Source organism: Parasteatoda tepidariorum, chromosome 9 (assembly GCF_982258835.1).
Source record: "Parasteatoda tepidariorum strain Cologne lab strain chromosome 9, Ptep-v5.0, whole genome shotgun sequence".
In the NCBI taxonomy this organism is placed as follows: Eukaryota; Metazoa; Arthropoda; class Arachnida; order Araneae; family Theridiidae; genus Parasteatoda; species Parasteatoda tepidariorum.
Genome location: NC_141763.1, coordinates 89,872,010 through 90,130,167, shown reverse-complemented (window position 1 = coordinate 90,130,167; position 258,158 = coordinate 89,872,010). Strand labels below are relative to the sequence as shown.

General features: G+C 29.4%; 2 protein-coding genes across 3 annotated transcripts; both read left to right on the top strand.

The window, feature by feature from the left end:
• Positions 1-21,814: 21,814 nt before the first annotated feature.
• On the top strand, positions 21,815-41,542 carry LOC107444568 (serine/threonine-protein phosphatase 2A regulatory subunit B'' subunit gamma). The gene is made up of 13 exons (XM_087152329.1): positions 21,815-22,019; positions 23,462-23,580; positions 24,801-24,850; positions 25,599-25,653; positions 27,723-27,835; positions 29,137-29,305; positions 32,454-32,498; positions 33,520-33,663; positions 35,125-35,261; positions 36,047-36,122; positions 38,027-38,164; positions 39,810-39,937; positions 41,268-41,542. The coding sequence occupies exons 1-13, from the start codon at positions 21,977-21,979 to the stop codon at positions 41,374-41,376; spliced, it is 1,326 nt and encodes a 441-aa protein (XP_087008455.1). The 5' UTR covers positions 21,815-21,976; the 3' UTR covers positions 41,377-41,542.
• Positions 41,543-59,026: 17,484 nt separating this feature from the next.
• Positions 59,027-224,270, top strand: LOC107454414 (corticotropin-releasing hormone receptor 1). 2 transcript variants are annotated; one of them, XM_087152327.1, is made up of 11 exons: positions 59,027-59,761; positions 178,697-178,825; positions 183,435-183,520; positions 209,065-209,177; positions 210,670-210,790; positions 214,481-214,637; positions 216,048-216,178; positions 217,634-217,806; positions 218,881-219,016; positions 220,349-220,390; positions 223,879-224,270. In XM_087152327.1, the coding sequence occupies exons 1-11, from the start codon at positions 59,707-59,709 to the stop codon at positions 224,128-224,130; spliced, it is 1,395 nt and encodes a 464-aa protein (XP_087008453.1). In that variant the 5' UTR covers positions 59,027-59,706; the 3' UTR covers positions 224,131-224,270. The 2 variants fall into 2 exon arrangements, with proteins under 2 accessions (XP_087008453.1, XP_087008454.1); XM_087152328.1 differs by lacking the exons at positions 59,027-59,761; positions 178,697-178,825 and adding an exon at positions 158,522-158,550 and having other exon boundaries at positions 183,348-183,520.
• Positions 224,271-258,158: the final 33,888 nt, after the last annotated feature.

Sequence of the window (258,158 nt, the reverse complement as noted above, 5' to 3'; positions counted from 1 at the left end):
TCCGTTTGAGCGATGATATCATTGTCATCCCACTGATCTCACACTGTTACTGCATCATCTACGTTTACAAAGTCATGAAATTCCTTGTCATCAAGCTTTATGAGTCCGATCAATCTGTTCCAACCATTTTCGGTGTAGTTTTCAGCAGAATTAACGATATTGATTGTTTGACTACTTTTAATGAATCCAGACTTCTTAAAGCCATTCATTATCGTAGAGGAAGACACATCATTCCATGCCTTGTCACCCATTCTTAAAATTTTTCATTTTTTTTAAAATAATTTTTAATTTTAGAAAAAAAAATCTGCACTATTTATGGAAAAAAAAAATTCAAGTTATCGAGGGATTAGGAAAAAAAATTCGTGAAATCGAGTTTTTTTTAACATTGAGTTTATAGGAAATTTGAAGGGAATTTTTTTTTCTTCGAGATATCGAAAAATTCGTGAAATCGAGGTTCGAGTTAACGAGGTTCGACTGTAATTTTAATCAAACGTTCAAATTTTTATGAACAAATCTTAATGCTTGAAGTACAAAATCACGTACAATTTTAATGTTTGAAGGGGCTAACGTTAAACAAGTTATATGACCTGTGCAATGATATTTTAATTTACGAAACAGACATAAAAACGTAATTTTTATGAATAAACATTTTATTTTATGGGATTCGGATTTTTGACCCAAGCTACGAAATAGACATAAAAACGTAATTTTTATAAATAAGCATTACTTTTTTTATATTTTTTTAATAGATTTGGATTTTGAACCCTCAAAATGTTGAGCTAGGGAAGCTCAAAATTGGAATAGTCAAGAGGAAATTTATTCAGGAAGACAGCTTAAAAATTTAGGTGTCCTGAAAATTTGGATTTATCGCCTTTTTGTGCTGATAGTCATATCTTATCTTCTTTTTCTTCGTGTTATTATGGTACCAAAGACCGCTCTACTTGGCTTGTTGAAGTTTGAAAGCTTTGTTATGTTATGTTATGTTATGTTATGTTATGTTACGTTACGTTACGTTACGCTATGCTATGCTATGCTATGCTATGCTATGTTATGTTATCCTCTAATCTACACAAGATACCATCCACATTTGGTCCGATTTGGTATCCTTGAAAATTTCTCCATTGCCGATTATATCGGTTACAAATTTTATAATCGTAAAGAATTCGCCAGGCATTTTTTTTCTTTGACTATAACATATTACACAGTTCTTAAAGATGCAACATAAAATTTATGACTGCCAATTGGGTATAATATGAAAAAAACACAACTACTTCGATTTAGTAGGAACAACATATGACACAATGCTAAACGAATGGAATTTAGTTGTTGTTTATTTAGTTATTGTTATTAGTTGTTGTTGTTATTTGTTTTAGTTGTTGTTGTTTATTTAGTTGTATTTAGTTTCAATAACTTTTCTTTATAATGCAATAAAATCTGGCGAGCAGCTATTTAAACGATCGAACACTTCGTTTGTTTATTTGTGGCTTGAAGTTAGGCTCGCAGAAAATGCCGTTCATGGGTTAAATTTAGTAGGAACAACACAACCTGTGACGTAGGCTATATTATACCCAATTGTACAAATAATTAGTGTTTTTCTTGTATCGCTGAAAACATATTATACAATGCTTAAAGGCACAACATAAAACATACGACAGCGACTTGTATAAATGATTAGAGTTTATTACATTCATTTAAAGATTGATATTTTCGCAGTTCTATTAGGCAATTATAGTAAATCATAGCTAGCAGAGAAAAATTCGTCCTTATTTGATTATGGGTGTTTTGCTTTCCCACATAACTTGTGCATCAGTGGCGCTAATTTCCCATTTATTGAAACGACCCAACTTCAACACGAAGTTAATGTTTCGCTGATAATATCTCCTCGATTTTCTAATTATGCCACTGGATTGTACATATGGTGTACAGGATTGGCGATGCTTACCCGGCACAATCAATCTTTTCTCGGCTTTCGCGGCGGCTTGATGACCAATGATTTTCTTTTTATAACAAGAAAAATAATTGAAAAATTTCTCCGAAGGTTTCCCCCTTTTCTCCGTCCATCGCCAACACTCCCATGGAATAAAACAAACAAATCGCCAATGGGAGGAGCGCGCACAACGTTTTGGAAACTGGCGCAATTAATCATGGCTAGCAATAAAATATCAGCGATTGCAATTCAAGGAGGAGGATATGAAAAAAAAAAAATATGACTCCGCTAAAACTAAAAGAACAACACGAGCGGTGATAAAAACTCACCAAACCACGTGATCTTTCTCGTTTCGTAGTGTGATAAATCGACGCTCTATATATATAATAAGAATAATAACAATCATGATAATATAATAAATTTGCGAAGAGTAAAAAAAAGAGCATTGGAGTTCACGAGGGGCTATTTCTTTCGTAATGATTCAGCAAAAAGGGGCCCGGGCCCCATTTATCACTGTCATCGCCCGTTTATATAAGGGTGGGCACACAGCCTTAGGCCATCTTTATGTGTGTTTAATCAAATCTTAAATAGCTACTTGATTCTCACGCGTATGAATTCAGATAGGAGGCTCATTTAAGAGGGGGTATATATCTGTTGTAAAAATGAGAGATTTTTAGCTTTCAAGAAATTAATTATTTTTACATTGGGGGGGGGGGTTTCGTTTTCTGTTCGCTGCTGATCCGCAACCCCCACAATTGCTTCGCAATTTCTTAATGATAAACAGATTAACAAATCGAAATAAAAATTATTAAACTGAAAAGCAACAAAATGTTTTATTTTATTAACCAAGTTTTTCACCAACAGATTTAAGATGTTGATTCTAATGGATAAAATAAAACTAATGTTATTTTTTGTTTTGGAATTTTATCCGCATCGATTTTATTTTATAACCGTCGTTGAACATCAGACCCAATTTAGGGTTTACAACTACTAATGTTCAACCCTGTAGCCTTGTAATTTTAAACCCGATCCAGAAGACAAGGGAACTCTTGGATCGAGTATTGGAGAAATTTGTCTTAGTGGAGGATTTTTTGATGGAACTAACCCGCATTTGCGTTACATAGAGAGGGAAAGCACGAAAGCCTGTAAGGTTTGTTTCGTTTTCCTTTGGTAACTAAATGATCTATTCTAACTAAAATTTAAAAGTAGTTAAAAATATTATCAACAGATGGCATTTGTAACATAAAAGAGTATAGCACAATTTTTCTTTTTTAAGAGAAAAGAAAGCTCCATTTGCTGCAACAACGTGATTCATCATGAAATAAATAAATAAACAGAACCCCTTAAAACATTGTAGTTGGAATGGTTTAATCTGCAATAGAAAACATTCCTTTACAGTTTTCCCGTCAGCAGCACCCTCCAGTGACGGATTTCGTAAAATATTTTTAAATTTGGCAAAAAGAATAAATTTAGTTTCCTAAACAGAACGCAGCGAACCATACATTTCTATTACCTTCCATTTTTCCTTTAAATTGTTATTTTTTTTTTCAAAATTTTTATTGCCAGTCAATTTTGGGACACTCTCGACTAGATATGCATGTTTTAAACGCTATGTTAGTATTCAGTGCTCTATTGTTTTTTAATAATGGTATCTCTATGGGATTACTTTAAATTTATTTCATACTTTTCTTGTAAGAAGACTTTCACTTCTCGTAATTTTCAGATCAAAATTTCAGCATCATTTGTATAAAAACTATACAGACTTAGACAGAACAGTATTTTCGACAAAAATAGAAAAAGCTTTAAATTTCAATCTAAATGGGATTGAATAAGGAATTTAAGGCTGTTTTTCGAAAGCTCCGTCGTCTTATGAAATGCTGCTTTTTGCTAATCATATGCTATTTTCATAATTGTTGTGAGTTTGTAACTCTTACTTATGACTGTTAGGTCAAGTTTAGCTTATCTTTAGCCAGCGTCCTCAATGCTTATTCAGAAAATCAAGCAAGATGTCAATACGAAGGAAATCCACAGCTTTGAAAAATTGAATTGCGCTTTTTTAATATTTGAAAATTTACTCTTATGCTGTATTTCTATTTTGATGAAGTAAAAGCAGATATTTGTGCAGTTTTAATGCTGTAATATCTGGACTCATAAAAATTATCAAAAAAATTAAAATAAGGCATTGATTTTGATAATTTTTATCTCAGTGTAAAAAATGTCACCGAGTTGGCAATTTTTTAAAAAAAATAATAATAACTTTTAAAACATTTCTCCATTCTAAAGACCAGATAATTCTTCACGGAAAGAAAGCATACATAGTTTAAAACTATGGCTTTTCTTCAAGTGTAAAGCACTTAATCTGTTTTTTAAAAATTTTCTTTTGAGAAAGAGCTCAGAAAAACCATGACATTTAGCTGAAAAAAAAAGGTTGCACCAAATAAACAGTTTTTAAACAGTTCCGAATGCAAAGCTCTAAATATTTTATGTTATCAACCACTTAAAATGAATTTTAAAAAAAACAGGATATAGACTTATAGCAATAGAATTTGTATAGAATAGAACAATATATTAATAGAAAATAAACCAACAGCAATATATAGAACCGAATATAAACCAACAGCTCTTGAAAGAGGAATACTATTAATAACTTCTATTGTTTTAAGTCAAATTTAAGCTTGGTGTGAATTAAATTTAAACTTAATTGTTGTAAGAGCTTAAAAAGTAGATCTGTGTCGTGCGCCTACCTTTTAAGAACTACAAAAAAAAAAAAAAAAATGTGAATTGTTAGACGAAACAATAGGATTCCCACACCAATGTATAGAGTAGAACATAAACCAACAGTTCCCCGAAAGAGGAAGACTATTAATAACTTCGATTTTTTTTAAATGTCGAATTTAAGTTTGCTGTGAATTAAATTTAAACTTAATTGTTACAAGAACTTAAAGTTCAGATCTATGTCATACTCTTGTCTTTTGAGAACTGACAAAAAGAGCAAGGGGAAAAAAATGAATCGTAATTCGAAACAATAAGGTGTGCATAGAATAGAACAATATATGAATAGAACATAAGCCAAAAGCAATGTATGGAACAGAACATAAACCAACAGCTCTCGAAAGAGGAATACTATTAATAACTTCAATTTTTTTTTAAAGTTAAATTTAAGTTTGCTGTGAACTAAATTTAAACTTAATTGTTACAAGAACTTAAAGTTCAGATCAATGTCATACTCTTGTCTTTTGAAAACTGACAAAAAGAAGAAGGGAAAAAATGAATTGTAATTCGAAACAATAGGATGTGCGTAGAATAGAACAATATATGAATAGAACATAAGCCAAAAGCAATGTATGGAACAGAACATAAACCAACAGCTCTCGAAAGAGGAATACTATTAATAACTTCTATTTTTTTTTAAAGTTAAATTTAAGTTTGCTGTGAACTAAATTTAAACTTAATTGTTGCAAGAACTTAAAGTTTAGATCAATGTCATACTCTTGTCTTTTGAAAACTGACAAAAAGAAGAAGGGAAAAAATGAATTGTAATTCGAAACAATAGGATGTGCGTAGAATAGAACAATATATGAATAGAACATAAGCCAAAAGCAATGTATGGAACAGAACATAAACCAACAGCTCTCGAAAGAGGAATACTATTAATAACTTCTATTTTTTTTAAAAGTTAAATTTAAGTTTGCTGTGAACTAAATTTAAACTTAATTGTTGCAAGAACTTAAAGTTTAGATCAATGTCATACTCTTGTCTTTTGAAAACTGACAAAAAGAAGAAGGGAAAAAATGAATTGTAATTCGAAACAATAGGATGTGCGTAGAATAGAACAATATATGAATAGAACATAAGCCAAAAGCAATGTATGGAACAGAACATAAACCAACAGCTCTCGAAAGAGGAATACTATTAATAACTTCTATTTTTTTTAAAAGTTAAATTTAAGTTTGCTGTGAACTAAATTTAAACTTAATTGTTGCAAGAACTTAAAGTTTAGATCAATGTCTTACTCTTGTCTTTTGAAAACTGACAAAAAGAAGAAGGGAAAAAATGAATTGTAATTCGAAACAATAGGATGTGCGTAGAATAGAACAATATATGAATAGAACATAAGTCAAAAGCAATGTATGGGACAGAACATACACCAACAGCTCTCGAAAGAGGAAACTTTTAATAACTTCTATTTTTCTTAAAGTCAAATTTAAGTTTGCTATGGATTAAATTTAAACTTAATTGTTGCAAGAACTTAAAGTTTAGATCTGTGTCATGCTCTTACCTTTTGAGAACTACCCCCCCCCCCAGAAAAAGAAAATTATTCGTAAGACGAAACTATCGAAACCCCACACCAATGTATAGAACAGAACATAAACCTATACAGAACATAAACTTAATTTATAGAGCAGAAGCACCTCTCAAAAGAGGAATCCTATTAATAACTTAAAACTTTAAGGTAAACTTAAGTTTGCTGAGAATTAAATTTAATTTTAATTGTTAAAAGAGCTTAAAGTGTGCATCTGTACCATGCTCTTACCTTTCGAGAACTGCAAAAACGAACAAGAAACGTAAGACTAAACAATAGAATTACCACACCAATGTATAGAACAGAAACTAAACCAACAGCTCTCGAAAGAGGAATCTTATTAATAACTTCAGATTTTTCTTAAAGTCAAATCACAGATTTGTTTTGAATTAAATTTATGCCTAATTGTTATAAAACCTTAAAATTTAGATCTGCGCCATGCTTCTACCTTTTAAGAATTGTTAAGAAAAAAAAATGAATCGTAAGACGAAACAATAGGATTCCCACACCAGTGTATAGAATAGAACATAAACCAACAGATCTCGAAAGAGGAATATTATTAATAACTTAAATTTTCTTATAGTCAGATTTAAGTTTGCTGCTAATTAAATTTAAACTGACTTGTTGCAAGAGATCAATGCAGATCTGTGTTGTGCGCCCACCTTTTAGAACTGCAAAAAAAAAAATTAATCGTCTGACGAACAAATAGGATTTCAACATCAATGTATAGAATAGAATATAAACCAACAGTTCTCGAAAGAAGAATATTATTAATAACTTAAATTTTTTTAAGTCAAATTTAAGTTAGCTCCGAATTAAATTTAAATTTAATTGTTGCAAGAGCTTAAAATGTAGATCTGTGTCGTGCACCCACCTTTTAAGAACTACAAAAAAAAAAAAAAAATGAATTGTAAGACGAAACAATAGGATTCTCACAGCAATGTATAGAATAGAACATAAACCAACAGTTCTCAAAAGATGAATCTTATTAATAACTTCGGGTTTTTTTTAAAGTCAAACTTCAACCCACCTTTAACTCTCGAACCGAATTAATCCTTCATCCACTGTTTATCAAGGGTGGAATCATGATGAAGGTGCGTTTCTTTATTCGAACCTTATTCCCATTTGTTCTAATACCTAACTTGATTACAGGGATGTCAACACAACTCTAGACTAAGGAATAGACACTTTTGTATTATTTTCTAGCCGGCGTTCTATCGCATTTGTTTCAGGCATTCTGACAGGGACAACTCGATACAAACTATTTAAATAACAGGTTGCAGGCCTCAAAAAGCCGGAGTTAGAACGATAATTGGGATGGGGGGGGGGAAGGGGAGTTGCTGATGCTTATCAATTGTAGTTGTTTCGGAGAATGAATGATAAGGTTTGTGAAAAAGAAATGTGTAATGCGTTGCATTAAGTTTGGTTTTATTGTATTTGTTGTAATAACACTTATCAAGTTAAATATTTTTAATTAATTGTTTTTATTTGATAATGTGAGAGGTTATATAGTTAGCAAGTTATTTTTGTGCGGCTGTGCCCCGTCTCCAAAACTAGTTTGATAAAAAATGAACGCGACAAGACATTTTTTAATTAACAGTTTCCATTTGATGATATGGCAAAATCGTTCTAAGTTATCAGCGATAAAGCCATTTGTAACTATATTTCACCTAAAACTTTTTAATTAAAAATATGATGTGATTAGATTTTTATAATTAACAGTTTTAATTTGATGATATGATAGGTTATATAGCTGGCCAATTCCATATAGCCAATTTTTCTGTGAAATCTTCCAAATACGGCTCACTTCAAAACAATAATTTTTCAAATTCGCACTTATTATTGGATCTAACGAAACAATTATTCATCGTTGAAAATCAATTACAGTAAATCTTGTGTAAGTTGACCACTTGTGGTGCATTGTTTTAGTGGTCAACTTAGACAAGTGGGCAACTTATAGAGAGGGTGGGTCATTGTTTACTTTTTCGTTCCCTATATCATGTTGCTATATATTTAAATTTTTTTTTTACTTGACTTAAGAATTTTATTTAGCAAATAGCCAAATGAATATCTTAAGAAATGTGTTTAAACCCAAATGAACTTCAATTTGTTACACATAATTCTAATATTTAACAAACTTTTTCAAAATAATTATTTCGCTAGTAATGCATGTGAAGTGTTTAATAAAAATAATTTCTTAAAATATCAGAACACAAAAACATGTAACTTGAAAACTTTAACAAAACAAAATTATTTGAACACTTTAAAATTTATTCTGTTATTACTACACTTACAAGCCTATTTGTTATAAAAATATACCCTCATTGTTGTTCGGTGCTGTTGTTTACTTTACATCAGACCAATGTTTTGAATGAAAGAAATGGACAAAAGCTGACCTCCTACAGTTTCCCCAGATGGTCAGCTCTCAAAAGGGTTTAGATTAGCTTTTTAAACTATTTCACCAAACAAGTGAAATTTTAACATGCATAGCAAAATGACAGAAAATTTTCTGAATTTTTTTTTTCTGGTCAACTTATGAAGGTTTTAGAATAGAATTTCATAATACTCCTAGACAAAATTGACTTATTTCAATGGTCAACATACAAGATAGACAGGTAGTCAAGTTACAAAGGTTTTGCTTCTTTATATTATATAGGAAAAATTCCGTTCTTGATAATTGAGGTCAACTTATGCAGGTGTCCAACTTACAAGGGTGGTCAACTTGGCAAGTTTCATTGTATCAATTATTGCTAAGATTTTTTTATTTTTGGATTTAATTTTTCAATACAAATATATTTCTGATAATCTAACCGATCTATTTCGTGAGTATTAGACTGTTTCTTTCATCATTGAAAATACGAATATATATCTTAATTTATAATAAGAGTGTCAGAAAAAAACATATAAAAGAGACACCGGTGTCTCATCTACGTCAAAGGGTTAAGTGCACAACAGTGTTTAATTCTAAAAAATCATCAATTTTAAAAATCATGAGCTTTACAAAAGACAATTTTCTTTGCTGTTTTATGTACAAAATTATAGCACAAGATAAAAAGTTTAACTCACTTAAAAAAAAAAAACTCAACACAGAAAATGAAGTAGTTACACAGCACATACTAAAATTCTGGATCACAATACAGTACCCCTATTGTTGCATTGAACTTTGACTAGGAGTCTATCCCCTATTGATGTCGAATCCTTTTATTATGTTTTTGGATGGAAAGTCGACGAATCAATTTGTATGGATAGGAAGTCTATAATATTCTCATCTAGAAGCGGAAAAAGCTATTGATGGAAGCCGTCAGACCAAGAACATGGAAACAACTTTTGTGGCTTATTTGAATGAGGGAAGGTTGTGGTCTTTTTCTTTGTGTGTCTTTTAGGAAAGGCATATCGATGAAGCAAAAGACTATTCAAAATAGTGTGAAGAAAGGGGGGTTTATATTGCTGAATCGAATCCAAAAACATATGTTTTGGACTTTTGATGACATGGTTATGGGGTTTGATTTGCTCTTTTCTTGTGAGGCATGTTTATTTAGATATGTCAGAATGGGATTTTACTCGGCAAGGTTTATTAATAAATAAGTAAATAAAATGAAGAATTTTCTGTACTGTTCAGGCTTCTTCGTGAGAAATCATCTGTTTGGAAAAGTAGCTAGAATCCGTTATAACGATGATCCACAATAGCAGGTAAAATTGTCGTTATAGCAAGCTCGTCATTTTAGGCTAATGCCCATATTTTTGACGGCCATGCTTTTGACGTCATCGATAACATTGAATATTGATTTCAATTATAAGCTGCCAAGAAGGAAAAAATTAGGAAATTTGGTTGATGTGTATTATATTTTTGATGTCAGTGATAACACTGAAAATTGATTTCAGTTATAGTCTGCCAAGAAGGAAAAAATAATGAAACATGGCATTATACTTTTGACGACATTTTAACTCTGAATATTGATTTCAATTATAGTTTGTCAAGAAGGGAAATAAGGAAACATGGTATTATACTTTTAACGACATTTTAACTCTGAATATTGGTTTCAATTATAGTCAGTCAAAACGAAAATGCGGGAACATAGTAGCTATATATTATACTTTTGATGTCAATGGTAATACTGAATATTGATTTCAATCAATTATAATCTGTCCAGGAGGGAAATAAGGAACCGTATGTATTATTCTTTTGACGTAATTAATAACACTGAGTATTAATTTCAATTGTAAGCTGTCAAGGAGGGAAATAACGAAGCATGGCAGATATGACTTATGCTTTTTACATCATTGATAACACTGAATATTGATTTCAATTTTAGGCTGTCAAGACTGGAAATAACGTTGTGTGGTAGATATGTGCTCAAAAAGCTACACCTTTCTTCGAAGTGTGCAGCAAGAATGCTAAAAATACAGCAGAAAATTTTTCTTTTGTTAGGATAACTTTGTCATAAATCCCCTTCCCCACATTTTTATTTTAAAAACCCAAGATTTTAAGAATCTAAGAGAACATCCCAAGCATGTTTGGGAACTAAACACTGGTGGTTCTGCGTTGGGCTGACCACACAACCGAAACATCTGCTCTTGCGCCTCAGAGCCCAAGGCCAAGAAAACTGAGATGGGCACATAGGCCTTGGCCCTCTAAGGGCTGTCGCACTACTGAGTTTAGTTTGGTTTTTTCAGTTCTCTGTATTTGTGTAGAAACAAATAAAACTATTTCGTACATTTTCTATTCTATGTAGAAACTTGCTTCAAAAACAATTTGTTCAAAGAGAAAAGGGTTCGTAAATTTTTTCTAACTCGTAATTCTTTTCATCTTTATTACCATTTTGCCGGTGACTTAGAAACTTGTCGTAATATCGGAATTATATGCCATATTCGATATATCGAGCTTTTTCTGTACATGGAAGAATATAAATTCAGAAAAAAATCTCTCAATGTAATTTCCGTTTAATTAAAGAGAAATTTAGAGGCCTCTTTCTTAATGACTGAACTTAAATTTCAATGATAAAAAGGTTTCAATGATTTCGATAAAGAGGGTAGTTTACACTTCAATCAATTTTACTCAGCCGAGATGGCTCAGGGGATAGAGCGTTCGACTTTCAATGAGGTGAACCGGGTTCGAATCCCCGGCTCTGTCGATACAAATTCCGCATCCGGCTTGCACCGACCGCAGTGCTGACGTAAAACATCCTTAATGGTAGATGGATCATGGGTCGGAATCCCCTTTCCGTCAGTCTAACCGTGGGAGGTTTTCCTCTCCATGTCCCCCACCCAAAAAGTCCTCTACCTCCACGAAGGCAAATTTCTCCAAATTCTTGATCCAGAAGTTCCTTTGTCTTCTGGATTGGGTTCAAAATTACAAGGTGACTGAGTTGAACATCAGTAGTTGTAAACCCAAAAATTGGGTTGACTGTTCAACGATGGTTATAGAATAAAATCAAACGAATCTTAGTCAATTTAACTAACTGATGTTGGACACAAATTCGGCAGTATCATTCGAAACATGTTAAATACATGACTGATCACAACCAATCAGAATCTCAGAAATCTGAATCTAAGAATCCAACCGGAAATCAGAATCCAATCAGAATCTAAGAAAACTCACGTACAGTATTTTAGATTCTTCATTGAATTTTTTCTGACAAAATTTTGCTAATACGATTCTGCAATCAGCATTATTTTACACGAGTTACGTTTTATTCATTAAATTACATTTTAGTTACATTTAATTCTTTTGCCTGTTTTTAGATTTTTGATAAATATGTTTTTTTTTTCCTTTTTCACGGAAAGAAATTTTTAAAGAACAAAAAGATTCAATCGAAATAAAAATGTGGACAGGTATTAAATAATACATTAAATTTTTCTGACAAAATTTTACTAATACGATTCTGCAATCAGCATTATTTTACACGAGTTACGTTTTATTCATTAAATTACATGTTAGTTACATTTAATTCTTTTGCCTGTTTTTAGATTTTTGATAAATATGTTTTTTTTTCCTTTTTCACGGAAAGAAATTTTTAAACAACAAAAAAATTCAATCGAAATAAAAATGTGGACAGATATTAAATAATACACTAAATTTTAAAATTTTGAACCTCAAAAATGTATTGCTTTACAATGTATTGCTTAAAAATTGATAAGAATAGACGTTAAGTGTCAAGATATATTTGTCACAATTACTAAAGCCATGCCTTTATTTTCCATTACTAAAGTCTATGCCTTTATTCCTTATTTTATGGATAATATTCTACTTTAACTTGTTTAAGTTCAAGCGCTTCACTTATTTTTTTATTTTAAAAATAGAAACTAATAATTTTAAAAACATATGAATTTTGTTTGAAACACAATATACGTTTGACTTATAAAATAATTTTTTCATGACTTCCGCTATTCAGTCCAAAGTTTTTTTTTTTAAAAAAAGTCGTTTTTTTTCTTCCTAAAATTAAATTTTTATACCTCATCTAAACGACATAAAATTTCAATCGACTAGATTGAGGGATAGAGTTTTTACCACCCAGTGAGACTCAGCGAAATGTAATGATGTTAGAAATTTTAAACCTTACAATTCAAAACTGCTTTGACCATTTTTAAATAAAATAATAATAAAAAATAAATATTTACCAAAAATTATATTTTACAGGGAATTACCTCTGGATTAAAATTTTTTTAAAATTGTATGCAAATTTTTTTTCATAATAACATCACATTTAAAAGCTTAATTACAATAATTAAAGCTTGCCTTAGCTTAAACATTTCTCAATGTATGGCGGAATATACAAAAAAAAAAGAAAAATTAACACTAAGGGGTTCAAACTTTCAACCGTTCTCCGGACTAAACTATAGGTACCATATTTCTCAGATTGTGGCTACCCCCTTTTATTCTAGTTACTCGAATCTGTCAAAACAGAGGTATATTTTTTCAGAGAAAGAATGTTTTCGTAACTTTAAATATCGTTTGCACTAATTAATTAGCGTATTTAATGTCACCTTCTCAAATCTTTAAGATTGAGTCCTAGAACGTGAAGATCGGATCATTAGTTCAAAAGTTATTTATGGTGGTTTGGCTGTTTTTTAATTTGTGCACTGTACAACTCAAAAATAACCAAGCTGGTTGCTGTGAGGTGGATTTGTATCAACCTCAAAACAACCTCAAGTGTGAATAAAACAACTTCATCTACTTTGATTATAAACCTTTGGATGTTGATCTTTTAAGGTTGTGAAATAAGCCTCCAAAACAGTTTAAATTTTTATACGGGATTGTCCAAAAAAAGAACAAAAATATCGACTGATTACCCATAACTTTCAGTAAAAAAATTATTTAAAGAAATTTCAAAAGCAAATTTAAATTTTAAAATTATTTCCGTACATATTTTAAGTTCACTTTCACCTATTTTTTTTTTCTTTTTCGAACAACTATAAAAGTAGTTAAATACAGCTGAGATGATCTTCATCAGTTTCACTTCCTTCGTGTCTTGCAGAGATATCAAGTGGCTTTATTTCCTGTTTCTTCCTGGGTGATGAAGTAATAGGGGGCTCATTAGAGCCCTCAACACTGGTGGGGAGCCCTCACCTTTAATTGGAACCCCCTGGTGAAAGTGTTTGTTAATCGGAGTATCGAGCACACCTTTTTGACGCCCACTTCCGACACCCCCCTGCTCGATTGCCAAGGGTGAGAAAATTACTATTTTGCTCGCATCGCTTCCCATATTTGTACATGGTGATTACACAATGCCTTCGATAATAAGATAAAAAATTTTAGGAAAAACAAAACAATCTCAAACAAGCCCAAAAAACAAACAGCAATACCCTAACAGCAAAATAACTTGAGAACTCTTTGGGCCAATATTCACCAATCTTGGCTCAACAAGGGTTTAAAGGGCCATTATTTTGCCAATATTAAACCAATATAGAAATGTCCGATACACCATTTATTTTATAGCCTCTATTCAGCCAATGTTTACCCTGCATAAAATTTTCCAATTTATCCGATATTTTATTTGCCCTCATTTAGCCATTATCGGCCCTATACAGATATGTTAAGTTCACCCGATATTTTGTAGCCGTTATTCAGTCTATGTTGGGTTCGATGTAAAAGTGTCCGACTCAACCGATATTTAATAGCCGATATTCAGCCTATGTTGGTTCGATATAGAAGTGTCCGACTCAATCGATATTTTATAGCCGATATTCAGCCCATGTTGGTTCGATATAGAAGTGTCCGACTCAACCGATATTTTATAGCCGATATTCAACCAATGTCGACTCAGTATCGAATTTTTCGATTCAACCAATATTTTATAGCCGTTATTCAGTCAACACTTTGTCAGAATAATACGTTTTTAATCTATAGAATAAACACGCAGTATTTTTTTTTTTTAAATTCTATTTTATAGCAATCTTTGAACAGCCCACCCAATTTTGAGTTTACAGCTACCAATGTTCAACTCCGTAGCCCACAGTAATTTTGAATACAATCCGTAAGACAAGGGAATTCCTGGATCAAGTATTAGAAGAAATTTACCTTAATCGAGGACTTCTTGATGGAAGTATTACCCGCAATTGCGTTACATGGAGAGGAAAATCATGAAAACCTTCCGCTGTTAGCTTGACTGCAAGATGACTCTAACCCATGATCCGTTTACCACTGAGGATATTTTACGTCAGCACAATGGTCGGAGCAAACCGGGTGCGGAATTCGTATCGACCAGCCATCGCATCGTTTTTTGAAGAAAAACGGTTATACAATATATATATTTAAGAAAAAGCTGCGCATATTTGTGCTGATAAAAATAGTTAAAAATTCAATTTCATATTTCAGCTAGTTCCAGCTGTTCAAAAGTAGAATTTTATTTTCAAATTTTTCTTTTTGTGTACTTATAACTAGTATTTAATGTCCATTGGATAATATAACCACAAAGCAAAAATGTTGTGTTCCTTTTTTCTATTTTTATAACAAAAATAATAATTTAATTTTTATCATGAATTAAGGGTGAAAGCAAACTAACATTATTGGAAATTTTAACAACAACATTCATTTTTGATACCGTTTTTTTTTATTATTTTTTTTATTTTTTCCTTTGTTTAAACATTGAGTTTATTGAATACTTATCGCTGGTTCAAAACTAAAACGACACTTCTACACTCACTTCTCATGTTATTTCAATGCGGAGTGAATGCAGAAGTGTCGTTTTAGTTTTGAACTAGTGATATATGTAAGTGGAATGCAGTATAAATCGCATAGGCGCATAACATAGGCGGGTATTGGAAAAAAAAGTTTATTTAACATTTTCAAAAGCATGTATTTCAAGTTCTATTCTTCAAGAACTTTATGGAATTTAAAAATGTTCTTCGTTTTCTAGCGGTACGAAATTGCAACATTTTAGAATGAAAAAAAAAAAAAAGCCATATAATAATAAAATGAAGAATTTGTCTGTCTGTGTGTCTCTTAAATCTTCAGAACCATTTGTTTTATAATTTGCTCAAAATTTTCAGTTAGTTCGTTCTGTTGAGCCGTAAATGGAATTTTTTTCATTGGCCTAGAACTGCCTTTAATAAAAATGAGACTCGCCAGAAGATTTTTTTTTCTTCCAAATATTTTATAGATCACATCAGTAATATTTGCTAGCTTTTAGCCCTCGATAAAAAAAAAAAAAAAAATAAAAAAAATTACGTTCTGTAATACTTAATTATTTTTTATTCGTTATGTCAGATAAATTCAATGATCAACATGAACGTGATAGCTTTATCAAAGCACAAATTAATATTGAAAAGCTATTTGAAACAAGTGAAGAGTTTATTCGCGAACGCAACCATCTATAGGGGACGTTGTTATTTGAGACGAATTCCTGCTAGCAAAACAACAGGATCATCAGTTGCACTGGAGATTTCTTCAGTGTAACATGGTAATGTTCCTTCTTTATTGTGGCTCATTAAATTTAAAAAAGAAAAATTTACGATATTCTGTCGAATGCAAATGAAAACAAAATAGAGTTTTTTTTTTTATTATTGCTTTTTTTTTCCTTCTTTTTTTTTGGCGAAGGAACATCCAAAGCACATCGTAAAATATTTGTAAAAAATCTTGTAATTAGAGTTAAAACCTAGTGCCTGAGAAATCGTTCAGTCTATTTAAATTTTACATTCCATATTTTTCTGTATCATATTACTTCAAACATGAAAATTATGCAAAAAGTTTACAGAAGCACATAATGTTATATCATTTAATTTTGCGAAAAAAAAAAAGTCTTTTGACAACAATTTTTATCAAAAAATTTAAAGTTTCAATTGAAAGAATCATCATTTATAAACTAAAAAAAGTAAAATAAAGAATGCTTGAGATAAAAAATAAAAAAAAAACGATTCTAAAAATTCTTTGTATTGAAAGCAAAACTTTCAGATTGTTTCTCTTTTCTAGTCTGAAAATTATTTATCAGTTGTAGAAAACCATTCTGTAGAGAACTATCATCAAATTAGAAAAAAACACTATTTACAAGTGAATTTTTTATTATAGAAATCATAACACTTACTTGCTTTATAAATCAAGAGAATTCCAAATGAAATATTCTTCGTTTGAAAATTTCATTTTCAAATAATATATACATAGATTATCCCTTCTTTACTTTTAGATGACTTACCACACAACAAAATTTTATAATTGTAAGATCTTGATATGAATTTCAATATGTAATTTAAAAACAGAATAACTGAATTCTAGTTGAAATTATTCATTCAAAATTAGAAAATACTTACCCAGAAAACGATAAAAAAAATTATTAATAATCAACACAAATCATAATATTTCAAGTAATTCGGAGGATTCTTTATTGTTGTTTTCCGAATTATATAGATTCTGAAATATATACTATTCTATAAAGAAGAAGAATATTCTATAACTATTACAGTTCTGCGCGTTGTGAAATCACATTTATTCATTGGAATGAAGTAAGCAGTGTTGACTTTACTTTAATTTGTAATGAATTGAAGCAGGAAAGAAAAAAGTATATTTTACCGTAATACACACATCTGTAACAGTATGCAATCATGAAAGCGGAAGTTATCTTCTGCAAGTTTGTTGATAATAGAAAGGTAAAAATTATTGAGAAATTGTTCTTTAAATATTGAGCGCGTTCTGCTTCAGAAAGATTTACCAATGTTCTATGTTCTGGGTCGTTTATTTCAAGTACTTAATCCTTCTAATTAGGGAAATTTTGCTTCTCATTTGCTGGTAAAAAATAGCTTCCTACTCTTGCCAATGTTTCTGATAGAACTAAATAAAAGCCTTAAAATGTACTACCCGCTAGAGGGCGTGTTCAAGCTTTGAGATCGCGAATTCTGTCTCTAGTTATGTTTTTAAAAAGTGAACTAAATCCTTTGAAATCAACTGTAATGGAATACATGCAAATGACGTAGTGTGGGTATCTCGATTCTGATTAGTTGTTGAAGCGTGGAATTTGTTTACTTTAGCAACTGTTTTTTCAATCCTATTTCGAGTAAGCCAAGTCCATCAAGTATCATTTCTCTTACGTGACATATTCTATATTCTTACACAAAGATTTTTACACACAGATTCTTTCACAAAGATTTCAACTCTCTTACTATATATTTCTAATTCAACACAAAGATAGACATGAAGCTACGTAGAACATAAACAAACTAATTATGCATCGAAGTTGCCAGGTACACAGAACAAAAATATATCACGGTTACAATAAATAAATAAACAAATAATAAATCTAAGTTAAGTATAAGATGTAGGCGAGAAAGAATTATATTTCAACAAGTTTGATGTGCGACACGGCGCAGTATTTAATTAACTTCACGTTAATTGACATTCTAACTTATTTGGTGAAGCTTGAAACTTAGCTCAACTTTAACGCGCCATTTTGCTCATAAACAATCAGCTGGAGCTGACGTCATAGGTCACACGTGTGGGTATCTGTGTTCTTCTTCACGAAGTGCAAATACCCAATTGAAGAATAAAAAAATGACAATTAATGTATTGTAAAGCAAAATTAATAGAGATATAGTACTAATTCGTATAGTAGAAATGTAAGAAATCGCCATATTCTTATAGACGCCAATGATGCTTGAGTAATTTGTTATTAGGTAATAATTTAAATTAAAAAAATGACTATGTTCTAAAGAGCAAAATTAATGGAGAAAAAGTATTTATTCCTTAAAGGAAATCGTGAAAAATTACCAAACTATTATCGATTTCAAAGAGGCTTAATCAATTTTAGTAAAGTGTACAAATTTAAGTGAAAAATAAGCTGTGTACTAAAGAGATAAATGATAGAGAAATCTTATTAGCTTGTTTAAAGGAAACATAAAAAATCTAACTATTATAGATGCCAATGATGTTGAATTAAATTTGGTAATAAATATAAATTGAATAACTATAAACTTAAATCAAAATTAATAGAAAGATGGTATTAAATCGCTTAAAAAAACCATAAGAAATCGCCTTATTATTATTGACGCTTAGCTTATTTTGATTACAATGACTAATTGAAAGTAAAAATAAGCAATGTTAAAAGCAATATTACTGGAGAAATGGTACTTATCTGTCTTCTCTAAGGGAAGCGCAAAAAATAGCCAAACTATATTAGGGGCCAATGATGCTTAATTAACTTTGGTAATAAGTACAAACTGAAATTGAAAAAAAAGCTATATACACTAAGTACTATGAAAAAAAGTTGATAGAGGAATGGCACTAATTCGCTTAGTTAAAATGTGAAAAATTGCCATATTATTATTGACTTTATTGATGCTTAGCTAATTTTGCTAATAATTGCTAATTGAAATTAAAATATAGGCTATGTTAAAAGCAATATTAATGTAGAGATAGTAATAATCCGCTTTTTAAGAGAAGTGCAAAAAATTTACCAAAATGTTATTGACGCCAATGATTCTTAATTAATTTTGGAAATAAGTACAAACAGAAATAAAAAAAGCTATATATTAAGTACTATGAAGCAAATTAATAGAGAAATGGCGAATTCGTTTAGGAGAAGTGTGAAAAATCACCATATAATTATTAACGCTATTGATGTTAAATTAATTTTTGTAATGTGCATTACTAATATTTTGGTAATTGATACAATTTTAATAGACATTAAATGCACAAATATAAGTAAAATTATATTAGTATATTTGATACCTATTAAATTAATATTGATACGAGTTTTAATATTGATACTGTTTGACTATTATGAGTTGGCCTCGAGCAACAGCATCGCGCCAAATGATTAGCGTTGTTTAGAACTGATATATTTATCACTTATTTTTTTCCACCCCGTACGAAGAACGGATATTCAGCAGGTAATTACAAAAAAAAAAAAAAAAAACATCTGCGAATATTTGCGATAAAAAATATAACAAAAAAAATTAAAATGTTATCCATTTATTTGATTCGAACAGCGTTTCGAGATAAAGCTTGTAACAATTCAAAAACAAAGGAACAGGGTACTAAGGTAATTAATCTTGAAGATAATAGAAACGAATAGTTTTCAAAATTAATATTAATGAAAATACGCATTTTATTGCAAGAACGCACGCAAACTTTCTTGCAAAACGTGAAAGATTTTTTATCAAGTTTTTTGAAGGAAAAATAAAAATAATTTTTAAGAATTTACAACTGAAGTAACATTGCTTGAGTGTCTAGTATGTAATGCACAATAAGTATTTTTATTTTTTCCATTTTATAAGTTTTTCACTCATTTGTCCTAAAATAACATTTTATTTCCGTCCCCTTTCCCTATTTCAACAAATCAATCTTGAATTATCATCTATTTTATACACTGTAAAACTCATTTCCATATACTCTAAATACTGTATACTCATTTCATATCATTTGTAAATACTGTGTCTCCATAAACTGTATACTCATTTTCATTATACTGTAAAACAATAAAAACTCTTACATCCGAATTTAAACTATTTTAAATAGATATCACATTAGCAATTAGGAATTCTGGAATATAATATTAGCCTAGGTTTTTGATGACATTTGCATTTTATTAAAAATTTTTTCCGTTTCGAAAGTTACTTCTCTTTTAGGGCATTTTTTATTTTTTAGATTTTTAAAGTATTTTTTTAAATAAATAAATAAATAATTAGGAGCTTATTTGCATTTTAGAGCAAATTTCGAGTTTGGGGTATATTCTTTCCCCATTTAAAAAAAATCTCTAGTACCATTTTTCCTAATAAATAAATGAATAAAAATAATAAAATAAACAATAAATGAATTAATAAAAAATAAAATAAAATAAATCCATAAATTGCGGGACAATTTTTTTGTGTGTATTTTTGAGCATTTTTTGAGTTTTTGGGTAGTAATTTTTTTCTTCACCAATCACATCAGTAGACGTCAAAAGAAACTTCTCCAGACATAAAAATTTATCCTTAGACAAGAGACGCTCATTTACTATTCAAAATTATTTTGAGCTTGAGCACGACGACGCATAAACAATTGAATCATAATTTTTAGACCAGATAATTGTGCACTGAAGTTTTTAAAGTGTTGATATAATTATATATATAAAGCAGATTGCTTTATTTTGAACGTGCATAAGGTGATAATTTTGTACAGGGTGATTATTTTTGACGATTTTTCTTTTTGATTAAAATGCTGGTTATTCATATTTATTTTGATTCGCAAATGGCTAAGTACATATTTTACCATTAAAGTTTCCAATAAAAATCATTATTCAATGATTAAATATTCAAATTAGAAGGTGTTAGCTTCGAATTTATGACAGACGTCGCTCATACAAAATTAAAATTATTAAAAACGTAATAAACAGTTTGAAAAAATAAATAAATAAAATATTTATTCTTAAAGAAGAATAGTCCATTTTCGTATTCATAACTTAAACTCTGCTAGGATTGAACTAAGTTTGAAACTCATTCGAATGACAAGTTATAGGAAAATTATTAAATAAATTAAAATGGTCATTTTATATTTATGATAATTTAAAATGTAATTACTCTGATTATTATTATTCATATTGATCGAACCAAAGTATATTCTGTCGAATCATTTTTCTAACTTTCTTCATGGTGATAGTAGAGTTTTGGTGACACATTTATTATTATTATTTTTTTTTAAATTCAAATCTTAAAGTAGCGCTATATATTATAATATTCAAGTTCAAATATTGGACAATAGATGTCGCTATGAATTAAGGGAATCTTGGACTTCTCGCTTTCTGCTGAGAATGTTAATTTTGTTTAGTTTCAGATAGATCGAAATCGATAAACATCATTATCCTGATTTTACAATATTAGTACGTTAAAAAAAAAGACCAACTATTATATAGTTATGTTGCTGTGCTTTGTTCGATTTTTTAGTGCTTTTCACACATTTTTCTGATAGCAGACGAAATTTAACTAAGTTACGGTTGCACTGAAATAACTCCTTTTAACTTTTATTCTTTGAAGTGAAATATAATTAAATTTTTGATGATTTTCGAACTCTTTATTAAAAAAAAAAATCTGTTTTACTCATTTGCTTCATTTCAAATTCTTCGTTTCGAATAATAAAGGTCAATGTAAAATTTTATTTGTAACCTTAACTAATTCCAGCGTGCTTCTTTGTTTTGTAAACAGAAATCGTTAGTGATTCAATTTTATTACATAAATGTTAAATTCTCTGTTTTTTAATATTGGTTACTTTGCATAATTAATATATCTTCACTGGCCACCTTAATGTTTATCGCCTTTACACTAATTTGATTTCTTCGCAAAGTCTAATGAGCATCTTTGCTGCATTGAAAAAAAATCTTGAAGATAAAGGTAAACAACAAAATTAGAAAGTGCATCTGTTTCCACTATGTAATCTCTCATGTAGAATAATAAATTAGCAATATTGGAAAGCTCATATATCATGTTTTTGTTTTGAGTAAAATTGAAATTTTAGGTTCGATTACATATATTATCGAATATAATTCATAATACATTTCTGGTATTTATTTTAGAATAAATGTCATTGTATTCATTTGAAATTAAGTCAGAAACTATTTATCAACAGTGGGCGTGCATTTATCTAAAAAATATCTGATACACATCAAAATATTTCATATTTTCAAAAATATCAAGCTTTTTATGATTTCACATTGTTTTGAGTGTATGATTTTTCATTATTTATATCATTATCTGTTTAACTTTCACTATAATTATCATTATATACTAATATATGCAAATACTAATACATATAAATTATTTTCTTTACCTTTTTTCTTTAAAGACATAAATTATGATTTTCACCTTTCTTATTTTTCTTCGTTTGTTTTGGGCTAAAGTAAGCATCACTACATTTGAAAACGACTGCTTTAATTTTTTCATAAACAAAACTGAGTATTCTGGCATTTGCTTATAATTTTCAACTTTATTTATTTGTTAATCTTAAGTTTCAACTTTAATTATTTTCAATGGCTAAAAATATGCAGACAGGTTGTGCAATGTAAAGCTAAATTTTATAATAAAATTTTTGTTAACCCTTTCGTTTGGGCAGTTCGCTCCAATGTAGTGATGCCCTTGAACAATGTCCTGCTCCATGCATATTGCATCTTAATACTGATGCTAAGATTGTATTATTTGTTACATAACAATATAGCTGAAGATGATGCAAATATTATTATTAAAAATGCAATTTTGAATAAATAAAAAATATCTTTGTAATTTAACTTGGTATGGTAGATTTTAAAACAAGGGTCAACACATAAACTGACTTTTGATTCATTTAGATACTCATCCTCTGTTGTTTATGCTGTAAATGATGAACTTTTTAATTTTGATTTATAAGCCGAAAGATAATTTCTTTTTGACTTAAGAAACATCATATTAAGCACATTAAAAATATACTTTTAGTGGTATTAATCCAATATATGCCTATTAAATATTGACCAATGGCAGTTGGAAACACTTTGGGCCAATTATCAAATGCTATTGCTATCACTGGTTAAATACAGTGCTTGCTTATACATGACATGATGTGGATACTAGCTAAATACTGCTCTCTTAACGAAAGGGTTATGGTACATAAGTTAATTTATCTTAAAAATATGATCTTCACATTTTTTTTTAGAAGCTTGTTCTTCTTTTTATTTAAAATTGCAAGAAATAACGACTTTGATTTCACTTTTTATTAGAAGCCAAAGAGTTAAAATACTAGACTTAAAATCAATATTTTCAATTCGAAACATATTTTAATTTTGTAATATGTTGTTTTATTGTAGTTTCTTATCAACAACAAGAAGTGAAAGAAAATGAAATAAACCAGGAAACATTGAAGTTGTATTTAGATTGGAGTAAAGAGGAGAAATTTTCTAAAGGCATACCCAGGTTCTATTACAAGGTCTTTATACATGATGTGCAAACATTATAATTCTTGCTAGTGATTTTATTCTCTCTTTGTAAATTTTATAACTTTTTTTTTATTGTTTGTAATTATAATCAGAGACCCAGGGCCAAAAGATTTTTGTTACTCCAGTTCCACTCGCAGATAGTAGGCGAAGCTCCTGCTCCACTAAGATTACGGCAGTTTTAATATACATTTATGAGCGCTTTTAAGCTACCGATTTTAATTTGAAGAGAAACAAAGAAATAATAATAATCATCAGCTCTCACAGATACTATAAATGTAGTTCAATTTACAGTTGAGTTATTTGTTGATTCTTGAAACAAGAATTGAATCTCATAAATTCTCATTCATTCTGCTTAGCTTCTATTGTTTTGAAATTCTACCGATATTAAAAGAAATATTTAAGTTAGTTTATTTTAAGATGAAAAGCAGTATCTCTCGATATTAAAAGAAATATTTAAGTTAATTTATTTTAAGATGAAAAGCAGTATCTCTCGATGCTTGTAATGAAGGAAAAATATAAGGATGTGTTACAGTTTAAGGAAAATGCCTCAAATATTAGTTTTGATGGTTATGCATCAGTTGATGAAAATGTTGAAACTTGTGGTTAAAAAAATGGTTGTTCAAGGTAAGAAGCGCGAAGTGATGCTGATGTAAACAACAAAATGGAACTACAACCAAAAACAATTTGTTGAAGAACTAGCTTGAAGCCTTTAAGATAATGAGGAACTTTATGTATTAAGTCAAACTTACAGAAAATAGACAATTATCTGTTACCTAAGTCAAAAATGAGAGCTGAGAAGAAAAATGTTCAAAACAAAATTTCTAAATATTTTATATAAATAGATGTGTTAATTTATCTTCTTTAGTATCGTAAATTTTTTACATTGAGTTTATAATTTTTTTTTCTGCAAATTTTTTTTATTTATATTAGAAGATAATAATTTTTTCAAGCTCATTAATTTTAATATATTTTCAAGTCATTATTTGATATTTTATTTTGACCCACATTCGACGTTTTCCAATATCTATGGCTTATAAATTTATACTGTATTTTAAGTCTTTATTTACAATATTTCTCAATAATAAATTTTTTTTTATTTAAACAGTACAGTTTTGAAATAAATAATTATTATAAAACTGATAATTAGCACTTGATTGCAGGTTATAAGTGGATAATAAATTTTTAAAATTTATTTTTCATTTTTTTGCAGGTTCCTAATGAAGATAATAGTTTACAGCAAAAACTAAGAGATGAAGCAAGGTATTATAAACAAAGATTATGCTTTTTACTTTGAAAATGTGTTATATTATGTTATGAAATTCATTCTCTTACTTGTATGTGTCTTAGTCTGAAAAGTTCAAATAAATAAATGAAACACCCTGAATAACCTTTTGATCAGATTTTCATATACTAGGACTCAATATGCTAATTAGTCAGTGCAGCCGATATTTAAAGTTGTGAAATCAGACATAAAAGCATACTGTCCTTGGACAAAGATACCTTTTCTCAACGGATTATAATTTCTGACCCCCAAAATATAGATGATAGCTGCAATTATTGAAATATGATAAAAAAGTTTGCACTCCTTAAGGTTAGTTTATTTTTGCGTATTTTGTCATAGCATGAAAACTTTTTAATTGAATCGAAAATTTTCGTGTGCATTTAAAATTTTGTTTATTCGAGATATTAGTTTTAAAAAATGAAATTTATTATTTTATTTATATACAGTCTAAAGATTTTTGAATTGCAAAGTGTACATATTTCTACTGATTGAAATTTTATATGTTAAAATACGAAATAGGTTGAATAGTTTCTGAGAAATTGAATTTTAAATATCCATATATATTTAACTATTTTAAGTATACAGTTTTTTAAAGTTTGAGTTCTCCGGAACTATCTGAGCAGGTAGTTGGATTTTGCTTTTATTTTATATTGTTGATTTAAGACTTATGTTAAAAAAATTTTGTCTACATGTTTTTTTTCTATTTTTTTGTTTTTTTTTGTTTAGGGCAGTTTTTATTGAAAGAAAAAATAAAGAATTGTTGGATAATGAAGATTTAAAGGTTAGTTGCAATACAAATTTTTTTGCCAATTTTATTTTTAGATGTAATTTAAGTTTTTTGAACTGTTAATATGATGGATCTTTTTGAAGAATATGTTATATTTTAATGACAAAATTGTATACACTGTGCTGTATATGTAAACGATGCTAAGCAACATGACTGAAGCAGAAATAAACCCTTAAAATCAGACTTATTATGGTTATATCAACAAGAACCTTGCTCTATGTCAAAACATATCTCTGTGTTAATATCAGTGTTACATATATTAATAAAATTAGACTTGTTTTTCACTTTTTCTAGCTTTATTAATTTATGTCATATTTTTTATTTTCTCAAAAATTATCATTTTAAGACATTGTAAAATAAGTGAAATTTGTATTCCATTTAAACTATTTTATGTTCAATAAAAATTATTCATAATTAGGATAATTTTTATATTTGAAAAGGATGATTTTCGATGCACTACTTGTCTTCTTGGTTCAAGGGCCCACAGCTAATGAGTTTTGTTCATCATAGCCTTTCAAATGTTTGTTGTTTTCAATTAGTAACCTTTACTAATGTTTCCATGGCCTCCTCATCAAGCCATCTCATTGGAGGTTCTTATCTAATAAATTTCTCAATTGACTTACTATTGGTCAAAAATATTTCTTAAAAGTTAAAAATTCCCTATTTTCTAACTCTCAATCTTCTTATGCCATTTCTGACTTTGTAATAAATATATTTGAGTAGAATATTAGTTAGGGAGAGTAAAAAATAAAAATTTATTATTATAAATACATTACATTTAAGATTCTCTTGAAGTGTTATGCAATACCTCAATTTTTGCTTTTTATATTTTTATGCATTTCATTAATTTCTATCACTTATTTTTATTTAATTTTTTTTTTTACAAACGGTAATCTTACTGAATGTATTATTTCTAATTGAGGCTGCAAGATATGTTAATCAAATTGCTCTGTTTCAAAAAAAGAAAAAAAAATTTAACATAAACTTGTTTGTTTAAAATTCCTGTAATTTTGCACATTTATATGAAACATGGAAGATCAAAAGTTTCAGAAACTTTTATATTAGTTACTTTATAATGATCTACGTCATTTTGGAAAGATATTTGTCACTTTCTAATGTAGTGGCTAGTAGTGTCTACTATACTAATTTTCTTTGTAATAATAGATATTTATTTTTTACAAATTTTATCTAATAGTTTAATACTTGTGCATCTAAAACAAGATTTTAATGCATTCAAACCTCCTTTAGCAACCACCTGTAATTGTAACTCTTATAAAATAATTAATCAACTATGCAATACTGTACTTAAAATAATGCATTAAAAATAAATTGACAATATATTTAATATCTTATTAGTACTTGTAATCTTACTTTTTTGTCATATTATACTGTTTGTGATTTATTCATTTTTATGATATTTGCGCATTTAATTTGTTGATAATAGCAGACATAAAATACCAGACATCTGTTAATGCCAGACTCGTCTGACTATCTGGATATGAGCTCAGAGTAGAGTCTCTTGTTATCGCCGGACAGTATTCATGTAGTTTACAATTATCCGAGAATTTCGTTTTTGTCAACTTGCCTCCCAATGAAGTAAACCAGGTTCGAATCCTAGGAATGGCTGGTTCATGCAAATTCCGCACCTGGCTTGCACCGATTACAATGCTGATATAAAATGTCCTCAGTGGTAGACGGATGATAGATTGGAGTCCCCTTGTCGTCAAACTAACTGTGGGAGATTTTTTTGTGGCTACGAAGTTGAACATTAGTAGCCGTAAACCCAAAATTGGGTCAGCTGTTCAAAAATACACTTGTAATCTCTTTATCATCAGATAATTTAGAGAGTCTCGCATTTTTTGAAAATAAGTTTTGATAAACATTCAACTGTTATCAAAAGCTCTAATATTTTTTTTATTTGCAAACAATACCTTCAAATTATTAAGAATTATTTTTTATTTAATTTCTCAAAATTTTTATTAATTAAAAGCATTTGCTGTTTTTTATTAATTTTGCCTAAAATTCAGCGTTTATTAAATAAGATTTGAATTTTTATTTAATAGGAATTATGGATGCTTCTAGAGCAAAATCTTTCTCCACCTTTCACTACTGGAGATCACATGATCAATTATGCTGACTTCAAAAAAGTGAAAAATAAGTGCCATGATAAGTTTAAGTAAGTCATTTTTTTGTAATATGCAAGATATTGCACACAGTTTTTACTCTTTTCATTGCTTTGCTTTCTCCATTATTATCAATATTTTGTTCTAAAGGCCACTAAATCTTTGTTGCAAACATTAAAGTTATTCTTTTAATTTTTTCTTTATATGCTCTTTTATTATATATTCAATATTTGTTTCAACTGCCATACAAATGTTTAAAAATTTGAATCTTATTTTTGCCTTTTTTAAAATTTTTTTTCCCCTTTTTTTCCCATTATATTCAATATTTTGTGATGAATGTTCAGATCGGAAAAATATCTGCCACTGGAAAGTTTCTCTGTTTTTTTACAAAGTGATAAAAGTAAAATAAGTATTTTATATTGGTCATCCTTATTTTTTTAAAATTGATCTTAAACTTATTTTGTAAATTTTTATTGTTAAATTTTTTGTTATAGTAAGCATACCACTTTTCAGTGCTATCTTTTTTTTTTTCCCGTCTCATAGCTGTTGAAGATTTAGTTAACAATTCAGAAGTGGAAAAATTTGATATGTTGGACTGGGCCACCATTCACAAATTGCACAAAAGTGCTTAAAGTGATCTGTTCTGCCTGATGTTTTGTTTCAGAATTTTAAGAATTGAATAATATTATAAAGATGGAAGAAAAATTTGATTAATTAAATACACTTTTTATGGAATTTTATAAGGGGTAATGGGAGCCGTTATAGTTTACTTTTATAAGAGGAAATCAAAACTTGTAATATAGAGATTTATTGATTCAAATATTTGGATATATCTCTTTGTACAGTTTATTTAAAATGTTTCTAACCTTATATAATTACCACAAAATGTTTAAAATTGGGATTATTAATATGAATTTTTATGAAAAATTTAGTTGTATTCAAGATTAATGAAACACGAAAAATATTAAGTTTTCCTTCTTAAATAATAAACTAAATTATTATTTTGGACCATATTAAATCATCCAATTGACTCATAGTAAGAAATTAAAGTAACAAAAGTTTAATAAGTTATAATATTTTAAAACAACCTACAGAGAAGAGACATTCTCAAACTTAAAATGAAATTATCGGATCTGTTTGTGAAAACGAAAATGCTTTTGATTTAATCTGTGTTTTATTTTATACTATAGTTAATTCTTTTAATTAATGGTTCTTATTATAGTATAATTTGCAATTAATATTAATAATATTTTGAAAAGCATGTTTCTTAAGTTTTATGTTACCTCACTAATAATTTAGTTTTTTTTTTAACTGCTAGCGATTTGTATGTTAATCATGATTTTTTGTCATTTAGATCATATTTTACTGCAAAGAATTTCTGTAAGCTTTTACAGAATGATAAAAGTGGGCGAGTTTCAATTCGTCATTTTTTCAATTATGTAATGAGAAAAGTATGGCTCCATCAGACGAGAATCGGTTTGTCATTTTATGATGTAGCTGGCCAAGGTTATCTAAGAGAAATGGTAAGCTTTTTAAATTATTCGTTTGAAATATTTTTCATATTTTTATACTTGTGGAACTAAAAAAAAAACTTATTTAAATCTTTATATATTAAAAATTAACTGAAATTTTATGATTTCAATATATTTTGCAAAGTAATTGACATTCAAGGCTCTTTAGTTTCAGATTGACTGTTCTGTGTCATTTATAACAAACTGGATTATTACCGTTTAATGTGGAAATCTGCCTTGTCTATTGAATTTCAAATGGCAACTTTTTCTTACAAAATATATGTTTTTAATCTTCAAAGTTTGTGTAAAATTCTAATATTTTTCAGCTTTTTAAAGAATTTTTACTGTATTATAAAAAAAAAAGTTTCAGTAAATTTTGCTTTTTAGCTCCAAACTGTTTAAAAACAATTTCAAGAACGTAAAAATACAATAATGGTTATCATATACAACTAATTTTGATTCTGTTGCTTTTCACTTTATCTATCTTTAAATAATAAGAGCTTTAAGCGAATAAGAGCTTAAATAATAAGAGCTACTAAAAAAATTCTATTTTCAAACCACATCTGTTACCTTACATCTGTTAAAATTATTGTTTATGTCTCTTTTTAAAATTGGTAAGGGACATTGCTTATTTCTTTTATTAGCTGCAATAGATTAATTGTTGTGAAAGAATGAGTTAAAATTCAGTTGGTGTTCTACTAAGAAGCCTCTTTCTTAATCTTGCCTTAATCTTGGATTCGTAATTTTCCCCCCTAATTTTTTTTAGTATTAAGTCGTATCTTGATCCATTGTTCATGCATCTTTTGTTTCCCGTATGTATCATCTTGTTTAAACAGGCCCATCACATTCTTCTATTAATACAGTGAATTCGCGATAACTCGAATCTGATAGGACTGACGAAAAACTTCGACATATCGGAAGTTCGACTTACCGTTAGTTTCGGTTTTGGACTTTCAAAATATTATCGGATTATTTAATTAATGCTTATTAATTACAAATCTTCTAAATGCTTACAATATTTAAGATCATTTTTCTAACAAGCCATTTACGATAAGACTGTTTAAGCACTTTATGATACCCTGGTCCATCGGCTGCAACTTTGCTGTTGTGTTTGGCGGGACAAGTTTACTGCTTACAAATTAGGTAGATAACTATGCGTTGTGCATTTATCCATAAAAAGTATCACTTTTCTTTTTTTAGCGAAGAATTTCCGATCCAATTTTCTTACATAGTCTTCAAATAAAACTGATGTCATCCAAAACTTTTTGTTAGACTTCTAATCCAAAGAATACGTTTTTACATTCTTGAAACATCGGGGATTTCGGTATTTTCCTCCAACTAGGACAGTCAAACGATCCTTGCTCATTTTACCCCCCGAGCAGTTTTCATCCTTAAACATAGTCTTATTTGGAAGACATTTAAAAAATAAACCCATTTAATCAATATTGAAAACACCATTTTAACTGTATCCTTGAAGTAAATTTGGTAACGTTTCATTTAACCACTGTTCACATATTTCAAGAGGGACAGCTTTAGCTTCTCCATGAAGAGTGCGAAAGACATTGTGCGTGTGTTGCAAAGGAAGGGGCAAGATATCAGCTCCTAGGTTTTTCTTTTTGCTTTAAGAGACCCAAAAAAAAATCGAGTTAAAGGGAGTAAAATTCGAGTAATCGAGAATAATTAACATGAAATTGAAGATAAAAGGGTCGGGACTTCATAAAAATATCGAGTTATAGTAATATTCGAGTTATCGTACTTCGAGTTATAGCGAATTGACTGTAATATCCATTTAGGTCGCTTTAGTCTATCGTTCAGAAATTCTACTGGCATTAAAAAAAATTAAAGTTATTTTGTTTAAAGAAGAAAAACAGTAATTGAGTCCTAATGCAAATAATGAAAAGGAAAATATTTTTTTTGTTTGTTTTTAAGTAAAAGGTCATAAAAAGCATGTTTAATGTTTATGCATTAGTATATGAAGATGTTTAAGCTTGTGGTTCACGAAATGGTTATAGAAGGACACAGTGAAGCAGTTTAAGAGAATAAAATGGAACCACAAGTGATTTTAAACATTAGCAGAAGACCCTTTCAAAAAATGAGGAACTTTCTGTATTCGCACAAACTACGGAAAATAAGCAGCAATCTGTAACAAAAGTTAAATTGTTAATTAATAAATCTTATTAATGATTTATCCAAATTTAATTTTACTTTTAAAGTCATATTTGAGCTCTAGCACAGTCTATTTAAGTTTTTATATCAATTGCTGACTTTTGCAGCTCTATTTTGATAGCAAACACCAGTTTCTTCTTGGGCACTAATGCTGCACCCAGACATTGAAATTCCTCATCATTTTCCATTTCTTTTTCAAGGTACATGTCAAAAGTTTTACTATTTCGTAATCCAATTAATTCTGCATTTTTGGCTATAAAATTATTTTTTATTTCTGTAAATCTTCTTTCATGACAAAAGCACAATATCGTCTGCAACATCAGAACCTTTCAAACAGAGGTAAAATTCCATTTAATTCCTAACTGTTCCTTAGTTATTTAGTTTGTGAAAAAGGAATCAGTTGGTTTTCTGTCCACTTCAACAAAAGCTATTACTGTACGGTCCTTAAATGATAAAATTTCTGTGATATGCCGTAAAGTTGTAGAATTTGTCATTCTTGTTCTAGAGAAGCATTGGGTCTAAATTTTGGGGTAGAATTTACCCTCAATGCCTTTGTACATATCTTTCTTATTGCTGAGTTTTCACATTCTCTGAAGCTATTTATATTCTTTTTGTTGCATTTTTCAGATTTCCATCTTATTTAATTTTAACTCTGTTTTTTCTGTTTAGATAGTAAGATAATATATATTTTAAATAGGGACCTACTCTTGGGTAAATAAGATCTAGAAATTTGGGAGTCCTAGGTCGTAAAAACCCATAATTCCAAAATATATCATAATGCTGATACATATTAATCTCTCTTCATGCAACTAATTGTTTATCTAATGCTAATATACCTTTACTTGTGTTCTCTCTTCTCACAATCTCTCAACAAATTTTAAATTTTTAGGAATTTATATATTCCCCCCCCCCAAAAAAAATTTAATTGTAACTTTTTTAATTCTATAATTTACTATATCATAATGTTGTCTAAAATTTATGATTTTTTTTACAGGACCTTGAAAATTATATTTTGGAGTTAATTCCTACTTTACCTCAGGTAATACTATTGGAATTTGTTTCAGTTAGTTGTTCTCATATTTAATTGCATTTTTTCCATTTAACTTTTATTATTGTGTATTCTAATTATATTTTTTAAATTTTGTTGTATTTAGTTTTAATTATTTGCATTTATCAATTTACCTGGTTTCTCAAAAATGGTTAAAGGCACTGAAAATTTAAGAAACATGGAAAGAGACAATTGAATGTGCTCTACTAAGGAGCAAACAAATTTATCCCTATCAAGTTGCAAAATTATTTGAAAAGTTACTCAATAGATGGCACTTGGGAATCCATACAATGTTTTCTGCTGCTCCATATTAGACTATTTAACCTGAAATATTTTTAAAGAGGTTGTTAATTTTGAACTCAAGTATTTTGATTCTGTTTATGTTTTTGCATTATATGGTAGTTTTTTTTCGAAAATACGGTTTTATATCTTTTCTCAATTAACAGTCCTATAGTAGATTGATGGTAAGATATAGTTCCCAGTAGAACACCAAAGTCAATCATCATTGCCAGTGAGCAGGTGGGTGACCAATTTCACCTGCCTGTGAAGGGAGGGAGTCTGTGCGGTATTCATAAACTGTTCAATTGTAAAGCGTTCAACTTCGCTCGCAGGTCATCTTGATACTAAATCGGGAGAGCTACTCTTTCAGCAGAGGATCAAAATTGTGATGATCCTCAGGTATGCTTCAATAGTCACCATTTGTCTATTGTGCTGCTGTAGTTCAATGTAGATAAAGTACTACAATTATTTCTCAGGTAACAGCGCCATCTGAAAACAAACTTCGTAACTAGTATTAAACTTGGTGAGAAGAATATCTAGTTTCCTATGCAGAATGTAGATAACCGTTCATTTTTATATCGTTTGATTCCTCTTTTATTTATTTTACAATTTATGGTACACATGGTAATTTAGTTATAAGTATGCATTTTTAATCAATCTTTCTTTAGTTTACATTTGATTGTATGTTTTTTAAACTTCATCAGATGATTTTAAAGAAATTATGAAATTGCAGCTGGATGGACTGGAAACATCTTTTCACTCATTTTATGTCTGCACAGCAGTTAGAAAGTTTTTCTTTTTCTTGGATCCATTGAGAACAAATAAAGTAAAGATCCAAGATATCTTGGCCTGCAGTTTCTTGGATGATTTATTGGAGGTAGTAATGTCTTATTTCTATTAGAATTTTATTGCTTTTTATTATACTTCATCATAAGTGTTGTTTTTTACTACTTATTATTTAAAACTGATCTTTGGTGTTATTTTGTACTATATTATTTTTGAGTAGTAAAACAGTAAAGAGTTTGAGTAATAAAGCATATTAATAAATTGTAAATTATTTTCTGTTAAAACAACTATTTTCTTTATTTTGTACCTTTGTTATGATTGCATAACTTCTTTAAAAAATGTGGTAAAATACTAGTTTCAACTTCAAGTAAATCATTTAAAACAATTCTTGTGGTATTTGATGTTAAAAATATTAACTATTGTATATTAAAAACTTTTTGATGTCATAAAAGGAAACAGTTACCTTTTTGTTGGCAGAGGTTTTGTAAAGACTAAAAATAAATAAATAAATAAAAATTCTTAATCTGCAACAATATATATGTATATATAAATATAAAGAGAGAGAGAGTTTCGTTTTTATTAAGAAGCATCATCATCACAATTGAGACAAGCTCTAAATTGGTGCTGATAATGTTGCTTTTTAATAAGATAATGTCACTATTATTTTATTTTTAGTGTTGCAAACTATTTTTTGACTTAGTAAATATTGTTATTTTATGTAGTTTTAATTTTTATCTAAATTTTCAAATGTTTTCCAAAGTATTGCCTTAAAGAGTTTCTAAAATGACCTTTAATTTAAGTAAAATTATCTTAGACGATCATGTTTTTCTTTGAAACCTTCAAAAAACTAATTGTAATTGTGAAAAAGTAAATAATAGCAATTTATTAGTCAAACAAAAAAAAAAAAAAAATCAAGCAAAAAAAAAAAAAAATCAAGCAAAATAGATAGTTTGCAAAATAAAAAATGTACAATTTCATCAGTTGTCAATTTTTATAAATTTTGAGTGCATTACAGAAAGATGTCAAACAAATTGAAAATACTTTTTATCAATTTTCTTATTTTTATATAAGACATATTAAAAAGTTTTGAGATTACCTACTCTGGTTTTATTGGCCCACCTAATGTAGCTGTGAGCAATGAGAAGTCTCACTTAGAAAAGAAGAGGTAGGGTAATAATGTATAAGTAAAGTTATTCGTCATGACTCATTTATGTATTATTTAAAACTATGCATTATTTGCATCTTACAGTGAATTTTCAGTAAAATATATATGTCATACTATTCATTTTTAGTATTAAACAATTGCATTTAATATTTTTCATTCATGCTGATATTGTTATTTTACTAGTATTCTTGTGCTTTCATTATTTTTGTATCAGTATTGTATTGTTATTCAATATTAAGGAAACTAGGTAATGATTTATTATATTCTTATTTTTGTCTCACTTATATTAATTTGATATCTATAATTTTTGCTATACCTTTGAAGAGAATTTATTAAGGGCAATGATTTCAGTACAACCTTCATAAAATTTACTCTTAATTTATGTAGTTACGAGACGAAACACTTCCTAAAGACGTTCAAGAGGCTAATTGGTTTTCTGCTCCATCTGCTCTGCGTGTGTATGGTCAGTACCTTAATCTAGACACAGATCACAATGGCATGTTAAGCAAGGAAGAATTAGCTAGGTATTTTTCTTGTAATAAGATTATTTTTCTGCTATATTTCAATATTTTTATTTTCTATGTTTCTGCTATATTTGTTACCTACTACATTCACTGATTAATTTTGAAAAGCTATTTTAATCTTTTAAATTTCATATTCTATGTTAGCTGCTTGGAAACAGTTTATTTTCATATAACTTCGGACAGAAGTTTGAAAAAAAAATTATGAGCTTAAAAAAAGAGCCAATTATAAATCTTGGTGATCTCTACATATTATAGTCCAGACAGAAAGCTTTTGAAAACTAAGAAAAAGTTTACCTTCTCGACTAATGGTCTCTAATTGCATTGCTGCTATTTTTAACGTTTCTCAATAACTCTACTTTTAGTAACATGGTTTACAATTTGTAGACTGACTCTTAATTGTTCAGTTGAGAAAAACTTATAGTAGCTCGATGATTTTGATAGACTTTGGAAACTACAGGTTCTTCAGATCCTGGAGTATAAAATTTCTGGGTCATTTCGCATCTACCAAAAATTACTATAATCGAATAAAAAATACTGATTTGTTTAGAAAATTCCATTTGACGTAATTTTGTGGAGCGAGTTAAATATATATTTCTCTTTTTAATATAATCGCATTTGGCAAGGTGGCAAAGACTAAGCGCGGGCCATGCATATCAAACTCGTGAAGAATTAAATGTGTTTCTCCTTCATAAATAAATGAAGAAACAACTGTATTATAGAGTCAATTTGTAGGTGAAGGTGAATTTTGTTTATCATGTTTGTTTAAATTTTTTTTTTCATTTTAGGTATGGAACTGGAACTTTGACACCAATTTTTATTGAAAGGGTATTCCAGGAGTGTCTAACCTATGACAGAGAGATGGTAACTCATTCATTACTTAATACTTAATAACTCTTCATTACTTAATAACTCTTCATTACTTAACTCTTCATTACTTAATATTTCACTCTATTTCAACTACTGTTATGTTTATGTAAAGAAAATGTAAAATCTTATGTAAAATGTTTATGTAAAGAAACTAACCTCTCATATTTTGAAAAGGTAAATTGTTTGATCTTTTCTGTGTCTATTCCTTTTTTTTTTCTTCCTCTTACAAGCACTATTTTTAAGTAGTTCTTTTATTTCAGAAATAAAAATGAATATTATTTGTATTATACCTATGTTCTTCACTCCCATTTCACAAACTAATTTTTTTAACTCCATAAAATTTAAAGCAGAGAGAAAATTATTGGAAACAGAGAGAGAAAAATATTGTGTGTTCAATTTTGTGAGGCTTTCTGTTTTAATATTCCTGGTAAAATAAAATTTCAAATTCAAAGTTTTATGAATAAGTAACAATTTTACTAATAAGGAACAATTTGATAAGCAAATAATAGTTTTGTAAATAAATAATAGTTTTATAAATGATAAATGTAAATCACGAATCTTAGAAATATGAAATATTTCTAATTTGTGCTCCAGTTCACAACTTGTTTATTATTTAAGATTGAGATACAATAGTAAAACTTTGAGCTATCATTGACTGGACTTAGAATCTCAATAGTAATAATCCAATACTGGCCTACCGGACTGTGAAGGGGTCAGGGAATTGGCTTTGTATCAGAAAGGTTCTGGGTCTTTGAACAAGGCATGGATGTTCTTTCATTCTCTGTACTATCTGTCCTTACTGTGGGAGTAACCTGGACACTCCTTGTATTGTTCCCCTGAAAGGGTGGCCAACAAATCTGCCCTTATATGCCTGAATTGACGAATGTCAACCCAAGTGGCCATTGGAAAAAAGAATCGCAATAGCGGTTTGATGCCTTATGCATCAATGGATACCAACTTGTCTGGAAAATAAAAATGGTCAGTTTACAATGCTGACCACATTGCCACCACCAAGCCGTTGATTCCTGAATGGTAGAGACTTAATCTTCATAACTTCCATGGCTTTTAAGAGACTGCTGTGGGAATGCTATTTTATTTTAGATTACCTGAACAAATGATTTCTGAATTTCTTCAGGTAGGCATGTTTTTTTTGAAAAATCTCTATTCAATGTAAGGTTGGCAATACTTTATTTGTTAAAAAGAATTATTTATATACTATAATTTTTTTGATTATCTCCTCCTATAATACAAATCACTCTTGTTTTATGAATTAAATAAGTAAGGCTTGAACTAATTGAAATAAAAAAAATTTAAATAAATAATTATAAAGGAAGGCAACTGAGATTTTTAGTGCCCTCTTTTTATTATTTTTCCTTAGCTTTAAAACTTAGTAACAAAGTTTATCAACAGATGGTACTGCTGACTTAAAAAAACTATTTATGTTTTCTACTGCAAAACAAACTTAGTTCAATATTTATATAGTTCTATATATATTTCTTAGATTATTTATTTATATGGATGTCGCTTTGCACGTCATTGTTGTAAATGCTGTTTGTTTTGAAAATTTGGTTTAAAGTTGGTGGTGCCATCTATTCAAGAACTTGGAAACTTAATTTTAAATCTTGATGAGATTAAATTTCTCGTTTTCTAAGAACACAACAAACTGTGCATTCTTTCCATCTTCAGATGTTTTTATTTAATTCAATTTTCAAATTGTCAGTCATTTTGTTTTGGATAACTGTCCATTTTGAGTGATAAATAAAACATTATGTTAATTCTTTTTAATAATTTTCTCAAATTTTAAAGTCCTTAAAATGTGTATGCATTATTTAAAAAATTTTACACTTTTACTAATTTACATTTAATAAAAATCTTGATAAATTTAAATTTCTTTCTAGGACTATAAGACCTACTTAGATTTTGTTTTGGCTTTAGAAAATAGAAAGGAACCTCAGGCATTGCAGTATTTTTTCAGACTCTTAGATATTGAACAGAAAAACTACCTCAGTGTGTTTGATTTTAATTATTTCTTTAGGGTAAGCATTTAAAGAAATATTTTACTGTATGATTGCTATTATAAATAATTTTTGTCTAAACTTGTACATTATGTATTTTTGATGTGTTTTCTTGCGAATTTAAAAATATACTATTAAATATTATATGATTTTCTAGTTATCTTTTCTTCTTTAGAATTCTTTAATATTTTATTTTCAATGACTTCTTAAACTTTTTATTTCACACCAGTTTGTGTTTTACATATTTTTAAGATTTTTTTTTTCTCAAACGATAGAATTATAAATCAGCTTATTTTAGGCAGGTTCAAAATTTCAGAATTGAATTTTGTCATCAATGGTTTAATTTAAGTTAAAATTATATGTATATTTTTTTTTTTTTCAAATTATGGTCTATAATATTTTGAAGTAATTTAGTTAATTAGATTTCATTAGTGGGATTTCAATTTGTTGGTTTCATTTTATAACAAATTCATTTGCTTTTAAATAAGCATAAATTTTATATCTTTTTTTAGTTCAAACACTAAAACCCTCAGTTTAATATGCTGAAAATGTTAAATAAAATGCTTAAATTTTACGTTCAAGTTGCTTGAAGAGACAGGTTTTTTCTTCACTTTAGAAATTATTTAATTTCAAGAAGTGCTTCAAAATAAATTTTTTTTCTATGCTAATATGAACAATATTTTTAGCTGTTTAGAATTTTCAATGTTTTTTTAAATGTAAAAAATTAAAAATATTCATTAAAATTATTTGCACTGTGAAATTTTAATAATCATCTGTGATGAATCATCTTCAGAGTATTAACAGATTGTGCCCTGAAGAAGATGCTCCAGAGTTGCACTGAAACTTGTATTCTGTTTGGACTTTTTTAATTCTAATTTTATTCTATGTTTGAGTTTTATTGTTTGCTTTTATCTTTTTTAGCATCATCAGGATTAGAATGTTGGTGCCTAAAAATTCTTAAAAAATGCAATAAAAAAACCTCTGAAAACCATCAAGAATGATCTTAGGAAAAATAATGCCCTAAAAATTTTTAGAAAACAGGTTTTATGTTAGTTTTTATTTTTAAAGTTATAAATTGTAACTTGTATTTTTAAGTTTAATGAAAAATATGGTAATAATTTAGGTTAATATGCAATTTATGAATAAAATCAACTGTCAATAATCATTCAATAAAGATAAATAAAAATTAGTTATTTTTGTTAACATTGTCTTCAAGAAGATCTGAATTGCATATTTTATTATCAAATGTTTTTAATTATCTTAAAATTAAAAGATTGTCCAAAAGCAATTTCTTATATCTTAAATCTACACCTGTTATTAGAGAAAATTTGAAATAAAAAAAAATTTCAATGCAAAATTTACACCAATTTATAAAAAGAAAAATTTTTTTACTAACAAAATGCTCTTAAAATGAAAATTACCCTTCAAAATTCATAAAAAAAATTTCAAAAAAGGTAGAAAAAATCTAAAATATAAAAAAATTACAAAAAACGCTATGAATAATGCCTAATAAAGAAAAATACCAAATATGCAAAAAAGGAAGGAAAAAAAAAGCATTTATTATCAACATTCTAGTCCTGATCATTGCACAGTTTTTATTTTTCTTAACATGTGAAAATAATAGATTGTATTTTAATTCAAGCTTTTAATTGAACCAAATTATTAGGCTATCCAAGAGCAAATGAGAGCTCACGGTCAAGAACCCGTCCTTTTTGAAGATGTTAAAGATGAAATATTTGATATGATCAAGCCAGCTGATCCACTTAAAGTCACTTTACAAGATCTGATTTTAAGGTATCTTTAAGTAATTGTAGTTCGTGATGTTTTAAAAAATATTTTCTTCAAAATATTGACGAGAATAATAAAATTCGATATGCTCCGAATGCTCAAAAATAGGCGCTCATTCTTAATTTAAAAAAAAAAAGTGATTTGTAGTAGATAAAGTAAAGTTGAGAACAAAAATGGAAAATAAGGGGGGAAAACAAAACTAGAAAAACCACAGTGGCAGAGAGGCAAATCAGTTCGAAGTGCATTTCTACACTCTACGGAGTGATGAGGAATTCATATTGTTAACAAGAAAATTTGCATTCGTATAAAAAAAACTAGATTTTCTATTTTTTTTTTTAAATATTTTTTTACTCTTAGCTACCAAGGTTTTTCTAGTCATGTTTTTTATCTTTCTTTTCCATTTTTCGTCCACAACTTTGTATTTTCTGCATCAAACCACTTTTATTTCGTCATTCACAATAGGGGCCTATTTTTTAGCACTGGAATCATGTCTACTTTTAATACAATCTTCAATATTTTGAAGCAAAGGAAGTTTTTAAATTATGAAGTATTTCTTTCCACTTCAGATTATTCATTTAATATTTAGTAGATGTTTCAAGAAATTCTGTAAATAAAATTTTTTTTTTCCTTCCAATTTCAAGTTCTAAACGTTGCTTGCTTTCTTCTATGAAAAGTTTCGTTTATTAAAAGTAAATTTTTTGTCGTAAGTTTCATGCCATTTTCAGCATTTAGAAATTTTATATTAAAATTTTGTTTCTTGCTTTGCTAGTAATAAACATATAATTTAAAATATGATATTTATAATCGTGATACTAATAGTTTTTGTCTTCAAAAAAAATTTTTGTAAGGGAATTGAAAGAAAAAAAAAGTTTAAAGAATAATTCTATTTACCTTATTTCGTGTTTAAACTATATTATTCTTGTAAAAAAATTGAAAAAAGTAACTGATGTAAAAGATACATTTTGAGGAAGGTAAATTCAATGAAAAAAATATAATTAGATCAAAATGGCTATTTATTAGAAAATAGAAATGGTTTTGATTTAAAAATGGTTTTGATTTAAAAATGGTTTTGATTTAAAAATGGTTTTGATTTAAAATCACATTTTGTAGTTGAGTAATTTTTTGTTTTCTGAAAAACTTACTTCTTGTAACAATTTTTTTTTTAAAAATCAGAATAGTTTAACTTCTTCATAAAATATCTATTTTTACTTTATGTAAATTTCCAAATAGTTTTGAATTTTTTTAAGAATATCATCTAAAATTATTTTATAATGTAATTATTAGTGATAAAAACATTTTTCTTTTTTAATTCATTTTAATATTTTTCATGTTCCAGTGGTCAAGGTGATACAGTTGTGAGTATTTTAATTGACTTGAATGGGTTCTGGACTTATGAAAATCGTGAAGTTTTAGTTGCAGAGAGTAATGATGAAGCAGATGTTTGACATCAACTTTTGTATAGATTTAATGCTCATGTTTCATACAGACGCACATGCACAATGTTTTTACTTTAGCACCTTTTTTTTAATTGATTGCAAAATAAGTCATTGGAAAATAGAAACCACATTTGTTTTTTGACGAAGCACACTAGTGATGTTGAAAATATTTACATTAATGGGAACGTTCGTCTTCTGTTTATTGTTTCCTTCTGGGTTGGCTTGATTTAAATCATTTGATTTTTTTAAAAAAGACCTTTAAATTAACTGATTTTTTTTTAAAATATTGGTTTAAATCAACTGATTTTTTAAAAAAATCATAGATTTAAATAAATTGATTTTTTTTTAAAATCATTGATTTAAATTAACTTAATTTTTTTAAAATCATTGATTTAAATCATTTGATATTTTTTTTAAACAACTGATTTAAATCACTTGATTTTTTTAAAAATAAATCATTAATTTGATCATCAGTTCATCATTGATCCTTTTTAAAAACATCAAGTGATTTAAATCAATTGATTTTTTTAAATTTAAAAATAACTTTATCTGAGTCAAAAATATCTTTTGCTAGCATAATTGATCAATATATTCTTAAAATTTTGATTTTTTAATAAAACTGATTTTATTGATATCAACGATTTTATCCAAAGAAATAATAATAGAGAATAAGGCATTCTATTTAACGTTCAAAAAAGACTGAAAATATAAGATTAAATGAGTATTAAACTAATGTGAAATTTTCTAAATTATAAATTTCTATTAGCTGCATGTAAAATATTATAATTTAATTTTACCAATATCAGTTTTGTTTTGTGTTTATTTAAACACAAATAGTTTTAGAAGTTACAAAAGTGTTACAAAAGTGTTAGTTTGTGTAAATAATGAAAAAAAGACTTGTTCTGACATTAGTAATTGAGAATGCTTTTTCTGGCATTTTATGTTTTAACTGAATATATTCTTCATTTGATATCTAACTGACAAATTGTGTCATTGTTTTTACAAATTAATATAAGTATTGAATTAAAATAATTATGATTTTTTGCATTGATTAATTTGTTATTATTATGTAATAGTTTTAACCATCATAGTTCAAAATATTAGACACTTAAGTTTAAGATTGTTTTTTAATAATATTCAGCTTTGATTTATATGTGTAAAAAAATCTGATTTAAATTTTTAAAAAATCATGATTTTTACCAACCCTGGTTTCCCTATTTATTAACATGAGAAAATTTCTTTGTTATACAGTAAAGCATGTGAATTAAATTGTGGTTTTCTATAAGAATTGTTAAAAGGAATAATACTTTCAAATTCAGATATGAATGAAACATTGTAATTACAGTTGAACCTCGATCAACCGAGCTTCGATCAACCGAGGTTTCTGTTAACCGAGGCAATAACGAAGTCTAAGTTTTTTTTCTTCTTTTTTTTTTAACAATGCTACACCGATGTATCTCCTGTTGCTCAAAAATTGGCGCTATAGGGCAGCCCATGATAGAAATTCTGGACTTTTTCAACGAAAGGTAACAGACTTTTTTAAAAGAATGTAAATTTAACAAATTAATGTACATTAAATTTTAAAAATACAATATTTTCGTGAGGTTTGTGCTATTTTTGAGAATGCGTCTTTCGATATTTAACTACGTATAGTTAAAAAAAATTCAATTTTACTTTTTAAAATTTACTACTAGAGTTGATTTTCTTTTTAAATCTTTTTAGCTGTGAAACATAAGTCATATATGTTTATTTTCATCATTTAAAAAACGTTCTATTGTTTTTTACTTTGAAAGTAGTTAAATTCACAAGCACGGAAGGTTTTTATACATGGTTTCTATTAACCGAGATTTCCGATAACCGAGGTACTAGCGGTCCCAATTAGCTCGGATAATCGAGGTCTTACTGTACTTATACACAACATGATTTATGTCAATTTTTTTGAAAAATTTTGCGTGCTTTTTACATTGTTTAAACAAACTATAATACTTATTTTTTAATTTAAAAAGGAAACACATGATGTTTATGCATATAATTTTATGATATACGAAATTTATTGATAAAAATTTTGTAAATATTTTCATTATATTGTATGTATCTATACATTCATATTTCATTCACCATGTAATATTTATAATTAAAGTCATTAATTATAGTTAAATAATATGTTCAAATAAATCTAGTTATTTTTCTACAAAATCTTGTTTGTTTTCTTATTGTTTTATTTATTTTTCGTAAAAAAAAAACATAGATCAAGCTGGTTTATTCTTTTAAAAAAAATTAAATTTCATAATTTTTCTTTTCAGTTGTCTAATAAATCCTGCCAAGATTCTTACAAATGTTGAGTAATTTTGAAAATTTTAATCTGGGTGTAATGTTTTTTTTTTTTAAATAAAAAATATTATAATGCATTAAATTGATGCCAAAAAAAAGGAAGGAAACAAACATGAATAAAGCTACTGTGCTTTGTTCATGTTGATTTACTTTATTCATAAGTTCAGCCTTTATCTTTATGTGGAAATTCAAAGTATATATATTTTTTCTCTTTCTGGGCATCCTAATTGTATGAAAATGCTATAAAATCATTTAATTAATTGAAATTTCTCAAAAATTTCAAATAAATGCTCATCTTTTTCATAAAATTCAAAATAAAAATATTTCATAAGCACTCTAAAACATGATGAAATTAGTATGAAAAATAATATATTAAATCAATGCAAAAATTAAAGTAAATTATCCTTCGTTTTGTTCACCCAAAATTTATGATACTGTATATAAATGATTTAACTACTAAAATGATTAAATTATTAAATGATGATTTAATTAATAGAAATTTCTCTCACTTCATAAATATTTTAATGCGTTTAACATGCTTGGAGTGTGCAAAACATTCTTGTCACCTGCACAAACGATTGGGAGGAAATGAAATAACATGTTTTGTTTTGAATATTTTGTTTTAATGCAGAAGTTTCATGGTAGATATCTTTAACTGATTTGCCTGTACATACGTGCTAAACTAAATTAGCCCTACAGATCTGATCATGCGCTGTATGGTCTTTGATAATTTTTTCTTTTTTTCTTTCTAGTTTTCCTGTATTTTTAATTAAAAATATTTTTTGATAATTAAAAATAAATTTTGATAGTTAGAAATACAGGATAGGGAAATTAGGTAAAATATGTTTCAACAGATGGCGTTGCTTGTCCATGTCCATGAAACGTTTTTCCTATGGGTTTTCTTTCAGAGAAAGGAAGTGGGAATGAATTTATTTCTCCTGAAATTTCAGTTACATTGTCTGCAACTTTCATAAATTGCAAATGTAATTGCATTTTTTTTCTTCTCTTTTTTGAAATTCTTTTTTTCATTGCATATAAAATGTACCTGCGAAAAACAAACATTTAGGTATATTTGTACTTCTAAGTTATAAAATAAAAAATAGTCTAAAAACATAAAAAGTGAAGTAAAAAATATTCTCCCGTTTTCTTATTCTGTTAAATATGATGTTCAATTTTATTCAACAAAAAATTAATCTTTTTTGTAAATATTTTAGGTTTAAAAAAAATTAACCAGTTAAAGAATGAATGAGTATTTGAAATATATTCATTTCATTTGAATGTTTATTCAATGAATTTTATTAATAAATTTTGCTCAGTTTCAGTATTGGTTCAGATTGTATTGATTGAAATACTCAAAATATACTTAATTTAATATCATTCTTACAACAGTCTAAAGTTATTAGATAAAATAAATTACAAAAGCTTCATGTAAATCTCTATTATGATTTTTAATAAATATTACATATGCATGAACTCAAGCTAGGTTAAAAAATAAGCTTTTGTCTATCAAGGTAAACTGTTTATATTCTCTTTTGTTTAAATGGAAATTTTATTTTATAATACGTATTATGTAAAAAATCAAACTCTAGTTTAATTTGGGCCTGTTCTTTAATTTTTTTGTTGCATATTATTTTGTAGCATTTTATTTGATAAAAAAAGGAAAGAGCAATGTGAAAAGGTTATTCGTGTATTATCGTTCCATTATATTTTATTGAAAAAAAAATCTGAAAATGATTTTAAGGATTTGTTTGTTTTTTTTTAAAAAAATTGGTGCCTCTTTTGTCACAGAAAATATTAGCTACAAATAAATCAGGCGGTATAAAAACACTTTTATAAGTTGTATCATATAGTGTTTTCCCTTAATATCTGTACTGAATTTAAAAGCGGATTTTGACATTTTTTTAAAAAAAATATGTGAGGATAGAGTTTTACCCTTTCCTGCACCAATTTTCACTTTTAAGTACTTTTAATATAACCTTATCTTAAATATGCTAATTAATTAGTGCAGACGTTATCTTAAATTCGAAATTATTCACGGAGGCATACTTTCCCGGAATAAACATATTTTTTCTTCGATGGATTTCGTTTCTTGGCCTTCAAAATATAAGGAGTAATCGCAATATAGAATTAGAATTAATAGTTTAGTCAGGAGAGTAGTCCAAAGTTTCGACCCCTTAACCTTAGTTCCACTTTTGCGTATTTAGCTATATCTCGCCAAGTTTATAAACTGATGGAAATTTTTTCTCACTTATTACAAAATTCGTTGATTCAAAGGTATTTCCTTGTAAATTTTTTTTTAATAATTATTTATCATTTTATTTAATATTGATCAAAAATCTTTTGAAATGTAACGTGTTCAATTTTCTACATCATTTTAAACTATGTAATTTGAAATGGCAATGAAATATTAAACTTGAACAAAATCGATTAAGTAGTTTCTGAGTTATAAAATTCCCAAAGAAGCCACATTTTTAAACTTACATTTTTCAAAACCTATCCGACACATTTTCCTTCAAATTTTTCGTTCCGTTATTTCAAATTACACAACTTAAATTGTTTTAAAAATTGCATATCTTACACTTTAAAAATGTTTCGACACTAAATAAAATAATATTTAAAACTTATTAATTACTTACATTTTTTTGGAGAAACGAATTTCATACGTTTCGTTCACTAAATAAATTCGATGCTAAAAACTTTTTTTTTTTATTATCTGTATTGAATTCTTCAACTTAAAAATACAAATTATTATATTTTTTAGTACTAAAGCGTGAAACACGGGGAATAGTTAATTTAGACCTCCGTAGAAAATCCCCCCCCCCCATGTCTTCCATAAGTGAAGCGCCCTTCGTATATAGCATTATGTGTGACAAAACTAAAACGATTTTCTACTTTTTAGTGCACTTGAAAAAACTGTGTTTTTAATCTTTCTTTTTGTTTTTTATCCTGATTACATTTTTGTTAAATATTAAACCAAAAAAATCATATTTTTATTAAAATTAAAAAAGCAGTTTGTCAAAAAAAATTATTCACCAGAGCCGTGGTGATTTAGGGGATAAAGCATTGCCCTTCCAATCAAATGAACCGGGTTCGAATCCCAGCGATGGCTGGTTGATACGAATTCCGCACCCGGGGCTCACACCGACCCTGACGTCCTCAGTGGAAAACGAATCATGGGTGAGAGCCCCTTGCCGTCGGGCTAACTATGTGAGGTTTTCGTCTCCATGTCACGCAAATGCGGTTTAATTCTATCAAAAAGTCCTCGTAAAATTTCTCCCAATACTTGATCCAGGAGCTCCCTTGTCTTCTGGTTTTAGTTCAAAATTACAAGGCTAGAGTTGAACATTAGAAGTCGTAAACCGCAAAACTTGGGTCGACTGTTCAACGACGGTTGTAAATGTACTAATTAAAATATGTAGTACTCCAGGGGCTGGGATTGTGTTCGTGAGAACGGGAGTTCGAATCTAGCCTGCCGTAGAAGTCCTGTGTATTAAATGGTGACTGATGCTCATTAAACCTGTCGGGGTCACAAAATCCTCCAAGTTCCCATAACAAATCAATGCAACTTGGGGTATTGATCCAGGAGTTCTCTTGTCTTTTGAATTGGTTTCAAAATGACAGGACTATGGAGTTGAACCTTGGTAGTCGTGAACTCGCATTTGTGTTGGATTGTTCAACGTCGGTTATAAAATAAAATATGTAGCGTGCCCAAATTTTTAGAATTATAAATCCTACGTGGAATTAAAAATATTAGCTCAACTATTCTAAAAAAACGTTTCATTTCTGTAATTAATCATCAATTTCAAGATTCATTTACAAAGCTAAATTTATTCTGAAATGGGATGCTAAATTTATCAACAGTCATCTCTGATTAATGTCTGGAATCAATAATGGTAATTGATGACTTATTCTAAAATTAGTAGCCTATATTAATTAACTATTTATCTTGACAGTTTGATGCCGGTAGTTTGGTTAAATAGCATTTTATTCATCGTGTGCTTCAAAAAAGGAAAGTTTGTAATTCTTTTTTCATGTCAATTTTAAAGTTTTTATAGAAATTAACACGAACAATTAAAATTGCTTTCTTTTGTGTCCTAATTGTTCAAAATCCTATGTTATACAATTGAGATTTTCCAGTTGTTAAATGCGTGTAGTAAAGTTAAGTATAGTATTTTATTCGCCCCGTGACGCTTTAAAGAAACTTTTATATGTAAAAGCTCCAATATTGCCACAAAACCGATGTAATTTCTTTTCACTCGCTGGTAAGAAAAATCTGAAACAAAATGAGCTATAAGTTGGGAAAAGTGGAAGATTAAAAATGGACAATTCATTTAAATACACTGTTCAATATTTTTGTTTTAATTATGCATAATAATTTACTGCGGTAACTTAACAGCTTAGGCCTATATACAGTGACCGCAGAAGATATATACAGATATATGCTATATAGATTGCCTATCTTAAGATTGAAGGGGGGGGGGGCTCTTCTCTACCCTAAATATATATATATATATATATATATATATATATATATATATATATATATATATATATATATATATTAATCGGGTCCGAATTATCTGAACCTCACAAAACGGCTATCAAGAATTTTTTGAACCTACAATTTCAACTTCATGATTTGAATTGTTTTAAAATTAAAATAAAATTAATAAAAGTAATTGTTTACCTGAAAATTATTATCTCTCATTAAACGGTATATTTTTATTATTCTGTTTCTGTTTCACTGTATAATTCCTCTTTGGGGGGGGGGTTAATGGATGATTTGGTAGAAGTTTTCACCATGGAAATATTACAGCTAAGCTTGCTTGAAATAGATTTTTTTTTTTTTTTAGAATTCCGACAGAAAAATAATTATCTATTTTTTAATTGTAAATTTAATTACTCAAATAAAAAAGTGAAGGATTGTAATAAAAAAGGGGCTGTGTCTCCCTTCATTCATAAAATGTAAGGGGGTGAAAGGTTCTTCCATGGTCCCTCCTGCATAATAGTTTTAATGATGTCTAATATTTAACAAAAATAGGAAATGTGTCTTATCATCGAGGATTAACCTAAAGTAGGTTGTTCATTGGTTTGAAATGAACCATTTTTTTTAAAAAAAAAAATTCTGGTATACTACTCTTAATTTTTACTTACTTTGTTACTATTTTTTTTCCCTTCATTTTTATGAACTATTTGTTCTAAATACAATTTCCACGTAGCATGGAAATGTATATCAATCAAATCGTAATGTATATAATTTTAATGAATGGTTTAAGAATAAAAGGTTTCACAGATGTATATGTTGCATATTCTTAAGATTTCATTTCAAAAAGGATCATTACACATACTAAGATAGACTTAAATACATTAGGAATCAGCGAACAGGTGAAGCGAGCTCAAAATGTGACGCAATCCTAAAGCAACTGCGTTAACAGTTTCATAGTGGTGTGGACAACGAGTAGGAAATGAGCTTTAAGTACTCTTTTACTCCTTTCTGGTGCAATGTAACCATTCTGGCACCACTAACAAATGTTACTAACCGCTAGAAATGTAAAGTTAATTTCTTTTAAATGTTTAGCGACCAGAATTCTTTAGTTGATTGGTTGGAGTTTATTTGGCTTAAGAGCCAGAACTGTGCCAGTCACTAAGTTAAAATTTGTCTCTAGGCCAAACTAATATACTTTTTCTTAAAGTAGAGAATGAAGTCCTATGGTCTTAATAAACCTTTAAAGGTTGTGATGTATAGGGTCATCAAGATTGAAGATCAGGTTAAAAAGTGCCTTTTTTTTTCTCGAGCATTTGAATCGTCTACAGTAGTAAAAAATGTGTTTAATGGTGATAACAACTTGATATAGTGAACAAATTGTTGCAGGTTTGTTTTTCAATGAATGCATATGGGCATAATGGGAGCGGCCAATGCGGAGCCTGTTCATTAAAACCTGAGTTTTACGGTTAACGGATATTATTTTACAAATTCGCTTGATGTTTAATGGTGCTAAAACATTTCTGAATTATATTATGAGTACTTTTTGAAGCTACATCAGCACTTTTATTCCCGTGTATACTGACATGTCGGATAATATCCAACAAAAATAAATATCGAGATCTCTGTCTTATAGTCGTGTGGTGTTGTCAAATTTTAAATATCTGACTTTTTTGTAATTTTCAATTTAGCCGATCTTGTTCAAATTTCGTATTTCGCCATGTAAATTTATATTCTTTAAAATTATACAAAAAATTTTATTTTTTACAATTCGAATTTTTCTCGACCATTATCAAATGAAAAAATTATAAATATTTACTGAAAGTTATTTTTTGCATGGAATTATCTTTGGATAAGCAAATAATATGGGCTTTATGGGCGACGTTTCTGAAGTTTTCAAAATATTAAAGAAAAATTATAATATATAATTAAGTGCAAAGATTTTCAGTTCGTTTAAAAAGTTTTTGAGATATAACGAAATACGCAAAAAGTTAAATTAACATTAAGGGGTCCAAACTTTGGAGCTCTCTCTTGACCAAACTATTTTGACCGTATTTTCCAGATTACGGTTATCCTCTATATTTTGGTGGTCAGAAATACGATCCTTTCAAAAAAGCCCGTTATTCAGAGAAATTATGTTTTAGCGTCTGATTTTGTAACTTAAATTATCGTCTGCACTTGTGAATTAGCATTTTTGAGGTCATCCCCTCGAGATTGAGTCCTAGAACGTGAAGATACGCTTTAGGATCAAAAGTTATTCAAGGTGGTTCGTTTTTTTTGGCACACTGTACTTCTGGATTTTGAGAGTCACTGGTCTTAGACCAATGTGAGGAACACTTGAGATAAAACTATGCGAGTCAGTATAAATTATCGTAGGTAAGTTTGGTAAAAAAATAAAGTTAAAGACTAGTAAAATAGCATAACACTTCGCTGTAAAAAACAGAAGAATCAGGAAGTGGTTGCTCAGATACAGTAAAATTTTTGGTGAAGTATTCTTTTAACAACAAAGAGCTGAAGTATACCGATTCACTTAGAATGTACTGTCTAAGCCAGCACTTGCTAATAACCTCACTAAAATTTTCAATCGAAATTAACACTATGGAGAATAACTAAAGCACTACGAAGAATGCATATAATATATTGCTCAAAATAATTAAGGGATATAGAGGTTGATCTTGCACCTGGAGAATTGTTTGAATGATTGATACATTTTTGACAGATGTAGTAGGCTATTAGAGATGAAAATGACAATTGTTTGGCAGAAAATAATGCGTTTTATTGAGTATTTGGGTTCAAAAGAGGAAAAGAATATACAATTTGTGCACATAAGAAAAACAAATAAAAAAAAGGCGCTTCTTTCAAAGCAAATCGTTTTTAGTAGGGGTATGGTTTCCCTGGACGGCCAGTAACGTTGAACATTTTTGAAGCATCGAGTCAATGAGGGTTAAGGTATTCTGTTCAACTTCTCCGGAAGAGATCTTTACAGTTCTTGGAGAGTTTGTGGGGGTGGTAGGCATCGAGCAATTCGTCTTCCTAGAATGTCCCTAGCATTCTCGATTGGATTCATATCCGGGTAACACGTTTTCTAATCCATTCGTGTGATTCCACCTTCCAAAAGGAAATCATTTACCAAGTTAGCATGATGTGTGCCTGCAATTGTCATCCATTAGCATGAAGTCATCTCCAACTGCTGCTGTTTAAGGGACTACAATGTCTAGGATCTCATCCCTATATCGGCTACCGGTCAGAGCTCCATTTCGAATTATATGGAGATCGGTGCGTCCATCAATGGTCAGCAGAGACCATCACTCCGCCACTGCCAATTCTTACACTTCGTGCAGAATTGTTTCTAGTACCACGTTCCCTCCAGATGAAAATACGCCAATTATCAGGATGAACATAAAAAAGGGACTCTTCAGAGAAAAGCTTCCAGTTTACATGCTCTGTTGCAGGCGTTCCGGTGGCAAACACCATTGGTCGGCGAGCATACAGACCTACAACGTGAAAGCGATTTCGGACAGTTTGTGTTGAAACTGTGGTGCCAGTAGCCGAGCGAAAGTGTTGAAGAAGAGTGGCATTCATATTTCGGTGTCGTTAGTTAAATAACGGTCTTTATTGGACATTGTTGCACGCCTACGCCCTTGCCCCAATCTTCGGCCTGCATTTCCAATCTCCAGAAAACGGTTCCAGATCCTGGAAACCACACTTTGTAAAACTCCAACGGCTTCTGCTACTTCAGCTTTTGTTTGTCCCCCCCCCTAATCGGCCAAAAACTCTCCCAGCTTTTGATTGGGTTAAATGACTACGTTGAGACATTGCTCTCTTCGAAACAACGCGCTTACTGAATGTCGTTCATTCTTTTCCGCTTTGTCTTACATTAAGTTGAAAGCCAAATCAAATTAAGTGCAGCTAAAACGTCGTCTGCGATGTCAAACTAAAAATTTGCTTACTGCGAAGTTTGAAAATAAGAAAGATTTTCATTTGTGACTCTGTCCTTCCATTTTATGCACACAAAAAAAATGCCTATATCGTTATTTTATACAAGACATACATTATCCTTTAATTGTTTTGAAAAGTGAAGAATAATAATAATAGAAAAAATTATTTTATTCTTATTAATTGTGTTCGTATATGTCTAGCCTATGATTTTGTAATGATGTTCTGAACTGATTTAATGATTATTTAATTTTTTCTCTCCCCGACGAAGAACGGGTATTTAGCTATCTGAAATAAAAAGGAAATCCATAGAAAATAAATTTATTAAAATAAGTTTAAAAAATAAGCATACATAATCGACTTTTTTTTCGTTATATTAAAATTTGGTGACATGATTTTTTTAAAATAAGTTTCTGTAGAAATAAGGAGGCTATATAATTTAATTAATATTCTTCTGGTATGGCTTTTCAAAATTAAAGTGATAGCTTAGATGAGAAACTATCCACTACATTTAATCAAATATCTGCCAGAACTTTTTTGATTATTTACAAAAATAAATTTCCTTTTGTTATTTGTTTATTATTACGTCACTTTAAAACTTTCACGTATTGGACTATATTAAACATATAATTTAATTTTTTTGATATTCATCTATTGAGTATTATTATTTTATTTCAGTAGTACTATCGAAATCCGATACTTTGAAGAAAAAAAAGGTCTTAAAAGAAAATGGAATTGTTTTAAAACAAAATAGAAAAAGCAAATACTGTCTGCTATCGCTTATGCGTTTTCGATTCATGTGTCTGCTTCTATTTAGTTATTTTTTTTCTTCTCTTTGGTCCGAAAAGGTTTTAATATTTTTCTTTTTGTAAATCTTCAGTGGTGAAATATTTTCTTATTCTTTCTTTTTCTCATTGTGGACCTTCAATAGAAAATCCATACCCAAATAGTATATACGATTTCGAAGAAAAAGAATTATTTACGTAATTTTTTTTCCTCTAAGAATCAGTTTTCTCGGCTTATTTCCATTGTAAATATGAGTAAAAGTTGTATGTTTTCAAATTTCCATTTCCGCGAGTTCGTGGATTTTGTCATCAATACGATTTTATTATTATTTTTCTTGCTTAAAATAAAATTTTAAATGTATCGAACATCGAAGTTTAGTTTCCATAACTATTTCATTACTACTATTTTTTATTTTTGCAGAAAAAGTTTTAAAAATCTATACAATACAAAACACTAATGCGTATATGCAAAACTGAGGATATTTCCGTTTCCCCGTTGGCAGCGAAAAGACGTAGGAAATTTAGTAGAAATGAGAAGCTAAGAGTACATATGAAAAAAATATTTTATATTTTTATTTTAATTATGCTTATTAATTTAAGTAGGTAACATACTGATTTCGAACTATATTTTAGTCTAAATTATGTAAAACCTTCGACGCAGAATTTTTAGACATATTTTTCATGCTCTTTTCATAATTTTGTGGTAATTTAGGTCAAAGTAAGTGAAAATATATTTATCCTTTTCATAATTTATGGCTATAAAACACAGTATGAAATACCGGTGTCTTTTTGTGAGCTAAAAGTAAAATTTTCCGAACAAATTTCTTTTTAAAATTTATACTTATTAACACTTAATTCGATCAAGGAGCATTTTTATTTATAAAAGTTATTTTTATTATATAGGAGTTATCAAACTGATTGAACTATTAAAATAATTACTTAATAATAAAACCTTTTTTTAGTCGTTAGCTGTTTAGTTTGTTAATAATTAAAAAAAACTTAAGTAAACAAACCTGCATGCAAAAATGCACCATATGCGCAAAAATCCAATATTTTTCATTTTTTTCTTTAGTATTTGGAAAACTTCAAAAAAATCGAGCATAATATTTGTTTTTCTTTAAGAAAAAAGAAGAAAAAAAAACGATAATTTTAAAGCCACATGAAATCAGTACTGGCGGAAATAATCATTTAGAATAAATGTTTCGAGTTGTTCATTTTTTATTATATAGGAGTTATCTAACTGATTTAACAATTAAAAAAGTTAATTAGCGATAAAATTTAAGTTTGTTAGTTGTTAAGAAACTCAAGTATTTTAACTTGGAGGGAAAAATGTGCCATATGAGTAAAAATCCTATATTTCTCATTTTTTTTCGTTAGTAAAACTTTTAAAAAGTCACGCATAATGTTTTTTTTTTTTTTTCTTTTTTTTTTTTTTTTTTTCATTTGATATCATTTTTTCATTCATCAAAACCACCTAAAAACTAAATTATAATTTAATTCAGTTGGACATAAAAGGTCGCATAAATTTTTACAAAAATAAATTATCTAGAATAGATTGATCTAAGGGAATGAAATAAAAATTCATTAATGCAAATAATGATGATTTTCATATGACTTAGAACATATTTTAATACGTTTGTATTTATTTGATAAACTAGGAGGCTATGTTGCGTGATTGCTTCTCATTTATTATTTTTTTTTCTCTGCCTATTTTGTCGTCAGTCATGAGAATACTATTTTACCAAAAATAATGTGCCAATGAGCAGTTCCATTCAGCTTTGATGTCCTGAAGTATGAATATCCGAAAGTTTCAAGCTATAATGATGGAAAATTTATAAGATAATTTGTTTTGCAACTTAATCAGTCTTAACAAATCATGAATATTTTAGTTAACCCCTTCCTTCTCGCACCCGTGAAAATGACGGGGTGAGGTTTCGCCTTCTATTTCTCGCTCCCGTGATATTTCCGGTCTGGAGTGTTCAGTAGTAATGCTCCGATAAGAATAAAACTAATTCATTTCTTTTGCCCGTAAAACATTTTATTTCTCATTTTACACACCAGATGACAGTACGAGAATTTTTTTAAAGGTAATTGTAGATAATTATTTTATTTTAAACTAGATGTCAGCACTATTCAAACAGGTGTATGATATACGTGTATAAAAAAATAGGCACTTTTATGACTTTTCTTGAAAATTAACCGATTATTAAGCGGTTAAGCAACCTGAATCAATTTTATTGCCATAGAAATTTAAATCACGGATTAAGAAACATTGTAAAATTTATTATTTTCTTTAATGTTACTGAGTTGATAATCAAACAGATAAAAAATAAAAACATTTTTCTTCAATCAATGTGTCAATTTCTTAATGAACCACAAATTTCACTTCAACTTTTTAAAAATATTTCAGTTTAGTAAATATCGAACAATAACATTTAACCTGAAGAAACAGCATAGAGAATACCGGGTAAATGTATAAAAGGCAGACTCACTTAAGCTTAAAAATCATCAGGGTAGGGAATACCGTACAAATGCATATCCAGCAGTGGCACTTAACTTTAAAAACATCTGTGTAGGGATTACCGGGCACTGGCACTTACCTTAAACAAACATTAATTTAGGGAATACGGGCAGGTGCGCTTGAGCTCAAAAAAGCACCTTTAAGAATCAAATGTATACCTGGATATTAGGATGATTGTTCTGTATTGTGAAAAATCAACAGTATAGGGAAGATCAGGCAAGTGTAAATCGAATAAACATCTTTACCTTATTATTTTCTAGATAATTTCGATTATTATTAATTTAAAACGGCTATTATTAGTAAGCATAGGCTGTTTTCAACCACATTAAAAAGGAAAAAAAGGAGAGTAACAATTAAGATCTCAGTTGAATTGTTCTGAGTTTCTAATTTAGCTGTATAGACTTTTATCGTAATGGCGCATGCGTTAGCTTTCGTATAAATAAACAGTGTATTTTTTTTCTCAAGAAAGCTAAGATCATTTTGTTTGATACGTAAACAAGAATTGAAATTTTATGTAAGTACGTATAATTTCACTAATTATTTATATATTTAACGTAAATTTCATAATTATGTTAACAAATACATAATTATGAAACTTATGGATTTGTTAACGAATGAACGAAAAAGAATTATTACCTGTATTTGAAAAATATCAACTGTAATGGGAACAAATTATTTAAATAACATCACTATTTAATTTACAGAATAAGTAGAAATAACTGAAAAGTAATTTTTACTCTTTATCGATATATAACGATAACCTTATAAATTCAAATAGGAAACGGTTTTTATCTCTCTTGAAGTCATGAATGGGATGCTCTCAATTCGAGATGAAGAAGACCGCTGATACACAACCACAGTGGCAGCTAGTTACTTATAAACACGATGGCGTCTCAAAGTTGTTAGGTTTGCTTTATTGTCGGCTTCTTATCGTTTACAAAAGAAAATTAATAGCTCATCTTTGCCGACCGGAATGTGTAGGGGGCAGGGAACTGTCCTTGCATCAGAAAGGTCCTGGGTTCGAATCCCGGGCAAGGCATGGATGTTTCTTTCTCTCTCTGTGTGTTCTATGTCCTTTCTCCTTTGTGTGTGAATGTGACCCGCCCTATAAACGGGTTGTGTGAATGGCGTGGCAGAAGTCGAATTCCTGGCCATAGATGGCGCCACTGAAAAACAGGAACAATCGCACCCCCACTGCCTAAACAGGTATACGACAAACAAACAAACAAACAAATAGCTCATTTATTTTGTTAAGTTAAGTATAAATTGCATCTGTCATTTATTTATAAGAATTCTTTGGTTACGATATGATCGCACGATACGATAATAGATTACGATATTGCGTTTCGAATTCAAATTTGAAGGACTAAATTTACTCAAAATAGAATGGAAAGTACAGTGGGATACTTGCAAGTGACGTAATGTGGGTATCTCGACCCTGATTCGTTGTTGAAGCGTGGCATTTGCTTATGTTAGCAACTGTTCTTTCCACTCGATTTTGAGTAAGGCAATCCAGGCAAGCATCAATTCTCGTGACACATTCTATATTCTTACTCAAAGATTCTTACCCAAAGATTCTGTCACAAGGATTTCAGTTCGTTCTCTATATATTTCTTACTTTTAACACAAAGACAGGCAGGAAGCCATCTAGAACATAAACAAACTAATTATGCATTGAAGTTGACATGAACAAAAAACAAAAATATATCACGGTTACAATAAAACACATAAATAAATAATAAATCTAAGTTAAGTAAAAGATGTAGACTAAGTAAGTAAAAGAATTATATTTCAACAAATACGGAGCAGTATTTAATTAACGACACGTTAGTTGGCATTCTAACTCACATGGAGAAACTTAGCTTAACTTTAGCACGTCATTTTCCTAATAAAAGATCAGTTGGTGCTGACGTCATGTGTAACATGTATGGGTATCTGTCATCTGACGTAAAATATCATCAGTATCAAACGGATCATGGGTTAGAGTCCCCTTGCTGTCAGACTAACCGTGGGACGTTTTCGTGGTTTTCCTCTCCATGTAACCCAAATTGGGGTTAGTTCCATCAAAAAGTCCTCCAAGAAGGCAAATTTCTCCCAATACTTGATCCAGGAGTTCTCTTGTCTTTTGACTTGAGTTCAAAATTACAAGGTCACGGAGTTGAACATTAGTAGTCGCAAAACCAAAAAATTGGGTCGGCTGTTCAGCAACGGTTATAAAATGATTGCCTGACGTAATTGGTCACATGTGTGGGTATCTGTGATCTTCCTCTTCTTGAAGTGCAAGTACCCAGTTTCTAACGTAAACAAATGCCATGTTTTAACTGAAAATAGAGATCAATACTCACGATGCGGTCGCATGCAGGTAGCCAATTAAGTTTTTTTCAAAAATATTTTTAAAAGTTTCAATATAAATTTTAAGATGGTATCACTGGCAACAACTTATATAAATCTCTCGCCCTTTTTGTTACTTTCGTCATCAACTCAAGCATAAGCATGTGAAAGGAAAATCTAGAGAGAGAAAAATATTGTCTTAAACAATGGATAGTCATTATTTATAGCAAACAAAGGATTTAAAATTGAATAAAAAAAGTGCTTTTTTCAGTTTGTCAAACTCCAGTTCTTTAGTTGTTTTCCTGCGAGCTGCACTTCAGGCCACATAGTAGTTTTTATTACAATTTTAACATTTAATTATTCTTTGAACTGATAATTGAATTTTACGTTTTTTTATTCTACCGTACTTTTTGTAGATTTTTCTATATACGTAATTTTAAGTTTCTAAGTTTTATAGTTTTGGCAAAGCAAAACAAATTGTAACGTAAAGTTGAAAACCTAAAACGTTGGTTGGCGTAGGTTGGGTTTCTTAAGATTATTTTATGTAAAGATACTACAAGCAGCTCTTGGAAATCGTAAAATTTTTTATCAAATTTTAAGATTAAAGTTAATTTTTCTTTTTGAAAAATTTTAAACAGAGGATATTACCACTTTCACTTCATTTTTTTTTTTAAAAAAAGCAAAACAACAAAACGAAAGAAAATGTAAACTTTGAATTTGCTTACTCTTTTTTTTCAAAAAGTGAAGAAAAAATTTATACACAGAAATATTTCTCTAATCAAATAAGAACCTTAAACAATAAAAAATAATCCACTTCTCCTCTTAATAAAAATACTTTCTCTCGCGTTCTACTTTCAAAAGGTAATACTTTCTTTAATATTCATGATATTATTGATCATTGAACTTATTCAAGTTTCATTCTCCAATTCAACTTTTTTTTCTTCATCTAAATCTATAGTTAAATTCTGTAATATATTCGAACTAACAATTTGTTACATTTTTAATTTTACCCGAATTCATGAGTAATCTGAATGATAATTAATTTCATAGATTTTAAATTAGGACTTAAATGTTAAGTTTAAGTCTTCATTTCACTGTAAAATATCATCGCTTCCAATACACGTTTACTAAAATTAATTACTTTCTCCAAAATGCGGCTCCATAAGTGCTAAGTAATCCAGAGTGGGTTAAATTTGAACGCTCCTCACGCTTCGCCTTATCTTGCACTCCAAATCCTTTGGCGAAATATCCCTTAACTTGGCGCACCTTTTCAGTGTCAACGACATTCTCCTTTTAGTTGACAGTAAAACGCGTTTGATGTTCCGATGGGTTCGAAGCTTACTCCTAACTTCTAAAACGACAAATTTCAAAATACAAATTATTTCATTTGATCAAGATTTTTTAAATTTATCTTTTGAAAAATTAATAATTTTTTTTTGCAATCATTTCAGAATATTTTTATCGTTTGAATAGTTTAAGAAATGAATGTGGCTAAAACTTTTTAATTATCATTAAATTAAGTTAAGAAGGATTGCACATGAAATCCAAGTTTAAAAAAATTGCAAGCGATTTTATTTAAAATTCTAAAGATCAAATTAAAAGTAGCATTATAAATATTTTGCAAACGATTTAAAGTTTTATCGGTTACAGACGATAATTTTGTTGATTTCTAAGAGAATTTTATCTGATTTTATTTATCATCATAAAAAATAACTAATTGTTTTCAACGTAAAATGTAATGACAAACAAATAAAAATGAAAGGAACTATTCAATTTGTGATTGCTTCTTGTTTTAGAAATATTTAGAATTATAATAATATATCAGACTAAATCGGCTTCGAGCAAATTAGTGATGTAACCAATAGTAATACTTCAAAAAATGTGTTAAAAAACAAAAGGTTTTAAAGATTGAATAAGAGATTTCCCTGAATTCGTACTGTAATTCTATCGCTATGGATATAGGTGAGAAGAGTTGCTTGGAGCGCTATAAAAATACCAGCCTACCAGGTAAGTTTATTTTCATCATCTTAGTTAAGTAACGTTGTTTGAAAAAAGCATAACTGTCCAGCTTTAAGACCTATTTTATCACCATTTGTGAGAATCGAACATTAATATACTATGCCGTCTTTTCAAATATGCAATGAAACAAATTCTATTTAAAAGTTTTAGGCATCTTATTTTTAGGAATTTTACTATGTGATATTTGTCAGAATTTGTTAAATAAAAATATATTAGGCAGCACGCTGAAAAAAATTTTCAATGAAGAAAAAATCTTAGTTCCTCAGAATTTACCTATGTGAATGTGTTTAAAAAATGTAATGAAGTAATTTGTTTCATGTTTATTAATAATTAACTACATAACGGTAGCATTGATTGAAAATTTCGAAAAAATAATGAGATATTGTTTTTTCAAAATCATTCTGTCTAAAATAAAATTGCAAACGAAAGAATTAACTTAAATAATAACAAGTTTATATTTAATAAATTAAAAATTTATAGCTAATATACTAATAGCTTTTAAAAATATAACTTAATTTATAATTTATAAATTTATAACTTATAACAAGTTAAATAAAAGCCTAAAAGGTGTATATGCTGGAAAAGTTTTCAGTATTATTTAATTTGCCTGATTACAATCTGCCTATTACAATCAGTCTGTAAGTTTTAGGAAATGGGCGAAAAATTGTTAAATCAGGCTTATTGCAGTAAACCTTTAATAAAGGCTATTTACCATAAATCTTTTCTGCTCTCTCTTATTTCGAAGTGCTTAAAATAAATAAAATTAATTGAAAAATGAATGATATATATAAATGAATGAGATTTTGTATGGTATATTTTTTAATTAGCCCAAAAGAAAGTGGGTATCCTGAAATAAGCCTAAAAATTTGTCTGGCTGATTAGAAAAACTTAGAGACTATTTCGATCAATCAAACATATTACAAATACTTTTAAATTAGCTCAAGGTGTATATATCAACATGCAAGACTTTAAAAATGCTGGTATGAGAACATTTTTTAAGGGCATGCTGAAATATGTGATTTATCGTTATTAAACACTACATTTTAAAGTATTATTGATAGCAAATAAATGCCCAAATATATTTGAAATAACGAAAAATATTTGACTTCCCTTGAATAAATACTTTTCATTTATAAATTTATCTAAAATTGGAATAGAATATTATTTTGAAAACAAGTTATAATAAACAAATCATAAGATTACTTTCATAAATTGTTTTAAAATTTTTTTAAATGTCAGAATATAGTATATAGCTGTATGCCTTACCTTACTACAGGCTGTTAAATTTTTCTGTATTAAATAACTAACCTATCAAGTAAAGACAAAATTGTACAATACAGTAGGATAATCTGAATTTATCTTTTAAACAGCTTTTTTTATGCTATATTATTATCATAATTTCGTTTCACCATAGCAAATGCTTTACTAAAATTTTAATAAAGTTTTTGGTTTTAAAGATTGTGTTTTAAGTTAGAATTTGTTAATACGGATGAAATTTTGCTAATCGGAACTTATGAACACAAAAAGTAACCCAGCAAAAGATTTTCAAACGTTTGAAATCAATTAAAATTTTAAACAAAATTGCATTAAAATGCTTCGTAAATTGGAAATGAGCAATCGATTATTTATTTTAAAAAATTAAACGAATTAAATTAATAATTTTTAAAAAAAATATTCCTGATTTTAAATTGTGATTTTAATTGAAAAATGCTTTTCTCAATATAGAATTTATTAAAAAAGTATTTTTTTAAATATTTCAAATTATAACACATCACATATTATAAAACCATATTGTATTGATAATTTTTCCAAAATCATTAAAGCTCTTCGTTAAAGATTATCTAACTTTTTGGTGGTCCCAGTTGATGATTCTTTTAGTGTTCCTTAGCTCCCATAGTCATCCCCTTTGGTGTTCCCATTCGGTGTTCCAATTCTAATTTTGGTGCTCCTAGACCCAGAATCCCGGCAAATTTTACCATATTCTGGCAGTTTTGATCACACTTTTTTTTCTCAACGTACAATTTTGTTTTATTCAAATTTCGACATTTTACTTTATAATAAAGTTAAACTAGGCAAATTATTGTAATAATAACTATAAAGTGTGAGTACTTTAAAAAAATGTACATAAAAATATTTATAATAATAAAAATACTTTAATAGTGATTAAAATTACAATGGCTGTCTTATTGCTTAAAAGTGCTGTATAAAAAGATGCTTGACCTCATATTTTTAAACAAAATTATTTGAAGTTTTCGAAAATAATGTTCTAAGTATTACTGAAATGTAATTTTTTTTTTCCAATTTGAAAAAATGTTTAAGTTCAAGTTATCCATCGCATGAAATTCTTAAAACTCACCCAAATGAATATAGTACGAATAACAATAAAGTTTAGTAACGTCAAAGCTCTTCGTTAATAAATTGAAGTCTGTTATTTGAAACTTTTGGTAAGCTCGATCAACTTTTTGTCGAAATAAATTTTTTTAATTTACTGTAAAAGTTCCATCTTTCGTTTACAATTTATGTCTTTACTTTAATATTCTTCAAGAGTAGTTTAAAAGATAAATATTTTTTTTAATGGGAAATTTTTCAATTTTTTAAATACCCATTACCTAAAATATAAGACTTTTTTAATTTTCAAACATTTTTAAAGCGAGATATAGTTACCGAAAATAGTGAAAATCTGGCATTGCATGCAATGAAGGCAGAGTATAAATGATTAAGCATATATATGGCAATGCAAGAAATGCAATGTATACAATAAATTTCTTGTATTGAATATATTGCCAAATGACAAAATAGAAAAGCATGAAATTTGTGTTTCATGGAGAAAAAAAATTAATTTATTGATAGAGAAAAATGTTTTTTTTCTTAGGTCGTCAACTCTCAAATTTTTTTCAAAAATCTGGGTAGTGTAAAAATAATGCGTTCTTTCTTTTACTTTATTTCTTATATTTCATATTTTCTCTACAATTGCCATACTACTGAGGAATGCGAGATTGAAGAGATCAGAGCCTGTTTGATTGCCGGAAGAATAGTTATTATCAGAAACACAAAAGTTCCACCAGTGTTCAATCCCGCCTTAACTAGTAATGATTCTTTAGATTTCAACAGTGTTTTTTTTTCCTCAGTCAAATGTATATTTCGAACTCTTTGTATGCAATTTTACTTCATCTTTCCCAAACGTTCTAAAAATATAGGTTAAGGGTGGCGAGTGCAAAACACCCTGTTTATAATGTAGCGGCTAATGCTTGATAGTCTTGTCTCTCCTGGGATATTTCCAGAAAGGAAACACATCATGAGTTTCTTTGTGTGCTAATTAAAAGCATGAGAAAATTACGTTGTTCAGAAATTTTTTAAATTTCATAATTAATTAAATTTTCCATGTTTTATAATCGATGTTTGTACGCACTGATTTCTACTATAAAAAATGAAAATATGTTGGATTAGAAGTTTGTCATTAAATGCATATTAATGGTAATAAATGTTTAAAATAATTGGTTAAACAATTCTACATTATTGTGAATTTTTTTGTAATTCCAATATAGAATAAAACTTTTTTGCTTGTTTAAAAACTATTTTAAAAAAAATATATTATTTTTCTTCTGACACAATTATTTTCGATGCAGATTTCAGTAAATATTTATTTAACTAATCATCATATATGCTAAATTAAGATAATTATTTTGTTGTTAATTAATTTTTTTATTAATTCAAATCTATATTAGTTAATGTTTATAAATATCATGACGCAAATAATAAAAATGAATATTATCTTAAATTGCAGAAAATAATTCTTAATTGAAAAAATGGGACTTATTCAATCCGATATGCCTCTATAAATGAATTTTCTTTAAAGCTCGGTTAAAAATGACTATTTCACCGAAAATATAAAAATATTAAACATTCAGCAATAATCCTTTGCAATTCGTTTTATAATGGGCCCCTTTGAGAGTGAAAAAAGTGTAAAACCTTTAATTTGCATTTCTTTATTTTACTAAGTGCTTTTAAAGAAAAGTGGAATTTTTTTACCAAACAAAGTCATCTTTAAGATTTTTTGGTCAATTTTATAAATTAACATAAAATATAATTATAATATGATCTAGGTTAAAAATATTTTTCTCCTTAAAAATTAAAATGCATATAAAAGATTTTAAAAAAATAAGCTCGTAAGATTGAAAGATTTATGAAAGATAATTAAAAACATTAATTATAGAATTTTTTTCATTTTGATTCTTGGTGTATATATATATATATATATATATATATATATATATATATATATATATATATATATATATATATATATATATATATATATATATATATATATATATATATATATATATATATATATATATATATATATATATATTCTGATGCTCTAATTGCAAATAGAGATACATTTTGTTACTTTGAATTATAAACGAAAACAGTCTAATAGTGACCAAAAAATCTCTTTGATTCTCAGAATTGTATTTGGTTTCAGATTCAAAATAAAAAAATAAAAAATAAGCAAAAAAAAAAAAAATAAAATAAAATAAAAAAAAATAAAAAAAAAAACAGAAAAAAAAATTAAATTTTTTTTTTTTTTACATTCAAATATTCATTCATAATAACGTAAATGAAAGTGATTTAAATTATGAATTACTATTTTCCTTTGAACTAAATGGCAGAATAGTGAGCCATGTTTTTAAAATTCTACCTTTAACTCAAAAGGGGACAACGGTGACCGATGCTGTATTTCTTAACCAATGATTATTAAAATGCTAAATATAATATTTTTTCACTTATTTCACCATTACATATTATACTATTCTATAGTATTCTATATTCTTATTTCACTATTTTATATTATATAGATATTATATATTTTTCACTGTTTTCTCTTATTTTGATAAAAATTAATACATTAATACAAAATAAAAAAAGAAATATAAAAAACATGCTGAGAAAAAATATTTCACGATGAAATTTCCTCATTATAAAATTTATTTCGCTCACAATTTTAATTTTTAAAGTTTGCGTTTGACTTGATATCAAAACTAGCAACAACAAAAAAAAGTGAATAAATAAATAAAAAAAGAAGCAAGAAAGAGAAATTAGATAATGTCTGATCCAAATCTTAACATTTACATCGAAATTCTTAAAAAAATAAAAATAATATAAATAAATATATAATATAAAATAATATATAATATAAAACGTTAGTTTCCAATGTTAGTTGTTATATGATATAAAGTTATCGTTACATATAATTGTCAAGTAAAATCAATTCTCATTAACCTTTTCTTATTGCGTCAAGCAATCTGCATACCAAATTTTAAATTTTTGTTTACAAATATACAGTTGATTATTTTTTAATCCTTTCATATCGTTACGATTAACTTAATAAGATGTTCTTGCATAAAATTATTATAAATATATATTTTCTAAACAAAATTATATTTTTTATCGATTTTCAAGGGGAAAAAAGCAATGAACGCGAAAAATTGACTAGGGTTAATGGGCGTAGCGTCTCCTAATGATTTTTTTTTAAAGGAAGGAATAAAAATGTAATTTTCATTTCCTGCTTAGATATGCATATATGCAAACAAGAGCCGTGGTGGCACGGGGGATAGTGAGCTTGCCATGCAATGAAGTGATCTGGGTTCGAAACCCAGGTATGGCAGGTCGGAACGAATTCCGCTCCCGACTACCGCAGTGCAGACTTAAAATATCCTCGGTGGTAGGCGGATCATAGGTTAGAGTCTCTTGACGTCAGGTTAACCGTTGGAGATTTCGTGGTTTTGCTTCTTATGTAACTCAAATGCGAGTTAGTTTCATCAAAAAGTCCTCCACGAAGGCAAATTTCTCCCAATACTCAATCCCTTGTCTTCTGAATTCGGACAAAACTATCGTACTTATCATCAAAGTGTTAAACATAATTTTTAGTCATTTTATAATTAGATCAATAATTAAACATGAAACACGCATGCTGTTTTCTATGTCTTTACAATTCTTTCGTTTTGTTTCTTTCCTTTTCTCCTTTTAGTTTTTAAATAGGCACAGCTTATAACAATGATTAAACTTATAACTTTTAATTACGTGTGAAAAGTTTATCTGTTTCTTGCTTCGAATTTGGCACAATTTGACGCCAAAAATTCTTGTTTTTTATCAAAATCCAAATTTTTTAAACTAAAAAAATAATATTTTAGATGAAGAAGGAGTGAATCTGCAGTTTAGGCACACATTTAACCATTTGCCATTATATGAATATATTATAATATTATATCAAATGTAATAAATACCGTTTACAGAAATTTAGGTTAAATTTTCAGAAGTTAGATGAGTGATCGTTACATATTTACCCCTAAGACGCTATAACATTTTAAATTGGCGGAATACAGGGAATAAAATATACTGTGTAAAATAATTTTTAATAACTTTGAGGAATTAAGTCACATTGATATAACATTGAATTGCGATTTATATTACGGATGAGTTTATTTTTTTTTATAATGACGCTTATTAAATCTGCATTTTGATATAAGCCTTACAATAGATATAAACCCAGAAATTATATAGTAATTACTGTAATTGGTATTCATAGAGAATTCAGAGGTTAATTAGTAATATTCATAAAGTAATTAGTTATTCACAGAAAACAATTATTCAAAAATCTTTTTTTTTCAAACAGTTATTTTAAAAAGTTTACTAATTTGGAAAACGACAATTCACCCCTTTGCGTTTTCCAAACTAGCCGATTCTGTGGAATAACTGTTTTGTTTATTCGCTAAATTTAAAAAAAAAATGAAAATAGTTATTCACTGGAAAAAGTTAATTAAGTACATTAATTCAAGAGCATTTATTCTATAGAGTTCACTAATTTATTATACAGCAATTTACCCATTCCCGTTTTTCAAATTAGCAAACTCTGTAGAATAACTGTTTTGTTTATTAGCTAAGTTTTCTAAAAAAAGTGAAAATAGTTATTGACAAGAAAAAGTTGATTGAGAATAGTAATTCAAGAGCATTTATTCTATAGAGTTCACTCATTTGGAATGCGACAATTTACCCATTCCCGTTTTTTAAACTAGCTAACTCTGTACAATAACTGCTTTGTTTATTCGCTAAATTAAAAAAAAAAAGAATGAAAATAGTTATTCACAGGAAAAAGTTAATTGAGAATATTAATTCAAGAGCATTTATTCTATAGAGTTCACTCATTTGGAATGCGACAATTTGCCCATTCCCGTTTTCCAAACTAGTCCACTTTGTAGAATAACTGATTTGTTTATAAAATATCGTTAAAATTTGTCAAAAATATTAAAATGGTTATTCACAGGACACAGTTATTTGTGAATATTTAATTCAAGAGCAGTTATTCTATGCAGTTTACTAAATTTAAAAACGGTAATTTATTCCTTTCTCGTTTTTCAAACTAGCCAACTCTGTAGAGTAGCTATTCTGTTTATATTATATCGCTAAATTTTCTGAGAAGTGTTAAAATAAGGAAATTACCATTTCACTGGTTTCTAACTTAGTTAATTCTTTCAAAAGGGAATTTTTTTCCACATAATGTGTTTCTAAATTTTCTTAAAAATATTAAAATATTAAGCTAGTTCCTAGTTTTCTAAAATTCTCTCGATACTTGATGCTTTTTTTATTATATTTTAATGAATTTTCCGAGAAAAATTAAAGTGTCAAAATTTTAGAAAATAACGTTAATTCAAAGAAGAAAAAAAGAAATATTCGTTCTCACTACCAAGAATTATTTAGTTCGTATCTGTCACACTTTAGTTTAAAAATTCATGACATGCGATTGATAAAAGAATTAAGGAAAATCTTCTTAACTCTTTTATTCTATTGATGGTGTGATAAATATTTAATACATTAATTGGAAAAAATGCATCATCTGCCAAAAAAGTAAGCTGCATACATTTATTGTATGATTTCAATAAATAATTGCTTGTTAAGCATTTATTTGCATACTCTAAGCATTAATCCAAAATAACGAGTCTGTATTTTTATATAATGCACTTAACAATTAAAGGAATAAAGATTTTTAAAATCGTTTACATATTTATTTTATATTAAGTTCGAATATAAAAATTTTTTAAAACAGCGATTATATTTATTTTATGAAATATATTTTATCAAACTGCCTTTATGTTCGGTAAATAAACAAATAAGGATTAACAGAAGAAAAATAAAGCGCCTATAATGATGATCGATAAAGATTATCATAGCAAATACTGTCATATTAGAAATAAAAATAAAATATTTTATCATGATCGAGTATCTTATTTTCCGAGATAACTTCGTAGGGCTGACCAGTCAGTAATAAAATATTAGCGCTGCTGACTATGCGTTTACAAAGTATTTTGAGCTTTTCTAGCATTTGAAATATTAAACATTTTATTTATAATCTTTCTTTTTCCTTTTTTTTCTTCTTTTCTTTTGGTTTGAGACTAGATAGGAGGTGAAAATACTAGTAAAAATAATAAATATTGTTGTAATATTAGTGAAAAAGACTGAAATCTGGAAACTGTCGAATTTCAACGGAGAATATTTGCAATCTGCCCATAGTCGTACTGGTGAGTGTCTGTAATATTTGTCGTGTCCAATTTGATATTAATTTATTCATCGATACGCTTAAATATTCGATTAGGATTAGGTTAGGTAAGAAAGTAGTGTTGAGAATACCGGGCAAAACATATTCCATGTAGTAGCACCAAACCTTCAGAATCACCAGTATAAGTTCAACCGCGAAAGTGCAGATTGAACAGTGTAGGAAATACCGGGCAATGTTACTTAACTCAAAAATTCAGGATGTGGAATACTGAGCAATGGGGTTTACTTTAAAATAGCATCAGCATAAGGAATACAAATGAAAGATAGTATCTAATCTTAAAAAAAAACATTAGGATAGAGAATATTGGTTTTTATCCCCACGTGCTTAAAAATTTCATATTGATATATATGAAAAAAAAAAGTTGTCGAAACTATAGTCGGACTTACCTTAAATGGCTGCTGGACATATTTTAAATGATTACTAAAATTCAACACAGAAAAAAGTTTGACAATATAGCTAACATCCCTTGAAAATAGTTAAAATCAAATTCAAAGTACTTTGGTGCAGGCAACAGTTGGTGAAAAAATTTGGTAAATATAATTGTTTAAGTTTTATTGTTATTTTTTTCAAGGAGATAAGACTGTAGGAGTGGTTAAAGAATTAGAATATTTAAATACAGTTTTGCAGTGCATTCGGTTACAATTAAGTTTATATGTCGTAGAATATAATTTTGAAATGTGACCAAATGGACGCCAAGGGTGGCTGGTATCAAGATTAAACATAATGAGAAAAAAACAAAGCGTCTAATTATTTACTATTAAAAATAGATAAAGAAAATTTAAAAAAATGGGTTTACACCCTTGTGCAAATTAATTGAAACAAACTCAATAAATTCAGAAAACTAAGAGAAAATACTATTTTATTTAAATTTATGCAAACTCAAACATTTTTAGTACATAATATGATCTCCACGAAACTTTATTAACATTTGGACACGATTCGGCATGGATTTCACTAATTTTTAACAGTCATTTATAATATTTGTGTCCTTGTACCACACATGAATTAACGCAGTGATTAGATTCTCCATAGTTGTACAGTCCATATTTAATAGGCGATTCTTGCATATGGCCCAGAGATTCTCAATTGGGTTGATATCCGGAGAGTTCCCTGACCATTACAATGTCTCGATTTGATTCTCAGACATGAATTTCTTGACTATTTTGGATGTATGGCAAGGAGCTAAATCCTGTTGAAAAATCCCTGTTCCATCAGAGTATCGTTTCTTCAACTCTGGAACAACTTTTTTACCCAGAATAATAATGTACTGCTCAGAACGCATCATACCGTCAATAGGCTGCAAAGGTTCAACCCCATTGTAACCGAAACAATCCCAAAACATGTTCTTTAAAAAACACGAAAAAAAAGTTTGTTTCAATTAATTTGCACAAGGGTGCATGAACTTTTTTTGTTGATATTTCTGTTTACCCATTATTTCAGTAATAGGTATTAATATTTTCATTTAGAATAATCCCTTAAACGAAGAATGGTTATTTTACTGTTTTCCTCAAACTCCTATATTCCAAATAATATATAAGTTTATGTATTTGAATGCCATATGATATGTTGACTGGAGCAGGACATATTAAATATACATCGATTTATTATACTCGATATATACGTGCAATTTTAGACTTAAAAGTGACACCTGCTTGATTCGGTTTGGAAAATGAGACAAATGCAGTTAGGAAAATATTTCATTAGAATTCGATTCGATATCGTATTGCATTTCAACATCGATATTCTTTTGACGTTTCCCAGAAAATTTCCGCGCTTCGTTTGACGTTAAGTTTTTTTTTATTAGTGGCGACAAATATCATTTGACAGAAGAAAAATAATTTTAACAGCAGGAGATGTAACATCGATTTTCATTGTCTTTGCTACATGTACTGTAATTGACTTATTTTTTATTTTATAATTTATCAAGTAGTTTTAGAAATTACACTTGCTCACCCAATGACGTTCCCCTGAAAGTTTATTTATTCATTATTTTTTCTTAGTTTAACGATATAATAAAGTAATGTAATTATCATTTTTACCATGTTTTTAATAACTTGCTTTCGTGTTTGTAACAATGAAGTCGTACAACCAAGAATTAGACAGTTTTTCGACTAGTTATAAACGATGCAAATCTTTACAGGAACGTTGTACTCGATGATATGGCAAGTTTCATCCGTTTTCTGTCAGCTGGAAACTAGAATTTATATGCATTTTTTCTTCAAATTGAATTCATTATCTACTGAAATTCCGTACACATTCGTTGGAAAATTCAAAAATAACTGGAGATCAGAGCAGAACAATTATGCTTGTTTTAATCATTTTATGACCACAATTGGGACTTGTCGCCTTTTTTATGACAACTAAGATTTATCTCCTATTCTGCCGTGCGAGCTGTGAGGGCTCAGGGGATAGAGTGTTCGCCTTCCAATGACGTGAACCGGGTTCGAATCACAGCGATGACTGGTCGATGCGAATTCCGTTTCCGACTTCCGCCGAGTACAGTGCTGACTTAAAATATCCTCAGTTGTGGACGAATCATGGGTTAGAGTCCCCTTGCCGTCAGGCTAACCGTGAGAGGTTTTCTCTCTCCATTTAATGCAAAGGCGAGTTAGTTCCATCCAAAAGTTCTCCTCAACGGCGAATTTAACCAATACTTGATTCAAAAGCTCCCTTGTCTTCTGGATTCGGTTCAAAATTACAAGGTTATGGAGTTGAACATTAGTAGTAGTAAGCCTAAAAAATTGGGTTGGCTGTTCAACGACGGTTATATTCTGCCGTGCGTAAGGGTAAAAAAATTCAAAATTGAGATTTTTATGTATTTGGCATTTATGTATGGTAAGCTAAATTTCTTTTAAAAAATAAATTTTGTTTTATCTGTTGTTTGAAATTCTATTTTAACTTTAATAGCTTAACAATAGAAAGAAAATAGCTGTCAGGCCATTTTTCTCGACCTCTACTGTAAAGCAATGACGTTGTTTTTTATATTGCACAATTGATAAGTAGGGGAGAGTGGGGTCAATTGTAACAGGGTACGATTGTAACAGAGCAAAAATTTCGAGTGTCGGGTTTTAGATTTGTTTCCTAGGTGGCGCACAAGGTGTATTTAATGAATCTACATGTACACCCCTGCTGGCAACCATTTTTATGTACTTTTGAAATAGTTACAGCACGAAAGATATTTTCTCGCTACGTAAGTACTTTTTTCGGTATTAGAATATTATATTGTAACAAAGTGATTTTGTTTAAACAGATAAAAGTTATTAACCGAATATGTAAGTGGACACCTTAATTAACATTTCAATGAAAAAAATTAGTTTTGTTAATTAACCAGCATTGTTTTTAACAAATGAAGCTGAAATGGCGTCTTGGGGACGATTGTAACAATAAGTGAAAGGACGATTGTAACAGCTGAAAATAAATGATCTTATGTTTACAAACCATTACTTAACTCTTTAAGAACCTCCAATAGTTTCCTATATCATTTATATTATGTTGCATGTGCATTATTTTATTTGTCACCTTTCACAGCATAAATTAAAATTTTTAACCCCTTAAAGTTAAAAGTTTAACCTTTTAGGTCTCTGCTCATTAATATTTTTACTCCTAAAATGTAACTACTATTTTGATCAATAAGAAAATATATCACAACTATGATAATATGTATAATTAACTATGTTTTCGTTGAATTTATGAACTGTCACAATTGACCCTGTAAGTGGGGACAATTGCAACAAGTGCACGACTGTCAAAAATTGTTAATAACTAATATAACATTTAAAAATAAGGTATTCATTTTTTTTCTAATTGAGGATAGTCTACTTTACTCGTCTGTCAATTAATACTAATAATATATTGGATTTTTTGTTAGTTAAAAATAGTTAAGTAAAAAATTTTACAATTGACCCCACTCTCCCCTATTATTTATATTCCTGTACAGTGTGCAAGGAAAAAAAAACGAACCACCCTGAATAACTTTTGATCGAAGTATCTTCATATTTCGAGGACTCAATTTTAATGGTTCGAGTGGGTGACGTTAAATAGGTTAAATAATTAGAAAAGACGATATTTTTAATTAAGAAATCAGACACAAAAACGTAATTTCTATGAATAAAAATACCTTTTGTTCGTCGGATTCGGATTTCTGATCCCCAAAATATAGGGGTCGCCGCAATCCGTAAAATATTGTCCTAATTGTTTGGTCAGGAGAGCGAACTAAAGTTTGTCAAATATTGAGAAATTTTTAAGCGAATTTAAAAGTTCTTGTACACAATTATAAAATTTAATAAACCGAGGATAATTCTATGCAAAAATAACTTTTAGTGACTATTTACTATTTTTTATTAATTTATTTTATAATTGTCGAAAAGATTTTGAATTGTAATAGTTTTGTATTTTTTTTACTACATTTTAAATGATGTAGCTTGTCAAAATACACACTTTGAGCGAAATCGGTGAACGTACTGGTGATTTTTAATTACAGTTGAGTATTTTAAAAAAATTAAATGAATTTTATCTTCAACTCATCAAAGCTTTTAAGTGTTTCAAAGCTGAAAGAAATAACTTTTTAATGTATTCCTTTCAAAGTAGCATCAGCTGTTTCAAAATTTTCGTAGCGAGTAAAAAATTTATAGATGCTGCTGCCTTTTTTTTTAAATATTTCTTATCTAATAAGCGATGAAGTAAACAGAATTCGCTTTTAAAAAAAAGACAAAATGCGACATCTATATTCTACTTTTAAAACCTGCATATTTTCATTTTTTTTAAAATATTGCTTCGAATGTGTAAATTCCCTAAAAGTGAAAGAAAAAGAAGAAAAACTGAAGGAAAGAAAATAAGAATAATTTTTACCTTAACTGTGAATTTTTTTTTATTTGTTTCTGTTTTCAAACTTACATTTAAGAAAATGTTTGCGAAAATGAAATATTTACTTCAAAATTTTTTTTTAAATATTAATAAAGTTTTAAGTTGATGTTTTAGTGCATAAGTAAACATTAGAGATTTTTTTTTTAAATGGCGAAAAAGTTTTTCATCGAATCTTTCGCAGCACCCCCTAATAAAGGTGCCATTTTGTATAAAACTAATATTTGGAAAGGTTAAGCTCCATCAAACAATATTTAGATCCTGCCCCCTATCCTCACAGTTTGTAAAAAAAAAAGAAAGCTTTCTCACAAAAAACATTTTTAAATTTTTTTTTTTGCTATGAAATCCAAACGTATGCTTGTAGAAAACACAAATCTTGGCTTGTTTTATCTATAATGCTTTTAACTTCATCTTTTATAATTAAAATTTGTTTGTAGAACAAATAGATTGAAGTACACAAGTGTTTTTTGATAATCCATCCACTAAAATGAGTTTTTAAAGAGCTTTGAGATAATGTGTACAGTGCACCAAATATATAACGGACCACCCTGAATAACTTTTTATCTAATGATCGGATCTCCACGTTTTAGGACTCAATATTAATGGCTCGAGCGGGTGAACACAAATATTTTTCATATCCGAGTAATTGCTCATTTCGTAGCTGTAATATATAAGCAAAACGAAATCTGAAGATACGCATGGTAGCAAAAACGGCACTTCATCAGGGGACATACAGCTTTGCCAACATGCTGGAGCCTTACTGCTGTCGGTGATTAAACCATAAACCGACAATGCTCCGAAGCCCCATAATGGGAAACGAAATAAGACAATTATTTCAATTCAATTAAGATCATGTCCATAGTATCAATTTCTATTAAGTGACACATTCTATATTCTTACACAAAGATTTCAGTTCTTTCATTATATATTTCTTACTTAACACAATGACAGGCGTGGAGCTATGTAGAATATAAACAAACTAATTCTGCAGCGAAGTTGCCAGGTACTCAAAACAAACATCTATCACGGTTACAATAAAATACATTAACAAATAATATATCTAGGAAGTGAAATACGCAGACGAGAAGGAATTGTATTTCAACAAATTCGGTGTTTGATACGGAGCTGTATTGAATTAACTTCCCGTTAATTAACATTCTAACTTAAGTGGAGAAACTTAGCTTAACTCTAACACGCCGTTTTGTTTATAAGCGATCAGCTGGAGCTGACGTCATAGCTCACATGTGTGGGTACCGTGATCTTCTTCTTGAAGTGCAAGTATCCAATTAAGTATTGCAATCTACTTATGCGGGATTCAATATCGACCAAATTAATTGAACTTCTTTAAGACATAAGTAATGAAGATTTGTGGTTTATTATGGGACGTGAGACTTAGTTCAGGCCAAGAAAACCTTGATGGAGAACTGTTTTTGCTAACAAGCGTATCTTCAGATTTCGTTTTGCTTGTATGCAAATTCTCATATTTTTATTTATATTGTTTAATTAAGACAATTTCGGTGCTAGCTGCTTTTTTTTCCAGCTCTTTTCCATTTTGTTTAACTGTTTTTAAAATAAATGTCTATTCCATAAATATTTGAGCTAGGTTTACGAAATTGTATGCAGTTATTGAAAATGACAACCAAAGTAATTGATGAAAGTGACGAGCTTATTACTTAATTTTCTGGCACAGGGTGTTCAAAAATATTTGTTTTCTTTCGTTATTTATTGCCGGTTTCTCAAACCTGCGAAAGCTCCAAACCTTAATACTATGTTCTAAAAATCACATAAACAAAACACTTTTAAAGTTACAAAATAGTCCTCGAAGTATTTCTTGAGAAATTAAAAAAAAGTGCTAATAAATGAAAGAGTCTCTTGACCAGCCTGCGTAGGGACCGAGAGTGCACGGTATCGATCATTGTTAAACTGTTCTACCGTAAATTTCTTGAATTCGCTCCCAAGTCGTCGGGCTACCAAAGCAGAGAAGCCATCTCCTCTGCGGAGGAACAAAGATCATGCTCAAGAATGTTTCCCCGACCGTCGCCAATAGCCTATTGCGCAGCTCTAGTGCGACATAAATAAAGTACCTATCAAGACATACTTTGATTGAATGTAGACAAATTGTTGATACATATTTCTTCAGCAAAAAATTATTATTATTACTTTGAAAGATATCGAGTTTAAAGAAGAAAAAAACAATGATGTGTGACGAGTAAACATCGCTATATTACATGGCAAAAGGGAAATTTTATATTCGAATATAGTTATTCCTAGATAGTCAGTATAGATTGAAAATCCTTTCACGCTTGGATAATCGACACCGGCTTAAATTGTTCCCTGAAGACCTACCTATATCAGAAAAATATCGAACTGAAAAAATATATACGTCGATTCATATCATTGAGGAGTTTAACAGTCTTAAACGTTTTATTTAACATTTCACACTTTCCCTTTTTGACATATTTTATAACGTAGATCAAAAATTCCATCACATTGAAGTGTTAACTGCAAATAGTAGATATGCAAATTTGTTTAGGATATTTTGACTTAAACCGTCATTCTTAAAAGATTTCGTTTTATTATTTTCGTTTTAAGAAAATGTAGTTTTTGAATAACTTATAATTTGAAAACACTGATTTAATTTTTTTTTGCTGCAAACTTTTAATTTCTTGACATGAATAATGCTTAAAAACTGAGGTAAAATGGTGTATATGAAAATGAATTTTTTTTATTTAGTTCAGAAGCTTAGGTGGAAAAAGTTAACATGTTTTGAGTGCTCAAAACTATTTTCACCTTTACCTGTTGACTGGAACATATCAGCTGTACTGTTTAATAAATGTGTGTGTGTCTTTTTCCATGTCTTTTCTTTGGCGAAAAGGCTTGAATGAACACAAATAATTCAATGTACAAAGTAATTCTATATTTAGAATACTATTTTTTTTTTATCTTTTTTATTTTCTCCATGTTTTTTTTTTTTTTTTTTTAGATTTGCGTAATTTAACCGGACTTCCGCGAAATCCTACGTTTTACCACGACACTGAAAAGGGCTCCTCAATTGTTAATGAAAACTAGAGGATAGTAAATATTCTTAGAATTAAACAACAAATTTGAGAAATAAAATAACGACAGTCTCAATAAAAACGTGAATAAAAATTGCAAATGGAAAAAAACCTTATTTAATACAAAACTATATTATTAAAAGTATTCTCGGTGAGGTTTTGATAATAAATATTAAAAAAAAACCCAGATTGAGTACTTTAAAAACGAAACGAAGTTTAAAATACGAATTATGATTTTAGAAATATAACTAATTTTCGACCAAAGATTCGTAAACACACCATTTCAATAAATATTTTTTATCAACACTATAGCGTACAGTGCGAAAAATAAAAAATGGACCGTAACACATAACTTTTGATCTAATGATCTGATCTTCACGTTCTAGGATTCAATTTTAAATATTGGAGGGTTTTAACCTCAAATAAGCTAATTAATTAGTGCTAGCGCTATTTTAAGTTACGAAATCAATCACAGAAACGTATACTTCCTCCGAATAAACATTACTTTTTTTTCGGTGGATTCGGATTTTTGATCCCCAAAACAAACAAGGTAGCCGGATTCTGGGAAATATGGTCACAATTGTTTGGTCAGAAGAGCGCTCCAAAGTTTTGACCCTTTACTGTTAATTTTACTTTTTACGTATTTCACGATATCACGAAAACTTTTTCAGCGAATTGAAAAATTTTTGCAGACAATTAAGAAATTCGTTGATGTTAAGATAATTTCATGTAAAAAATTACTTTTAGTAAATAATTATTATATTTTATCTATTTGAAATATTATTATAATATTTAAATAATTTTTATTAACAATATGTAAATATTTATTTTATTTTATTTTATAATGGTTTAAAAATATATTGAATCGTTATCAAATCATTTTAATGAATGTAAATTTACATGACAGAATACAAATTTCAAGCAAAATTTGTGGAATGGTTCTTAAAAATCGATTTTAAATATCTGACTTCGACCTGAACTATTCGACCGATTTCGCTCAAATTTTATATTTTGCCTTGTAAAATTACATTCTTTAAATTTATGTAAAAAATTGTATAATTCAAAAACTTTTTGACTATTTTTGATCAAAATTAGAAAAATAATAAATGTTTACCGCAATTTATATTCTGCATGTAATTATCCTTGGATAAACGATTTTATAATTGTGTGCAAATTTTTTTTAATTTGCTGAAAAAGTTCTCGAGATAAAGCGAAAAACACAAAAAGCTAAATTAACATTATGGGGGCTCAACTTTGGAGCTTTATCCTGATCAAACTATTGAGACCATATATGCTAGATTGCGGTAACCCTTTATATTTTAGGGGTCAAAAATCCGAATCCGTCAAAAAATTAGGAAAAAAAATGGCATGTTCATTTAGAGAAAGTACACTTTTTTGTGTCTGATTTCGTAACTTGAAATATCGTCTGAGCTACTCGACTATTCGACTTTTGGAATTATTCCATTTAAGATTAATCCTACGTTTTTATAATGAATCAAAGTTGCAATTTCTGTAAATAAAATAAAAATAAAACAAATGTTATAAAAATTAGTGCTCAAGTAATTAATTTGTTGATTGGTTTGCTCATTGGTAATTTTGCTGTTATATCAGCCTTTTTGTACTGTAATTTGTCAGATTTCGATTTTTGTTTGTTTGTTAATAAATAACATTGATTTGTTTGCCGTAACTATTAATATGCAATTCCCAAAGTGTATACTTTTCTTTCAGCTTTGATATATTCTAAAAATATACATAAAAGTGTTCTTAATGAAACACAATGTTTAATCTTATACGGAATGGCTAGATACTGTTCCACATTTGTCTCTAAGCTTAATATTTCCCATTTGTCTCCTTCTGAAGGTGTGTTTTTTGTATTAGATATAAATTCTCTCATCAATGTAACATGATCTCTAATTTTTGAAGGTTAAAAAATTATTTTCGAAGCATATGCTATAAAATGCATGTTGATTTTGTAATATATATATATATATATATATATATATATATATATATATATATATATATATATATATATATATATATATATATATATATATATATATATATATATATATATATATATATATATATATATATATATATATATATATATATATATATATATATATATATATATATATATATATATATATATATATATATATATATTTAAAAGTCAGAAGTCAAAAGTTGATATATATATATATATATATATATATATATATATATATATATATATATATATATATATATATATATATATATATATATATATATATATATATATATATATATATATATATATATATATATATATATATATATATATATATATATATATATATATATATATATATATATATTTAAAAGTCAGAAGTCAAAAGTTGATATATATATATATATATATATATATATATATATAATAAATAAATAAATACAAGAAAACACTAAGTAAGTTAAGAAAAACAATAAGTTTCATTTATTGTGCTTAAGCTGCAAGTAAACAGCACTCATTAGATAAGTTCAAAATGAAGAATAAAACAAAGAAAAATTATAGACATATGAAAAAAAGGGGGTGGGAAATAATAAGTAAAAAAATAAACAACATTTTATTAAAAAAAAAAAAATGAAATGTTAATTAAAAAACCGGAAAAAAAGCCGGAAAAAAAAGATATAATCTTTTCTTCAGCCCACACGATTATATCCGCAAAACAGAGTGCTTTCTGATATTGTATCAATAAAGCCAGAGCAAATTATATTAATACAATAGTGTGAGGAGCACTCAAAAAAATTTTTTATAAAATAACACATAAAAATAGATCATAAAAAGTAAAAATAACATGTAAAAACAGATAATAAAATAAAATAAAAGGAAAAAACATTAAAAAGGGGGGGGGGACTATAAAGCGAGTAGCAAAATCATAACAACTTACACGGACGGATATTTTTCAAGAATGATTTAAAAATGTTTTCGCAGAAAGATTGCCAGATTACAAAATATGAAAACAAAAGATGAAAACAAAAGCGCAAATTGAGTGTAACAAGAGGGTTTTAAAGTGTCGTTCCTACTGCACTGCTGAAGTGATTTGTTTTGATTTGTTAGTTACCAAGGATGGGCCCAAATCGGATGTGCGCAAGGTAATATTAGAAAAGTAGAAATATATATCTAATACCTGGATAATTCTCTATTCCTCTTCTTAACTAAAGTTATTTTTAAATATATAATCCCAGAAAACTGAAGCGGTAATATATTACTTGACTAAAAACTTCATACGCTATAAAAACATACAAATTGAAAATAACAGTCGACATGTTTCAAGCGCTCAAAAAACAAACACCCATTTTAAAGACTTGCCAGTCGTGAATGAGAAGAAGAAAAAAAGGATTTGAAACATAAAAACGAAAAGTTGCCAATGAAAAATGGAAAAATAAAGGTGAGAAGCAAAACTAGAAGAACCACAGTATCTGAGAGAGAAAAAGAAGATACATTTAGAACGATAAACAACACAATGGCCGAGAGAGGCAAAACAGGGTAAAATTCATTTACACTCGTCATGGATAGGTGGTGATGAACTAATGTCTTTAGCAAAGGAATCAGCATTATTATGAATAAAACAAGATTCCAGGGCATCAAGACAGACTGGTGTGACTAGGGAGGAAACAATACTGGGGTTGTCGCAGTGCTCTTGATTACTTATGCTCTAGATTCCAACACTGTGCAGCTATTGATGATTTTTCGCATTCTTGATAACGGACATATCTATCGTGTTGAGCCACGATGGCTCAGGGGATAGAACGTTCGCCTTCCAATGAGGTGAACCGGGTTTGAATCTCACGATGGGTTAGAGTCCCTTTGCCGTCAGGCTAACCCTGTGAGGTTCTCGTGGTATTTCTCTCCATGTAAAGCAAATGCGGTTTAGTTCCACCAAAAGGTGCAAATTTCTCCCAATACTTGATCCAGGAGCTCCCTTGTCTTCTGGATTGGGTTCAAAATTACAAGGATTCGGGGTTGAACATTAATAGTCGTAAACCCAATAATTTGGTCGGCTGTTCAGCGACGGTTATGAAATAAAATATAAATATCTCTCGTGTTGGGCCTGGATAGCCTGGTTTAAATGAAACCCTGAAGGGAATAGAAAAAGAGGAAGATCTAAAAATACTTGGATCAGGACGATTGCAAACGAATTGAAAACAATGGGAAAGACATGGAGAGGGGGGGGAATATATGGCCACAAATCAAATGCAAAGGAAATCTAAGATAGAATCTCCGTGCTCCAATTCGGAGTAAAAAATGTATGTATATATGAGGGAGAGAATATGAACAATTGCATAACAATCGGGAGATAAAAAATAGTAAAGTAGGGAGTTCTCTGTAAGGATTAGAAGAGGATGGGAGTTTGTGCCTAGTGAGTTTAGCAAGAGTGAAAACTACTGTAGAAGGGTTAAATCCATGATTAGCAACAAGAAAGAGGGGAAAGTTAAGTTACAGTTTTATAGTATTATCCTAAGTGTTCTCATATGTCAGCTAAGTCTTATCTCAATATCTTATGTGTTATCTTATTACCTTAAGTGTTATCTTATTTTGGCTTAGTATTATCTTATCATTTTAAGCATTGTCTTAGTTTGGCTAGGTGCTATCTTAAGTGTTATTTTTTTCGTAAGTGCCATCTTATTTTAGCTATATGTTATCTCATTTTGACTAAGTATTATCTTATTTTGGTTAAACGTTATCTTATTTAGGTTAAGTATTATCTTATTTTAGCTAAATTTCATCATATTATCTTAAGTGTTATCATATTTTAGTTAAGTATTATCTTATTATCTTAACTCAGATCCGATTTTGGCTAAGTGTTACAGAAACTTTAAAACAGAAGAGTCAGAGATAGCTCTAACTCTTAGTTTGAAATTGTTTCCCTTAAAAATGATTTCCACCCCAGTGACATCAGCTCATCCTGATGTCCTGGAATTTTGTTTGCGGATTCCCTTGTTAACGACGTTAGTTCCTCACCACCTCTCCATAGCCCTTGGAAATGCATTTTACTCTGTTTTGCCTCTCTTGGCCATTGTGGTTTTTCTTGTTCTGCTTTCATCTTTTTTTTCTCTTTCGGATATTGTGGTTTTTCTAGTTTTGTTCCTCGTCTTTATTTTTCCATTTTTCGTTGGCAACTTTGCGTTTTATATTTCAAATCTCTTTTTTTTTTCCGCATCTGGCAAGTTTTAAAAATGGGCATCTGTTTTTGAACGCTTGAAACATGTCGATTGCTATTTCTAACTTTTTCCCATATTTTTGAAGCGAATGAAGTTTTTAATCAAGTAAAGTTATTCTCATTAATTCTATAAAAAATAATATCTTAAAACGTGTCTATTTTAATGGATCTATTTTAATTCAGATTAAAGAAAAATAGATATTTATCTAGATTCATACAGGGATAGTTCTGGATTCTTCTTGTCTTTAACTAAAGTTGGACTTTAATTCCAGGAAATGTAATAAATATATATTGAAATACTTCTTAACGCTTCAGTCTCTTGAGCCAACATTTTCTTCTAAAACAAATATTAAGAAGCGTAAAATAGAGATTTTGATGATTTCAAGATGTATTTCGGGTTTTTTCATCCAAGACTGTGAATCTAAAGTTAACAGAACAAATTCTATAGCTTTAAAAATAAAATTGTACTGAATTATACTTTGTAGAAATAATGTGAACGACATTTTATCCCATGTAATTTTGATTTTACCTAACATTATAGAATGAAACAAAACGCGCTTTTCCTTATATATATATATATATATATATATATATATATATATATATATATATATATATATATATATATATATATATATATATATATATATATATATATATATATATATATATATATATATATATATATATATATAAGGAGTGATCAAATGAAAAGGTACGAAACGACACGGTGGGTACGAATGTAGACTTTATTCAAAATGTACACCATAGGCCTGAGCACAACGATCCCACTGATGAACAAGCCGCAGGATTCCTTGTTCCCAGAATTCCAGTGGCCGTGACGAGACCCAGTCCTTCCCAGCGTCCTTGAGTACGTCGTCCGAGTTGAAGAGCTTCCCTTTCAGGTGTTTCTTCAGTGGACCAAACACATGGAAATCGTAAAGCGACTAGTCCGGATTGTATGGCGGATGGTCCAACGTCTCCCACTTGAACTTGGCCAGTTCCATGTGTGTGACTCTGGAGACGGGTGGACGCGCGTTATTATGGAGCAGAACCACACCCTCCGACTGCAGCCCCGGTCTTTTGTTCTTGATGGACCTGCGTAGGCGTCAGAGTGTCTCACAGTACACATCGGAGTTAATGGTTTTTCTGTGCTCGAGGAAATCGGATAACACCTCGCTGCTCCTCAATCGTCGAATTTTGCAACGCGAGCGCTATCCAGTCCCCATACGGACTGCCGCATCATTTGGACGCCGCTTTTGATACGAGAATAAGCTCTCTCCTGCGCATGCGGGCACCCGCGCACGCTCCGACCCCAGTCAGAGACTCCAATCGCATCCCGAGATGTCTCGCTACGTTCTCCCACAGCGGAATATGCAAATATTTAACTGTTAAGTTTTTACATCGGTCTCTCACAAAGAGCCATAAAAAATCGAGATAAACCAGATAAGGGCAGATAAAAGATTATCTTCTGAAGTTAATGGGCAATAATTCATAGATAAAGTAAGCATTAAGATAGTCCCAAAAACTTCTCAGCGCCAGAATGGCGCCATCTTCTTAGCGAATCAAAATCTCTAAATTTTATCAATTGAATGACGTTTCATTAAGATAAGAATATACTTGCAACCACTCCCTTTCAGAATCCCAATTTAAATATCAAGAAAAGCCAAAAATTCGTTGCTTCTTCATATTTTCATGGCGAGATAAATCTGTGCCAAATCTTAACATCCCTGCTAGGGAAACCACCAATGTAATCGATGCAAGATTCCAGCGAACAATGTTTTCAATACTTAATATAGGGCCGGGATAGCCTGGTCGGAAGGGCGCTGGGCCCATATCCAAGAGGTCGTGGGTTCGATCCTCGCCGGCCGAAGACTCCCCGTGTAGTAAATGGTGACTGATGCACGTTAAATCTGTCGAGTCTCAAAGTCCTCCATGTTCCCACAACAAATCAATACCTCTGGGGGTACTGATCCTGGAGTTTCCTTGTCTTCTGGATTGGTTCAAAATTACAAGGCTACGGAGTTGAACGTAAGTAGTCGTAAACCCATGAAATTGGGTCCGCTGTTCAACGACGGTTATAAAATAAAATAAAATACTTAATATAACATAATAAAATGCCTATTTGTGTGAATAAACCTAAGTCTCTTCAATTATCCATTATATATATATATATATATATATATATATACAGTCAATTCGCTATAACTCGAAGTACGATAACTCGAATATTACTATTACTCGATTTTTTTATGAGGTCCCGACCCTTTTATCTTCAATTTCATGTTAATTATTTTCGATTACTCGAATTTTACTCCCTTTAACTCGATTTCTTTTTGGATCTTTTAAAGCAAAAAAAAAAAAAAAAAAAAACCAGGAGCTGATATCTTGTCCCTTCCTTTGCAAAACACGCACAATGTCTTTCGCATTCTTCATGGAGAAGCTAAAGCTGTCCCTCTTGAATTATGTGAACAGTGATTAAATGAAACGTTACCAAATTTACTTCAAGGATACAGTTAAAATGATGTTTTCAATATTGATGAAATGGGTTTATTTTTTAAACATCTTCCAAATAAGACTTTGATGTTTAAGGATGAAAACTGCTCAGGGGGTGATCTACCTAATTTGAAAGCAGTAAACTTGCAGTTTCTCCCGCCAAATACAACAGCAAAGTTGCAGCCGATGGACAAGGGTATCATAAAGTGCTTCTAACAGTCTTATATCAACGCCGCCACGTAATAAAAATGTATAGAGCCCCCAAAAAAGGAAGACGTACCAATCTGGAGGATTTTTGATCTAATGAGCGGATCCTCACGTACTAGGATTCTATTTTAATGGTTCGAGGGGATAATCTTCCAATTTCAATCCCCATTTAATGTCATCTAGATATTGAAATTAAACGTTCCGAATTGAAATAACGTTCTATTTATCATGGGCTGCTGAAGTCAGAAAGGGTCATCTCATTTATGATACCTTGGGCCGTGAGGGTTATCCCGTGTACGTGAGTTATCCCGTGTACGTGAGTTATCCCGTGTACGTGATCCCGGTTCAGGCCGGGGGTAAGGGCTCTCGAGATTGGCCTGGAATAGGCTAATTCATTAGTACAGACGATATTTAAATTTACGAAATCAGATATCTATTTTCTCTGAATAAACTTACCCTTTTTTCAATAGATTTGAATTTCTGTCTTTCAAATTGAGTTGTTGATTGGACTGAGTACGGGACAAAATCTAATATCGTAAAAACTAGTCTTAAGTTGCATTAATTTTTGAAACACCTTGTATCGTAAAAGAGAATAAACGTCACAGGGTTGAAGGAATCCTATGCCTTTGGAGTTCAAAAAGTAAACAGCAGTTCGAAGCGATAACGGGATTTGAGGGAAAATGTCTATAATGACATTAAGAGAGTAATCCCTATTTTCCCCCTTAGGATATGGAAGCTTATTTTGAGGAGCTGTCTGGATTTATCTCTAAATCATGAACTGCTAGAAGATAAAATTAATTAATTACGGTTAATTTGATTAAGTAAGTTCGTTTGATTTTATGAGTTTGTGGGAGAGGGAAAAAATAAGCTCAGCATTTCTTACATGCTCTAGAGTGAAATGAAACGTAGCTCAAACTTACAAGAACCAAAATTTGCAAAATTTATTTTATAAATATTTTTTATTTTTACAATTTGAATATTAAAAATATAAATAGTTGAATACAGAAGTAAGCAATGAAAATAAAATTATTTTTACCCATTAGACTAAAAAAAGTAAATAATGAATAAATCGGTGTTAATCATTAGTAACTTAATTTATAAATCTCAATTTACAAGAGCCAAACTTAAATTTACTTTCTCACACAACTTAAATTTACGAGAACTAAAATTTTTGAACTTTTTTTAATTTATTTTTTATTTTTACTATCTGAATATTTAAGAAATAAATAATGAATAAAAAGTAAATAATGAAAAAAGAAAATGGGGGAAAAAGTAATAAACAAATAAATCGGTGTTAATCGTTTGTGCAAAAGCATGTAAACTTAACTAACTCAAATTATTTTATTACCTGTTGCTCTTCCTTCAGAAAAACGTTTAAGTGTAACTATAAAAAAAAGCAAAAACAAAAATAAAAAAAACCCCTCGTGGTTTAAGATAACTTTAGGAATACAAATTTGGTGCCTTAGCTCTCACACGTTCAATATACACCGAAGAGCGATTACATTATGACCAGCCTCCATCTATAACAATGAGCTCGCCCAGTTTTTCATGGTTTCTCGCCCAGGAACAATGTTTTCCTGGGGTACATTAGGACCCATAATCCTCATAGAACAATCCCTGACGTCTGTAAGCTACTTGAACATAGTTGAAGACCAGGTTCACCCATTCATGGCAACAGTTTTTCCTGCGGGAGATGATGTTTACCAACAGGATAATGCACCATGTCATAAGAGTCGAATCATCGAGGAACATTCCAGTGACTTTCAAGTCATGTCTTGGCCCCCAAATTCACCTTGTGGTCTTGCTTGGAAAACCAAATTCGTGCTGCCAGGCTACCCCCTCGCAATGTTAGGGAATTGCAGGACCAGTTGGTGAGCGCTTGGTACCAGGTACCTCAGACTACCTATCAGCACCTTGTGGAATCAATGCCACGGCGGGTGCTAGCAGTTTTGAGTTTTGAGGGCTAAAGGTGGTCATAATGTAATGGCTCCTCGGTATATATATATATATATATATATATATATAAGAGAAAAAATTATTTAAACAGAGACGTCTGCGTCTTTTACGGATTTCTACACTGAGAAAAAAATAGGTTCAGAACTACAGAAATATGGTAAAATCTTTGTTTTTATCTCTATGGGAACATCAAAAAACCCGGTAATTTTAATTGAAGTGATTTGGTTATTATTTTGGTAAAATTATCAATAAAAATATCATTTTATAATATGCGATAAAATTAGGTTATTTTTTTCATGATATCATAGAATAAGACATAAAAACCATTTTATTCGGAAAAACTTAATTTTCAGTTTGGTATTTTTTTTACCAAATGTGTGGTAATAAGAACTATAATTTTAAAAACCGAAATTTCCGGTAAACCATTACTATATGAACGGAAAATTTACCAAAAGACTAGTTTACATACCATATAATTTTTTTTAAACCAGAATTTCGGTTATTTTATTAAGAAATGCTATTACCAATTTTTCCAATAATTTCTTTCTAAGAGGAGTTTTAATACTCAATTTGCTTGTCTTAAATATTCAAAATTACAACTTCACGTATTAGAAATCCTTCAATTCCAAAATACATGTTTTTGCATAACTTTACATTAAGTTTGCTACTAACTAATTATATTTAACATCCCAGGTAAACTGTAGATTTACGCACAAAATGAATACAACAATAACGACGGACATATGATCAGAGTATATGATATCGATGAAATATAATGTGAAATTTTTAAACTCCGAAGTGGCAACGTTTTATATTTAGTTGCTGCTAAACCCGATGATTTGATTCATAATTCAATTATTACGTTACAATACATAGAGATTGAATTACATTATTCTAATCTAAAGGTTAAATAACTGATCAACTTATTATTGCAATTTGATTCCAAGGAAGGTTTAATTATCACAATGTTTGTTAGGCAACAATGTTTTTAGAGGCCATGAAATAATTTTTGAGGTTCACGTAGCCTGTGAAAAATAGCAATGGAACACCTTAATGTCTTTTGATCTAAAAATAAGGTTTTGTTCACGAAAAAGAGGCAGGCCGAATTTGAGATGGATAGATGGCCTAGAAAAAGACCTAACCTAAAATGTTGAAAACCTAAAATGTTGAAAACACTAGAAGAAAAAAGATTAGCCTGGAAAAAACTTCTTGAGAGGGCCAAGGCCCACCTTGGGCTGCTATGCCATTGATGATGATAATAAGGTTTTCTTATGAGGCAAACTGAACCCGTTCAGGACCAATGAAAGGACGAAGAAGCGGTTTCCAAGGATAGCAACCTTCGAGAGTATACGTAAGCATTTCAAACATGGACGAAGAAGGCTATAAAATTTCGTATACCGCAGCAAAATGCAACATAATTCGATTTCATTTACCAGAATTACGTTTTTTTTCATCAAAAAATTTTATTACCATACAATACGGTAATTTTACGTGGAATTTTTTTCTCAGTGGAGTTTTAATAATCAATTTGTAAAGTGTTAAGTATTCAACACTACAACTTCACGTATTAGAAAGCTTTCAATTTCAAAATACATGTTTCTGCATAACTTTACAATAAGTTTGCTGCTAACCAATTACATTTAACAACCAAGGTAAACTATAGATTTATGCACAAAATGAATACAATAATAACGACAGATATATGATCAGAGTATATGGGATCGATGAAATATAATGTGGATATAAATTCTTCGAGTTATGCTGGTGCATTAATAATTTGAAACTCCGACATGGCAACGTTTTATATTGAGTTGCCGATAAACCCGATGATTTGATTCATGGTTCAATTATTACATTACAATACATAGAGATTAAATTGCATTATTCTATTCTAAAGGTCAAATTACTGTAGTACTTTGATCCCCCCTCTAATTATCGCAATGTTTGTTAGAAAACAATATTTTTTGAGGCCATGAATTGGTTATTAAGTTCCATGTAATATATGCAAAATAACTGCGGAAAACCTTAATATCTTTTGATCTACACCCTGCCAGCACCGACCACAGTGCTGGCACAAAAAACATCCTCAATGGTAGACGAATCATAGGTTAGATTCCCCTTACCGTCAGGCTAATCGTGGAGGTTTTCGTGGTTTTCCTCTCCATGTAACGCAAATGCGGGCTAGTTCCATCAAAAAGTCCTGCACGGAGGCAAAATTTCTCCCAATATTTGATCCAGTAGTTCCCTTGTCTTCTGAATTAGGTTCAAAATTAACCCAAAATCCCAAAATTCGTAAACCCAAAATTGGGTCGGATGTTCATCTAAGGGTTTTAAAAAAGGGATTTGCATAGGTGAAGAAGGCTAGCTCCCATAGACATAATTTAAACTCAAGGTATGATGTGATCCCTAAGTATAAGGGAAGAAACAACATTTAGGGGGCACATCAGTAGATGATCTTGAAATGGGTTTGCACCCTCCTCTCTCCCAAACCACTACAGGGGTAGGGGAGGGGTGGAAGCGTTATCTCTTCCATTTATTGCTTGTTAATGTTATTGTTGGTTTAATATGCATTTTTACTCTATCGTTCAACAGTACTGTACTGTTAATTAAGATATTTCTTTGAGAATACATTTATATCATCCATGTTGACTGAATATACTAACACATTTTGACATAAAAAGAATAAAATGGCGAGAGGCAACATATTCAACCATACATGTAGAGTACCAAGCATGCTTTGGAATTAAACACTGGGGGTTCCGCGTTCGGCTAACCACCTGACCGGAACATCTGCTCCTGCACCCCAGAGTCCAAGGTCAAGAAAACTGAGATGGGCACAGTAAACCATGGCCCTCTATGGGCTGTCGCGCCACTGAGTTAAGTTTTTTTTACATGTAGAGCTGTTCAATAACTGGTTCACGGTTGTGAACCAGTTATTGAACAACTCTACATGTAAAATAAACTTAACACATTGCTTCTTATAGGCATGTACTGGATGGTGATCTGCTTAATCTGAGTATGTTGTTCACCCTGTAAGTTGTTTTTCTGGCATTGAATTGATTTATGGTATGGTATTTTCTGGTAATTGAAAATCTCGACTTTTTCCTTCTTTTCATGTTCTTTGCTCACGTGACCTCGGGATTTTTCATTAAAATTCGGAAAAATTCATTAAAATTCAATGAAATTAAATATTCTGAAATTTCCAATTTGATTGTACCTGAATATACTGTAATAAAATGCTCGCTATATTTAAGAAAAATGAAAAAAAAATTTTTTTTTGAATGTTAAACTATATATATATATATATAAGTTTTTTTTCCGGTTTTTTAAATAAAATTTCATTTTTTTTTTTTTTTTTTTTTTAAAGCTGTTAGTTATTTTTTTACTTTTTATTCCCCCCCCCCTTTTTTTTTCATATGTCTATAATTTTTCTTTGTTTTATTCTTCATTTTGAATATATATATATATATAGGCAAGCAAAAATATAAGAAAAAATTATGAAAAGTGCAAAATAATAGTACAAAATAAATTTAAGGAAAGTACGCAAAGACCGTTTTTGTGCTTTATTTCGTTTTTTAATTTTATTTTATTTTAATTTCTAAGTATGAATTTGATTTTCATCGTAGACGTATAGAGCTGGAAATGTCCACATCTATTTCGAACAAAATATTTCTAACTATTATATCGCTTCTGAACGTGGCGTGGCTTGTTGATCAATAATAATACGTAATAACGGCGTTCGCTTAACGGAAATACAAAATAACTCCCCGAGATTTATATTGAATGAACTGTCGGTTAGAGCCCAATTGTTGTTATGAACGCATTTCTCATCAAAAGTTTCATCAATTTTTACCGCGACTTAATCTAAATATTTATAAGATAAATAATGCATATTCTATGATTTCCCCGTCCCAATGCCCATATCACAAAATAACAAAGCCTAAGTAACAATGATTGTGTATTGCGCACTTTATAGAACTCATTACATCCAATACATGCACAATTTAAATTAGAAAACAGTCTCAATCTTAGATAAATAAAAAATTAAAGTATTATTATTGAGAGAAAATATTCTGTCTCCCAGTTAGTTATAACTTCATGCGCGTTTCTATTATAAGAAAACTCTACTCGCATTTAACTAACAAGATCTTATTTAAATATGATTTAAACAGTATTGCATCTTTTAAAGTTTAAATAAGCTCTGGTGATTTTAAAGGAATTAATATTTTTCTAAGATTTTTCATTCGTTAGAATAATTGTTTTTAAATAGTTTTACATCCTGTATAAAAATATTTTTTTTTTAATATTCATAATAGTCTTTTTTCTAGTAATATTGGTAGTGTGGTGTAATCATCGTACAGTCGAACTCGTTTATAACGAGCACAAAGGGACCGTAACATGTACTCGTTAAATCCGAGTGCTCGTAATAAACGGGTACTTAAGACAGGCGTGCAACCAGAAGAGGGGGGGGGGCTTGGGAGGTCAAATGATTGAATTTACTTAAAATTTAATTAATACTTACTTACTTTAATTACATTAATTAATTTAATCGTAAATTTTTTTTTTATTTCGAGCACATTTCTTATCATTTTGAAAAAAAAGATAAGACAGAAAGACTAGAAAGATGAGAAAAAAGATTACAAGACGGAAAAATATTGCTCGCTAAAACCGGGTCTTGCTCGTTAAAAGCGACTTCTGTTCCATAGACTTAACATTGATCCAACCAAATATTCTCGTTTCCCTCGGTAAATCCGAGTTCTCGTTAAATCCGAGCTCGTTATAAACGAGTTCGACTGTATTTGATTCGAGAAGTTCATACTCTGGCGAACCTGAAAATTTCAACATACGCTCAAAGTATTTTTCGTAATCTCTTTGAACTGAACTGAGGTTCAAGAAATAAAATGTGATCATCGTAAAACTTCGTTACCATCGAAACCATCGCGATACTTTGTTCTTTTCTTTACTTTTCTTTTCTCTTTTCGCAATCTGCTTTACGTTTTTCTTCAGTTATTACTTGCTCGATTATTCTTGTATGTTTTTAATTTTGTTGTTAAGTTTTCATTAAAGTTATGTTTATATTTAGCATTTCTCCTTTTTGTTTTCTTTGGCGGCAGACTTAACTAAATATGCATTCTTATAATAAACGCAACCGATTTCTCTCCAAAGTAGCATTTTTACTGTTTCTCTAGATTTTAAATATCGTCGCATTTTGGGTGTTTGTCTTTTACCGTTACATTATATTTTGTGCACATAAACTATTTGACGTAGAAATTTACAATTACGAAAGTGTGTAGAAAAATGCACAAGGTATATGATAAATTAAAATTTACGATAATTTTGATGCGATAATTTTATTACGATATTTTTTAAACAAAATTAATACGATAATTTTATCACGATGCTGTACTAAATAATTTAAAATTGTACTGATGATAAGAGCAGAAAAATGATATTATTATTATGATATGCTCGTAAACAGTATAGAATGCATATTATCTATCTAATATGCAGATTAATTAGAGCGGAATCAAGTGTTTTCCGCAATTTACCTTATTAACGGTTTCCGCAGTGGTCGGAAAAACTGCCTATTTTTGTAGTTACTACAACTACTTTATCATAAAGGTTGTTAATTACAGCTACAACTATTTTGTTTACAAAAATAGTTATATATATATATATATATATATATATATATATATATATATATATATATATATATATATATATATATATATATATATATATATATGTATATAACTATATATATATATATGTATATAACTATATATATATATATATATATATATATATATATATATACATATATATATATATATATATATATATATATATATATATATATATATATATATATATATATATATACATATATATATATATATATATATATATATATATATTTATATATATATATATATATATATATATATATATATATATATATATATATATATATATATATATATATATATATATATATATATATATATATATATATATATATATGTAATAACAGGGCTCCAACCCTGTTATTAGTGTTGTATTTAGCTTGAAATAATTGCAGTCATAAGCCATCAGACGTTCCAAACAGGTTTATTAAATGTAGGCTGGTATTGCTACAGTTGACGTCCAAGCTCCCTACGGGAGGGAAATGGACAAGACTCCGGACAATTCCGGCACAGTTTATCAGGATCACATTATGATGAAAAGGACACGCAAAACTATGCGCTCTTACGTTTTATACCAACATAGATTTGAAGTAAAAAGGCGCATTCGTACATTCCTTGTAACCTTACGCATTAAGGAAAATCATTTCTGCTTCCTTATATGGTATTGAAAAAGGGAACGATTTTAAAAATAACTCTTCCCTTGAAATATAAATCTATTTATATTTCAATGGTATGTTTTCAGCCTTGAATTCCTAAAATAGAATCTCTCTACGCTTATTCTTCAACAAAGACATTTTATGAAAACGAAAGAGATTTAATTCTTTTATTAATACAAAAGTATTCACTTTTTGTATTACATCCCCCCCAAAAAAAGTTTTGGTGAGCCAAAAAAAAAAATAAAATTTAGAATACTTTAAATTTAAAATTTTTAGGTTGGTACGATTGTTCCTTTTTCCCTACTACAAACATCTTTTTTTTTTAATTATGTAAAGAAAAAAATTATTTACAATGACAAAAATATGAAAAACATGATTATGCAATTTATCTGTTTAGTCAATTAAACAGAAAGAAAAATGAAACATTTATAAAACTGATCTACTAAAATTTTCAAAACAATTTTTCACACAAAAATATACAACATTTTTATGGAAACGAAAGTGTTTTAATTCTTTTATTAATACAAAAGTATTTACTTTTTGTATTACATATATATATATATATATATATATATATATATATATATATATATATATATATATATATATATATATATATATATATATATATATATATATATATATATATATATATATATATATATATATTTATATATATACAACTATATATATATACATATATATATATATATATACAACTTTTTTATTGCAAAGGTAGTTAACTACAGCTATTTTGTTACAAAGGTAGTTGACTACCATAAAAATTACTTTATTACAAAGGATTTTAATGCTACAAATTTAAAATTCGATATTCAGCTCGAGATTATCAACTGTTTAACTTAAAGTAAAAAATGTCAAGCTTCCGCTCAGTAGACCGTAGAAACGCAACTACAGAGAGGATACTATATATACAGAAAGGATATATACTAAAACGGCCATATTTGTTTCTTAAATAAGCGTGATTTTTTTTTGTTAAATTCAAATTTTTTCAAAAGCTATTTGAATTTTAAGTGCTTTTATAGGGAATTTTTTCTCGTTTTTCTTAAATATTGACTATTGATACATAGTTGCAAAAAAGCGACTTTTCTCTTTCGGGATCTTTGTTTTATAAGCTCGAGCCTGAATTGATGTCAAAAATAACAAAAGAGAGAGAAAAAATAATTAGATGTGGTTAGATTCCGTAACGTTATGAAAATTTTAGCATTTTCATAATTTTACGTTGTTCTGATCCCTACACTGATGTTTATAAAGATTAAATGCCTCTGCTCGAGAAACATTTGTTTGGTATTCCTCATAATTATGTTTTTTTTAAAGGCTAAGTGATTCTTCTCAGCATACATTTGTCCGATATTCTTTACACTGAAGTATTTTTACAATTAATTGACATTGTCTGATATTCTCTACACTGATGTTTCTATTTATATACTCTAAGCGGGCACTGTTATAGTAACAACCATCGATTATTAATAAAAACAGAGTTCTTTCAAGCCTAATCTCTTTTTCAAAAAAGTTGATTTATAAAAATTAAAAATTTTGTTAAGTCAAAATGAACAGCCATTATATTATCGTAGCCAAAATGTTCAAAAAATCTCCTCTAAACAATTAAAATTCCGTTAAAATGTCTTATAAATTTATATTCAGAAAGTAAATTTTCAAAAAATTAATTCAATGATTTGGATATTAACTTTGACTGTGTTATCAGTTGATTCAAGTCATGATTAGAAATAAAAGAATAATTCTAATATTGCCATTATGTTTTTAGAAATTGTCAATGTCCCAAGGTACAACATTCTCTCCTATTTTTTACATTAAAACCTCAAAACCTTAAATAAATATTGCGTACATAATTTCAGACATTTATAATTTATCACTATTTTCCCTAAGGAATGTTAATTGATATACTGAAAATTATTTATATTTATCTTCGTAAAGAAATATGTCTTTGTTAGAGCTTTTCGTACCGTATGATAATGAACTTGAATTGCACGCCATTCACTAAGTCCCGGTGTCAATAGAAAGTAACCTCCCACCCCCCCACACTTCAGTCCAGTGCTTCTGTTTTCACAACGCAACGGTGAAAACAGAAGATAAGCGCCAAGTTGGCCGTAACATAATCAATCTCATGAATAACGACATCTTGGGCGAGAATAGAGGAATCAAGGCAAATTAGATCTGAATTCTGAGGAAGTTGATCTCATGAATATATATATACTTGCATGAAGGGAATTTATGTTGTTTTTTTACTAAATACTTATATATTAGTAAATTTTAAAAAAATATGGTGGTAGAGATATTTAATTTATTCTAACAGTAATTGTGTGGCTTAGAAATACATGCATAAATTTTAATATTATAGCGACGAAATGATTAATATTGATTTGAAATATGAATTGAAGCTAAATACTACTGTTAAATTTAAATAGCTTTTTTTTTTTTAAAAAAAACTAGTTTTAAAAGAAATTTATGCTAATAGAGATATTAGATTTATTTTAAAGTAATTGTGTAACTTTGAATTTCTTGTATTAATCTTAATACTGTAACTAAGAAATGATTAATATTGTATTCAGGGATGAAATAAAACTAAAAAGCTCAAAAAAGTTTTAAAATTATTTTTGTAAAATTTTTCTAGATGCTATACGGATTATGAACTAAGAAAAACACCCGTCCTTTTTAAACATCTGAGGATTTCTGAAAGATTAGAATCTATCCAAAATTGTTAATAGAGCCGTAGCGGTTCAGGGAGTAGGGGGCTAGCTTTCCAATAAAGTGACTCAGATTCGTGTCCTCACTAGATATGAAATCTACTCCCGGTTCCACAGTGCTGATGTAAAATATCTTGAATGGTTGGCGGATTATGGGTTAGATCCCTTTGTCATCAATTTTCATCAGTATACATACCTATAACCAGTATACATAAACCAGAATAACATACCTATAAGTCATACACCAGTATGCAGTCCTATAAATCATACACCAGATTACATACCTATAAAGTTTCAAACGCATTTATCTCGTATGAAAAAGTTCATTGCATTTGAGATAACAAATAATTGAAAACATAAAACTACAGCCAAGCACGCCTCAGCATGGTAATTAAAAAGCAAAGTATTCCTGCACCAGCCATTGTGGGCCAGGAAGATCATGGATGCTTAGGCCCATAATTTCGAGAGCAACGGCATAAATGGGCAATGGAGTCTATATTGCGCATATAATTTCTTTATTTCCCAGCCAAACTAGTACCCATCGATCGGTAGCTAGGTGGGCCTCAAGCCGCCACTGGGCATCGAACCCCAGTTTTTCATAATGCAGCTCAGTGTCTGTACCACTGAGTCATCACGAATCATGACATTTGTGAAAAGAGTGAATCGAAGAAAAATTGCATTTGGAGAAGAATTTCTCAGGAAATTTATCTCGTGAATCTAAAAGGTGTTCCGTAACTATCACCCTTCATAATCAATAAAGCGGAGAAAAAAATCAAGGTACTGGATAGGCTTGATATTCGTTCCTTGCTCATAAATTTAAAACAACTTGATAGTTGAATATCTTTACATTTTCAGCCATTAAAATTCACTTTTGAGGTTCGAATTTTATATTTAAAATTTCATTCTTCTCTGTAATGAAGAATGGGTATTTTTCCAATTACAAAATGTTACTGATGAGCCACAATGGCTCAGGGGATAGAGAGTTCGCCTTCCAATGAGGAAAACCGGGGTTCGAATCCCCAGTGATGGCTGGTCGAAACGAATCAGCATCCAGCTAGCACCGGCCACAGTGCTGACGTGAAATATCTACAGTGGTAAGCAGATCATTCGGTTAAAGTCCCTTTTTCATCAGGCTGACCGTGGGAGGTTCTCGTGGTCTTCCTCTACATGTAACGCAAATGCGAGTTAGTTATATCAAAAAGTCCTACACGAAGGCAAATTTCTCCCATTACTTGATCCAGGAGTTCCCTTGTCTTCTGGATTGGGTTTAAAGTTACAAGGCTACGGAATTGAACGTTAGTAGTTGCAAACCCAAAATTGAGTCAGCTGTTCAACGACGGTTATAAAATTGAATATAAAATGTTACTGATGAAGGGGTATGGATAATATGAAGGGAACAAAAGAAAAGCATGAGAGGATTTAAAAAAATCTCATAATATTATTTTAGGCAAATATTAACATCAAGTCCTTTGATGAAATTAATACATTTTTCAATGAAAGCAGATTTTTGGTCATCTTATCCATTACAAAATAGAACAAAAAAATTGTTTCGTTAACCTTTGGGAATTAGTTCGAAAAATGACAAAAGATAAAATTTGAAACTGAGTAACTTGAAAAATAATTCGAAATTTAAAATCAAAAGCCCAGATATTGTTCAACCATCGAAATAAAGGTACATATCTGGGGAAAAAAAATTTTGCGATTATTTTCTGCTATTCATCGAAAAATCCGAAAAAAAATTAATCTGAATAAATTATTTGTTTCTTCCAAAAGTAATACATTTTTAAAACAAAGTAAGACGTAGTGCTTATCCAAAAGTAGCTGAAAAAAACTACTAAACACACACACTAATGTATCCGCAAGCAAAAAAGAAAATATTTCGGACATAAAAAAAACTCAACTAATAAACTTATTAAAATTTCTTAAAAACATTTTTTTTTAAGTTTGAGTTTTTAATATTTTTGTTCCATAGTTTTTATGTTATAAAGAGACGGCGAGAATTTTCTAAATCAAGTATATAACTAACAATACTAAGTTATACTGAGTTTTCTACTAACAACAACAAAAGAAAAGTATACAGTTGTTTTTTATTAACGATATTTTTCAGATGAATTAAAAACAAGTTGCAAAAATGCTCCATTTTATAAAAAAATCTCTTTAAGTTTGCATAGTCAATAAGAATGAAAATAACTTCGCTGAAAATAATGTACGTATCACAATATTTTTTTAAAATTTTCAAATTGGTGTTAGAAATAACAAAGCAGTTGATTCTTATAACGATAAGAAACTATATTTTAAAAGCTAATAATCTTATTAATATAGCTAATAATCTTTAAAAAAATGCTTCAATTTAACTGATGAAAAAAATCATTTTTATCTGAACTTTTTAAATTAAGTCATTTGATGAAGGGAAAATTCTTTCATATTTTAATTTAAAATATAAAAGAATTTTCCCTTTAAAACAGTTTCAGGAAGAATTCACTATTTAAAATGTTGTGTAAAAATGGGTTTTTAGCGCTACATTTAACACTATATTAAAAATATCTCTATAACAAGCAACTTTGTTTGACATTTGCTACATTTACGAACGATTATTTAAAGTGAAACCTTAATGGTTTTGAATACGCACTATGGCTTTATCGATTACTTTTTAATTTAGAAAATGACGTGGTCTTGATGCTTGTGTATCCATCCATAGTACATAACTTTCCCCTTTGGTTCAATTTTAAAAATGTGTTGGCATTAAGATGCCTCTATCCTCGCCATTTCCGGATAGTAGGTAAAATTTTTGATTTGTGTTGTCTTAATTTTTTTATTCTTATATACTTAACAAACTTTTGATTATTATTCTGCAATTACCATACTCTTCAGAGAAGAATAAAAATAAAAGGGCTGCTTTATTAAATGAGGAGAAATAATAATTAATATATTAAATGAGGAGAAATGATAATTTTGACAATAATAATTTTTTGTCAAAACTATCAAGCAATAAAATTCTACAACTTGTGATATTTAGTTCGTTATTTAAACCTACACATTTTCCGGCTTTCGGGATTTTTTGAAATTTAGTTTTGTCGCAGTTTAAATTAATGAAAACCGATATTGGTGTCTGTTATTTTTTTGAAGAACACAGAAGCAATGCCGGCAAATAAAGAGTTTATTAAAATACAACTTGAGGAAATCACATCTCGCACACACAGTGCTTTGCAAAAGAAAATACTTCTTAATCAGTCATCATAGCTTATGATGCGACCGAACCTCATCTCAGGCAGCTGCTTCAACTACTATACAGTCAAACCTGTTTTTGAGCGGTGGATAGGGACCGCATAAAAGAAATCGTACAAAAAAATATTCGAAAATTTTATTAAAACTTACATATAATGAACAACTTTGTACGATATACTACCTAAAAAAATTTTCTTTCCTCGTCAGTCAGAAAACTGCCAATAAACAATTTTTCACATAGTGAGCAGTTTGAATACCATCTTTCTTACGGTTATTTGACTGTTCTGGTTGAATATGGTAAAACAACCATTAAATTAACTGTTATTTAACCATTTTTTCCCGAGAAATTTTTATTAGTTCTTGGTTTGGAGGCTCAATAAAGCAAATAAATTGGAAGAAAGGCGTTTTTATTCACAGAAAGTACGTAGCGTCTTATTTCGGAATTTAAAAAATGGTGTGCACTAACTAACATTTTTAGGGTTAGGCTCCAAAGAATTAAGATTGAGTCCTCATGCATTAAAATCCGATCCTATTATATCAAAAGTTATTATTCACTTTATGTGACTTTTAAAATAGATAAAATATTCGCAACATATATAATATATATGTTTTGAAATATATAAAATATTCAATTTCTTTACGATAGCTCAGGAATAATTCGAGTGATTTCGCTAAAAATTTGTATTTTGCAACGAAAAATGTAAAATTTTTTTTACCTTACACTTTAAAATTTCTTCAACATCTATTAAACAAAATAATAGAAAAATAATAAATATTTACGATAAGTAATTTCTTGCATAGAATTATCTTTGAATCAGTTAATTTTATAATGTTTGGCAAAAACTTTCCAATTGCTTTTAGAGTTCTCGAGATGCACCGAAATACGCTAAAAATAAATTTAACATAAAGGGGTTCAAATTTAAGACCGCTCTCCTGATCAAACTATTGGGACCCTATTTCCCAGATTGCGGCAACCCTTTGGATTTTGGGGGTCAAAAATCTGAATTCGTTGGAAAAAAAGGTATGTTTATTCAGAGAAGTACATTTTTGTGTCTGATTTCGCAACTTAAAATATCCTCTGCACTAATTAATTAGCATATTTGAGGTCATCCCGTCGAACCATTTAGATTGAGTCCTAAAACGTGAAGATCTGATCAAAGGTTATTAAGAGTGGTTCGATTTTTCCGCACTGTGTTCATAAACAAACCTTAAACAATAAGCCTTAAACAATAAACTTTAAACCTTAAACATTAAACATTAAACATTAAACAATAAACATAAAAAAGTAAGAAATAAACAGTAAACAATAAACATTAAACAGTAAACATTAAAAACATAAAACAATAAACATTGTACAATAAGCATAAAACATTAAACAATAAACATTAAACAATAAACGTTAAACAATAAACATTAAACAAAAAACATTAAACAATAAACGTTAAACAATAAACATTAAACAATAAACATTAAACAATAAACATTAAACAATAAACATTAAACAATAAACGTTAAACAATAAACGTTAAACAATAAACATTAAACAATAAACATTAAACAATAATATATTAAACAATAAACATTAAACAATAAACATTAAACAATAAACATTAAACAATAATATATTAAACAATAAACATTAAACAATAAACATTAAACAATAAACATTAAACAATAAACATTAAACAATAAACATTAAACAATAAACATTAAACAATAAACATTAAACATTAAACAATAAACATTAAACAATAAACATTAAACAATAAACATTAAACAATAAACATTAAACAATAAACATTAAACATTAAACAATAAACATTAAACAATAAACATTAAACAATGAACATTAAACAATAAACATTAAACAATAAACATTAAACAAACTTATTTTAAGGTTTGAAAACTGTTAATTTTTGGTTTAATCTTTCAAAGGAATTTTTCTACCTAGATCTCTTGCTTGGTTTTATAGGAAAACAACTTCAATCACGTGACATTTACTAATTCTCGTGCCAATATAGAAGTAACTTCTTTATTGAACACTTGAGCTTAGTGTCCCCACTCTCAAAGTAGTGGAAAAGAAATAATGCAGTAGAGCCAAAGTTGTCCTTCTGAAAACAATCAAATCAAACAATTTCGACAGCTTTGGAGAGAATTTTCTACGGATGTAAAGCATGTTCTAGATAAATTTGATTTGCGGAAAGAACCATAGAAAGAGTGATAGTTGTGAAAAGTTTGCGTCTAAAGGTTATTGTTAGATTTGTAAAATGTTTGGGGGAAAAAAACATTTTCTATTCATTCATAAGGCATATATAACGATATTTAAGATAAATTATTTGGTCATGAACTACTTCCCTTATTTAATGAACTATATTATATAAAATATGAATATAAATTTGTATGAAAGTACAATAAAATTGATTAGCTGCAAAATTAACATTTAAATCAAACTTCTAATATAAAGTACATTCTCAGAAAAATCTATTTAACGTTTATCTATAGTATCAATACCTTGAATTATGCAAATTTTCAGCTGTGAAAAATGTTAAAACGAACCACATTTCCATTTCAGTTGAACTATAGTATCACGTGATTTTGGCACCCTATTAAAATCAACATGACATGTATAGTTGCTGATATCAATAAAAACAATATTAAAAACTCATTAGCCTCACCTCTTTTTAGAATTTGTGAGACCCATGAACATATAGCTGTTCTTCGAAGACTTCGTCGTAATATATATATTTTGAATGAAATCTTTGAATGAATGAATAATCTTTGAATGAATGAAATGATGCCTTTTGTAAATAATATGATATTTTTATAACTGCTGTGAGTTTAAAACTGTTACTTATGATTGTTGAATAAATGAATTGATCTTTGAATGAATGAAATGATGCCTTTTGTAAATAATATGACATTTTTATAACTGCTGTGAGTTTAAAACTGTTACTCATGATTGTTGAATGAATGAATTGATCTTTGAATGAATGAAATGATGCCTTTTGAAAATAATATGATATTTTTATAACTGCTGTGAGTTTAAAACTGTTACTCATGATTGTTGAATGAATGAATTGATCTTTGAATGAATGAAATGATGCCTTTTGTAAATAATATGATATTTTTATAACTGCTGGGAGTTTAAAACTGTTACTCATGATTGTTGAATGAATGAATTGATCTTTGAATGAATGAAATGATGCCTTTTGTAAATAATATGATATTTTTATAACTGCTGTGAGTTTAAAACTGTTACTCATGATTGTTGAATGAATGAATTGATCTTTGAATGAATGAAATGATGCCTTTTGTAAATAATATGATATTTTTATAACTGCTGTGAGTTTAAAACTGTTACTCATGATTGTTGAATGAATGAATTGATCTTTGAATGAATGAAATGATGCGTTTTGTAAATAATATGATGTTTTTATAACTGCTGTGAGTTTAAAACTGTTACTTATGATTGTTGAATAAATGAATTGATCTTTGAATGAATGAAATGATGCCTTTCGTAAATAATATGATATTTTTATAACTGCTGTGAGTTTAAAACTGTTACTCATGATTGTTGAATGAATGAATTGATCTTTAAATGAATGAAATGATGCCTTTTGTAAAAAATATGATATTTTTATAACTGCTGTGAGTTTAAAACTGTTACTCAAGATTGTTAAATGAATGAATTGATCTTTTAATGAATGAAATGATGCCTTTTGTAAATAATATGATATTTTTATAACTGCTGTGAGTTTAAAACTGTTACTCATGATTGTTAGGTCACGTTTAGCCTATCTAAAGTTAGCGTTGTTTACATTTAATTTGAAAACAGCGTAAAACCTCAATATGGAGAAAAGCCACTGTTTCGTGAAAATGAAAATCGTTTGTGGTCTAATTTTTTAATATTTAAAAACTTCTTTCAATACTGCATTACTTGGGCTCATAAAATTTTGCAAAAACTGATTCTATCATCACGTGGAAAAATGTGGAAAAATTTCGCCAAATTGATGATTTTTAAAAAAGTTTAATGACTTTTAAAATATTTAAGTTATTTGTCAGTTCTAAAATACAGATAATTATTCAAGGAAAGATTATATATATAGTTCAAAATCATCACATTGCTTCAAGTGTAAGGCATTTAAACTATGGCTTTTTTTTCCTTGGCGGCAGAGCTTCGAAATTGGCAGCGTTAGCCAATTAAACCACTTAAATGAATTATTTTTTATTATACTCGCAGTTAACAATTGTACAAAATAATGAGATTTGCCTTTTTAAGGAATTTAGACTAAAGTTCCTGATATCTAATTTCAGTTAGAGAGTTACGAAAATAGCTTCAAAATTTCTCGAAGAATTGGTGTTGCGAAAGAGAAACATAAAGGAATGGTTGCCATATTTGGCGACGTTTTTCTGTTAATCACATGTATGAATTGGTCCGCCCTATAAACTGGTGGGACGTATGGGTGTGGCAGAAGTCAAATTCTTGGCTATAGATGGCACTACTAGAAAACAAGAACAATCGCACCGCTCTGCCTCAACAAGCATACGTCATTAACAACATCTAACAATTAGTTTAGAAAAAAACCTATAAAAAATATATTTTTATAAATGAGTTATTTTAATTTTGGTTGAACAAGTATAATTAAAATGATAATATAATATGTGATATAATGCGTAAGTGATGATATAATGCAGTTTAAATATCGAAAGAGGAAAATTAGTAAACAATTAAAATTTCAATCATGAACTTCAGAAAACATTAGTCATGAGAAACTAGTTTTATTTCCTATTAACGCAATCGAAATGCTTGTTTCATGTTTCAAAACAAACAACTTTGAGTAATTGTGGTACTAGAAGTCAGCAAATACTTCCTTAAGTAAACTTAAAAGCATTTCAATCTGTTCAAAAATCCGATAAGTCCTTTCTTGCAATATTTACTTACTGCATATTTAAAGACACATTACTTTGATGTCTCTATAGCAACTGTTAAAAGAAATTGTCTTACGTTTTAATAAAAGTATTTGCTTCCCTATAAATATCTGGAATTATAGAATAAGGAAGGAAAAAAAGGGCACACAAAATAGTTCTGGAGTTTCACGAAAAAGATATCTTAATAGCCTTCTTCTTTTGTGGTACACTATTTAATTCATCGTAAATATTTGTTAGATAAACGCTATTTAAAATGTTTTATACAAATTTAAATAAAGCATACAAATTAACTAATTGGATATTTATTATGTTAATTTTCAGCTTTCTGTTATAGTCAATTTGAGTTGAATATTTATTTTGAAAGTTTTCATCTTATTTATCCGAAAGTTAATGGTTAAGAAATTATTTTTGACATGGCTATTTAAGTTCATGTTAAAATGGTAACAACTGCTCAACCAGAGATGGGCATTTGTTATTCAGAATAATGAATAAAGAATGAAGAATAATTATTCAAAATAATGAATAATGAATAAAGATTTATTCATTAGTCGGAAATATTTTGAATAAAGAATAAATCATTCATTATTCTTTATTCAGTATCCTTTATTCATTAGTCAAGAATAACTGAATAATTTCACTGATTAGCAAAAATGGGCACGGAATACTCTAATTGACTACGATTATGACAACTACGTATAAAACGTTAATCCTTTTCAAGTATTATTTATATAATGTTTGAGGAAATTAACTTTTGTCTAACATAATGCATACTTTTGAGAAATGGTTACATGGCAAAAAAGCGTTTAATTTTTTAAGTTAAAATTTTATTGAAGAATTTAAAATAAGATTATCGTTTGTTTTCAAAAACTGTAAGAAATTGTGTTTTATAGATTTTAGAACAAAATTTCAAAATGAACTTAAGTAACTAAACTGTTATAAACCTACTTTTTAGCACAACTAAGTATGTTACGAAGGAGTAATTTAAAATAAAATAAAAATAAATATTCATACTTGTCTTAGTTTTATAGTTAAATTCCTAAAATAAGACGTTTAAGAGCAAACGATGTTTTGCATCTCGTTATAGACAAAGACATATTGATTGCATTTTTCGCTGGTTATTCAAAATTTTATTCAGAAAAATTAGTCATGACTAATGAGTTTATTCATCAATCATTATTCAAACGTTTTTATACATTTGCATAATGAATGATGAATAATGACTAAATTTTCATATGAATAATCATTCAGAATAAATTTATTCTGAATAAATTTAGTCATGAATAAAATTTTCGTGAATGATGCCCATCACTGTACTCAACAACTAAAATGGTAACAAAGGTAACAACGCCAAAAATGGTAACAACTACTTTACACCACAGTGTTTAATTTTTTTATGACCAACACTGAACAGCTGACCCAATTCTAAATTTGGAACTATCAATTTTCTACTCCGTAGCCTTGTAAATTTGTACTCAACCCGGAAGACAAGGGAAGTCCTGGATGGCATTGGGACAAACTAATTTTTGAGGTCTTTTTGATGGAACAGGGTTCCCACGGTACTTGGAAATTTTTAGGAGTGGTAGTAAATGTAGGTTAATGCTACAAGATATTGCTTATTTTAATATACTACTTCATTCATTAAGGGGTTTGGAAGCTGGAATTTTCTTGCAAATATGCTTTCCTTGGAAAACAATTTCTGGTGGTAGTTACACAGAAATTAAATTATAAACATTTGTTTAAATTTCGTTACCACTTTTTAAAATCCACAAGATCAGCGGAAACCCTGTGGAAATAACCAGCATTTGCGTTACATGGAGAGGAAAATCACAAAAATTCTCAACGGTAAACCTGACATCAAGTGGATTCAAATCCATGATCCGTATACCACAGAGAAAATTTATGTCAGCACTGTGGTAAATGCGAGACGGATGCAGAATTTGCTTCTACCAGCCAACACTGGGATTCGAGCCTGGGTAACCTCATTGGAAGGCTATCCCCTTAGCCACTGCGGCTCACATCGAAAGTGTTACTGTGAAACACCATACACAACTTTTGGATCTAGCTGTTTGGATCATTATACCAAGGATCACTTCACTCCTGTTATGGCGAAGAAATTTTTTTGTGTGCCATTTATGTTGAATATGGAAATCTCAGGGTGTTGGAGGGTGTATGGTATAGTGGGCCAAGTTGAAGAATATTGACAAATTGAAGATTGATGCTGAAATCATGGGATGATGAAAATAATACTTGAACCGGATCAGAATTAATAAAAAGCTTTTAATTTCATATAGTTGCAGAGCTCGAGATACAAGATAAAAATATTATTCAAAGGAATTTCAGTTGAATAAGTTTTGCATACCAATATTAATAAGGACAGGCCATGGGAGACAAATACCTCACGACCTGCCTAAACTAAAGCCAAATTAAAAAGTACATGTAATTTGTTCTCAACGGACACAGAAGCATGGGTTGGAGATCCAAAATTGGCGATTTATTAAAATATAACATAGCCAACCAGCATATCAATATTGAGTTTAAAAGAATACCTTGGCGATCATGAGTCGCCAACAAATTTATGAGAATTATTACAACCATGCAACTTAAACATTTTTGCGGTTAGAAATTTAGAATAAAAGTTATAAATAGATTTTTGTTTTGGATTAGTAATGAAATAAAAAAAATATCCGTTACATTGATCTAGAAGAGAAGAAATAAATATTTTATGTTCGTTTTAAAAGATTAAGTCTGATTTATTTTAAATATAATTCTATTTCTAAAAATGAGCTTAAGTAATGAAAGATATTTTAAAAGATCGAAAATAAATATGTAATGCCAATTGTGGCATCACACCTGTCTTTGGATCACATCACCAAGAATGTTCTTTTACACTCTTGGTGTTAAGCAGCCGCCAGCAATTTTGTTATCCAGGAACACTAAATGTTAAAATAATCAAATGTTATCACATTTACCAAATTTCATCACATATTATAATACCATATATTATTAAATAAATAATCCCGAAAAGCTGAAATGTTAAGATATTACCCGATTAAAAACTTTATTCTCTCAAAAAAATATACTAATTGGAATGAACAGTTGACAAGCTTCAAGCGCTCAAAAATAGTCACTCATTTTCAGGACTTGCCAGATGTGAAACATTGATATCTGGTAAGTCTTGCACCTATTTTTGACCTCTTGAAACATGTCGATTGTCATTTACAATTTGTACCATATTTTATTGTTAATTTTTCCGTAATCATTGTCAAAGCGATTCGGTAAAAATTGCAGAGTTCTTTGATGTTCTCATAGAGCCAGAAACATGGCGAGCTTTACCATATTCTAGTAGTTTTTGAAGATACTTTTTTTCTCAATGAATTTAAATTTTATGCATTTTTAATGCTTTTGCGAAACAAGTTACAATTTGAACCTTTCATTATAACTTTTTGTAAAAATAAAAGTTAGTGTAAATAATAATCAAATTTTTCAAAATTGTCCGACTAATTTTATCTTAAAAATAAGATATATTATTTATACACCATGTAAGAAACTGCTTTGCTAGATTTTCCTTAATCTATTTGCATAAAGTAATGCTAATTTTTGCTGATTTTTACTTGTTAATTTTTTAATAGCACAAAATTATATATTATTTTAAAAAAAAAACAGATCAACAATACATTTTTAAATATTCTTAAAACTACATGCTTAAATGTTTGAACTTTTTTGAAAAACATTAGCTGGGAGTACTTTCCATACATGCAGTATTAAGCAAACTGTTGAAATATATATTATAGAAAAATATTTTTATTTCAAAAGAATTGAGTTTATTGATTTTAGTAAAATCTTTTTTTTTTCTTTTAATTTGAGAATTAATTTTTTTCTTCCGAAAAATAAAGTAAGCTTCGAAAAAGAAACTCTTTTTGAATATTACTCTTCCAATTAATTAACAGAACAGCCACACAAACCAAAATATGCAAATTAAAATTACATTAAACTGTAAGATTGAAGAGTTAATAATAAACTTCCGTTTCGAATTTCTGTTTTTTTTCTTTCTTCAATTATCATCATTATCAAGTTTACTTCTATTCAATCCATTCCGAAAATAGCCAGTGAAAACCTAGAACTATGTTTACAAAAAATGTTAAGAGCAATTTAGAATGTTTTCGTGTTCTTCTTATTTCGAAATAAAAACTACCTTTTTCAAGCAATTTAATTAAAGATCAAATAATGGTTTCGAAAACACTTGTTTTCTGATGAGAAATTTCTTTTCTGCTATTTTGTTTGTTTGAACATAAATCAATAGCTCTTAAGCCCAAGATTTTGTTTATTGTTTGTTTGTGTAAGAATTGTTTTTATCTTGCTTACATATTTTTCGGACACGTTATCAATCATGCGAACCCCATTATTGCTCTAAATTAGCGGTACCGTGACTAGTTGTTTCGTTGTACCTCGTTTTAATATATATCTTTATATATATATTTCATCTGTTCGTGTGTATGTCACTGAACTCCTCCTAAACGGTTGGACTGATTTAAATGAAATTTTCTGTGTACCTTCAGAAGGATTCGAGAATGGTTTAGATTCACAATAGAACATTCTGCCACAAACCGTTCCAGCGGTATCAGCGAAAATCGAAATGGAATTTTCTGATTGGTTAAAAGTTAGCCATTGTTTTAAATTTTGCTGTACACGAATCAGTTTTCATATATCTTGAAGATAACAACAGTGATATTTTCTATCTTATAGCTCTATTCTTTTAGAAAAGTAAATTACATATACTTTAATACTTAATCATAATTCGGTTCTTTATTTCAGATGAGCACAAGCACGTAAAATCAACGAGAATAAGTTTTGTAATTATTGGTCGTATCACGGATTTAGTATTGTGAAAAGTGTTTAATAAAAATCAAGGCAAAAGCAAATTTTATTCATCTTGCACGCTTTTAATAATTATTTATATTTAGTATGCAATTTTAGCTCAATTTAGTATGCAATTTTTCATTGCTGACAGTTGTCATTTGAAAACTATTAGATTGTTTATTATTACAAAGTTTGCGAATTCACATTCATTTTAATTTTTTTTTCATTTAAAAAATAGGAGTAGACTATATTTGAGGGTGCCCCTTGATTCTCACCAAGTTGTGATAGCGGTTGATCTCCAAGCTGGCCGATGTTGAATCCCAATCGTGATTCTGATTCGTTTAAATTTCAGCGTTATTTTTAAATGTTCAACGGTATATGTAATTTCAGAAGTCCGTTAGTTCTATGTTGGATACCGGCTGGTTAGGTTACTTTTGCTTCTGATCAATAGGATCGAAGGTATGTGGGCAGTCATAAAAAAAGGACTTTAGAAAAAAATGTCACCGCCATTCCGATACCACAGACTCCATTTTCAATTCGTATTTCGCCGAATTTATGTGGCGATGGAGGAACACAGATTCTATTCATGATAAATTTAGACAGTATCTAACTGCTATTAGAGAATTCTGTGCACCTAAAACTGAGGAAATTCAAGCCTAATGAATAAGTGAGATGTTTTTTTCCCTTTTCTTTCTGTGCTTAATCCATTAATTTTTATTTCAATTCAAAATGCATTTTATTGGGTTTATTAATTTTGCTTACATTGGGTTCATTGCAATTTTATAAAGTTTTGGCCGATGTCTTGCTGAAATTTTCCAATGTATTATTAAAATATCATTATGTTTTGGCAGCCATTCCTGTTACCGCGGTGTTCCGCGCAAACAGGAATGGTGATAAACATAAGTTACCAATTTCGTCAAGGGGCACCCACAAGTATATTTTTACCAAAAATAGATTTTTGTTTTAAATTTTATCATTATTATATTTCTTATTTAATTTATTTCATTTTTATTGCTTTTTTATTATTTAAAATAAATACGTGAATTTTCGAATTAGCAAATTTGCGACCACTGTCAACTTCTACATTTCTTTTTGTTTGAAAGAGAATATTTGCAAAAATATGCCGCCTAAACGAATCGCTCTTAGTCGATCAACATCTCAAGCACGCAAGAAGAGAACTAACCGTGTTTCAGAAAAATCGGAGCAACGGGAAGAAAGACTTGAAACTAATCGAGAACACAATGCTTTAGCCCGTTCCTTAGAAACATCTAAGAAACAGGAAAGAAGACTGTTAACAAATCAACTACGCACTTATCAAGCCCATTCGTCGGAAACATCAGAGCAACGGGATGCAAGAATAAAAATCAATCAAGAACGCACTTCGCTATTCAGACGCTGCCAATACTCTGATTTGAATCTCAGTGCATTTCACTATGATCCGACAACCAACTATAGTCTTTCACCCAAGCGTCATCATCGGAAAAATGGATCAATTATGTATGTTTTGTAGTGCTCTCAAATTTAAGAATGAAACAGCTGGAATTTGCTGTTCTGGAGGCAAAGTGTAACTACCAGATTTAACGTCGCCAGCCAAGCCATTATCAACGTTGTTATCGGGTCAAGCAAATCAATAGAAACTTTTCTTGGCGAATATAGGTCAGTACATTCGTGTTTCCAAATGACTTCATTCGGTGCTGCTACAAGTATCGGTGCGCATATGGACAGCTAGAGTTATTTATTACATTCACATGCAATCCTGCTTGAGCTAAAATTAAAAAGCTTTAGTAACTTAGGCAAACATCATCGGATCTTCATGATGCATTATCACACGTGAGTTAAAACAAATATTAAGCTCTAAACTTGGTTTTATTGCGAAAAGTCATGTTTTTAGAGAGACACGGTGTTTGATGCATTCTATTGAACGGCAGAAAAAGAGAATTGCCGCATGATTTGGCTTATTGAAAAACTCACACCAGGACAAATTGGTCAGCTCATATCAGCAGAAATATTCATGACGCCATTGATCCAGAATTATTTCAGATCATCATCCAAAATATGTTTCATGATCGGTGTGCATCACCATACATGTCTGTTTGAAAATGCACTAACGATATCCTAGAGAATTAACTGTTGAGACTATCACTGGTTTTTTCACCATTAAATAAAATTCTCTATTCAAATCATAATCACAAATCTCATTTACACACTTAAATACAAAATTTAAATTCAAACTGAAAGCTTTGCAACGCACGCAGGGTACAGCTAGTTTATATTATAAAGACGTACACATTTTAAATCCTCCCGAATAAGTGCATTAGATGAAAATTAACAATATATATATTAAGTTTTTTCTCAGTTTAAAGAGATAGTATATTAGATTAAACATATTAATAAATAATTTTTATTTTCTTGATTTAAAGAGTCAGAGGGTTAGATGAAACTTAATAATACATATTTTTATATTCCTGGTATATAGCGCTAGTGTATTGGATTATTCTTAATAAAACATAATTTTTATTTTCTTGATTTAAAAAGTCATTGCGTTAGATGAAACACTTAATAATATATATTTTAAAGTTCCTGGTATAAAGAGCTTGTGTACTAGATTAAGCTTGATTATAAATAGTTTTTATTTTCTTGATTTTAAGAATTAGGGTGTAGATAAGACTTAATAATATATATTTTTGTATTCCTGGTATAAAGCGCTAGTGTATTGGATTAAACTTAATAATACACAATTTTTATTTTCTTGATTTAAAGAGTCAGTGGGTTGGATAAGAGTTAATAATACATATTTTTATATTCCTGGTATATAGCGCTAGTGTACAGGATTAAACTTAATAATGCATAATTTTTATTTTCTTGATTTAATTATGAAAGATAACGTTGAAAAAATTTGCTTAAAAAAGTTGTTAATATGATTTCTTAACTTTAGCACTCTTCACAATATATTATTATATCAGGAAAATGCTCCATATGCTTTATTTAGTTGAACAGCAAATAGCAAAAGTAGAAAATTGTAAAAAGAATCCAAAATTGAGCTATTTTTGGAATCATCATTTCAAAATTTTTTTCTTTTTCTAACTTTTGGTATTTTAATTCTATCATAAGATATATTATGACATTTTCGGATTTCAAATTATTTTGTAGCTTCAACTAGTATGTTCAGCAAATAGTTTTAACATTCATTTTTTTAGAAATAATAAATAGAAATTGCTCTTATATTTCGCAAAATAGACAAGAATGTAATGTTCTATTTATGCTCAATGGAAACGCGACAATGATTTCAACAATCCCAGAATTGAAATCTGTTTGCACGAAACATTTTATTGCTTGAAACAGTTAGAACCAATTAAACTTATTAAAATTATTAGTAATTAAACTTATTTCTTTATTTTGCAAATAGCGACAAGAAAGATTCGGAAAAGCAGTGAGAAACTCTTTTTGACATCATACTATCCATCAGAGTTGACCAAAAATGTAATCGATTACATTTTTTGATTATAGTAATCAATTACTTGTAATCATGATTACAATTTACAAAAATTTTGATTACAGCTAAAATCATGATTACAATATTGATTACAGTAATCAATTACTTGTAATCGTGATTACAAAGTTTGATTACAGCTGTAATCATGATTACATAGTCGATTACAGTAATCAATTACTTGCAAACGTGATTACAACTTTCAAAAAATTTTGATTACAGCTGTAATCATTATTACAATTTTGATTACAGTAATCAATTACTTGTAATCATAATTACCCGCAATCGTTTTCGTTGTGATTACTAGTAATCGCAATTACTTGGAATCATGATTTCAAGTAATTGATTACTGTAATCAAAATTGTAATAATGATTACAGCTGTAATAAACATTTTTTTAAAGTTGTAATCGCGATTGCAAGTAATTGATCACTGTAATCGACTATGTAATCATGATTACAGCTGTAATCAAACTTTGTAATCACGATTACAAGTAAATGATTACTGTAATTGAAAAATGTAATCGATTACATTTTCGCTCTACTCTGATGTAATCAAAAATTTTGATTACTTGTGATCGCGATTACTTGTAATCGTGATTACAAGTAATTGATTACATAGCTGTAATTATCTGTAATCAATTACAGTTGTAATCGATTACTGTAATCGACGGCCAACTCTGCTATCCATGCATATAACTCGAGAAACTTAATCACAATAAGAAAAATAAATAAAAAAAGGGTGTAAAATATAAAATTTATAGAAATAGGCTAAGTAAACCCTAAAACCTATCTAGAATAGATTTTGGATCGATGAATAAAAAATGTATTTTCAAAAAATTTTGAATGGGACGGAGAGACGTTAGCTTGTTCGCAATTATTGATCTTGTAACTATTTAACTTTAATTCCATTGTCCCATTCGACTTTTGAAATTTCTATCGTTGACGGAATTCTTTAACATCCTTAAAAAAGTCAATTTTTCAGAGCAGCGGCAGTAAAGAAAACTTAGTAAATAAAATAAATAAATGAATAGATAAAAATGTTTGTTTCAATTTATTAGAAAGTTGTGGCGAATTGTATATTATCATTTTTTGAATCTGAGAGCCATAACCATTATCTTACGTAAAACTTATTTTAATATCGCGTTAAGCATTTTAATTTCTTTTTATTTCTGTGTTACCGAATGAACAATCCCAAGAAATTGATTTGGAAAGATACAACACTGTATATAATAAAAATAATTGATGCAAATTTGCTTTTAGTATGAAATCTTCACACTTAAAAAGTAAAAAAAAAAAAAAAAAACACAGCTTGAAAAATACAAATAATGACATTAAAAAAGTTCATGTGTCCACATACCAAAATCTATGCAAATAATTTACAAATCGAATCAAATTTTGTTTTCAAAAGTAGATGACAATGAAAACCAATCTTTGCCTTTTGTATAAAAATAGACCCAAAAAAAATCTATTGCCAAGAAGCTTCAAAATATTTTTCTATTAACTATTTTTTTAAAGGGCCTTTTCGAGCTAACCCTAAAACTATGACCGATATGGCTTCAGTTTTTATTTCAGTCTTCTTATTTCCCTCAGCTTGGTTGCTTAGCAACGGGGAAACGTTGTCTGTCCCCCTATTTTGAGCGTCAGGTATCGAAATATGTAAAAAAAAAAACATCATATATTTATTCAGAGAAAGTACATTTTTGTGTCTAATTTCGCAACATAATTAATAGCCAGAACTAATTAATTAGCATAATTGAAGTCACCTCTAGAACCATTAAGATTGACACTTAGTTTGCGAAAATTCGATTATTAGAACGAAAGTTATTCAGTGTGATATCTTTTTTATTTTGTGCACTGTACAAGATAATTTTGAAAGGTCATCAAGCTGAACGTCAACGACGGCTAGCATATAAATAAATGCAACAAAAAAATAACTCTCATATTTAAAGGAATTTTATTAATCCAATTAAGAATAATAAAACAAAAGAATATACTCATCTTTCAACTAATAGTTAAGAATATCACGGTGTTGTATACATCAGGTAATGGAACAGTTGCCATTTTGAATTGAAAAGAAATGCATCTCTTTTTTTAAGCATAGCTTTAGCATTAGAATAAAAACCTTTACAATATTTTTCATACCTTAAAATGATTGTTATTTATTCAAAAATCATTTTTGAATATAAATAATTTGTACTAGAAATACCACACTTTGAACATTAATCTTGTTTTATGCTTCTTAAAAGCAAAGTTTTGCTGAAATAACTAATGCAGTAAGCTTTTTAAGAGCAATAAATGAATGTTTTTCAAAGAGTGAAATTTGTCGTCGTTATGGCAACAGTTAAGGAGAAAAATGCCAACGTTTTACTTACTTTGCATTTTCATGTCTTTGTAAGCAATTTTTGATGCATTTTAAACCAGCTTTTTATAAGTTACGTATATATGAATTAAAAAAAATAGTCAATCTTGATTATTGTTCTACAAATGCTTATTTCTTAAAATGTTAGTAGTGCTGTTTAAGCAGTACTTTTTTATTTGAAAAAGTAGATTAGAAAAAATAGTTTAGATACAAGAAAATCAAATAGTTATAAACTTTGTTTTAATAATCTACTTTTTGAGCAAAATTCAGAAGAGGAAAGCTTAAAAAAATAACGAAATATAAATGTGCAAAATAACACTGATATATGAAAATTTATTTTAATATTATTTCTGTAATTGCAAATTTTTATCTTTTTAAAATGTATTCTTTTTTCAATATTTCTCGTCAATTATTTTTATGAAAACTAAAAAGTATTGAAACAATTCCATGAAATAAATTCTTTATTCGTGGAATAGTTGGATACCTGCAAGCGACGTCACTGGTGGGTAAAGCGTAGCATTTGTTTATTCAACGATTCAGCAGCCAATCATGGTCAACACACACGCGTGACGTCACTCGAAGTTAAATTTAATTGGATGCCTTCCACCTTCCAGCGTGATAATAAACCAAATAAAACAGCCATAATGTTAACGAGGCAAGCGCAACCATATGAAAGACCCAAACATGCGATTTCAGCGGTATTCTTCTTCTCGAGTTGCAAGTACCCAATTGAAATCAGTTCCCTCGAAATGTTTAGTATCAAGCCTTTCTGCTTGTTTAGTTCACAAAACCCCAGAATTTTTAGAGATTCAATTTAATTTTTTAAAAATATGCAGATTATGCAGATAAACTAAAAGATCCCAACTATTTTTATTTTATTGTTTGAAATAATTTGAATTTATTTAAAAAAAAAAGACTTTAAATTTAGCTCTTGATTTTGTTTTGATAAAATTTTAAACCTCGTTATTTTTCTAGGTTATCATTTAAAATTAAATTAAATTAACTAGTGTTTTTTTTAAGTTTTTGATTACAATAAAAAATCAATAAATCAAGAGATTATTTAGTACATGTTCAAAAAATTAATTCCTAATTACTTTGTACAATTTCGTAACATTAAAAATCATAAAATTATTAAATTAAAAACCATAAAGTTATTAAATTAAAAGATTTTCTTAACATTTTTTCGAAGATTTTATTAAGCATTTTCTCGATTTTATTTATAGAAATAATTTGAATTTCATTGAACAAAACTTTCACATTTTGTTTCACAGTTTAACAGATTTATTTCCAGATTTTATTTTGATAAAATTTCAAATCTCGTTTTTTTCTCAGTTAACATTTAAAATTAAATTAAATTAACTAACATTTTTATTTAAACTCTTTATTAGTTTTTGGTCTCAATAAAAAATCGTTAAATCAAAAGATTATTTAGTATATGCACAAAAAGGTTAATTCCTAATTACTTTGTACAATTTCGTGTTAGTTATTTTAATTGCAACTGCAGATTGGATAGTTTTCTTTAAAGCTTATAATAAAAGCAAACTTTTTTACTGTTTAATAATTGTAGAATGGCTAATAAGTTGTACTCCGTTTTAAGTATGTATGTCAAGAAAAGATGGTAAATAAATATTTCTTGTAAATAATGTTAAACATATGTTAGAAAAATACAGGCAAAAATAACATATATACATTTTTATTGATTTTGTGCTGACGTCAACCAAGGAAGTATTGATCTTTTTTACTAATTAAGAATTGTTTCACTATAACTTTAGTGTTGGATATTTTAATAGAAATGCAACACAACAGCAAATGAGAGACGGTATTGGACCATTATCTATTTATGTTATAGACAGAGATGCATTCTTTATTCTCGATTATATGCGCTTAAAACAATTTCACGCATAACTTTCAACATAACTACTCGCTTTCCGCAATCCCGTCATGTCCTAAGTTTGTAATCCAATCTGAAGTAAATAAGTGAAAAATATTTCCCCCACCTTATAAAACGGCTGCGTCAGTGGCCTTAATTAGCATGCTTGCAGTGACTAGATCAGTGTTCGCTCTGCGAAACATTGGAAAATGTCACTCTATAAAACCGAAACAATTCGCCCGAGTTCCTAACAGCTTTTAACTTAATTTAATTACAAGACCAAGAGAGCGTGTCAATCGGGTTTTAACTATAGCGATTACTAATGGCCATGTCTCTCGGCTTAGTCACTATTGTTTCCAACTAATTAAAAGACTTCATCCAGTTTTAAAACTTTCCTCCTTCATCGCTTTCGGCACATTTGGCTGGAATTTTTATGAACGGGAAAAATGTAAAATATTTAATCGGGTAGCTTAGGTTGCATTCTTTGTTAAATATAATGTCATCCAAAATGTGATTAAGTGTTTTGTTTTCTGAGTTGCGAAAGTATCGACAACTGGGGTTACTTTTAACATTTCTCAATAAAAAAAAATTGTGGCAACCAGTAGCTATTCTGACAGTCATAGGTTAGTCGCAATCGCTGGTAAAAAGAAACAAGGTCCGGTGTACCGTTGGATATGACATTGTAGCGTAACTACCACTACTATTATTAAACATCAATTCATTAGTATATAAGACAGGCTAACTCAATTCAATCTTGGGGTACCTTTTGATAGATGAAGGTTGGCATTGTCGAAAGCTCTCTCCCTACATTAGTGACCTGCAGACGTGATATAAACTAGCCTACGTCGAAAGTAGCGACCACTTCGAGGGATGGTCCACATTGAACAGATGACTTGCTATTTGTGACTGCGTTATCATCCTCCTCTCGCTGATGCTCCTCAGTCTCATTTACACACAGCGGCATCCTGCACACACTCGATTCCTAATAGCAACACAGGAGAGACCACACACAACCGTGAACTTAATACATCTCTCATGACAAACTCTCAAAACTCGGTGAACTTAATGCAACTCTCACCACAGGCACTCAAAATCTGGTGAACTTAATACAGCTCTCCCAGTCTTTCGCAAATACGGCAACATGTGGTATCCGTTCATCAAATTCTATCCCTGATAAAATTCTGAAGGAGTAGTTTGTGGCGTAACCACAATTACTACCATAAAACCTCAATTCACAAGTATATAAGACAGGCTAACTTGTGTGTACCTTTTGATGGATGCCGGTTAGCTTAGTCGATAACTAATCTTCTCACATTGGTGGCCCAGACGTATCGACGTATTCACTTTCCCTACAAACATCATAAGCGCCATGTCAAATTATAAACTATCTATAGCTTCATCACTGCCAGTGGGAAGACGCAGTTATGTTTTTATAAAGTTTAAATGAATAGAGAAAACGCCTGCGTTTTAACAGCTACTTCAACGATTTTACTTCACCTGATAAAAATATTCGAAAACTGAAGTTATTACAATTTATCATAATATTGTTGCAACTTTTGATAATAATAAAATAAAACTCATTTCTGCAATGTTCAATAATTATTTCTGACTCGGAAGTTGAAAATTTTTTCTTCTAATAAAGCCATCTCTTAAAAATTTGAAGAAAAGAAGTCCAATTAAATGAGAAAAGAGAAATTCAATAAACACAAGAAAACTATAGAAGAAAGCTTTAAAATGCCGGATGCTAAAAGTATGATGGCGAATAAGGAAAATCACCAGCGCCTTGCCAGATATTTTAAACTTGCTGAATATCCAAATCAGTCACCGATTTGCCTACTTTGGTGATGGGCTCGTCATCAGTGGTGACTTCCAGTCGTCAACAAGAAAGTCACGGTGACCCGAGCTACCTAGATGGCGGTCCTCCATAAGTGCATAACAACTAATTGTAATGTTGTCTGCCAGTTGGTGCCAGTTGTAATGTTCGCTAGGGTGATTCTATGCTCGAAATATTTGCTAGAATTTGTCACTTTACTGAGGCTAAGAATTGAATTTATTAATTTGAACGTGACAATGAGAAGAAATCTTTATATGACTTTGACTAGTGAAGTGCATAGGAATAGTTGGTCATTTTTTGTAATCTTATTTATATCTGTGTTGCATAAAATAACCATTGGAGGAGTATGGAATTTTTATACCTTTATGTCACTGAGCGCTGAAATGGCTCAGTGATTTAAGGCATTGAGCTGTTCGTATCATTCATTTTATATTTTATTTAATAACCGTTGTTGAACAGCCGACCCAACTTTTTGGGTTTACGACTACTAATGCTCAACTCCGTTGCCTTGAAAATTTTGAACCCAATCCTGAAGACAAGAGAACTCGTGGAGAAATTTTACCTTCGTAAAGGACTTTTTGATGGAACTAACCCGTATTTGAAGAAAAATGTGAAGAACCCACAAAAATATGAGGAAGACCACGAGAACCTCCCGCAGTTAGCCGGCAAAAGGACTTTAACCCATGATCCGTCAATCACTGAGGATATTTCACGGCAGCACTGTGGTCGGTGCAAGCTGGATGCGGATTCGTATCGACCAGCCATCGGTGTGATTCGAACCTGGTTGACCTCATTGGAAGGCGAACGCTCTATCCCCTGCACCATTGCCGCTCATAGGAATAGTTATTTTATTTTTTATCTTATAACCGTCGTTGAACAGCCGACCGAATTATAGGAATAGTTAGCAAATTTTTAGATTATTTATATTTTTGTTGCATAAAATAACCATTGGAGGAATATGGAATTTTTATACCCTTAAGTCACTCAGCGCTGAAATGGCTCAGTGATTTAAGGCATTGAGCAGTTCGTGTCATTCATTGTGATATATCGAAGGACTGGGAGCGGATGCAACGAAAGCAAAATCAAGGTACCAAATGCCGAATTTTAGAACAAATCTTAGTTGTCATATCTTTCAATGGTTCTATATATTGTAACCAATGAGATAATGAAATCGGAAGATATAGAAAAGAAAATATCCGTCTGATCTGATAACTGGATGCCCATTGGCCGAAAACATTACTAGTGGGTGGAGCGTGGATCTTGACCCGGGTGATGCAATAATGCTCTGAGAATGCCAATAACTTTCGTTTCAGTTTCTTGGGATTTTTCATTTGATTATTTCATTTGTTAAGCCTAACGGTCTTAATTGTTGCATTCTTTTACCGTAAATAGTATAAGGATGATGAATTCCAAGAAACTGCAGACATTTTCATCAAGGTTTGATGTATATGACATATGCAACGAATGTTTAATTCACAGATTTTTCCGAAAGTAAACATTATTCATAGCAAATTGTATTACTATTTTCCCTTTTTTTAGTCTTAAAATGTTATTACAAATATGTGCAATAAGAGCATTCATTATCCAATGGAAAACTTCAATAGTTCTAGCTTCTCTTAACAAAGAATAATTTTACCGAAGCATATTTTCCCTTCAAACATTTCCGCGATATTTACATACATAAAACTGATTGCAAAGATAATGATTTTTCCCAAATCTTTTGTTAATAAAATCAATTATATATGTCAATTCAGCTTGATGTATTTATTTTCTACATTGTGTTAGAATTACTCCAAAGTTATGTTAATATTTGGCATTCTTCGAGGAATTTCAGACGCTGTCAGTAACTACATGAGATAAAATGACATCATATATTTACTTAAATATCTTTCTGTCGTCTCTTCATTTTCTGCCTGTCTTGTATTAGCAACAAGTCTTAGAATAATCGTTATTTAGAATAGTTATGGAATATTTGAAATTATCAGCGAAGTCTGTTTAAATATTTCATGACTTTACTTGACATTCAATGAAAATTTTTACTCGCTTGTTCTATTTTCAAGTATTGTGATTTGTAGAGAGCAAAAAAAAAAAAAAAATGGACCAGCCTGAATAATTTTTGATCTAATGATCGGATCTTCACGTTCTAGGACTCAATCGTTATGGCTCAAAAGGGTGATTTCAAATAAGCGAATTAATTAGTGCAGACAATACTCTAAGTTGCAAAATAAGACACAAAAACGTACTTTCTCCTGATGAACATGCTTTTTTTTGGCAGATTCAGATTTCTGACCCTCAAGCTATAGGGGTAGACGCAATCTGGAAAATATCATCCCAAAAGTTTGGTAAAGGAAACAGTCCAAATTTATGACCCCTTAATGATATTATAATAAGTTATACTACAAAATAACTAACATTCCTTTAATTAAGTAATATCACAAAAAGTAATTTTTAGTAAATATTTATAATTTTTAATTATTTTATTTAATAACAGTAAAAAACATTTTTAATGTAAGATGCATAATTTTTTCCATCGTTTTAAAGAATATTATTTTACATGGCAAAATACAAAATTTTAAGGAAATTGGTAGAATAGTCCTTGAAAAATCGAGTTTTGAAAAAATCGTATTTTTAAAATTTTATTTCAAAGATCAATGGTAGCTGAGGTTACCCACCAAGCTTGGTCTCAATGGTAGACGGTTCATGTGTTAGAGCTGTCTTGCCATCAGGCTAACCGTGAGGGGTCTTCGTGGTTTTCCTCTCCATGTAAAGCAAATACGAGTTAGTTAAATCAAAAAGTCCTCCAAGAAGGCAAAATTTCTCCCAATACTTGATCCAAGTGTTCTTTTGTTTTCTGGATTGAGTTCAAATTTACAAGGCTACGGAGTTGAACCTTAGTAGTCGCAAACCCAAAATTGGGTCGTCTGTTCCAACTCCGGTTATGAAATAAAATGAAATTTATACCCAGATTCAAAACGAAAAATTATTTTATCTGTTAAATTAGACAGACTGTATGTGCTAAACGTGAAAAATACATGTAAAGTTGATGTTATATGAAACCACCTCTTAGAATAAAAGTATAAATTTATTCTAAACAAAAACCATTGAAATGCACATTTCTTCTCACAAATAGGCTTTAGTTAAATATTTCCCTCAGTTTTTACTTATCATGAAATTACTCCTCATTTCTTTGAGACAAGGAGATGGATCAATTTCTTCCGACCATATTTCAGTAAGATTGGAAATTATGAAAACAGTATTCTATTGGCAGCTTTATATTTTTCTTTTGAAAACAACACACGACTCTTAGATTTCGAAATGTTATTTATTAGATGGACATATTATCCATTATGCTTTTTATTACATTCACTTTTATAAATTGTTTTTATTCCGTTCATGTCTACAAAATAAATGTTCACCCTTTTGAAATCGATGCATTTTGTAAAAAAGTAGAACGGGACATCTTATTTTTATTTCAGTTTAGATGTATGGGTGAAATTTGTATTATGCAGTTAGTTATATGCGCTTGTGTTTGTATGTATATGCATATACAAAATAAATGGATAAGGAAAATAAGAAAAAGATTTAATGAAAGGAAGGAAAAGAAATTTTAAATACAAAAGAATAAAATATATTCAAAATTAAAAACTTAAAAAAAGATTTTTAAGAAATAATTAAAAATTAGATTCCTTGATAATGAAAATGTATAATTTCGTCATCAACTCACGCGATTATATCAGCAAAAATAGGTTCAAAGCAAGATATATTAATGCTCGCATTGTTAAATTTATATATTTTTCTTCTGCTATAATAATACAATATTAGAAAGCACTGTTTTTGCAAAGATAATTGTGCGAGTTGATGACGAGATCTTAGCATTTTTTTTAAAGTTTTTAACTTTTTAATAAGTTTTTTTTATTCAAAAAACATTGTCTTTATGTGTGTGTGTGTGTTCTTACCTTGTTTTGTTTGTGTTTTTATCTTATATTAGTGTGTTGTGTTCTGAAAAATGAAATATAAAAATTATTAATGTAGGAAAGATTTTTAATATTTGAAATGCATTTTAATACTAAAAATTTAAAAATATTATTTACAATTTTAAAAATTTACAAATTTCAGCTAATAGTACTGATGTTTAAATTTTTATTTGCAGTTTTAAAAATTTGATGTTATAAAAATTGCTGTTCAAAAATTAAATATTTCAAAAATTTTTAGTAGGTACAAACTTTTAAAAAGGAAAAAACAATTGCTTGTGAATAAACTTCCCCCTTTGAATCGAATAAAACGATTCAAAATGATTAAAATAAATTTTTCAGATAATCTATCATTGCATCAGTAAGTTTATTGCCTCTTTCAGTATATTAAAAAATAAATAAAACTATTAATCTGACTTTACAAATTAACTGTTTACTACACACGTTAATATAAACAGAGCATATATAACAAAAAGTGAAAAATACGATAAAAAAATGAAAATTGTTTATTAAAATTCCTTTATTATTTTTTTATATTCTTAAATGTCTAAATATTGTGTTGTTTAGAGATGTTACTGTTTAGTTGAGAATTTTATTCTAAATATAAAAAGGAACATCAAATTAAAGATATTTTACATTATGAACTTAATATATTTCAAGGTATAGAGACAATCAAACAGCAAAAAGCAATTCAAATGGCGAATAAAACTAAATTTCAAATTTATTCTGATTTATAAACCTGGATATAGTAATCAATTTATTTATTTACGAACATAATGAATATTATTTTCGACTTTTGATCATATTTGATGGTAAATTAATTTCCTTAAGAAGTTTCCCGCATGCAAATTAATGAGAAGAAATTCTGTGTTATCTAATCATCTGCACTATCTCATTTTCTGAAAAAGACATTAAAGCTTTGGACCTCCCTTTCAATGTTCTATCCCATCTTTAGGAAGAATGAATAAATTTTCCATAATTACTTTATATTTCATATGGTTACTGTCATATTAAGATATAAATGAATTTCAAGATAAGTATTTTTGCAATAAATGTGATGATTAAGATAGAGAACTTTTTTTTGTATTTAGACTAATATTTGTTTTTGCCTTATTTTAGAGTGAAGATTTCAAACATAAAATAAGTTTCTACAATTTCATATTATATTACTAGTTTCTGCAATTTTCACAACTCTAGATTTATTTTAAAACGACCTACAGCAGGGCCTAATAACCTAAAACATTACCTATAACAGGGGGCTTTCCTGGTCAGAAACCTACAAGAAATAGTTCATAAAAGGAAAGCGCCTCTAGCGGCGTATTAAGACATTTGCAATTTTAGTCCTGATGATGTTCCCTAACTCCCCAAGTAGTTGGAGCGAGAAACCGATTGCTGATTTGAAACCAGCGGCAATATCTAACACCCGTTAAAAAAACTCTCATACACACACGCACAAAAAAAATTGTTCTTAAGTACAATTTGCTTGGAAATGTTTTTTTTAATCGAATAGCTAATATGTTTAGTTGCATATGAATATATAATTTTATATACATGTAATTACATACTTAGAAGGATAGGGATATATATAGATGCAAATGAATACCGGTAGTCACAAAAACAACCAAAAAGTTTTAAAAAATCAAAAAGAGTTTAAAATTTATGGTTTTCTACGTTCTGTTCGGTATCCAGCTTTTTAATCTAAGTTTCAAAGTTGTTTATAAAATTTGTCAATGGCACTGCTAATTAAAAAAAAAACTATAGCGGATGGTTTTATGCTGATTGTTTGACCATTTTATTTAAAATATTAACAGGTCTGTCAACTACTACACTTTTTGTGAAATATTTCATAGAGTGGTAGACAATAAAAATCTAAAGCTTTTTGAGTTTTTGGTAATTATGCTAACATTTTTAAAGCCTTACCACGACAGAGCCGAAACCGAGTGGCGATTCATATGAACTTTTGAATCATAGTGGTGTGGAAAATAATTTTTAATAAAAGTTACAAAGTAAAGAAGCATACATTAAAACATTAACTCAGCTACCACCAGAAATTTTTTCCCCCAAAAGTGTAGAAAATTAGCAACCCTGTAACAATAACGCCTGCTTATTTTATTCGCTATTAGCAACGTTATTTGTAGACGAACTTTGCAATTAAATTGAAATTAATTTTTCCTATAAAAAACGCATCAAATCATGCATTTCTCTTTAATTTATAATTAAAATTTTTGGAATATATACTGAAAAAATGAACGAAAATGATGAATGATACTGAAAAAATGAACTACGTATGAGAATATTTTGGTAACGTATGGGCACATGAATATATATTTCATATAAATATACATTTGCATATGAATATACATTTATATGAATATTAAGTGCATCCTGATCAAATTATGGTAAAAAATACCGGTACTCAGGAAGCCTATACTTTTTTCCGTAACGTGTTACGAAACAAAACATCTGATTTATCCATTTTTACAATAATTATTAACGTAAAATCACTGACTCAATCTAATTAAATAAATATTACTGTAAAACGGTATAATATTTAACGGTAAAAATGGGTTTTGCAGACAAAATCAAGACAATTTTAGCGCAGAATATTCTTTAAAAATAGAGCAAGAAGAAGACACCATTTTAGTAGTAATAATTTACTAAACTAAACATCAATTTAAAAGTCATAGTTCGCTTAATGAAACATTTTTTCCCCTCAACTTTATCAAAATTGATAAACTAAAATTGTATTCAAAAATTTAATATTTTTTTTTTTAAATTTTCGAATGTATTCATTAAAAAATATATAATTGTTCTGATCATATTTTAACCATATTTTTATTAAACTTAAAAAAAAATAATCCTTTAATTTAATAAAAATTCAACATCTGGCCCATGTCCAAGAGTTCGATCCCACCCGGCCGAAGACTCCCCGTGTTATAAATGGTGACTGATGCACGTTAAATCTGTCGAATCGCGAAGTCCTCCATATTCCCATAACAAATCAATACCCCTGTGGGTACTGATTCAAGAGTTTCCTTGTTTTCTGGATCGTGTTCAAAATGACAAGACTACGGAGTTGAACATTAGTAGTCGTAAACCCAAAAATTGGGTCGGCTGTTCAACGACGGATATAAAAATAAGATATAAAATACGTACTTGTTATATTGCGCATTATCAAAGAGTCATAATACTGATCCATGACGGAAAAAAATTAAGAAAAAAAAGGTTAAAAAGGGCAAATCAGGACAAGATATTTTTCATTAGGAATGTCTAGAAAATTTCAACCCTTGCAAAAAATTTTAGAACGTTAGTTCCTAAAATGATTCTATATTGTACTGCTATGTTACAATACAAGACTTAAGAAACTTTTTTCGAGGATGTAAAAAATATTTCTTCTCACAAAACATTTAATACTTGGGGAAAAAAATTTATAGATGGTAAAAACCATGGGAAAAACAGGCTTCTCCCAATACAGTAAAAACTATGGTAAATACTGGTAAAAACCTCACATGGTAAGTAGGATGCCAACCCTGATATACACCCAGCCACCCCAACCCAAAATTTGGTAGTACACAGCCATGCAATGATTATGATTAATGCTTAAAAAAGTAAGTGAAAATAAGTACGAAATTCCTAGGTTGGCACATTTTTAGCTGTGTCTATTTTGTTAAAAGGACATTTCGACCTGCATCCATTTTCTTAGACACACATTTCTAGTTATATCCATTTTCTTACACATTCATCTCGAACTGAGTTAATTTTTTTAAACACTTATTTTTTAATACTTATTTCTTAATGTCCATTTACTCAAATACTCATTTCGAGTGGCGTCTCTTTTCTTAAATACTCATTCATAGCTGTGTCTATTTTCTTAAACACGCATTTCCAGTTATGCCTCTTTTCTCAAAAATTCATTTCAAGCTGTGTCTCTTTTCTTAAATACTCATTTTTGACTGGGTCCATTTTCATAAATACTCATACCAAGCTGTGTCTCTTTTCTTAAATACTCATTTCCAGTTGGATCCATTTTCTTAAACACTCATTTCGAGTTGTGTCTCTTTTCTTAAATACTCATTACTAGCTGGGTCCATTTTCGTAAATACTCATTTCTAGCTGTGTCCAAAAAAGCTAACAGACAATATTAAATCATTGAGTTTAAGAACTTTCCGATTTTTTAAAAAAAAAAAAACATTTTTTTTCGGAAAAACAAAATATTTCCCTGTGCACCAAGGAATATCACACAGCCCACGAAGGTACAACAGAGGTACAGCATAATAACATAAATTTTTTACATGATATTAAAAAACACAATTAAAAGAAAGAAGAAAACTTAAAAAACAGAAGAATGAGAGAAGTTAAATGACTGAATGGATAAATTTTACAAAAAATTTAAAAGTCTCTTTTTTCACTAGATCAGTCAAAATCGGGAGCCATCGATTATTCAAGTTTCTGCAAAGATCGTCCCTTTCTTGTGAGACCATCCTGCATTCTAGGAGAATGTGAAAAGGGTCGTCAATCCCGGTGTTGCAAATACACTATTTTAATACACTATTTTTCTACTATTTTAATTAAAAAAATCTGATATTTTTGCAAAAAATTTGATATTTTTCAAAAAAAACTCTCTTATTTTAACAAAAAGAAGTTTAATTAAATCAGTTCGTCAGTATTATGATATATGCGAGCTGTGAGCAGGATTCTCATGATCAGTCACCGACGGGATTCAAACCTGGTACCTCATCGCTGTGTCCCTTGAACAACGACAACTCTACTGTTTGGTTATGCAGAAAAATCTTAAACTATCTTTATCTCAAAATTTTTGGGTATTGAAACTACATCTGAGTGCAAAAACGTTTAAAACTATATGTTGGTTTACCCTTATAAAAATGTCTGGCAATTTAGCTTACCGAAAAATTATATCTATAGACAGATAATAATCAGTAGAGTATTAATTCGACAATGAAGTCGGATCGAAATTTTAGTTATACGATGTCCGAAACCTTATTATATAATTTGTTAACCAAATTATAATTTAATAATAAAAAATAAGAGTAAGCATAGAAAATAATAGTAAAGTAATTTGAAAAAAGATAAATGCATCTCATAATAATCAAAACTGCATGGAAAAACTAGAATTTAAAGTGATAGTTTTAATAAATTGTTGTAAACTTAGGGTGAAAATCAAAGAAAAATTCTTTCGTGAAAAACAGATTTAAACGTCAGTATACAGAGAAAGTCTATAAAAAAAACAGGAATTTTTTGCAGAGCTAAGGTAATGATTAAAACAGAAAATTTTTTTTTATTTATCTTTCAGCAGTTTTTTTCCAGTAAATTATTTGGTTTTTTTTCTGTAGCATTTACAGTTATTTCTTTCACAATAAGAAATAAAAAAAATTCTGCTGTTCGATTTCTAAACATTTTAAATATCTCTGTTATATTATTGTTAATGTCAATATTTATAAAGATCAATGAGAGATTTAAAGTAGTCTGCATAACCTTATAGTTTTTTTCTGTAAAAAATATGCTTTTTTTCTGCAGAATTAAAAGTTATTTTTTGCAGTGTAAAAGATAAAAAATATTTTGCCTTTTAATTACCTAACATTTTAAACACCTCTTTTAAGTCATTATTAACGTTGATATTTATAAAAATCAATGAGATCTTTAATGTAGTCTGCGAAATCTAGTAATTTTTTTTTCCGTAGGAAAGCATGTTTTTTATTCCTGCAGAATATATAATTATTTTTTATTACCGTATAAAAGATAAAAAAATGCTCTGCCGTTTGATTCCAAAACATTTTAAATATAACTTTTAAGATATTATTAATACTTGAGAAATTTAGCGTAGTCTGCATGCCTTATAGTTTTTTTTCTGGAAAAAATATGGATTGTAGAATTTACAATTATTTTTATAGGGTAAAAGATTTAAAAAATAACTGTTTTGTCGTTTCATTCCCAAGCAATTTAAATATCTCTTTCAAATTATTATTATTTATAAAGATCAATGAGAGATTTAACGTAGTCTATAGCAGAAACTAGACCCCCAAAAGACAGTAGGAGAGAATTGTTAGAATCTATGTCTGAAAGCATTTGAACGTCAATTAAGATTCGCTGAAACCCATTTACCTAAACCCATTTATATATGTAGTAGCGAATGAGTTAGTTTAGATTATCTTATAATCCTTTAGAACAGGTTAACTTTAATCATTGCAGTCATTTATCAAAAGAGGATAATGCATTAAGTACACAGAGACCACTTTACATAACGTAATCTTATTCAAGAGTTAAATATAACAATCTATTGAAAGTTGTCGCAAACACAGCAAATAAATTTCATCTGAAGGTAAAAAGGAGTTTTTTTTATATATATTTTAGAGAATAAAAGATAAAAATGTCATAAAAATTTAAATGATAAAAATTTCACTGCATTAATATTAAACGTAGGAAGGAGTTTTCTGTAAAAATATATTGCGTCCCTTGGCGAAATTTTTTCAATTTTTTTTCGAAAATTTTATATATATTTAGTTAGCTTGTAGTTAGTTGTAGTTAGCTTGAAATAAACAGGTTTAAACACGTTCTAAACAGGTTTATTTAAATGTAGGCTGGTATTGATAACAGTTCACATCCACACGGGAGGGGGATGGAAAAGACTTCTGACAATTCCGGAACAGCTTATCAGGATCACATCATGATGAAAAGGACACGCAAAACTAGTGTTCCTACGTTTTATACCAAGACAGATTTGAGGTAAAAAGGCACACTTCGTACATTCCTTGTAACCTTACGCATTAAGGAAAATCATTTACTGCTTCTTAATATGGAAGTGACAGAGGGAAAGATTCTAAATATAACTCTTCCTTTGAAATATAAATCTATTTATATTTCAATGGTATGTTTTCAGCCTTGAATTCCCAAAATAGAATCTCTCTTCGCTTATTCTTTAACAAAGACATTTTATGAAAACGAAAGAGTTTTAATTATTTTATTAATACAAAAGTATTTAATTTTTGTATTACACATATATATATATATATATATATATATATATATATATATATATATATATATATATATATATATATATATATATATATATATATATATATATATATATATATATATATACAGGGTGTTTATAAAGTCCCGGACCCATTTTGAAGCTTAACTCATAAAATAATAAAGATAGATTAAAATTAATAACATAAATGGTTAGACAAACTCAAAAAGTTTCATGACCCTTGTCAATGAACTTCCACGTGTGCCCCCTTCGTCGCACGGAGAATATCAAGTCGATAGTCAATTTCAAGCATGTCGGTATCCACAGAGGCTGTTGCAGTTTTCTGAAGCGCATAATGTTCTCCGACGAAGCATCCTTTCATGTTTCTGGCATTGTTAATCGCCATAATGTGCTCATATGGGGATCTGAAAACTCCCATGAATACCGTGAGACATAAAGGGTTTCCCCAAAGGTTAATGTGTGGTGTGGACTAATGCATGACCGAGTCATTGGGTCTTTCTTTTTCACAGAAAAGACGGAAAATTTCGTGTTTCCACAACTAGAAGAGCTTCAGCCGCATGTCTTTTTGCAACAAGATGGTGCACCACCTCATTGGAGTATAATCGTTCGTAGTTCTTCGAATGACCATTTTCCAGGAAGATGGATTGGGCGAGGAGGTCCAATTCCTTGGCCACCCAGATCACCTGATATAACGCCGCTGGACTTTTTTCTTTGGGGATTTATAAAGGACAATGTTTACAGGAGGATCGTGTCGAACATTGATGAAATAAAAGCCAGAATTACAACCGCAATAGCCTCTGTGGATGCCGATATGCTTGCCGCTACCTGGCGTGAAATTGACTATCGACTTCATCGAAGTTGCCAGGCACACAAATTTCCAACATAATTTCCAAGATTTTACTACTTTATTAAATGATATTTACCCTGAGGAATTCATCTTACTTCGTAATCATGATGATAAAATTAATTTCAATTTTTTGGATTTGGGTATTATGAAAGTTGAAAATATCTGCTTTGTTGAATTATAAGATAAAAGAAATGATTTTAATTTTAATATTAATAAACTAATTACCTGGAATTCTAATGTTTCTAGAAGCATCTATTTAAATACCACTTTTAGTGAAATGAACAGAATCAAAAGAATATGTAGTAATATTTATTTATCCAAAAAACAAATCGATAAACTCTTTCAAAATTTGATAAAAAACAATGGATACCCAACTAAAGTAATAAAATTTTATATAAAATCATTGAATTAATCATATATTTTTGTGGATATATATGTACTAAACAATTTCTTTGTTAATTTATATAATTTTCCCATGTACAAATGCATTTCGGGTAAATCCATTGCTAAAATTATTTGCTAAATAATTCCTTTGTTAATCTATATAATTTTTCCATGTGCAAATCCATTTCGGGTAAATCCGTGTTAAAATTATCTATTAAATTTTTTTTTCTTTGATAATTTATATAATTTTTCCATGTTCAAATCCGTGGCTAAAATTATTTGCAAAACAGGAAATTTATGTTTCTCTTTTCTATTTTATATTTTTCTTAAATAAACATCTATTTTCTAAAACTATTTATGGTCAACTTTTTTTAAATTATCCAGTATAATATTACCTTGCGCACATCCATTTCGGGCCCATCCTTGGTAACTAACAGATCAATGCACAGAATAATAAATCACTTCAGCAGTGCAGTAGGAACGGCACTTTAAAACCATCTAGTTACACTCTATTTGCGCTTTTGCCCTCCTATTTTGTAATCTGGCAATCTTGTTGCGAAAACATTTTTAAATCATTCTTGAAAAATTTCCCGCCCATGTAAGTACATCTGATTTCGCTACTCGCTTTATAGTCTATGTTTTAAACTGTTTTTTCGTTTTCTTTTATTTTATTTTCTGTTTTCGCATGTTATTTTTACTTATTGTGTTCTATTTTATTTGTTGTTATTTTTGTAAAAAATTTTTTGGAGTGCTCCTCACACTATTGTATTAATATATTTTGCTTTGGCTATATTGATGCAATATCAGAAAGCACTCTTTTTTGCGGTTATAATCGTGTGGGCTGATGAAAAGATTATACCTTTTTTTTGTTTTTTTTTTAAATAAAATTTCCTCTTTTTTTTAAACTGTTGTTTGTTATTTTTTTACTTATTATTTTCCCCCTTTTTTTCATATGTCTATAATTTTTCTTTGTTTTATCTTCATTTTGAAAAAATGTTAGTTGGCTCAATTATGGGATCCACCTTTGTACCATGTTTAAGTTGAAGCAATTTAAACAATACTATGGTTCAATAAATTATGAAGTTTTCAACAGTGTACCACGGTTTATCGAGAGTTGCGTCATATTTGCAGAATACCCGCCTTTTCATTGACGAGAAACAATTAATCAATAAATTTATATTAATTAACCCTACGAAATAATTCATGAGACTGAAATGTATACAAATAATGTGCATATCCATTATTATTTGCTATCTTTTTTTGGAAATTTTACGCTATTAGATTCATCAAAATACGTTTTTTTAAGTGTTTAGTTGGAGTTTTTTAAAGGTAATAGTTATTAAGTAATTTAACTGCTTTTAAAGCCAAACTTTTTACGGAAAGGAAAAGAAATAATTTTTATTTCAAAAGACTTTTAAAAAAATCTATATTTCTTTTCACAAATATTTCCTCTTCAACCATAAGCGATCTTTATTCTTATATATTATTATTGATAGTTTTTATCCCATTGAAGAAACTTTAAGTATCTTATAAAATGTTTAGAAATGTTTTCTTTGATTTTCGTTTATTTCAATAACAAAGGAAAAGTGCGAAAGGAAATCATAAATCATTATCCTCATTATTTTGCTTTTTTCTCTAAAAACATCTTTCAGTCATAAAAAATGGTGTAATAATGATAATAATTTATGCTTTCAGGATAAATTTTAATTATTATCCTTTTTGTATTGTTTGTTTTTCATTGAAAAAACATTTCGTAGTCAGATAGAAATGATATGATAGTGATAATAATTTATGTTTAAAAAAGAACATGAATTATCAGTTTTATTTTTATTATTTTTAAAATCATTTTGTAATCATAAAAATGATATAATAATGACCATAATTTATGTTTTCAGGAGAAAAACATAAACTATTATCAGCATTATTTTGTTTGTTTTTCTTTGAAAATCTTTTTGCAGTCACAAAAAATGATATAATAATTATAATAAGCTATGTTCTCAGAAAAAAAGCATAAATTCTTATTAATACTATTTATTTATTTATTTTAATTATTTTGCAGTCATAAAAAATTATATGACAGTAAAAATAATTTATATTTTTTTAGGAGAAAAACATAAATTACCATTATTATTTTGTTTGTTTATCTTTAAAAACGCTTCGAAGTCATCATAAAGAATATAATAATGCTAATAATTTATGTTTTCAGGAGGAAAATATAAATTATTATCATTATTATTTTTTAAAGCAAATATTTTGCAGTCATAAAAAGTTAAAATTTAATAAATAAATTAAAAAAATCCTCCATTCCTCTTGAAAATATAAATTAAACATTTTCCGATTCTCAGTCCTGAATAGGATGTCTTAACCATTTGACTGTACATGTACATTTCGATGGATTTGGATATCTGATCCCCAAAATATAGGGGGTAGCAGCAATAAAGGAAATATGGCCCCTAAAGTTTAGTCAGAAGAGAGATCCAAAATTCGGGTCCCTTCCAGTTAATTTTACTTTTTACATATTTCGTCGCATCTCAAGAACTTTTTAAGCGAATTGAAAATTTTTTGAGTTCAATTATAAAATTCCTTTATCCAAAGATTATTCCCAGCAAAAAATAATTTCTTGTAAATTTTTATTATTTTATTTAAGTTGATAAAATTTTAATTTGTAAGGTATGCAATTGTCTTACATCATTTCAAAGAATGGCAAAATACAAAATTCGAACAAAATAGGTCGAATAGTTCCTGAGAAATCAAATTTTAAAAATACGGCTTTTCCAAAACTCGATTTCTATCGATTACTTTAAAATTTTTTATTTTGCCATTTAAAATTATGTTTTTTAAAGCAATGTAAAAATTGTACACCTGACGATTAAAATGTTTTTACTATGATTAAGTAAAATAATTTAAAAATTATATATATTTACAAAAAATCATTTTTTATATTACTTAATTACTGGAATATTAATTATTTTGTAATAAAACTTATTAAATAAAATATCATTAAGTGGTCCAAAATTTGGACTGCTCTCTTTACCGAAATATTGGAACCATATTTACCAGATTGCAGCTTTTCCAAGCATTGAAATCTATTCTAGTGACCAAAAGTATTGAAAAACCATCCCAAAAATCACGTCCACGCAAAACTACCGAACGAGAAGATTGAATTATTCATCGAATTTCTGAAGCTGATCGTCACAAAACCGCCCCGGACATCAGAAAAGAATTCGCTGAATTAGCAGGCAAGCACGTAAGCAGTAATACCACCAAACGGCGTTTAAATCAGTTTCGGCTTATAGCTCGCTTATGTAGGAAAAAACCGTTGATGTTAAAGAAGAATACAGCAGCTCGATTAGCTTTTGCAAAAAGACACCGAAACTGGACATCGGCTGACTGGAATCGAGTTATATTTACAGACGAATCGAAGTTCAACAGAATGAGCTCAGATGGCAAAAGTTATGTGAGGCGTCGAGTCGGTGAAGAATTTAATATACGGTGTACAAAATCAATTGTAAAAGGTCGATTGGCTCGGTGATGGTGTGGGGTGGCATGACACGTTCAGGACGTGGTCCAATTCACAAAATCGAAGGCCTCATGGATCAGCATGTGTATGTGGACACTATCAAGACTGTTTTTCTGCCTTATTACAGGAAACTTCGCTCAAGAAAACCAATCATGCAAGCCGATAATGATCCAAAGCACTCGAGCAAAACTGCGAAGGCCTTCTTGTCAAGCAAGAAAATTGTGGTTTTGCAGTGGCCTTCCCAATCACCAGATCTCAACCCGATCAAGATGCTGTGGATAGATGTGGATAAATATGTGAAACAGCGAAAACCAAAAAAATTTAGGTGATTTATGGAAATGTGCCCAAGAAGGCTGGGCAGCTATACCTCCTGAGCCATGTTAAAGATTAGTAGATTCGATGCCTCGTAGATGTGAAGCAGTAATTGCCCCAAAAGGCTTACCGACTAAATACTAGCTCCAAATCTTTATTTTTTGTTACATGTTTTACTTTGTTATTAATTTTACTAACGATTAAGAAACATTTATTTTGTTGTCCTTAAGTATGCGGAATGCATATTTTTTTCTAAAATGTTACATAATTTAAGTATGACAGTTAGATAAATGATTTTCATTGTGAAAATATATTAAAAATAAGTTATTTGTTCCAATACATAATTATCAATTCAATAAACTTATGCGTGAACATTAAGTTTTGGATTTTACTTTTCATAAAGACATGTCCTTAAATACGTGAGCGCCACTGTAATTGAAATTTTCGAAGGATTTTCATGATGAATGCTTGAAATTGTCATTTGCAGCCGAAGTCTCAAATTTCACGCCACAAGACGTTGCAAAGTCATCAGAGAGAGACACAGATAAACAAATTTTATTTTTATCGATATTTTTTTTAAAAACACATTTCTCAAATAGTTAAATGAAAGCTTAAATTGTAAAGGTTTTATTACATTTGATGAAAAAAAAACCTGCCACTATTTAATTTATTCCGAATTGAAAGGAAATTGAAACTATTGTGGCTCTAGATTATTATTCCCGTTTTTTTTTTCGTTTTTTTTTTGAGGCTTTTATTGATATTAAATTTGGGACTTAAGAGATGCATGTCAAATTTGATGCCTCTTAGCTATTGATATTTATTTCACATTTATCCTAAATCTATTTAAAATATGCAATCTTTTTGCCACTCTTTGTTTAAAACCTTTTAACTTAATGAGGGAGTTTATTTTTAACAGTTTAAAAAACTTAATAAAGATTTTAATTTAATTTATTCTTAAGGTGTGTCTCGATTTTCGCTAATTCATTGTGGTTTCTATAAAAAAATATTCCATTTAATGGGTAAAATGGTAATTAATTTCGATAAAATAAGGTGACGGAAACTTATTAAAAATGATTTATTGCAGCAATTCGTGAATAAAAAAATTAAACTTTATAGTATTTGATTAATTTCCATCTTCGCTTTTAAGAGGAAATTAAAAAAGACCGTCAGTTTCTTAAAACGTAAACAATCTAATTAAAGTAACTCTTACTTCAATTAACCTTATATACAATAAATTTAATTTAGGACCTACACTGTTGGCTTTGCCTTAAATTTAACGATTTTTTCTATAATAATGTAACTTTGTCTAAATCACTTACACTGTTAGAATTTTCACTCTAAAATTACTGTAAAATAACCCTCAGCAGTCTGTCCATCCAATTAACCGTAAAATTTACGGTGAAGAACATTTTTATTTTTATGGTTTTGAAACCGTTTACAACTAATATTGTTAAAAAACAATGAATACAAAACTATAAGGTTTTCTTACCATTTGTAGGTAGCATAGTTCGAAACTGTAAAAAAAATTAGCTTGTCATTGAAGTTAGGCTTTTCGTTAGGTAATGGGCATTGGAGTTAGGTTGTTGCTGAGTTGTGTTTCATCGAATGAAACATAGAATGCGGTTTAATTATATTATCTGTTTTTTCCACCTATCGTAAGAGTTGGGAAATACTAGACATTTTGCGTTAAGCAGCTTTAAGGTGCTGATGCTCATGCATGAATGAAAGTATCGAAATTCCTATAGTCCAGGGTCACAAATTGGGGACTGCAAGACCTTTTAAACTCTTCATGTACTGGAGGGAATATTAAAAATATTTTGGTGTCAACCCCCTCAAATCCCTCTTTGCCTCGAACCCCCGTTCTGTCGGTCATGGGATTGACAAATAAGCCCTCACAGCTTTAATTAATACCCAGATGCTTCATTAAGAGGGCCTGGTTGGTGCGATAAAATTCTGGTTGTTTAACCATATTAGGTGAAAACAGTTACCAAATGGTTTTCCACGCAGTTAACAATTTGAATACCATCTTATTTATGGTTATTTGACTCTTTTGTTTGAATATGGTGAAATAACAATTAAAAAGATGTCATTTAACCATTTTTACCGTGAAATTTCTAACATTGTTGAAGATTCCATTACGCTTTTGATTATTTTTTATGATTGTTATGTTCACCATTACGTTATGTTGGACATAATCGACCTCTTGCGTTATAAAAATTTATTTTTGATAATTTTTTTTGAAATAACTTAATGTAAAAAAAATATATTTTGCTTTTATATGTCAGTTTTTATTAGTTAATGTAGTTGATCTATCTCTCGATATTAGAATATCACAAGGGTCGCCGCCCACTGCTTTGGGTCTTAAACTTACCGTTACATTTTGTTTCGTTGCACTGACACTATGAGACTTAGAATTACGAAAGTGTGTAGAAAAATGTACAAGGAGTACAATGGTGCAAAGAACTTGAACATTCGATAATTGTTAACTGTTAAGCTTGTAAGAAAAAATGCCATGCGGGCCACTCCACCGGCAGTAGGAATCGAACTTACAGAATTGAAATTTAGCTGGTTGAAGGATCCATGTTTGTTATAAAAACTTAACATGAGCTTTTTTTGTTACTCCAATTTGTTTGAAAGTTATTGCAATTTTAAGTGCTTTTTGTGAATTTTTTCTTATTTTTTTATTTCCTTAATTTTAAATTTTGTTTTGCTGCGCAAACTCTTTTGGAAAGAAACGCTTAAAATCGCTAAGGTGAGTAGAAAAAAATAAATAATGTTTTCGATGGAATTAAAAAGGAATTTAAAATTTGTTTTTTACTTTGAGAATTATCAACTATTGAACTTGAAGTAAAAAATAAACTAAGTTACCACCTATTGTCTACTAAAGTACAAATACAGAGTTGAAAGTTGACTTGTTGAAAAGATCGTTTTCAATTACAAACTTTAAGATAGTATTCTTCGAAATTCCAATTTATTCAAAAGTCATTACAATTTTAAGTACTTTTTTCGAGAATTTTTTCTTCATTTTTTGCTTAAGATAATGATTATTTATTCATTATTGCCAAAAAATCAATGTCTCCTGAGACCATAATTTTATCAAGCTCACGCTTGACTTGATGTCAAATGTTACAAAAAAAAAAAATGCTGCCGATCATTTGTTGCCAGATACAAAAAAATATCGTTCATATCAAAAAGTTTTAAAAATATAAGTATTTAAAGAGAGAAAAAATCTGTTTAAAATTTAAACTGTAATGCAATATAAGTATCTCGTTATAGAGTGTTAATGCAATGCAATGTATTATGCAACATAAAGATATTGTTATAGATTGTTAATACCATGTTAGATACAAAGATTAAATAAATAAAGAGAATTTGCTTATTTTATCGAATTTCAAGAAAAGAAATTAACTGAATGTAAAACCACTGCCTCTAGACAAAAATGCAAATCTTGTACATCAAACACGTAAGTGTACACGTGTGTGTTGGCGGAGCCAGTAGAGGAACAGGCTTTATAAGTGAGCGTAAGTGGAGACGCATTTCATTCGCTAGCACACCCTGGCGAATTTCTTGGTGTTATTTTGCAACAATTAGTTAAATTCAAAATGTAACGGTAAAAACGAGTAACCACCAACGTTTAGCAGATGACATGAGGTGGCGAATTGTGGAGAAGATAGAAGCAGGTTAATCTCAGGTTCAGATTTGTAGAGAGTTCAATTTAACGCCCAGCGTCGTGTGTAACTTATGAAAACAGATCCAGGATACCGGAGCCATTGGGAGAAAGCCTGGACAAGATAGTCCAAGAGCCACGACGGCCAGAGAAGATGGCCATTTGTCCATTATAGTGAGGCTTAACAGAGAGTCTACAGCTTCTCAGCTCTCTCGTGACTTGTATGTAGCCACAGGAGCCCGTGTATCAAGTGTGACTGTTTCCAAACGACTTCATGAGAGAGGGTTGTTTCCAAGAACACCTGCTGTTTGCATCCCGCTCACTTCTACTAGCAGGAGAGTCCGTTCAGCACGGTGCAGAGAGCATAGAGACTGGAGTACAGATTAATGGGAGATCATTCTCTTCACTGATGAGTCGCGGTTCAGCCTAAACACCGATTCTCCCCATGCGTTCATATGGCGAAACCAGGTACCCTCTACCTACCCTCCAGCATCAACCATTATGGCGGAGCAGGTTTAATGGTTTGGGAAGGAATCATGTTTGATGGCAGCGCACCTCTCCATGTCTTTGAAAGAGGCACTGCGTCGGTGTGAGATATAAGGATGAGGTCTTGGAGCCCTATGTTCGCTTTTTCAAGGGTGCAGTTGGCTATGAGTTCATCTTAATGAACGATAAAGCGAGGCCACATAGAGCTCTTCCGGTAGACAAATTTCAAGAGAGTGAGGACATTTGCTGGATGGATTGGTCAGCCAGATCACCATACCTCCAACCCTTAGGGCATGCCTGGGACTCTCTGGAAAGGCAATTGCAACTCGCTACCCCTCTCTGATAACTAGGCAATAAAAACAGCGCTGCTGAACGAGTGAGATCAATTGTTACAGGAAATGATAAACTATCTTATTTCAAGTATGAAATGACGCTGAAAGGCCCGTATATCTGAAAGAGGGGACCATACCCCCTATTAACCCATTTTTTTTGTGTATATTTTGCAACCGCTGTTGCATACTTTCCGACTCCAACGAGTATTACACACTATCATGCTTGTGTATTACAATTGTTGAATGGTTATTTGTTTTGTATTGTATCAAAGTATGTAGATATCAAATTTCATTAAAATCGGCCCAGTAGTTCTAAAGATAATCGACCAAGTCTTCAAATTCTCTTAATTTCTTACACCAGTCTATTATACAATACTAGTGGGCAGTGCCCCCTGCTCGCTAACGCTCGCCAACCCCCGAAAATTGCTACGCAATCTTATATGGTTTGCTTCGCAAACCAAGCTCGCTTCGCTCGCTACTTACTAAGGTACATTGCAAACAAAATTCTAAGAACTCAAAACAATCATTCAAATCCATATAACAACTTTTTTTTTTTAAAAAAAATTACGTCTTTTTAGTAAATTAGTCATTAAAATAAATTTGAATTTAAATAAATGACATGTAACTCGTTAAACCTATTAGAAATGTGCTATAGTATAAAATCTTAAGATAAAATTTCTAAAACTGATATCTCTTTAAAAAGGTTAAAATTTTGGCTATAATTAAGTATATTAAAAATTTAAATAAGAGAAATTGCAATGGAAAAACCCTGCATAAACAAAACATTGAATTTCGGAAGTAATCTCGTTTGGTGAGAATGCTCTCTCTTGTCAAAAAATACAAAATAAACTGACCTCAAATAAAACTCCAAGGACTTCGAATCAAATAATTAAGGAAACTACTATCACGTTTAATATAAAAGGAAGGTTTATTAATTTAAAGGAATTTATGGAGAAAAGGTTAAAAGGAAGGTTAAAGGTTTAAAGGAAGGTTATTTGCCATTTGTATAAACAATAAAATTACAGCATCGCAGTTCCAAAAAACAAATCTCACACTCACTCAGAAAAACAATTTAGCTTCTAATTAGTCACGATAGCAACCACAAAACTCTTCTCGTTACCATCTATAAACTGATATATAATAAATAAATTATTTAACAAAAAATACGATGCGCATAAGCACATAATATTTTACACTCTGGTTATTTCAGTTTCCGTTTTTAGAAGCGCTATATGCTGAGCCACCCAATCTAGATTTGGCATGTGACATTTTTAGCGGCAGTTATTGGTTGATTTTCTCGCGTTGCCATTCGGAGAGTTGTAATGAGGCATTTTTTTATCGCCGTGTAAGAGAAATATATATAGAGATAAGGATATCTTTATAGAGTTTTAGCAAGTAAAGTTACTCCTCATTTATTTCTTCTTATTTCGTAAAACATTCTAGGCTTCTAATTATAATTATTTTTTTTAAGTACTGTTGATCATTTTTTAAATTCAAGTAATCGCCCATTTTTTTAATGAATGACTTTTGTTAACGAAGTGTTCGAACATAAAACTGTGATATTTATTTTTTGTAAGCGAAATGACCTTTTTCAATATCTTAAAAAGAAAAGAAAACTTTCTTGTAAGCACAAAAAAAAGGATTATATTAGTTTTGCAAAAGTTGTAATTTTAATTAATTTTGTTAAAATTATCTTTTTTCCAACAAAGGCATGGTTTTATAATATAACTACATTATTCAGCATCTTTAACATTTAATTTAATTTTTTCAGTTTATTTTTTTAAGATAATGCACCAATTCTAAATCTAAGATTAATTTATTAATGCAATTTATTACTTTGTTTAATAAGGAACAGTAACTGGCTTTTTTGTGTGCGTTTTTATACTGTTTCAACAATTTGAATAACATACAGAATAACATTAAACCATTACCCAGTTTAATATTTTAGTAAGATATAACTCACAGAAAAGCTCAAAATTAAACTATCGTAACAATTTTCTAAAAATAATTGGCAAATAATTGCTCTTCCCTCTCTAAATCGACGTTCCGGACGATAGACAAATAACTTCTTCCCAAATTAGAGCTTTAACATATCTCATTAAAGTTGAATCGTGCAATGGGCCGAAAATATTCACCGACGGTCCGAGAATAGTTTTAATTTAATTGATACGAATTCTTTTCTTGTTTTTGTGAAAGAATTGGAAATTTCACTTCTTTTGTTACAAAAATGTTTTGAATCATCATTTGTCGAATGAATTTAATTATAGGTTTTGTTAAGTTTTTTTTGTTTGTTAAGTGTAACGTGAATACAGTAAGCAATGTTTTTCTCAAAAATTATAATAAATATAACAATTTCATTAATTTGTTACTTTTAAGCCAGGGCTTTTCCGAACAAAACGTGCTTTTTCAGGACTTACTTGCTCACTTCACAATCACACTGCGTCAACTAGAAAATAAATTAATTAAACAGTGAATACTTTTAATTGATGCGATTTTTTTTGTATTCAAAAAAGAATAATTAAAATTTAAAAAAAATTTGTTGTTGTTTCTATTACCACTTGCCAATGCCAGAAAGCCTGCTTGGAAAACCGAGCGAATTTAAGGGAGAAGATGCATTTCGTGTTTCAGTGGTGCCACCTAGGGCCAAGAATGCGATTTCAGCCACACGCGCACTCCACAGCCCGTTTTACAGGGCGGACCCATTCATACATTCGTCCACAGATCGTAATTTTGACCTGAACCAGAGAACGATCAATCTCCGATTCAGTACCCCCAGAGGTATTGATTCATTATTTGAACTTGGAGGACTTTGTGATATAACAGATATAACGCGTACTGGTCACAATTCACTGGTTACTGGGTGTTCCGCCTATATAAGTCGTATAAATTTCTATGATTACCATAGATTAACATAGAAGTGCCTATGGAAAACTTGGATAAGGGATAGAGCCCCGGACAAGCGACACGAAAGTGCATAACGCTACCCCTGATCCACCAGGTCTCATATTTTGTACCTATATTAGTATATTTGATACTTATCAAAACTGCACCAATTACCATCAATTCAATAGTACATATTAAAAAAATTAATCATCATTGGCATTAAATATAGCAAGGCGATTTTTTACGTTTCTCCTAAATAAATTAATACCATTTCTCCATTAACTTTGCTTTTAAGTACATAGATAAATTTTTTTTGCCTGAGTTCGCACTTATTACCAAATGTAATTAAGTATCATTGGCGTCATCATCATGAAATTTGCCTTTTAGAATAAAAATTTTTTCTAAAATTATTATCTACTATTAAGTCAATTTCAGCTTATTACCAAAATTGATAAAGCATCATTCCGCTTCTCTTAAATGAATTAGAACCATTTCTCCATAAATTTAGCTTTCCTTAACATAGCTTCTTTTTAATAAGTACGTATTACCAAAATTTATTAAGCATTGGCATCAATAATGTTTGGACGGATTTCAACGTTTTTTTTAAAATAAATTTGTGACTTTTTTCTATAAGTTTCACCTTTTAGTCAATAGCTTAATTTGTTTATTTCAATTTGAATGCATTACCAAGGTTAATAAGCATAATTAGTGACAATACTACTACTACAATTCATTGGTTTAACAGTCAATCGAAGACCTGAGCGTGGCGCCTGGTCGCCCTCTATACCTCACAATTCTGAACTTTTAACTTTCATTTCATAATTTTAACTTTCTTTAATCCTCCACAACGTCTTCCTAACATCTTTTTCTGTGACATCCACGTAATCTAGAGCTTACAGAGTTTGGACTCAAAGATTTTTCTCACTACTCTGTCGGTGTTCACTGCTCATCCGATGAATGCGTTCGAATCACTTTTTTCTGCTTATCGTTATGTCGGTGACTATATCAATGTCTTTACACTTTCTACACACAGTTGTTATAATTTCAATTTGCTATTTCATTTAATAATTGCTTGAATAATAGGAAACATAATTAAAAGGAAATTAAACTATTTTCACTTACCTCATTTTTCAATAAAATTCAATATTTGCATAGATTTAACAACACCTAAAAAATTTTTCCTAAAAAATTGAACCTGGAATTTAAAATGGAAGGAAGAATTTAAAGTTCTTATTTATTTGATAAATAACATAGGTTATAACTCAGTTCTCAAAAGTTTCTATGATAACATTATAGTAACGACAATTCTCAATTAAAACGTTTCTCCTCTTTTTCATAGTTTCATAGTTTTCCATAAGCCGGCCAGGTGGCCGAGAGGTTAGCGCGCCTACTGCGAGGCCAATTTCCGCAGGTTCGAATCCCGCTCGGGGCATGGCTTTTTCTCTCTCTTGTGTTGTCCTCGGTTGTGTGTGATGAGTGAATGTGACTCACCCTATGAGCTTGCTTGTGGCAGTGTGGCGTGGGCAATGTTACTCGCCTCCGTGACTTTGGTTCACAGGTGCCCACTGGGTAACGCGAAATGAGTAACAACTACTGGCATCTTCTAAGGAGAAACGAATAAAGTTCAGTGCCGGTCATTCGAAAAGACACACAAGTTTTTCACAAAGTCAAAAAGTTGCTAAAAGTTGCCTTTCCTATTAGGTCAATGGACAGAATTTTAATGGCATAGCTTACAATTGTTGGGAGGTGCTGACATGTCACATAATTTAATATTGTTGAAAATAATGTTTGCAACTACTTTTATTGAATGTATTTTTCCGATACGAGATAATGATAAGGATTAAATTATTTTTTCATGTATAATGGATAAAAGTTGTTCAACATTAAACATTTTAAATATGAAGAAGTTAAAAAAATAAAAAGGTGTTGCAGTCATTGATACTAGCTAGCCATGAAAAAGCCTTGAACATCAGAGAACATGGAATATTATTTTTTTTAATACACTAGTATCCATAAACACTGGCAATAAAATTGATTAAAGCATTAAATTTCACTCTAAAAGCCATAATATTTTAGACAAGAAAATAAAAAACTGTGACAGTGGTGCTCCTTCAAGATATTTACATAGTATTTACAAGTTTTGCAAATTAACTAACCGAAGACAACTTTTGGCAGTTTGGCAACTGGGGAAAAATTTGTTTTACTCACTCTCTCATGTATGTTATCTTAGGTGCAACCCCGTAAGAAACAGCTTCAAATGATATTTAAAGCGAAATAACACGCAGTTCGTGGCCAAACTATTAGACGCACTGTAAGCGTCTATGTAAAATCTTAATCTAAAAACCAAGTTCAATTTCAATGAAAATTTAGATTATTCTTTTTAGATTTAAAAATGAGTAATATACCAAATATTTTATTAAAATAATAAAGGAAAAGAAGCTTTTTTGGTGTTCATAGTACAATATAAATGGTGAAATCCAGTAGAAATGGTATCCAAAATTTTTATCCTACTTGTAAAGAGTATTATTGATAAGACTCCCTTTCAGTAAAATCTACGGATAATTCTAAACAATTTTTGGTCTTATCATATAGAAAATTGAGGAAAGCTTCAGCAAAGGTGTGCAAGGTATTAAAATACACCAGCAGCAATAATATCAGTTACATCGAATATCCATATTCCAAAAAGAAAAAAAAAACATATATTTATTTAATTCTATGTTTGTATGTATATATTTATAAAGTTGCGAAAGAAAAGCACCATTTAAGATAATTGCCAAACTAGTCCCCAAAAAAGGGAGCTTCAATTATATACCTACACATCCTTTTCATTTCTATATGTTCACTTTCTTCAATTCATTATTTCTCAAACAAAATAAAGATAAAAGCAAATGTTTAAAATTTAGAGCAGTAAGCTTAAAGATAGACTGTGATATTTAAAGGCCAATTAGTTCATTATAGTTTTGAGCTATTACCTATTTTACTGTTGTTGTTTTTATAGTGCACGGTTATTTGTCGTGGCTTATGGTATTTAGTTGTTGTTTTGATATCAGTTTTTAGAATAGTAGAATTATTTAGGATACTATTTGTGCTCCCACGTCCGCTGCCCTCGTTAGCCGGATAAACCGTTGCCCAGGCGATACCACGTGGAGGTGAGGGTCAGCAAAGATGTTTTTTTGTAGGAGCTTTACGAGTGTCTTCCAGCGAAACAGTTTACAAAAAGCTGTTCCGCCGGGATTAGCATGCTGCATAAAATATATCACACTCGATGGACATCGCCTTGTTTTTTTTTTTTTTTTTTTTTTTTTTTTTTTTTTTTTAAGATGGTAAAATTTGTTTTTAATTACAATTACAAATTCATTTTTAATATCAGTCATTTTTTAAAGTAATTTTTAATGTTATAGTCATTTTTTACATCAGTCATTTTAAATGTCATCGTCATTTTTAGTGTCAGTCATTTGATGTCAGCCATTTTATTTCCTTCAAATTCACACCATAGAAATATACATCTTTGATGGAGCTATGCGAGCAATTCGATTAGAAATCTTTGGCTCCTCTCCTTCAATAAAGTCGCTATCTATGGCTACATCAAATTTGTTTTCACCATCAATATTCACGCAGTACATTTTGGAATGATCTATACGAGCACTTCCAATTCTATAGCAAAGGTTTGGCTCCATCTCATCACCAAAATCACTGCCTTTCTCACCACCAAATGTTTTGGCTTCATCCAAATTCAAATTGTTCATTTCAGAAGGAGCTATGCATGCACTTCCAATTCTATAAGCAAGCTTTGGCTCCTCCTCTCCGCCAAAATCACTATTTTTGGCTCCATCATCGCTTTTTACTTCATCCGTATCAAAGCAGCACAACTCCGAAGGAGCTATGCATGCACTTCCAATTCTGACACAAAAATCTGGCTCCTCCTCTCCGCCAGTACCATTCTTTCTTGCTCCTTTTTTAGGAACACCATTCAATTTCCTACATCAAACGAAAATTCAGCTGTTATTATTTGAAAAGAAATTAATCTTACAATAACAAATTATTACTGCAGAAACAATAATAGTAATAAATATTTTAATGCTTTAAGATATCTATATTTCTTTTTCATATACAGGACATGATTTTAGAAGAAAACTAATCATATTTACAATTAGTTATAACACAGTATTGATAAATATATTTAAAAAAATAATATATCAACGTTTAAAAGAATAACACATTAAAATAAATTTCTTCCAAAATAAAGAAGTTTAAACTAGTTTAAAAAACTTTTTGTAGAACTTTGATGATAATTAATGGCGATGGGAGTTGCTTAACTTAATGCTTTAAATTTTTTTTTACAGAAAATTATGAAACAAAGAATCAACGTGCTGAAAAATGTCCAACAGTTTATCGACTAGATATTCACGGCATGTTGATGCATTTGAATTATTAAAATATAGAGTTCTTTTATGAAAAATTAAAACTGGACTGACTGGCATATTGTGTGTGCAGCATTGTGCAGATTTAAGCTTGAAATAATAGACATAATTTTTTTGCTTTATTTTTTAGTTAACTAAATTGAATAAATAAAATATATGTTACTTACAGTTTCTTACGAATATACCTGAAAAATCTCGAGAAAAATCTCGCCATAATCAAATAAATTAAATCGCAAAAGAGCAGTTGAATAAAAATCGCCCAACTCACTCAATAGCTTTTTACAAAGTGAATTCTTTTAATTGTTATGCGTCTTAGATACATTTCTTGCATTGTTTAGTTTCCCTAAATTTTTATTCATTGTTAAGTGTCTGAAACAACAAAGAAAATTTTAATTGTTTAGTCTTTTGAAACAAACTACTCTGTTGAAGTTAGATAGAAATTTTAACAATACATACACAAAAATAATTCTTTAAATGTGTGTATATATATATATATATAATTCAATATTAATCAATTCAAAAAATACAATTATTGCATTTTATTCTTTAAATAAAATACATTTAAGAAAATGCATAGAATATCCTTAAAAAAGCATTAGTATTCATTATCAGTATTATATCACAGTGCTCTTAGAACAATTTTTATAGATAAAAATGAAACAAATAATTTTTTGGTTGATTTACATGTAGATTTCACTCAAAATCAGTATTAAATAGTAAATTTTTTTTAAATTGTTTAAAAATAATCTTGCTTAATGACTATATTGATAGCTGATAGAAACCTGCGCATTCAATTGCATATTATAAAACATTAGAACATTTTCTGTGGTAACTTGTGTGCAATACTGAAGAAAAAAAAATATAAAAAAATAACGAAGGCAATAGCTGGCAGAACCATATAGTTTATTGTAAAGAAAACTTTTTACATATACGGTTTTGAAACCGTTTACAACTAGTGTAGTTAAACGACCATGAATTCAAAACCATACTGTTTTTTAACCATTTACAACTAGCATCATTTCAAAACAGTTAAATTCAACTGGACTTTGGAGATGGTTTAGCAGTTTTATGGTGCTGCTCTCTATGCCAGAATGAGATAATCGTATTTTAACTGCGCAGGCTCTCAATTTAGGAACTGTAGGACACTGGAACACTTTATGTGTTGAAGGGAATAATGTGTGGACCGAACCCCCGTTCTGTAGGCCATGAAATTGACAGATTAGCCCTCTCGGCTATAATATGCACGCAACTACCAGGTACTAAGTTACTTTATTTGGGGGATATAGTTCATGCCATAAAATTCTGGTTGCTTAACCGTGTGGCGTGAAAGCTGTTAATAAACGGTTTTTCTCACAGTTAACATTCTAAATATCATCCTATTTATGGTCATTTGATTGGTTTGTTTGAATATGGTAAAATTGCAATTAAATCAATTGTTATTTAACCATTTTTTCAGAGAAATATTTAACAGTGTGAATAGAGATTGGATTAGGTGAATATATGTTTCGAAATTTTTCCGAATTTAACCTTTGTGAAGAAATATGAAATTTTCTAATAAATTTCATTTCCTTCATCTTAGATTTTAGTTCTATTATTCGTAAAAACTGTTTCCATCACATTTTTTTTATTCTTTTGTTTATATCATTCAACTGCAAGCAGAGAAAGATTCTACATTAGTAACGGTTTTTCGCGTTTATTTTTCTCTTTGTTTAAAATGATCAATAGAGAATGTCATCCATACAAATATGTATTTCACTCACTATTGAAATAAATTTAAGAACAAGTAAAATAGTTATAAATTATGCGGGATGAGCGAAAGCTTAAGTAAAATATTCTGATTGGTAATAAAATGTTAGTAATTAGTTTAAATTTACCGATGAAAGATTAAATTTTTCAAATATTTTAAATATAAAATTAGTGATATTGTTTAGCTTATAGCTCTAGTTGAACAAAAAAAAAACTTAGCTGAACGAACTTTAATAATTAATTATTCTATATTCGCAATGTCAGATAAATTTAATGAAAATTCATTCGTGGACTATACCATCGAATCAATATTTCTAAAGTTATCTGATATTACGTTTTACTTCGTTTACAGTAATTCTCTTAAAATGTGTTTCTATAAAAGCAAATAATTTAAAATCAGTGGTAATTGAAATGAAAAAAAAAATAAACGTTCGAAAGAAAAAAAATTGATGGAAAAGTGGTGCTAATTTCGCTGAAGAGAATAAAAGAATCGCCTTACTATTTTTGACCGCAATGATTCTTAATTAATTTAGGAAATATATGCATATTGAAATAAAAGCTATCTATTAAAAGGCAAAATTATTGGAATAACAGTACTTCATTGCTTAGAGGAATCGTACAAAATTAACCATACAATTATTGACGGCAATAATGCTGAATTTAAGCTGGTAATATGCATTAATTGGAATTTCAAGAAATAAAAACAACCTAACAACTACAAAAGCAAAGTTTCAGAAGAAAAGATGCTTATTAATTTTGAGGATAGTATTATACACCATATTATTACTGATACCAATTCTTGATTAATATTGGTAATATGAATTAAACGAAATAAAAAATAAAGTAACTTGTTAAAAAGCAAAATTACAGGAGAAAAGGTACTGATTCGTTTTGAAGATGGAATTATACACCATATTATTATTGATAACAATGCTTAATTAATATTGGTAATATAAATTAATTGAAATAAAAAAAAAACTACATGTTAAAAAGCAAAGTTACAGGAGAAAAGATGCTTATTAATTTTGAGGATAGTATTATACACCATATTATTACCGATACCAATTCTTGATTAATATTGGTAATATGAATTAATTGAAATAAAAAATAAAGTAACTTGTTAAAAAGCAAAATTACAGGAGAAAAGGTACTGATTCGTTTTGAAGATAGTATTATACACCATATTATTACTTATACCAATGCTCAATTAATATTGGTAATATGAATTAATTGAAATAAAAAAATAAGCTACGTGTTAAAAAGCAAAGTTACTGGGGAAAAGGTTAATGGGAAATTCGTTTAGGGGAACTATAGAAAATTACCATGTGCAGATAACACCTAATTATTTTTGGTAATAAGTACTACTGATACACAACCACTTCATGTTATTTTTTCACTGATTTATAAATAACCCTAAAAATGTCACTTACCTCATTCTTCCACTAAACTCTTCAATTGTGCTAGTATGTGCCTTTCAGTTTTGTGCATGATTTTGCAATGTTGTTCAGTACTGATTAATTGATTTTTAATTTATTCACTCCGTACGAAGAACCGGAATTTTGGCTAAAAAATAAATCAAACCTCTATGAATTTGTGCTAATTGTATAAGTAATTATAATTTTCAATTAAATAAATTGTCTAGAAACATTAATATTAGATTTTATACGATAGCTTTCTATTTAAAGAATAAAATTCTCCCTTAGATTAACATTTCAATTGAGAGTTTTTTTTCTTAACTGTTAGTCAAAAAAAGAATTTTAAATTCAACCGTGAGACTCACGTCAAAAAAAGAAAAATACTTTACGTATTGATTTACTTTTAAAAAACGTAGCCTTTTTTTCGATTTAAGATTTCTTTCTAAAGGTTGCTTTAAAAGAAAACATATAGTTTATTCTATGTGTATTTTTATCATCTTAATGTTTTTTTCCTTTAATGGGATTCAAAGAATATTTGAATTATATTATAATGTAATTGCTTGTAGTTTTATTGCTTTAAATAAAAAAAATAATAATAAATAAGTTAAAAAAATGTGTAAACAAATTTTATTTTCATTTCCTCTTAGAAATTTTTTTAAAAAAATATATTTTTAACAACCTGTAAACAATTTTTTTTTTCAAACTTTAAAAAAATTGAAACACTTAGAAATTTTCATTTCATTATTAAATTTTTATAAATAAATATAATTATTTTCGTAAATCGAAAACAATTTTCTTAAATTTATTCATAAGTATATTAATCAAAAGAATATTATTTAAAAGTTTCTGATCATTGCTTTTTCTAATCAAAGCTTTATATCCTCTTTAAAAAATATATAATGCACTTCCTAATTATGTTCAATTAAGTGTAAGATTCAAGGAATCGGGGGAGATTAATTTTAGAAGTTAATTTTAATTCGAAATTAATTTTTATTTCCATTTTATATTTTCTTCCTTTTTAAAAAATAATAATTTGTTTTGGAAAAATAGACTCATGTACAGTGTTAAAAAATTTAAAATCATTTGATTAAAAAATTGAAATTGTATCTAACTTATAGAGCAATCATTTATATTTTGAATTCCATTCTGAATCCGAATTGCCGTTATATTTTAACTATTGTTATCTGTTAACAGTTAAATGACAGTTAAACATGGTTAAAGAGCTGAGTGGTATATGAGTGACTATACTTTAGTGAATTGGAGTGAATCAGCTTTCCAAACTCTACTTCTTATTTTTTCCAATATTCAGTATACAAGAACTCAGCTGAGGAAGATTCTAGGGCACTCTTTGGTGTTTGTTATCTTTTTTTTTTTAAATTTTATGAATTATACTTTACAATGTTCAATATAATTAAAGACCTCAGCGAGGGAAGGTTCTAAGTGACATTTTAGTGAAATGGACTTAATTCGCTTTTTAAACATTAAGCCCTATTCCTTACAATGTTCAATATAATTAAAGACCTCGGTGAGGGTAGGTTCTAAGTGACATTTTAGTGTAGTGGAATTTATTAGCGTTTTAAATTTTGTGCCTTATTCTTTGCAATGTTCAATATAATTAAAGAGCTCAGTGAGGGAAGATTCTAAGTGATATTTTAGTGAATAGTAGCTTAATCGCTTTTTCAACTTTATGCCTTGCTCTGTACAATGTTCAATATATTTAACAAGCTGAGTTGGATAAGGTTCTGAGTGACATTTTAGGGAAATGGAGTTTATTCGCTTCTTATACTTTATCTCGTATTCTTTATAATGTTCAATGTATTTAACGAGCTGAGTTGGAGAAGGTTCTGAGTGGCATTTTAGGGAAATGGAGTTTATTCGCTTCTTATACTTTATCTCGTATTCTTTATAATGTTCAATGTATTTAACGAGCTGAGTTGGAGAAGGTTCTGAGTGACATTTTAGGGAAATGGAGTTTATTCGCTTCTTATACTTTATCTCGTATTCTTTATAATGTTCAATGTATTTAACGAGCTGAGTTGGAGAAGGTTCTGAGTGACATTTTAGGGAAATGGAGTTTATTCGCTTCTTATACTTTATCTCGTATTCTTTATAATGTTCAATGTATTTAACGAGCTGAGTTGGAGAAGGTTCTGAGTGATATTTTAGGGAAATGGAGTTTATTCGCTTCTTATACTTTATCTCGTATTCTTTATAATGTTCAATGTATTTAACGAGCTGTGTTGGATAAGGTTCTGAGTGACATTTTAGGGAAATGGAGTTTATTCGCTTCTTATACTTTATCTCGTATTCTTTATAATGTTCAATGTATTTAACGAGCTGAGTTGGAGAAGGTTCTGAGTGATATTTTAGGGAAATGGAGTTTATTCGCTTCTTATACTTTATCTCGTATTCTTTATAATGTTCAATGTATTTAACGAGCTGTGTTGGATAAGGTTCTGAGTGACATTTTAGGGAAATGGAGTTTATTCGCTTCTTATACTTTATCTCGTATTCTTTATAATGTTCAATGTATTTAACGAGCTGAGTTGGAGAAGGTTCTGAGTGACATTTTAGGGAAATGGAGTTTATTCGCTTCTTATACTTTATCTCGTATTCTTTATAATGTTCAATGTATTTAACGAGCTGAGTTGGAGAAGGTTCTGAGTGATATTTTAGGGAAATGGAGTTTATTCGCTTCTTATACTTTATCTCGTATTCTTTATAATGTTCAATGTATTTAACGAGCTGTGTTGGATAAGGTTCTGAGTGACATTTTAGGGAAATGGAGTTTATTCGCTTCTTATACTTTATCTCGTATTCTTTATAATGTTCAATGTATTTAACGAGCTGAGTTGGAGAAGGTTCTAAGTGGCATTTTAGTAAAATGGAGTTTATTAGCGTTTTTAACTATGAACCTTATTCTTTACAATGCTTAATATAATTAAAGAGTTAAGTGTAAAAGCTTCTATGTGCCATTTTAAGTGAAATGGAGTTTATTCGCTTTTTAAACTTTATCCCTTAGTCTTTGCAATGTTCATTATAATTTAAGAGTTCATTGGGGGTAGGTTCTAAGGGACACTTCAGTAAATAGGAGTTTATTAGCTTTTAATTTAAAGCGTAAAAGTATGATTTCGACATTTACTTATTTACGCTTTCGACATTGCCCTCTGAAGGCATATGAGGCATCATTTCTTTTGTAGTCTTCTCTCGGAATTAAATGAAACTAAATTGAAATTTTCTTATCTAATTACTAAATAATTATTCTCAATAAGGAAAATAAATATTGTAAAATATACTTAAATTAAAATAACACTTTTCTTTTTCATTGAGAATATAATTTTTATTACTTTTCTGTAATATTTTTTAAATAGTTTAAAATGTTTAACACGAAAGATATGTTCAAAACTAGGACATGAATCGACCTTCCATTGGAATTCTAAATGCATGTTTGAGTTTTATTCTCTTAAAATCATTCAACACTGCACTTTATCTACCAAACTTGATTTCTGGAAATCATTTCATACTTTGGAAAATTTCTATAATTTAGTTAATGATTTTTCTAGTATGACACTGTTTCTCAAAATATGAAAATCTGTTCTAATTTCATTTTTTGCACCCTGGGGTTCCCGTTAAACCCCTCTGACATTATTCTATTTCGCTCCTTTTATTATCTTGTTCAAACTGGTTCCTCTGTCCCGATTGATTGAACTACTTCGCACGTGTTTGCAGTTTAACTTTTCTACTATCATTTAAAGTTTAAGCACTAATTAAGGTTCTTGTTTATGGAGCAGAAACTATAGTATGTCCATTCTTGCGCTTTTTATATGTGCTTCACTTTGTTTTTTGCTTTGGACAACATAGCGCAAAGTATGAACTATCCTTTTTGATTTTTTTTATTTATTAACGTGATGCACTCAATAATGTTAAGTAAATATATTCTTTAAATATCTTATAGAACTAAAACTATAATATGTCCATTTCTGTACTTTTATTTTGCGCTTTATTCAAGCTGTTTTTTTTTCTTTAGTTTAATTAGCATGACGTATAAACTATTCTTTTAAAAAAAATTTTTTATTAGCGTGATGCACTTAGCAATGGTAAGTAAAAATATTGTGCTGGGATATCATGGTGGGCAACGTGCTGGACTCACGTTCGTAAGAACGAGAGTTCGAACCCAGCCGGCCGAAGACTCCCCATGTAGTAAAGGGTGACTGGTGGACGTTAAGTCTGTCGGGTTGTGAAGTCCTCGATGTTCTTATAACAAATCAATACCGCCGGGGGTACTGATCTAGGAATTTCCTTGTCTTCTAGATTGGTTCAAAATTACAAGACTACGAAATTGAACATTAGTGGTCGTAAACCCGAATTTGGGTCGGCTGTTCAACGACGGATATAATATAAAATAAAACAACAAGCTGGAACCGAGGTCATAGATAAGGTGGTTGTGTATCAGTGGTCTTCATCTTCTCGAGTTGAGAGTATCTAATTATGATGTTAAAGTTGATCTAGTCGATGCAGTTTATATAGTTGATGAGTGTGCGGACATAAAAAATACAGAACACCAATTTTGCCAGTACTGAATTGGAGATCGATCGTTCTCCGATTCATGTCAAAATTACGATCTGTGAATGAATGAATGGATGTATGAATAGGTCCGCCCTAAAAACGGGTGCGGCGTATGAATGTGGAAGTTGAATTCTTGGCCAGAGATGGCACCACTGGAAAAACAAGAACAATCGTACCCCCAATGCTTTAAGGGCTTAAGATAATAACAACAACAAGTAAATACATTTTTTAAATATATTATAGAACTGATACTATAATATGTCCATTTCTGTACTTCCATGTTTTGCTTTAGTCTCCTTAGCACAAAGTATAAAGTAATTTTTTTTTCTTTTGTTAACGTGATGCACTTAACATTGTTAAGTAAAGATGCTTTTTAAATATGGAATATACAAAAATAAATCTAAATAAAACAACGTATTAAAACTCACATTATGCAGCAGTTGATTGAAATTTTTTGTGACTATAAACGCAAATTAAATAAAAATAATCTCTTTTTTTTTAGTCTTATTAAAAATTAATACTTATTTAACTCGTAACATTCCTAGATTTAAATAACTAGTTTGGAGAAAAACATTGTTCAATTGAATGTAAGCATTCTTTTTTAATTGAAGAAAAAAGAACTATGCTTTCCATTTTAGTACAGAATTCGGAGAACCGACTTTAATGTTATTAAAAGCTGGATAATTTAGTTAGATAATCAGAAAAGGAAGAGCCTTTTTAAAGTCCTTTTCTCAGTTGTAAAATCTTAAATTAAATTTGTTCTTAGCTATTTCTCAAATCCAGTTTGTTATTTCTCTTCAATGACACTCTCTCCGGAAGTTGTTGCCATTAGTTGAATTTGATATATTTTTTTTTTAAAAAAAAGAAAAACTCCTACACAACCCAGTTGATAGACAGTTATAAGCTGTTTTGACAGTATTTCTTAAGTTTTAAAACTTTAATTAAATCTCAAGTACTTTCCATATCATTGTTTTTTTTACGAAGAACAAAATGTATGCATAAAACAGTTTTTAAGGCTATGATATGAGTATTACTACATATTAGTTTAATAAAATTTCTAATATTTATCGATATTAAACTTTATTTTGGATAACACTAGAAGGATTGGCGTCGCATTGATGTAATAATTCTCGACTTATGATATTTAATTTAATTTTATTCCCTATCTCAAAACGCAAAACAATTGCTATTTTTAATCATTCATTTTATCGTATGTTTGATGTCTGCTTCCTTTTTTTTTTCTTCCTCTGAAACAAGCACTGCTTTTAATCTCCCCAGCCGTTTCGTCACGATTCTTTGAAATCCAAAAATTCCATGCTTAGAAATTACTTCAATTCTAAATTTAAACATATTATCCTCTTTACTCAGCCCACGCGAACTAAAGACAGCAATAGATACCGCTATTTGGCTTTATTAAATTTAATTGATTTCAAAGGGAAAAAGAACAGGAAATACGTTTAAAATGTTTTATTTTCTTTGGCTGATGTTGACGTTTATACAAGTGTTGTTTATAGATTTTCTCTGAAATTCATATGATGAATTAATTTTAATGCCCTCTTATACTTTTGAGCAATATGGGACTCACCATTTTGCTCTCTTTCGGGAAGAAATACATAAAATGCATTTGTATGTGGACCAAAATGTGTTTTCATAGATGATGAGAGATTTCATACTATCTGAATCCTACATCTCAGTAAGATGTGGGAAGGAAATGCATAATCAATTCATTGGTAACGCTATGAAATCATGCGTAAAACTGAAGAAACCTATACACTTAACCCTTTAACGCATAATTTTTATGAAACACATTTTTCAAATTTTTCTCATAACTATGTATGAAATTTATGTCAAAATAAGTGAAAAATATTATGTTTATCATTTTAATGATCAAAATAATTTAGGGTTATGAAGTATAGCATGGAACACTGGGTTTTTTTCTGTGTTAAAGGTAAATTCTTCCAAACACGATTCCATTCCAAACAAATAATTTTTTTAACAGTTATTCATCCTTGAAATTTCTATAATTTATGAAATAAAGAATCAAAGCATTCCCGCCACAGCCGCCCGTTGTGGGGCAAAGTGTTATAGAGGTTAAGGCTCAACAATTTTGATATCATCGGTATTGTGGAAATGTGGTCAACACTGCGCACAGACCGTCTTTACTTCCCAGACAAGTTGGTATCCATTTTATATTTTATGTTATAACCGTCGTTGAACAGTCGACTAACCCTCATTTGCGTTACATGGAGAGGAAAACCACGAAAACATCCCACGGTTAGCCTGATGACAAGGGGTCTTTTACTCATGATCCGTCTACCACTGACGATATTTTACTCCAGCTCTGTCGTCGTTGTGCGCAGAATTTCCATTAATCAGCCACCGATGGGATGAACTTAGGTTCCTTCCTTCTATCCCTAGGCCATTACTTCTATCTCATGAGACTCCATGGGTCTTATGCCTATATTAGTACATTTGGTTCAAATTAAAACATCATCAATTACCAAAACACAGGAAGTATACCATATCTTAATATGGCGCCAATGATAATGTCGCAAATTTTTACTGTTAACGTGATCAAATAAGTGTTTTATTTCCAGTAATTTTGCTTTTAGAATATATTTTATAGTATTCTTTAATTTTAATTATCCTTGATTTTGAATATTTTTAAATTTAAGGAAACATGTTTTAAAAGTATAACTATAAACTTATTAACTACGTTATTTTAAATAGCTAATATAATAATAAAAATTCTAATAAGAAAATTTTAATAAGGTGACGCAGTAAGGTGATAAAAATTCTAATAAGATGACCCAGTAAGGTGATAAAAATTCTAATAAGGTGATGAAAATTCTAAATACTCAGTAAGGTGATAAAAATTCTAATAAGATGACGTAGAGCTAACATGTCATTCCCGTTGCTTCTTGAGATCACCTGACTTCAAAAATATTAAATAATTAAATAATAGAGAACTTACACTTAACTCTTTTTTCCTCACTTTTTCTCAAAATATTCATTATGATCTAGAATTGATTAAAAAATCCAAAGGTTTTTGTCAAATATGATAAATAAAGTTTCGAAACAGTGCTTCGAAATAATTCATTAAAAATTAATTAAAATGTGTTTAAAAGCGATAATTGTTGTTGTTGTTGTAGTTCATTTACGTCGCACTAGATCTGCACAATGGGCTATTTGCGACGGTCTGGGAAACATCCCTGAGGATGATCCGAAGACATGCCATCACAATTTTGATCCTCAGCAGAGGGGATGGCACCCCTGCTTCGGTAGCCCAACGACCTGCACGCGAAGTCGAGCACTTTACGGTAGCACAGTTTAACGAGGACCAATACTGCACACCCTCGGTCCCTACGCAGACTGATCCAAGTGGTAGCCCACCCGCACACAAACCGCAGCCAGTGATGCTTGACTTCGGTGATCTGCTGGGAGCCGTGTCTTAACGATCAGTCCACTGCGGGACTAAAAGCGATAAATTTTGTCACCAAAACGAAATCACACTAAAAATAACGCCATCAATTCAAATCAGAACGACTTGTTCTTTATCTTACATAATGAATAGTAACTAACGAAAAAATATAAATCGGAACATCTTACAACTAATTACGCAAACGTGAGTTGCATATTCAATTTACTAATCTAATAAATATATTTCATGCCCTTGATTAAAGGTTAATTAATTTTCTTTATAATTTTTTGAAAAAGCTGATTAAGATTATGGTACAACATATTTTATAAATTTTTGAAAATATAATAGATTTTAGATATCTCATGCTCTTCTACACACGGTTGCAATATTTTCAACAACGTTTCAGGTTTCGCGATTTTGCTATCAGATTTCTGTGAATATTAAGTTTCGTAGCGCAAAGTTTTTTTCAATCCGTAATTAAATGTTTGGCAGCACCTCTATATATTTATGATATCTATGTTCATTTCCTAAAATTTAGATTACATCTTCATATTTTTTAACTGAACTATGCAGATCATGGTCCTTTTTTTTTAAATTATTAGCTTCTTGAAGCTAAATGTACACGCTAGTCTAGCTATCATTTTTACGACCAACTAATGTGGTCGTGAGGTTCACATTCAAAGCGGATTCTACACATTTCTTCCATTTCTTTGAATTTGTAATTTATATAGTTAAATAGTCGATATAGTTAAAAATATTTGTGTTGCTAAATCAAGAAATACCAATTAAATAAAGACAAAATAAATAGTAATAACATATTATTTTTTATCAGAACACTAATAATAAAAAATGCACTGTAAAAGCAAAACTCATTAAGATTTAAAGATACCAATCAGTTATTGTATATTATGTAGTTAAATAGTTTTTTTTATATTACGTACAATATATCGAATATTTATACGCAATATATAGAATATTGTACACAAACTATTGTTGTTGTTGCTATCGTACGCCATCAAGGCAGTGGGGATTGCGCTTCTTTTCGTTTTTAAGTGGCGCCATCTATTCCAAAAATTCGACTTCTGCCACATGCGTTTATAGGGAGGGCCCATTCATTCAACAGCAGATCGTAATTTTGACCTGGATCAGAGAACGATCAATTTCCAACTCAGAACCCCCAGAGGGTTATTATGGGAGCACGGAGCACTTTGTGATCGTACAGATTTAGCGCACACCAGACACCATTTACTACACGGGGAGTCTTCGGCCGGCGGGATCGAACTCACGACCTCTCTGGCATAGGCCCAATGACCTACCAACCAGGCTATCCCGACACACGCAAACTATTCCTTCATAAAAATAATTATATTGCATAAGAAACACAACTCTATTCAGAATTCTCAATAACTCTAAAAATAATATGTGTAAATTCTTGACATAGTATAAATGACATAGTATCTTGACATAGTACACTTTTGGAATACTAACTTGAAAATAATTAAATAGTAGATCATAAAATCTTGCTATTGAACTTCAAACAAGAATTTAATACAACAATTTCATGTTTATTTCATACAATATCTTGGTACCCAATCCACCTTTTTACTTTCAATTTTCAACTCAAAGTAACAAACGTTGATTTTCAATTTAATAATACGTAAATAACTTATCAGAATTTTATACGATTGCTTTTTTACTTAAAAATAAATTGGGTAAATTGCTCTTTCATTTAAGAATAATTGCTTGTTTACTTAATAATTGCTTGTATACTACTCAGCTACTCAGTGGCGCGGCAGCCCATAGAGGGTCAAAGCCTACTGTGCCCATCTCAGTTTTCTTGACCTTGGGCTCTGGGGTGCGGAATCAGATGTTCCGGTCAGGTGGTCAGCCGAACGCGAAACCCCCAGTGTTTAGCTCCCAAGCATGCTTGGTAGTCATTTATCGACTCGCTGAAGGGATGAAAGGCTGAGTCAACCCTGCCCGGCCCGAGATTCGAATCCAGGACCTGTGGTACGGGAGCGCGAAGGGCTACCACCCAGCCCCCGGATGTTAATCGCTTGTATACTTAAGAATAAATTGGGTAAAATTATTAATAGTTTTTGAGGATTATTATACACCATAATATCCTGAATCTAAAATCACTATTATTTATATAAACATCATTTCTTGTAATCAGAAATGCATTGCGAAATACGAAAGCTATGTATTATTTCATGTTTCCTCATTTAATTCGCTGCACTTTTAGTATATTTCTTCTAAGATTTAATAACTGCCCCTTTGAAGCAGAATTTCTATTGAACATATTTTTCATACTTTTATCATTATTTCGTATTAATTTGAGTCAAAAGAAGTAAAAAATATTATAATTAGCATTTTAATAATTTATTTTTATGAAATACAGCAAGAAATACTGATGTGTTAAAAGTAAAATCTTCCAAGCAATGCTTACTTCCAAACAATTATTTTTCGAATTTGCACTCACTTGTAGTTATTGAGATCTAAGAGAAATAGTAATTCATCACTAAAAATTTCTTTAATTTGCAAAATTAATTATTGATGCAGTTTTGAATATGAATGAAGTTTTTTTTTTTCTTCAAAATACTTCTTTTTAATTTTCTACTTTTGTTACGAATATAATTCCGATAATCTAACAGGTTTATTAGTAACTAATAAAAACCTGTATAAAACAGGTACTAACAGGTGATAAAAACTGGTATTATTAAATACCAGTTTTTATAATTAAAAATACACAAAATATATTTCTGCTTGTAATTAGAGCGTCAGAAAAAAATGTGTACAAAAAGGACAATTTTGTATTCCATTTTCTTAAAAGGGTTACTTGTTTTATCTATTTTTTAAAAACATTGCAAAAACTTAATTTATTGTCATTTAGATAAATTATTTACGCAACCCAGTTTGCAAATTGAATCTGCTAAAGGTTTAAGGAAACTTCTGGATTTATCAACTGTATGCTTAGACAACTTACGAGTTTTAAACCAACCGGTTGATAATTGCGATTCAATCTTGATTTATTCATTAAGAAGGAAAATTGATTAGGGGAGAGTCGGGTAGCCCAGTCCACTTAAGGAGTATTGCTTATATTTCTGTATAATATTGAGTAATAATCAATATTTTTGTATGTTTCTATTGTTTTATCATCTAATTAAATAATGCAAAAAGAATAAACCAAAAAAAAAATGGTTTAACTTAAAACAATAGAAATTTAAAAAAACATGTTTTTCAGCTCTTTTCAAAATGTGTCGGGTAGCCCCGGCCAGTTACAAAAATTTCATTTTTTGACTGTTTTTTCAGGTGTAAATGAAAATGACCAATGTATTGACAATAGATAAACCTCGTTTATCATTTTTATCTCAAAATTATTTTATTTATTACATATTTATATACTTTTAGTGAATTCTATCATTTAATAGCAACAATATTTGTTGTTAAAAATGCATATAACATTCAAATTTGAAGCAATAAAATAATAAACTTTGCTACCGTACATTTATCGACGAAATAAAATTGGGCGGTGATACCCGACATTCATGAGAGCGGGGCTACCCGAAATCCTAATTTTTGTAAATTTGTAATTACTCGGACAATTTTTTCACATATAGACTTCTTTCTTTGTGCAAATTAAACTTAAGACTACATACTTTAATGCTGTATGTATAGAAAAAATTATTTTTTTAGTATTAAAAATGAAGTTTAACCGAAACATTCAACCAATTTTTCTTAATTTCATGACTACTGTATTCAACATATTTTCAAAACTATTGTTTACCATGTTAACAGCTGCATAAATACGTGAAACTTTGAAAATAATCTTTTTTAAATATAACAATTAATGTCCAATGGCCCATTGACTTGAAAAAATATTCTATACGTATGAAATTGACAGTGGGCGGTGGTACCCGCTGGGCGGGGCTACCCGACTCTCCCCTATGTCTCGTTAAAAGAATAGGAATTATCACAGTCGAAAGGAAAGATGCCGACTTTTGAAGAACTTCGTCCTTAAAAGAATGGGAATTATCACAGTCGAAAGGAAAGATGCCGACTTTTGAAGAATTTCGTCCTTAAAAGAATGGGAATTATCACAGTCGAAAGGAAAGATGCCGACTTTCGAAGAATTTCGTCCTTAAAAGAATGGGAATTATCACAGTCGAAAGGAAAGATGCCGACTTTTGAAGAATTACGATCTTTCTTAGAAATGAGGGCAAACGCTCTTGAATCGACAAACATGTTACTTCAAAAACCGAAATTCTTCAAAAGTCGGCATAAGCTCAGTTTCGTAATCTGAATAATTTTCTTCCACGCAAACAACTGAGACGTCTTTGAAAAGATCCGAAACTTCCAAATTGAGTTCACTTGCTTGACGTAAAAAAATATCAGAATGTTCAACGTTAAGTTCAGTATCTTGCAACAAGTCAGAGATAGAATTAGTTACCCTAGTAACTTTACTTTTAACTACTCTTTTCAGCTTAAGTAGCTCTTCTAGTAATTTTGGCATATTGAAAGCTCATGAAAAGTAATCCAAAACCCTAACTAAAATTTAGTTTCGAAGGCTCCGACCTCGATGGACCAGAATGTGGGGAATACTAACATGCAGGGCTCAAAAAAACTCAGAAATTTTACCCGTCCCCGAGGACGGCTTGTCCAACAATGTACCCGTCCTCCTTTGAAACTAACCCGTAGCTTCTAAACAAATAAAAATATTATTTTCTCTTATAACAATTTATTGCAAACATTTATATAAATTGCACAATGAATTAGTAGTTACTAGGATTACATTATACAGTAATAAAAAAAGTATCAGATTACTAATAGTAACCTAGTATTTCTTTTATGGAATAATTTATTTCTTTTATGAAATAATTTAAATGATAAAGGACAAGTGATCTCGAATGTCAATTTTTCCGAGGGTACTGAGTTTTTTAAATGAATCAAATATGACGTTTGCCAGTTCCACAATCAAGCTAATGATTTACAGAGGTTTCTGCACAGAAATTTAAAGGGGTTTTCCATTTAGGTAGATGTTTATAATTGCTTTTAACTCTTGTTGTTTAAGACCAGTACGTAATGTGCTTTTTTGTAAGTTCATTGCTGAAAAGCCCTTTTCAACCGCTGCAGTACTCCCAGACAGAGAAAACATCAATTCCACTATGCGCAGTATGTTGAGTATTGTGAGTCATTTTGCTGCATTAGGCCGTTATAAATAGCTTGGGCTCGGAGGGCTGAAGTTTTCTGGTGTTTAACGATGTTATGTATCTTAAATTTTAATGACACCCATTAAAATTTCAGATGCATTCCAACAAAAATTGAAAATATATCACGAACATTAACGGGAAAATGGCCGTCCACGCGGACGTCGGATTCGAGAAATTCATTGTCCGCGGGGAATTTGTGACCGGCGAGGACTGGCGGATGGGCAGTTTTTCGAGCTCTGCTAACGTGAATTAAACTAATACGAACCATCGAATAACGAAATAAAACTATATTACCAAAATAAACTATTTATTAAAAACTTTAAAATTGAAAAATATGCAATATAGTATAGTAGTAAAAATAGTTGAAGATGACTTCAAATGTGTACTAAATATCATTGTAATCTAAACGGAAAATGATAAATAAAATAAAAGTAAATAAAAGTTAATTACCGATACAACTTTTAGGAATTTTAATCTGACGACAGATCATCGCTGTTAATTAAGGATGCTGTCACATGATTTTTATGTCCAATAAGAACACACCGTTTATAATGAGATGCAGTTTTAAATAATAAATTATCTTCATGTCTTATAGAAAAGTACCCGGTAAAAAATTCCGGATCAATATATAGGTAAAAAGTACCAACACTTAGGGTGCCGTTATTTTTAACCGTAAAATCAATATTTTTCGGAACTTGGTACACAACAAAAAATCAGACAGTAGCAATTACAGTGAAATCACTGAATCACTCATATTAAATAAATATTCTTGAACTTTACGGTATTTTTAACATTATTTTCTTTCATAACCGTTGTTGAACAGTCAACTCAATTTTTTTGGTTTATGACTTTGAATGTTCAACTCCGTAGCCTTGTAATTTCGAACCCAATCCAGAATACAAGGGAACTCCTGGATCAAGTATTGAGAGAAATTTTGCCTTAAGGGAGGACTTTTTGATGGAACTAACCCGTATTTGAAGAAAAATGTGAAGAACCCACAAAAATATGAGGAAGACCACGAGAACCTCCCGCAGTTAGCCGGTAGAAGGACTTTAACCCATGATCCGTCTACCACTGAGGATATTTCACGTCAGCACTAGGGTCGTTGCAAGCCGGATGCGGATACGAATCGGCCTGCCAGCGGTGGGATTTGAACCCGGGTCACCTCATTGGAAGGCGAACTCTCTATCCCCTGAGCCATCACTGCTCAAATTATATACTGTATAAGATTTTACGGTAAAATGGATTTTGCACTGAGAAATAAGTATGGTTTAAATTAGAAGAATGTGGTTAAATTTACCATGCTTCTGGCTCTATCGGAACACCAAAAAGCTTGGTACTTTTTACCGGAGTGCTTTGGTAATGCTTTCGGTATTATATCTTAGTGCAATATAATTCCGATAGATGTGAGATTTTTTTTAGTAACTATTAGATTTTTTATTTTTAGTTAATAAAATGCTAAAATATATTTTTGTTTGCAATTTGAGCGTCAGGATAAAATATATAAAAAGAACAAGGTCCCATCTGCCTTAAAGGTTTATAATACTGATATTTTTTTATATTCTTGTATTTTGAACTTATCGCCAATGTTGAAATATTTAATCCAAAGAAACCTGATGCATAGCAAATCTTTTATTCAAACTAAATATTCACTGCTCGTGGTAAAACGCTGTCTCGATGCTTTTCTAATGTCAAAAACCGAAAAAAATTTCTGTTTTTTTATTTATTCCGGATACAAATAGTTTCTAAATCACTGTAAAGAATGATTCGATGCTAGAAAAGATTTTTAAGAAATATTTTTCAATATATACCAGTGATCTTTTTTACACTTTTGTTAGAAAGTCGAAGAAATCCTGAGATTTGGAGTTTTATTTTTTTTTTTTTCCTTTCGAGAATAAAATAAAAGAGTTTTCTTTTAAAATTTATCACGAGGAAAAATATTATGCATGCAATTCAAGAAACTGTCGATAGTTTTCAGGATTTTTCATTTATTTATTTATTCATTTATTTATTTATTCATTTATTTATTTATTCATTTATTTATTTATTCATTTATTTATTTATTCATTTATTTATTTATTCATTTATTTATTTATTCATTCATTTATTTAATAATTTATTTAGTTATTTATTATTTTTTTATTTATTCATATTGTTATTTATTTATTATTATATACTTTTGCAACTTTATAAAGATTACTTTTGCCGAAACAAACTTTTTAGTATTCTAGAAAATATTTTATTAACCAAAACGTTGCTTAAAACTACGCTAGATTCAATTAAAATTCTAAGCGAAAAACACCAATTGAAAATATATAAATTCTCAATTCTTAAAACATTTTAATCAATTATCGAACCTTATTTCTTTTTATAAGTTTTTTAATAATTTTATTAAGGTTTTAGTTAATTTTACAAGCGATTCATAACTTATATTGCCCTTAAACTATTATAGTTAACCAAAAACTCATGAAATTAAGAAAATAACTGCTTTATTTTAATTAAATAAATATTAAAACTAAATATCTATTTATAAACTTGAAATTAAAAATAATTGGAAACTCAGAATTTGAGAATCAATTACGTCTTTTCTGAATAAAATATTTTAATCCGAAAAAGTAATCGAATTACGGAAGGAAAAAAATATTGTTATGCATATTAATTAATATGCATAGCCCTTTGGCAGTCTCATTTTTTTACTAAATAAACGATTTCCAAGAAAATTTAATTACAAATTACTTATTTTAAATCCTATTATAACTAAATTATACAATTAAGCATTGCAAGTATTATTTTTGCGTTAAGTAGAATATTCAAAATTCCTTTCTCAAATGAATATTATTGCGATTACTTAAATAAGCTTTTTCTGTATTTTTCTATAAATTAGGACTACTTTCTACAACTGAAAAACTTTAAAATAGAATAGTCATTAATGGTAGTCAGTCTATTTAAACTGTAGTGGGAGTTTTCCTTTTTTTCCATTATTTTTTCTCGAGCACTCTTATAAATTATGGAACCATATTTTGGCTTAAATTTACTGCATCCTTAATAAAAAGACAAGTTGAACCATATAATGTTACAAATTATTCTTTTTCAAACTTGTTTATAAGAACATTGTGCTTCATATTGAACGAAACTATGGTTCTATTCAACGTTTTTCGAAGATTGCAGCAAAACTGGATGGTTTCATGCTTCAATGTTGAATTGATTTTTCTGAGAGTTTTACAAAAAATTTGCATCTGAAAGTGTTAAAACAAAATTTGCCTTATTCTAAATACTTTCAGAAAATCTGTTTAACTTTTAACCATAATATTGGTAGCCTGAACTATACAATTGTGCAAATTTATAGTTATATAAATTACAAATAAAGTTGTGAGACAAATTACTTCAATTCATAGTATTATAAAGACAAACTTAAAATAATTCAATCCGAGCAAAGTTCAGTTTGATATTCTTCTAGGGTAAATAAAATTAGATTTATATAGAGAGGTTGTCGGATCCAAGTACCGATATTATGGTTCAATTGAATATTGAACCAATTATTCTAATTATACCTTCTTCTTATTTAATGCTTGTATGGTTTTAAACGATAAAGTAAGAAATAAAATATTAGTTCAGTTAATTTTTCAGATCTAATGATCATTTCATACAAAATTATATTTTGCAATGTGTTGAAAGAATATTTATTTAAAATTTTTAAGGAAAGCAGATGGAAAATTGGAGATTTACTTGAGGATATTATTATTATCCGATTTATAAACCACAGTTCCTCATATATGAGGAACGTGCATCGTATACGATGCACGTTAATCACTGAGCTGAGAACATACTATCAATTTCTAAACAGAATCGCTTACAGTTTAATTTATAACATCGACTAATGCTGAATTAATCATCTCTTCCGAACGTCCTATGCAATATATCAATCTTTATTAAAATTAAAAGCTTAGAATTAAAAATGTTGATCATTCATTAAGTTACAAAGTATCTTTGATATTACCTTTTTACTCAACATTTTACAATCATTAAACAATAAATAAGTGATATTTAGTTTTTAAAAAATTATATTAATTTTTATTTTCCATTTTATGTCAAACCTTGTACATTCAGCATATGCAATTAAAATAATCATGCATGACATTTAAATATTAAACTAAAATATGCCATTCAGTTCATTAATACACATGGGTGATTAAAATAATCATCGAACGATAAACAAGTGATATTTAGTTTTTGAAAAGTAATATTAATTTTTATTAAAATTATCATATTCATATTATTTTATTCAAAATATGATTTTTATTATTTTAAGTTTTATGCTAATCCCTGTGCATTCAGAGTATGCAATTAAAATCATGAATTAAATATGCAAAAGAATATTAGAAATCATTTTTACACTGTTGTTAAATATTATCTTTCTTGTTAAATAACATCGAATTTTCACAGCAATCAAAAAGTTAATAAGTATTCTGGTACATAAATTTGCAATGATAATCAATGATTAGTTGAAATCTTATCCCACTATAATCGGAAACGAGATGTGCGTAATTAGTATCTACATTTTCGAAACTAATGATTGAACATATTTTTGGTGAAACAATATGCTTATCGTCTTGATGCAGAAATGATTTAATGATTTCAAAACGATAGTGGGGTTGGTAGGGCGAAACGAGCAGCGAGTGGGAGACTTAATAAAAGTTTCAAAGTGTCCTTTAACTCAGGTTAAAGATAACTTCACTATCAAAACACGAACAAAATCCAATATCCTCTATCCTTGCTCAATTTGTTCTGATGTAGTACATTTAGCTATTTTTGAAACATCGAAGAAAAATATAGTCCCGAATTTATATCACAATAGAACGACTTCAATCTTTCTCGAAAACAGAAGTGAAGCTATGTGTGAACAATGGGAGAAGAATTTCTTTCTACGTGAAATATCTCGTATCCAATCTTATGAAAAGAACTATATCTGTACTAGCAGCATAAAGGGAAAAATAGGGGAGGGGGGAGAATAAGTACCTAGAAGCTATTTTTTTTTTTTTTTTTTTTTGCTGCTATGAGACTGTAGGGAAAGAAATCAAAACGAAGTTTCGGCGCAATTGAAAAATGGATGTATTGGGATATATGAAATATTCTCAATACAATAAAAAGGTTCTTAGATGTTTATTTTACAAAATATAATGAGTGCTTACTTTAACTAAGGAAAAGCTCTCGAATGTTTTAAGTCATTTTCTATAAGGGCAGTTCTCAAAAAGTAGTAGCGTAACAGACATTTAATTTTAAAATTCACAGTGACATTTTGAATGTAAATTTATAACTTTTCTGATGGAATATTAAAAAAAAAGTATTTTTATGAAAGTGTTTAAACTAATCAGGTCTTGAGTTTCAATGCTTTCTGATGAATCAACCACAATATTGGTATTAACTGATTAAAAACTTCCTCCGCTTCAAAAATAAATAAATGGGAAACAACAGTCGACATGTTTCAAGCATTTAAAAACTAGCACCCATTTTAAAGACTTGCCAGACGGGAATGAGAAGAAACAAAAGAGGTTTGAAACATAAAACAAAAAGCATAAAACAAGAAACATAAAACAAATAGCGAAAAATAAAGGTAAGAAACGAAACTAAAAGAAATTTTTTTTTTTTAAAAAAAGTAGCGGAGAAAGAAAGAAAATGAAATAAACAACACTATCAAGCAAATTTTCTGTAATCTAAACTAGATATTAGTTGAAAATCGTTTTGTTCTGTTAATATTATCGTATAATCAAGTTTAATATGGTTCAATCTGAACAGTAACAAGGTTCATTTTACACTTTATTTAAGGTTGCAGCAAATTTAAAAGATAGTCCAGTTCAAGGCATCGATATTTTAGTTCAATAATATTGAACCAATTTTTCTGAAAGTGGTGAAGACACATCTGTGTGTGTGAGTGTGTCTGAGTAGCAAAAAAGGAAAAAAAGGAAAAAATGCACATTCAAATATCTGATAAAAATATTTAGCTATTATTATATACTAACATTAGAAATTATTTTCACACTGTCATTAAATAATATTTTTGTTGTTAAATAATTACAAATTTTCATAGCATTCAAAAATTTAATAGGTATAATTTGCAATGATAACCGATGATTAGTTGAAATTTTATCCCACTATAATCGGAAACGAGATGTGTGTAATTAATATATACATTTTCGAATCTATGGATTGGAGGTATTTTATTTTTTGTGAAACAATATGCTTATATTCAAGAAGCAGAAATGATTTCAAAACGATCGGGGGAGGCAGGTAGGACGAAAAGGAATCATATATATCTTAATAAAAGTTTCAAAGTATCCTTTAGCTCAGATTAAATATACTTCGCTATCAAAACACGAACAAAATCCAATATCCTCTATCCTTGCTCAATTTGCTCTGATATAGTACATTTAGCTATTTTTGAAACATAAAAGAAAAGTATACTCCCGAATTTATATCACAATAGAACGACTTCAATCTTTCTTGAAAACAGAAGTGAAGCTATGTGTGAACAATAGGAGAAGAATTTGATTGGGCATGAAATATATTGTTTCCAATCTTATGAGAAGAACTATATCTGTACTAGCAGTACAACGAAAAAAAGTAGGGAGAAGCGAAAGTACCTCGAGACATTTTTTTCATTGCTACAGGACTGCAGGGAAAGAAATAAAAACGATGTTCCGGCATTTGATGTTTATTTAGATGTTTATTTAGGAAAATATAATGCGGTTTTTACTTAATTAAGTAAATTTCATCGAATGTTTTAGGTTAATTTCTATAAGGGAAGTTTTCAAAAAGTGGAAGCATAACAAAAATTGCATTTAAAAAAAAATTTGGCAACAAATATTTTTAAATATTTGTTGCAACAGTGAAATTTTGCGAGTAAATTTATAGTTTTTCTGATAGAGTACAAAATAAAGTATTTTTAGGAAAGTGTTTAAACTACGTAGCGCTTCGAGTTTCAGTACTTTCCGATTAATTAACTATGATCTTCTTATTACCTGATTAAAAAGTTCATTCGCTTCAAAAATAAATAGGAAATAACTGTCAGCGTGTTTCATGCGTTTGGAAACTGGCGCCCATCTTTAAGGCTTGCCAGACGTGAATGAGAAAAAACAAAAGAGATTTGAAATATATATATAACAAAAAGTTGCCAATGAAATAGGTAGAAATAATGGCAATAAACAAAACTAAACAAAATAGCAGGGAAAGGAAAAGGAAAAGCAGAAAAATATAATATTGTTTCCGTGAAATCTATTGCGCAAATTTTTTGTAATCTAAACAAGCTATTAAGTTGAAACTCGTTTCGATCTCTTCATATTATCGTATAATCAAATTTAAAATGGTTCGATAAGGTTCATTTTAAACTTTGTAAAGATTGCAGCAAATTTAAAAGATTGTCCTGTTCAAGGCATCAATATTTTGGTTCAATAATATTGAACTAGTTTCTTTTAAAGTGGTGAAAATATGTCCATGAGTGAGTGTGCATGTCTGATACAAATATTTAGCTATTATCATATAATAATATTAGAAATTATTTTCACACTGTCGTTAAATAATATTTTCCTTGTTAAATAATATCAAATTTTCATAGCAATCAAAAATTTAATAAGTATTTCAAATTTACCACGATAACCGATGATCAGTTGAAATCTTATCCCGCTTTAATCGGAAACGAAATGTGTGTAATTAATGTATATATTTTCGAATCTAATGATTGGACATATTTTATGCTCGATTAAATAATAATCTTATCATCATGAAACAGAAAGGATTTCAAAAAAATCATGGGGGTTGGTAGGGCGAAACGAGTGGCGAACGGGGACCCCTATTGCAGACTATACTTTAGCTCTCATTAAACACGCTATCGAAACACTAACAAGATTCAATATGTTCTATTCTTGCTCAATTTGTTCTGATATAGTACAGTTAGCTATTTTTGAAATATCGAAGTAAAGTCTAGACCCGAATTTATATCACAATAAAACAACTTTAATCTTTCTCGAAAGCAGTAGTGAAGCTATGTGTGAACAATAGGAGAAGAATTTCATTGGATGTGAAATATCTTGTTTCTCCAATCTTAGACGGAAAAAAAAATATATCCCTACTAGCGTCAACTCATAAAAAAATGAGGGAGGAAAGGGAAAAGTACCTAGAGATTATTCCCTTTTTTGCTGCAATGGAAAAAAAATAAAAAGGATGGTTCGGCGCGTTTGAAAAGTGAATGTATATAAAATATTTCTTTTTTTTATTTATTCATTTTTATTTATTATTATTATTATTATTATGGCAGAAGGGGCTTAGGTATTTATTTTACAAAACGATAATATAGTGCGTTGCTTACGTAACTCAGAAAAAGATTTTTAAATGTTTTACACTGTTAGAAATTTCTTGGAAAAAAATGTTAAATAACAATTTATTTAATTGTTATTCCACCATATTCAAACAAAACAGTCAAATGACCGTAAATAAAACCGTAATAAAACTATTAACTATGAGAAGAACCGTTTATTAACTGCTTTCAACTAATATGGTTAAACAACCAGAATTTCTTCGTTCCAACTAAGCCCAACTAATGAAGTCGATCAGTTCCTTGCAACCGTGTAAGTATTATAGCCGAAAAGGCTAATCTGTCATGTCTCAAGATCGACAGAACTGGGGTTCGAGTCCCAGTGTTGACACCACACTATTTCCACCACTCCCTCAACACATGAAGAGTTTCCGGCGTCCTGCACTTGCCAATGACCATAACCTAACAAAATGACTAGCATTTACGTCCAGTTAAATTTACGGTTTTGAAACCATGGATATAAATGGTTAAAAAACAGCATGGTTTTGTATTCATGGTTTAATGAACATTCCAGTTGTAAACGGTTTGAAAACCGTAACGGTAAAATATGTTATTTGCTGTAAACTTTACGGTTAATAGGAAGGACAGATACTGCCGGTTATTTTGCCGTAGTTTTAGAATGAAAATTCCCGCAGTGTAGGCCATTTTCTAAAAGAGCAGATCTCAAAAGGAAGGAACACAAGCAAATCAATTTTTAGCAGGCTTGTAATTCTAAACTCGACTCAGAAGACACGGAAACTCATGTATCAAATATTAGGAGAAATTTGCCTTAGTGGTGAACTTTTTAATGAAGCTAACCCGCATTTGCGTTACATGGCGAGAAAACCGCGAAAACCTCCTACTATTAGTCTGATATCAAGGGTACTCTAACCCATGATACGTCTACCACTGAGGATATTCTCCGTCAGCACTGTGGTCGGTGCGAGCCAAGTGCGGATTTCCAATCGAACAGCCATGGTTGGGTTCGAACCCGGGTCACCTCATTGGGGACGAGTGCTCTATCCCCTAAGCTTTAGAATCACACTTGTAAATTATTTATTTTACAAAAATGGTATATTAGTGAAGTTTTTGAGATAGATGCGCTTTCACATATCTAAATCACTATACCATATCTATATCATTTCATCACATATCACGACTAAATAGCTGCTAAAATATAAAAAAATTTATAATAATTTAAGTTTTCCATAGCTGCAATTTTTTCAAACAAATACATAATACATTTATTTTAAAAACTTTGGGTTACTTTATATTTTACCCAATATAAAAAATCGGATCTCAAAAATAGGAAACAAAGCACTTGATTTTAAATAAAAGTATTCGAAATTACTTTGAATAAAACTAGAGTTTTTTGTATTAAAAAATTATTTATTTTATTTTTTAAGAAGATTTCATTGTAAAAATTTAATTTTGAACTTGTTTTTTCTTAAATTTAAAAAATAAATAAATTTGTGCAAAAGCTGGATTAAATGTTACAAATGTAAATTTTATGAGAAAAATAGTTAGTTGGAATAAAGTTTTCACGAAATTAATTTTAAAATGTAAGCAATAGGAATCAGGAACATACTTTAGGTTAATACCTATAATTTTAAGAAATACTTTCAGAGAAACTGTTTTAAAATCCCGAAAGTTTTAACAGAATCTACTAGTATGCAATGAATTATTGCTGCCGGTTAGTTTTAATTCGTTATCTATTATTTTATTCATTTTACTTTATCTAAGCAGCATTAATCTTTTCTCGCTAATGTTAGTTTGAAAAATATAAAGAAAAACAACTCTGACAGATTGCAAAGTTTCCAAGTAGATGGAAGTAAATACAATAAAGTACTGAGACAAATATTTGAAATCATCTTATCAGCTTGCACACCACACAAAAGATGAAATAATATTTACTATCATGCGTCATTACTTGTTCGATGTCTTCAAGAATAAGTGTTGTTTTCAATTGTGTGCGTAAAAACGAATAAACAAAACACTGCGAATAGTTTTCGACCCAAATATCGAAATTCACGTACTTGAACCTTAATCTTAATGGTTCGAGGGGGTGACCTCAAATATGCTAATAAATAACAGCAGACGATATTTTAAGTTACGAAATCATACCCAAAAATGTATTTTCTCGGAAAAAACATACCCTTTTTTCAACGGACTCGTATTTATGACCCGATCCGAGAAATATTGTCCCAATAGTTTGTTCAGGAGAACGCTCTAAAGTTTAATTGCCTTACTGTTAATTTTACTTTTTGCTTAATCCACTAAATCTCGAGAACTTTTCAAGCGAATTTAAAAATTTCTGCACAAAATTATAAAATTTGTTTATCCGAAAATAACCCCATAAAAATAATTTCTAATAATTATTTACTATTTGTTTTATTATTTTTGCATTATTTTATATAAAAATAGTCGAAAATGTTTTGAGTTGCGAGTTGTACAAATTTTTACATCATTTTAACGAATGTAATTTTATTCGACAAAATACAAAAATTTCGATCAAATGGTTCCTGAAAAATCGGATTTTAAATAAACTAGCTTTTTGCAATTCAATTTCTCAGAAGATATTCGAATTCAATAAAATATCATCTGTACTAGTTTCTTTTTTATTTTTAAGGGCAAGATTAAAAACAAATACGGCAATAAACACTAAGTACCGCGTGGCAAGCAAACAAAGAGAAAAAGAAATAGAGAACAAGAGAAGCAATAAATCCATAAGTCCCCCGCCCTCCCAGCAGTGTTCTGCAAGAGAACGTTTGGTAAAAGCTGGATAAAAGATAAGATGGTCATGATCACCATCCATGACCAGTAGCAAGCCTAAACTTAGCCGTTTGAGCCATTTTGAGACACGAGACTATTTGTTTCTCCAAGACTTTTTGAATCGTTCTAATATAAGAGCAAAGTTCTTTTCGAACTCCTGAGACATCGTATTTTTGATTAATCGTTTTAATGTTCAAAAAGATACACTTACAGGAAAAAAAGAGAGTCAACCCAGATATCAAAATAAGGTCTATTTTCACCCTGAAAAAATCTTTTAATGTAACCATAAAAAGGTTTGTTATGCGGTTTACGTGTAAACATGTGTGGCAATCTACTCTATTCTACGCACATAACCCTAATCCGAAACCTTGGAAAATAATCTTCTGAATAAAAACCTTAAATTGAGGTTGACATAAGGTTTTCAAGCGTGAAAAAAAAATCCTTTAAAAAATGATAGTCTCAAGGGGAAAATAATCTTAAATCTAGGTAATTATAAGGTTTCTTTTCGCAAAGTCTCAGCTAAAATCCACCTTGTCATGAAATTTTAATGGCAATGCAGTTTCGCTAGTGTGACGTCAGCTAATACATCATTATGTAGCTAACAAGGGAAACTAGGGAAGTGTGACTCGCCAATTTTGAAATAAACTAGTGGGATGTATGCCTTAGGAGGAATAATTTTAGGGGGCAACATTCGTTTCGGCCCCATAGAAGGTCCTGCGAGAGATAAAAAATAATTCAATATATAGAAAAATTTATTACTTCAATGCAGACTACTAGTTATTGTAATTATCTCATACTCCAATTAATTTTGTGGTACTTTCACGTACTATATAATGCATATTTATTGTCAAAATGGATTTCGAAAATTTTATATAACTGTAGTTTTTCAGAAAAACCTCTTAGGTTAATTTTAAAAAAAAAATTGACATCAAATTTTTTAAATTTTTTTTTCCAAAAAATTTTCAAAATTAATTGGAGTATGTAATTACAAATCAATTAATTAATAATTAATTAATTAGTAATTAATTAATGATCAAATAATTAATTTGCTAATTAATTTGTTAATAAGCAAATCAATTAATTTACCAATTAATTAGTAATTGTTTGGAGTATGAGACACTTACAATAACTAATAGTCTGCATTGAAGTGATAAAAGACCGATTTTTCTATATATTGAATAATTTTTTATCTCTCACAGGACCTTCTATGGGCCGAAACGAATGTTGCCCTCTAAAATTATTCCTCATAAGGCATACATCCCACTAGTTTATTTCAAAATTGGCGAGTCCCACTTCCCTAGCTTCCCTTGTAAGTGACCATTTTAGCTAAATGACAATACCTTTAAAAAATCCTTAAAAATTAATTTTAATCCTTTTAGGATGAAAGGTTTGAAACAGCAATATTTTTGCTTCATTGAAAAAAGGTTTTTAGTACATTTTCGCGACAATAAAAAAAAATTCCCGCACAACGTTGCCGTAAGGCTAAATGCTTTCTGGGAAGGCACCATTTTTCTACAATGAATCGACAATCTCATTTCAATGGATTTCACAGCACCAAGGAATACAACTGTCCATTTCGCTGACAGATAAGTTGCATCAGTCTTCGACAATCAAACACCACCGAGGACAAAAAACTAGCAACATCAGAACTAATTAATTAGCATATTTGACGTTACTCCCTCGAAACATTAAGATTGAGTGCTAGTACACGAAAGACCGATTATTACATCAAAAGTTATTCAGAGTGTTTCGTTTTTGTTCCTGCTCACTGTAAGTGTAGATTCTTTTATCTATCCTATTTATTGCCGGGATAGCTTGGTCGGTAGGGCGCTGGGTCCATGTCCGAGAGTTCGTGGATTCGAACCCCGCCTGCCGAAGACTCCCCGTGTAGTAAAGTGACTGATGCAAGTGAAATCTGTCGAGTCGCAAAAGTCCTCCATGTTCCCATAACAAATCAATACCTCTGGGGGTACTGGATTGGAGATCGATCGTTCTCTGATTCAGGTCGAAATTACGATCTGTGGATGAATGAATGGATGTGTGAATGGGCCTGCCATATAAGCGGCTGTGACGTATGATGTGGCAGAAGTCGAATTCTTGGCCATAGATGGCGCCACTGAAAAACAGGAATCGCACACTCTGCCATAAATTTGCTCGGTTTCACCAAGCAGTCTTGCCCGTGTGGCAAGAGGCATTAGAACCAACCAACCAATCTTATCTTTACAGTGCAGATATATATCTATTCTTAGGTGGTTACGTAAGTACTTTATTTCCGTCATATTGGCGTTTGGGTACGATATATATCTAACATTTAAAGAATGAGATGTGAACCTATATCCAGCAGAGCTTTAAATTCTGCATTTCTATCGTAGAAAATTTTGAAGAATATATTTTTACTGTGAATTTAATCAGTTGTAATTCATTTTATATTCAGCGATTGTGTGTATTTCAAAGTGGCACTGTTGAGTAAATGTTAGAAGAGTTTCTGAATAACACAGACCTTTGCCTCGATCTTTTCTTCGTTATTTTTTTTACTGTACCTAATATTACCATAGAATATACATCATAATTTTAAAACTTATTTCAGTTAATAATACAGTATATTTTTTAAAATACATCGTCCATTTCAAATTATTTGAAACCTTTTTTTAAAAAACTATGAAAGAATTCAAAGAAAATAGTTCCTAAATAAAATAGTTTTGATTAAATACCCTCTGCATCGCCATATACTGAACTGACTGTACCAAATATTACCCAGAATATTCAACATAATTTTCAAATTTGTTTCAGTCAACAATACAATATGTTTGCTAAACATCATCCTTGTCAAATATTGATAAAATTTATTGCTAAAAATTATGAAAGAATCCTAATAAAATAGTTTCTAAATAAAATAGTTTCGGTTTGTTTGCCTCTGTATCATTATTTATTAATTGTACCTAATATTACCATGAAATAGTCAACATAACTTTAAACCTTTTTTCATTTAACAATACAGTATGTTTTCAAAGCATCGTCTTTGTCACATATTTCTAAAACTTCTTTTTAAAATTCTATGAAAGTATCCTAATAAAATAGTTCCTAAATACTCTAAAAATGGTTTTGTTTTAATCGCCTGTGTATCGTTATTTATTGATTGTACTTAATATTGCCATGAAATATTCATCATAATTTTCGAATTTGTTTTAGTTAATGAGACAGTATGTTTGCTGAACATCGTCTTTGTGAAATATTTTTAGATTATTTTTTAAAAAAACTATGAAAGAATCCTAATAAAACAGTTCTTAAATAAAATAGTTTTGGTTTAATGGCCTCTGCATTGCTATTTATTGATAGAGCCTATTTTTTCCAATGAAATATTCGACATAATTTTCAAATTTGTTCCAGTTATTATATACGCAATAATAAAATCTACACACAATATAAAATTATATTATAAAATATTATATATGTTACGGTGGAACACCGAAATCGACATCACATTGGAGAATGCCGACATTCACCGGTGAATGTCAATATTCACGTAATCGCTTGGTGTATGTCCGAAATATTTGCTAAATACCCTTATTTCTGATTCTCACCGGTGAATGTCAACAATCACATAGTCGCTTTGGTGAATGTCCGAAATATTTGTTATATCCAATTTGATAATAATTAGTTCGTTAATATTATTTTATTTGATATATTTATATTTATTCTATATTTTAATACTTACTGACGATAGATCAGAAAAAACATCAGTGTTTGGAGTATGTAAATGTATACCGGGCAGTGGCACTTAACCTTAAAAAAACATCAGTGTAGGGTTAAAATATCGAATAAATGTAATTATATCTACGAATAAATTCATATCAAATCGAATGTAATAAATATTTCGGACATTCACCAAAGCATATCTGTGATTGTCGACATTCACCGGTGAAAGTCAACAACCACCGATTTCGGTCCTTCGCCGTGACATATACACAATATGAAATTATATAATATAAAATTATATAATGTAAAATTATATTATATAATATTATATACACGATATAAAATTGACGATAGAAGCCTAATAAAATAGTTTCGATTTTAAGACCTCTGCATCGTTATCTATTGATTCCACCTAATAATACCATAAAATATTCAACATAGTTTTCGATTTTGTTTCTGTTGATAATATAATATATTTTTTAAGCAACGCCTTTGTCAAATATTTTGGAAACTACTTTTTAAAAATGACGAAAGAATCATTCATTGACTTAGGAAAACAAGCGAAATACAGAGCAAAAAGGTGCGATTCAAAATCTAAAACTTTGATCTAAACTAATCAAAACTGAGTCTTTATGTTATTTATATAAATATTATTTCTCACTTTTTATTATTCAAACAAAGAGAAAATAATAGGAGCTATTCTTCATTTTATCCAACTATTCATTTTAAATTCGTATTATAAATTCACGTTTTTAAAAAAAAATTTCAAAACTTAAAAATATCTTCTTTTTTTTCATTTAAACTGAAAATCTGTAGCTACAATGCATCAAAGTATTAATAATAATAAAAAACAATACACCAGATATTACTGCAAGCAGCTTATTGAATAAACCGAAAAGAATTTTTAATTTTTTTTAAACTTTTAAATTACCTTTACAATTTAAAATCAAATAAAAAGATGTTCTACCATCTTAAATGATAAGGGATTATTTCTTTTTTAATCCCAGAAAAAAATTAAAACACAAAACAAGAAAAGTAGAGTTAGAGTTTCCTGCTTTTTACCACAGAAATTCTTTGTATGTTATATAACAGTGGGGTAATTTTCAGTTTCTTTTCTTATAACTATACTCTGTTGCAAGTTAAGAAAAAATCACTATGGAGAGAGACTGTTTGCATCTAAGTTCACGCGAAATGGATGCCAAGCTCCCAACGCGAACGAATATCAATATCTTCAACTCTTTAAAGACTTTTCACAGAATCCTTTTTCCTTGCTTTCTTATTAATAATAGTAACAGTTATTAACAACAATAATCAAATAACAAGTGATAATAATTAATAAAAATTATATCTAAAAGTCGTAACAAATATACGTCTTTCTGTTCGCATTTTTAAAAAAACTGATGAAAGAATAATGAATATTGTTTCTTGCAAACGATTTACAGCTACAGTAAGAGAAAAGTAAAAATTCTTTACCTCACAGTTGATTTGTTAAGAGCACGTCAGCATATGACGTGCCATTTTTACTGGTCCAATCAAATCAATGACCTTGTAGCGTCATATAATTGCTTTTTTTCAGGAAAGAATTCTCTCCTTATTTATCAAAAGATGTCGCCAAGTCGAGGATTCCAAACTATAAACTTTTTTTCAAAATAATTCTGCAATATATATCGTAAAAGACAGCACGAATTAAATTTCTGTCTGACTTTTAAAAGCTTATATAGTATTGCTTTTCAAACCATATTTTCATAATTTGATAACAAAATAAAACGGAACTATATGCAGTCGCGGATGAATACTTAAATCCTATACAGCAATGGTCTTTTTATAACTTGCAACGGAGTATAAAGTATTTTACTCTTAATTAGTTTTAATTGAATTTTTTTTTCAGATTTGTTCTGTGCAGCTGCGTGGGATTCTTTCATTTGTTGGCCACCTTTGCCCCCAGGAGAAATCATGAGTCGGCCATGTCCACAAATGAATGATCGAGGAATGGTCATCGGAGAAGCTACTCATCCCGGTAAGAAAGAATTGAGGAGATGAATCAAATGTATATGTAATGGTCTTTGGAAGAATCCATAAATGTTTTAAAACACATATTTTCGTATCTTAATAATAAGTTAAAAATCTGATTGCGAATTAATTTTTTCTCCACCAGGTCAAATTTTTTTTAAATAAATTTTATAAAACATGTTGATCTACTAAACTGAGTTATAAATTTAGTTGATACATAAAAGCTGTTTTTTTATTCTTTAGCTATGAAATGTTTTATTATACAACTCGTTTGGGAACATAGCTAAATTTCTAAAACGTATAGCTGATAGATTAAGGCTGTTGTTTTAGTTTTAAAGTGAGAAATATTTTATAACACAATTTGTTGAGAAGTATAGCTTAATTTCTAAAATATATAGCCGACAGATAAGAGCTGTTTTCCTAGATTTAAAGCCAGAACTATTTCATATTACAGCTTGTTGAAGAACATAACTAAATTTCTAAAGCATATATCCGATAGATAAGAGCTGTTTTCCTAGTTATAAGCCGATAGATAAGAGCTGTTCTCCTAGTTATAAAGAGAGAAATATTTTATTATACAGCATGTTGAGGATCATAGCTAAATTTCTAAAACATATAGCCGATAAACAAGGGCTGTTCTTATAATCTTAAAGCGAGAAATATTCTATAGTACAAACATATTGAGGAGCATAGCTAAATTTCTGAATCATACAGCTGATGGATGAAAACTCTTCTCCTAGGTTTAAAGTGAGAAATATTTTATTACACAACTTTTTGAGGAGCATAGCTAAATTTCAAAAACGTTAGCTGATAGATAAAAGCTATTTCCTTAGTTATAAAGCGAGAAATATTTTATAATACCACTTGTTTAGGAGCATAGCTAAATTTCCAAGACATGTAACGTCTAGATGAAAGCTGTTCTCCGAGTTTTAAGGCGAGAAATATTTTGTTACAACTTGTTGAGGAGCATAGTTAAATTACTAAAACATAGCCGATAGATAAGAGTTGTTCTCCTAGATTTAAATTGAGAAATATTTTATTATACAGCTTGTTGAGGAATACAGCTAAATTTCTAAAACATTTAGCTTATAGATAAAAGCCGTTTATCGAATTTTAAAGAAAGATTTCACTAGACAACTCGAACTTCACTAGAAATATTTTGTTACAACTTGTTGAGGAGCATAGTTAAATTACTAAAACACATAGCCGATAGATAAGAGTTGTTCTCCTAGATTTAAATTGAGAAATATTTTATTATACAGCTTGTTGAGGAATACAGCTAAATTTCTAAAACATTTAGCTTATAGATAAAAGCCGTTTATCGAATTTTAAAGAAAGATTTCACTAGACAACTCGAACTTCACTAGAAATATTTTGTTACAACTTGTTGAGGAGCATAGTTAAATTACTAAAACACATAGCCGATAGATAAGAGTTGTTCTCCTAGATTTAAATTGAGAAATATTTTATTATACAGCTTGTTGAGGAATACAGCTAAATTTCTAAAACATTTAGCTTATAGATAAAAGCCGTTTATCGAATTTTAAAGAAAGATTTCACTGGACAACTCGAACTTCACTAGAAATATTTTGTTACAACTTGTTGAGGAGCATAGTTAAATTACTAAAACACATAGCCGATAGATAAGAGTTGTTCTCCTAGATTTAAATTGAGAAATATTTTATCATACAGCTTGTTGAGGAATACACCTAAATTTCTAAAACATTTAGCTTATAGATAAAAGCCGTTTATCGAATTTTAAAGAAAGATTTCACTAGACAACTCGTTGAAGAGCATAACTAAATTTCAAAAAGTTAGCAGATAAATTCTGTGTATAAAGTTTTCTTTAAATTAATATTTGATAAGAGAATTCATTGTCAATCTAAGCTGAATTTCTAAAGGTTATTTTGAAGATAAAAATGTTTCATAATTTTTCTTTCAAAAGATGCTCAGACCCAGATACAAGATATTTAAGTTCTCAAGCTAGTCGGAAAGTGATTGAAATTTTAAATGTAAACTTCATCTCTCATAGACACAAATCGAAGCGTAGCATTAGAAAAATTAAATTTAACATTTGAACTTCAAAGTATTTAAATATTATTGATACTTTGTAGCTACATTTATCAATAGTGGAAGAAATATGCATAAATTGCTATAAAACACACTAAAACTTAAATGTATTTGTACGAATTATATTTGTAGAAGCAAAGAAGAATATGCAAATTATATTTGCATAAATTTTTTTAACTCAGTTTAATAGCTTATAGTATAATAGATCATGCTATAAAATTTCGGAAACAAAAATGATCTTAAATTATATTAGTTTCAGTGAAACTTAAATATTTCATTACTTTCTTTTTCATTTACTTTTAACTCATTTGAGAAATGAAACCCATTTTTAAACAATATTAATGTTGCTTTCTAATTATATATTTAAATTTCATGATAAATAAAGGAAAACAACGCATATAATCTCATAAGCCCATTGTTTACTTCCTTGCGTTCTTAATGCAAATATATACGTTATTTAAACAAAGAATTTTAGAAATGAAATAAATTAAACATATAATTCAAATAAAAGTTTACAGTATATTCAAATGAAATTTTGATTGATTAAACAAAATGGAATCTTTAAAAAATACGAATTATTTTATAATCTTTGTTCTTTGAAAAAGCTTTTACTTGTTTATATCATTTATATTTTTCTTTTGAAAAAAAATACAAAACTTATAACTATGGCGCCTGCATTTATATGGAAAAAAAACTTGGCTTCTTTAGAAAAATTATTGACCACATAAATTAGAACGTCTTAACTAACTTGTTTTTGCGTTAATTTACATTAACTTTAACTGTAACTGGGCTCGATAATTATACTGCCCGACATGCCCGGAGCATAAAAAATTCCGATCGGACACGAATATATTTAATTTTTGTTGCATTTATACAAATATTTAAACTCGAGAAATTCGGATAAGAGAATTGAAATGTGAAATTAGTTTTGTTCCTAAATCTACAGATTTTTTTACTTATTTAAGTGGCCTTTTTAATTTTTCTTTGTTGAAATGTGCAAGTTTAAAAGCTAATGCTTTTAACCCTTTGTATAATGTTTTGTACTCTGTTTTTGTTTACTGTTTACCGTTTTGTACTCTGTCTGTACTGCACTTTGTACTCTGTTTTTTAAGCAACAGGGAGTAATGTAAATGTTGTGACAAACAACAAAGACAGGGGAGTTAGGACAGTTAACACGGCTGTGGGGGCTTCAGAAACATACAAAGAAACAGGTTATAATAGGAAAGCACCCCTAGTGGAGCACGACGACATTTTTGGACATCGGTTCCTATGCAATTTTAATCCTGATGATATGCCTTGACTTCTTCATTAATTTGTCGCAACATATAATGTTTTTAAACTTCTAAATTTTCGACAATAAAATAGAATAAAAATACCATTTTTAAAAAAAATTGTAGCTTGGTGAGAGAAACCGATTGCAGATTTGAAATCAGCGATCCAAAAATATCCAAGATCTGTTAATATCTCATGTAACGGGAAAAAAAATTGTTCCCCTGTGTTGTTACTTGCTCGTCCCAATATGTTGTAATATTCAATCAAATTTGCATTAAATTCCAATCTGGAGTCCCTCTGGTTAAGGTGAAAGTTACTAATATGTCGATTGGGATGAATAAACGCCATCAAAGAGATTACTTCTTAAATTGCTAATTATTATTTAGTTATGAAAATTTAGTGAACAAGTAAGCGTTTGCTTTTTTATTACCTATTCATGTTTATTTATATATTTTTTAAAATTACCCAATCGCTATGCATAACAAAATACATAATTAAACTAAGTTTATAGCATCAGTATAAAGTAAAATGTTGAACAACATGGCCCTTTTCTGATATAATATTTTTAACATATCTCCGTAAGTGCGCAAATCTCATAATGTTTCAGCGAATAGTGTTTGCGTCAGGAGAATGAGAAACACACTTGAAAAAAATTATCTTAAGTGTTGATGAAATTAATTATTTATTTATTTATTTATTTATTATTCATTTATTATTTATTTATTTATTATTTTTATTTATCACTTACTATTTATTTATTTATTCATTTATTTATTATTTATTTATTTATTATTTATTTATTTTTTTTTAAGAAAAGAGAGAGATAGGTGTCCAAGTGCTTATTGGTAGATAGTGTATATATTTTGAATTATTTAAAAAATAATTATTGAATTACGTGAATCTGATTATTGATGACATAAATATTCCACAATATTTGTGAAAAAAATTAAAAAATGAACTAAAAATCAGTCCAAATTTAATGCAGCCTTAATGGGGTGTAAATAGGAGCCCTTTCTCCGTTTGCGTTAAAGCATAGGACCATGTAATGAACGTGGTCCTATGCTAAGTGTTGCAATTCAAGTGATTATTTTCTTGAGAAGTTGCTGATTTATCACTGTATGTTTTGCACCAAACATTTTCAGGCAGATATCTATTCCATACCATTTAATAGGACGAGGGAAATTTAGTTTTCGGATAATGACATTCTTTTCAAATTTAATTATGTATTACTTTAAAAAATAGGATGTTTACAAAAGTTATGATTTTTATTTTAGGTTTGTACGCTGTTCGAATGTGTGCTGAGAATGGAAGTTGGGTGGAGAACAAGACAAACTTTAGTCTCTGCATGGACAACATGGAGGTATTTATATCGATTTTGTCCTCTTGAAATTTTAAATGAATTATTAATTTTTAAAACTCCCTCCCTCAAGCCCCGTGGTGTAGAAGAGCGCACGAGGTCGAAGCAACGCTACGAATTATACTAAAGATATATCTTTTATTTATCAGATAAATTCACCTTATAAATGATAATAACCTTTAAGTTAAGCAGTTAGGACTCAGGGAATAGAGCACTCGCCTTCCAATGAGGTGAACTGGAATCGAATCCCAGTCATGGCTGGTCGATACGAATTCCACACCCGGCTCGTTCCGGACCCAGTGCTGACGTAAAATATCCTCAGTGATAGACGGATCATTTAGATTTCTCTTGCAGTAAGGCTAACCATGGAATGTTTCAGCGGTTTTCCTCCTAATGTAACGCAAATGTGTGTATGTTTGATGAAAAAGTCCACCACAAAGGCAATTTATCTGAATGCTTGATATAGGAGTTTCCTTGTCTTCTGGATTGGATTCAAAATTACAAGGATACGGAGTTGAACACAGGTAGTCGTGAACTCAAAAATTTGGGTGGGCTATTCAACGACTTTTATAAAATGAAATAATCTTGAACTGAATTATTAATCTAATTATTGTATGAAATTAATATTTTTTTAGTATTATAGATACATTTTAATTCAATGTAAATGTATACAGTGTCTCAATTTAGTAGGGGAGAGTGGGGTCAATTGTAACATTTTTTACTTAACTATTTTTAACTAACAAAAAATCCAATATATTATCAGTAAAATTGACAGACGAGTAAAGTAGACTATTCTCTACTAGAAAAAAAAATAAATACCTTATTTTAAATGTTATTATATTAGTAATTAACAATTTTCGACAGTCGTGCATAAATTCAACTAAAACATAGTTAATTATACATATTATCATAGTTGTGATATATTTTTTTATTGATCAAAATAGTAGTGATATTTTAGGAGTAAAAATAATAATGAGCAGAGACCTAAAGGGTTAAACTTTTAACTTTAAGGGGTTAAAAATTTTAATTTATGCTGTGAAAGGTGACAAATAAAATAATGCACATGCAACATAATATAAATGATATAGGAAACTATTGGTGGTTCTTAAAGAGTTGAGTAATTGTTTGTAAGCATAAGATTATTTATTTTCAGCTGTTACAATCGTCCCTTTACTTATTGTTACAATCGTCCCCAAGACGCCATTTCAGCTTCATTTGTTAAAAATAATGCTAGTTAATTAACTAAACTAATCTTTTTTTTTCTGAAATGTTAATTAAGGTGTCCACTTACATATTCGGTTAATAATTTTTATTTATTTAAACAATATTACTTTGTTGCAATATAATACTCTAATACCAAAAAAATTACTTGCGTAGCGTGAAAATATCTTTTGTGATGTAACTCTTTCAAAAGTACCTAGAAATGGTTGCCAGCAGGGGTGTACATGTAGATTTATTAAATACACCTTGTGCGCCACCTAAAAACCAAATCTAAAACCCGACACTCGAAATTTTTGCTCTGTTGCAATCGTACCCTGTTACAATTGACCCCACTCTCCCCTACTGTTTCGAAATTTTTTATTACAATTACGATTTTCATTATCTAAAATTAAAATACAATTAATAATTTTAAATACGCGAAATATCTCTTCATTTTGGTGCTCTTGTTTCATATATTATAATAATCAATTTTTTGTGATAAGACAGGGACAACTTATAAATCTTGTGCAAAAATCTATATATGGTACTGTAATTTTAATCGGATTTATTTTGGATTTGCTCGTAGTTTTGAACTTTATCTTTTAATTAAATATATTCCATTGAATATAAAAACTATTAAAAAAACAATTATTTAATATTTCTTTTGATTTTAAGACAACGAAAGATACTTTGCTAACTAATTAAGCTAAGGGACTTTTTAGGGTATTTTATCAAACAAATATTATTCTAAATAATTGGCACGTTATGTATGTGAAATATAATTTGTGTAAATTTCAACTTTATTAATTATAATAAATTTTAAAGCTTATGTAAAATGAATTATTCCAAAATCTAATTAGTTTTGTCAGAGTCCTCATAGAAATCCAAAATTTAATATAACTTCCAAATTAAAGAAATGAATGTTTTATTTTTAATAAGTTTAAGATTTTTCAACTTTGAGTTAAATACTATGCTAATTAGTTAATAAAAAGCTAATAAGTTAATTAAAACGTGCAATTTATTCGTATGATTTGTAGGATTTTAAATACAGTAAGAAAAATTAAGTGAATGAAAACTGTTAGAAAATTTTTTGTAAAAGTCTAAACGGGAAAAAAATAATATAATACTTAACATGATGCGAAATTTAATAGTTCTGCCGAAAAAAACATTAAAAAAATTTTGATCAATAAGAAATGAAAGAAAAATCGCACTTAAAAAAACTGAAATCAAAGTACTAAATTCAACAACTGAAATGCTTTAAAATAACTCACTAATTAAATATCAAACTTAAAATCGCGACGCATTCTTTTCCCTATATTTTTTAACAATATAGGAAAATTTAAAACCAGCAATTTTATATTTAAATAGTTTTTCATCCTTGAGAAATTTAATAATTTTTTATAGTGGCTCCATTTGAATAGCTTTAACATTAGATTTAGTTTAAAAAAAAAACTCATCTCTTTACGTATTAATAAAAGTATATTAATTAAAATGTTAAATAAATGGAAAAGGAAAATAAATTATTTCCACCCTTTTCGTTCTAAATTTTGCTTTATTTAAATAGCATTAGATATGATTACGTTACATACAATGAATGCTTAATTAATTTGAAGAAAAAGTTGTAGTTGCATTTCTTTTTTCGCAATTAACTCATTATAACCAGATTTAATTTTTAAAACTAAATTTATGCCTGGCAATCGAAGTGGAAGGAAATAATTACAGGAGATTTATTTATGAATGTTTCATTGTTTCAAGTTTTTTTTTAATACATATTTCTAAGTAATAATTAATTTAATTACAAGTAGTTATATGAAAATGTTTTAATGTTTTATAAAGTTTTTTTTACTGGTTTTTCATAAAGTATTTCACTTTTAATTTACGAAAGCATTAAATGTTTTTTACTTTTCATTAAAAAGACGATATTTTTTCTTTACCGTGAAAGAATTGTAAATGTGTCATTTATATTAACTGGAAGACATCATAATTACTTTTATACAAATTTTTATAATTATCAGCTTTTCTATGTCAGTCGAACAACCGACCTAATTCTGAGTTTACAATTATCAATGTTCAACTCCGTAGCCTTGTAGTTTTGAACCCAATTCAGAAGACAAGGGAACTCCTGGATCAAGTATTGGGACAAACTAGCCTTCGTGGAGAACTTTTTAATGGAATTGAGGGGGAGGAACCCTCTCATATTAAGTTGAAGGCGCCACAGAACTAATCCACATTTGCGTTACATGGTGAAGAAAACCTGGAAAACCTCTCACGTTTAGCCTGATGGTAAGGAGATTCTAATCCATGATTCGTCAATCACTGAGGATAGTTTATGGCAGCAATGTGGTAGGTGTGAGCCAGGAGCAGAATTTGTATCGACTAGCCAAAACAGGGATTCAAACCTGCGTCCCCTGAGGCGCACGTTCTATCCCCTGAGCCACCGCTGCTCCATTTTATCTATTGAGAAATTCTCATTACTTAATACTAGTTTATAGTTGAGAAAATGTGCCTAATATGCAATTGTTCCCTTATTTAATATGCATCAACCTTTTCTTAAATTTTTTTTTGAATTTTATAAGCAGTTTTGAACAGCTATCCCAATTTCGAGTGAACGGCTATCAACGCTCAACTCCGTAGCCTTGTATTTTTGAACTCAACCCAGAAGACAAGGGTACTCATAAGGCAATCACTGGGAAAAACTAACCTTCAGGGAAGACTAAGTGGTAAAACGCATTTGTGTTACATGAAGAGAAAAACAACTTAAACCTCCCACGTTAGCCCCAATGCCAGGAGACTCTACTCTTTAAGATATTTTACATCAGCACTGTGGTCGGTTCGAGCAAAATTCGTATCTACAAGTCATCGCTGGGATTCTAATCCGGGTCACCTCATAACGCTCTGATCCCTGAGCCACCGTGACTTACACTACACCTTTGTAGCCGAAGAGTGTGGTAGACTCAGAAAAGAGTGACGATTCTAAGATTCTCTTCAGGATTCAGAAAAGAGTTATAATTCTGAGAAGTTCCAAAGTATTCGTCTGGTGCTGGATCCTGATTAGCTATTGAAAAGTGGCATTTCATATTAGCAACTTTTTTTCTATTTCATTTCGAGTAAGCCTAGCTCGTCAAATGAGAATTCTCTTAAGTGACACATTCTATATTCTTTTACAAAGAAATATTTGGTTTATTTTTTACTTAAGACAAAGACAGGCTCGTTACCATGTAAAACATAATCTTATTATGCAACAAATTTACAACTTATTATGCAACAACGTTTGCAAATGCACAGAACAAAAATAATCATGGTCAAAATAGAACACCCAAACAAAGAACAAATCTAAATTAAATAAAACACGTAGACAAGAAAAATTATATTTTAGCAAATTCGATGTGCGATAGGGCGGTGTATTTAAGTAACTTCACGTAAATTAACATTTTAATATATTTGGAGAAACTTAGTCAGAATATTAATACACTATCTTTTTTATAAAGAAGCTGGCACCTAAGTAATGGATCAGGTGATTGTGTGTCAGCGATCTTCTTCTCCTCGAGTTGAGAGTATCCCAATATGGTGTTGATCTGGTCCATTGGTTCTCAACGGGGGCGTTGAGAACCAATGTTGGGATTTGTTCAATCACTGTTGAACTCTCAACTACCCATGTGTTTACTTTGTAATAAAGTTTTATCTAATGAGGTAATAAAATCTTACCGTTAGCTGGAGCCTATGCAAAAAACTCATCCTGACAAACAAAATAAAGATTTGTCTTTTTTCACGAACATCTTTTTTCACGCTTCAGAAGGTACTTTCGGCATGCTTATACAATCCTTGTCCTCGGTCTCAGGGTTACTAGCAACCTCATCCCAAAAATGTGGCGATGGTTTGATAGCTTCGTATAATATATCAAAATTTATTGCTAAATCTGGGAAAGCTCATACCATCAGACCAGAGTTGATGCTGCCGTTTGTCAAGGAAGTTTTAGAAACAGTTTTACACCATCCAGCCACATCCAGTGTAATAAAAAATATTCCATAAGCAACGATAAAGTGCGGCAACGAAATGATGAGATGTCCAAATACGTGGAAATTTCTTTATGCAAACTTTTGATATCCAACGAATTTTCCCTTCAAGTTGATGAATCAACCTTGCCAGGTAATGTAGGCTTTACTGTACGCATAGGTCTGGTTTGTAAAGGTAGGAAAAATTATTCAAGAGATGCTTTTTGCAAGAAGCTTGATTGTAGATATCAAAGGTAAATCTATTTTTAATACTGTCAAAGATTATTTTAAAGAGAAAAACATTCATCTTGCGAATATTTTGTCCATTGCCACTGATAGGGTCCTGCAATGGTGGATTTATCACCCTTTTGGAAAGGGAGGTACCAGATATTTTAGCTGTTCACTGCATGATTCACAGACAGCATTTAGTAAGAAAAATTCTCAGCGACCGTTTGCATCAATCATTGAAATATGCCATATCTGCTGTGAACAAAATTCACAGTAATGCTCTCTACGATTGATTATTCAGACAGCTGTCTAAGAAAAACAATGAAGAACTCAATTACTTTCTACTATACACCGAGATTCGCTGGCTTTCCAAAAGCTTCTGTCTCAATAGGTATTGGTATCTTTTTGACTATGTACATGGGTTCCTTGAAAGCAAAGATGTAGCTCTGAGAGGCAGATTGCTAGAATTTAAGAAAGACTTTGGCTGATTTATCTGTAAAATTTAATGTCGTTAATTTACAATTTCAAGGCGACGAGCTCAATTTGATCCCAACAAAATCAGTGATTTCTGCCTTTCTAAAAAAAACTCATATTGTGGAAGCAGAATTTTGGTTGGAATGAGTTCAGCCAAGCTAGCGAAATTTGCTCTGATGATGCACAAGAATATTGTCAACATCTTGACTCTTTGCACATGGACTTTTCTTACCGTTTTAAAGATGTTTTGTTTCATGGAAATCTCTCAATGGGTTTGTGGGCTATGATCCCTTTTGTGAATATTGAAACACCAGAGGTTCAGATGTACAAGGAATTGGTCGAACTTTTAACTAATGAAACTTTGAAATGGTGATCGTCTCTCAGAATTTTTGCTTAATTTTTTGCTGAATTAATTGCCTAAAGGTCAGTCGTCCATATCCTGGACAGTACATTATCGTTAAAAAATTTTAATTGCCTTCCCTTCCTCTTAACTTGTTGAACGTGGATTCAGTAATATTATGAATTTTGTCACAAAAAGGAGAAATTAACTCGAAATTGTGCAACGAGAGGATTTGCATCTTTATCTCACCAAAAGTATTGAACCGAGGGTTAAGAAATTGGTTCTGTACCATTAAATACCATCATCACACTAACATATTTACTTGAATGTTTCGTTGAAACTACTTTTTAGTGCTGCTCGCTTCGCTCGCTACTAACTTAGGTACATTGCAAATGCACAAAATTCTAAGAATTCAAAGCAATCATTCAAATCCACATAATAACTTTTTTTTTTTTTAAATTACACCTTTTTAGTAAATACTAAGTCATTAAAATGAATTTGAATTCATACAAATGACATGTAATTCGTTAAACCTATTAGAAATGTGCTATAGTATAAAATCTTAAAGCGTAACAGCACGTCTGAGACTCATTTTTCAATGAATATCTCATAACAATAATAAAACAAATAAATTCATGATATAAATCAAAAATCGTCAAATAAATTCGTAATATATAAATTCGTGAAAAAAAAGCGCTCTCGACAAAATACTAAAATAGAGATCTATCGACAAAGGCACTCACTTCTGCCTAGCTTAATAGTATGAAATTGACGCAGCTGATAGGGTGAATTTCGGAAAAGATCACATTTGATGAGAATGGTCTCTCTGGTTGTTTCAGTTTCCGTTTTTAAAAGTGCTATATGTTGAGCCACCTCAGCTAAATTTGGCAAGTGACATTTTTAGCGGCAGTCATTGGTCGATTTTCTAGCGTTGCCATTCGGGGAGTTGTAATGAGGCTTTTTTTGTCGCCGTGTAAGAGAAATATATATAGATAATAACTTTAAATGACTTTGGATGATCGGTTTTTCCGACACTTGCAACCACTTAATGATTGACTTTAAATAAGCTAATTATTTAGTTGACTATAAAATAAGCTACTGAGATTCAAGCATAAAAATGTACTTTTTCGATTTTTTGCAGACAAAGGATTGGAGAGGAGTAGTTATGATTTGGGAACTGCAGCCAATAGTTAAGTCAGAATCTAAAATTTTAATTATGAAACTAAGTTATTCAACGATAATTCCGTGAAAAAATCATTTCTACAATTATTTATTAGTTTTCTTTACCATTGGCCGAAAAAAAATTGTTGAATATCAGTTTATGAAAAGTTTTATCTCGTTTTAAATTATGTGATTTTAAGTGCCAAATACCAAAGTTCAAGTAAAACGTTTATCAAATAATTTCTAAGCCATAAAATTTTTAGAAATGTGTTTTTACATTATAATTTCCTTCTCCCCTTTATTAAATAAGACAATAGAAAATAATAAACACATATTGAAAATTATTTATGTCACGTAATTATTTTTGGGTATACCTTTTTAATTCGTTATTGAGTGAAAAATTTAACTTTCCCAGATATAGGAAAAAAAACGCAAAAAGAGAAATTAATCTTAAGGGACCTTAACTTTCGACAGCCACAACCATCTCTATAATAATTGCGACCAACTCTCATTTTGACCTCTGAATGATCGAGAAACGTCGAAAAAATAGTATATTTATTCAGAAAAAGTACATTCTTCTTTGTAAATTATTTTATAGTGAAAACAAATCAATTAACATATTAGATGTCAACCTTCAACATGTTGATGAACAAAAGTCATTTAGATCTTAGGTATTTATTCAATTTTCATTTATTAAGAGCTTTTCGACCGATTATATTCAAAATTATTCTTAAAATACAAACTTAAAAGTATCCAGCTTTAAACTACGTCAGAATTTCTGGCAAAAACGTGTTGATTAAATAACAAAAGGTATGAAATATAATTTTAAAAAATATATTTTTCAGAACTATTTTCTTTGATTTAACAAGTTTCACAATTAAGTACAAAATTCTTGTGATTCGCTTTAATAATTCGAGAGATTTGGCGAAATACACAAAATGAAAAATAAAGATAACTTCAACCTGTCTCCTGACTAAACCATTTAGATCATAGTTTCCATATTTCTACTAATTTCTCATATTTCGATACTAAAAAATTCAATCAAAAAAAGATATGTTTATTTAAACTAAGCATTGTTTCTTGGTTTATTTTATAAATAATTAAATTTGTAATTCTTGTAACTTAATTAATATTTTACGATAATTAATTAGTATATGATTTTTATTTCTTTATTCAAATGTTAAGACAACTAATGAGAAAATCCAATCCGCTCTTCAGAATAAAAGTTATTAAGTATATATATATATATATATATATATATATGGGTCATTCTCACGAAAACTTTCATTTTTCAGTTCATAAAATCCCAAAAAAGTAAAGTGAATAAAAAGCTCTGAAACTTTTTATATTAATAGAAATATGTAATGGCATTATAAGGAAAGTATATATCCTATAAATTATACTTAATATTTAAATTAATTATTTTTTAAATAATTAATTTATAATTAATTAATTTATAATAATTAATAATTAATTAATTAATATAATAAATAAATTAATTAAGTTAATAAATAAATTAATCAATTTAATAAATTAATTTATTAATTTTTTAATTTATTTTTCAAATTAATTAATAAGTAAATTAATTATTTTCACTATTTAAAAAGTGAGGGAATGACACTAATAGTGAGGGAATGATATTTTATTTTAATACATGTTTTTATCTAAGTTACATCTACCTAAAGTTTGAAAATGATAACATACTAAGTATATCTAATATTTATTATAATTTAGTCTTATATTTAATAGTTTTTACAGTTTTGGGAAATAAAATTGGCTGGCTCGATTGAACAAAAAAAAATTCGATAATATACTCATCTTGAATCATTCCCCCACTTTATAGACTAGTGAGGGAATGACGAATTCAATGAAATTTAAAAATAACAGTTAGGCCTAATTAATTTCTGAAGTCAATCACATACAATTATATTCATACAAGAAAGCAACATATAATTATCCACTTTCTCGATGAAGTTGTATTTTATTTTACTCTAAAAAATGACATGAGGGAATGACAAATGTAAAAAATTTTACCTGGTTTGATTCATTCAAATTTATTCCACAGCAAAGCTTCTTTAAGTTGAAGATGGAAACATACTGCAATTTTGTTCTATGATGCCAGTTGTCAACTTCTGAAGTTTTTATTAAAATATTTTTATTCTAAGAAGATTGCAGGTGATATGAACATTGTTGTGAGGGAATGACGCGAAGCACTGGGGACAAAGTTTAAAATAGTGCTGTGTTAATATTTTTATCAGAAATTAAATATAAAATTGATTTTCTGAATTCTATATTTCAGTATTCTGAAATAAAAAACACGAATTTGTAAAAAAAAAAAATTATTTCAGAAACAATTTTTTTCTTTTTTTAAATCAGCAGTGGGGACAAGTGAGGGAATGACATATTGGTATATTTTAATTACCTAAAATAAATAAAAAATAAAAATTGAAAATTTTATTTTTATTCTTTTGTTAGCTTGCATTCCGAAGGACACTTTCCCTGAATTTTTATTTTTCGTAAGCTGTAAAACAAACATAAAATATACTGGGGACATGAAAATGACTGTTTTTGTGAGAATGACCCATATATATATATATATATATATATATATATATATATATATATATATATATATATATATATATATATATATATATATATATATATATATATATATATATATATATATATATATATAGTTTCGACGGTTATGCTAAGCAAACATAAATATCTCGCAAAAATATTCATTCAAGGGGAAAAAATTTAAATGTATTTGAATATGCTACCGAGAAATTAATATTGATGTTTTTGGTAGCGCCAGTTCACTCAAAATGCATATATCTTTATTATTTTAGCTGAGTTCATTCAGTGTAAAGTTTATTTATGCAAATATAAACTGATGTTTCCGTTAAATACTTTTCGAACTTCAATGTTCGAAATATTTTTTTGGCATTTTAAACCTCTACGAACAATGAAAAGAAGAGGAGATAAAAATATTTAAATAACAATTGAAAAATAGCTATATTATTATTATTTTTTTATTTTTTTTTGAATAACTAACCCTCAAAAATAGGGAAAAAAAGAAATTTTTTTCAAAAATAATGCATAAAAATAAATATTTAGTTTTTTTTAAATACTTTCTAAGCATCTCCTGTTTGTTGTAGATATAGTAATTTACATTTCTATTTTGAATTAGAATCGTATTTGACTATCGATTTGCTTTAAATAAACTTTTTTTTTTTAAATTGCTGAACGTATTCAAGAAAAATGTATAAAAGATGCGTTCTCTGTTGAGATAAAAATTGTTTTCAGGGTTTTGATGGGGGGAGGGAGGAAAGGCCTCTCTCAGTATTCCCGTTCGAAGTGGGAATTTTATGCTTGTTTATAAAAACTAGTTAGGATTAAATTAAAATTATATTGTATAATTTGTACGCAGAGAATGTAATAAAACATAATATTTTCTGCCTATATTAACAAACTGTACGCAATGCCACTGTTTAGGGCAGTGTTTCCCAAACTTACGACTTTTGTGTACCCTTTCTAAATTTTTCGAAGCTCTGTGTACCACTAATAAAAAAATAAATGTATTTTTTACTATAAAAAAATTGCAACTGGCTGTTGACACCACTAATTATTAACTGTAAACTCTGCAAAAAATAGCCAATAGAAAAACACGTAATCGTAAATTTCATGGCTAGCACTATTTTTAAATAAAATTTTCTGAAATTTTCGTTTGTTGCAAGATATTTCACATAAGAACGCGTACCCCTGCTAAACTGTTCCCGTACCCCTAGGGGTACGCGTACCACACTTTGGGAAACACTGGTTTAGGGTGTTTAACTTACTGTTGAAATTTGTTTTCTTGCACAAAACTATAAGACTTGTGACGTAGCCATGCAAAATTAACTAAGTCCAAATTTTCACTATCCTAACCAAATTATGGGGAACATATTTCCCAGATTGCTACTACCCCCTATATTTTGGGGGTCAAAATCCAAATCCATTGAAAAAAGGTATATTTATTCAGAGAAAGAAAGATTTTGTGTCTGATTTCGTAATTTAAAATATCGCCAAAATGAATCCTAGAACATGAAGATCCCATCATTAGATTAAAAGTTAGTCGGGGTGGTCGAGTTTTTATTTTGAGCGTTGTGCAAAAAATAATAATTCCAAATTTTTAATGACTCGATATTGCCTAATTTTCTTCTAAGGAAAGGTGGAAGTTTTCCGTAAACATGTAAACAGTGACATTAACAGGATTTTATAATTCGCATTATTATTGATCGAGCAAAAAATTTGTATTCACAGTTTGTAATAAAATTTTTTGTTTAGATTGCAAATTATAGGGACGTTCTTCTTAATTTAAAATTGTTTTAAATGTTCGTTCAGTTTAAATTTCACCATACAACCACTTTATAAATGGGAGCATTTTTCACTTCATCACAGAATTGAAATTCGAGCGTTATTGGGTGAAATGATATCTAAACTTATTTTATTATTATTTTATATTACAAACTTTGAATAACAAAATATTGTCCATGCTTATTTCTTCTCTTCATTTTTCGCGTAATATTTTTCCCAAATAGTTTACTAATGTGCTTTTTGTTTTTACGAATGTCTTTCCTGCAGGTGGAACTGATCTTTATCTCCTTTATTTTAGTATTATTATTTTAAATTTCTATCTAAGAAAGTTTGAACATTCCATAACCGTCTAGGTCCCACAGTGGACTGATCGTTAAGACGCGGCTCCCAGCCGATCACCAGAGTCAAGAATCAGCGGTCAGTGTGCGGATGGGTGACCAATTGGATTAGTCTGCGTAGGGACTGTGGGTGTGCGGTATTGGTCCTCGTTAAACTGTCCTACCGTAAAGTGCTCGACTTCCCATGCAGGTTATCGGGCTGCCACCCCCTCTGGAGAGGATCAAAATTGTGATGGCATGTCCTCGGATCATCCTCAGCGATGCTTTCCACACCGTCGCCAATAGCCCATTGTGCATCTTCAGTGTAACGTAAATGAACTACAACAACAGCCATAACAGTCTAGAAGTACATCATTTCTACAATAACATTAAATATAATCACTCAAACGTTGATTTTTTTTAAGTTTTTTTTTTAAATGCTTTCTTTTAATATTGTTAAATTAGCGTTTCATATATTTTTATTAGCAAAATAATAATTTCTACACAGATCGAAATCAAACTGAACTTTTTAAAAAATTTTACATACAGTGTGCAAAAAAAAAACCCATAATATATAGACGAAATATGCTTTTTCTGACCAAAAAAACGAACAAAAAACGAACAAAACTAACTTATCTTTTTCTCATAAAATATTGATTTATCACACCCAAAATAAGGGGAGTTGACAAAGATTTGAAAAGCTGCCTTATGCAGATCAACCTCTATAACGATTCTAAAATTTGTTACTCTAATGTTATTTTAATGTGTCATATTTCTCGTCGCATCTTTTCAGGGATTCATTCCATTCGAATAATTCTTTCCCTAAAAGATGTAAGGCCTCTCAATTTTTTTCTTTTGTGAACTTAACGCTAGTTTTTTTTTTCGAATTTCCAATTTGTGCAAAAGTTATTGAAGTTAAGTGCATTTTTTCACGAATATTTTTTTTTCGCTTTTTATTCTTTACTTTACACTAAAAATGTTTAATCATTGTTGTAGAAAAATTTATCTCTCTCGAGATCTTTACTTTATTAGTTCGCGCTTGACTTGATGTCAAAAGTAAAGAAAATGAACAAATATTATAAACTGTAAGAGAGTGAGAAATTAGATTTTGCCAGATATAAATCTTAAAATTAGTATCGAACTTTTTGTAATATAAAAGGCTCAAAAGATATAACCGTATCCATTCTGAACTGTTATGCAATATCATGTTATCGTTATGTAGTGTTGACAAGTAAAATTGTTGCTTTTTACTTAACACGTCATATTTTATCACGAATTCCATATTTCTAAGTTTAATTTTTTTATTATTTTTTTTCACTTTTGATTATTACTCAGCAGTTGATTATTTTTCAAATTTAATTAATCCTTCATTTTGTTACGATTAAGATATTAACAAAATGTGCTTACGAAAAATTAAAATAAGCATATAATTTATAAACTAAATGACGTTTTTTTTTGTTGCAAAAAATGGGAATAAGGCATTGATTTGGACAGTTTTCATCTAGATGAAAAAAATGTCGCCAAATTGGTGATTTTTAAAAAGTTTAATAGTTTGTAAAATATTTTAGTTATTTCCCTGTTCTAAAGCCCATATAATTCCTTACAGCAAGATAGGACATACAGTTTTAAATTGTAGCATTGATTCAAGCGTAAGGCATTAAAACTGTGAATTTTTGGTTTCGCTTGGCGAAAGAGCTTCGAAAAACCTTGTTTAGATGCACGATGATGCATCACGCCAATTTAAGCCGAGGAATGGCTCGAGAGTTAAGTTTGTTAAATTCGACGGTTCATGCTCATGTGAAAAGCTTAAGGTTTAATCTTTAAGCTCGACATATGGATTTTTTCGTGTTCTTAGGGAAAGAAACTTGTGTCGTTACGTTGATACCCAAGTCAAAATTTTTTATATTTTTCCTTTGATGGACCAACATAATCTTGATGGTAAGTATCAATAATTCCACCATGAAACATATAATGTTTTGATGGTAATCAACATAAGTAACCATTATCCCAATGTAGAAATTTGGACTGATTTATGATGGTCCAACATAAGAATAGCAACTTGATTTAATGGTTTGTTCATGTTATTAACCATCACGAATTTCCATCGTAGTATTTTCGAAATCAAATGTTGAAACAATCATAAACAACCACCATCCCAATGTAGGAATTCGAACTGACATATGAAGTTCAACTCAAAAAGGCCAAATTGTTCTGATGGTATATTCCTGAAAGCCAACGAAATTTCCCCTTAAACCATCATGGAAATGTATAGTTGGAACAATCATGAACCATCACGGATTATCATGGATTGTTGGTTCATGAAAGTCAAACTTCTCGTGGTGGCTAACGATAGTATTAAAGTTGCATTTCCCATCATGGAATGATGGAAGTTTGCTGGCATATCAAAAACCATCAACACGTAATGGAAAATGTTGGATGATGGCGACCATCAAATGATTTTGAACCATCATGAATCGCACTGAAACTAACGTAAACCATCAAAATGGTTTGAGAGGAATATCAAGAATTTTGACTTGGGTATCTGGGATTTGCCTCTCAAACATCAGGAAAATGATTCATTTTTAAAATGCATCAGCGCTGGGGATGGAAAAGTAATTATCGACAACAGTGTTGCGGTTTCTGTAAAATATTTTAGACCGTAAAACAGTTACTTCAAATAAAGAGGTCAGAAGAATCAACTTTTCGGCAGCAAAGATGAAACAATTTATGCACGTGGAATCTTGCAACTGCCTCACTGATTGCAATAGATATGGAACCAGAATGGACAATATATAGCACAATAAAATATTTATTCTTCTCAAGAAAATCGCCTTTTTATTTTCACAAAAAAAAAAATATTTTTCTACAACCCAATATTTCAAGAAAAGGGGTGTGATGTTGCTGCGTTACACTTCCGCCGAATTGTTTCCATCTTAACTGCTTTAACTCAGTTTTGTTGTTCATTATTCGCAATGAAAACCTTTTAAGCGAACACTCAGTTATTTTAGTTTTGGTTCTCTTAACCGATGTGGCATTTCAACCTTGAAATTAATCAATTGATTGCTATTCCTGAGAGGGTATCTCCCTTTTTCTCTGAAATTCGTTTAAAAGATTTTCGTTGCGAATTATAAACAGCAAAACTGAGTTAAAGCAGTTAAGATTAAAACAATTCGTGTGATGCAGCAACATCACGAGAGTACAGGATGACATTTGCACTTCTTGAAGTTCTAAGGATGGAAAAATGGAGCAGCACATGCACAAATGTGTGGTAGGTCCTAGGATATAAAAATACAAAAAAAGCTTGCCGGGCCAAGCGGTCTCACAATTCCGTCAAATACTCAGAAGCGATTAAATTTTCTTAAGCTTTTGTAAAACTTTGAACGAGAAAATGTTGACTGTGATGTTTAGATTCTTAAAAAAATATAGAACACTTAAAAGATTTCTTTCTTTCCTTTTCTTTAAAACGAAAATAAGTCTTTAAAACTATTTTTGTAATTCTTTAAGTTTTCTGAGTATTTTCACACATTAAATAGAAAGAAATAAAATTTTCCCTCCTCTCTCTCATTTTTAAATTAATTTTAATCCTCAAAATAATAATAATACACTTATACATTTAATAATACATTTAAATAATAATACATTTAAATAATAATACATTTAAATAATAATACATTTAAATAATAATACATTTAAATAATACTACATTCGTCTTTCCTTTTAATTTTGTTAAAATGTACTCTATTTATGTAATCAAAATTGCGATGAAACATCAATCCAGTGTTTTACTACACGTTCATTAGCTACTATTTTCAAGCAATTATTTTCATTTAAAATCATTGCCGACTACTATTTTTACTTTTTGATAAAAAAAAAAAAAAAAAATTCTACTATCATATTAAATAATCATTATTTCCTAGACGTGATATTTTAAATAAATTTTTCTATGAAATTATTTACTGTCTTTAAGAAGTAAAATATTACAACTTGAATCAAATTATAAGCTTAACCATTGACTTCATATGCATAACAAAATATATCTTTTGTGAAAAAAGTGTAAATTACACTGGAAATTACATTAACCGGGAAAGAGATCTATCTTCAAGACAAGAAACTGGAGATGATAATGTGTAAGACCAACGATAGAAAGAAAATTTCCTGGAAAACTAATCTTGTCAACCTCGTTTCATATATGTATCAAGGGATCTACGTTATTGATCTATATGTTGTTACATTGTAACATTATTTGTATCCATATGTATATATATATATATATATATATATATATATATATATATATATATATATATATATGAAATAAATAAATAAATGCAAGAAAACACGAAGAAAGTTAAGTAAGTAAACAGAACGCATTAGATAAGATAAAACAAAGAAAAATTAGAGACATATAAAAAAAGGGGGGGGGGGGAAATAATAAGTAAAAAAATAACAAACAATAGTTTTTTTTTTTTTAAAAAAAGGGGATGAAATTTCATTTTAAAAAAACCGGAAAAAAAGATATAATCTATCTTTATGTCTTTTTTATATCTTTTTATATCTATATCTTTTTTCCCGGTTTTTTTAAATAAAATTTCATCCTTTTTTTTTTGCTGTTTGTTATTTTTTTACTTATTATTTCCCCCCCTTTTTTCATATGTCTATAATTTTTCTTTGCTTTATCTTCATTTTGAACTTTATATATATATATATATATATATATATATATATATATATATATATATATATATATATTATTAGACGCACTATAAGAATCTACATAAGACCTTAATTATCATTTAATAAATACTATACAGCTTTATTGTTCTTGCACGACTGAAACCGGTTTGCAATTGTATCACTATGTTAAATTAGATGATTTATAATATAAATCCGACACGATTGCATAAATTAGTCGATATATTCTATAAATATAGAATATTTATTATATTAGGTATTACATTATTTTATTATAATAATTAAATCGAATTATTAGACGCATTGTAGTTTTTCTAATAATTATGTGTGTTGCATAAGTTTATGTGGAATACTCTTATGCTTAAACATGCATGTAATTGGATTTTATTCAGGAGATTTCTTATTTACTTCCTTTTATTTTTAACGTATTGCATTACAATGTTAACCAATTGATACAGGAACGTAAACAATTACAAACTGGTTTCAGCCACGTAAAGACAGTAAGCAGTATATTATCACTTGATAATTAAGATTTTACATAGAATCTTATATAGAGTCTAATAATTCGGCCAGCGACAGTTTATATATTGCATGAAGTTATCCTTGGATAAACGAATTAGGGGAGAGTCGGGTAGCCCCGCCCACTGTCAATTTCATATGTATAGAATATTTTTTCAAGTCAATGGGCCATCGGACATTAATTTTTATATTAAAAAAAGATTATTTTCAAAGTTTCAAGTATTTATGCAGCTGGTAACATGTTAAACAATAGTTTTGAAAATATGTTGAATACAGTAGTCATGAAATTAAGAAAAATTGGTTGAATGTTTCGATTAAACTTCATTTTAATAATAAAAAAATAATTTTTTCTTTACATGCAGCATTAAAGTATGTAGTCTTAAGTTTAGTTTGCACAAAGAAGTTTGTATGTAAAAAATTTTTCGAGTAATTACAAATTTACAAAAAAATTGGATTTCGGGTAGCCCCACTCACATGAATGTCGGGTATCACCGCCCAATTTTATTTCGTCGATAAATGTACGGTTGCAAAGATTATTATTTTATTGCTTCAAATTTGAATGTTATATGCATTTTTAACAACAAATATATGTTTTAATACTATATGAAACATAAATTTATATATTTAAAAATGAAAAATTAAATATTTTTAAAATGTTATTGATCTATCCAAATTAAATTTAATATCAAGAAATCATATATATTATGATAAGCTACTTGCTTACTTATTTATTTTCACTTATTTGTGAACAAATCAATCTACAGAAGCATTTGAATGCAATCAAAATACAAAGTGAATTTGTAATTTTATAAGAAGTATTTTATATTAAGTTTGTTAGAAGAGATCAACCAAATAAGTTTATATTGAAAAACAACTATTGTTATTAATTATTGTCACTTAAATTAAGTTATTTTCGTTAAATATTTAACATAAATATATATTAATATTATAATATATTAATATACATTAATAATGATAAAAAGTATGACATTTGTTGTTAATAAATGTTAGAATTCACTTAAAGTATATAAATATGTAATAAATAAAATAATTTTGTGATAAAAATGATAAGTGAGGTTTATCTATTGTCAATACATTGGTCATTCTCATTTACACCTGATAAAATAGCCAAAAAACACAATTTTTGTAACTGGGCGGGGCTACCCGACACATTTTGAAAAGAGCTGAAAAACATGTTTTTTTTAATTTCTATTTTTTTAAGTTTAACTATTCTTTTTTTGGTTTATTCTTCTTGCATTATTTAATTAGATGATTAAACAATAGAAACATACAAAAATGTTTATTATTACTCAGTATTATACAGAAATACAAGCAATACTCCTTAAGTGAGCGGGGCTACCCGACTCTCCCCTATATAATAGTGTGCAAAAATTTTTCAATTCGCTTTCAAATTTGCTAAGATATGGTGAAATACGCAAAAAGTAAAATAAACATTAAGGGATTCCAATCTTTCAACCGCTCTCTTGACTTAACTCATAGAAATTACGGCTACCCCCAACATTTTGAGGTTCATAAATCCAAATCCGTTGTAAAAAGGGCACGTTAATTCAAAGAAAGTACGTTTTTGTGTCTGAGTTTTGTGACTTTTCATAATTATAAATATTTATCGAAATGAGTTTCGTAAGATCAGAAACTTTTTTTTTTCTTTTAACCTACAATCAACTAAGCAGAGTTTATTGAATTTTTCTGACTCCTGCAAATTTTTCTTCGACGCAGCTTCGGTACCTTTCTCCATTACCCCAATTTCGTCAAACTTATTTTATTGATGTTCACATAGCATTTGACTTTGATTATCAAAATAATTTTTAATGGGCGAGTTTTAATAATAAATATATTAATACCCGGAGAAAAAAATTCAGCTGGAACTACCGTACTGCACGGTAAAGATATTTCAGTCAAAAAACACATTTAATTATGGGAATAAAATATAAATATACGTTATTTAAACCATTTCAATGAATGGTTTAAGTACCATATATTTATGTTTTACTACAATAATAATTTTTTTTACCTGAAATGTTTATGTTTATATCGTAACAATTTACCGGAAATTTTCTCTTTCAAATTTATAATTCTTGCTACCACGCATTTAGTAAAAAAACAAAACTGAAATCTAAATTCAAGTGATTTTTATCCCGTGCTTTAAAGCGTTACGATAAAATTACCAAATTTTACCTCATATACCAAATTTTAACACACATTATAAAAAACAATCTTTTATTGTTAATTTTACCAAAATCATTACCAAAACACTTCGGAAAAAATTTCCGCTCTTCTTGCAGTTCTTATAGCACTAGAAACACGGAAAATTTTATCATATTCTGGTAGCTTTGACTTTACTGTTTTTTTTTTAGCAAATGAACGTTGCTTATTGAAGGAAATAAATAAGAGATATTGAAACGCTGAATATGAGTTTGAAATAGTTATTTGAAATTATTTTAATATCAAAAATCTATATTTCCTTCAGAATAAAAGTTCGAACCATTTAGAAAACTTGTTTTAGTTTCAGTCCAAAATGATTGAAAAGCATTTGAGAAAGAAATCTATTCCTATCGATTTATCACTTTTTTTGACACACTTGAAAGTGAAAATCCTTCATACTACTGTTCAAAATTTTGAACAGAAATTATTACAATTTAGTGCTCAGCATTGAAATTAAGTTTAGTGTTTTGTAAGATTAAATAAATAAGGTGATCATTTAAGTTTGTACAAAGTTTTTAAGGAAGAGTGCCATTTTCGGAGGGATTATTTAAGTTTGTACAAAGTTTTTAAGGAAGAGGGCCATTTTCGGAGGGATTATTTAAGTTTGTACAAAGTTTTTAAGGAAGAGTGCCATTTTCGGAGAGATTATTTAAGTTTGTACAACGTTTTTAAGGAAGAGTGCCATTTTCGGAGGGATTATTTAAGTTTGTACAACGTTTTTAAGGAAGAGTGCCATTTTCGGAGAAATTATTTAAGTTTGTACAACGTTTTTAAGGAAGAGTGCCATTTTCGGAGGGATTATTTAAGTTTGTACAACGTTTTTAAGGAAGAGTGCCATTTTCGGAGGGATTATTTAAGTTTGTACAAAGTTTTTAAGGAAGAGTGCCATTTTCGGAGGGATTATTTATGTTTGTACAAAGTTTTTAAGGAAGAGTGCCATTTTCGGAGAAATTATTTAAGTTTGTACAAAGTTTTTAAGGAAGAGGGCCATTTTCGGAAGGAGAAAAATTATGTTTACTACTTTCAGCTTTCCAACACACTAAAAAATAGTTCAGATTCAGTCGCGATGGCTCAGGGTAATAGACCATTCGCCTTCCAATCAAGTGAACCGGGCTCAAATTCTAGCAATGGTAGGTCGATACGAATTCCGCATCCGGTTCGCACCGACCACAGAGCTGACGTAAAATATCCTCAGTGGTAGACGGATCATGTGTGAAAGTCCCCTTGCAGTGAGGCTAACAGTGAGAAGTTTTCGCTGTTTTCCTCTCCACGTACCACAAATGAGGGTTAGTTCTAAGTTCAAAAAGTCCTCCACGAAGGCAAATTTCTCTCAATATTTAATCCATGAGTTCCCTTGTCTTCTGGATTAGGTTCAAAATTACAACGCTACGGAGTTGAACATTGGTAGTCTTAAACTGAAAATTCACTCGGCTGTTCAGCGACAATCATAAAATAAAATAGTTCGGATTAAGAGAATAAAAACCATGAAAATGTGACAAAAAATATTATTTTTTAGGCCAACTGTGAAGTTTTTACGCAGTTAGTTCAGGTCAAGTAACTGAAAAATATGAGAAAGGTGAGGAAATTTATTTATAGTCCAACGATTGGAGTTTTACACAAATAGTTCTGATTAAACGAATAAAAAATATAAAATGTGAAATAAAATGTTATTTATAAGCTAACTATGAGATATTCACACAAATAGTTTTGATTAAGTGAACAAGGAAAAAAAAATGACGAAAAATGTTAATTATAGACTAACTATGGGATTGTACGCATATAGTTAAAATTAAGAGGGTAAAAAATATGAAAAGGTGAAATAAGATGTTATTTATATGCCAACTATGAGAAATTTATGCAAATAGTATTGATTAAGTAAGTAAAAAATATAAAAAGGTAAAAAAAAAATTATTTAAAGGCTAGCTATTATAGGATATTTACTCACAAATAGTTCTGATTTAAGCTCTGTAAAAAAAAGTTTTACAACTGTGCAATTATGGCGAATAATTGGGCAAAATTAATTATTAACAAATTACCCCAATTATATATATCGCTATATTAAATATAAATAAAGAATATAACCAATATTTTCACTTTACTTTTGCTGTAATACTTGTTTTAAGATTGAAACACTTTATACAAAAAAAAAAAACGAAATCTGTTTTGTCATTTGTTATAAGCTGTAAGTAAAAAAGTATAAGCTAACTATAGAGCTTTGTTCGAAGAATAAAATAAAAATGTGCTTCGAGCTATTTCTTTAAAACGACGAAAGATCAACGAAAAGAAAAACTTCATTTTAACGAGCTGTGAGAATTTTCAGTATAATAGAAGAATGTATTATTTGTTCGTCAATTTTATTTCTATGTAGCTTGCAGTTATTTTCATTAAATCCAAAAGAATTGAATAATGATTTGGATAATATGACAGTTTGTAGAAACAATGCTATGTATGATTTATTTAAAATTAGATCAATGTAATACTTACTTGAAACGTAAATACTTTTCGTTTAAATTATTTTTTACTCAATTAAAATAAAGTGTGGAGTTTGTGTAGACAACCCTGCTAGAACTGCTTAACTGGTTGTTCTATTGTCCTGAAATTTGGAGAATGGATGAAAGGAACAATTTTAGCCCCTAATCCAAAATATCGCTTAAAAATTTCAGTTAGATCTTGGAAGACGTTTAAAAATTTCAGTTAGACATTGGCTTAGAACTCGCTATTGATAAAAATGAGACTGCTGCAAACGATTTTCTATTTCTTTCAGGTTAGTTGCCATTTACTGGTTAAATTTAACAAAAATAACGCGACCTGCTACAATATACCTAATTGGGTATAATATAAAAAAACACAACTACTTCCACTTAGTAGGAATAACATTTACCATGACGCAATGCTAAATTCTATGTCACTATCCACATAAATGCCACTATCCACATAAATCAATTATTAATCAAAAATCGAATATCAATTACTTTTCTTTATAATGCAATAAAATCTGGCGAGCAGCTATTTAAACGATCAAACACTTCGGAAACGTTAGGCTCGCAGAAAATGCCGTTCATGGGTTAAATTTAGTAGTAATAACACAACATGTGACGTAGGCTATAGTATACCCAATTGAATTTGCAAAGTTCTTTATAATCGTTTCGTCATTTGTTTTATTTTAGTAGTTTGAAATCCTTTTAAATTCATTAAGAATGTCGCTTGTTAATGAAGAAAAAAATACATTTTGAAACGAAAATTACGATATATTTTAAATATTTTTGTTTCTCATCAGTTTTTTTTTGTTCTTATATTTATTTCAACGCTGAATTTAAGTGGATGAAACGCACCTTTAATCTTCTTAAACTAATGTAAGAATAAATTAATAAATACGGAAAAGCGTCATTAATGTAGATTATTTTCCTTTCTCTGTTTGTGATAGAATTTATTATATGAAGGAATAGAAAAAGACAGGAGTAAATTAAATATGAAAGAAATATTTTTTTACGCATTTCTGAACTAAAATGTAAAATAAATTACTTGGAGTTGATTAGAAATTTTGTGTTTCTACATAAATGCACAATATGAAAATATTTCAGCATAAATTCAGGCAATCTTAATTTAATAATTTTGATTGAAATAAAGCATAAAAACTAAAATTTAAAGCAATAAATCATGAAGAATTATTACTCATTCATGCGACAAATATAATAGCGTAGAACTAAATGAAAAATATGACAAACGCACTACATAATATTCCGTTGTGTGTCAACTATTCACATCTATTGAATTAACTAACAGTTTCCGTTAAGCGTTGATAGAGGGTCTATAGTCATTTAAGTTGGGAAAAACTTCAAGAAAATCGTCGTGATGAAGTCAGAGAGGATTGACTTTAAGTACTATAGCTCATGCAATGAATATAAAAGGTATATTTGAATCTCTATTAGACATCATACCATACTGATGCTTAACTTCCGTAAGTTTTAATGGCTCATGGTATAAAGGTTTCATGGTTTAAATGGTCCCTGGTTTAAAATCACAGATCTTTTTTTATTTCTTAAAAAAATTAACAAAATAATAATGTGCTTTTATTTCTTTCCTTTTTCTTACTGTTTTGTTGATTTAAAACTCATTGCTTGTTAAGTTTTTACATTTTTTTCCAGTTGTTAGGCAAATAAAAAATGCTCATATAATGTTTAATATGTGTATTTAATAACCGTTTTCAACTTAAGTTTACTGTAATTTAAAAGTATCATAAAGGTGCAGAATAAATTTTTATAAGTTTGGCTTATTATGAATAAAGACGTTACCAAATTCGTCAGAAAATATATTTCTGCAATAAAAGGGTAAAATTACTCAATCTGTACATTCATTTATCAAGTTAAAGTTCATAATGAGCGTTTCAACCACAAAAACATCAATTTGATAGGGCCTATACCGTTATAAAATGGTTTTACACAATTGTTTAACTTGTATAGTTATTCCCAAAGGCCAGAAGCTATTCACCAGTTGACACGAAAATGGAAACAATTGCCCGTGCTTCATAGATTGGTTAAATATCCAGATACGGGGTACCTACAATTGCCTTGACAAATGGATGTAACCAATTGGGTACTTGTAACTAATCACGTGGCTGTATCTAATCACGTGGTTATACATGACGTGTTAACGTTACAACTTAAAGTCTTGGACTTAAGTCGATGCTGAATCAATTCTCGGATCGACTTAATTGGAGAACTGCAAGTGACTTTGTGCGTGCGTGTCGGACCTGATAGGATGACCTACCAGTGACGTCGCTCGCAAGTTTTCAGTTCCAAAGTGATCTAAACTCTTCAGCAAAAATGCTCGGAATTTATATAGGTCATATATAGGAATTTATATAGGTATAGAATTAGGTTTTCGTTTAATGGAATACCTGCAAGTGATGAAGTGTGGGTATCGATCCTGATTGGTAGTTGAAACATTGCATTTGTTTATGTTATCAACTGTTCTTTGAATTCTATTTCAAGAAAGCCAAGCTCATCAAGTAACAATCCTCTCAAAGACACATTCTATATTCTTTCGCAAAGATTTCAGTTCTTTCATTATATATTTCTTATTTAACACAAAGACAGGCACAAAGACATGGGGTACATGAACAAACTAATTTTGCATCGAAGTTACCAAGTACCCTAAACAAAAATCTATCACGGCTGCAATAAAATACACGTGTTGGTATCAGTGATCTTCTTCTTCTTGAAGTGCAAAAGCCCAATTATATATCATTAAATGCTAATGAAATTAACTTCATTTTATGCTTAAGTCAATCTTAAGAAAAACCTTAAAATAAGTGTTGCTACTTAAATACAGATGTTTGTGCCATTATGTTTATCAGTGTAAGTTTATTCATATCATATTTTTATCATAACTTACATCAAACATACCATGAGTTGTTTGAATACTTTAATATTACGAATGTTTGAGCCGTGATGGCTCAGGGGATAGAGCGTTCGCCTTCCAATAAGGTGAATCGAATTCGAATTCCTGCAATGGCTGGTCGATACGAATCCGCATCCGGCTTGCACCGACTACAGTGCTGACGTAAAATATCCTTAGTGGTAGACGGATTATGAGTTAGAATCTCCTTGCCATCAGGCTAACCGTGGGAGTTTCTCGTGGTCTTCCTCTTCCTGTAACGCTAATGCGGGTTAGTTCCATAAAAAAGTCCTCCACGAAGGCAAACTTTCTCCCAACACTTGATCCAGGAGTTTCCTTGTCTTCTGGAATGGGTTCAAAATGACAAGACTACGGTGTTGAACATTAGTAGTAGTAAACCCAAAAAAATTGGTTCGGCTGTTCAACGACGGTTATAAAACAAAATATTACTTTATTACGAATGCTTTATAATCTTTTACTTTTAAAAATTACAAGAATCCGTTAATTTTAATGAAATTGAGCCATTTGTTGGGTTACATTTGAGATTAGTATTTATAACTAACATAATATTTGAGTATACTCTTTGCATTCATAAATCTACATTAAATTACTGAGCATTAAAAGTATTATGCTTTATTCCAGACGATTTACCCGGAGCCCTGGACCCCTACTGTTGTTGCCCTCATCGTTGTTATATGTTCCATCATCTCTATCATTGCACTATCTGTATCACTCTTTATATTTTTCTATTTTAAGTAAGTTTGAGATCTATTTATAAATCTTATGATTTTGAAAAATAGAAAAGAAAGAAAAATATTTAACTACGTGATATTTATTTATGTTTTTTTTAAATGCAAACTAAATTATATGTAATATTATGACAAGTTCCTGATAGAGAATCAAATTTTTTTTATAAATATAAATTTTGAAATAATAGCAAAAATAATAATGATAATAATTATAACAATAAAAATAATGTTTATTCTCAGGAAAATGTTTCTGTTACAAACAATAAAAAACATAATTATCATTATTTTTAATGCCAGTTTTGGCAATGATAACCTTTCAAGTTCTTGAATTAAAAAAAAAAACAACAAAAGCAATGATTTTTTTATGAATGTCTGTTTTGAAATAAAGAACAGTAACTATGTTTATTATCAGGAAAAGTTTCTGTTATATATGATACCGAACACAATTATCGTTATATTCATACCTGCCAGTTTTGATAATGACAACATTTCAAGTTCTTGTACCAAGAAATAGAAAATACAATAATATTTCTTATAAATGCTAATTTTGAAATAATAATAATAATGGTCATTGTCTTAAAAAAGTTTCTGTTGCAAATATTAAACAGCATGATTATCATTATTTTTTTAAATGCCTAGTTTTGATAATGATAACATTTCAAGTTCCTGAACAAAAAAAAACAGAAAATACGATAAATTTTTTATGAATGCCTGTTTTGAAATAAAAACTGTAATAATGATTATTGTCAAGAAAAGTTTCTGTTATAAATAATAAACAGCACATTTATCACTATATTTATAAACACTGATTTTAATAAAGAAAATATTTCAAGTTGACGAACTAAGAAATGTGAAATGTAATAATTTTTTTTTTAATATAAATACCAGTTTTGAAATAATAATAATGGTTATTATCAGGAAAAGTTTCAGTTACAAATAATAATGGACATAATTATCGTTATTTTTATAAATGCCGGTTTCGATAAAGATAACATTTCAAATTTTTGTACAAAAAAAAAAAAAAAAAAATAGAGAATGCAATTATATTTTTATAAATGACAGTTTTGAAATAATAATAATGGTTATTGTCAAAAAAAGTTTCTACTACAAATATTAGAGAACACAATTAATGTTGATTAAAAATATCATGAAAAGTTCCTGAATCAATGCCTAAAGTTTCAGAGAACTGTACGTTTGATGCTCCGACAATATAATGACCTAAATACGAAAAGAGAAACTTGTTAATCAAACACAAACCCGTTCCAAAGCTTAAAAAGTTCAAAAAGGTTGTATTAATCTGTATTTATTTGTACTTTTAAAACACTGGTCTCGTATAGTTAAAAATTGTTTGCACTATTTTATGAACCTTTAAACTTTTCAACTTTATTAATCTTCAAAACCTTAAGTAAAAACTCTTCTTAGATACTTATTATTGATATCTGCAATATTATTGATATCGTTTATTTTATTTGAATTTTTATATATTTTTCTATTTCAGTTGCCTAAAGTGTAGCCGCTTAAAAGTACATCGAAATTTATCGTTTGCATTACTCCTCAATCTCGTGTTACTCATTGTAATATCCTCTCCTGTTTTGCTGAATGTTTCTTACAGAGATACGGTAATTCAAAAATAAAAATATGTTTGTTCGATTTTATTCAAAGAAAGCATTTCTTTTGTACATGAGTAATTATATTTCATTTCATTTAATTATTGCTTTATCAATGACTTAATCTCACAGAAATAAGTATTTTCATACCCCCAGAGTATTTCGTACTTGTTTTATGACGCATTCACATGTTTTTAGAATAAAACGTCTCATTACTTGCATAAATATCATCGACCATTTCGAGCGAAAAAAAAGGACGCCAAACAAAACTATTTTTTGACAAGGGAAAAACATATACCAAATTATATTCTCTTAAAGTTATTCTCTTAAAGTTATTCTCTTAAAGTTTCTCATTAAATATTTCATATATTTTGTTTCTCATATTAGTTTTTCATAGATTTTGATAGCCCACGCGTAATATGAAAAACTGGCTAAGCCAAGGGCGAATTGAAAAACCTCAAGCAAATAGGGGTGTAAAGATAAGGAGCGGAAAATTAACGGGCAAAATGAATAGCGTATATCGTCTGGCTAACACCTAATACCCCTGACACCTAATCGACTCATCTGTTTCCGGACTTAAAACGGATGTTCACCTTTCCACGTTATCGCTTGTTTATCAGTAACTTTTTTCGTTTTTGTTAAAATACAAGTTTAAAGTATTTTTATGTATTGAAGTACTTTTGATAATTTTTGCAAATATACTCGAAACGTGTTTTTTTTTAATCGTATGTTCTAAAAAAATTCATTTCAACATTTTTTTTTTTAAAAAATGAATTTTTTCCTTTAATTCCTAATAAATATGCATTTATTACAATTTAAAACGATTTGATGGTAATTCGGAAAAATTTGCGTCATTTTTGTGCACGATTTTTTTTTCTTTAAGTACCAAAGTGCATTTTCAGAAAAATGATTTTTTTTTTAAAAAATATTTTCCCATTTTTTTTTATTTTGTGACTGAAATATACTGTTTGGCTATTACGAAATGAGTTACCGTCCTAGCTGAAAGTTACTTCATTCAGAGCTCGTTTCAGACACTATGAGCTAGCACCTCTCGTTCCCTCTGTTAGATTAAAATAACAGTTCAGCTGTTTCAATACAAATACTAATTTAGCTGTTTTTTCCAAAGTCAGGTCCAAACCTGTACATATATATATATATATATATATATATATATATATATATATATATATATATATATATATATATATATATATATATATATATATATATATATATATATATATATATATATATATATATATATATATATATATATATATATATATATATATATATATATATATATATTTATAATATCATTCGGAAAGCAATTTTTTTTATTCTCAACAGAGGACTTAATTGTATATTTTCACTGGCGATTTCCTATTTAAGCTTCATAATCAGTATATATTTTAACAGCTGACACATAGCAAGGCTTGCTTGTGAAAAAGTTCGACTGATTCTATTTAATAATCTTTGGTTGATGCCCTTTCAAATGTGGAAAGCGGAAAGCAACTTTTTCGGCACATGCAGTCGGACTTCTATTTAACGAACTTCCATTTTGCGAATTTCTCGATTTTGAGATTTTTTTCGAGGTATCAAGAACATTTTGGAACATTTCGTAAAATAGCTTTCAAATAGCGAAGTGAATTTTCTATTTAACGAACTTTTCTTTGAGATCCACTTTCCCCATTTCTTGACATCCCCATTTCTTCTTGGCCCACATTTCAAAATTGTTTACTCATTTTCTGGGGAAAATGACACTGAATTGATTTTTGTAGCCACTTAACTTTTAGAGAGAGCAGTAATATCCCTTTCTCTTTTTGCTTGCCTTCCAATCGAAAAATTCAGACAAAATTAACAGATTTTATCAGTAGAAATTAAATTTACGAACGCATGTGGTAATGTATGTAAAAAATTACTTTTATAATAAATACAGATATAATTCTATACGTAAATTTAGTTTTTTTTTTAGTTGAAAATGTATGTAGCATGACTGGATAATGTTTTGCTCTATTCTTGCCTTCAATGCAGATTTTTTTATGGTTAAGATTCATAAAATAAATTGTAGATGCTAGTTAACAAGATAAAGGTGTTTCAATTGCTGTTTAAATTATGTCTAGTGTTTATGAATTTAAAACCTGCTTTGTGTTGCTTTAGTATTTTAAAAAGTGATATTCCATTTAACGAATTCTCCATAGAACGAACTTACTTTGGGGATTTAGTGACTTCGTTATATAGAGGTCCGATTGTATTTTTCTTTCTTGCAATCGGAAAAGTAAAAACGCCGTTCAAGCAAGAAAGAAATTCTCCGATGTATATCGAAAAAGTGCTTTGAGATTACGCCGGTGACAAAACTGGTTAGAAAAATTTTGATCTGCCAATTTTGAGGAAAATGCTCTACGCTCCGGAAAGCCTGTTGAAGTTGATGAAGACATAATAACGAAATTAATTAAGGCAAACCGGCAAATAACAACTCATGAAATTAAATTTATCAAATTTGGACTATTCATAATCATTGGAACACCTAAGTATAATCTCAAAACTCGCTAGATGGGTTCCACATGTTCTGAGGGAATTTTGACGGAATTCTGAGAAAATTTTGACTTCGCTCTTTGACGTCTGATATTCGCTTCTCAAACGCCAAAAAAATTACTCATTTTTGAACAGCATCATCATTCATGAAGACAACATTCTACAACAAAGTTAAGATCTCGACGAAATTTTCTTTGGTGGTAAAACCTTTGCTTCAAATCAGGAGGTCATATTCAGTGGAAATTCTTAAAAGTGGAATTTCATCGGAAATATCATCTCCTGTAGTTAGTCATTAAGGCAATTGGTGTGATTGATCTTGTTTTCCAGTGGCGCCATCTATGGCCAAGAATTCGATTTCTGCCACACTCATAAATCGCATCCGTATATAGGGCGGATCCATTCATTCATCCACAGATCGTAATTTTGACCTGAATCGGAAAACGATCCATCTCCAATTCAGTACCCCACAGAGGTATAATTTGTTATATGAGGGCCGGGATAACCTGGTCGGTAGGGCGCTGGGCCCATATCCAAGAGGTCGTGGATTCGATCCTCGCCGGCCGAAGACTCCCCGTGTAGTAAATGGTGACTGATGCACGTTAAATCTGTCGAGTCTCAAAGTCCTCCATGTTCCCACAACAAATCAATACCTCTGGGGGTACTGATCCAGGAGTTTCCTTGTCTTTTGGATTGGTTCAAAATTACAAGGCTACGGAGTTGAACGGAAGTAGTCGTAAACCCATGAAATGGGGTCGGCTGTTCAACGACGGTTATAAAATAAAATAAAATTTGTTATATGATCATGGTATACTTTGTGACCCGACAGATTTAACTTACACCAGTCACCATTTACTACTACACTGGGAGTCTTCGGCTGCTTGGATTCGAACTATCGTTCTCATGAACTCGTGTCCATCAGCTCCATGCCTACCAGGGTATCCCGGTCATCTCAGATAGTTTAGAAGTCATATGACTGAGATTAAAAATCCGGGTGTTCCTGAAATGGTTATTAAAATATAGAAACTGGGAAAAGAGGCCATATGAAAGTAGTGGATAGATGGAATTCTAAAAGGTATTTTATGAAAATATTGCTTCTATGGTGATTGACAACAAAGTATTTTATGGTATTCAAAGTATTCAAAGTATCTATACTATTTTATTTTCCAGGAGTGGCTGTGCAAGAGTGTACTGGTGCTACAAATGTATTCGGGAATGTCGAGTATAAATTGGATGTTTGTAGAAGGTCTTCTTCTACACAGTCGTGTCACCATCAACATATTTAAACAGGATGCTCCATTCAAAACCTACTACTGCATTGGATGGGGTAAGGCAACATTCACTGTTTCGTTTCAACATTTTCTATTCAGCTGAATGATCGAATACCTTTTTTAAAAAAATTAACACTGTTAATGTCACAATGTTAATATCACAAAGAATCATCCATAATTGTAAATATTTTGACAGTCATAATTTAAATATTTTGGTCCTCTAATTGTTACAAATATTGTTTTAGTACTATTCCTTAAATATCGATTAGAATGCTGAGTAAACAAAAATTGAAACAAATATAAGTTCAAATTTATTAGTATGTTATAAATCAGTGATGGGCTTCATGCACGAAAATTTTATTCATGACTAAATTTATTCAGAATAAATTTATTCTGAATGATTATTCATATGAAAATTTAGTCATTATTCATCATTCATTACTCAAATGTATAAAAAATTTTGAATAATGATTGATGAATAAACTCATTAGTCATGACTAATTTTTCTGAATAAAATTTGAATAACCAGCAAAAAATGCAATCGATATGTCTTTGTCTATAACGAGATGCAAAACATCGTTTGCTCTTAAACATCTTATTTTAGGAATTAAACTATAAAACTAAGACAGGTATGACTATTTTTATGTTATTTTAACTTACTCCAGCGTAACATACTTAGTTGTGCTAAAAAGTAGGTTTATAACAGTTTAGTTACTTAAGTTCATTTTGAAATTTTGTTCTAAAATCTATAAAACGCAATTTTTTATAGTTTTTGAAAGAAAACGATAATAAAGGATTAACGTTTTATTTGTAGTTGTCATAATCATAGTCAATTAAAGTATTCCGTGCCCATTTTTGTTGACCAGTGAAATTATTGAGTTATTCTTGACTAATGAATAAAGGATACTGAATAACGAATAATGAATGATTTATTCTTTATTCAAAATATTTCTGACTAATGAATAAATCTTTATTCATCATTCATTATTCAGATTTTGAATAATTATTCATCATTCTTTATTCATTATTCTGAATGACAAATGCCCATCTCTGTTATAAATTACTTATGTAATAAATAATTCAATAACTCGTGTCATTAATTTTATTTAACATTAAAGTGGCGAACAGGGCGGCCTATGATGGTTTTGTGCCTGCCGCCCCCGTATTTTAAATTCAGACCATGATCTTACATTTCAACACAAGAAAAAGACAATGCATAACGATAATTGTTTATATTGAATTTTTCATTTAGAAGCAATTTTTGACTTATATTTATAAACATTGTATGAAGCAATCGAATTTAAAAAAAAAACAATATATAATTAATAACTGTGTTTCTTAAATCTTTGCATTAAGAAACTAGTTTTTATATCGTATTTTAGCACATTGCAAGAAGAGTAAAATGTAAAAACAATATGTGGATTAAAAGAAATGTTACATTTTTTTTTAAAAATCCTATTTTTTAGGCATTCCTGCTCTCTGCATTGGTATTTGGTGCTTTATGATGCATTTATATCACAACACAACCTGCTTTATTGGATATGGAAATCTCCCTTTTATTTGGGTCATCACGGGACCCATGTTGGCTGCATTATTGGTAAGATTTATTTTGACAAACATCATGTCAACAATATCCATGTAATCCCAAAAGAAACTTCAGTCAAAATTATAGGGGTACTGATCCATTTTGAGGAAGAGTAAAAAGTAACAATTGGACAAATCTTGTCCAATAGTAAATGTATCTCCAACAATACATTTTACACTTCAGTATGAATTTAGGACCGTAAAAAAACCCTCTCAATACCCTGTCACAGACTGAATTGTATTGCAATATATCGACTTAGTGGCAAAGAAAGGAACAACGTTTTTGCGAACCACTAATGATCAACTGATCTACTAAATATCTGGATTGCTGATTCAATGATTACAGCTTGAATCCCGTTTTGGCGAAAAACGGCAGGGAGAGATAAAGCGTAGGTTTCCCAAAACTCCAGCTTTATCACTTTTTCGAACAACTGTTCCCTCCCTTGATTCTTTAAGAGAAATCTAGAAAAAAATGTATTTCTTATAATGAAAACAAATGCACCATAATTTCTTAGGTGTTGTTTCTAATAACACTTGGACAAGCCAAGCTCGTGAGACATTGGCCTTTGCAAACCAAATCAGGAAGATGCGCCATTACGTTTGAGAGAGCACCACAAAGGTGAGCTTTAGCTCAGAACCCATTGGATAGATGTCAGTATCACTCTTCCGTGAGGCCACTTCCACAATTTAGACTTCTGAAGAGGAAGGAAAAGTTCACCAGGTCTCTAAACCCATTTTACTGCTGCGCAGCAAGCCACAGGACTCTCAATTCCTCAGATTTAACGAGCACGTATATCGGATGTACTCTGTGTCTCTTATAGGAGTCGAGGATTGAACCACAGCCCCTCCGGACTGGAGTTCAATTCTCTAACTACCGGGCTACCAAGACCCTGGGAAATAGTGTGGTGCATTTAACTGTCAATGAGTAATTAAGGTGCGTGTTCACCCAGGTAGAAGACTCAATGCGATAAAAATGCTTTTTGATGCAAGCTGGGTTAGAATCTGGTACATTTGTGCCCCTAGCCTGATGCTGTGTCCATTACGGAAAAAAGTGTGAATAGCCCACAAACGAGTTCATAAGCTTTCTATAACAACCGTTCAAACTAGAGGCCAAATCTACAAATTTTTATTAAAGTTCGTTACAATAACAAGCTAGGATTCTTTTTTTTTCTTCATAAAAGGGAGCTGACAGTAAAAAATAACTACCAGCTTCTTCTGAAAATTAACTACCAACTTTCCAACTTTCTAGAAATTTCGAATTTCGAGTGTATATCGCCAGTGACGTCAAAACTCAGCACTAATTAATTACAACCCACTGATTGACAACAACCATATTACTAACTATTTGAGTGCGCGTAAATGAAACGCAGCAGTAATTAATCATTGTTTCAATTCAATGGTATTTCACTAAATATATATCGCTGAAATATTGCTTACTTAATTCTTGCATCATTACATTTTGTTACAGGTAAATACCGTGTTTCTGATAGATATAATAAGAGTTTTAGTCACAAAAGGTAATACTCATCTGACTGCCGATACTAACCAAGTGAGATGCACGCTTTATGATGGCCTACCCCAGCAGAAGTACTGTCCCTGGCCTCACACTCAGTCGGCAGTCAACTCATGTGGTGGTCGCAGGTAACAACTAAACTATATCCTCATATCTCTGTAATTATTCATCAATAACTTTTTTTTACAGCAGACAGACACACAATTTACAATAGTTGTAGTTCATTTACGTCGCACTAGAGCTGCACAATGGGCTATTGGCGATGGTGTGGAGAACATCCCTGAGGATGATCGGAAGACATATCATCACAATTTTGATTTACTGCAGAGGGGAAGGATCCCCAGCTTCGGTAACCGGACATATTAACGAGGATCGATACAGCACACCCTCGGTCCCTACGCAGACTGATCCAAGTGGTCACTCACCCGCACACTGACAACAGCCAGTGAGGCTTGACTTCGGTGATCTGTTGGGACCCGTGTCTTAACGATCAGAGCACTGCGGAACCAATTTAGAACACACGGTTTATTCTGAAACTGAACTCCTCAATGTATATTTTTAGAGCTCTTGTATAAAACGAAGAAGAAAATTCCCACATTATAGATCTCAAATTAATATTTAAGAGAAGAAAATTTTTTTTTATCAACATTTGGCAAATAGCTACCAAAGAAAAGGAGTTCAAGTGACGGGTAGCCTCTACTGCTTCCTTAGTATGACCTGTTCAGAAGTACATGAAGAAACAGTTCATAATAGGGGAAGAGCCCCTAGTGGCGTAGGAGAACATTTCCTAGCAAAGGTTCCTATGAAGTTTTAATCCAGATGATGAACCCAAACTCTCCTAGAAGTATGTCGCAACTTTTATGCTACCTCTTATTACATGTAATATTTTTAAACTTGTACATTTCGACAAAAAATTGACTAAATACGTCGTTTTATTTTTTTCTACTAATTGGCAAAATGGGTGTTATTTTGGGTTTGATTGCGTGCTCACCTCATTTGGACGTCAATCCAGGGTAATTCCAGGTATGTGAAACCTGAAAAAAATATCAAAATTAAAAATTTACTATTCTCTGGCCAGAAATTCTGAGAAACGCAGCACCAAAATTACTAATTTAGTTGTTTGATTTGTTTTTTTTTTATCATTTCATATTTGAATGAATTTTGAATTAACTCAATTTTATTTTAATTTCTGCTTGACACAGGAAAGCAATCAAAGCCACTGCACTACTTTTTCCTCTACTCGGTATACCACATTTGATATTTTGTGTTAATCCGAAAGACAACGGAAAACTAGAAGATGCTTACATGATTTTTAATGCTTTCGTCAAATCAACACAGGTAAGCACTTCCAAAATTTATAATTCGCATCATAGTTATCATGATTTAAATCACTTGATTTAAATCATGATAACTCTGATTAAAACCCTAATTTAAATCACCTAATTTTTTTTTTCAAAACTCATAGATTAAAGCCCCAATTTAAATCACCTGATTTTTCTTAAAAAATCATTGATTAATGCCCCAATTTAAATCACTTGACTTTTTTTTTAAATCATTGATTTAAATCAACTTTAAATCCCGTTAATTTAAATAAAGTTAATTTTTTAAAAAAACATTATTATAAATATAAATAATTCCTTGTTAAATACATTTTTTAAAGGGTGATTTTCGTAACTGTCTGATTTCAATATTAATTTCTGACTAAGAAGTAATGAAAAAAATATGAATGTAAATTAAGTCATTTTTTTGCATGCCCTTTCATGATTTTATTTAAAAAAAACACTAATTTAAATAAAAGTAATTTTTTTTTAAATATTTATATAAACTGATTTTTTTCTAAAAATATTAATTTAGGAAACAAATATTTCTTATACACTATAATTAAAAAGGACATTATTTAGGGGTGTTTTTTTTTAAATTCTAATTTCATTGATTATGAAGATTTCTTACTAAGAAAAGGATATGTATATAAAATTGCAATGTATGCATAAAACATATTTCAGTTGTACTTGTTTATTTTTTTATGTTTATTTAAATGCAGTGTTTTTAAAACTTGCTTGATATATAGTCTGTGTATGTCAAGACTTTTTCTACCCAGATTAACTTTCTTTAGTTATATTTTCTGAACTAAACTAATTTACTGTTCATTAGATATTTAACTGACAAATCATCTAACAATTTTTAACATTCATTAGCAAGCTGAGCTTAAGAAACATAATTTTGATTTTATCTATTCAATGATTAGTTTTTAATATTTAAATAGTATCAACTATTTTAGTAAGAAATTGCACTTGTATTGTTTCTTTAAAAAAATGATAATTATTAATACACTTTATTAGATGTTTTAGTCGGTAAAGGTAGAAAAAAAATTGTGATTTAAATAAAAAAAATTCAATTTCATTCAAGATAAATTCGATTATTTTCATTTTATTTCGTTTTATTTAATTTTTTATTTATGTATTTATTTATTCATTTTTGAAAAATCCTGATTTTTGCCAAATCTGATGTGTTTGTAATTTTATTGAAATTGATTATGAAGGTAAGCCTGTGTAAATTTGTTTTCTCTTTTTTACCAAATAAACACAGTTTTTACCCAATACATAGCAAATAATTATCTTTACTTATTTGCATAAGATAGATTTTAATTTTTTTTTCTTCCTATTTTTATAGGGTCTGTTTGTATCTGTTCTTTATTGTTTCATGAACAATGATGTAAGTACACAGAAGTACAAATAATTTTTAAAATGCACTATTTTTGCTTTAAATTTAGATTTTAAAAAAAATTGAATTAGAACAGAATTAGGATCTAAAAATTGCTATGATACATCGTTCATATGTCCCACTGTGGATTGATTGCAGAGACTCTGTTCCCAGTAGGATGCCGAACTTGAGCTGCGGCTAGTAAGCGGGTGGGTCACCACTTTGATCAACTTGCATAGGGACCGAGGGTGCACTTTATCAGAACTGGTTAAACTGTTCTACCATAAAGTTCTCGACTTCACGCGCAGGTCGTCAGGTTACCCAAGAGGAGGAACAGTCCCCTCTGAATTGTAACAGAATCTTCCTATCATCCTCAGGGATGTTTCCTTGACAGTCTCCAATAGCCCAACGTGTGCCGTGGTGACTCAGGGGATAGAGAGCTAGCTTCCCAATTAAGTAAGCGAGTTCGAATCCCGGCGACGGCTGGTTGATTCGAATTCCGAACCCCACTCGTTCCGACCTCAGTGCTGACATAAAATATCCTCAGTGGTAGACGGATCATGGTTTAGAGTCCCTAGGCCGGTAAGGTTAAGTATAGTAGGCTAAGTCCCTTGTCCGCTAGGCTGTGGTTTTTCATGGTTTTCCTCTCTAGGTAACGCAAATGCGGATTAGTTCCGTCAAAAAGTTCTCCCCGAAGACAAAATTTCTTCCGATACTTGATCCTGGAGTTCCTTTGTCTTCTGTATTGGGTTCAAAATTACAAGGCAACGTTGTTGAACACTGGCAGCTGTAAACTCAAAATTGGTCAGTTATCCAACGCAGTAATAAAATAAAATAATATAGCCTATCGTGCAGCTTTAGTGTGACGTAAATATAGTGCCTTATCATTTTCATACATACCTTATCATTCTGATATTACTTTATCATTCTGAGAAAGATAAGAATGCGTATCTCAATGAAAGAGTAATTTGCAAACATTATAAATTTAATATTTGGGGGGGGGGGAATGCTAATATTTTCGAATTATTGTTTCTCAAATGTTTCAAATTGTTATTGTTTCTTAGATTTAATTTAATATAAGAAAGAAAAATTAAAGCTAACGAAATGAATGAAAATTAAGAGAAGAAAATTGGATTACAAACCTAATTTGAATTATAATATAAAAAAAAGATTATAAATGTTGATTCAAAGCAGCCGTTACAAAATTGAACGAAAAAAAACGGCACAGGAAAAAAAAGCACCAGAAAAGTAGCACCTCATTAGTAATCCTATGAATTTAACAACCGATTAAATTCGTGTCGTAAAGCCGAATGCAATTAAATATTTATTCGAATGAAGTTGAATATTTTTTAGAAAATATAATTAAAACATAAGGATTAAATGAAAGTGTACTGAAAAGAATTTTCCCCTGGTTCATGCTATGGAATAAAATTAGAACTCTTAAGCAATTCTAATATTGCCCTAAATTTCAATAATTACACCTATTGTATTGTGACATAATTACAATTTACAAATAATTGTTCTTAACTCGTTATTTTTTTTTAAAGTTTTATTAAATTGAAACACTCTATCAATTTTACTCTTATCAAAAGTCACTGAGAGACAGTTAATTTATTTAATTGATATTTCATTTATAATAAAGCTATTATATATTATATAACGGCATTAAAAATATATAATGTATTAAAAGTTCCTTTCAGTCTATTTCAAATTAAAACTAGAATATTAATTGACTGCTTAAAAAAATATCTAATTATATTCGAAGAATTATTTAATTACATTAAATTCATAATGGCTTGAATAGAATCTGGCGTTTTATTTATGTAATAGATAATGAGGTGTTTTTTCACCAGGACTTTTTTTTTCCTCAATGCATTTTTTTTCCTTTGTTCTTTTTTTTCCAAAGGGTAGGTTGGGTTACGCGGGGGCCGCGAAAAGCCGCAAACCCGCTTCGCGGGTCGGCTGGGCAGGGATAGCCTGGTTGGTAGGGCACTGGGCCCATGTCCAAGAGCTCGTTGGTTCGATCCCCGTAAGCCGAAGACTTCCCGTGTAGTAAATGGTGACTAACGCACGGTAAATCTGTCGTGTCGCAAAAGTCCTCCATGTTCCCATAACAAATCAATACCTCTGGGGGTACTGATCCAAGACTTTCCTTGTCTTCTGGATCAATTCAATTTTGTACTTGTCACTGTGCTCAGCAATTAATACATGGGTTTTAGTAAGATGCACAAAATTGATGACACAAAATAAAACAGTAGTTGCTGTTTCAATATCGAGCATGTCACTAAACTTTATAATAAATACATGGGGGCTTCCAAATTCGACTAAATTTGTTTCGAAGCTATTTTGTCCGAAGCTTGCTTAATTTTGAGAAACTCTTTTTTACAGTCAAAGCTAATTACTAAGTAATATTACATCAAAATTAAATAAAAGTATTACACGGAAATTTGTTTTTGGCATAATCTGATTTTATGACTGTAAATTAAACTCTCTAGTCAAACTCAAAAAACTTTTTGCCAGTGATTTAAGTGCTCTCGAATATCCTTTTAGATCTTTTTATCGATCAAAAATTTTTAAGCCAATAAAAAGTAACCTCTTTTTCAGCATTTATCCAAACGTTTACGTGAAAGTTTTATCCAAATTAACACGTGTAGATTAAATGTAGAGTAGCCTACATATGACTAAATATATAACCTACATGTCAGAGGTTTGAATGTAATGGCCGTAGTAGCCCAGTAGCTAGAATGTCGGACTCCGGTCCATAAATGCCGGTGTTTGATTCTCAACTTCACTCTAAGACCTACAGAGTACACGCAATTTACTTACTTGTTAAATCTGTAAAATTGAAAGTCCTGTGGACGATTCCTGAGAATTACCATTTGTTCAGGGATCTGCCGAAAATTCCCTTCCAAATCAGATCTACGTCAAAATTTTTGAAGTGGCCTCACGAAAGAGTGATGCTGCCATCCATCCGGGAAGTTCTGAGCTAAGACGTACTTTTACCCTTACGGTGCTCTCTTGGAAACGAAGGGCACACATTACAGACTTAATTGGCAAAGGCCAATGGCTGGCATTCTTGGCTTGTCCAAGGGTCATAAGAAACAACAAACAGTTTTGAATGCTGGTTGTTACTCTTCCCTATTTTGATATCAACTTGTTTTTATTAAGATATATAGTTTTGTGGGAAACATGAAGCTCTCTAATCAGGTTTCTAATCGCGAGTTATACCCAGACAGATTTAGGTGTAGATTGCTTCGAATGCATTTTAGCTTTTTAGTTAGTTTCTTGGGCAGAAGACCCTACCATAAACAGTAAACGCGTGATCTACATTGCAGATGACGACTTCGCGACATTATTTAGTTTTTAACTAGTTCCAGAAATATTTCTCAATCTATCAAAATTCTTAGATGTCTAAAGAAAGTTGTATTTAACGACTTAAATATTTACCTAAATATTCTTAAATACCTAAGATTCTTTACCTAAATATTCTTATTCCACAGGTTCAGACAGCATTGCGGAAGGCTTACATGCGCTCCGTCTTACGCCGCACTCCAAACCAAAGATACACCTGCCGCACCAGAGGGATGTCTCAAACTTCTGGAACATATCTGTCTCATTCGGATGGCAACCCTTTGAGCGATACGACAGGAAGATGCAAAGCTTCTTCTTCAAGAGCAGTTTTAAGACTCCAAGAACTCCCTACGAGAAAGGACATTCGAACAAAACCTGAATGCATGACTGTCATCTTTTAATTCATCCACCTTCACATTCCTATTGTACAAGCAAACACGTCAGGTCATGTCCAGAATGTACGACTGTAACATTTAAATAAACCCTCTCCATAAATTGTTTGCAAAATAAAGTGAAACTATCAATATATCAGTACAGAAAATTTCCCGTACGCTGTTAGAATTTTCATTCTAAAATTATGGTTAAATAACTGGCAACTGTCTGTCCATCCGATTAACCGTAAAGTTTACGGTAAAGAACATTTTTTACTTTTATTGTTTTGAAATCATTTACAATTAGAAAGGTTATAAAACCATGAATACAAAACTATACAGTTTTTTAACCATTTACAACTAGCATTTTGCAAAAACGCACACAAAAAATATTTAACTAGACATAAGAGCTCGGCTTTTCGTAAGGTAATGGGCATTGGAGAGTGCCGGACACTAGAAATTCTTCGTGTGTTGAAGGGGATGGAGCAAATATTGCGGTGTCAATACTGGGATGCGAACCCCAGTTCCGCCAGTCATGAGACTGACAGATTAGTCCGCTTGGCTATGATGTGTACGCAGTTGCAAAATTAGTGCCAAAATGGATTGGCTCAAATAATACGCCACATACAAATTGCTCTAGAAAACATGTATTTGTCCAGGAAACATGGCATATATATATACAAGTCCAAAAAGATGTACAAAAAGATTAAAGTAGAAAATAAGCTATATTTCAATTAATCACGCAATTACACAATATTTATGTTAGTCCAAAAAGTACTCGCGACATATATATTAAATGGTCCAGAAAATAATGAAAAAAATAAATAAATTGGTCCAGAAAGCATGCCACTCAAAGATTAGTCCAGAAAGCATACCACGCAAAGATTGGTCTAGAAAGCATGCCACGCAAAGATTAGTCCAGAAAGCATGCCACACAAAGATTAGTCCAGAAAGCATACCACGCAAAGATTGGTCCAAAAATACGCCACATATTCATTAAACCTAGAAAACAAACACATATACATTGGTCCTGAAAGTACACGCTACATAAATATTGACCCAGAAAACAGGCTCTATATAGATTGGCTCCAAAAAAATCGCCACATATATATCGCTCGGGAAAATACATCACATATGTATTTGTCCAGGAAGTATGCCATGCAGGTCCAAAGAAAGGCACAAAAGGATTGTCGCAGAAAATGAGCCACATATCGAATAACCCAGAAGTTACTCAACATTTATGTTGGCCCAAAAAATACTCACTACATATTAATTGTCCACTAGACCCAAATAAATAATGTCATATTTATATTCCTCTTAACTGTCGATAAAGATGCTTTAATCAAATTCCTTACTTTTCTTATAATTTTTCGTTGTAATTACGAACTCCAACCCATAAAGGTAAATACAATTTTATTTTTACGCACACATTTACTCTGTAAAGGTGTACTAACAGGGGAAAAAAATTATAAACCCTTGTTTTTAAATGATAAAACTGTAACAAAGTGCATGATTTGTAAAATTTTAACTTCATCCCACGAGATTCTCATCGTGGTGAATATTCCTCGAGACCATTTTTTTGCATGCATTTCATGTTTTGATATGAATGTTTTATATATATATATATATATCACGTCATGTTGTATTGCACTAAAATAAAAATAATAAAATTATAGTTGTTGAAAATTCAATGGTAAACATTATACATATATATGTATGTATGGTAAAGTGGAGTAACACCGAGCAGCTAAGCTTCGAATGCCGGTTGGAGCTGAACTGTTCGACCTAGAAAAATGTCTGATTTAACCAAGATATATATTTTCTTAGTTGTATGTAATATATTATCCTTGAAAAGTCATAGATGTATAACTTATTTTATAAATTATTTCTTTTCTAGAAAAAGTCGAACCAGGTACTCTATTGTTAACTCTATGGAAAATCGAAAAATACTAGAATTTCAGCAAAAAAAGTAGCTGACATTTCTATTTTATATATATATATATATATATATATATATATATATATATATATATATATATATATATATATATATATATATATATATATATATATATATATATATATATATATATATATATATATATATATATATATATATATATATATATATATATATATATATATATATATATATATATATATATATATATATATAATAAATAAATAAATACAAGAAAACACTAAGAAAGTAAAGAAAAACAATAAGTAACATTTATTGCGCTTAAGCTGCAAGTAAACAGCACTCATTAGATAAGTTCAAAATGAAGAATAAAACAAAGAAAAATTATAGACATATGAAAAAAAGGGGGTGGGAAATAATAAGTAAAAAAAAAAAAAAAACAACAAACAATATTTTATTTAAAAAAAAAAAAAAATATCATATGTCTATAATTTTTCTTTGTTTTATTCTTCATTTTGAACTTATATATAAATATATAAATATATATATATATATATATATATATATATATATATATATATATATATATATATATATATATATATATATATAGTCGAACCTCGCTAACTCGAACCTCGATTTCACGAATTTTTCGTTATCTCGAAGAAAACAGAATTCCCTTCAAATTTCCTATACACTCAATGTTAAAAAAAACTTGATTTCACGAATTTTTTTTTCTTAATCTCTCGATAACTTGAATTTTTTTTTTCATAAATAGTGTAGATTTTTTTCCTGAAAATAAAAAAAATATTCCAAAAAATTTTAAGAATGGAAAACCAATTCACATAATGATACACTTTTTTAAAAAAAATGGTCATAAAGACCTCAGTGGCATGGAATGATGAGTCTTCCTCTACGATAATGAATGGCTTCAAGAACGCTGGATGCATTAAAGATCACGAAAGTAGTCAAACAATCAATATCATTAATTCTGTTGAAAACTTCACCGAAAATGATTGGGACAGATTGACTGGATTCATGAAACTTGATGACATGGAATTTCATGACTTTGTAAACGTAGATGATGCAGTAGCAGTGTGTGGTCACTGGGATGACAATGATATCATCGCTCAAACGAAAGCTTCTTGTGAACTATCGGAAGAGGATGAGGAAATCGAAGATTTACCGCCAAATGTTAATAACAAACAAGCACTTTCTGCAGTGGACACTGTAAGCAGATTTATTGAGAGGCAGCCGAATATGTCAGAAGAGGCATTAAAGATATAGTCCACTTAGAAAATGTTATAGACAAACTTTCTTACACATCTCTAAAGCAAACAACAATGGAATCTTTTTTTAAATGAAAGTGTAAAAAGTTTTTTTAGAATAAATATGGAATAGTAAATAAGGTATGTAAAGAGCATTTTTCTTTATTCTACCATCGATAACATGCAATTTTCGATAATTCGAATTTTCGGCATCTCGAATTTTTTCTCCCCTCCCTTCAAGTTCGAGATATCGAGGTTTGACTGTATATGTATATGTATTAACTATAAAAGTACAGTTTAACAGTCACTAAAAAACATATGTTATATTATTGTCATAATTAAATTTGTTCTGAAATATGAAATTTAAAAAAAAGTAGTTCAAAAAACATTTATTTCATGGATGTTTAAAAAACTTTTAAGTAGTTGATTTTGTAAATTAAAGAAATTTCTATGATGTATAATTTTTTATATTAGATCTAAATAACTGCGAGAAGTGAGTCGTGTTTGATAGATTTTACCCTAAACCAGAAAAAGACTCCGGTGTTTTATGTCGTGTTTCATAACCGTAAACTCTTAAAATGCTAAATATAACATTTTTAACTTATTTTGACAAAATGATGTAAAAATATGAAAATATGTTTAATTGAAATTCTACTTTAAAAGGGATAAAATGTTTCAGCGTACCTGCAAAATGAAGTTGTGATTTAAATTTCGTAAAAAAATCATTATATCGTGGGCAAAACAAACAACCATAATTAAATGGTTGTTTGTTTTGCTAGCGATTAGTTGATTCTTCAATCCAAATTTCAATTTACTACTCTTACCTGAATAAACTAATAACATTGAACATAAACATGGAATACATTAATAAGAGAAAAGCTTGACTCAACTATTAGTTGGGGTGGGTAAAGGAAAGCTAACTGCTGCTTTTGAAAGATAAGACCATTTTGAGAAAAGAGTAAGATTCGAAATAAGATATTACCAAAGAAAAAGGAAAAGAAATATTTCAGTACTGCGATTGAGAATTATCAGGAATTTAATAATCTTTAAAACCATTAACGTACTTAAAATAACAAGCATCTTAGTATGTGAATATCCAATCATTAGATCATAAGATATTTCCGTCCTTTATTTTGCACCTTGTACGTAAGAAGATTTGTAAAAAATTTATCATCTAAGAAGCAAACAAAAAAAAATTCCAGGTCTAAGAACGCAAATTATAGTAATCATGCTGAAAAATTCTTAAAGTTTACTTATTGCTATATATGGGTCATTGTCACAAAAACAGTCATTTTCATGTCCCCAGTATATTTTATGTTTGTTTTACAGCTTACGAAAAAAAAATTCAGGGAAAATGTCCTTCAGAATGCAAGCTAACAAAAGAATAAAAATAAAATTATCAATTTTTATTTTTTATTCATTTTAGGTAATTAAAATATACCAATATGTCATTCCCTCACTTGTCCCCACTGCTGATTTAAAAAAAGAAAAAAATTGTTTCTGAAATAATTTTTTTTTTTTTTTTACAAATTCGTGTTTTTTATTTCAGAATACTGAAATATAGAATTCAGAAAATCAATTTTAAATTTAATTTCTGATAAAAATATTAACACAGCACTATTTTAAACTTTGTCCCCAGTGTTTCGCGTCATTCCCTCACAACAATGTTCTTATCACCCGCAATCTTCTTAGAATAAAAATATTTTAATAAAAACTTCAGACGTTAACAACTGGCATCATAGAACAAAATTGCAGTATGTTTCCATCTTCAACTTAAAGAAGCTTTGCTGTGGAATAAATTTGAATGAATCTAACCAGGTAAAATTTTTTACATTTGTCATTCCCTCATGTCATTTTTTAGAGTAAAATAAAATACAACTTCATCGAGAAAGTGGATAATTATATGTTGCTTTCTTGTATGAATATAATTGTATGTGATTCAGAATTAATTAGGCCTAACTGTTATTTTTAAATTTTATTGAATTCGTCATTCCCTCACTAGTGTATAAAGTGAGGGAATGACGCTGAAGTGAGGGAATGATTCAAGATGTGTACAAATTTTTTTTTGTTCAATCGTGCCAGCCAATTTTATTTCCCAAACCTGTAAAAACTATTAAATATATAAGACTAAATTATAATAAATATTAGATATACTTAGTATGTTATCATTTTCAAATTTTAGGTAGATGTAACTTAGATAAAAACATGTATTAAAATAAAATATCATTCCCTCACTATTAGTGTCATTCCCTCACTTTTTAAATAGTGAAAATAATTAATTTACTTATTAATTAATTTGAAAAATAAATTAAAAAATTAACAAATTAATTTATTAAATTAATTAATTAATTATTAATTATTATAAATTAATTAATTATGAATTAATTATTTAAAAAATAATTTATTTAAATATTAAGTGTAATTTATAGGATATTCACTTTCTTTATAATGCCATTACATATTTCTATTAATATAAAAAGTTTCAGAGCTTTTCATTCACTTTACTTTTTTGGGATTTTATGAACTGAAAAATGACAGTTTTCGTGAGAATGACCCATATATATATATATTTTTTTTTTAATGGCGGGCACTTGGGGATTGTCCCACTGGTCACAGGAATGCCAGAACTGATACTCTTTTCTCATTACCCAGTGGGCACCTGTGTCGAAGCCACGGCGGTGGAGCAGCGTCACCCACGTCACACAACCACAAACCCGTTTATAGGAAGGGTCACATTCACACAAAGGAGAAAGGACATAGATGACAGAGAGAGAAAGAAACATCCATGCCCTGAGCAGGATTCGAACCCGCGGCCAATGGCTCCGCAGTCAGACACGCTAACCACTCGCTCACCTGGTCGGCACTTATTGCTATTAATGACCGGAAAAGAGCAACAGGGGGTTTAAAAATCCATCAAAAACCAGTTTATTTGACTATTTGTGTAAAACTGCGGTCACTATAAGTTAGCAACAGTTATTAAATTCTTCACGCCTTCCAATGGGATTCCGGATTCTAATCCCAGCAATGGCTGGTCGATACGAATTCTACACCCGACTTGGTCCGACCACAGTGCTGACGTAAAATATCCTCAAAGGTAGATTTATAATGGGTTAGAGTCCCCCTTACCGTCAGGCTGACCGTGGGAGGTTTTAGTAGTTTGTCTCTTCATGTAACGCAAATGCAGATTGGTTTAATCAAAAAGTCCTCCAAGAAAGCAAATTCCCCCAATACTTGATCTAGAGGTTCCTCTGCCTTCTGCATTGCGTTGAAAATTATAAGGCTACGGAGTTGAACATTACTAGTCGTAAACCCTAACTGTGACCGGCTGTTCAAAGACGGTTATAAAATATAACTAATTAGATAATAGTTAAATTACGAAACATTTTTGTCACATAAATATTAATATTAAGATCTCTATTGAACATAGATTTTTAAGTTTATTTGCTTATTTATTTATAGAAATTTCTAAAATTGTATATTAATACGGGTCATTACGAAACAGAACATTTATTTTCATTAACCTATCGAAATTTTTTTTCATATTTGTAATAAACAAAATCAAATTGAGTTTAAATTTCTTCTGTTATCTAAAGTAAATTTAATTAAATTAATTCTGACTAATCTTTAATGTATAGAACATTAATTTTGTTCCTTATGGAAGAAAATCAAAAAAATCCAAGTATCGCAATCGAAATAATCTTTTTGTTCTTGTTGCATCTTTCAAATATTCGCAAAGAGTATTGATAATCTCATTCTTTTTGTTACACTTTTAATCCTTGTATGAAAAAAGGGATTTTTTCATGTAATGGCAAAAACTTTTCAATGCTTTTAGTTTACAGAAACTATTATAGTTATTGCAAAACAATTATTTTTATGGCCAAATTATTTCAACAATTGATAAAATTTCCTAACAAATAGTTTCTTGATAATCGTCAGAAAACAATTTAAAAAAGAATAGAACTCATCAATTAATTGCTTTCAAGTAATTGCTGCAATTTTCTATTTAGTAAATCTCGCTTGCAACTATTGATTTAAGTAATTAAAGACTATCTTGCACGAATATTTTTTCCTGGTGAAAAATGTAAACTTTTAATAAAATATAGTTTTTTATACCTCATTTATGATAGTTTCAATCATTTCCTGAACTAAGCTCAGGCTACAAGTGCTCCGGAAAAAAATTGTGGTAAAATAAATTACCATACAGCATGGTTAATAAAATATTAATTTTAACCTCTCATTTATGATAGCTTCAGACACTGCCTGCACTCAGTTCAGGCTAAAGTGCTTCGGAAAAAATTCTAGTAAAATTACCCTACAACATGGTTAATAAAATATTTATTTTAACCTCTGATTTATGATAGCTTCAGACACTGGCTGCACTCAGTTCAGGCTAAAGTGCTTCGGAAAAAAATTGTGGTAAAATAAATTACCTTACAGCATGGTTAATAAAATATTAATTTTAAACTCTCACATATGATAGTTTCAGACACTGCCTGCACTCAGTTCAGGCTAAAGTGCTCGGAGAAAAAAAATTTCGTAAAATTACCCTACAACATGGTAATGACATTTCAACTAAAAAAGTAAACCAATAGAGACTTGGTAATAAAACCAAAACATACAGTATTTAAACTCTTCATTTGGCAATTTATCCATTCGTATGGTAAAAGTTTATGAGAAATTCTGGTTTGTAAAATTATAGTTCTTATTACCCCACATTAAGCAAAAAATACAAAACTGAAAGGTAAATTTGATCAAAAAAATGGTTTTTATTCCATGCTATGATATCATGATAAAATTACCAAATTTTTTCACACGTTATGAAACCATATTTCATTGTTTATTTTACCTTAAGTGATTACCAAAGCAATTCGGTGGAAACTACCGAGCATTTTTCGGTGTTCCCATAGAGCCAGAAACACGGTAAATTCTACGATGTGCAGGTAATTTTGACAATGCTTTTTTCTCAGTGAGTAAGATTGTAAGTGATTTAAACTTAATCCATTATAATGGCATTCACTTTTGAGAAATACTTGCATTACTACTTTTTATTGGATTTTAAATAGTTGTTCAAGGAATTCCTTAAAATAACTTGTAGAGAATATAGCCAAAAACAGAATCATTAAGAATTTTGTTCGTTTTTTTTATAGCAAGAAGTATTTAAAATAGCTTCTGTTAGAAATGTGCCAAATGCATTAATATTTTTACATAAAATTATATTTCCCCTCTAGAATATATTTCATTAGAAATATTTATAAATTTATAACTAAAAGGACGTCTTAAAAATAAATTGTTAACTAAAAATAAGAAGAAAAAAATTTTAAGAAATGTAGAAAATTTTATTCTATGAAACTGAATTATAAATGCAAAGGAATAAAAATAAAGCATACATTTTCTTTTATTGACTCGCAAAGAAATTTGCAAATTTTTATTTTACTGAACAAGAAATATCTTTTTTGCTCGGAAGAAAATGATTAACCTTTCTATACAGAGATTTTATTAAATATATTTTTTCATTACTTTTTACATACTTCTTTCCATCATTTAGTTCAAAAAATAAGTAGAAAATTGAAATTTGGGTAGAAGAGTCATCTAATCGCAAACAAAGCAAAAATCCATTTAATTATGGTTGTTTTTGCCCACGATATGATCAAATCAGTCACTTTTAAAGTAGACTTTTTATTTAACATATTTTTACATTATTTCGAATTAATTTTTGCCAAAACATGTTATGTTAAGCACTTTAAGAATTTAAGGTTATAAAACACAGCACATCTTTTTCTGGTTGAAGGCAAAATCTTCCAAATACGGTTCACTTCCAAACAATAATTTTTCAAATGTGCACTTCAGTTATTTATATCTAATGTAAACAATTATACAATTTACAAAACCAATTGTATAATAATTCAATTAATCATCAATATATCAATGAATTGCAAAATTTATTTCATTCATAAAATCAATCATTGTAAATCTTAATCTAATAATGAATGAGAAAAGAAATTTTCAAACAAAAAAAGAAATTTTCAATTGTTTTCGTACAAATATAATTACGATAATCTAACAGACTTTTATAATAACCATGAAACTGTTGTTAGGAAATAAAAATTACCAAAATATATTTTTGCTTGTAATTAGAGCATCCGAAAAAAAATATATATAAGACCCTAGTGTCCCATTAGCGTCAAAAGGTTATTCCAAGAAAAAGTATTGAATTAGAACACAAATATCAACAATAGCAGAAAATTTTAAAATTAAACAAGTCGACTCTTCAGATCATAAGGACCACAGTTATTTAGCAGTTAAAACTACGAAAAGGTAGTAAATTGTTTCATAAAAAAAATGTAAGTTAAAAGCTTAAATCTCTATCATTTTAATAAAACATTAAAATCAATTCCATCTAAAGTTATATTTAGCATTTTTATTTTCAATTACGAATAAAACCTTACGATTTCCAAGCAATACGAAAAGAATATTTACTAATTAATGTAGTTTATTAGATTAGAGTTTAACTTATTAAAAATATATTTCCATTTCAATAAAGTTTCACAATCTGACAAGTATTTGCTGAAGGCTTCAGGGAAAAAATTTAATAAACTTTAAGTAAAAATCAATTAAGCGTAAATCTATATTTTTTATTCTGTCACAAACTGAAGTGAATTAATCTATTCATTCAAACTCAACGATCAAAGCGTTTAGAAAATATTGTATTGGAAAAATTCTCTAAAATGAAAGGAAAAAAAAAACAGTTTCATAGATCTTTTTGAATTTAGAAACAAGATTAAATTTTATGTTTGACTGAATAAATTCTGAGTGGAGTTTCTGAAAATATTTTATAATTTTAGTGAAAATTAAATTCTTGTTCAGACATCAATACAATTTTAATTAAAAAGTATTTTTCACCTTATGCCTTCGTAAAATATAGCAACTTTGTTTCATTTTTAAATATTTAAAAAAAAACATTTAAATTAGGATAATGAGTTTTTTAAATGTACAAAAATTAATAGAAATGTGTAGAAAGTCTGCTCTCAAAATAATGGAGCAACTTATCACTTGTTATTAAAATTTAAATTTTAAGGAATTAAATTAAAATTAATAAAACTGTTCGTAATGTATTAAGTTCTTTATAAATATTTGAAACTTTTTAAAATGATGTTGCGCCAGGCATGGTGCGTAGGCGCCAAAAGAATCAAAGGGATGACAAACACACGATCGGCAACCTTGGAACTTCCCCAGTATTTAAGAAGCTTCGAACTTTACTCAGTCTCTATCCCACACAGTCTTACTTAATTTTTTGTTTCTGTTTTAGCTTGTTATGTTTCAGTTGTTAATAAATGTTTAGTTGATTTTTGTCATAGTTGTCTTCAACTTAATATGAGAGGGTTCCTCTCCCTCAATTGGTGACCCGGACGTGAGGGTTCCTCCCCCTCAAGTTATATTACATTGAGGATAGAACAAAAACTCATGCACAAACGTGAAAATGCCTTATGACACATATGACCTTTTGATATTTGAATTACTTGACACTTGAATTTGACATTTTATACCGAATTCCTACACACGAAATTTTTTTTTACGGGAATGAGAATAACTGATTGGCTAAAAATAAATATTTAATTAGGATATTTTGTTTAAGAAACAGAACTGTGTGATTAATAATAGGTGTACAAACCATTAAGATTAATAAGCTGAATATCTGGGTTGTTGAACAAATTATTTCAGGTAAAATAAACTAAATAATATTAAATTTGATCAACTAAATAATATGATTGATAAATTAAGTAATATTGGAAGTGATAAATTAAATAATGTTAGAAATGATAAGCTAAGTAATAATAGAAATGATAAGCTAAATAACAATGAGGATAGATAAAATATATAACTTTAGGATTGATAAATTAAAAAATACTAGGAAGAATAAACTCGGTAACTTTAGAATTTATAAACTAAATAACTTTAGATTTTATGAACTAAGTAATGTTAGGAATAATAAACTTGATAACTCTAGAATTGGTAAACTGCGTGTTGTTAAGATTGATAAACTAAGAAGTAGTAGGAATAATAATGTAAACAACTTTCAAATTGCTAAACTAAATAACTTTAGAATTGCTAAACTAAATAACTTTAGAATTGCTAAATTAAATAACTTTAGCATTAATACTAAGAATAATAAACGAAATTACTTTTGGATTAATAAGCTATATATTGCTAAGATTGATAAACTAAAAAATATCAGGAGTAATAAACTAAGTAACTCTAGCATTGATAAACTGAATAATACTAGGAATAAGAAATTAAATAAATTTAGGATTGATAAACTAAATAAAACTTGAAACAATAAACTAAATAATATAAGGGTTGATAAACTAAATAATGCTAGGAAAAATAAACTAATTGATATTAAGCATTATAAACTAAGCAATGTAAGGATTGATAAGCTAAATATAGGATTTGTATTTAGAATTATAAATTGAATGATATTGGAAATTATGAAGGAATGCAAATGATTAGCTAAATCGAATTTGGAATAATAAACTAAATGTTTAGAATGATAAAATAAATTACCCTACAATAATGGTATGTAGTACTATCCCCTGAGCCATCGCTGCTCAGGGGATAGAGAGGATTATAGATTTTGATGAATTCAGTGAAAAAGAATACAGCTTATTTTTATGGAAATGGTAATAAAAATCGACAAATTTTGTTCGCTTAAAAATCGGTGCCATTCTCTAGACGGATAATTAGTGGTGAACTCATGACGTCTCCAAGGTAAATCGACATTAGACAAGACGAAACAAGAGTAAACAAAACTATGTGGTTTTTAAATTGCTTAAATTGTAAAAGCCATTTAAGAAATTTTAAAGTCCCTGTTGAAATATTAAAACAAGTAAACTTTCGATAAACTTAAAAATTAAATAAAATAGAAATAAATTCATTCAACAAAAAGAATAGTACGAAATCCATATTCTAGGATAGTAAGTTTTATAATATGGAATTAATATATTTTCCGTAGAATCAAAAATCATTCCGAAAACCTTATAAATAAAGCAGACATCATCTTTCGCTTATATAAATATTTCTTTGATCTGTATTATTATTGTTGTAGCTCATTTAGGTAAGATTGCTCATTTCTGGCATTATTATTTAGATAAAGTTAGATAAAGGTCTCATGAAATTATTATCAATTATATACATAAAGGGAAACATTCAGTAAACGAAAAACTTTCTCATTACACATAGACATTAAGCACAAAACTAACAATACAGGACATTAAAATAATGAGCTAGATAATTACAATTAGACATTTTTGGATAGCAATACTAATGACATTCTCTTCAGAGAAATTATATAGAATCAATCAATTTTATGTAATCACTGCTTCTGTATACTGTAACACCCGCTTTCTCCATATATATATATATATATATATATATATATATATATATATATATATATATATATATATATATATATATATATATATATATATATATATATATATATATATATATATATATATATATATATATATATATATATATATATATATATATATATATATATATATATATATATATATATATATATATATATAAGTTCAAAAGGAAGAATAAAACAAAGAAAAATTATAGACATATGAAAAAAAGGGGGTGGGAAATAATAAGTAAAAAAATAACAAACAACATTTTATTTAAAAAAAAAAAAAAAATGTTAATTAAAAAACCGGAAAAAAAAGATATATATATATATATATATATATATATATATATATATATATATATATATGGAAGTACAAAAAAGCATAGTAATTTTTACAGAGACGCTTGGATATTGATTTTGGTAAAATTAACAATAATATGCAGGGTTTTTTTAGTGTGTGATGAAATTCAGTAAATTCGGAAAAATTTTGTAATTCTTCATGATACTTTAGTAGAGCATTGCGTGAAAATCATTTATTCAACTAAAACTTTTTTTTAATACGAACTATAATTTTGAAAATCAGAATTTCAGAGAAACTGTAATCATAAGTGTGGTTTAGAAAACGTATATAGTTTTATTACCCGAATAATATTTTTCCTTTATCAGAAATATCTTTACCATACTGTACGATAATTTTACCATAATTTTTTCCCATGCTTAATATTTGGATTTTCTAAGCTAATTTGAAAATCGTGTTATCTGAGAAAAAATCATTTATAATTAATATCATTTTAAATAAAATATCGTGCTTTAAAAATATTATTTATCAGTCATGTTATCTCTAAAATTTAAAATCAGAATTATATCTAATTTGATTAAAATTTTATGGCAATTAAAATGTATTCAAATAAACATGTCTTTTTTGTCTTGATACTAAAGTCTTAAGAAACTTTACAACTTAACATGCTTACAACTAAAAAAAAATCCTCAAATTGGAATAGATTTTTAAAAAAAGCTCAGATTGCTCTTTAATTAGTATCTTAGAGAAATAAAAGATGAAGAAATAGAAGAAGAAGAAGTTTTAAAAAAATTGATTTTCTTTTACTGTTTTTAATTCCCACGAAAATCACTTCTTACTTTTGGTGAATAAAGTAATTACCTTTCATTTTCTTCTTATTTTTAATGTCGTATATTTGCCTTTTTGAACCTTCAAAAAAATGAAGCATGTCGGAGAATTATAACATAATTATCCGTTCTACTAGACTCAATAAATTAAATTAATTTCTTCATGCACATCATATTATTTTTTCCTCAAACCTAATTATGAATGATGATCTTTCTTATTCACAGTTATTCATCATTTTCTTATTTATCATTATCTTTCTCATCAGATATTATACAATTAAATCATTTTATTATTCATTTAACATTTAAAAGCCATATTAGTTCTGTACGTAGCTTTTGTCCAAGTAGGAATTAATTCGCATGAACAAGAACTGCGAGCAAAATAAAAAAAAGCAAATATCTTGAATAACTTTTGATCTAATGGACGGAATTTAACGTATTAAAATTCCAGCTTAATGGATCGAAGGCCTTACCTTAAGTGCAGACGATCTTTTCAGGTTCAAAATCAGACACATAATATCGTGCTTTGTTCGAGTAAACATATATTTTTTATGTTAGAATTAAAATATTTTTGCTTACCTACTATTAAAAAATTACTTTATTCAAAGAAATATTTAAAAAAAATTATTTTATTTTATAGTAAAAATATCATTCTAAATTTTGTGAGAAATATGCCGAAAACTGCGCAAGATATTAGTATTTAAACAGATATGAGTATTTCTCTAACGCCGTGGTGACAAAAAAATCCTCGTGTTGTCAACAGAGAATTGAAGAGCATCAAGCGAGTGTGCTGTCATTAGCATGAAAGCGTAAATTTACATGTTTACAAGCAATAATAATAATAAAGCATAATGAAAAAAAGCATGCCCGAGGAGCAGAAGAAAACGTTGTTGACAGTTATAAAAGATGTATTAGTGAAAAAATACATACGAGACATAATGTTTATAAAGCATAAGTGGGTACTTGCAATTCAAGAAGAAGGAGATCCCAGATACCCACACATGTGACCTATGACGCCAGCACCAGATGATTGTTTATAATCAAAATGGCGAGCTAAAGTCGAGCTAAGTCTTTCCACATCAGTTATAATGTTAATTAAAGTGTAATTTGTAATTACAGCGTATAATTTGCAGTTAATTTGTAAATACAGCGTATAATTTGCAGTTAATTTGTAAATACAGCGTATAATTTGCAGTTAATTTGTAAATACAGCGTATAATTTGCAGTTAATTTGTAAATACAGCGTATAATTTGCAGTTAATTTGTAAATACAGCGTATAATTTGCAGTTAATTTGTAAATACAGCGCCGTATCGCACATCAAATTTGTTGAAATATAATTCTTTCTCGTCTACGTCTTTTACTTAACTAAGATTTATTATTTGCTTATGTATTTAATTGTAATAATGATATATTCTTGTTTTGTGTACCTGGCATCTTCCATGCATAATTTGTAAATGTTCTACGTGGCTCCATGCCTGTCTTTGTGTTAAGTAAGAAATATACAGTGAAAGAATTGAAATATTTGTGAAGGAATATAGAATGTGTCCCTTAAGAGGTTTGATACTTGACAAACTTGGCTTACTCGAAATAGAATGGAAAGAACAATTGCTATCATAAACAGAATATGATCATTTTCAATGCAATTTTTTCACTTGCAAGTCATTGATTTCAGTTTAAAATGTTTTATTTCATTGACTTATTTTAAACTAAAAAAAATAGTGCGTGGAGTCCCTCCACGTGGAAGAAGTTAAACTTCGCAACGTTAATTGTAGAAGAATCAGCAGTCGTAGAAGGATCGCTAGTTCTATTCAACGACTCTTTTTCCTGCTCCGCTCGCTTCCGTGCTCTGTAATCACGGTAATATTGTGCATTTTTCCCTCTTGAACCATTGGAAGTGCTTGTGGTTGCCTCATCATCTCGCCCTGGAAAATGTATTTGTATTAATAATGTATGTGAATGCGTCATAATGTAACTTCAGAAGTGAAAACCTAACAATCAATTGATATTCACAAGAGACGTACCTTGACATAACCTTAAATTCGTCGCATTGTCAGTGCGATTGTTTTCACTCATTTCTTATAATTGTTATCCACTAAATTTGAAAATAAAAAATACTATCCTATTAAATGTGTATCAAAACAAACTAAAAAAATATTTAAAGAAAAACAATACTTTTATGACTTTTATGCTAGTGAGAACCAAAACAATTTGGAAATGATTGAGGGAAAACTGGATCCTACCACGTGATTTCCCGGCCAATAAAAATGTAGAAATAAACGTTTAACGCAACCTTGTTGGAAGTCGCATAAGAAGTATAACTTCAAAAATTAAATTTTTGAAGAGGCGTTAGTTTTAAAGATTTTAATATTTGAATTAAATTGTTAAGATTTTACTCTAAAACCCATTTCAAATGGGTTTAACTGAGCGAGCATGGTTTGCAAAGAAGACCATATAAGATTACATAACAATCTTTGGGGGGTAGAAGATCGTCAGCAACCAGGGGTGGAGAAGGGATAGTAATAAACATCTAAGCAATATCACAATAAGAAGAATATTGGGTAAGATAAAATTACAGATCAGCTGTCGCGTAAGTCGACAACCCTTATTAGACAATACTCACGAAAACTAATCACGCGTCCGAACAGATGTAAAGAAAGGTCCACTTCAAATAGTTTTATGCTTCTTTTTCTTGGATCAGGCAGTCACAGTTGAGAAAACTTATTGATTTGCTCGCAGATAGTTATTGAAACATTTAAGTAATAACTATTGCTCATATTTTTAAAGTTGGAGAATACTTAATAGAATTTGCAGCTGGATTTAGAAATTGTTTTTTAAATTAAATGAAGTTATTCTACAATACTATAAACTCGTATATTGTATAAGTATGTATTTATATAGTCTGCAAGCCTGTATTGATTTAATAACGTAAGTATTTTTCGTATATTTCAATAACTATGCGTTTATGTAATTAAATAAGCATGTATTTATGTAATTACGTAAGTATGTATTTATATAAATATGTAAATATGCAATTTTGTAATCAAGTAAGTATATATTTATGTGATTACGTAAGTATGTATTTATATAATTGCGTAAATATGCGTTAATAAAATATTTTAATGATTTTTTACATGATTGCGTAGGCATGTATATGTATAATTACGTAAGTAAGTATTTATGTAATCACGTAAGTATGTATTTATAAGATTACGTAAGTATATGCATTTATATAATTGCGTAAATATGTATTAATGAAATATTTTAAGTATTTTTAATATAATTACGTAAGTATGTATTTGCGTAAATTACGAAAGTATCTTTTATGATTACGTAAGTATGAATTTAGGCAGTTACGTAAGTATGTATTTATATAATTATGTAAGTATGTTTTTATATAATAATGTTTCATCTTATTTAATATTCAAATCTAATATAAATTGAGAAATTATTATATTACTTAACCTGTATAAAGTTTGAGCCTCTTTGCTTTTATAGCAATGATCACAGTGATAAATATTGTATCTAATTATTAATTATCGGCTATTAACTACTTGACGCCATCATTTACGTAATCGCCTTGATGAATGAATTATAACTAGCTTTCATGTTTCAAAAACTTCCCTAAAAACAGATATTTCGATTTAAATATTTAACTTAATATATGCATGATCTTATTGCAGCTATACTGTAAAAAAGTGAAACATTCTCGCAGCAGCCCGTTGTGGGCCAGGGGTTCGTAAAGGTATTTCGAGATCAAATGCATGATTGTGGCAAGGTGGTCAGTACTACGCACAGATCACCTTTACTTCCCAGACAAGCTGGTACCCATTGAGCTGAAACTGGGTGGGCTTCAAGCCGTAACCAGGGATCGAACCCCAGTTCTTCACAATAATAGTTCAATGTCTGAAGGTTTAAAAACGTACGTGAAAATCGACGTCTTTGAAGTTATTATATTTAGGAGTAAACTCTCTATTCATCCTTAATGCTTATTAATATGATAAAAAAAATCCAATTCTTAGATCAAACGATACTCAATTCTTCCTTTTTAGCTTAATTTTTTGCCCTGCTGTTGTTGTCATTGTTTCTAATGCCACTTGCCAATGCCAGCAAGCCTGCTTAGAGAATCCAAGCGAATTTAAGGCAGAGGGTACGTTTTTTGCTTTTCAGTGGCGCCATCTATGGATAGGAAGACATCTGTAGCCACACACTCACGTCGCTACCCGTTTCACAAAGGAGATCCATTCATTCATCCACAGATCATAACTTTGATCTGAACCAGAGAACAATCAATCTCCAATTCAGTACCCTCAGAGGTATTAATTTGTCATGGAAACTTGAAGGACTTTGTGATCCGACAGGTTTAGCGTGCACCGGTCACCATTCACTACACGGGGAGTCGAACTCATGACTTCTTGGATATAGGACCAACACCCTACCGACCAGGCTATCCTGGCCCATTTTGCGCTGTAAACTTTAGAAACATCGGTTCTATTATATCGGTTCTACCATAATACAGTGCAAATTTGCTGCAACATTATCAATTGGAATAATAGCAACGAAACCATATTACCCTTCGAGTTGAACCATAGTGACGCGTAATTAAATAGAATGCAAATGTTCAACTTACAATATTTTTCAACTTATCAACATAATAGAATTGTGGATAAATTGCATATTGTGGGTCAATATTAAAGTGATTCTTTTAAGTGCACAACCCAATGTGTGGAAAAAGAACCAAACCTTGCGTGTGAGTGTAAAGCCAAGTCTCCTGAGAAGTTAAATTTTTAAAAAAAATCGTATTTTTAAAATTCGATACCTCAAAAACTATTCAAACCATTTTGATTAATTTTAGATTTTGAAATGCGAAGTTGTATTTTTTGAAAGGTTGTATTTTTCAAAAATTGTATACCATACAATTCAAAATTAATTTTTTTTAGAATTATTAAATAAAAATTATTATTATAAAGATTATTATTATGAAAATTATTATTAAATAAAGTTTAAAAAAAATTAATATTTATTAAATATACTTTTTTGTATGGAATTATCAATGGATAAAAGAATTTCATATAATAATATGCAAAAATGTTTCGATTCTTTTGAAACGCTCTCGAGATATGGCGAAATACGCAAGAAGTAAAATTAACATTAAGGGGTCCAAATTTTGGACTACAAAGTAAAAATTCTCGGTGATTCTTTAACCAGTATTTGATGCAAAGTTTCTCATTATCCCAAAGTTTGGTTAAATGAAAGATCATTTTATTTTAGTTACACCATAAATTGTGAAGCATGATCGAGAAAAACTTCCATGGCGCAACTGACTGCACCAGAATTTGATAAAATACACAAAACTTTGACGGTAACTGTAAACTGAATGATATTTGCTGACTCCAAGCTTTCTTTACAACTCGATTTCGGTGTGAAGGAGCTGTTTTAGGCTGAATAATTTTCCCTTCAATATTTTTCAATCTATTACAAGTAAAATAAATGATGACAGGAATAAGAAAATAACACAAGCAATTTATTTTACACTTTTTGGAACAGCAACAAAAACATGATGCCACTCACCACAAAACAAATATATATATTGATTGGAAATTAAATTAAAGAGGGAACACAGAGCACGCTACAGGTGTAACGGGACGATTAATGCATGTTGTTTCAAGTATCAACTTATATCGGTAAATGTTTTGTTTGCAATTATTAATGTTTATTTCTTTTATGTTGCTTTATTTTTAAAATTTGGTTGGTGGTATAAAATGGTTAGAGGTCTGTCAAAAAATAACCTTTATACAGTAAATAGTTCTGCTACTGTAAGTAACAACCTTGACCTGAATTTGAGCGCTTTAAAAATACCTAATAATGGCGGAACCTTCCCCAGCTTTTATAAAAAAAAGAATAAAAATAGTAGTTTTATTTTTTCAAAACACTTACTTTTGGTGCAATCTTCTACTGATATATGGAGCAAATGAAAATAGCACAATGTAGCAAAATTGAGCTCCATTTTGCGCAACTAGAAAATGAAAACCGATTTTTGGTGCAAAGTGGCTTGGAATTTTTAACAGTGCATTAAAACCACATTTCACAGATTGAGGTGACCCCTTAATATATTTGAACTCAGAAATCCGAATCCGTCGAACGAAAAGGTATGTTTGTTCTGAGAAAGTACGTTTTTCTTGTTTGATTTCATAACTTAAAATATCGTCTGCATTAATTATTTAGCGTATTTGAGGTCACCCTTCTTGAACCAATAAGATTGAGTACTTCCTCTGATCATTAAATTAAAAAGTATTCAGGTTGTTCCTTTTTTTTCTGGTGTGCGAGGTAAAATTCTTATTTTTAATTAAATCTGCATTTCTTCTTTTTATACTCTTAGAAAAAGGTCTATGGAATGCAAAGTCATAAAATAAATTATACCAGACGTATAATTTACAAAAGGTGTGGTTGTCGCAGTTCTGGACATCAAAGCTAATATTTACACAACTTCTACAAATGAAGCTATCAGGCCGTAAAAATGTGCGAATTTCTTCAATTACGTCCTACATTTGGCTATCTTCTTTAATCATTTGCTGTAATAAAAAAAGCGTTTGCTTTTTGTTTATTTAAACACTACTTTTTAATGTATTAAAACATTTTTAAATACATAGACAACTTTTTTTTAAAAAATAAAATAGTTATTGGTTACAATTTTTCAGATAAATAATTTAAATATTTTATCTATGCTTCGTATTAAAATTATAATTTCTTCACCATAATCTCTTTTAACCTGAGCTTTAAATAATGATTATTGCAAAAAAAGTTAAAAATATTGTGAAAAATATGTAAAAACGCATAACTGATAAAAGTTACTTTTTTTTAAAAAAAATAAACTTTTCTAGTTATAATTAATTATTGTAAAAAAAATTTAAATTGTTTTATTTTCAACATTTTTTTTTCGAAGTGTAAAATATATTTATACGCCATTTCTTCACACTTTTGTCATGAAACAAAAATCTAATTTTCGATTTTTTTTTAAATACATTTTTAATAATAAATTTTTCCTTTTTCTGTAATTTTTTCTTTCGATATTTCGGATTTTTTAAGCCTATCCAATTCAAACGAAGCATCTTAAAATTTTTCTTTTTTCTTCATTGCAAAGTTCAAATTTTTTCCCAATTATGAACCATCTAGTTTTTTCTTACAACAATTTTATTTACATATTTTAAAAATATTTTGAGAAATCTACTTCTTTGTCATTTTTTTACCTCGAAATTTTTAAATTGTGACATTCACGAATATATAGCAGATATTAACTTGGACTTTATAAGATGTAAAGTGAACTGAATCCTTCTGAAAATTTCTTCTTAAACGCTTATAGTAATAAAAATAAAATAAATTTCAAAACGTGAAAAACTTTTAAATAAAATATTTAAAAAAAAACGAAACTGAGCACTATTTTTATGAGCTTGAATCACGCTAAATGGTATGCAATTATAATTCATAACTACCTGACCATAATGCTCAAAAATTGTAATAAAATTTAAATAAAAATTTTGAGAGAATTTCAAAATTTTGATTAAAAATGCGAGAAATCGGCAGTGTTTGTCTCCTCTATGAATCAGAGAAGTTTAATATATCGGTGAATTTAGGTGAATTCCTGCTATTCAAGTTAATAGGAAAAATCTTTAGATTAAATTTTATTCAATATTTTTGTTCTTACTTCATTTGTCAGGTTTCATCAATTTCTAATGACCCAGAAATTTATACTTGCCTTTTTGTTAAAAAAATTTATTCTTTATGTATTCTTAATTCAAAAGCTTCTTCTATCAAGTGCTGAAAAATTTGAATAAAACTTTCATGAATACTGTGCTCCTGGTTCAATAGCGAAGAAAATAAATTATTTAAAAAATGAGAGCTAGCCAAGTGTGCCTATAAAAACCCTTTCTATGAGTAAAATATAATAACACATAGAATTAAGAAGTAATAATAACACATAAATTGAGAATTTTAAGGACTATTTTTTTAATTTTCATCTCCAGAAATTTGACCATTTGAAGCAAATATGAGGCCCATGATACCAAGGGATATTTCTTTTTACAGTAGATGATAGTTATAGCCCCATAACTGATATTTTCATAAATATAACTGAGTAATTCAGAATTATTCAGTTCAAAGTGATGTTTTCAGAAAAGAATTTTGATCTTTTGAACTAAAAATGTGTCAGGTGTATCAATATACCCCGCTGATAACAATGTTTATATGATGGTTATATTAAAGCAAAGAACACTTATCTAGAAATTGTAATAAACAAAACTCCTACTACTTTCTTTTAATACAAATGTATCAACTCAAATAGAAATATAAATGCTGCCGAAGGCTGCGGGGTCAATGTGGAATTGTAAAACTGTTAGTTCTTGCGAGCGAAAAAAATGAAGGAACCGCAAAGCGACGAGTTCGTGAATGATATTTACCCAAACCCTTTGGCTCGTTTCTAAGATACATATGCCATAAAATCAGTGCAATGCTGCCGTATGCAGTAGAATCAATGTGGAGCGGCGAAACAACGACTCAGTGACAGCGGAAAACAATGTGGAATCGTAAAGCGGGGAAATCGTGCTGGTGAACCAGCTTGTCGCTGCAGACGACTTGTTTTAACAAATCTAATAATAACTTTATTATAAAAAATAAACTTAATAAGCTGTTAATGAGCCGTCGTGGCTCAGGGAATAGAGCGTTCGACTAACCATGACGTGAACCGGGTTCGAATTCCAGCAATGGCTGTTCGATATGAATTCCGCACACGGCTCGTAATGACCAATCTAATCATTAGATAAAAAGTTTTTTCCATTTTTTTTTTATTTTGCACCTTGTACGCTAGAAACTTAGTAAAAAAAGTAATTATCGAAGTAAAAAAAATTCCAGTGATGAGAACATAAATTATAGTAATCATGCAAAAAAAAGGCATAAAGTTTACTTATTGTTATTAAGGTCAGGAAAAGATCAAACAAAGGGATTAAAGCCCATCAAAAACTAGTTCATTTAACCAGTTGTGCTAGAATGCTGTCACCATAAGCTAGCAACAGCCATTAAATTCCTTACACTTTCCAATGAGGTAAACCGGGTTCGAATCCCAGCGATGGCCGGCTGATACGAATTCCGCCCGCGGCTCGCACTGATCACAATGCTGACATAAAATATTCTCAGTGATAGACGGATCATGGATTAGAGTCCCCTTGCTGTCAGGCTAACTGTGGAAGGTTTTCGTGGGTGGCTTTCCTATCCATATAACGCAAATGCGGGTTCGTTCCATCAAAAAGTTCTGCACGAAGGCAAATTTCTCTCAATACTTGATCCAGGAGTTTCCTTGTTTTCTGGATTGGGTTCAAAACTACAAGGTTATGGAGTCGAACATTATTAGTCGTAAACCCAAAACTTGGGTCGACTGCTCAACGACGGTTAAAAAATAAAGTAAGCTGTGAGCTCCTGCTAAGAAACTAAATTTATAAGCAATGAACTTCGATTCAGAGCCTGCAAATTCTATAAAATCTAAATTTAATTACAATTTTAAATTTTTTTAAAAATTAAATTTTTATAATAATCTAGAAATGTCTGTTTGCGGCCTAGAATTTTTTGTGACATTTTATAAACGAAATATTTTTCTCACTTGAAAGTTTACAAAATTGAATTTTGTTAAACTTCGAAAACATGTATAAAAGAAGAAAAAAAACTTTGGAATGAGAAATTGGATGTCCCTTGTAACTTTTTAAAACCGTTTACGAAGATATAAAAATCAATAAAACATACTTTTTTTCTGATTAAACAGATTTGAAAGATTTCAAAAGTTGAATGCGAACTTTTTTTCGATAACTTTCCTTTCGTCCTCTTACAAAAAAGGAAAGAAAAAAAAAACGACCAAACTCTGAAACTTTCTTCTTTTCAAGTATCAAGCATCGGGAATAAATGGAATTTTCCGACCTGTTTTGATAGTTTAGAGAAACTGCATAAAATGTAACAGATTTCAATGACACTTTCGAAAATTTATTCTACGTTACGTATGAAATCGAATTAACTAATATAATATCAGTAACATTCTACGTCACTAAGAAAACATGTGCATAACGTAACCTTATTTTCTATACTCTAAATGCTAATTTTTATCTACAAATATATCAGAAAGTTGGGATCTGATTCTGCAGTTATTTTTTTACATATATATTTGGTTAGACATCATTTTTTCCACCGTTTTTCCTTTTTTTTTTCAAACTTTAAACTACCCCTGTTTCATTATATGTTTTTGGATAATTAGAGAGAAAATGGTTGCTTCTACATTCGAAAAAAAATCCTGATCCAATTACGGTAAAAAGTATCAACACTTAGGGTTCCGGTACTTTTTACAGTGAAAACCTTTTTTACTGGAACATGTTAAGGAACAAAAAAATCTGACATACCATAATTAGTGATATACCATGAAGTGGACTATCACTTTGATGCAAAGTAGTTACCATCATTTTTGGTGTTAAGATATTTTTAAAATTTTACAGTGTTGTTAACATTATAAATATCCACAATGGAACTTTTTGGTGAGAAAAAATATTTTAGATATGTATAAAAAAACTTTTATTATAATTTATGTTAACTCCTGTCTGTAGATTTAATTTTAAATTGACTCGAAAATTTCGAATTAAATTTAAATTTAATTTTTGTCAAAACTTAGTTAAAATCCCAGTTATGCTCACTTCATTTGCATTGTCTAAAAGTTTAAATTTTCATTTTATTTTTGCAATATAAGAATGATTAACAATAAATATAAACCTAGCATAGAAAACAGGATAGCAATATTCTTGATGATTTGTCCTATTTTGTTTTGTTTTACATTTATAATGACCTACATACATTTTCGTTTTATTTTAATGTTACAGTTTACCAATTTAGTGAATATTGAAGCAACATAAAAAGTAATAATAATTGGAGAAATAGAAGAATAGTGAATTGTTCGTAATAAGTAATTTCTTTTGAAACTTGGTGTATAGAATTTGTAACGATATAGTATAAGAATTTAAATTGAAGTTATAAAAGCTAGCTACAGGCTGTTTAGTGCCAATTTATTTGTTTGTGAACAATTCTTCAGTTTATAGCCATATTTGGAACTTATGAAGAGGGAACATTTGTCAGTCCTTTTTTTTATTATTTATAACGTTTTTTTTTTTTTTGCTAATTTTTTTAAAATTTATTATTTTTATTGGAAGAAAACTTCGAGGAAAAATGTTTATAATTCATTATAGAACACTTTTCTCATGCAAGCAAACATTATTCTAAAATCCTTTTTATGTTTCTTTACTTTATCAATTGATCTCCATTATTTCATCAATTTATCTACATTGTTAGCATTTTGTTTTGGTAACTTTATTTTCCTAATTCTTCTTTATTTAGTTTATGTTTATTAAGTAACCAATTTATTATTGACTACGATAAACAATATCTTATATTTAATTCACATAAAGTTCTAAAAGAAGATTTTTTTAAATTTTATACTGATTAATTTGAATAATATATTTAAAATTATACTTTTTATAAGCAATACATAGAGCCTAAATTTTAATGAAATAAAAAAGCAAAAAATGCCACAAAAAGTATAAAAAAATGCCCGAAAAATAAAGATTGACTTTATGAATGTCAAGTTTCTATGGCAATCTTTTTTCCTGACAAATAGTAAGACAACAAATAGTGCGACTCAGCAAAAATGTGTAAAAGTTGTAACAATGAGCAAGCACTTCAAAAGATTTCATAATATGAATTAAGAATAAGAATAAATATCCTAAAATTCTTAAAATATATCCAAAAAATCTTTAAAAAAAATTCCCTGAAAAGTCTGAAAAAGTACCCTAAAATAACCAAAAGAAATGAAATACGCAAGTGTCACAATTAATGTATCGTTCATTTGGTGAAACAATGGCGTAACTGCAAAATAAAGTTACGTCATTGTTTCACCGAATGAGCGATATAAAAAATATTATTTTTTCTTTGAAAAACAGCGACCAATGGCAAAAAAAGGATAAATTCGGATTAATTTTGTATTTATTTATTTATTTTATTTTTTATTATTTTTTAACATCTCTTTCGATATTTTAGCGGGAATAGATTGTTCTGTATATCGCTCATTTGGTGAAACAATGGCGTAACTGCAAAATCAAGTTACTTCATTGTTTCCCCACATATACGTACCTATATAACGACACACTTAAAATAATATTTAAATAAAATGAGTATAACGAGACTTTGATTTCTGATATGAAATTTGCCCTTTAAGACGAGCAACCATCTTAAGAATCTTCCAAGCATTTATTTTAAATGCTTAGTCTTCTACCTGAGTTCTAAAATCTTAGTTTTAATAAGCACGCAAGGATTCGGCGAATTTTCGAATTAATCCTTGGCATTCCATCACGATGGTTCGCTTGCTTCTTGTCCCCATCCCCTGTCTTAAATCGAAATGTTCGAAGAAGAATTCGCATTCAACTTCCATATGGAATGCTTACTTAGAATATGTTGGAATTAATATACGGAGGCATTTTTCTCTTTAAATTAGGCTTAGACGTTTGTGTTATGTCTATGATAATAGAATAAGAAAGCATTTTTAATGAATTTTATGAAGAAATCGAACAACAACAAATTCTGTAACTACTTTTAAGAAGAAGCATCAGGCTGAAAGAAGTATTAAGAAAAGTTTTCTACTGTGAGATACTTTCTTAAAAATGAATATTAAACCAAAACAACCAAAGATCAAGATGAAGAATGGACTATGTCCATTTTTCACAAAAAGGACGAATTAAAGAAAACTCCCTCACTAAACCGTGCTAGGCCTAAAAACCACCTTAGAGAAGTGGGATTATATCCCACAAGGACTCTTCGATAGTTTAGCGGACAGCAAAAATAACAGAAACAACAGTTACATTAATGACCGTTTAGTGACTAAATATGTACTTGGCCATTAGTGGCTAAATATGTACTTAGTTTCATTTCATCATCCAACGCCCATAATTAATAATTCCGAGAAATGTAACTGTTCTTTAGCAATTATCAAGCAGTGTATTATATTAAACACAAATGAGTATGTACGCTGGCTGTTAAAAATCAGATGAAATTTCTTTTCTGCGTTGGCAGTAAAAAACTCGAAACTCAAATATCAAGTGACTGAGCAGTCAAAAGCGTGAACACTTATACGTACATGCTAATTTCTGATTAAAACTTTTCTTTTCTGGACTCAAATTTTGTATTTGGACATGAAAAATTACATTCTTAAAATTGATGCATAAAATTTTATACCTTACAATTCGAAATTTTCAAAATATTACTAAATAAAATAATAAATACTTTTAAAAGTCATTTTTTGTATGGTATTTTCCTTAGATAAATGAATTTTATTATTGTGTGCAAAAATATTTCACTTCTCTTTAGAAGTTCTCGAGATGTGGCAAAATACGCAAAGCATAAAATTAGCATTCCAGAGTCTACAATTTGGATCGCTCTCTCGACCAAACTATGGGACCATGTTTTCCAGACAACGGCTACCTCTTAAATTTTGGGGGTCAGAAATCCAAATCCATCGAAAAAGACAGTATGTTTGTGCAGAAAAATACGTTTTTGTGTCTGATTTACATAAATATCACCCGCAATAATTAATTCGCATATTTCTCCGGACGAGTTACGAAATTAGACACACAAATCAAAAGTTTTCCCAAGGTTAAGTCCTCGAACGTGAAGATCCGATCATTAGATCAAACGTTATTCAGGGTGGTCCGTTCATTCATTTATTTATTTTTTTTTGCGCACTGTACATAAATATAATTAACTATTTATAAATAAAAGGTTTCGCAGTGTTTATATATTAAATATTTTTAGCAATTTTTTTTCAAAAGGCGATCAAAATAATCCTATTCCAGGATTTTCAGAGCGCAGTGAGCAGGAATGTGGAACTTCTAGTTTCATTTAAATTTTGTTTGCTCAAAAAAAGTGTTGTTTAAAAAATCAAATAAGCATGCATTTAGAAAGGGCATTAAAATTTTAGCCATTTAAAAAAACTACAGATCTTAAAATTTAAGAAAAAAAAATTATATGTAGAGTAACATTTATAGGTGAAAATGTCTTTCAATTTTATAGTTTTTTGAGGTTAAAAAAATCATTTATGAAATTTTAGTTTATTCTTTTAAACCTACTGGGTTATTTTAGTTTTCAAACAATATCCTAAATTATATAAATACGAAAAAAACTCATTTTTGGTTAAGTAATTAATTAATTAGAGCGTGTAAAACAATGGATTTAAAATATCTTTACATCCAATAAAATTGAGTTTTATTTGAAACTAAAAATACTTCTTCTCGATAATGCTTTGATTAATTACCGGCTATGAAAAGAAAAAAAAAATTTTTAAAGGCGTACAAAAAAATTTCGATTAATCATTCTTATTCATTGGTAAAGTGGTTTTAAAGTTTTTAATGATACTAACTGCAACTTTCGAAAACTAAATCTTTGTTGTAATCAGTCGTTCGATTATGTTCAGTGTAAAATCAGCAGAAAGTAGGTTTTTAAATTATATTTTTTTAACGTATTCAATAGGATTTATGACCAAACGAGTTTTAATGATAACTTAAAAAAACTTCTATCCCTTAGACTGAGCTTAAACCTTCATTTTTGCGCTAAATACGTTAATTTTTTTTAAGTAACAAAAAAACTAAACTACTTAATACAAATTTTAGTTATTGAAATGTGAAATAACAGATGGAAGAAAAGCAAATTTTTGACTTATTCCGAAAAATTAAAATATTTTTTAATTTGACATATATGTGATATGTCTACATATATGTGACTACAGTGACTATACGTAGTTGCATCGACTAGATGATTGGAATTTTGGAAGAAAAAAATTATTACGTACTTTTTTATACAATATTTCCTCAACATTTATTACATTTTTAATTATACAGTAAATTTAAAGAAGATTTTTAATCAAGCTTGAAATATTAACTATATCAAATAAAATGAAGCTTTATTTTAAAAAAGCGTGATTTTCAAGCACTTTTATCAATAATTAAAATTTTTGTTTTTATCATATTTTAATAAGAAATTTGAAGGAACCAGATGCTCTTTTAAACAGGTTTCTTCATAATAAAAAAAACTCCAAGGAAGCATTTTTTTTTTCGTTGTTATTGCATATAATAAACTATTTGGAGGAAAGTGACTGGACACGACACTGTAATGACATAAACCCATATTTATTAAAATTAATAGAGGGTAGGGCCTCCTTTGGCTGCGAGCACTGCTGCTACCCTTCCGGGCATGCTTTCCACTACATTAGCCATAGTGGCAAGAGGAATTTCCATCCAAATGTTCAACAGGAAGTTCTATAGTTCATGCTTACTTTTGGGGAGTGGGGTGCAGGCCCTCAACCGACGGTCCAATTCGTCCCAGAGATGTTCAATTGGGTTAAGATCAGGGCTCTGCGCCGGCCACTCCATGCGTTTAACGTTGTTGTTCGCATGCCAATCAAGAGTCCTCCTTGCAACATGGGATATTGCGTTGTCGTCTTGATACAAGCAATCATCCATACCGTACGTTGCCCACAAGGTAGGAAGGACATGATCGGCATTCATCATACCATCAACCTTCACCAGTGGGCCAGCCCCATAGCAGGAGAAACAGGCCCATACCATCAATCCTCCTCCACCAAACTTTACAGTTGTCCCGTTACTTTCTTCCAGATAGTGTATAATAATGCAACTTAGGTGGTGGGGTGGGTAGGTTCTTTACATACCACGGCTTGTGAAGAGACTTTATTCCCCGTTTTAAGGGCTAGGTGTCTGATTGGACTACGTTTTCTCCAATCTCGTCTTTGTAATTCGGAATCTACCCTAATGAAACGGTGCTCTCAGATAAAGAAAAGCTGATTACTTCCACCCTTTGTCCTTCGGTTTGAATTTTATTTTATTTTATAACCGTCGTTGAACAGCCGACACAATTTCGGGTTTACGACTACTAATGTTCTACTCCGTAACCTTGTAATTTTGAACCCTATCCAGAAAACTCCGGAAGAATTGGGAAAAATTTGTCTTGGTGGAAGACTTTTGGATGGAACTAATTGCGTTACGTAGAGAGAAAAACCACGAAAACTTCCAACATTTATTTTGACGGTAAGAGACTCTGGTCCATGATCCGTCTAACACTGAAGATACTTTACGTCAGCACTGTAGTCGGTGCGAGCCGGGTGCGGAATTTGTATCGACCTGTCTTCGCTGGGATTCGAACCCGGTTCGTCTCATTGGAGGGCGAGCGCTCTATCCCCTGAGCCACCACGTGTCCCTCGGTCTAAATTGCGAATATATGGAGTGCGTATGCGTCATTAATGTCTTTGGATTTTGATTAAAGATAAATCCCATGCCATATCAAATCATAAAGCGCTAAAGTGACATTAAGCACTAAATCATATAATCAATATAAAAGAAAGTCTTAAAAATTATTTTATAAAACTTTTAAGTTTTTTTTTAATTTAAAATTTCGTTCTAATATTTGATGTAACTGAAAATATTATCTTAAAAATATTAAAAAATATTTAGTTTATTTTAAATAAATGGGTTCATGCTACAACTTGCCATCATAATTTTTCAATACTGATATTTAAGAAAAAAATTTTAAAAATCTGAAACTTAACTTTTTATTATATATAATATTTATTATTATTATATGAATCTAAAAAAATATTCTTGGAAAGGATTCAGTCTATTTATTAATGTCTTCGGAAAGAATGGAATGCAAAAACAGGATTAACATCACTCAAAGATTAATATAAGTAAAAAAAAAAAAAAAAAAAAAGAAGCTTTGTCATTCATTCTAATTGATATTTTAAAAAAAAGTTCTCTATTTAAAAGATAATAGGAGAAAGTTTCCGGTAATAAAAAAATCTCGAAAGAGATTAGTTTTTTGTGACACGGTTCTCTTTCATTTTAGCAATGACAGTTTTTGACGGCAAAATTACTTTAAATGATTTTAAGAAATAGGTAGATCAAATTATTTAAATAACCAAATGATTTTAACCGTTTGATTAAATTACCAGCAGCATTTGAAATATAGTGTTTAGGAGCAATGAAAATTATATATATTAAAAAAATCTTGATCTGATATTTTAAAAAATTCCTGCTAATTAAAAAAAAGAAATTCCTCTCGGTGGCAACTCGGTGGCTTGTGTGTCAATATGGGCTCGCAAATTCTATCGCTATTTTTGAAATATCGTAGTGAAATTAATTATTTTTTTCTATTTCGAACGGTTTTTATGAGCGCTTCTTTCCCTTTTAGTTTCTTGAAATTATTCATTTTGCAATTCTCAGACATTTCAAAACGTTTTTATTTATTTTTAAAAGTAAATTAAAAACATAATGCACAGTGCGCAAAATAAAGAAACGGAGCACCCTGAAGTATTTTTGATCTATTGATCGGATTTTCTTATAATGGTTAACTAAACCTAATGATTCGACGGCCTAACCTTAAATATGCTAAAGATGTTAAATGCTAATGTCATGAAACTAACATCTTTATATTAACATTATTTCTCTGAATAAAAAGAGTATTTTTAAACGAATTTGGAATCCCCTCAATATTTGGTAGTAGCAGCAATTTGAAAAATATGATCCAAATAATTTAATCAGGTCAGCAGTAAAACTTTTGAGCCACTTAATATTAATTTCACTTTTTGCATATTTCACTATATCTCAAGAACTTATTAAGCGAATGAAAAAATATTTGCGTACAACTAAAAAATTCGTTCAGCCTAACATTATTTCAAGAAAAAAATATATTTTAATGATTGTGTATTATTTTTAATATTTTATTTTCAGAAACTTAAAGAAGGGTTGAAACATTTTTGTGTTTTAAAGTATAAAACAATTTAAATCATTTTAACAAATTTAATTTTAACTGACAAAAGAAAAATTTTGGACGAAATCAATTGAATGGTACTTGAGAAATCAGATTTCAAATAAATTTGATGATTTTTAAAATTGATGACTCAATTGTTCGACCGATTGCACTCAAATTTTGCACTTTACCATTCAAAATTACATTCTTTAACATAATGAAACAAATTGTACTCCTAACTACTCAAAATAAAATAAATTCATTTAATAAAATAATAAAAAAATAATTCTTAAAAATTGTTTTTACGTGAAATTAACTTTGGGTTAATGTATTTAATAATAGAATGCAAAATTGTTTTCATTCGCGACACATTTTTCGTAATATGGAAAAATACACAAAAAGCAAAATCATTAAGGGATATCCAAATTTTGACTCCATATTTTGAGGGTCAGGCATCCTAATCTGTCTTAAAAAGGTATGTTTATTCATAAGAAGTACTTTTCGCGTCTAATTTTAACACCTACAATGTAGTTTGCATATTTGGTCATTAATTAGCATATTTGGTCAGTTGAAATCAGGTCCTCAAGCCTTTTGGGTCACAGTACCCAAAAAATGACGAAAATATAGATATTTTTTTTATTGCTTATAATAAAACTTCTAACTATTTCAAATGCACTGAAAAAAAATCATCTTCCTATCTACATTTTTAAAAAAGTTATGAATGATTTTCGATTGCTCTAAAACAGAAACTTGATCAGCAGACAGACTTTAAAGTGCTCTTTCTCATAGATGATAATTTTGTGTTTTAATCTTAATTAAATCTCTAAGGAATTTTTTCTATTTAAAATAAAGCTTTGAAGTAAACTCTTTTTATCTTAATACACCTATTTAAACTGTGCATGGAATAAGCATTTTATGAGGTATTACAGTTTTTACAGTATGTTATATATACCTAACAGGAATTTTTAACCTTTTTTTTTTTTTACTTTTTCACAAAATAATCCATAAAAACTGTTCTAACTTACATTATCAACAAATGAATGCACAAAATTGTTAAGATGAATATTGTAAGTAATAAGAAAGGAAATTTTTGAAAATATGTTTAAAAAAAAGCCTTAAATATTTAAAAAATTTTAATCTTTTCAAATTTTTTTAAAATTTTAAAAAAATTTAATGGATTAACTATTTTTGAAAGATAAATTATTGATTATGAGTTAAACGAGCATGTAAAGCATCCACAAAATGAATGATTATACCTTCATTTAACCCTTTGACGGTTATGAACGAGTTCAGCTCGCAATCGAATCGTGCCTCATAATGCGCGCAAACGAGTTCCGCTCGGGAGCAAGATTTCTACCGTAATGGTTAGTAACGAGCACTACTCGGGTAGTAAAATTTTTCCCCAATGAGCGCTGCCGAGCTGAGCTCGTTCGCCATAATTATTCTGCATTGACTATGTTAAAAACGAAAAGTACGTAAAAACTGTTATTTATGTACTACGAATACTTTAAGAAATTTTTAAACGCGTGAGGCGAGCTATCTACCGCATCCAGAGAAGCCAACTTGCTCCGCTTTGTAAAATAGTACTTCCTTGTGATAGCGAAAGTCAAGTTACTTTCAGTTTAATATTTTTCCTTTTAAGTAATTTTTTCACCACTAAATATCAAAAACTATAAGTATCATATAAAATGCAACGTTAAAGCAACAGTCTACTGGTTACTCTATTAAAAAGTAGGCGTAACTCCATCTCCAACGAAATTATAACAATTCCAGAAAGCGGAACAGTTGGCATCGCCAGAGAAGGGTGACATTTTCGGTAGAACAGCGGTGAAAAATAGCTGCCACTTTCGACTACTGTTTGCTCGTAATACTGCGCGAATTAATGAAACGAAAACTGCTCATTTCCCTGACCGTCAAAGGGTTAAAAAAGCGTTGTAAAGGTACTGTGACCCCTTAAGATAGAGTCCTAGTATTTGATTAACCAATGTTGTTGTTGTCGTGTCTACGCATGCAGTGCTAGTGCAAAAATTACAGTCCTCCAAAAGTCTTGATAATAAGATTTGCAAGTTCTGGAGCTCGATGGCCATGGAGAATTTCGATGGGGGGTGGTCCAAGTTGAAAGAGGGAGCCGATAATGGCCTGGCAGTCAAAAACATGGTCTGGAGTTAGTTGCAAATGAGAACAGTACTTGCAGATGGGATAGGATTTTATATTGGTGCGTGAGATCTTCATGCCTTTGAAATGTCCAGTACGTAATCTAGCTGTTGTATAGGAGAGGTTTCTTGGGCAGTTTAGATCGGGGATTGTTGCCTTGCTAAAAAGCTGGATTAACCAATCATTGAATCAAAAGTCATTCAGAATGGTTCGTTTTCTGTTATTTTGCTTGCCGTTTATTAATTATGCAGTATTCAATTGAGCTGTAAATAAAAGCAGTGAAACCTCCAGGA

Excerpts from the sequence above, each read along its gene's own strand:
- LOC107444568 (XM_087152329.1), top strand. The coding sequence starts at position 21,977 with ATGAGCATCTTTGCTGCATTGAAAAAAAATCTTGAAGATAAAG. Across the intron at positions 23,581-24,800 it reads TACCCAGGTTCTATTACAAG|GTTCCTAATGAAGATAATAG; the intron begins GTCTTTATACAT and ends ATTTTTTTGCAG. Across the intron at positions 32,499-33,519 it reads TAATTCCTACTTTACCTCAG|CTGGATGGACTGGAAACATC; the intron begins GTAATACTATTG and ends ATGAAATTGCAG.
- LOC107454414 (XM_087152327.1), top strand. The coding sequence starts at position 59,707 with ATGGATATAGGTGAGAAGAGTTGCTTGGAGCGCTATAAAAATACCAGC. Across the intron at positions 178,826-183,434 it reads CGGAGAAGCTACTCATCCCG|GTTTGTACGCTGTTCGAATG; the intron begins GTAAGAAAGAAT and ends TTTTTATTTTAG. Across the intron at positions 216,179-217,633 it reads CCATGTTGGCTGCATTATTG|GTAAATACCGTGTTTCTGAT; the intron begins GTAAGATTTATT and ends ATTTTGTTACAG.